This window comes from Calliphora vicina, chromosome 4 (genome assembly GCF_958450345.1).
Source record: "Calliphora vicina chromosome 4, idCalVici1.1, whole genome shotgun sequence".
NCBI classification, from domain to species: domain Eukaryota; kingdom Metazoa; phylum Arthropoda; class Insecta; order Diptera; family Calliphoridae; genus Calliphora; species Calliphora vicina.
In genome coordinates, this window is record NC_088783.1 from 15,615,986 (window position 1) to 15,870,745 (window position 254,760).

Genomic DNA, 254,760 nt, shown 5'->3' on the forward strand with positions numbered 1-254,760 from the left:
AATTAATTTGATAATAGAAAATTTATTGGAATTTTCTGAAATACAATTAGAAACGTTTAAAAATACATTGCATTTCACTAACACTCTAAAAAATTAGTTTTTTAACAAGTATATTGCAAACTAGATTTTTTTGTATGGAAAATCTTATTAAAATCTGTTAAAAATAACAATTTTATTTAAACAAGATTTAGTACAAATGAAATTTATATATAAAAGTTAGCTAGCGCAAAAGCGCTATTCCGCATTCAGCGAGTTTTTATAAAAAAAAGTTATCATCACTCCTGATTAACTAAACATCGTAGGGTTGTCGAAGCGAAAATAAAACAGGTAAAAATGACAGCAAGGCGAATTTATAAAAGGTTATGTCCAAAGTAAATTAATAAAGTAGACTCAGTAGAACAGCTGACTATTTTTTTTACTTTGGTCTGAACTGTCAATTCACTTGTGGTTGTTGTGGCGAAAAATACAACAAGCCCAAAAGCAAAAACAACAACAGGCAACTTTGACAGCTCAGACCTTAAACCAAAAACAAAATTGCTTGTGGTTTTTGTAAATGTTGTATTTGTTGTAGTACTGTCGCTACTTTATTAATTTACTTTGGTTATGTCAGTTCAAAAACAAATAAAATACTACAGGTAATTTCCAGTTAAGAAGTTTATTATGGCAAAAAACCCAAAAGTAATAAAATCAACAGGCAATTTGATTTTGTAAAATGGGTTGTTTTTATGTTGATTTGGGTTTATTAAATTTTTGGCCGCAACAAAAGCAACACGCAATTTTCATTTATAAAAACAAATTGACTGTTATTTTTGTTCATATGTAGTTGTTGTCGAACGCTAGTTACATTTCTAAGTAGATCCTGATTAATTACTAATTACATTTCAACTAAAAAGGTGCTAGCAGATGTAAAGGTAGTGTAATAGAGTAAGCAGGTATGATTCGTATTAAAATACATATACGTATTTAGAATGTTTAAATTATTCTGAAAATTTTTAATTGCATTATGCCTTTTATTTTGTTATTAATTTTTGGGTATTTTAAAGACTTGAAAGTGTATAGGGATTTAAAGTATATAGTACCATCTGGCATCATTTCACAATTAATTTTAGCTGGCAACATTTCTAATATTGCAATCAGGGATGGAAAATATAATGTTTCTTTATCAAAATAGTACTTTTTGAAATAGTAGGAAAACAAAAGAAACATCAGCTAAATAAATAGAATGTTATAAGTTTTTTTATTTCCACATAGAATATTCTAAAAGCGATAAGCAAGTGATTAAAAGGCAATAAGAATAACCAATAACATTTTGTGTGGGAGTAACTAACATGGCTCAGGACTCCTGAGTCAGGAGTACTACGGTACTTTTAGCACAAAAGTGTACCATTTTATAAACTTTTCCACTCCTGGTTGTCTCAGCACTTGAATTAGTTTGTTAGTTTGATGGTATTTTTTCCATTCTTTACATTCAGGTGGATTGACGAAATCTTTTAGAAAAGAGGACAATTAAAGTCATTAAACTTGTATACCCCATACAAAGGGCGTTGCTCATATTGTAAAAAAACATTAAATAATTCATATTTAATAAGCAAATTAGGGAAATTAATTCAATTGATAGACAAAAATATGGCTTTAAGACCACACACAACTAATGAGTCGGATTATGAGACATTAATGCAACGTTTGCATATAAGTGGCAATAGTAATGGCAATAATAGTGTGGCAACTAGCTCGGCATCACCAACAACACTGAATGATTCCCGACAAAGAATCCAACATAGGCAACATGCCCAACAGCAGCAGCTACAGCACCAGCAAATGGGTGAAGAATATCGGATGTATGAACGTCACAATATAATAGCGGCTTCGAAATATGCCACACCTAAGCAAATTGAACAATTGCATTTGCAACAACAGCAGCAGCAGCAACAACACTCATCCCGGTTAAATACGGAAATGGCATTGAATGGTATGAATAGTGGGGCTAATGATCATTATGAGGTCACTACAGCGAAACGTCATTCTCCGGTTTATGAAAATTTAGATTTCTATCAAAGTGCTTCTCCTGGGGCGGTGAGTGCCTCAGCAAAACATTTTGACTCAATAAATAGGCGAGCTCAACCCCAAAGTCCTGCTGCAATGGGCCAACCTACTCCCATACAACGGGGCCACTATATGGTGATGCAAACTCAACTTCCACCGCATGCTAATGTCCTGTCTGTTGGTGGTGGTGCTGGTGGACATGTCTTAAGATATGCCCATACACCAGTGCCCGATCCAGATTCGGCCCCCATATATGAAAATATGCGTATCATTCCAAATTCTGGTCAACGGGCCCAACCTCAGGCCTCACCAGCTACAGCCACCATTTATCAGCATCATAATATTGATGTTTTATCCTCGCCTCAACATCACAGTAGTCTGACACCACGTGCATTACAACAACAACAACAGCAGCAGCAATTGCTGCAACAGCATCCACAACAGCAGAAATCTCAAGTAATTACCGAACATTCCAGTGACTTGCACAATAATAGTCCCAATTTGGATCTATTAGCTTCTCCCATGCATCGTCGCAGCACTTCTAATTCATCTTTGAAGAGTTCTTCTGGCACGGGTATTGTTGTTAGTGGTTTAGCAGCAGTTGGTGAACCACATTCTCCCACCCAACGTTATCGTAATCTCTCATTACCCAGTCACATGAGTAATACACCAGTGTCGCCCTCAAAATCGTATGCTAGTTCGGTAGCCAGTGCTAATGACTACAAACTGCACCAGCATACGCCACTCAAAACAATGGTAGGTTTTTCATAATTTTTGTAAAATGTGAACGAAATTCTTTTAAAAGTTTATTTAATTTGTTTAGCACCATGCTGCCGGCATTAATGTTTCAGTCAATCCCAATTATATTGAAGAGATCAATAGTTCCGATTATGTATGCATGACAGCCAACTTAAACAATACGTCCATGATGAAACCACAAAAACCACTGCCCTCGTATTGTGCTGAAAATCCACAACAAAAATCCAGTCTAGCTGCCGCTATTGAAGCGCGTAGAATATCACCTACTGGTTCGGCAAATAATAGTAAATTATTTACACCCATACAACAAGCCAATAACAATAATAATGCCACAGAATATAACAATGCTATATCGCCAACACCCTCGCAAACCAGTAGTACGGGTGAGTTCTTTATTTGCTTTTTTATTTTACTACAAAACATTTAAATCATTTTCATGTCCTTTAGGCGGCTTGGCCAAAAATCTTTTGCCTTACAGTGTAACACCACCACGTCCGGCAGGTCCGTCTGAGGCTCAACGTAAAATTGAGGAATTAACACGACAACTTGAAGAGGAAATCGAACAAAGCGAAGAGCAGGGAGAATATTTTGGTGAGTATTTATTTGCGGTATATAACAGGATAGATATTTTAAAAATTGTTGTTGATTCTATGTAGGTATTTGTCATACTTGTGGAGAAAAAGTTAAAGGTGCCGGTCAAGCTTGCCAGGCCATGGGTAATTTATATCATACCAATTGTTTTATTTGCTGTTCCTGTGGTCGTGCTTTGCGTGGCAAGGCATTTTATAATGTTCATGGTCGGGTTTATTGCGAGGAGGATTATATGGTGGGTTTTTTTTAGTAGATGACTTAAATTACTTAGATATTGTGTATTATAATTTGTTATAATTTAAATCTTTTTGTTTTTTTAGTATTCGGGTTTCCAACAAACAGCCGAAAAGTGTGCCATTTGCGGTCATTTAATAATGGAAATGGTGAGAATAAAAAACTTTTTTGTGGTGATAAAAAAAATGTTTTTGATATTTTTTTTTTGGTGAAAAAATTTTTTTTTTGTAAAATATTTAATTTTTTTGAAAATATTGTTTTTGGTGAAAAAATTGTTTTTTTTTATGCAAAAAACTGAATTTGGTGAAAAAACACAATTTTTGATAAAAAAAGTGAAAATTGATTTTTTAGAGAAAAAACTTTTTGTTGGTTTTTGGTGATAAAAATTTAATGAAACCCCAAACATTCTAGTAATGTTGTAATTCCATTTTTCATTTGCGAAACCATTAAAAATTTTTTCACCAAAAATTATTTTTAATATTTATCCTAAAGAATTTACCTTTTTGTTTTAAATCTACTTTTTGATGATAACCTGGTTTTTTGTAAGACAACTTAATAATAAAAAACTTACCAAATATGTCTAAAAGTTGTATGTGTAACTATTTAATATATTTCTTCTTATAATCTTAGATTCTACAAGCCATGGGCAAATCATATCATCCTGGCTGTTTCCGTTGCTGCATATGCAATGAATGTTTGGATGGTGTCCCTTTCACCGTAGACGTTGATCATAAAATCTACTGTGTTAACGATTATCATCGTATGTTTGCACCAAAATGTGCCAGCTGTGGCAAGGGTAGGTCATTCATTAACCTTGTATATATACTATTGAAACTTTTAATTTTATTCTTACGAATGCCCGGCAGGTATAACACCCGTCGAAGGTACTGATGAAACGGTACGTGTTGTTTCCATGGACAAAGATTTTCATGTCGATTGTTATATATGTGAAGATTGTGGCATGCAATTAACCGATGAACCGGATAAACGTTGTTATCCGTTGGATGGTCGTCTTTTGTGTCGTTCCTGTCATTTACAATGTTTATCATTGCAAACATCACCACATGCTGGGCACCAGGAGCCCGTATGTGCTTCCTATCAATATATGGGCTAAAGTTTTAAAGTTTAATCTCAAACACACAAACAAAAAAAAACATTCGCAATACATGTCGTTTTTAGTTTAATAAAATTAATATTATGTACTACAATACTATACAATACATATGATATAATGGCTATTCATACTCAACGTACTATTATAAACCTTAAACGAGCAAAACTAAACTATACAGCAGCTTATATACATATAGAATATGGTGGTAAAACTCGTTAGAAATTTGAAAATATGTAATGAAATAAAATAATACAATTGCTATGTGCATAACTCTGTTGCAATAAGAAGAGTAAGGTTTAAATTTAGTTTTTGTGTTTTTATTAAGCTTTAAGTCTATTTGACGCTCACAACCATAGAGGAAGGAAAACTTTGCATTTATTTTAATGCATTTTTATTAAAAAATATACAACTAAAAGACATTTTGTTTGTAAGACCACTTTAGTATTAAAAATATGTTGTAATAATTTTGTAATATTTCTTTGTTTTGCTTTATTAGAGGGCAAATGATTATTAATATAATTATATGTATACATTTCTTTTGATATAAGTATGTGTCTATGTACTTTTAAAATAGCATTATGTGGCTATTTAAGGTAAACGTGTTGTTGCTTACAAATAAAATTCCATATTAAAAAATAATTAGAACAAGTGTTTTTCTAGCAGACATATTGACGGAAAACCGAATCCGAGTAACGTTTTCATTTTTAAAACGGAAAATATGTTTGTGTTCTCTAAATCAAATCAACATGATTTACCCGTTTTACCTTCCTGTAAACAAACATGCTTCAATATACAAAATTGTGCGATTTACAACATCAATTTGTCAACTATTTGTTTTTGAAATCTCTTGATTTACAGAACAGCGGCGATTATTGGTGAAATAAGAGATTGGGAGCGTTCGTAAATGCAGTAACAGTGTATCGCATCAGTGATGCACAAATTTACTGTATTTACGAACGCACCCATGTACTTTGAAATATTTAATTTTGTTTTAAATTCAATTATCTCCGCTAGAGTGTGGTCAATTACCAAGCTTCCGTTGAGCTCTTTCGTGATACTCAGTGGAGAACATTTTAAAGCTGTCAAAACGCAGCCTAATTATCTTCAAGAGGAGACAAAAGATCTGAAGGAGCTTTCGCAACAGCTTCTTCAAACTTCTAGGCCCCACTGACATGTCTGACAAGACCTACGTAGTTTGTACTTGACTGATCTAAATTAGTGGCCACAAGACTTGGAAATTTGGTCAACCCGAATTTTTTTTTTTCACCAAAAGTTTTTTTCGCTAAATATTAAAAAAAAATTTAAATTTAAAAAAAAAAATTAAATTTAAAAAATTTTAAAATAACAATTCGAACATTTTTTTTTTTTTCAAAAAATGAAAAAAATAACTTTGGAAAAAAAATTGAATTTAAAAAATTTAAAAAAAAACAATTCGAAAATTTTTTTTTCTAAAAAATGAAAAAAACTTTGGAAAAAAATAAATTTAAAAAAGTTTAAAAAAACAATTCGAATTTTTTTTCCAAAAAATGAAAAAAACAATTTTTAAAAAAATATAAATTTTGTTTACCTAAAAATATTTAAAATTTTTATTTTGAAGTATATTTTATTTTATTTATTTCATATTAATTACACAATTAAATTATTGTAACTAATCTAAGAGCCAGGAGTACTAGCTACGATGACTTTCGACTCCGATATGTTAAAATACTTAAATTTTATCATGAAAATTAATTTCAATTACGAATTTGTAAATTAAATTTATGTTAATATCACAAATATTTTTTAAGAGATCAGTTGGTAGTTGAGATCCAAAGATGGATATTCTGGTGGCGTTGTATGCTGGGCATTCATCTAAAATATGGATTCGGCACAGAATATAGCTCTCTTGTTTAACGTGGTTTTTGTATCAAGACTGTTAAGTGATTAACAAACAGTGCTATGTTGACTGTAACATGAACAATGTTAAAAAATGTGGTTTTTGTCTGTGCTAGTTAAATACGAATTTATCTTCACACCAGAGACCGAAAATAACGGGTTCACTTTCATTTCAATGGTAAATTCTCATGTGAATAATAATTTTTTTGTGATATATCACTTGAGAACATTTTAGGTTTGGGGTTGAGAGAAACAGAAAAGAAACAAACACAAATAATCTGGATGAGTGATTTATAATTTATTTTTTTTCGTAAATGTCAGCAAAAATCAGTAAATTATCACAAAAATATAAATCACAATTTGGTTTTTTTGGTATATGGACGAGTTATTTTCGATCTCTGCTTCACACACATCATTTTAGGACATGTAACTTTGTTTTGGAACTCATCCATAGTTCCATTATACTTAAAGACTTGACCAAAAAAAGTAAACAAAATTCGGCTTAATTATTTATGATACAAAAAAAAAACTTTTTGATTTTTATTATTTAAAATATGTCTTATTTTAACTGGAACTATAATAATTAATGCATTAAAATTTCGGTTTGTACCAGTCGTTTATTTGTATCGCCTGGCATACGATATGGTACAGTGGCGGCCATGTTTGTTAAGGCTTTTGCCTTTTGTCTCAAATGTTGTAGTTGCTGTAGAAAATGATGAATGAAAATGATTAATAAATGTTACTGATCGTTGAAAAAAAATTCTAACAACTTACACTATCTCGGCCAGTATCCAGCATGCCGGTATCTTTGCCCTTAAGGGTCTTATATTGTGAATACAAAATATCCATGGCAGCCAATAAAATATCGGGATAGACTTTACAGATTTCACCACCTAAACGTTTGAAGTTATTGATACATTCCTCCAAATCATTCATGGACATGGGCACTAGTTTGGTATTGGCCAACACTTCGAGAGCAATTTGGAATTTACGCTCATGATAGTAATCGAAAAAGGCTACCAATTCGGTTAAAAGATTAAAATTGTTTAGAACTTGAGGTTCACACTCAATGCGACTGCCTCTTAAGCGTTCCATAAAATCGGAGGCCATAACCGAGAGACGTTCACGCAACGAACCCTTTTTCGAACTTTGATGAACCACCTGAGAGAGCAATAGGGAGAGGTAACGCAAGGATTGACTTTGCATCTGAAAGAGTTACGGAAAAGGTTTTAAACGAAATATAATAATGAGAGTTTTAAGCTAAAACCTACATTGGCAATGTCAAACAATTTGATGGCATCTTCAAACATGCCCTTGCGCACTAATTCCTCAGCTACCATGCCAGCGGCAGTTCTAGTATCAAAGTCCACACAATCAAACTGTTGGAACAAACCGCTAAAATGGTAATTAAATTTTAAATAAACGTAAATTTTAACTATTTTAAATTATTAAACACTCACCCACAAGCCATGCCGGTTGGCATCATTTTACCAAATATTAAATCATAATCACGACACTCCACCGCCAAATCACTAACACACACCAAAAACAGATTACTACCCTCGGGATCTTTAAGATTGCGCAAAAAGAAGAAATACTGCAAAGCCTCGGCTGGGTCAGTGATTTCAAACTTCTTGACATATAACATAACCAAACGGGCAATATTTAAACGACGCATGGGCACAGGATCCTCTATATCTACCGATACTTTAGAGATAAAGGAAAATTTGCATTATTAGAAATATTAAGTTTTTGTTTTGCTTTATATAAGTTTAACATACTTAAAGGTTCTTGCACATTACGTGGACCTGCTATCAAAAACATTTCATTTAATGCCAAGGCTATATGGACAGCATGTACACGATATTTTTCAGTGCGTGATAGAAACTCTATGGCTGCCTCAAATTGTCCCGTTAAAGCCAAGACTTGGAAATATAAATGTTGCTGTTCACCAGCATTAAAATGTTTTTCACCATATTTCTCCAAAATCATTGTTTGTAGACCGGAATATGTTAACGCCTCCGAGCTTTCAGTGACATCAGTGCGTAAAATAGACAATTGGATCCACAAGAAGTCATCGGTAGTCTTGGCAACTTCTAAATGTTGTTCATTGGGATCACAACCAGCAATAATGCAATAAACCTATATAATAAAGACAAAACAAAAAATGATATATAGCTCTCTAACTTGTTATACTTAAAGCTCAAATAAAACTTACCGCCTTTTTATAAGGATCTGTAGAATTTTTAATCTTATTGCAATAATGTAATTTAAGTTGGCCCTCCAATTTAGAATTAATTTTCTGTTCTGGCTTGTTGACTTTATCCTCTAACACCTGCATGAAGTCCTCATGGCCGGCTCTACAATTTCATAAACAATTTTTTAATAATTTAATTCAATTTTTTTGCCAACTATACACTTACCCTCCCATTTGCATACACCTTAAAGCCGACTGTAAGTCACCACATCTTAGACAATAATATACCATGGGCCACAATGGCTTACCATCAATGGTAACATCTTGTAGACCAAAACAGTTGCCTTGATTAAAGGTTAAGCCAACGAATGATGACACTAAATTGAAAATACTTGGCACACCACCTCTTTGAGCCTCACGCAAATTACCACTGATAATAGTTGTCATATACACTTTGTAACGATTCTCTAAATATTTTTTAGCTTGCTCCACAAATTGTGTCACTTGTTGGCGGCTTTGCATGGGATCGCGATTTCGTGAAACGGGTGTAACATCCACCATATACTTCATGATTTCCCATATTTCATTAATTTTGGGATCATCAAATGTGTGCGCAACCTTGGCGAATTTTTGTACAAGATTCGGACGGAAAGCGCCCTTGATGACAATGGCATTGTAGTCATAAACTTCGCGGGCATAAGCCATTTCCTACAATGGATAATTTTTAGAAATTCGTTAGACAGTTCATGAGGAAACGGTTGTTAAACAATATGTTTAACTAGCTAATACAAGAATCACAATTTTTAACAGAACCCTGGCAATGTTAAATCTTTAACGGCTATGTTAAAGTTACGTTCTGTAAATCGAATGAATTCAAAAACGAATAGTTTACAAATTAAAAGTAAATAAATCATGTGGATTCGATTTACAGAACACCAAACTGTGTGAATTCGTTTTAAAAACAAAAACATACGGAATCCGTTTCCAAAACTGGGGGGATTGTAAAACATTCTATATAAATTCACATTTACGGCAAACAAAATAATAAATAAAATGTGTATTCAATTTATTTTGTATTAAAATAATACTTACAATACGATTCAGACATGAACGCGTTCCAAATGTTTCATTGATAACCGTTTGTTCCGGAATTTTTTGTATATCAATCCAATTCTGAGATGGACCCACCAGAGCATTCATCAATTTCATTTTTTCCTGGCGCCATTCTGATTTAATATGCTCCCATTTACGTTTTTGGGCATTCATAAACGACTGAAATTAAAGAAAAACATAAATAACATTCAAGCACACCACAATGCAGTAAACCACAACTGGCCAAAAACCTACATTTTTATGAACCTCTTCAATAACTGAGAGTATGGCATTTTCCTTTTCATTTTTCAAAAAACTTTGTATATCTGTGTCGGCTATAGGATCTAAAGGTTCAAAAGTCTTGCGGGCACTTAACGACTCAAGTTTTTGTGATATTTTGGGCAAATCAATGCCTTTGGAACCCAACAAAATGTGCCTAGAAATAATATATTTTTAAATAAATATTTTTGTTTTCCTAATTCATCTATTAAAACTCACGCTTGTATATCTTGAGCTCCCGTCTGTGTTACACGAGAATGCAACTCCTTGGTGGCCTCTAAAACTTGCGAAATTGTACGCTCCACACGAGGTAGTTCTTCGGAGGTTTGTGTTTCATTTGTTAAGCGTTGTGCCTGCTGTAGTAATGCATTGAAGTCCATTGTGTAAAGGCTATTAAATTTTTTTATTCAATAAATTAACATAAATTCTCTTAGAAATTAGTTTTATTTGATATAAAATACACAATTTATTTTGCAAACACCGCTTGTCAGTCTATTATATTGTGTTTTGGCGGCTCCCTGGTGCTGTCAATGAGCAGTGATGACAAGCTAGCTAGTTTTTGTCAAACATAGCGATTTTGAAATTTGTTTGGCGTGAAAAAAGAAATTCTAGCGAATCTTTTGCAATGTGATAAGAAAAAGAAGGCAATTTAAAAATTCACACTCATTTCGTATGAAAATTCAAATTTCATTGTATTCATTAATATGTTTCATCCAAAATAATTAGCTTTAAGGGCCTATATTCAATATACTCTATCTTAAATTTTCAAGAAAATGAGTTTTTGATGCCAAAATATTCAGCTAACAGGTCCACATCTGTGGTAGAATTTTTAGATAATACTACATCTATATTTTGTAATTTTATTGACATTTTTGTAATTTCTCTATCTTCAAATAATTATACATACTTACATTTTACTTAAAATATTTTGTATAATTTCCACCTGCAAAATATGATTTTGGACATGCCGATCACGAATTTTAAAATTACTAAATCATTTTTGAGATGGTTATATCTGGAATATAATAGTAGACAGGTATATAAATTTTCTATCGATTTTTATCACATACCGGAATGAATGTTTTCTAGCGATTTTTCACACACTCTAGCGGGTTGTTAAACATATAAATAATCGAAACATTAAAAGTTATCGAAAATTTCAGAGCAATGTAAAATCAAATAAAGTTGCCAGACCATTTACACATGAAGGAAATTAATGGGAATTAATCCTTGGAATATATTGAAAGGAAATGAAATAATTTTAAAACCATAAAAATATGTTCAGGTTCGGGAAATATTTTGGGGCTTGATTCAGAAACACAATTATAAAACAATTTGAAAATTTTAGAATTGTTATCCGGGAGTTTCCTTGAGCCTCTAATTTTATATACATACATATTTTAAATGAAATAAATTTGTGTAACTGTAAAAATTATAGATTTTATTTATGTTTTAAAATATATATAAAACTTAATTGTTTATTTGTATATGAGTATTTTCGATAAATTCATATATATTTTTTTTTTAATTTATAGAATAGGTATGTTAATTAAAAAACTACTAATAAATTAAGGAAAAACTAAGCAAATAATAAATTATAAACGTAATTTCAATTAATTCATATTTTTTATGCTCTGCATAAAGTGACTAAGAACTAATAATAAATTAGGAAATTATTTATTTTATATATTACTAATACTTAATAGTTTTTATATTCGATTTATATTTAGGATTTATGAAGATACTAAAAATCTAATTAAATAAATTTTAGTTTAAAACTAACTGCCGTTTTTTGGGGAAAATAGCTCAACTGAATATTTTTATAAAACATAATATGCCTGACAAAAATTCATTGGACTAGATTTAAAAATTAAAATTGATAGTTTAAAAACTTACAACTAAGCTATTTAAATGGAATAAAAATATCAATTAATTTATGATTTATAAGTCTCCTCCATAGCACTCACAAGATCATTTTGTTTTTGTTCACATTCTTGGGAGCAATAAAAATTCGTTCCCCCTGAACTAAGATAAGTAGCCTCTGACTCACAATAACGACACCAGCGTTTACGTTTAATGTCAGTTCTTTCCGCCTGCATATGATTGTATATTCTCTTTAACTGATCAATTTCTTCCACATTACGTCGTTCTCTTTCTTGTTCGGCCTTGATGCAGGCATTGTATATCAGGGTCAGACGTTTATAATCCCGTTTCAAAGTTTTCATAAAAATATGCGCTTGTTTATGATAATATTCTACATCTGGTTGCTGTTGTTGTAGTCCAGGACTATCGACAGTTCCAATTGCCTTAATATCTGAACTTTCGGAACTTTGCTTAACTTTAGGTTTTTCCTTTAAACATTTTTCTTCATCTGTTTGCTGTAGGTCTGGTTTTTGTAGTGCATGTCCGATGGCCGCTTCAGTTGTCTCAAACTCAAAATCAGCGCTATTGTTACATGTTTGTTTTACATTTTTTATAAATTTGTTATCATTTTGTGGTTGGCCTAGTGCCGCTCCAGATGTGTCAACAATATCGGAGATTTGTTTCTTTTTTAGCATTTTCTTTACAACTTTCACTTCATCTTGTGGGTTCTGCACTAAATTATTGTTGATCGCTACAGCTGTATCAATACTGCAAATTCGTTTTCTTTTAACAATTTTCTTTACAGCTTTTACATCATCTTGTAGGTTCTGCACTAAATTATTGTTGATCGCTACAGCTGTATCAATACTGCAAATTCGTTTTCTTTTAACAATTTTTTTTACAGCTTTTACTTCATCTTGTTTGGGTTTTTGCACTAAATGATTGTTGTCCGCTCCAGCTGCTTCTCTACCGCAAATTTGGTTATTTTTAACTTTTTTCTTTACAATTTTTACTTCATTTTGTTGGGATTTTTGCACTAAATGATCGACGACAAGTACTGCTGGATCATTATCACAGTCTATTTGCTTTTTAAGTTTTTTCTTTACGACTTTTTCCTCTTGTTGCAATTTTTGGAGTGAATGACCGACGGCCGATTCAGCTGTCTCATTATCGAAACTTTTAATTTTTTCTTTCATTTTAAGCTTTTTCTTTGTTACTTTGTTTGTGGATGTACTATTCATATTGATAATTATTCAATTATTTCTGTAAGCATTAAAGTTTTATAATTCTCTATTTTTTCTTTTAAATAATTGTAAAAATGTTAATTTTCTTCTAAATTTTGTTCTCCTTCACTTCAAATATGGCGCTGATATTTTTTTTTTTCTAAACAAAATGTTGCCGGATTGTGATTTTTGGTTGGCAAAAGAAATACTCAAGGCGAATGTACAATAAGGTGGTGATGACAGCTGATTGTTTTCTTCTGTTGTTTAGATGTCATACTAGTGTTTGTTGCTGCAAAAACTACAACAAACGTAAAAGCACCAAAACTACATACATACTTCGACAGCTCAATCAACAAAAACAAATTACAAATGGTTTTTTGTTAATGTTGTAGAATCGACACCACCTAATAATAAATTCGACATGGAAAATGTCAAGAATTAAGGGGAATTTATTAAATTATTCATTGGGGATATATTATTATACTATAGGAGCTAAACAAATTGTCTTTTAAAGGGTTAATATTATAGCTCATTTGAGACATAATTCAAAACACTTTCAAATAATATACATATACACATTTGAACTTCAAAGCTCTATAACTCCTAAAGCTAAAAGCTGTATAAATGGTGACAAAAATTTAAAGAGTAGTGAGATAAATCTAATCTATTTTTAAGTCAATTAACCAATGAAACATTTCACAAAAAGGAAAAAGTTATATGAGTTAAAGAAATATACCCAACTGCTATTTTCTCTCTCAGTTTCACTTTTAGCCAATATTCTACAATTTCAACCCTTCGAATGTATATAACCCCATATTTGTAATAAACACCCTGAAATTGGCAACTCTTATGAGAAAATCCTGTTTAAATATTCGGCAGGCCAGTTTGTTGTGGTTGCAATCTGCATTATTTCATTCATAAATTCATTTATCGATCCGGGGTTGTTGTATAAGTACACAAATGAAAATTTTCGTCGCATAAGTCCTGTGTGTGAAAAAATAAGTGCTTAAATAAAAGTCAAAAATATCATTATAAAATTACAAAAATTAAAAGAAAAAAAGAAAATAAATTTATTAAACAAGATAAAGAAAAAAGTGTAAAGCTTTGAAATAAATGAAGGATTATTTCCTGCAAATGAAAATTGTTGGGTGTTGACCAGACAGTGGCTATAAAAAAACCAAAGAAAAAATGGTTGGATTACTAAATCCTGTGAAATATGGTGGAAATTTTTATGATTTATATACACTTAATACTAGAAGGTAAATATTTTATAAGAAATTTATGAATTTTGTAAAGATTCATAACAAAAAAAATCCTTAAAAGTGAAAAAAGCTTGTAAGGGTGTAGAGAAGACTTAAAAATGTCTGACCGCAGACATTATTGATTTTTTCCAATAGAGATTTTCAAAGTGTTTTTAAAAGCATTTGGTGTTTAAAAATTTAGTGAAAAATGTTTTTAATTATCATTTTTAATTATTTAATTCATTATTTTTATTGAAATTCTCAAAAGTTTTAAGAATTTTTTTAAAAATATTTGTTTTTTAAAAGGATATTCTTTTGACACACACACAGAAATCTAACAGCTGTACTTTTACGAACACACACACGCACACACACTCAATTTCATTTGATTGTTGTCAAACTATTCGGCTGGTCGTTGTTTATTGTTTACGGTTTCGGCTATTTCCAGCTGATAAATTGCATGCATCTGTTCAATGTTTTTGTTTTTTTTTAAATTTTTTTTGGGTCAATGAACTTCATTGATTGATAAGATGCCGGTTTTGTGTACTTGCGTACACATTTGACTTGTTGTCTTAGGTCCTTGAAACTATGCCAAACACCTGTTGCTGTTTGTGTTTATATTTAAAGGGTTTCAGTTTGTACGAAAGATTAAAGATTTACAATTATTATTTTGAAAGTGAAATTAAAATAAAAATAACTTGACCACTTATTGAAATCACGCAAATTTCCACTTATTTTTAGTAATAAAAAAATCACTTAAAAGCAGAGAACGAAAATCAAAATATATATCCAAATTCACTGAAAATATAAAGAATTGATATTTTTATAAAAGGATTTTTATTAGTTTTTGTGGTTTTTGAATGCTTTGGTGAGAGACAAACAATTTCAGTAGTGGTTAATCTAAATTTTTTTTTTTAATTTTTAACAAATTATAAAAAGAATATCATGAATATGCAGTTCTGTGATGGGTCAAAAACAAAATCATAGGGTAACATAGAGACGAGACGTAATTGTCAAAAACCTAAGTCTGTTGTCAAAAACCTATCTCTTGCAACAACAAAATACATGCTAGTCAATGTATTTTGTTGTTGTATCAGAAATATTATTTGTTGTATTTTTGTTTGACAAATAGGAGTGTCTCGTCTCTATGTATAATTCTCTATGAACAAAATTTTAATTTTTTTGTCAATTTAAATTGTTAAAGATTCTTTATGTAAAATTGGTGCACTTATTTTTAAAAATATAATATTTTTAAAACTTTTGATAAAATTTATGATTTTGCTAAAATTAGTTTTTGTTTGAAAAATTTATTTTTTAAAAAAATTCCGTTTTTTATTTGTAAAATTGACAATTAAGACTTTTTTAAATAATCGATGATTTATAATTTTTTTTATAAATTTTTATAGATTTCTTTAGATTTAAAATGACTTTTAGTTTTTGTTTGAAAAAGTTATTTTTTAAGAAAATTCCTTTTTTTTGAATAATCGATGATTTAATGAAAAATTTTCAAATGTTTAAAGATTTTTATGCAAAATTGGTAATTTTTTTTTTTGAAAAATTTAAATTTTAAAAAATTATATTTTTTTTGAAAAATTCCGTTATTTTTGAAAAATTCCGTTTTTTTTGCGATTAAAACTTTTTTAAATAATTTATATTTTTTTTTATAAAATTGATTTGCAAAACTATTTTTTTTTAATAAAATACCGTTTTTTTAAATTGGCAATTAATGTGCTGTTTTCTATAGCGAACGAGTACTTTAAGTGGACGATTTATATGTATTTTGTTTTTGTTACAATAACAAAACACATGTTAAATTTCCACTCAAAGTCCTTGTTCGTTATAGAAAAACAGCACATTTTTAAATAATCGATGATTTAATAAAATAATTTCAAATGTTTTATGTAATTGGTGAATTGATTTTTTTTAAAAAATTATATTTTATTGAAAAATTCCGCTTTTTAAAAATAAACATATAAATGGCACATTTTACCAAAAGTTCTTTCTTATAAGAAAAATATTTATTCCAAAAAAAATAAAAAAATTACATTTTTAGAATAAGTGCTGGTTGACTCACATCAAGTATGCTTGAGCAAGTCTTCAGTTTATAGAAGAAAGAAGATGACAATCGTTCCAATCTCTCTGATTAACTATCTTAAGACTTACGCAAGTAAACTTGACGTGTGTCAAACACCACTTATTCTAAAAATTCAGTTTTCCACTAAAAAATCAATTAATAAATATTCTTATTTATCTTTCAGGAAAGTGCAAACAGATCGCAAAACAATCGGTAAACGTAAGAACAAGGATAAAAAGGCACCCATTGCCATTCTAGAGGGAAATCCAGATTTACGCATTGTTAATCCTCTGGATCCTCCCCTAATAAAAGAACAACTATTATTATGCCCAGCATTTCCGGTGGCACATATAGAACTACAATCGAATGCCTCACAATTTGCGGTATTTTCAGCCATACGTTCCACCGTGTTGGAAGCAGAGACCAGACGTTTGCTATTCTATGAGCTTAGTGGAAATGTAAGAAATTTACCCCACATCAATTCAACATGTTGTTTACTTTGTGTGGGCGCCTGTTTGACGGGCAATCAAATGGAATGCTCCTGTCACACACTCAATGCTTTGCAACAGGTCAATAATGCTGTGGCTGTTGGGGCACAACAGGGTGCGGCTGGCGAGAAAAGATCTAGACAAGATTCAGCCAATAGTGATGTAGAGTCTGAGTCGGAGGAATGCAGTGAAAAGGAGTGTAAGGTTATAACAGTGCCCCTAATTGTGGGAGCTGGCTTGCGTAGTTTGTTTGAGTTGATATCAGAAGCTAGACATATACAGCCCATGCTATGCTCGAAGGCCTTAAAGGCTTTACTGGATGTTATACAAGGACAACAGCCGGAATCGTTTAAGAATGAGCCAGACGAATTGATAAATCCTTTGTATGATTTGTTGTTGGATTTGGCCACAATGTCGGCGGCCGAAAATGTGGTAACGCCTGCTACACCAGAAGCAGATTGGTCTGCTGTGGCTTGTTCGGCTTTGGTGGGCCTCTGCATTGCCAGAGGAGATACTGGCAAAATGCTTAAGGCCATAGCGGCTTTAATAATGTCACCACGTCCGTTGTCCTTGCAACTCATACAAATGCCGGCGGTTTTGGGCATGCTGCAGCGTACGGTGATAAGCGCTGCCTTGGGTAAGCCCACATGTCCCGATTTCTATACCAAAGGAGTGCCGGTTAATTCATTAGTAGATGAGGTAATATCAATGTTAAAAATTTATGTTTTCATGGTAAATAAATCTGTTATTTGTTTTATTTGCATAGTTTGCTATTAAAGCTCCTATGGTTGGTTTTACCGAACCAGCTTTAGCCTCGGATGGTACTTATTTATATCTGTTATTAGGCGGTGCTTTATTGAAAATTGGCACTGGCTATAATGGCTCCTACAAGGGTCATATCTATATGCAAAATGATGAATTTACTAAAGAAAAAACCGGATGGCTGGGCTTTAGCAATGGCCAACTGTACTATAGACGTAATTCAAAACGCAATGCCGATCATTTGCATTTGGTAAATACCGAATCTTTGACTATAAAAAGCATGAATCCAGTCAATATGTTGCCCATAAGAGAGGGTTTCAATTACACTTTGTTTACGGATGAGGATTCTTTGAATGCAATTTGCACTAATCGAGATGTAAGTTGGCTTGTAATTTAAAGCTAATAAAATAATAATTTTTATTAAATAATTTTCCAGGATACGTTGGTGGTGCGCCGTTTAAATATATGCCACCAGAATAGATCTACTGAACGCGACAATTCCATACCCGTTGAGTTGCCCTTGCAATTGTCTCGCAAACGTTTTCGCACTTTAGGCTATGCCAACTTTGAGGAGGAAGTTTTAAATCAAAATCAAATATTGAAAATACAGGCGTCTTATAACATCTTTGAGCCCAAAATTCCCAATGATGTGGATTTACAAGAAATTGTTTGTGGCAAAGAGTTTGGTTTGGTCAGTGCCACCAATGGCAAAGTTTATTTTTATGGCAAATCTGTGGCTTTGGGTTTAAAATCTGTGGGTCGTACTCCCATTATGAAGCTAACCGAATTGATTATATCGAAAATATCACGTATTACTCATATTGCGGTGGGCCATGATGGCATACATGCTCTGTTGGTGAATGATGATGGCACGGTGTATTTTGCCGGCACTGCCAGAAGAGGTGAGGATGGTGATATTAGCAAGAATCGCCGACAACCTAAGGCGGTTAAACCTAAAAAGATGACAAAAATCGAGGGTCATTTTATTGTACAGGCTGCCTGTAATAACGGCACCTCCGCGTTTGTTACCAAAACGGGTAAATTGATAATGTTCGGCAAAGACACGGTGCACTGTGATGCCCAGGGTTTTGTCAGCGATTTCTCCGATCAGCATATACAAAAGGTGGCTTTGGGCAAAGCCCATTGTGTGGCCTTAAATGCCAAAGGTCAAGTGTTTACCTTTGGCCTCAACAACAAGGGACAATGTGGTCATGTTTATAATAAATCAAAAGATGCCAGTTTTTCCTACTCCTCAGCTGACAATGGCTCGGGAAAATCTTCTACTCCTTTAAAGAAATTGAAATTTGATTTTTCCAATCTGTGTGATTATGATGATCACAATGTTATACAGGGCCAGTGTCGTGTTTGTGCGGTGTGCCGTGAATGTACGGGCTATAATGTGTCGTGTGTGTCGGCTTTAAATGTGCCCCTGGAAGAAAGAGTAGCTGGAGCGTAAGTGTTTTTTTTTGTGAATTTTAAGAACTGAATTTTTAATTTTAATTGTTTTATCTTAAAGTCCCTGTGCTTGTGGTCATGGTGATGCTGGATGTTCGAAATGTGGTCTATGTACTTCATGCATTGGTGTACAGGAAGCTGAAAATGGTAAATATAATATTCTGTTTTAAATCTTCAAGAACTACCACTTATTTTTATTTATTTCCAGTTTCAGACACTAAAGATTCTAACAAACAACTAAATCGCCAACGTTCCAAAAGTCTTATAATGCGTCGCAAAGAAAAGAAAAGTGCTGATGAGGCTTCTAGTCACGCCGAAGATAATCCTCCTAGAGTGGCTCCCTTAGCACCACAACTGCTGAGTATGCCCTCAACATCGCCCGTGGTACAAGTATCATGTGGTTTACACCATACTGTTGTACTCACACTTTCCGGTGAGGTATATGCCTTCGGCAGCAATCAGTTTGGTCAATTGGGTACTGGGGATATGCAACCTGCCAGTGGACCTGTACGCATAAGCGTAGCTGGAAATGTATGTCAAGTGGCCGCTGGCAGTAATCATACCGTGTTGTTGACCTATAAAGGTTTGGTCTACACATTTGGTAACTTTCAAAAGGGTCAACTCGGTCGTTTGCCACATGATTTTCAACAAAAGGGTGCCAGTAATACAGACAGGGACAAAGCAAATAATCCGGTAGGCTTAAGAGAATCGTTGGGCAATAATGAGCCAGCTCCGGAGAAACCGACAGTGGCCCAATTAATAGCTCAGAGACAAAAGATATTGTGGCATTGTACCCCTGGAGTAGTATTGTAAGTTTGTTTTGCTAAAATTAAAATATGTCTTTACGTTTTGTTTTCTTTTTTAGTGGTATTGGTCCTAGTTTTGGCAAAAAAGCCACCTGGATAGGAGCCAGTGGTGATCAGACTTTTATAAAAGTCGATGAGTCGCTGATAACAACACAAATGTTGCCTAAAATGAATGTGGCCGCCAATAAGAAAACCATATGTAAGTTTTAATTTACACCTAAATAAGCCAATCTTTAACTTAATGACATAATTTCCAGTAATGATACCCACCATTCCCTTGACATTCCATGCCATTTCCATCAATCGTCGTGATGGCAATTGCACGGCTCACTACTTCAATCAAGTGGATTTCGTTAAAATGGAACATGCCAACAAACCCAAAGTTGTGCCCGAAGTCAATCAAAATGTTGATCAGAATATGGTACAAATGGGTCCTTCCTCCTCCTCAAATGCCATCAATGAGCAAATGTCACGCAGCATGCATGAGGCTAGAAATCAATTATTCGATTTACAAGATAATCACATGCATAATGCCTCCTCATCGCAACGTAAAGACAGACAGCGTGGCTCACTCAATACTGTATCGGCGGGTTCACTAAATACTGCCTTGCCTTCAGTGGTGTTAGGCGACAAAAGCTATTCCAAGCTGGCCTTTGCCATGGATCCCATGTACAATGTGTTGTGGGTTTATGATAGTAATCAGAAAAGAGTATTAAGCTACAATGTTTTGGCCAGCGATATAATATCAGCAGCAACAGTATGTTTTAAATTAATAAAGAAATTCTTTATAGATATTTTTATATTAATCTTTTTTTGTAGAATTGTTCCAATTATCATGCTTTGTTGACTCCCGAATTGTCTTTGCCCAATAAATTTGATTCGCACATCTCACGTTTACATGCTTCTCTAAATCTTTTGGCTTGTTTGGATGTTTTGACATCAGCCCAGGATGTGATGTAATTTGTTTTAGAATTTACTTAGTTTTAGAATTTATTAATTTTCTTTTATGGTTATGTTTAACAGCCCCGCTTGTTTTGAAGATGTTACACCCAAAGAGGACAACCAACACAAGGATACCAAAGATAATCAATATCAGGTGGTTAATCGTTTTGACAATTTCGGTGGTGGTTGGGGTTATTCTGGTCATAGTGTAGAGGCTATACGGTTTTCAGCTGATACAGATGTGGTCATATGTAAGTATACTGATGCCTGTTTAGCTCCTCCATTCAGTTATCGAATACAAATATCAGGAAATCTTTAAAAATTTATTAGTTTCGCTTTAGAATCCTTTAATGATGTATTTTCTTATTGTTTATTCCTCCTTTAGATGGCTTTGGCATGTTTGGTGGTCGAGGTGAATACTCCTGCAAACTAAAACTATACGATATGGGCTCCGATGGCGGTGGCTATGAAAAAGATGGCACCCTAATAAGTGAAACCAAAGAGGTGCCGTTTGAATGTCCAGCCCGTAGTAAATTTCATATTTTATTACCCAAGCCCATTAATACCATGGCCGGCAAATGGTATTTGGTGTGGGCACGTATTGCAGGACCCTCTTCAGATTGTGGTTCATGTGGCCAGGCCACGGTGACCACAGAAGATCAAGTTGTGTTCACCTTTAAATCATCTAAGAAAGCCAACAATGGCACCGATGTCAATTCAGGACAAATACCAGCCATACTCTATCGTTTGATAACACAAGAAACTAAACCTTCAACCGCTCCCGTCGACATTGATCCCGTGAAAATGGTAACCAAGGAGTTTGCCAATTCAGTGAACAAAGAATGCTTCGAGAGCTTGGTATTAATGTTAAATTGGTCGTGGGAGGCTTTTAAGGGTTATTTGCGCGAACAAAGGGACATGGCCCATCATCTGGAAGTTAAACAATCTTTGGAATATTTAATACATGTTAATAAGTCCTGCCTGAGATTGTTAAGGAAATATACCAATGAAATTTATCCACAATATGGACAAACTGATGAGATAGCTGATTATATTTCAACGGGTTCACAAAGGCCCTTAAGTAATCGTTTGGATAAGGACATGAGCAAATTTGCAAAGCCCTATAATTCGGTAATAACAAAATATTTCAACGATAACAATATTGGAGGCAGTCAAACAACCATGAGAAAATCCAACATGGAAAACATACAATTGGCTGAGTGTATTGGCAATGTAAGGGCCATGCTAATAGGCATCTTTTGTGATGATTTGTTCCAGGATATAACCAATGATGAAGCCTTGACCATGGCTTTGGAGATACTTGATGAATGTCACATTAGTTTTGTGGCCTGTTTTGGGGTATTTTATCCCACCTCAACCTTGAAATGGAATTGTTTGTGTGATTTGTTATCGGAAATGGACAAGGTGGGTTTAGATGTCACTAAAATAATACAAATATTTATGTTTCTTTAATTTTTAGCAAGGTACTTTACACTCACGTTTATTGAGTGCCATTTTGGCGGGCTTGTGCTCACCCACGGTAAAACTACGTTCAACATTTGCTTTGTTAAGCCAGAGTGGCGATCGCCAATCCATTATTAGTCCTAGTGATAATTCTGGTTTACCCATGCTGTCATCTACAGATTCTCATCAGTATCCCATATTGGTGGAACAAATGATTTATCGTACGCAACAGGAAAAACGTGACTTCCTCAGCAATTCCTGGACCTTTAAGGATGTCTTAATGCGTTTGTTAGATATTATAGCCAATCCTATAAGAGATCGTTTGGAAAATATCTACAATCGTAGTATCCACTACAATTATTCTAGCAGCAGTTTCTCCGCCAAAGATTTCAATCAGGGTCTTATAGATAATTGTTGTCATTTGTTGGCGCGTGTGTTGGCGGAAATTGTCTATCAAACCGCTATAGGAGATGTAAGTAGTTTTTAACTAGTTTTCGAAAGTTTGAACATTATTAAATCCCTATTTCTGTAGTACGACAAAATGTTTATACCACCACGAACCTTACATTCATCAGGATCTCGTTTTGGTCGCTGCGATCAAAATCGCACTTGGAATACGGGCAGTTTTGGCCCTGATGCTATAGCATTTTCCGTAGATCGTTCTGGTCTAGCAATTGCCGGCTGTATGGTTTACTCGGGTTCAGGCAGCTACGAATATCAACTAGAGCTTTTATATGATAATTCGGGCGATGTACAACAACCCCTGCAGCAGCAACAACATAAATGGGAAACATTGGAATCTGTATCGGGTACCTATGATCAAGCAGCGGTACAAAACGATATGGCTGAAATCAAATTTGAAAGATCTGTGTTGATAAAGGTAATTGAAAACGAAATTAATAAATACCCAGCAAAAAAAGTGAGGAAGAAGATGCAGAATTTTCACAACAAATAGCATGCTTGATGTACTTCCAATTTTGGTGAAAAAGCTATGAATTTTACATTAGCTTGTCATTGGAGGGATGTTGTTCATTTTTGACAACTTTTTACTTAATAAATTCGATGCTTTCGATGCGATTAAATTTCGATTTTAAGGTGTTATTTTAATGTAGGTAGTGGATACCTATATTTTTTGGCATCTTGGATGGAAATATAAATAATAGAAAAAAAGTGATGTAATTGAGCATTTATGAATTGATTTTAATGTAGTTATAAAATTTATGAAACAATGGTTGATTAATTTTAATGATTAAAAAATGTAAAAATTGTTTGTACACCAATTTTTACAGGTTTTAATAAATTTTATAAAATTCAAAAAATGTAGGAAACAATTACATCAACGAAATATTTATAATTCAGTGTCAAATACCCATATTTAAAATCACATCTTCAGAGGTAGAAAAGATTCATTTGCAACTTTAGATGTGATTAAAATGTCATATGTAAAGATGCACTTCCATTATTTTTTGCTGGGTATTGTTTAAACAAATTTAATTTTTTTTTAGGAAAATACCCGCTATGCCTTGAGATTTTGCTCTCAGGGTCATCGCACCTGTTCGGGAGATGGTGGCATGCCTTCGATACGAGGACCTTGTGGCTCTACCTTCCACTTCTATGCCTGTGATCTCAGTTTCAATGGTACTAATGCTCATCGTGGTCAAATACCCAGTATACTCTACTACAGTACACCCATCAAGCAGGACTCTAATGCTACAGCCAATGGTGCCGGCTCTGCATGTCCCATAAATGGTATCAACGACACCACTCTTTCCAATGAAATAACCATGCGTGATACAGCCTTACAAATTGCCACGGATATTACCAAAAAATGCACAGAACTACTGGTGTTGGCGCGCAATACTTTGGCCGCTTCATTGTCACCTTCCGACAACTCCTCGAATCATTCACAAACCATAGATTCGGAGCACAATATAACACCAATTGAAGAGCATATGGATATTAATTGGGCCAACAATTCGAGAACCTCTCATCTACCAGCCGAAGCTGGTGGCATATCGACAGCTAGAGATCTATCCAAACGTTTGGAATCATTTTCCAAGGGCATTATAGAAACTTTAAAGTTTGAGAAAAGATCCACCAATCCCTTTGAAATGGAAATTGAGATTGGCGCCACGGAGATCCATCCAAAAGATATAATGATTGAGGAGAGTTCATCAATTCATGATTTAAATTTCCGTAATGGACAGATCACTAAGTTTAATGGTAATGAGCGTGTTGGTGCTGAGGCGGTGGAAAGTTTAATGGGTGCTTCTCAGTATAATCCGGGACTTATAGGGCGTGCTGATTCGGAGGAAACGCCAGCTCAAATGGCAGCTATTCAAATATTGGATGTTTTCAATATTGGATCATCGAATTTGTTTCATACTCTATTGCCTCTGGTTTATGCTCATATTGCGAATTTGGCGTGTAATGATGCAAAGGTGAGTTTATACGTTTCTAGCTGATTTTAAATACTTCATTCGTCTTTTAAAACTTCAATCGTGGTTTTATAAATACTTCAATCGTGGTTTACTAAAACCTTTCAAAGCGTCATTCGTGGTTTACTAAAACCTTTCAAAGCGTCATTCGTGGTTTTATAAAAACTTCCATCGTGGTTTTATAAAACCTTTAAAAACTTCAATCATGGTTTCAGAAAACCTTTAAAAACTTCAATTGTGGTTTTATAAAACCTTTAAAAACTTCAATCGTGGTTTTTAAAACCTTTAAAAACTTCAATCTTGGTTTTATAAAACCTTTGAAAACTAAAACCTTTCAAAGGGTCATTCGTGGTTTTATAAAAACTTCAATCGTGGTTTTATAAAACCTTTAAAAGCGTCATTCGTGGTTTTATAAAACCTTTAAAAACTTCAAACGTGGTTTTGTAAAACCTTTGAAAACTTCAATCGTGGTTTTTAAAACCTTTAAAAACTTCAATCCTGGTTTTATAAAACCTTTAAAAACTTCAATCCTGGTTTGGTAAAACCATTAAAAACTCCAATCGTGGTTTTATAAAACCTTTAAAAACTTCAATCGTAGTTTCAAAAAACCTTTAAAATCTTCAATCCTGGTTCAATAAAACCTTTAAAAATTTCAATCGTAGTTTCAAAAAACCTTTAAAATCTTCAATTGTGGTTTACTAAAGCCTTTAAAATCTTCAATTGTGGTTTACAAAAACCTTTAAAAACTTTAATCGTGGTTTCATAAGAACTTTAAAAACTTCAATCGTAGTTTAATAAAGCATTTAACCATTTTGATTTCCTTGTCTCCCCCTGCAGAGCTCCGTTCAAATACTGGGTTTAATCAAGGACATTTTACCACACATTGCTGCTCTCAATCAATTGAGTTCCACCAAAGACGGCACAAATCAATCCAACATAACAGTGCCACGTTTACGACCCGTATTTGAATCACTCAATAAAAAACTCGAACTCATTAATAACGAAGAGTGCGGCAATGCTTTAGTTGGTGATGCCATCAACAACCAACAGCAACCACCAAACGATAATCCACCAAGTGAGGTGCCTACAACGAGCAATCATTATTGTGTAGTGGAAAGTGAACATCCCTATAGAAGTGCATCAATCAATTGTTATCGCGTTGAATTTCCAGCCTGTGTACAATGGTTGACTATTGAATTTGATGCCCAATGTGGTACTGCTCAATTGGAAGATTATTTATTGGTCTCACTGCCCGTTAGACCTATGACGAGTGCCGAAACAACGCCAGCCAATGAGGATTATTATGATATATTGGATAATAATGTCAAGACAAGTAGAGGGGTGCAAAGTAAAAGTGCCAATTTAATGAGTACTTGTTATAAGTTGTCGGCCCACAAGGAGGGACAGCAGAAAAATGAACCGGACTGGTTTGTGGTGAAAAAATTCAATACGTAAGTTTATTTTTAGATGGAAGCAGTAAAGCAATATTTATGTACGATTTTATATTATTTTAGACCCTCCAACTGGTTGCAAAATGTTATGATTTTACCTGGCAATTGTGTGGAGTTTTCTTTGGAAACCTCCTCATTGTATGCCCAAGATCCTCATGTTAATCGTTATGGTTTTAAATGTTTGGTAGTGGGCTATGATAATCCTGTATTGGTAAGAGTTATGAGTTGCTTTTGTTACAATTTTTTTGCAAATAATTCTTCCTTTTTTAGTTAAATGGCAATAATTCCTGTTTGGTACGCATAGAACAGGAGTTATCCTACTTGGGTGGCATGTGCAGTGCGAATTTAATGAAGAAAAATTTAAGTTTACCCGGTAATTTCCTTGATAAATGTTTTGAATTAATTAAATATTTATTTTCATTAAATTTCAATATTTTTATATTATTTCAGATGACAAAGATGTAGAAGATTTGTCTAGTATTAGCGAGACTATTAGCACACATTTTGCTTTGCTGTCTAAAGGTCTGGCTTTAGCAGAACCTGAGCTAAGCATACATCAAGCCTTAGAATCATATTTACCAATTGGGTAAGTCATTTATGATACTTTTTTAAAATTTATACCAATTTAGATATAAATACAAAATATATTCCTTCAGCTAATTTAAATTACTTATGAACAAATAATTTTTGTGCAAACAAAAACAATTTACTCTAAAACTAAATCATGCTGAACTGTTTTTTGTTTATGTACATTACCCAAATTTATTTTTATGGGGAATATTTAACAAAAATTCTTTAAATGTTATTAACTTCTTAACTAAATTGTTTGTTTTATTAAGGTTATTGTTTTTGTTGTATAAATATTTGTTTTTGCTCAGAATATTTTTGGAATGTTTCAGCAGGTGTCATTTCAAGTTTATTAATAACGAAGTATTTTTAAGCAAAACTCATTATATTTTCATATTTAACCTTTCCACTTTACTTTAATAAATTAAAGAGGGACCTATTTATAAAACGTCTAAAATTTAAATACAAGTAAGATAGCTATATTCGGATGTGCTAAGATTCGGCACATCCGAATATAGCTAAGATTCGGCACATCCGAATATACCAAATTATACATACAAATATTTTTTTAAATATTTTTATTTAAACAAAATTACTTTTTTTAATTGCTATAAAATTGTTTTTAATATTTTTTTCCAAATTGTTTTTATTTTTTTTAAAAAATTTTTTTTTTAATTTTAAAAAAAAAAATTTTGGAAAAATAATTTATGGCAAAAAAAAAATTTTGGTCAAAAAAAAATTCGGGTTAAAAAATATTTTTTTCGATTTTGACCCATTGTAGGTCCAACTTACTATGGTCTTATATACCTCGTTGCAAAGGTCTTTGAAATATCTATCATTAGATATCCATATTGTCTATATTAATGACTGAGAGCTAGTTTCTTACTTGTCAGTTAAACTCAGCTTAACACGCTGTTATATCAAACCTGAAACATATTTTGCCGGGATTTTTTAATTTCAGTTTAATTTAGGTTTGAACGAAGAATGTAGATTATCTTTATCCCAGAAACTAGCTCTTAGTAATCCAGATATAGATCAAAATTAAGGCAAAAATAGAGGTTGTCCCGGTTTTTTTCTTATATCTCAGCCATTTATGGGCTGATTTTAAATAGCTACCGAGCCGGAAGAATTCCCAACATATTCATGTATGAATCATATATTTAAGTTATTTGGGGGCTACGGAATGTTGATTTCAACGTACAGACGGACATGGCTATATCGACTTCGCTATCTATAACGATCCAGAATATATATACTTCGTGGGGTGGCAAATGAAAAATGTAGAAATTACCAACGGAATGACAAACTTATATATACCCTTGCCACTCATGGCGAAGGGTAAAAAAATTAATACTAAAACCTTTAAAAACGTCATTCGTGGCTTAATAAATGTTTTAAAAACTTTAATCGTGGTTTAATAAAACCTTTAAAAACGTTAATCGTGGTTTAATAAAACCTTTAACAACGTCAATCATAGTTTAATAAAACCTTTAACAACGTTAATCGTAGTTTAATAGAACATTTAAAAGCATCAAACGTGTTTTAATAAAACCTTTAAAAGCATCAATCGATGTTTAATAAAACCTTTAAAAGCATCAAACGTGTTTTAATAAAACCTTTAAAAGCTTCAATCGTGGTTTAATAAATCCTTTAAAAGCATCAATCGTGGTTTAATAAAACACTTAAAAGCATCAAACGTGTTTTAATAAAACCATTAAAAGCATCAATCGTGGTTTAATGAAACCTTTAAAAGCATCAATCGTGTTTTAATAAAACCTTTAAAAGCATCAATCGATGTTTAATAAAACCTTTAAAAGCATCAAACGTGTTTTAATAAAACCTTTAAAAGCTTCAATCGTGGTTTAATAAATCCATTAAAAGCATCAATCGTGGTTTAATAAAACCTTTAAAAGCATCAAACGTGTTATAATAAAACCTTTAAAAGCTTCAATCGTGGTTTAATAAATCCATTAAAAGCATCAATCGTGGTTTAATGAAACCTTTAAAAGTTTCAATTGTGGTTTAATAAAACCCCTAAAACCATCAATCGTGGTTTAATGAAACCTTTAAAAGTTTCAATCGTGGTTTAATAAAACCCCTAAAACCATCAATCGTGGTTTAATAAAACACTTAAAATCGTGGTTTAATAAAACCCCTAAAACCATTAATCGTGGTTTAATAAAACCTCTAAAACCATCAATAGTGGTTTAATAAAACCCCTAAAACCTTCAATCGTGGTTTAATAAAACCCCTAAAACCACCAATCGTGGTTTAATAAAACCCCTAAAACCTTCAATCGTGGTTTAATAAAACCCCTAAAACCTTCAATCGTGGTTTAATAAAACCTTTAAAACCATCAATCGTGGTTTAATAAAACCCCTAAAACCTTCAATCGTGGTTTAATAAAACCCCTAAAACCATCAATCGTGGTTTAATAAAACACTTAAAATCGTGGTTTAATAAAACCTTTAAAAACGTTAATCGCTGTTTAATAAAACCTTTAAAAGCTTCAACCGTGGTATAATAAAGCCTTTAAAAACTTCAATCGTGGTTTAATAAAACACTTAAAATCGTGGTTTAATAAAACACTTAAAATCGTGGTTTAATAAAACACTTAAAATCGTGGTTTAATAAAACCTTTAAAAACTTTAATCGCAATTTAATAAAGCCTTTAAAAACTTCAATCGTGGTTTAATAAAACCTTTATAAAAGTTAATCGTAATTTAATAAAACCTTTAAAAACATCAATCGTGGTTTAATAAAACCTTTAAAAACGTTAATCGCAATTAGACTTTATAATTAAAAAAATCTAGTATAGGTATTCAAAATATTTGAAGGACCCTATTGTACCTACCAACAAACAAAATCTGTCAGTTGGTCTCTACAGGTTTTATGTTTGTTATTGTCTTTAATTCTATTAGCCTTTATAATGCTAGTGCTTTAACAAATTGCGTATTAATAATTAACAGCCTGACCCACGATATCGAAAGAAAAAGGATTCGAAGAAATTTTTATGAAAACTATTCAAAAGAATTTTAAAACTGAGTGTTTTTCATACAAATTTTTTTGACTCATTTTTCTTTCGAAATCGAGGGCTGTAAATTTAGTTTAGATTTTGACATTTATTAAAACGAATACATTTTTAATATATTTAATATTTTATTAACAACTAATTCTATTTACAATATTATAAAATTATTGTACATTATTAAATATTTGTTTATAACATATTTATATACATAAATAAAAATAAAGGTAGGTATGTAGTTATACATTTACATTTACATAATTTATAATTTCTAATAATTAAAAACAAAATAATTTGGCTTAAAAGTTTTTAACATTTTTAAAAACTATTACAATACATTTATTTGTTGTTATTATTTGGTGGAATTTCGGTGTTCTCTAGCATCTTTATTGAGGAAAAAAGCAGGTGGTTCAATATTAGATATTTTTGTGTGTTCTTTATTTTTGTGCGATTTTGGAGTTAAAAGTCAGTCTTCAAAAGTCCAGCATTCTCTATTTGATAAACAATTTGAGTTTCCTTGTAGGTTCTTGACTCCGGTTGTATTATGTCCATTTTTCTTTTAGCCTTACGTTTTTTGGCCAAATGCAAGCATACAATTATGGCTATAATTGCTATTATAATTATAAGACTTACAACACCTATAACTATATACAGCCAATATGAATGTTGCTGACAATCGATTTCGATAATTTTACTTAAAACTCTATATTGATCGTGGGGATTTGTGGCAACGTTTTGTTGTTTGAAATATATGAAATCCTTGAAATTATTAAAGAATTCCTCTTTAGCCTTGGGTGGCTTTTGATTGTTATCGATTTCATGGCAGGAATAGGAATTATCATAGTTTAGTTGTTTGAGGTTGAGCGTAAATTTCTCATTGAAATCGAGTGGCTGTACCGTGTGTGGTGAGTGTATGGTGTTGTTGCTAAAACGCAACTCTAACTTTTCACTGCCAATATAATCGCGATGGAGCATAATGCCTACAGAGTTTTAGTTATTGTTAGTTGTTATTATGTTTAGAAAAAAAAAAAAAAAAAACTTACCCTTAAAAGCTATTTGACTGGTATTGCCAAAATAATTATCTCTGATAATTGGACTCTCTTTAACATAAACCTCCAGCCATTCGGCATCAACACTTTCGAAATAATTATTGGCTATAATTAATTTGGAGATCACTGGAATAAAAAAAATAAATAATTGTTTGATTAATTATAAATCTAAATCTTTGCATGATAGAAACTGGATTAAAAATTGTTGTACATTTCTTTAAATCTTTGCATGATAGAAACTGGATTAAAAATTGTTGTACATTTCTTTAGGCATTCTTAATGAGAATTTAAAAGTCTGCTTAAATCATGTATGTTTTACTTGAGCTCCCAAATAAATTTTATAATTAAACAGCTTATGTTTAATTATAACTTTGGAAAAACTAAAGGAAATTTTATGCTCTAATAGTTTGTAATATGAACTGTAGGACCCACAATAAGCGAGATATATGCAAACAAAAATGGATTATGTGACCTTTGATCTTTTATTAAAAATTTTAGACATTTTATGATCTACTATATATGATATAATTCATAGGCTACCTAATAATCGAGAGAATTAGATAGATAAATACCACAAATGATTTATGTGACCTTTGACCTTTTATCAAAAATGTATACAATTTAATGCTTTACAAAATTTTCTATAAGATCTAAATACGTAGGATTTAAAATAAATAAGATATAGGACCCCTTTCACAATATGCAATTTAGTTGCGCAAGTCTCTTGCCCAACAACAAAACAGCATGCAAAATTTTCTAGGCAAAAAAACATGGTTATGACCTTTGACCTGTTATCGAAAATGTATGCTTTAAAAATTTGTAGTAAGAACTAAACACATACGACTCTTAGCTAGCCAGATATAAACAAAAAATACTTTTTGGCATAATAATCCAAATATGAACTTTGACCTTTAATAAAAAAAATTATAAAAATTTATGCTGAACAAATTTGTAATAGGAATTGAAACCGTATCTTACTTATTTAGCGAGATATAGACTATAAATTATTTAAGTGACCTTTGACCTTTAATAAAAAATGTATTAAATTTTATGCTTCACAAATTTTAAAGCAGAACTAATCATGTAGGAGGCTTAGTAACCATGATATAGCAATGAAAAGTACATTGACTTTTAATACAAAATTGTATTGCCTAGAACTGAGAACCTAGGACCCATAATAAGTGAGGTATGAACTTTGACCTTTAATCAAAAATATAGAAAAGTTTATGATGAAAAAATTTTTAATACGAGAGATAAAGGTAAATCCCTAATTTGTAACCTTTGACCTTCAATTTCTTGATTGTAAGACAATCAATTTTAAGTGACTTTTATCTCTTTATTAAGCCAAGTTGATGTAATATACCAAATTCCAATTCATTTTAGTTTCTTCTTTCACAATTTCATTCTTATTTGAGAAGTTTTTATGTGAATAAATATTTTTTTATTGGATTTACTTACACTTAAATGAAAACGCCCGTGAGTGGACTTCTCTAAATCTAAGATTATTTAATAATAATGTATGTGAAACTTCCACATCATAGAAAGCTTTTGATGGCACATTTGATAAAAATACACAATTTTGTAAATCAATCTTTTCCACCACAAACTTTTTGAAAGCCTGAAATAAAGAAAATTAGGTAAACAACTAGTAGTAATAAATAAAACAACGTAGGAGTATGATACAGTTAGTGACATACATAAATATGAATTATTAAATATAAAGAAAATAAGATAAAATTAAAAAAAAACTGCTAAAATTACAACATTTTGTATAATTTATCGCAGGAGATTGCAAAACAGAAAGAATTGAGCAGGAATTGAACTCGCAACCTTAAATTAACACTTTAAAGCCTTAACAACCATCTCAAAAGGGCTGTAAATTTCATTTTAATTAAGTAAATTTTTTTAATTAAGAAAAATGCTGTAGAATTTAAATAATTAAATAAAACTTTTTAAGTTTTTAATTTGGCTTCTTACTACATCACCAACTGTATACTTACTATATGCATTGCATAATAATCGTTTTTTATTTTATTATTATATTATTAATAGGTAACAACTTTACCTGTGATTCAATTCTATTTATTTGCACATTTTCCATTTTAAGCAATAGAGCATTTGATTTCAATATGGTAAAACCGAATGGATTTATTGTCTCGATAGAACTGTCAACAAATGTGATTTCTTCAATCTGACCATTAATGGCATGTGAATCAATTAGTTTAACTTTAACCTGGAATGGAATAAGAATAAAGTAATAAATAAATAAAACAATATGACACAATATTCGTAGACATATCAAGTAAATTTTGCAATGTATGACTTGATATTACAAATAAGAAATAAAGAAAGAAATCAAGTAATTCAATTAAAATTCTGTCATAAATAAAAATTTAACCCACGCCCGTATATAAACTTTTTGCAATGAAAGAAAACATTTGTATGACGCTTTAATTGAGTCAATATTTTAATATTTTCATAATTTCTACTAAATAGTACAACTTGCACTTAATTAACACTTGTTGCATTCCTTCCGAGAGAGAGGTGATACAGGGAAGGTTATTAAAAACACAAATATTGCATCACTTCAGTTTTATGTTAAACTCAAGGTGGAAGCTGTAGCGAATTCAGGCAAATTCGCTTGGAAATTGAGTTTAACATTCTCAAATTCTTCATATTCCAAAATATTAATGAATTCGCTCGAATTTGCCACAGTATCACAGTGTCTATTAATTCGCCTTGTTCAAACATTTATTTAATGCAAAATAACCTCTTTCAACTTACCCTTTCAAATGATATTATCAATGGGGTACTGCTGCTATAAAGCGGAAACGATAAAGCGTATTTATTCAACACCAAATTCTCTACATTTTTAAATGTGATTTTACGCAAACCCTGAGTTTCTTCCAAAGCATTTGAATTAATGGTCAGTGATTTGCAATTGCGTATTTCCATTTGAAAAGCTGAACCAATTAGGTGGGGTAAAAACAAGTGCTAGAATAAAAGAGAAAAACAAATATTTAAAAATCATTTTAATTGCGTCTTAAAAAGAAGAACATATGAAAAAAATTAATCATAATGTGAAATTGAAACTGTCACAAAATAAAATAAGATATGAGAAGAAATACTCATTGATTTAGTTGTAGGAACTCTAAATATATTAATAGCCTGTTAAAACTTTAATTGTCGAGTACCGGGGGCTCCTGTATTGGGGTCAAGCTCAAGATATTGTGCTACTTCTACTGGGTTAGTACATTAATCTATTGAACTAAGTGAATGAAGTATCGTTAACTGGCCAAATGAATATCTGGGTGTATTATGAGGACTTTGACCACAAGGGGAACATAAATTGGTGACGGTACAGTTTATGTTGGAGCAGTAGACTCGATCCCGGTATTAATTGTACCAGAAATACTTTTGTTTTTCGGGGCAGATTCTTCTCTTTGTCTGTTATGGATCTAAGTATGTCATTCATGCGGTATCCTGTGAACGGGGAATTGATGGCGTCTCTGTCATTCATTCAAAGGCAATGTATACCTTTTGTGTGGTCTAGCATCGAAGTCAGGACCAAGGAACTGTGTTACTTCTACTGGGTTAAACGATGTGGAATAGTTTTTGCTAGAGAGTTTAATATGGTAGGTGTCATGAGGACCTTGACCACAATTGGGCATAAATTGGTCTACGTAGGATCCGTGGGCATTGGACCTGTTGATCTATCCTAGCATAAATTGTGTCAAAACTACTCTTATTCCAAGTACGAGATTCATGCGCTATACTGTGACCGTGGGATTAATGGCGTCTCTAGAAACAAAACTGTGGTATATGATATCATTTTCAATGGATCCTGTAAATTAACATGTATGTTCTCCTTGTGTATACAAAGGTCTTCCTTGACATGCCTTAGGGAAAACTATATGATGTCCTAATTAGGATAACGCAACAAGACTTTAAAACTGTAGAACCTTCGTTTCTTCGTGTAAATGATGTTCCGAGATAATTTACATGCCACTCCTTAAGACAGCATTGAATATTTCTCAACTGGGTATCACATAACGGAGGTGACCATACTGGAGCAGCCTAAATAAAAGTGACTGACTAATCGTCTTGTAGGTAGCCGACAAAGCTTCTTTATCCATTCTGCGTTGATATCCTCGTTTCCACCTCGCTAGTTAGTAGCCAACTAAATAGTCTGCAATTTGTGGGTGATTACAGTGGTATGAGCTGCAGTCAAAGGTGACCTCCAAAATTTTCAAGTGTTTCACAGTCGGAATTTGAAACCCCATCGTTCGATGTCGAAGAGTTGCAGTTTACTCGCAGCGAAAATATTTAAGAATGTTCGCTGATATTATCATTAGCTAGCAGCCTTTCGCAAATGATATCACTTCCTCTCCATGCGGAGATGCAAGCAGATAAGAGAGAAATTAGGTAAACAATTTTTGCGACACGACCCTGCCCTGAGGAATTCCTTTATTAACGTTTGTCTCAAAACTACACGAACGACTGTCGGAAACTGAAATTATTCACTATCAATCTCTTCATGTACGACATTGTGGACTGCAGGATATCCTGGAAGTGGGTGGTCGAGGTCTTTCGATAAGTCTAGCTTCAGGGCTGGTTTAATCCCTTTTGAGATCTAAGTGACAATGGTGGTGCTGTGCATTTTCCCAAGTTTGAGAATCGGGATGAATCTTCCCCTTTTTCAACTCGGTACTGAACATGCCAAGGTGTTTCAACATCAACATGGTTATAGCGTCTGGACCAATCCTATTGGACGGTTTGGCTGTATTGATAGACTCTCCAACTTCAAATAGTCCTGACTATGCAGCGGGTGAGGCAAAAATGCCCAACCACTTCATTAAAAATACTTTTTAACACGTATTGCAATATGTTGCCGAGCGTTGTCATAATGTAATATTACGGTTTCATGCCTGGCCGCATATTCTGGGTGTTTTTCGGCCAATGCTTGCTTCAAACGAATCAGATGCGTTCGGTCCAACATCCATGTGATGGTCTGGCCAAATTTCAGCAGCTTATAATAGACAGGACCCTTTTGCTCCCACCAAATACACAGCATTACCTTACCGCCATGGATATTTGGCTTTGGTGTCGATTCGGCTGGTTGACTGAGCTTTACATACGATCTCTTACGCTTCTATTTTTCATCGCAAGTAATGACTCGGTGCAAAAATGATTTTCTTTTATAGCGTTCAAGCAGCATTTAAGATATACAAAATCGGCTTTCAAGATCTCTCAGCTTCAATTCGTATGGTACTCATTTTCCAGCTTTTGGATGAATCCTGCTGCTCCCTATGATTTTCAAAGCTCTTGTTAACTTTTACAACAATCTTCATGGAGTAATGCCTCCAATTCCTGGTATTCAAACTATTTTGTCTGGCCTGGGCGATCTTTGTCTTTGAGAAACGTCTTCCGGCTTGTCCGCATCTTATTGGTCCGTGTCGGAATTATGATAAATCCCGAGCAAACTGTTTTCCACAATTCTCTGGTTTGGAAGTTTGATGTCAATTAAGGAACTGCGATATTGTAATTATCATTGGCCGGCAGGTTCGCATTCTACCGGCGTTTCATTGAGCACTCTCAGAGTACGAAATGTTGTTCGCAACCTTACACTTTGGGACACACCTCAAACTTACACGCCAACTGGATCGACGCTTCACTTTGGAACAGAGTATCCGATATTGGCTTGATGCGTTCTTGGCATCAAAAGTTGAGCAGTTATTTTGGAACATATATTGCCAGAAAGATTGGAAAAAGTCATAGCTAATAATGGCCAATACTATGAATAAATTTATATTGTACACCCAATAAATCATTATTTTAACAGGGGGATGTCATGGCAGGCAACGCTATCACTAAAATGACTAGTTTCTCGTAATGACTATAATAACTCAATAATCTCAAAGACATATAGAAGCCGTTGTCAGTAAAATTGGAATTTCGGGACAGGTTACGTAAAAACAGAACTATTTATGGGTAACTCATGCTTAACTAAATAATTAAGTACTTATGCATTAGATAATAATTAAATCATTACCAGACAACTTCTAATTAATGCAGACAGTATTTATTAAGAAGTTTTTCTTGACAGTAGTTTAGAAAATCTAAAATTATTATTTTTTTCTCACTTACCCGATTGACATTGTGACAATCACATGTAAATTGTGTATCAATTGGTATACACGTTACATTGACATCTTGTAGATCCTCTTGATTACCATAATAACCATGTCTGGCTGTAGCTGCTGCTGTTGCCTCTGCCAAATGATGGCATCCTTGCAATATTGCTAATAGAATCAACACTCCAAATATGGTTAATGTATTTGAATGCCAGGTCGTTGTAAACTTATCGTTTTTGTAGTTTCGTTTTATCGTTGGCATTTTGCATTATTTACACAATCCATGTGATATTTTTACATTTTCCAAACAAACATTAAATTTATACAACAATTATTTGCTGTCACTGTAAATGGCAAATGTAAAAAAAAAAATATGTAAAGTTGACAATATTTTAGTAATTTTTTTATAAAATATTTTAATTAAGTTAAAGCAAAACAATTGTTATTTTATTACAAGGTTTATTATTTTAGTAAAATGAATTTTCTTTTTATAAATAGTACAAGCTAGAGACAGTTACAGTTGACAGTTAAACTGACAAATGAATTAAACTAAACAAAACAAAAATAGCGAATGCGGATAATACGCGTGCTCTCGTTAAAAGTAGTAGGTTCGTTCATTCGCCTACATTTGGATGAACGATTACGTTTATAATTTCATATCTCAGAGTTTTGAAATTATGACTCTAGCAGTAGGTACATATTTGTGTATTATTTCGTTTTATTTCATTTGTCACAGAGCCATTCCCCTTTCCCATTGTTCTCGTATGTGCCTGAGAGTGTGTATAACAGATGTTTATTTATCTTATCAGCTAAGTTGGCTGTGGTGTAGAATTCTTTATCTAATTTGTAGATAAGAATGAACGTACATACATACATACATTTGTATTGTATGTGGTAAGAATCTTATTTTAATATTTTAACTATTGCTTATGAAAATTATGATTCATTTTCTTTGGTTTTTGTGACAAATAAAGAAAACATTTAATTTTTTTTTTGTTCAGAATATGTTTGATCAAATTACAATAATAAATTCCAGGAATGAAAAATTACCTCTTTAATAATTCGTAATAGTTTTTAGTTACAAAAGAAGTAGTAAGTCACTGAAAAATTAATATGTGAAATATTTAGATTTTAAAAATTTAGATCTATTCCGGCACAAATTTACCCCCTGAATTTAGATAAAATTTACCTCCTTGTCGCAGATTTTCATTTCAATAGAAAGTGGAGTTAGTTACGTTATTTTGTAAAGTAAAACTATATTTTTTTTTCGGAATAAAACTACTTTCAGTTTTCAATATAAAAGTATGTAATATTTGTTTGTAATTAATTGATTTTCTCAAATTTTGTCAATTGGAAAATCAGAAATTCGCTATTATTAACCCCCATATGCATAAACAATTTATAAATTTATCAAAGGTTTATCAAACAAAATTTCCATACAAAATTTGTTTTATAAACTGTTTATGCATATGGGGGTAAATCTTTTGGGAATTAACAAAATCCACTCAAACTGCTATTAACTTTACCGCTAAAATACCGTTACCGACATAATTGTAAATACCGTTACCGTTATAATTTAAATTATAGTTCAATGAATTTAACAACATTTTAAATGAGGCTATCAGTGCAAAAGTTGTGTAACCCTAAACTATTTATTTAGTGGTATATTCAACTTACAACACTTTTGCTGCATTACTTTGTTATATTATGCTCTGTCTGCTTTTGAATTCCAAAAGGTACAAAAGTGGGGTAAACTTTTGTATTGATATAGGTAATTGATATTGGTAATGTAAAAAAATTGTGGGTTACACCACTTTTGCACGATAGCCTCGAATATAGTAAAATTCCACTTTGTCATCTTATTATTAATTTTTACAAATTATTTAATTTTGCATGAAATTACCGTTATCATTAAACTACCGTTACCAAAATATGAGCAATACCGTTACCGAAATAACAGTAATTACCGTTACCTTTACCTTTTAACCGTTTTATATCGTTAGCCAATCTTGATTTTTACTATTTATTTCCTGTAAATCTGAGCAATTAAATACATTCTCAAAATTAAAGGAATGATAGTAGTATAAAACGTCTGAATTGCTGGCAGTCCAATTGGAATTAAAGGAGCAGTCCGTATACGGTTTGCAGATATGTCAAAAAGGGCCTAGATAATAGAGAGAAAAAATAAAACAAAAGCAAACGAACGATACAATTTAATGGCTCAAAAAATCGATCTCTAATGAATGAAATTTATCCCCTCGTGCTGTAAAAACCAGATCCATAGAATACAAAAAGGCTTTCATGCAAGTGATGGTTGGATATCTCTATTAAAAAAAAAATATGGTGAGAGACTTCTTAAATAATCAGGAGAGAAGTATCATGCCGAGCTGATTTAGTGTAGACCTTCAAAAAAATGCTAATGTTATTTTCAATGCTAATGAGACTCATCTATATTGCAAAATGCTGCAGGAAGTGCTCCAGGAAGAAAGTTATCAGATCTGCAACAAAGAAAATTAAATATTTTCTTCATTCAAATAATGGATATTCAAACAAACGAAGATATTTTTAATGGTAGAATTATTTTTAGAATCGAAAACCTGAATTCTTCCGGCTTGGTTGCTATTTAAAATCGAGAAAATCGGATCACAAATGGCTGAGATATAAGGAAAAAACCGGGACAACCTAAATTTTTGACCTATTTGTTATCTCTATCTGGATTACTAAGTCATAGACAATATGGATATCTAATGATAGATATTTTAACGTGCATTGCAACGATGTAATTTGGACCTACAATGGGTGAAAATCGGGAAAAAAAATTTTTAACCCGAATTTTTTTTTTCATCAAAAAAAGTTTTGTCATACATTTTTGTTCACTAATAAATTTAAAAAAGAAATTCGAAAAAAAAAAAAAATTTTCAAAAACAATTTTGAAAAAACAAAATTAAATTTAGTTTGGTCAAGGGTAGGGTTGCCAGCCTGGCTGGACTTGGCTGGATTGTCCAGCTTTTTTGATGCCTGTCCAGATTCAAGCTAAAATTTCATTTGTCCAGCTAAATAGAAATTTTCGACAATAATATCTATATTATTTATTACTTCAAATCAAATTTACTTACTTCTAATTAGTACACAGTAATAGCTTATGCAAAAAAGTTTATATATTTTTTGAAGAAAGGAAAAAATAAATGCCAAAAAGTTTTATGGGAATACGTGTCATATGTAAAGAATGTAAAAGTTAAGGGTTATCAGAAGCATTTTTATATTTTATGCAAAACATCATGCAGGAATTTCATACAACATACAAGAATGACTCTTGTACAGTTTTAAAGTTAGAATAAATGACAAATTTTTTGGCACCATTTTAAAAAAATTTCGCCTAATGAACAAACAACTTTTAAGACTGAAGTAGAAGACTTTTTAAAAACAGCGGTCAGCTATTTAGAAAATAATTTTTTTTAAAAATAGCATTTTTAAATTTAAAATAAAAACATTTTTTCATGGGTAGATTTACAAAAACTTCCGCAAAACCTTCAAATATCTGAAGAAATAGATAACGATAAACTTGACATATGTATATCGATTACTTCAGCCTTGGTGAAGTTTATAAACAAATACCAAGAGATTTGTCAAATGATATGGTGCTATTTTATTACCAAAGGTGAAAGGAATGAATTCGAGAATTTAAGAAAAGTTATATGTTTCGTATTTTCTGTACCAGTAAGTTAAGCTTTTTGTAAAAGAGTTTTTACTATTTTAAACAATCTTTATACTAAAGAAATAAACCGAATGTCATTCGACCTGATTAGAGCTGGAATATTAATACGAACAAATTTAGAGGAAGTTTGAAAAGATTTTCAAAATGGTTTACAAACCTCTAGGTTTGGAATTGGCTAACCCCTAGTAACACGAAGTCTAGTTATGCCTTAACTAATAGTTATACTGTCGGTTAAAATTATTTCTGTATGAAAACTGTCAGTATAACTATTAATTAAAACATAACCAGACTTCGTGTTTCTGGGGGTAAAATCCGTAAGCTCAAAAACGAAATAAAGTGGCAGTGGTTTTAGTATTTAATAATATGAATATATATATGACGGAATGAACCGAACAAATTTAAGTTTAGTTAAATAAATTTTAAGGAATAAAATGAAAATATTTAATTGTGATTCTAATTTTTTAAATAACTGCTAAAATATATGGATATTTTCTATGAAAATATATTTTTTTGTACAATGTACAACTTGTTAAAATCGGTTTAAATTTGCAAAAGTTTATAAATTTTTTCGAAAAAGTTTTTGACACAATTTGTAATGTACTCAACAAAACCTATAACCCACGCTTTGTAGTTTTCCATGTTTCCATGTACCGTGTAATACAAATATATGTTGATTACAATTAGTGTTTATAAAAAACCGACTTTCTAAAAAACCGGTTTGTCGGTTAACCGAAAAATGGCCTTTTTTAAAAAACCGGTTTTTCGGTTAACCGACATCGAAAAAACCGGTTAAACCGGTTAACCGTCATATATGTGTAGAAAACATAAAATGTACAAAAAAGTATATACAGCTTTAATTTTTTTAATTTTTAGTAGTCAGGAATGGTTAATATTAAATAACTATAAATATACAAAAGTGCTAAGTCCATTTATTTTGTAAAAATTTCAAAATTATTATCTCAGTCAAATGGAAATGAGTATAAATATGTTACTAAATATAAAATACTTGTTTTAATTATTGGTTTATTCATTAAATTTCAACCAAAAAATGTAAATCACTTTTTTAATTTAATATTTGAAAAATTTGAAATTTATTTTCACCTCTACTTTCTGATATGAAAGACAAAAAGTTCCAAGTACCAAAAAAGGACCTATAAGATGTAAACGCACTTCCACTTAGCTGTGATTATTTGTTATTATAAAAAACTCCATTATCAGATTTCATAAATATTTCAAATAATGAATTTTAGAACGTTTATTGTCTCTTCTGTAATATTTCTGAAAAGCTAACGAAATGATTAATAAATTAAAATTTTAAGAACAAAATACACTAATGAAGTCAAATTTATTGAAGTATCATTTATTGAAAGATCATCACTAAGTTTTTAATGAATCAGTAGTAAGATTTAGCCTCAACTTATAGAATTATGCGGAATTTAATTTTAATTTTTAATAGTTTCATTATGTGCAAAACAGTTTTTAAGTAAACTCATCGTCCTCTATTATTTAGAATCATTGTCATCCTTAACAATATTAATCTAAAGAGTTTTGTATTGTATTGTAAATCAGCAGTTTAGGTTTCAAATCAGACCAATAATATGTATACAATGAATATTAAAAATGCACAAAAACGTGAGATTTATCCATTTTAGTCCCAAATTTTAAAAACCGGTTAACCGAGTGATAAAAACCGGATAAACCGGTTAACCGAAAATCAACATTTTAAATTAACCGGTTCGCAAAAAACCGAGATTTTGAAGAAAAACCGGTTTTTCGGTTAACCGGTTAACCGGTTTATAAACACTAATTACAATGGATAAAAATATATTTTAATAAAAAGTATTTACGCAAAATCAAAATTAACATTTTCTCAGTAATTTTTTTAATGTCCAGTTTTTTTTTATTTGTCCAGCTTTTTAGACCCCAATGTCCAGCTTTTTGCAAATCTGAATCTGGCAACCCTAGTCAAGGGTATATAAGATTCGGCACAGCCGAATATAGTTCTCTTACTTACTTTTCTTTAGAAAGATTTGTATATAACAGTTTTTTCTATAGAGCAATTTTAGTATAACAGTGTTTTGTATAGAAAAATTTGAGTTTAAAGTGTTCTCTATAGAAAAATTTGGGTATAACAGTTTTTTTCTATAAGAAAATTTGGGTATAACATTTTTTTTCTATAGGAAAATTTGTTTATAACAGTGTTTTGTCTAAAAAATGTTGGCATAACAGTTTTTTCTATAGAAAAATTTCGGTATAACAGTTTTTTCAATAAAAAATTAGTTTTTATAGAAAAACTTGTGTAACTGTTATAACTGTTCTTATATTGACAAATTTGGGTATGTCAGTTTTTTTCTATAGGAACATTTGGGTATAAAAGTTTTTCTATAGGAACATTTGGGTATAAAAGTGTTGCTATACAAAATTTTGTGTATAACAGTTTTTTTTCTGTAGACAAATTTTTGTATAAAAGTTTTTTTCTATAGAAAAATTGTGTAAACATTATATAGAAAATCTTGAAGTTTTAATAGTTTTTTCTATAGAAAATTGTGTGTATAACAGTTTTTCCATAGAAAAATTTGTGTATTAAAACTTTTTGTAAAGAAAAGTTTGTGCACAACAGTTTTTCTATAGAAAAATTTTGTGTATAACTGTTTTTTTTCCTATAGAAACATTTTTGGTATATAATTATATCTAGAAAACCATGTGTATAACAGTTTTGTCTATTAAAAATTGTATGTATAACAGATAAATTTTAAACCCCGGAAAGAATTATTTCTAATAAATAAAATTATTTAACGTTTTAATTAGAAAAATAAACATTCTTAAAAATACAATTAACAAAATGGCAAAGTGTGAAAAAAATATATTCAAACGTTGATGCATTTTATTTTTATCCATTCATATGCAAAATAACTTAAAGCAAATTTGTAATAAATACTTTAAACGACAGACGACTAGTTATGAGTGGATATGTAGGCAAATGCTGAGTATCTGTATCTGAACGTCTAGCTGGTCGTCGTCCGTCCGTCATGTATGCATATAATCATGTACATATAAGAGTTTGCAATTGTTACTGCCATTTAAGGGGCGGAATTTACGGAGTAAAATTCTTAATACAATGTCGTTTTAATGCCCGTACAACTGGCACCAGAGTAACACCATCCCATCCCAGACTTTTATCCGTCAGTATGTTAAAAGTAAATAAATCTTTTTTTTCTCCATCCATTATATTTGTTTATTTATTTTGTATTTTTGTTATTATTCATACATACATATTTTCCATTTTTGTGTATTTGTTGTATTTAGTTTTATCTGCCGTTTAACTAACAAACTTGACCTTACTACCAGTTTAAAGTAGAGTTTACTTTTCATCGGTTTTTTTTTGATTCACTATAGTGTTTTTACAAACAAACATCCGAGTCTGTGGGACTGGTACATTAATTGATCAAATAAAAATGTCATTGAAGTCGATCATCATGATGGGTGTCTTTTGATATTTGTTATTGTTGTTGTTGTTGCTGCCCGGCAAAGGGACAAGTATAAATAAGAAATAATAAAAAAATACGAAACAAATAAGAATAAAAATCTGAATTGAAATCAAAACCAATTATTAGTTGTACTATGCGTTTAAGTATAATAAACCAAACCCCCCAACCAATAGCAATAAAAATGTTTATGCATAAAATTGTTTGATATAAATAAAATGAAGCAAATAAAATATTGAAAATCAGCAATTATTTATTTTGATTTTGTTAATATCAGCAGCTACAAAAAATACAGTACAGTTTTTTTCATATTATTTTTTCTACTATTTCTGCCATACAGAGAGAGAGATCAGAGTGCAAGATCAGTAATTAAATAAATATTTGAATAATGAAAAATATTGCTTTTTTTTTTTGCTGAATAGTTCAAAATGTACTATTTAATGTGTAATAGAAGCGTTTTTGTTTTCCGTTTTAGTTTGTTTATAGCTGACATATGCAAATTTTTATTTTAATTGTACGTACACTCAACAAAACAATTATGGCACTACACTTTAACAAACATTTAGTGTTATACAATTATTGCTATTTTTAAATATTCATATTGTGTTGAAGGTATAATAGCGTTCAAAAATAAAGTCAATTTACCCTGTAAAGATTACCAAGAGACGGTCTAGTAGCTAGCCCAAAGTAGTTAAAGTATTTTAATACACTTACTGGTTGCAATAATTCAGCTACTTAACTAGTTATTTTATTATTTAGCTATTCTAGAAGGAATCTAATTGATCCTTAATAATCAGATTAATAAAAAGTAATAATCAGTTTTATAAAAAGTAAATGAACCAGATCAATAGTCTATTCTTGTCCCTAAGACGAAATGTAGAATAAAAATTAAACTAAATGGCCCATAATCATAGTCAGAAATAAAGTATATTTTAAGAGAAATAAAGTCGTCTTTACTTAAGAGTGGACTTTAGGTCTACCATAGGCAAGATAAAATATACTTTTGACGTTAAAGTCGACTGTAAATATAAAACCAGATGAAGCTGTTTTAACTCATTTAACAACAGCATCAGCTGTTCTTCGCCAAGTAAAAATGTTCGATAAAAAGTGAAAAATGTTTAAGTTACAAGATATTGGTAGAGATTTTGCAATTATTGAACATTTATTAATTAAATTAGTACCAAAATATCCTAAATATGATATTAATCTTATCTTTTCCATTTTTCCACCACAAACAACTTTTTTTCTTTAGTTGTCCCGGTAATTTTTATTGCTTACCTTTTTTTTTTTAATTTTTCTATATCAGCTGTTCAGCGGTGCCACTTGTTAATATTATGTTGCATATTGTATGAAAACAATTTCTATATTTGAGGTGGTACCCAGTTAAAGTCGGTTCAATTTAAAACACACTTTAATTTTGACTATAGTTGCAAAATAATTAAAAGCTGGTTTTTATTTTAAAGTTGTTTCTAAAAAGAACCGACTTTATTGTTTGACTATGATTATGGGCCAATATGTTTTAAAACATTCTTGTTCCTTGCTCCAATAAGTGATAGTAAAATGACAATAGATCAAGCGTTAAAGTGATATGAATACAAACATTTAAAACATACTATATTACACTTCGGATTACAAAGGGACACTAAGTGACAATTGACTCTGCAATAGAATACTTCCGATGAGTAAAATAACTATACTATAAAGTGGCAAGTAGAAAAATATTGAAACGAAATAGACTCTAGATTACTTATGGACACTAAACTCACAAATATCTCTTTGCTAGACTATTTGGAATGTGTAAAGTAACTAATTGACTTATCTTCAAAGGCCACATAAGGTTTAAATTACCCCATAATACTGTCATATCTGACATTTATTCCCACTTAGTTATTGAACATTAGAGTGTAAACAACAACGTTTCTTTTGCTACGAAAATGTCGAATTTTGTGTCAACAAAGCGTCATATGCGTGATGTTTTAGCTTTACTTCTTTAATTTGTACACCGATTGCTAACCAAAGCTTATGGCGAATGTGTTCCATTGGTTTTAACGTGAGAGAGAAGTTTTTTTTTTTTTTTTTGGTTCAGAAGTGGTGATTTTGACAAGGAAGACGAAGATCAGCCAGCCCAGCCCAAAAATACCAAGAATTGTAGGCATTACTCCATGAAGATTGTTGTCAAACTCAAAAAGATCTTGCAAAATCATTAGTAACAATTTTACTTGCGATGAAAAATGGATCCATTACGACAACCCGAATCGTAAGATATGGTATGTAAAGCCCGGCAAATCAGCCGAATCGACACAAAAGCCAAATATCCATGGCGCTAAAGTAATTCTCTGTATTTGGTGGTAGGAAAAGGGTCCTATCTATTATGAGCTGCTGAACACAACTGATTCGTTTAAAGCGAGCGTTGGCCTAAAAATGCCAAAAAGAATAAGTTTTGCCTCACTCGTAGGGTTCCTAATTTCCCAGACTTTTTTCTTTCCCGGGAGGAAATTAAAAAATCGTTTCATTCCCGGGAATTTTTCGCGCGTAGGAACCCTACTCACTCGCCTTACAGTCCAGACCTTGCCCCGTCCGATTACTATTTGTTTCGATCGATGCAAAACGTTTTCTCTGGTATACTATTCACCTTAGAACGGAGAATCCGAAATTGCCTTGATTCGTTCCTGACATCAAAATATGACCAGTTCTTTAGGAAAGACGGGAAAAGGTCATAGCTAACAATGGTCAATACTTTGAATAAATTTATATTTTATATATTTAAGTCATACGCTCAATAATAAACAAAGTTGCAGCATATGGAATGAGACCAATCTAGAACAGACCCTACAGACTCCATTACATCTAGAAAATTGTACCGTTTGGTTTACACGCTGGTGGCATCATCGGACCTTATTGCTTCAAAAATAAAGCTTGAGCTCGCGTTACGGTCAATGGAGATCCTTTGTTTGAAAATAAGCATGACATTTATACGGGCGCGATGTGGTTTTAACAGGATGGCGCTAAAATCAAAAATTTCTCGATAATTTAATTTAAGGAAATGTATCTGTCAATTGGTCTCCAAGGTCGTGCCATTCGACACCTATCGATTATTTCCTATTGGGTCACGAGAAGTCACTGGTTTATGCTGATAAACCAGCAACAATTGACGCCTTGGAAGCCAACATTGTTAAGAACAACCTCTGTGGTCATAAGGCCCGAAATCCTTATGAAATGTTAATGACAGGTATTGATCATTCAAATAAAAACATTTGTTTGATTAAAATTAGCTTGTTTGTGTTAGTTTTTACAATTTTAAGTTCTGTCGGGCTTAAAAAACATCCTTTTTGAAATTAATTCAGACATGCACAATAATTTTTAACAGATCTAAATAAATCTGATAGTGAGTTGTGGCCTTTAGAATTTAGAATTTACATGAAATAATTTGTTTCTGTTTAATTGGATTATTCAGCTATTGCGACTTGATGTACTATAATTACATATCGTCACCTAAAATGCAAAATAACGTAACATCATTTCAGAAATGTTTAAAGTGATGGTCATAAATTCATTGACTTAATAAATTTAATTTATTTCATTTGATCATTAAACAGAATTATAAACACATTTTCAAATTAAAATTTAGCTTTTTTTATTATTCATCATTAATTAGATTTTGGTATTTTTATTGTTATATTATTTTGCATTTTAGGTGACGATAAATTTAATTTCTGAAAAGTTAAATCGTTTCAAGACATTTTGTCAAGTACTTGTTTATAATAAATATAAATGCAAAATTATCAAAAATTGTTAAGCAAATATTTATTAATGGAAAGTTTTGTCTGCATTTTGTCTGATTAATCTGAAATATCTCTTGCACAACAAAGTAAAATCCGCAAATACTTAAATATACATTTGCTTTAACTTAAAATATCTCTCTGCATAATCTTTAGAATATGAAATACAATTTATGCTATTTTAAACTTTTTTTTCCAAGATAATATTAAATTTTGTTATCATAATTAATAGAAATCTCTAAATGTTGGATTTTAGAAAGATTAATTTTTGATTTAAATTGTTTCGAAATTAAAAAAGTTTAAAAAATTGGCCACAAATAAAACTAAATCGTTTTTTAAAAATCCTCATGATATCGTAATTGTTTTAATAGCTTTCAAAAATGTTCGAACATAAGTTAACATTTTCGAATTTAATTACAAAATTTTCGAACATAATATTCCATTGTCATCAGGTTCATGGATAATCTATAGGTTATTTTAACTGCTTTTACAAATTTTAGAACAGAACTTCGAATTTGATTTCGAATTTTCGAACATAAGATTTAGCATGAGAACTGGTTACAAATTTTTACCTAAACAAATTAAAAAACAAACATTGCAAGTTGAAAACTAAAAAATTATGTCGAAAAATTTAAAATTTCTAAATAATTTTAATTTTTTATGACTTAAAAATGCAGGATTTATTCGAATTATTAGCTTTAATTTTGAAACATTTGTACAAAATAAATTTATTCAATATATTGGCCATTGTTAGCCATGACCTTTTCCCATCTGGGTTCGGAGCCAAAATATACGCTCATCTCTTGAGGCCAAGAACGAATCAAGTCAATATCGGATATTCTGTGAAGCGTATCCAAGACTATAAAGCAGTTAAGGCAAAACTTCCCAACCACTTCATTCTAAATAGTTTTTAACAGGTATTGCATAATGTGGTCGAGCATTGTCATGATGGAATATTACGGTTTCATGTCTGGCCGCATATTCTGGGCGTTTTTTTTGGCAAATACTCGCTACAATCGGTTGACTTCGATACAGGTTCCATGTGATGGTCTGTCACGTACGATATTAAATTTTAAAAACATCCAAAGATTGTTTTTATTTAAATATAACGGATTGTAAAGGAAAAATATTTCGTTTAGTGTAAGAAATTAAAAGAAAACATAACGCCTCTCACGATTCGAAAATTTTCGCATATTTCTACATGTCACGTACGATATACCTTTTTTTCGCTCGATATTTTGGACAACAATGTTTCGAAAGAACTTTTTATTATTTTCAAATAGAGTACCCTCTGAATGGAACATAAAGACCAAATTATTTTTCAGATACTCTTATTTTTGCAAAATCTATTCCACCCTATAGGCGTACATATGTCACGTACGATGATATGGTTAATAAGAATAAAAGTTAAACTACACCACTTCCAATTGTATTTCTGAAGTTTCCAAAATTCCATTATATTTCAGAATTTTCTAATTGAATTTTAAAAATTTGCAATTATATTTCAAAACTTCTGAAATGCAATTCGAAATTTCTGAAATACTCACTCACTCATTCACTGACTCATCAGTCATGAGTGAGTGAGTGTGTGAATGAATAAGTCAGGCCTTGTATTTTTATATATATAGATTTTTTAAAAAAGGCCCAAAAAGTAGATCGTACGTATACTTTAGTAACTGTGTGTATAAAAAAGTAACGTTACTGACTCACTGACTGACTGACAGATTCATCATCGTACAGCCCAAACGGCTGAAGCTAGAATCATGAAATTTTAACTGTGCATTCCTCTCTCCCCAAAACGATCCGATAAGAAGAGATTTTTGGAAATTCCAACGTTTAGGGGATATAAAAGGGTAAATTCGGTAACCATATATCTTCAAAACTAATAAAGATACTAAAAAACTTAAAATTACATGTTACTCCGTTTAAAAAATAAACTGACAGGTGTTTCGTACTTTTTCGAAATACGAACCATTTAGGGGAGAAAACGGATAAAAACTATTTTGGTACTTTTTTGGCACACTATGTATCTTTTAAACCAATATACATAGAAACAAATTTTAAATCGTATTCCTTACTTATCAACAAATAAAAAATAGAAATTTGGTACTTTTTGGAAATTCGAACTATTAAGGGATAAAAATTGTGTTTATTTTTGGCATAGACATATAATTTGACATAGACATACGAATATTTTATTATGAGCTCCCACCACGATACAGAAATTTATTTTAATAAAATTTTACCACCGCAATGGGGATAAAAAAAAGGTACCAAAAAAGGGATAAAATCAGGAAAATAAGTTTTATTTGAAATTATTAAGTCAATTTTGATAATTTTTTTACATTGCTTTCTGGATTCATACAGTAATTAACTAATGTTATTTCGAACTCGAGTGCAATGGTTTATATTGGGCCAAATCTGGGTAAACAGTTTGGTACTTTTTTTAAAACATATTTTTTCTTGGGCACATTTAACACAGATTTTAATCGTTTGAGACATGTCTGCAGCATTAACAATTTTGGCTAAATTTTATATTTTTAAATTTCAAACTTGAGGGGTGTTCTCCTAATGGTACTTTTTTAATATTTTAGATTCTTCCACTTATCGACATTAAAGTTAGCTGATGTGTATTTGAGTAAAGTTAGTGTTAGGAATAGGGGATAATATTTTGGTACCAAAATGTAAGAACTGAACTATAGGTACTTTTTTATTGTTCTAATGGTACTTTTTGAATTTTCTATAAGAATGGACTTAGAAACATGAAATTAATAATTAATTTCCCTAAGTGAGTGGGAATTCTAGGCGGACACTTTTTGGTACTTTTTCTTTATACAAATGGTACTTTCTCTTCACCAATGAACCTATAAGCATGAAATAAAGCTTACATGGGCCCAAGTGGTTGGGAATCCACAAGTGACTGCTTTTTGGTACTATTGCTATATTCTAATGGTACTTTTTGAATTTTCTATAATAATGGACCTAGAAATATGAAAGTATAGCGTATATGGTCCTAAGTGAGTGAGAATTCTAGGTGGAGACTTTTTGGTACTTTTTCTTTATTCTAATGGTACTTTTTTGTAATTTTCTATAACAATGGACTTAGATTAGATTAAATTAAGCATACATGGTCCTAAGTGAGTGAGAATTCTAGGTGGAGACTTTTTGGTACTTTTTCTTTATACGAATGGTACTTTTTGTAATTTATTTACCAATGAACCTAGAAACATAAAATAAAGGTTATATGGACCCGAGTGAGTGGGAATCCCCAAGTGGCTGCTTTTTGGTGCTTTTTCTATATTCTAATGGTACTTTTTGAATTTTCTATAATAATGGACCTAGAAATATGAAATTAAGCGTATATGGTCCTAAGTGAGTGAGAATTCTAGGTGGAGACTTTTTCTTTATACGAATGGCACTTTTTTTAATTTCTTTACCAATGAACCAGAAACATGAAATAAATCTTATATGGGCCTAAGAGAAATGAAATCTACAAGTGGGGACTTTATTGTAATTTTTTTTGTTCTTCTAATGGTACTTTTTGAATAATCTATAATAAAGGACCTACCAAAATTAGTTTAAATTGTAATTAGATGGAATAGGACGATTAAATATTTTGAAAATTATGTACAAACGTTGTTTGCTAATCAAATAATTTGATAAGTTAAGATGGTTCATGCTACATAAGTAACACATTTTTTAATTGTATCTACATTGATATACACACACAGATAGGCCTCCATTAACGCGGTTTGTTGGGCCCAAAAAAAATAGCGTGTAAATCAAATTCGCGTAAAACGAGGTTCTAATTTTGAACGAAATGCTTTAGTGGGTCCAATAATTTTTTATTTCGCGTAAAACAATACATCAGTCACATAACAAAAAAGAAATTGGGACCTAAAAATCACGTTAAATAGAAAACATACCCTAGTCACCTTAAATGAAAGCGGACGTAACTACACAAAAATTCAAAATCTAGTTTTTGATTGATTGAACAATTGCCAAGAATACTCTATTATTATTGATTTTATAACTTATCCTGTAAAAACAATAAATATGTAGTTACGTCCATTTGCATTTAAGGCGACGATATATACTTTAAGTAAACTTATTTTATTTGTACTCTTAAAAACTTACTTAAAACAAAAGTGAAGTAAAAAAAACTCAACTAAAAAAATTATTTCTTATCGAAAATTAAGGAAAAAATGTCAATTAAAAAAACAAAATATTCTAATACATAAAAGAGATCAAAACATAAAAAAAATCATAAAAATTAACGAAGTTTTCAAAAAGAAATCTGTTATTCGCTTGTTTTGTTTTTCGTTTCTTGTTGTTTGTTGCCGCGTTATATAAAAATCGTGTAAAAAAGTCGCGTATTTCAAAAAAGGGTTGCTAATTTGAATTCGCGTAAATAAAGTACAGCGTAAATGGAGGCTTACCTGTACTTTTATTTTAATATAATATATGCTAACGAAGTAGCTGGTAATATGCTAGTCTTTAATAAAACTATTTTTGAATTTCGAAAATACGAATGAGATAATGTTAAGATATCTAGTAAAAATAATTACGTATTAGCAATTACAGTAATTTGCAATTATTTTAAATAATACCTATATTAGGAACATTCCCGATTTTTATTTTCAACTAAAAATTTCCCATAGGGATTTACTTTTGCTATGGCTGCACTTGAAAGAAGAACGCATTAACAGATATTTTTATTTTTTTATTTTACAAATACTCAGACAACACACTCCAGATTATATTGAATGGAACAGAGCAAAAAAAACAACAATATTTAATTTGCAATTTATTTAAATGCAATAAAATCTCATCATACACACTCCGACACTTATAATTCATATGCATAATTTAAACCAATGACAAATTGTTGTAAACATTGCTGTTTATTTATATTTAGATTTTAATTAAAAGTTTTGTTAAATAAATTTACATACTCTCATTACGTAGTTAGCAAAATTTATAAACGAATTAAATGAAAATATTTATTAATTAAAGAGAGACATTTGACATTTAAATGCGATTATCGCGACAATAGTGCTGTGCTGGCTGCCATAAACACAATTAGGCGATTACGTATTCGCATTGGGGTCTCTTTTTTAATTTTTTTTAAATTGGGCATGCAAAATTTTATTTTAACACACAAACACTCTCAAACTTAGTTAATATTTGCGGAACCAGCAAAAAAAAAAGCAGAAAAGTCGTAAGATCTTTTTTTTGTTTGTGTTTATTATTTATTTTAATTAGAAAATGTTTTAACAAAAATGGCAAACAAACAAAATATAAATAAATAAATAACTAAATAATTCACACACCATTACACTCACATGCCAAAATTTGTAAAAAAGCGTGGAGGTTTGTTTCTTTTTTGTTGTTTTTGCTGGCATTCACATTCGCATTGATTTGTTGTTATTTAGACAGTTTGACTGCAAGTCAAACAAACCGACACAGTTAGAATCTTGATATGAAAACAAACACACACTTTGAATTTCTTTTATTTACTATCAAAACGCTGTATTTTTTTTTATCCGTTTTGTATTTGTTAGATCTTTTTATTAACCGCCGTTTTGTTTTTCCTTCTGACACTTGTCAAAACCGTTCGTTTAGGAAGGAGCCGATAGTAGTAGTTGACGATTTCTTTTTTGGTTTTCAGTTCTATGATCGCAAACGTCTAAATCTACACTGATCACTTGTTTAGAGGTTGTTGCTGGTTGTACTTGTTGTCGTCGTCGGCGTCGTCGCTGTTGGCGTGCTGATTGTATCTGTGTTTGTGTGTGTGTGAGAGTATCTGAAGTGGGGGGTTTTTTGGCTGCCCACTACATCTACATATTTAGATCTCCATAAAAGCTCTCTGTAGTTTAGTGTGGCTTATTTAGCGTTATGGAAAAACGTTAGTATTTAAATTAGGAAAAAAAGTTGAAATTTTAATTTTGGTTTGGATTAAAAATAATAAACAAATAGTTCTTTTTTTAACTTTTTAACCTTTTTTAACTTTAACCTCTTTTGAAATATTTTTTGATTTTCTCGAAAAATGGTCAGAGGTGATATAACCCTTCCACAAAAATGATCCCCATAAAATTCCACAATATAACTCTGAGAATAAGAATTATCTCAGTCATTAACTTCAACCTTTTTTTCATTTTGCATAATGCTCCCTTCTATGAAAAAATAAAAACTTCGACCAACTGTAAAAAAAAAAAATTCATACCAGCTTTACTATAAGTTTATTCTACAAATATGATCTACTCAACATGCCCTTTTAGAATTATAGGGTCGCTATTCTGTTGCAATCCGACATTGTCGATGACCAGTTTTACAGAAATTTTCAATTGTTCTGGGAAATTGTTCCAATAAGTTATGAAAATCCTGTCGAATATTATTATTGAGAGCTTTAAAATAACATTGACCCATGACTTCAACAAACCAGAAAGATAAGTATTGTTACGAAATTGTACTTGAATTCAAATATAACGATTTTAAGGGCTGATTTAAAAGTAGCATAATGCTTTCAAATAACGGTGCTGTAATGGCAGACTGTAACATATCTGTGGGCATTGTTAAATAAAAGATTTCAGTTGATTTGATCCTAATTTGGCAACGCTGTATTCGAATATTCAGTTAAAGAACATTGTAGAAAGTACACCACAGATGGCGTATGATCTAGAATATTCGAACTTTGACAGTTAAAGAGCTTTCTAGATGGTAATGCAGTGTTATAAATAGTGGCAGAAGTTGCAGTCGTGAGTGAGTTGATCAGAGACGCTTTTCGAAGAAACATCATCTAAGTGCTTTAAAGTGTGTTGTGTTTTTTCAAGTAAATTCGTGTACATTATAAATTGTGTCTGTAATTCTGAGAATTTATAAAGTTGAATAAAAAAACATTGAGTGGCTATTTAATTCTGTTGTTGTACTACATTTTAAAGAAATAAAGAGTTGTTACAATTTTCAAACTACTAAACGGCTTTTATTTGCAATCAAAAGTATCCGGTTTATTTAAAGGAAATAAACCAAACGTTTTGAAAAGGTTAAAACGTAACAGTATTAACCACATGTCCTCCAGACACAATTTATTAATTTTCGGCAATAAAAACTCGTTGTTCATGGCTCTATATCGTCTACCTGTCACAGTAACGTTATATCTACGAAGTCTTCGTATATGTCACCAGAGGTGTCGAGACTGGTGATGTGTAAATTCTCAGTGCCTTGCATTGCCTCTATTGGTAAATTCCGATCCGAACAGCTAAATAATAATTTTGTAAATTATTCCTCTTGGAAAGTTCAACAAGTCAAAGGTTCTTTTCAAAAGAAATTTTGTACGTAAAACGGTACCATAAAATTCTAGAGAAACTGATCTGTCAAATATAACTTTTTGAACAATTTTAATAAAAACAAGTAAGAGAGCTATATTCGGCTGTGCCGAATCTTATATACCCTTCACCAAATTATACTTTAAAATAAATTTGTTTAAATATTTTTAGGTAAACAAAATTACATTTTTTTTTAATTGTTTTTCAAAATTTTTTTTTAATTTTTTTTTTAAAAAAAGTTTTTTCCAAATTTAAAAAAAAAAGTTTTTTCCAAATTTTTAAAAAATTTTTTTTTTTTTTGAAAAAAAATTTATGACAAAAAAATTTTTTTCATGAAAAAAATTCGGGTTAAAATATATTTTTCCCATTTGTAGGTCCAACTTACTATAGCCTTATCTACATCGTTGCAATGGACTTTGAAATATCTATCATTATTATTATAGATATCCATATTGTCTATATTAATGACTAGTAATCCAGATATAGTTCAAAAATCGAAGTTGTCCCGGTTTTTTGCTCATATCTCCGTTATTTATGGACCGATTTTGCTGATAGCATACTTCTCGAAAGCATGTCTGACAGAACTATTGAAGATTTGGATCCCGAAGATATCTGGGGTCTTCAGAAAATTGATTTCAACAGACAGACAGACGGACATGGCTTAATCGACTCCGCTATCTATAAGGATCCAGAATATACATATATACTTTATAGGGTCGGAAATGAAAAATGTAGAAATTACAAACGGAATGACAAACTTATACCTATATAACCTTCTCACGAAGGTGAAGGGTTTAATCTACTCAGAAAGTGATCCTGAGTAGATTGGTATACTTTAAGGTGGGTGTTGGGCCAATATTTTTGCACGTTACAAACATCAGCACTAATCCAATATACCCTCCCCACTATGGTGGTGTAGGGTATAAAAATCTGCCAAAGCTGGCCATAAATAGGCAAGATATGCACAAATTTTATTTTATTTATATTTTCCATACAAAATCCGTTGATTATACTTTAGTAATTCCATAGTTGCTAACTCCAGATTTCAAAGATTCCTTGTCTGACTAGTAGCTTCCTATTATTACCCTTCAAAAATTGAGCTTTCCATGGTATTCTGCACGAAGAACACCCAAATCATTTGAAATTTAAATTTTTATTCATGAACTAAAATTACCTTATAAATTTCTTTTAGTATTGACATCACCTCACCTTTTTACTAAGGTAAAGCTCTTCTTGCTCTCTGCCTCTTTAATTGTATCTGTCGGATTTTACGAAAAGAATTTATTCAAAATACGATGAAAACCTTTTTGGCTTTTTGAGCTCTTATTATCAATGTATGTATTTGTTAATATATTCAGAGAGAACGGGTATTTATAAAGATTTGAATTTTTTTTGCTCTTTTCATTGTCATTTTCTTCTGTATTCTTTTATTATGTTGTTTTTTTTTGCAGTTTTTGTTGTGAGTGTTTTGTTTACATTTCGGTTTTTTGCTTTACGATTTCATTTGTTGTCATTGTTGTTGTGGAGACTTTTGTACTATATACTCGGTAATGTTGGGGTCTTTTAAAAATCATACTGCGTGAGAGTGCGAGAATTCGAAAGTATGTAACTATTATTATAATTATTGCGGTTTTATGTTTTTTTGTTGGGTGCTGTTGTTAAAAAGGGCTTGTGTGTATTTTTACATGTTTTTATTACAGTTCATTGTATCAAAGAAAGAAAGACTGAAAAAAACCATAAAAAAAAACTTGAATGAATGGGAATCGTATGAATGGGGAAATGTGAAAAATGTTTTGTTTTGTTTGTGTGAATGTGTAAATTGTTAATTAATGTTAATTTAATTATAATGCGATCCAAAATTGTATTAAACGAATGCGTATGTTTATGTTTGTGTTGTCTGCCAGTGAATTAGGGTCAATAGGTAATAGTTTTGGGTGTATTTAGTTTTTATTAATCTTTAACTCTGGATTAAGTTGAATGAGATAAAAATCATTTGAGTGAAGTTTGTGCAGTGTTTAATCAGAGATTATAGGTTATTTTCTCTATATTTTTAGCTATAAGCCGTTATTTAACTAGTTTTTAAAGATTTAAATAGATTTTATCAAAAAGTGATTTGAACATATTGGTAAAACTTACAAATTAAAACTTCCTGATAAAGTATTTTTTCGGCAATTAGTTCTAGAATTAATTATTATAACCAGAGGTACCGGTTATTATCCACAGAGAAAACAGATTCATTATTGCCGTCAAATTTGTCGCCCATCGAATTTTGTGGGTTGCACGTACTATCACAGAATTCTATTGAAACAATTGAATATATGGTACGAACACAAATCAATTGCTGAATAAATGGCATACGCAGCTATTCAAAATGAAATCATTCGGTGATAAAGAGTGAGCCAGAAAAAACTTATACCTACTTGTATTAAGTTAAATAAAACGTTAATAAATTCAAATATTGTACAAATTCATTAAACATTAAAATATTGGCAAATGTATCCACTTTTTCCTGAAATCATCCCATTAAAGATTTTATATTTGCTTCCGTTACCTTTTTGGACAAGGTGGTCGGACATGTCCTGGGATACCTTTCCGTGTTCTTTAATTCTTTCTTTACAATAGTCCAATACCTTTCCGCAGGCCAAAGTTCTGGAAAGTTGGATGGATTTGCCCTAAAAACCACTCAAGGGCCTTTTTTCCATGATGCCAAATCGGGCCAGAAATATAAAGGCACTCTGTGCTGTTTTAAGAAAGCTAAAAGCCGTTTTTGTAGACATTCCGCAATATATATTTCTGTGTTTATCGTGCCTGATGTCAAAAATAACTGGTTTCTTGCAACCGGCTCGGTTGCTATTTAAAATCGAAGAAATCGGCCCACAAATGGCTGAGATATAAGGAAAAAACCAGGGCAACCTCGATTTTTGGCCCATTTTTGATCTATATCTGGATTACTAGTCATTAATATAGACAATATGGATATCTAATGATAAATATTTCAAAGTCCTTGCAACGATGTATATAAGGCTATAGTAAGTTGGACCTACAATGGGTCAAAATCGGGAAAAATATTTTTTAACCGGAATTTTTTCCATCAAAAAAATTTTTTTGTAATAAATTCTTTTTTCAAAAAAAAATTTAAAAAACTAAAAAAAAAATTTGGAAAAAATTTAAAAAACTAAAAAAAAAATTTGGAAAAAATTTAAAAAAAAAAATTTTAAAACATAAAAGAAAAAATTTGGAAAAAACTTTTTTAAAAACAATTTGGAAAAAATTTAATGCAGCTTGCAAACTGATTTGAGTATCTCCCAATGATTTTGCAGGCTCATGTTGAGTTTGACAGCAATCTTCATGCATTAATGTGTCCAAATCTTGTGCTTCAAACTTTTTTGGCTGGCCGGATCGATATTTGTCTTCCTTGTCAAAATCACCACTTCTGAACCGCACAAACCATCTCTCGCAGGTTGGAACACATTCACCATAAGCTTTGGTGAGCTTTTGGTTTCAGCGTTATTTTTTTTCAAATTATAGATCAAATGCTTTGTGGTACAAAATTCTACATTTTTGAAGCAAAAAAAACTTTGTTGTTTACACTATAATATTCAATAATTAATTGAGAATAAATGACATATATGTACCCTAAAACGACATATAAGTTCAATAATTTAATTGCTAATATTCAAAGTCCTAAGAAAAACTTCAAAAGCTGACGTATGTAACGACTACTTGCAACATTCATCATGTTTATAAACTTGTCCATCATTAGAAGCTTCTACTTATCAACAATGTTGATAGCACGCAGTTATTAACATTGTTTGTAAGTATGGCAACACTAAATGTTTAAGCTGCTAACATTAAAGCTGCTAAAAGCTCTAGAATTTGTCTGTAAAGATCATTCATGGAGCTGCTGGAAGGAAGATGGCGGTGTGTATAAATAGTGACAGAGTGGCAGTCGTTAGTCAGTTCATCATAGGCGCATTTAGAATTAACATCAACTGCATTGCCAGTGTATTCTTGTACATTATAAACTGTGTAATATAAGTGTGTGTATTAAAACACAGAGTTTCTATTTAAACTGGTGTTGTATACATTTTAAACTACTTGCTACAATTTTAAACTATTAAAATGCTTTTATTTACAATCAAAAGTAACCGGAAAACCACCATTTTTTAAAGGTAAAAACGTAACAGTATGATCAGTACATTTCCTACAGTAGGAGCAATAATAACTGAACTAGAACTTATGATATGACTAGGTATTTACATCATACTCATTTTGCAAAGCAACTTAGAGTGCTGTGACTTAATTATATTAGCACAGCTGTATTTGTAGAAACAGTTGCTTTATAACCAAAGTAATTCTAGCCGTGTTACAAAAACCCACTGAACCAAAGACAAAATAAAACTTTCCAAACAAAAGCACTTTTTTTATAATTTCTTCGAGAATAATTTCGTTTTATTTAGGATTCTTTTTGTTTTATCTTAGTTTTTTGTTTTACTTTTTTTTTTTAATATTTTTTACAGTTTTCAACCACAAATCTCATATTACGCTGAGCTTAATATTAAAAGAAAATAATAATAATAAATGTATGACTATTTACGAGTTACATAAATAAAAAAAGAGTTATTTCTCTAACATTTCAAACTTAAACTCTTCTTTAAATCTAAAACCATAAATTAGAAAAATAGTTATGAATGAGAATGAAGTTGTGGATAAAAGTGTAACATTAAAAGTATCTTAGGAGTATAACTACTAAAGGCTAAAGTACATTTTGTATATATTGGTATAAAAAATGAAAAACAAAAACAATTAGATCACTTTATAATTTAGTTAAAATTTCTTTGTAATTTAATATCATATCAAAAGCTCTATTTACACTTAATACTATTAACGAAATATTTGTTAAATTCACAAATGGTATGGTAGCGTTGTAAGTTGTATGTCATATTTTTACAAACAAAATACAACGCTACGACAACGATTGTGAGTTGGACAATTTTATATAAAAAAATTTATTTAATTTAAATACACAGGTTAGAACCTAGAAATACATAGAGGCCCATTTTCATCTTGTCTGGTTATTTCTTTACTTATGACTAGACATTTGTGAAAATGGATAAATTTGATTTTTTCTTTTTTTTTTTCTTTTGTTAATAACAAATTTAGGAAGTTGGTTTAACATTTAACACTACAACATTTTCTTTTCTTTGTTTTTTTTTTGTTTTAATTATAAACTAAAATGACTAAATTTATAAAGACTATATAAATTTTAAAATACAAATAAACTTATTAAACCAATGACACAGAAATGGTATAATTTTCGTTTTATTATTTTTAATCACAAGCCTGTTTTCTTTTCTTTTTATATGTTTTCAAATATTTAAATTGAAAACCACAAAAAATTGACCCCTTATTCCAACGACTGACTGGCCAAAAAAAACATTGGAACTGTTTTGCTTATTGCTCATTTGATTCATAACTTAAGAATCGACATATTCTATGACATCTTCGATTTGCACAGTTTCGTTGCTGCCGCCCGAATGATTTGAACCCGAATCGTTTGCTGGTCTGGGCGGCAAGGCGGCGGCTCCTCTCATATCCATTTCAATGTTGTCCGTTGAGGCTGCTGATGGTGCTGCATTTAAATTGAGACCTTTATTCATTAACAGTTTGTGACGCTTGTCGGGAGCTGTGTAAGTGGGCGGTGTAACTAAATGCAGATTGCGTGGCTTCGCTATGGGATTGAAATTTGTTTTGCCCTGTAAATCTTGGGCCAATTTGCGTACATTTGAGAGTGTTGTGTCCGCTGATGAGGATGATGGTGTATTTGTGTTTGTTGGATTATTGTGATGTTGGGCTAAAACATCTGGCAGTTGGTGTCTTTGTTGATGGTTACGCATGGGTGTGGCATATTGTAGGGGCCGGTAGGGACTTTGGTAAGTTCGTGCTATAGAACCGGTTACGGCATAGGGTGTGGTGGTGGTTAGATTTGCTTCTGGAACAAGAGTTAGAAATGGGATTTAAATTAGGTTTTAATTATGAGCAAGTGTAAAAGGGTTATGATGGGTTTCTAAATTTATAAAACTAAAGCTTTGATTCTGAATCGTGTTAAACATTTTTGATGATTAATAATTTAATTTAAAGCCATTGAACTTCTACAAAGTCTTAGTGAAAGCTGTCTATTTTAGAAAGTATTAAAGAATGTTTAAAATTAAGCTTTTGTAGCAAAAATATTTGTTCACACAGTTGAGCTTTTTTAATTGTTATTTTTTTAAAATGCCCCATTTCTTTATAAAATATATTAAATTCATATTCACATACAAATTTCAATAAAAATACAAGTTAAAAAATTAAAAACTTGAAAGCTTTCCCTGAAAATTTTTATTTAGCTGCTGTAATAGTTTGAAACTAATAAAACATTAAAAAATCTTTAATAGTAACACACAAAGTTGGAAAATTCAATACTTATATGTCGTAACTGCTTTAAATCTATAAAAAGCTTTACAAAATACAAAAAGCTTTAATATTAACAAATAAAATAATTCAAAACATAAAAGCTTTTTTTTGTAAATATTAGAAACATTTAATTATTGTGTATTAAATGCTTTAATCCAATAAAATTTCGCTTAATTACAATGCAGCTTTTACAGTAACATGTTAAAATATTAAAAACTTGAAAGCTTTTTTTTAAATGTAAAAAAAATCCAAAAATGATATGTCGCAACTGCTTTAAATCTATTAAAAGCTTTAAAAATACTAAAAGCTTTCATGTTAACAAATAAAATAATTTAAAACTTAAAAGCTTTTTTTTAGAAATAGAAACATTTAAGTAATGTGTTAATCCAATAAAATTTCTCTAAATTGCAAAAAGAACAAACATGAAAACATTTTTGAAAATGTTAGAAAATTAAAAAATACTTTAAACCAATAACAGCTTTAATTGATACAAAAAAGCTTCTAATAATAACAGATAGAAACATTTTAAAATTAACAGCTTTTTCGATTTTAAACCAGTTACATCCAGCTCATATGCACAATGTGCGAGCTTTTACAAAAGAGCTTTTGAGTACAACCAGCAATCAGAAAACAATGCTTTCTGTTTATTTTGGAAAAAAACAACGATACGCTATGTACTTTGTAGTTTGAAAAAAAAAAGCTTTGAAAGCTGTTTAACACAAACTCAAATGTCGAAGTATGCATGCTTGAACATAACTTTTTTAAACCAATAAACTCTATGTAAAATGCGAAAAAGCTTTAACAGTAGAAGTTAAGAAATTAAAAACTTTAAAGCTTTCCTTAAAAATGTTTGAAAATTATATTTCTTAAAGCCACAAAACTGCATGAAATGCAAAAACAAGCTCTTATAGTAAGGAATTAAATTATTAAAAACTTGAAAGCTTTTTTTTAAAATGTTAGAATGTTAAACAATTATGTGCCTGCCCTAAATACTTTAAACCAATAAAAAGCTTTAAATTAAAATAATTTATTAAACAATTAATTATTAATAGACTGTAAAAAAGCTTACATCTTTAAAAATTGTTCCTATATTTCAATGAATTTTCACTAAAGGCTATTAAACTAACTTTGAAATGTTAAATAATTTAAAATTAGCTGTGACAAACCCAATAAAATTCATGAAATGCTTAAAGCTTTACTAGTAAAATTTCAAAAACTCCAAAAAATTAAAATTGCTGTATCTTAATTGATTTAAATCTTAACAAATTATATTAAAAAAAATGATTTTACTGAAAAGTTCTGGAAAACTTTTTTATATTTTTCAAAATATGTACATATTTTTTTTAATTCTGAATTTTTTTTGTATAAATTAATATTTTTAATATAAAAGCTTTTAAGTTTGACAAATTAAACTACGTTTTACTAATTCTTTTTTTAAAAATAAGCTTAAAGCTTTAAAAAAGAACTTTCACTAACAACTACTTAACTAATTTCTAATTACCAAAACTACATATTTAAGTCAAAAGCTTGACTACACTTACTTGTGCTTTAAGTTTTATTTCAAAGTGTGCTGTTGTGTTTTAGGAGTTATTGGACAGGAGTAGGGGAGTTGGGTTTGTAAACTTGTCGGATATTGTCCTCTTAAATTTACTAAAGAATTACCTCTTTCATTAATGGGTTCAGTGTAGAGATCCATCGACGTTAAATGGCCATCGGCCGGTGAAGCATATTCATTGGGTAGCAAAGGCTGTTGGGCACAGCTGGGTTCGGCATAAATATGCTCCGGACCCGAGCCAGCCGCGCCCGTTGAACCTTCCAAATGGGAAAATGTTGTTGATGTATAAAAACCCTCATCCATGCCAGTTGGTTCGGAATAAATGGGTGTTTGATCGGCTGGTGGAGCCGAAGGTAATGGTGATTGCAAATGTTCGGTGAGTACTCGATTAAAGGCCATAAAATCGGTACCAGGATTTTTTATTTTATTCAAAAGATTAACAATTTGACTGGTTGTCTTGACACATTTCTCTTCCGTAAGATCTTGTATGTAGAGGATTTGCACACGTTCATTAAATTTTTTATAGATCTCGGGATATTTCTTTTGGGTCAACTGCAAGGTCTGATCAATAACACAGCGTTCTTGGGGTAAAAACTCATGGACATGATTGCGTCCCCCTGACGTTTCAGCACGTTGCAGTTTGGAGCCCCTGCGACGGAAGTGGCAAATAACAAATATCACCACTGCTATGATGAGCATAAGCAAGAGTATGGTGCCTGCCAATATCATGATTAGCTGAGGCAAATGTTGATTTTTTCTTTCCAATTCCTCGGCCGTATAGAAACGTCCTTCGATCTTTTTCAAATTCTGATTAGCCACACAATCCAATACGGTCTTGGATTCATCACAAACCTCATTTAAATATTTCATGAAATTGAAAGTAGTGGCATTAAAACAATTGCCCAATTTATCATCTATAGTACAATAGATTTCGGTGCGTAAATCTTTATCGGTCAACTTCTCCACCCATTTGAGATCACAGCGACAGGGCAAATTCACAGATACTTCACGTATCTTGCAATAGGGTTTGGTAAAGTTTAACGAACCATCTTGTGGTTCGGTCAATGAGTTGCCCTCGAAACTACACGATGTTGAATTCTGTTCATTGTCCAACAACATGCGACCAAAAACACCAAACTGATTGCGTTCCACTACAAATTTCGACCATTTCTCCACATGTAACCAATTGTTGCCCAGGTGTTTGACTTTGTTGCCCGTTATGGTGACATAGGCGGATATCACGTGTATGGCATTGTCGTAAATGGTGTCGATTCTGAGAAGAAAGAAATGAAATTATTTTTAATGAATTGCTAAATGTTTAAATAAATTATTATGAATTTTTGGTGTGGTGTAAACAAAGTAACTTGGAGAGAGAGAGAGAGCAAGAGATAAATGTGTTGTATTATGAAGTCATTAACAAAAAATAAATAAATATTTTGGAATTTTGCAAAAGAAAAGAAAAATATAAACAAAAAATTTGTTTAAATAGTCAATAAATTTCAAGGAGACTATAAAACGTGCAATTTAATTGGTAATGTAGGCAGTTCATTGCCAGTGTGATAATTTACGCTGTGGTTTTTTAGAGAAATTTATGAGAAAAGATGAGGATTTTTGTATTTGATCAAAAACTTAAAGTTTCTTGACTAAGGGCCGTTTTCTCATTAGCTGATTATCTTTTTTCCCAACGAAAAATTGCAGATTAAAGAAATTTGGTTTTCTCAATGTCTCATTTGCTTCTATTCTGTCGCAAAGCTAACCCGATCTGCCAATTATTTATTTATTAGCATTAATTTGTTGCTGGATGAACTCGAAGAACATGAGTTCCAAGTGAATGCTGAAAGAGTTTATCATGCCAGGCCTATCTATCTGGCAGACATGCAGGATAATGAATTTTTCAAAAGATCCCGGCTGTCAATGGCCACATTAAACAGCTGTTCATGTTGTCACTTGAAGGCAGGGTTCCCCACTTTCACATCTATTTTGAGAGGTATTGCCATCTGAAAATAATGTTTTTTGTCGGTATATTGAGAAAACCAAATTCGACATTTAGTAACAGGCAGTTTGTCGATACATTGAGAAAACGGGCCTAAGAGTATTTTACAAATATGGGAGAAACCTTTTTTTAAAACAAAGTCTTAGGATAGAATTGTTTAGATTCAGCAAGTTTCAGTGGAGTGTTTAAAGAATGACTTTACTGGAAATGGGTTTCAATGGATTTCAAGGTACTAGTTGTGGCTAGTGGAAAGTGGACAAAGATTCCTCTTTACAGGTGTAAATTTATTCTAACATTCATAATTTATCAATGAATTACAAATAATTTTAGTAAAAATATCAAATTTTTATCTAATTTTGTGACCACTAAATAACCAAGTTTGCTTAGATTGGTTCAGTGACCTGTTGATTTCCAACTAAGACATATTAAGCAGGCATTTCCCTTTCATTTCAAATGTTAGAACTGTAATGTTTCCTATTCCTGAGTCTAGTTTAGTGTCACTATTATCAGATTTATTTTCTATAAATTCTTTATATGTAATGTAGTCTCTAATTTAATTTAAATATTGAAATTATTTATACATTATAGACAAGTAGCTATCATTTCCTTTCTAATGATATATTATATCATCCCTAATCTTTACACATGCTAAATTTATGGAGGCAAATCTAACGTCATGCTGTTTAATGGCTCTTCTTGATGTTCCATAAAATTCTTTTCAATTAATGCAACAGAATATCGATAATTGAATGATAAATAAATTATTTCAAACCCTAAACAAAATACTTTGTGAGTATGTTATTAATTAAACAATTTAAGAGAGCTTAACTTAATATAAGAGAAATCACTGAAGAGACGTAATTTAATAAAACTTGCCTCTTTTTTATTATCATTCTCATTAACAAATCAATAAAAAAGAGAATGAGAGAGGGATGGAGGATAAAGAGAGATACAGAGTTTCTAATTGGATTATTTATCATTGATTTTACATTCTATTAAGAAAGTGATAAAAAGAGTAATAGATTTTTTCAGAGAATTGCTGAACAGAAATTTAAATATACTGAAACTGCTGACTTGTCACACTACAGTGTTGCTAGAATTTCTTCAAAAAATATTCCAAAAAACTGCAAAATCATATCAAAATGCAAAAGCATGATTTTGTATAAAAATTCTAACGCAATTAAGGTATTCATAGACGGCAATACTGAGTATTAACACTCAAATTTAAAATATTATTGAAATCATTCGGTATTTCAAAATAGTATTACTAATATCTTATTTCTTTGTTGATTGATATTTTTCTGAAAATTTTATTTTTTATTTTATATTTTCTTGACATTTTTGTTTGCCTTATTTGGATTTAAAAATACATACCCGATACATATGAAAATAGAAAGTTTTTGAATTGTTTTAAACAAATTTTGAATACCGACCGTAAATCAAAAAAATCATTCGAATTTTTTGGAAAATCTAATACAAATTTTGTTTAGACGATGAAATTGTATTATGCTACTTGAATTTTTGACAAATATTAATACTCAGTATTCTGTTTGTGCCGACCACTGGCCCAGACTATTGGGAAAAGATACAAACTATGAATGAGATACGCTTAAATAGGATCGTGAGACAATCTCTAAATGAGATTTGTTGGAATACAGGATTTTTATGTTCGCGAGACTCAAAATGTCCGACCATTCCGGAACATTCAAAATATTGTCATTGTTAGCTATGACCATGATCCATGTTTCTGGCAACATATGGATTCTGAGCCAATGTGAGCTCATCTCTTCAGGCCAAGATCTAATCAAGCCAATTTCGGATACTCTGTTCTGAAGTGAAGCGTAGCCCAAAGAGAGCGTTCTGCATCGATCGAAACAAATAGTAATCGGAAAACTTCTCAACCAACATAGCGTTGTCATGATGGAATATTACGATTTCATGTCTGGGCGTTTTTCGGCCAATGTTCTCTTAAAAACTAATCAGTTGCATCCGGTACAGGTTCGCTGTGATGGTGTGGTCAGATTTCAGCAGCTCATAGTAGACAGGATCAAATACAGAGCATTACCTTAGCGCCATGGATATTTGGCTTTGGTGTCGATTCGGCTGGTTGGCCGGGCTTCACATACGATTTCTTACACTTCGGGTTATCGTAATGGCTCCATTTTTCATCGCAAGTAATGATTCGGTGCAAAAATTATTTTATTTTAAAAATCGTCTTTCAAGATCTCTCGGCTTCAATTCGTATAGTACCAAATTTCCCTGAATCCTGCTGCTCGCAAACATTTTGATTGCTGCGTGAATAGCTCCCATAATATTGCAAGCTCTGGTTGAGTTTTACAACAATATCTTCATGGAGTAATGTCTCCAATTCTTGGTCTTCAAACTTTTTTTGGCTGGCCTGTGCGATCTATGTCTACCGTGTCAAAATCACCACTTCTGAACCCACAAATCATCTTTCGCACATTGAAACCGTTGAAACACATTCATCATAAGCTTCGGTGAGCAATCGGTGTGCTTTAGCGGCAATTTTTTTCAAATTAAAGAAGTAAAGCAAAACTTCCCGCATATGACGCTTTGTTGGCACAAAATTCGACATTTTCGTAGCAAAAAAAAAACAAAGTGAGAATAAATGAAAAATATTTACCCTTCATAATGACATATAAGTTATTAAAAACAAAGACCGCGTTTAAAAGATTCGCCATCCTGCATTTTTAAATCATACACCCATTAACTTTCATGTTAAGACCGTAGCCTCATAGTATATTTCGCTGAAATTGTTCGGTACTTGTAAAATGTTTAAGTAATTTACATTTTGCAACAAGAACTCTCTCGTAATCGATTGTCCAATGGATAGCTTAACTCACTTCAGGATAATTTAGTTATTTAACCGCTTAACTGCTAACTTCTTTAAATATTTCAATATCTACCCCTTCTAATTTAGGGCTTTCGATGGTCCAAAACAAAAAAATTAAAACAGCATTGAAGAGTCATCAGGTTCCAGATTAAATTTTGAACTGATCCTCATTAAATTGGGTCATGTGATTTCTATTGATATGAAACTTATTTCACATCGAATGGGTTATCCTGGGATGTATGTAACTGTGTAACAAAGGGGATTTTTATATCCCTTGTTTGAGGTATCGAATTTGATAGACCAATGGAAGTTGGATTACAACTTGTTGAATATCCAAATTGATCTGTTGCAATAAAGACAATACTATCTTGGTAGGAACTAGATTGGACTATTTACAGGAATAATTATATGGTTTTCAGGGGACCAGATTAGAGATTTCGTATTTTAGTATTCATGAAAAATTAACATTATATTCGAGAATTCTAAAAAAGGTTGTCACACTGTCACCTTAAAGGCTTTGATTGTAGTCGCCAATTGCGAGCGTTCCTAGTAATCTATTTTGACATATCTGACATTTTTAAATTTTGAAGTACTATTCCGGCAGGACATTTATTAAGCCTGGGAGAACAATAGAACAATTACATTCAATTTCAGCAGCGTTTGTTCGTCTTTTTAATAATCTGTTGAATCTTTCTCATTTCTCAAATAAATTGAAGGGCAACAAATTTAAAATTGTTTGTCATATTTGAGTGATATTTTTATATAAAAACAAGTTGCCCTTGCACAAATTAGCTTTTTCTTCCAAAAAACCATATTAAAAAGCGCAAAGGACAGACAAAATGCAACATTTTCGCCTTTACACTGTAACAAGCGAACATTTTAATTTAAGTCTCCACGTAGCAATATTTATTACTGCAATTGTCAAATTTGATTGCGTCAATGAAATTTGCGAGTGTAGAAGGTAAATTGCCACATGTAGCAATCCATTCCTTTCTCTAGGTCTCCACGTAGCAATATTTATTGCTGCAATTGTCAAATTTGATTGCGTCAATGAAATTTGCAAGTGTAGACGGCAAATTGACATATGTAGCAATCCATTGCGAAATGATTGCTCTACTGATTGCCTGAGCAATTATTGCTAAGCAATAAGCTGTCAGTTCAGTTGTCATTAATGTAATGAAGAAATTTCTTTCTATGATTCGGTGCGATTAATTCATACATATTTAATTTATTTAAGTAACAAAAATAAAAAAAAAACAAAGAAATTAGTGAAAAAAAATCATTTAACACAAAATATAAGCAAAATACACCTCAGTTTTTCATAGAACTTCTCGTGTTGACAATTTTGTATTTGTGACGAACGTTTTCTTCACCTAAAGCAATCGCTCTGCTGTTGTTCAGCCGACGTTATTGCTTGTGCTTAGCAATAAAAATTGCTACGTGGAGACCTAGGGTTACTGAAACCAGCAATTATAAGGTATGATTCTAATTTGGTGAAAATGTTGCAGAAAAAATGCAACATTTTCATTACTACTCAGAAACGAGGCAACATTTTTATAAAATTCTAGTAGATTTATTACTGAAACGAGCAATTTTAGCATAAAAAATTAAATTATAAATTGTGGCTTTGAAATTGAAAAATTAAAAGAGATGCAAAAATACATAAAAGTGTAAAAAGTATTTGAAGTAAAATTTCCGTTTGACTTGTACTTAGGTCATTCTATTATCGTATGTAATTATACCATAAGCTCAGGAGTGGATCCTGATCAACCCCCCAAATGGTTGATCAGGTCGATCTCATAAATTAAAATTTATTTTACATTTTTCTTTTTACTTTTTAATGGAACCGCACCTGCATAAGCTTAATATTTTTAATTAAATATTTATAACACAAAATTTCCTCTTACATTAAATTATTATTTTGTTTAATTGTTTAATTTTTGTTTACTTTTTTGTAACCCACCTCAAGGTGAAAATAATTAAACAAAACATTTAATTTTTACAACACCCACTGCTCCACTAAATGCGGGTTTTTTTCACTCTCCCGTCTAACATAAACAATTATTTAATAATTAAATTTTTAATAAGAAAAAAATACTCACTTGTTATTTGCAATTTTAAGCTCATTTATGCCGCTACCAAAAATGGCATCACTTTCGATTAAACCAATGCTGGCGCCAGTTATGGATACTTGCTGGCTAAAGAACTGTAATAAAATTTATAAAGAAACATAAATAATTATTAAAATGTTATAAATAGTTTTCATTGTTTTATTTACTGACCTTCTCCGTAATGGCTCTAGATTTGATGGCATCAATGCGACATGATTCGAATGTCAATAATTTAATATCGTAAACATCAAATGCTCCGGGATTAATGGTGCCAATAGTGCAATTAATAAATTTTATTTCCTGCATTGAGGCCTCAAATCTAAAGATATTGTCTATGTTGGAAGACTCAATGTGTAGCTAGAAGTTAAAAGTTAAATAATTAATACAATAATGTAAAAATATAATTATAGCATGGTTATTACCCTGGCCTGAGCTGATTTAAAGGCTTTTTCATTGATTCTCAAATCCTTAATGCCTATAAATTGACCACGTATATTGGTTTTCTCAAAGGCATTCTCCAATAACAACACATCATTACTATTTGTTATAATAATTTTATAACTGGCTGCTAATTTTTTGTTAAAAAAGACAGTTTTATTAATTTTTTTGTGAATTTTAAATGTTATAATAATGTTTATTACCTGGTCCTTTCTGCTGGAATGCTTTATTCCTTATAATTATGGCAAAAACATTGTTGAAACCTATTTCCGGATAGGGTCCATTATTTTCACTAAATGCATTACTGTTAATTTCCACCTGTTCGCCCTCCTTCATATTACCCTCCACTATAAAACGATTGATGGTGTTGTTGTTGAGGAAACCATCGTTCAGTTGAAATTGGGTTCTGGCCGCCAGTTTTATGATAATGACTCGGGCATTTTGTGGCACTTTATAGGATTTATCAAAAATGGGACTTAACTGTAAAAGAAAAAAGGAAATAAAATTAGTTTTAATTATAATAGTAAAGAATACTTATGAAATTGTTATTGTATCTTAATATATTGTTACGTTTTAACCTTTTCAAAACGTTTGGTTTATTTCCTTTAAATAAACCGGATACTTTTGATTGCAAATAAAAGCCGTTTAGTAGTTTAAAAATTTGTAACAACTCTTTATTTATTTAAAATGTACAACAACAACAGAATTAAATAGCCACTCAATGTTTTATTTTATAAATGTTTATAAATTCTCAGAAATACAGACACACTTTATAATGTACACGAATTCACTTGAAAAACACAGCACTCTTTAAGGCACTCAGTTGATGTTTATTGGAAAAGCGTCTCTGATAAACTCACTCACGACTTCAACCTCTGCCACTATTTATAACACTGCCATCTGCACTCTAGATTTCTCTTTAACTGTCTAGAGCTTTCTAATACATACGCCATCTGTGGTGTACTTTCTACAATGTTCTTTAACTGAATATTCGAATTCGAATATACGGTCGCAGCAAACAGCGTTGCCATACTTACGATCAATGGTCAACTGAAAGCTTTTATTCAATGTTAATAATGCCCACAGATATGTTAAAGTTTAGGCACTGCTATTTGAAAGCATTATGCAACTTTAAATCAGCCGTTAAAATCGTTATATTTGAATTCAAGTACAATTTCGTAACAATATTTTGAAAGTTTATAGGTCCATTATGGATGGCAACCGAACTTCAGTTGCGTTGCCAGAGGGCAATCATAAATTTCTGGTTGGCAATTTGGCAACAGAAATGATAGCTGCCAGTTGTCATCTGTAATATGCATATATCATTTAGGCAACTGGAGTTCGGTTGCTATCCATAATCGATCCATTAGTGGTATGTATTTATTTGAGTTTTGAATTGAAAAAAGTACTTAGAAAGCCGCGGGTATGGTAAGGTATTTAATGGGGCTCAATTGATATTATTCTGAAAATCATTTATATAGGTTTCAAGTGAAGACAATAACAAGTAAGAGAGCTATATTCGACTGTGCCGAATCTTATATACCCTTCACCAAATTATACTTTAAAAAAATTTTAAATATTTTTAGGTAAACAAAATTTAAATTTTTTTTCTCAGTTGTTTTTTGAATTTTTTGGAAAATTTTTTAAAAATTTTTGTTTTTAGTTTTTTAAACATTTTTTTTATTATTTAGTGAAAAAAAAATTCTGGTTAAAAACTATTTTTCCCCGATTTTGATCCATTGTAGGTCCAAGGTCTTATATACGTCGTTGCAAAGTTCTTTGAAATATCTATCATTAGATATCCATATTGTCTATATTAATGACTTAGTAATCCAGATATAGATCAAATATAGGTCAAAAATCAAGATTGTCCTGGTTTTTTTCTTATATCTCAGCCATTTGTGGACCGATTTTCTCGATTTTAAATAACAACCGAGCCGGAAGAATTTCGGATATATTGATACATGAATCGTGTATGTAACTTATTTGGGGGATTCGGAAAGTTGATTTCAACAGACAGACATGGCTTAATCGACTCCGCTATCTATAACGCTCAAGAATGCAAAAAAAAAAAACAAGTAAGAGAGCTATATTCGGCTGTGCCGAATCTTATATACCCTTCACCAAATTATACTTTAAAATAAATTTTTAGATAAACAAAATTTAATTTTTTTGTTTTTCAAAATTTTTTTTTTTAAATTGTTTTTTAATTTTTTTTAAAAAAAGTTTTTTCCAAATTTTTTAAAATTTTTTTTTTAGTTTTTATTTTTTTTTTTTTTGGAAAAAAATGTATGATAAAAAAATTTGTTGATGAAAAAAAAATTCGGGTTAAAAAATATTTTCCCGATTTTGACCCATTGTGGTCCAACTTATCTACATCGTTGCAATGGACTTTGAAATATCTATCATTAGATATCCATATTGTCTATATTAATGACTTAGTAATCCAGATATAGATCAAAAATAGGTCAAAAATCGAGGTTGTCCCGGTTTTTTGCTCATATCTCCGTTATTTATGGACCGATTTTGCTGATTTTAAATAGGAAACTTCTCGAAAGCATGTCTGACAGAATTATTGAAGATTTGGATTCCGAAGATATCTGGGGTCTTCAGAAAATTGATTTTAACAGACAGACGGACATGGATCCGGAATATATATACTTTATAGGGTCGGAAATGAAAAATGTAGAAATTACAAACGGAATGACAAACTTAGGGTAAATATCCGTCATTTATTTTTACATACACAGAGAAAACAGATTCGTGATAGCAACCGAATTTGTTGCCAATCGAATGATTCGGTTGCACACATAGAATTTTTCAGTTCTAACAACAGAAAATCAGTTGATAAAGAAGAATTTCGGTTGAGGCAACCAAACTTTAGTTACCCCTCCCAAAATATTGTAGCCACAACTGTAAACTTCGGTCACTAAGACATAATCATTCGATTGACAACAAATTCGGTTGCTATAACGAATCGGTTTACTCTGTGTAGTTATTGGCATAATAGTGTAAACAGCAACGTTTTTTTTTTGCTTCTAAAATGTCGAATTTTGTGCCAACAAAGCCAAAGACAAAGATTGCCCAGGCCAGCCAAAAAAGTTTGAAGACCAAGAATTGGAGGCATTACATTACGAATATTGTTTTCAAACTCAAAAAGAGCTTACGAAATCATTGGCAGCTACTCAATCAGCAGCTACTCAAAAGAGCTTACGAAATCATTGTCAGCTACTCAATCAGCAGCTGAATTCATCCAAAAGCAGGAAAATTGGGTACCATACGAATTAAAGCTGAGACCTTGAATGACGATTTTATTATGATTATTAGCGAGGCTTAACGGACTGCGACCCATAGAATCTTTTGTGCAGCCTTAAAGATTCATAATTGGCTGCGTGTGAAGCCAATTATTCTATTTGATGAGAGATCAATTACATCCGCCGGTCATAAAGGCCCTTCTGAACCATTGTCTTCTGCGAGCTTTTCAAGCGATAGCAACAATTGCGAATTACGTTTGGACAGATTAATTATTTTGGACTATCTAAGTCCGGGTAAATTATCCCCTTTGAACTGTCTAGGTTCCGGTAAATTAACCCAAAATCGAAAAAATTTCGACACAACCCAAGAACGAATTCGTTCCATAGTGTATCCATGAAAGGTTCAGGGCCTATGAACGGGCATCGGGCACCTCTATTGACCAAAAAATCAGCATATTCATTACCAGCGTGGCGTGGCCTTCATGGCCAGGTACAAATATTTCAAAATGAAAGCTAAAAATTTGGAAAAATCCTGCATTTTTAAGTCATACACAGAGAAAATAGATTCGTAGTGGCAACCGAGTTTGTTGCCAATCGAATGATTCCAACTCAGTGACCGAATTTTAGAGTTGTGGCTACAGAATTTCAGAAGGGGTAACAAAAGTTTGGTTGCTTTAACTGAAATTCTTCTTTTTCAATTGACTTTCTTTTCGATTCATTCGATTAGCAGCAAATTCAGTTGCTACGAATATGTTTTCTCTGTGTATGAATGAATCTGGTTTGTAAAAATTTCAGATGCTGATTCTATAATACATATTAATTTCAATGATTTGCCAGTGTAAACGCCTTACATCGCCAGAACTACACCCAAAACTAAAACACTTTCGCACTAAAAAATTCAGAACCAGTCTTACGTTATTAAATTTTTTAGTCACGCAAATACAAAACAAAAATTATTAACACATTTTTTGTTTGCTTTTTTATATTTTACTAAAAAAAGTAAATTTTGTTGTCTTTCTTTTTTTGTTTTGGTTGGTAATTTGTTTCACAATAAATAGATTTTAGTCATACAACACCCCACCTACCAACTACTTACTATATTTGTACACGGGCGGGCACACATGTAGCCTGTATGGATGGATGTATGTATACCGCCGGCCACAACAAAATCAATAAGGTGTTTTTGTTAAATTATAAACAAATCAAATAGACAACAACAACAACAATCCACAGACAACCGACGACGACAGCTAAGAAACCAACCAAACAAAAAAAATTAACATACTTGAACGACTGGTTAATGAAATGGAACTATTTTTTTCCAAAAATATTTAGCAATTTCGTCAAGTTTATTCAAATAGAATATTTTATTTTAACTTAAAATCAAAGAATGTAAGGAACCCAACCAAGGGGTATTGGAATTGAGTACAGAACAAAAAGCCTTCATTCTATAAACAAATTCCCACAACAAATGCAAAAAAAAACTATAAAAAATGGCCCATAAATTATGTCTGAATATTTGTAAATAAATTAAGAGATTCCCCAAGAGGGAATCGTAAGAAGGACGTTGCTATATCAAGTCACGTATTCTTTACTCTTCTATCTCAATCTCTACCTCTCTCTTTCTCTTTATTATTTTGTTAAGTCTATTACATTTGGAATTTATGTTTTACATTTAAAATGTTTCAATATTTTTCCATTTTGCCTACATTTAGTTGTTAGTCTTTCTTTGCTTTTAGTAACTAAAAATAATCATCAATTTATTGGGTGTTTGTTTTTCTTTATTATTGTGTTTTCAATTTATTGTGCAAATTTTTCTTTAGCTCTTTCGAAAACTCGTCACTTTTTTCTCTTTTGTTTTCTTTTCTTGAATTTAAGATCTTTTTGTGGGGCGTCTTCCATTCGTTTTAAGTCATAGAAAGTGTCAAGAAGCGAAAGTGAGAGTAATTTTAAGATAATCCTATTTTAACATTAAAGGAATAATAAAACATGTTTCTCATATTCAATATTTCACAAAGGGTCTTGAGATTTTATTCATACTTGCTATATACACCAATACCCCGGTATGTGTCGCTTCGTTCTGCATCGTTACGAAGTTGCGTCTTTTTAAAATGTCTGTGATTACGAAGTTGCGTTGATTTTGTTTCAGTTTTCGTAGCATGGCTTCGAAGTTGTGTTGTTAGTCCTTCGATTTGCATCGTTTTGGTTTCAGTTTGCGCCGCATGTCTTATACTTCGTTTGTACTTCGGTTTGCGTCGTTAATATGTAAATGTTTGAATCGAAAAATTTATTTTTATACCATACCCTTCATTCCTTTTGTAATTTCCACAATATAATTTTCCGACCCTATAAAGTATATATATTCTGGATCCTTATAGATAGCGGAGTCGATCAAGTCATGTTGAAATCAGACGGATGCCATCCGTCTGTCTGTTGAAATCAATTTTCTGAAGACCCCAGATATCGTCGGGATCCAAATCTTCAATAATTCTGTCAGACATGCTTTCGAGAAGTTTCCTATTTCAAATCAGCAAAATCGGTCCATATGAGGAAAAAACCAGGACAACCTTGATTTTTGACCTATTTTTGACCTACATCTGGATTACTAAGTCATTAATATAGACTATCTAATGATAGATATTTCAAAGACCTTTGTAACGACGTATATGTAATCGGGAAAAATATTTTTTAACCCAAAAAAAAAAATTAAAAAACAAAAAAAAAATTTTGAAATTTAAAAAAAAATTTTAAATTTAAAAAAAAAAATTTAAATTTAAAAAAAAAAAATTAATTTAAAAAAAAAAAAAATTTTTAAATTTAAAAAAAATAAAATTTTTAAATTTAAAATAATTCCAAAAACAAATTTTTCCAACAAATTTAGAAAAAAAAAATTTTGTTTACCTAAAAATATTTAAAATTTGTATTTTGAAGTATAAGATTCGGCACAGCCGAATATAGCTCTCTTGTTTCAGCTAAAATTATGAATCTCGGAACCAATTAAATGAAAATCAATACAAATGTATGGGAAATCGTGCTTCGATCTGAGTCGTGTTTCTCTGCTCCCAATTAGCTACGAAAACCGGGGTATTTGTGTATAACCATTTTGCCATTTTCAATTGAAAAAGTCAAAAATTAATTCCGGATTTTATGTCTCAAATCTTGAGTAATTTTAACAGTTTTTAGAATATTTTTGTACTCAACTATAAGGGGTCTTCCAATAGGGATTTCCGAACATATTGTTGAAGCAACTTCTGTCGAATTGGCGGTCATTTATTCAGTTTGTTGGCCAAATCTCCATGTAGCGTTCAAAAATACGTGTAAATGATAAAATTGTTTTATCATACCGACTGTTCTGCTCGGGCAAAGATCCGCGCGATTCGCCCATTGTACGATGAGGCCCATTTCTGGATGAATCGGTACGTCCACAAACAAATTTGTTGAATTTGGTCTTGGTTATCCACATGATAACCAAGAGCGTCCAATGCATCCCAAAAATGTCACTGTTTGGTGTGGATTTTAGGCTGACGACATCATCGGCTCATATTTCTCCATCACCGTCAACGGCGAGCGCTATAAGTCGATGATTATCAACTTCTTTTGGTCTGAATTGAATGATATGGACACCAACGTCCAACGTGGTTTCAACAAGACCAAGCTCATGATACATTGGAAATTTTGCACGAGCGATTTGAGGGCATGGTCATCTCACGTGGAGGTGATGTCTATGCGAATAAGCCACAAACCAAAGCGCGGCCCTCAAAGCCGACATAACCCATGTCATCGGTCAAATTCAGCATGATCCACAGTTATGATGACATTAGCACGATCTGCTTTTCAAGACCTCTAATAGTTTCGCTTCTAGCTAATACTCTCTGCCACATCTAGTACATATTTCATTCATTGTCTTTTTTTTGTTTTGCGTAGCATAAAATCAAGTGTTTGCATTTGCATTTGTTTTTTTTTGTTTGAAATTTAAATGTGAGTACTAGGAATATTAAGTACGTGAGTACGTACGTACTTCTTACTTGTCTTAATCTTTTACCCCCAGAGAACAAAATGGCAACAAAAAAAAAAAAAAACCATCAAACAATCAGACAGACAGACATTCAGACAACAACAAACATTGTTGATGACAAACCCAAATGTATCGAAGAATACATACGATCAGTTTTACTATGTATGGCGACAAAATGAAGAATCGGGAGTGTAAGTATTTAAGACACAATCAATACGAGCGAACGAACGAACGAACGCAATATCAACAGAGAAGATAAGGTATCATTAGTTTGGGTTGTTCATTATGTATTTAATAAAAATCTATCGATACCGAAAGTTCTCATATAAATCTGTTTATACTCTAACCTAATTCAAAGAAAGAACTAACAAGTATTTGGTACTTTTTTGTTTTCTCCTATTATATATATTAACTTCTTTCTAAATACTTTTTAACAGGTATTGCAACGTGTGGACGTGCATTGTCATGATGGAATATTACGGTTTCATGACTGGTCGCCTATTCTGGGCGTTTTTCGGCAAATGCTCGCTTCAAACGAATCAGTTGCGTTCGGTACAGATTCCCTGTGGTGGTTTGGCCAAATTTCAAAGGCTCATGGCTTTGGTGTCGATTCGGCTGGTTGGCACGGCTTCACATACGATCTCTTACGCTTGGGGCTATCGTAATGATTCCATATTTCATCACAAGTAATGATTCGGCGCAAAAATGAGTTTCTTTTCAAGCGTTCAAGCATCATTACAGACATGCAAAATCGTCTTTCAAGGTCTCTCGGCTTGAATTCGTATGGTATCCAATTTCCCTGCTTTTGAATGAATCCCGGTACTTGCAAACGTTTTGAAATTGCTGCTTGTGTAGCTCTCAATGATTTTGCAAGCTCTTGTTGAGTTTGACAACAATTTTCATGGAGTAATGTCTGCCCCGATAGACCAGTGCCCCGATAGACCAGTCGATAGTGTGCTGAACTATTAATCTGAGGGTTGCCGGTTCGATTCCCACCAGAGACTCTGGGTGTAACTGCAGACAAGCTAAACGCTTCGCAGTTTGTGTTTGTTTTTAAAAAAAAAAAAAAATTCTTGGTCTTCAAACTTTTGGCCTGGGCGATTTTTGACTTCCGTGTCAAAATCAAAACTTCTGAACCGCAGAAACCATCTCTCTCACTTTGAAATGAAACACATTCACTTTAAGCTTTGGTGAGCAATCGGTGTGCTTCAATGGCAATTTTTTTTTTAATTAATGAAGTGAAGCAAAACTTCCCGCATGTAACGATTTTTTGGTACAAAATTGGACATTTTCGAAGCAAAAGAAAACTGAACTGACTGAGAATAAATGATAGATAAAAACCGCGACCAAAAGATAATGCCATCTATTGTAAATTCCGCATTCTTAAGTCATACACCCAATATTTTGTTGGTACTTTTTATACCCTTCACCTTTGTGAAGTTTGTTATTCCGGTTGTAATTTCCACAATATAATTTTCCGACCTTATAAAGTATATATATTCTGGATCCTTATAGATAGCTGAGTCGACTAAGCCATGTCCATCTGTCTGGCTGTCTGTTGAAATCAATTTTCTGAAGACCCCAGATATGTTCGGGATCCAAATCTTCAATAATTATGTCAAACATGCTTTCGATAAGTTTCCTATTTAAAATTAGCAAAATCGGTCCACAAATGGACCAGGACAACCTCGATTTTTGACCTATATCTGGATTATTAAGTCATTAATATAGATAATATGGATATCTAATGATAGATATTTCAAAGGTCTTTGCAAGTAAGTTGGACCTACAATGGGTCAAAAGCGGACAAATATTTTTTAAACCGAATAATTTTTTTCACAAAAAAAAAATAAATTGAGAAACAAAAAAAAAAATTTTTAAATTTTAAAATTAAAAAAGAAAAATTTTAAAATTTAAAAATTAAAAAAGAAAAATTTAAAAAAAAAATATTTAAATAACAATTCGAATACATTTTTTTTTAAAAAATTAAAAAACAATTTTTGAAAAAAAAAAATGTTGTTTTCCTAAAAATATTTAAAATTTTTTATTTTGAAGTATAATTTGGTGAAGGGTATATAAGATTCGCCACAGCCGAATATAGCACTCTTACTTGTTTTCTAGTGAATTTATTTTTCTTGGCTTCTACTAAAACATTCTGCAAACTAGTTCCTTTTACTTATTCTAACGCTTTGAGGAAAAGTGGACTTAGCTTGTTTGCATACTAGGCTAAGGGACTGTTTACAAACATTTAAATGCTTGGCAATAAGCATTTTTACTGGAATTCAAGTTGAAAGCAAGTGTAAGCCTTGAATTATAGTCAAGCAATTGAATTATAGTTGTATTACACTTTATATCAATAGCATTCTCCAGTAAAAAGAAAGCATAAATTCAAGCCATATGTTTTTTATTTGAAAAATATTTAATTTTTTCAAATATTTTTCAAGTTTAAAACATAATTATATTTATATTCAAGTCAAATTCCAACAAAATGTTCAAGTGCTTGAATTTTTGTGGCCTTGATGCTTATTGGGTTAGTTTTGAAAGCTTTAATAGAAAATTAAGCAAAAGTGGAGAAATTAATGCAATTAAACAAAATTCTTAAAAGAATTGATTACTTTAAATTACTTTTCTCCCCCATCCCCCGGAACACATAGATAAAATACAAAATATCTTTTTGTTTTATTGTTTTTTAGTAAATATAGATTTTTTATACTGAGAAATGATTATTGCTCTTTGTTTTTCAAATTAAAATTTTGAAATGAAATGAAATAAAATAAAAATAAAAGAAAACGAAACGAAATTTATTTGTCCATATTTGCGTGGAAATCAACTTGGCGCGTTTGTGCTCTTTTTGTCAAGATTTATGAGTAATAAGAGTAAGTTAGTGTAAGAGCGGGTAGGGCAGAGAAGGGAGGAGGTAGGGTGGCTAATGCTCTTTAAGATACTAAATTATTTTTATATAGAGAATGTATGCGTAAGTGGGAATAGCTGTGTGTGTAAATATAATTTGATTTTAGTTTTTTTTGTTTTTTTGATGTCAGCATCCGCTTTGTATGTTTTTATTTTTGAAGTACAAAAAATTTAAACCACAAAATTCAAACAAAAAATTAAAAAAAAGACATATAAATAAATAAATTTCTTCAATGAGGAGATTTCCTTATTGGAGTTAAGAAGACAAATTATACAATATTTTCATCGTATTACAACAAAGAGGAACCAAACAATTTATATTCATTATTATTATTATTATTGTTGTATTATTTTTACGTCGAGAAAACCAACTTAAATTTATTTAATTGAGCCCAAAAGAGGGGGGATCATGTTCATGATCAGATGTTGATTATGATCATGATGATGATGCATCAAACAAACAAAACATTAAAATCTCGGCGAAATTGTTTATCCCAGTTTTGTTTGAAGGAAATGAACAAAAAAATTAAACTGAAATATCTGTTACTTCAGATATGGGTTCATTTGTGGTGGTGGGTTTTTACTTTAACACTTCAATTCTATTGATTTTATCGATTAAATTAAATGCATTTTAAGATCCCTTAACTCTAATTAATTTAAGTAATTAAAATGTTATTTATCTACAACACCAGTTTAATTAAAACTGGTTACATTTATAAATTGCTTCTTATTTTTTTATGGAACAAATGTGGAATGACCTTAAATTTGTTAAAAGTGTGCTAAATTTTATTCGAATTATGAGGACTCTTTTGTTTTCTCTCTCTCTCTTTGATGTATGAATAAATAAATACTGTGTTTTAAGTGCAGTAATTAATTGCTTTAGCAAATAATGCCGAAAGAGTAAAGTAGTTTAGTAATTATGAGCAAAATAAACAAATTGAAGTAATAAATAACACTGATGACAGCTAATTAAATAATTGACATTTATTCAATGTCACGTGACCGGTTTTTAAATAGACCAGCAAAAATATAACATCTAAAGAAGCTGAAAAGAAGTAGTGGAAAATCATATCAACTTTAATATTCTTTTTCAAGTTTCAAGCAAATACTTTTAATTTATAGGCCATAATGTTTAAGTATTTGTTTTGAAAAAAAAAAAACATTTAAACATACATACATAACTAACAAATTGTTTAAATTCTCGTACTCGTTTATTTAAAAATAAATTAAGGAGTGAGATCGAAAAATTCTTAACACACGTTTTTCATTACATTTTTTAACCCAAGTATTATTTGAATTTTTTTTTGATCAAGTTACCTTTGAAAAACATGTCAGTTATTATGTGTAATGTCAATTATATTAATTTTTTTGTTAATCTGATTAAAATGAGTGACCAGAAAAAAGTGCGTACTGAAATTATTAAATATTTTCAACAAAACCCAACTTGGTCTTACAAAAAGTTGGCCAAGCATACAAAGGTCTGCCGTCAAACTGTTTCCAATGTTATTAAACAGTACCGGGAGAACTTGTCAGTTGATAGAAAACCTGGTTCAGGTAGAAGGAATGGTCCACATGATGTTTCTAAAGCCAAAAAAATAGAACGCATTTTCAAAAGAGCTCCCAACACATCCGGTAGGAAAGCAGCCCGGTTAGCTCAGTGCTCGGACTATTTGGTACGAAAAGTTAAAGCTAATGCAGGTTTAAAAACATACAAGGCTCAAAAAGTTCCTGACAGGAACGCTACTAAAAATTTAGAGGCCAAAAACAGAGCACGGAAATTGAAGTCAAGTTTTATAAAAAAATATTCTTGCTGCATAATGGATGACGAAACGTATGTTCTGGCAGATTTTTCGCAACTTCCAGGTCAAAAATTTTATGTTGCTGATGCTCGAGGGAATGTTGAAGAAAAGTTTAGGACCCAAAAGCAGACAAAATTTCCCAGAAAGTTCTTGGTATGGCAAGCAATATGCAGTTGCGGCAAAAGAAGCCACTCATTTGTTACAACGGGCTCTATAAATACCGAAATTTACATCAAGGAATGTTTACAAAAAAGGCTGCTTCCATTCATAAGACTTCATAATGTGTCCACTTATTTTTGGCCTGACTTGGCATCCTGTCACTATGGCAAACAAGCCCTTGAGTGGTACAAGAACAATAATGTGGTATTTGTACCAAGAGAGGCAAATCCTCCAAACTGCCCGGAGCTAAGGCCAGTGGAGAGATATTGGGCTCTTGTTAAAAGAGAATTGAAGAGTACAAAAAAGGTGTCCAAAAGTGTGGTAGATTTTAAACGGAGATGGACTACATGTTCGAGCAAAGTGACAGAAAGCACTATAAAAACGTTAATGGAAGGGTTTCCGAAAAAGGTTCAAAATTTCATCACTAGTGATTAAAACTATAAAAATAATTTTTTTTGTAAATTGTAATAATAATTTCAATCAAATAAAAAAAAAATTAAAGCTGTAAGTTTAGTGGTTTCTTTTTTATAAACATATATGTATGTTAAGAATTTTTCGATCTCACTCCTTATTACAAAATCCATTGAAATAGACAATTTACACATGGAAAAATTACACGTAATAAAATTTAATTTTTATTTTTCTCATACCGACAAATAACAACAGATCAATCTAATAAATAAATAAATGAACAAAATAAATATTCGTTCATTGGATCATTATCAAATACAGCAAACTGTTGAATGGTGTTGACTCGACGTGACTTTGGCAGAGTTTTGTTTTAAAAGGAAATCAAATTACTAATATTTATAATAAGATTAGTCATACATAAGAATTGCATATCAACTCAAAAGTTATCACATTCAAATGCAATTATTTAAACTGATAATTAAATAAATATGTATCAAATAAAACAATAAGAATAAATATCAAATGAATGACATCAAAAAAAACGTTTATAGTAAAATCCTTTTATTTGATATCTTACTGTTCTTGACAGAATTAAAACAAAAAAAAAAAAGAACAAGATTAGAAATTTCTTAGTTTATTACCCAGAGAAAACGTGATGTTTATTTAGGATTTTCAATAAAACACGCGTGACTTTTTAACAACCACTCTGCCACAATACGGTTTTGAATGTAAGTAATTACGTGTACAAGAGAATATCTATGGATCTATGAATTTCATAGATACAAACTAAAAATTAAACACATGTGTATGCATTTGTTTCTATGAAGAAAAAAACAACTAAAATGTTTAGAACCTAAGAACAAATGCAGCAACAAATAGGAAAACATAAAGTTTATTGTACTCTGGCTGCGATCAGTACTTATGTTGATCACGTGTTGATAAACTGTGGGAAAATGTATGGAAAATCATAAATGAAAAACACAAACTACAACACATTCCAATCAAGAAAAATCACACATTTGTTTTGTTGTAAGTTGTTCGACGTGCCACAAAAACAATACAAAATATATTAACAACAACCAATACGATCGAGAAAAAAGGTAGTAGTTTAAGGTTGTCTTAACAGGTAGTTTGTTTTTAAACTCATTTTTCAATAGACTCAAGGTAGTTTAAGTCAGCAAGTAGTAGGGGTCATAAAAAAAATTCTAGAACTTAAACATGTTCGTGGTATAGTAGTCATGATTTCATCAAATCAATCATGTATGTTGCATTTACACCATAAAAATTCTTATAAGTTTTTAATGTTAAACATAAAAAACCAATAGAATGCAAATTATTAAAAAAAAATCCTTAATACCAGAGCTTAAAATTAATTAATTAATTCAATTTGAGCTTATGCTCTGAAATCTTAATTCAGAATTTAAAAATTTCAGCAATTTATGCAATAAAACTATTCTAATTATTTAGCTTCATTCAAATGCTTTTATTCAAATTCAATTTATTCACAATAATATTCATTATCCCCTTGAATGATTCACAGCAGGTTTTTATAAAACTTACCCCCATTTTCTCAATATCTGTTTATCGTTTTTCGTAACGATAAACCTCCAATTAACATTTTTTTTGTATGAGAACTGTCAGTTTATCGTCACGATAAAAAATAACCAGAGATTAAGAAAATAGGGGTAATTAATTCAATTTGAGCTTAATTCAGAATTTAGAAATTTCAGCAATTCGTTCCATCCCAAAAATCATTTTTACTGGAATTCAAGTTGAAATCAAGTGTAATTCAAGCCTTGAATTATAGTCAAGCAATTGAATTACAGTTTTATTATTCTTTATTTCAATAGCATTCACCAGTAAAAAGGAAACATAAGCCATATGTTTCTTTTTTAAAAAATATTTAATTTTTTCAAATATTTTTCAAGTTTAAAGCCTAATTAAATTTTCATTCAAGTCAATTTCTAACAAAATGTTCAAGTGCTTGAATTTTTGGGGCTTTGGTGCTTATTGGGTGCAATTCCAAGAAAACTAATTTATTAGCTTCATTCGAAGGTTCTTCTTCGAATATTATTCACAATAATATTCATTCTATCTTTGAATGATTCACAGCAAGTTTTTATAAAATTTTTTTTATTAAACGAATTAAACAAAATTCTTTGGAAATTTTTGTGATTTATAAAAAACAAATTCATTTGTAGTCGAATCATTTGATTAGAATTTCATTAATTTTATAAAAACAGGCTGTTAAATTCTTAATTCAATTTTCAAAATTAAAAAAAAAATTTATTTTAATCAATCCATATAAAACTAAAGAATTCATTTTTTAATTCAGAATTAAGATTTTAAATTAATGAATTCATAGGCTTAAGTCCTTACTACTTCATATGTATTGAACTCATTCCTTTAATCTTTATTGGATCAATACCTTATTGAATCATTCAATTTGTTCATTTTATGCAATTAATTGCAATATAGATTATTAAAATGAAAACCTATTACAAATAAAAGTTCCAAAGAATTAATTCTTAATTCATAAAGTATTCTTCACGAATTAATTCGTTGTCTTAATTCTTTAGTACTGCAAGCGTATTGAATTCATTCCTTTTGAACAAAAACTAATAAATTGAATGAATGAATGGAAAAAAATACTTTATTTTAATTTAAATTAGATATGATTTAGCAAACATTTAATCATTCAAACGTTGAATGAATTTTATTACAAATTAATTCAACAATGAATGAATTTTATTTAATTAAAGCCATAAGTGAAGCTATCGAATTCTGTTACGCCCTGTCTATACTTGACAAATATTTATCATAACAATTAATGAAATTTGTTCTCAACACAAAGTTGTCTGAGCAAAAGCACTAACAATTTTATCATAACGAATCAATAATACATATAAATGGCGACTATCCCAGATCATTTTTTATCTTGATAACCATTTTGACATTTATCATGACAAAAATGTAACAGGTCTAGACATAGGGTTAGGAATGAATTGCTGACATTAATTTGTTTAGTAATTATGAGAAAAATAAATAAATTAACGTTATAAATGTTACAGTTAACAGACAATTAAATAAAAAACAAAAAGTCAGTGACAAATGTTAAAATACAACTTCTAAGGAAGCTAAAAAGAAGTGGTTATAAAATAACATTAAGTTAAAAATGCGGGATATACAATAAATGGCGTATCTGTTGATCGCGGTTTTTAATTTTAATAACTTTTATGTCATTTTTAAGGGTACATATCTGGCATTTGTTCTCAATTAGTTATTGAACATTATAGTGTAAAGAACGAAGTTGCTTTTGCTTCGAAAATATCGAATTTTGTGCCAACAAAGCGACATTTTGTTTTACTTCTTTAATTTGAAAAAAGTGCCGCTAAACCACACCTATTGCTCACCAAAGCTTAGGGTGAATGTTTCTGTTTCAACGTGCGAGAGATTCGATTGGTTCGTTTCTGAAGTAGTGATTTTGACACGGTATACCAAGATCGCCAAGTCCACGCAAACAAGTTTGAATAACACGAATTGCAGAGCTTGCTCAATCAGTAATTTTAAAAGCAGGAAAATTGGGTACCATACGAATTGAAACTGAGAGACCTTGAAAGACAATTTTGTATGTCTGAAAATTGTTAGACCGAATCATTACTTGCGATGAAAAATGGATTCATTACGAAAATCCGAAGCATAAGAGATCGTATGTGATGCCCGGCCAACCAGCCGAATCGATACCAAAGCCAAATATCCATGCCGCAAAGGTAATTATCTGTATTTGGTGAGAGCACAAGGCTCCTATCTATTATGAGCTGTTGAAATTTGGCCAGACCATCACAGGGTAACTGCACCGAACACAACTGTTTTGTTTGAAGCCAGCATTTGCCGTTAAAAATTATTTAGAAAGAAGTGGTTGGGACGATTTGCTTCACCCGCCTTATAGACCAGACCTTAACCCCGTCCGCCTACTATTTGTTTCGATCGATGCAGAAGACTGTCTTTGGGATACGTTTCACTCTGGAACTGAATATCTGAAATTGTCTTGATTCGATCTTGGCCTCAAAAGATGAGCAGTTTTTTTTTGGCTCGGAATCCATATTTTGGCAGAAAGATGGGAAGAGGCATTATAGACCAGACGTTGCCCTGTCCGACTACTATTTGTTTCGAACGATGGGATACTCTTTACTCTCTTTACTTTGGAACAGAGTATCCGATATTGGCTTAATTCGTTCTTGTCCTCAAAAGATGACCAGTTCATTTGGCTCGGAAACCATATGTTGCCAGAAAGATGGGAAAAGGTCATGGCTAACAATGACAAATATTTTGAATAAATTTATATTGTACAAATATTTCAAATTAAAAGCTAAACATTTGAAAAATTCTTGGATTTTTAAGTCATACACCCATATATATAAAATTACTAGTTGACCCGCCCGGCATCGCCCGGTAGCATTTACTAATGTTAGTTCTTTAAGTTTCTCCAACCCACATACACCTGCCTGTTCTTATTTATTTGCAAACAAAATATCTAAATTTGTACTGCATACTTTAGGGAGCTTTTTTATTACAGTTGAGTGGACTCAAAATAAAATTTCAAATCGAATAAAAAAAAATCAGCCAAATCGCTCCAGCCGTTCTCACTTGATGGCATTACATACATGGACCATTTCATTTTTATATAGATTAAGGCTAAATATGGTAATAAAGCAAAACTTCTTACGTTATTCGTATTTATCAACTGTTTGTAGTTAGAATCATTCAAATCTATTTCTACTGGTATTCGGTTGTTGTTACAGTTCCACTGCAGTCGGAAGTTATTCCCTGAAAGAAAAACCTTTCGTTTAATACAGCTGTCGTTGGATTAACAATATTTAGCCGAGTGAGACTTGGATCGTGCCGGATCGTTCATCCAATTGTCATTCGTTTCTCAACAACTTTGATTACTGCAATTAATCTAATTTCTCTGCTTACTAAAAAATTCTTACTTTCTCAATATTTCACAAACCATTCATTAAAAACTAAAAATAAAAGTTGTAAAAACCGAAACTAGGTTAAATCAAAAAGTTACGATCTTGCTAGGGAATCATAAATGAATGAATACATTATTTGAAAAACTGAATGAATAAGATTGGATTGAATGACCCGACAACCAAACGAACACACACATTTGCCCACTTAAGTTGAAAAAAAGGCAACAATTTACCAAAAAAAATGAATTTCAATTTAAAAGCTCATTTAATTTAAATTTTATGGAAATTAAAATTGTCTTTTTAAGGCGAACTAATAACAAAAGAACAAACATAATAATACTATAAAAAAATAACACAAAAATATTCTTTTAAATTAAATAAAAACTTTTTGAATAAACAAAATATTTGGAAATTTCTTTAAAATTTCTTATAATAAAAAATCAATAGCTTTACAAATTTCAAAATGAAATGAAAATCATCATCAAATTCAAATGGAGACAATAAATTTTTATAATCTTTTTCTTTTATTTTCTAACAAAAATCTCAAAAAGCAAAGATTTTATGTAGTTTTCTATACTAAATAACTAAAAACCAAATTGAAAACATACTAAAATAAAATGTACAATATTTTTGGTAGAAAATTTTAAAATTAGAAAACTTTTCCATAGATATGTATGTATGAGTTTAGAAAGCAAACGAGAGTCTAGAGAAAACATAAATGGCACGCGTTGCAAATGAAGCATCGGAGGAGAACAAAAAAAAATAGAAATAGAATTTATCGTCATTATGAGGCCTTATAGACAAACAGACTTGGAATCCACTCACTCAAATGCTGAAAGTGGAACTATAATTTATACTTAATTATCAATGTGTCTGATGCGTGGTACGTGCATTTTTAACCAAAAATAAAAAAAAATACAAAACTGCTCTAGATCATTTATTTACAACCAAGAAATCAAAAAGCAAAAACGAAAGAGAAAAAAGCAGACAAAAAAAAAACAAATCATACCAAAATAAAATTCTTCTAATTCTTATTAGATCCATTTCAATGAATAAATAAGTAAGTCTGTCCCTCCGTCTGTCTGCGTGTCTGTCAGTTTGTGTTTGAGAGTATTTCCGGTTCAAAAATCTAGTCTAAATTTAAAATTCTGTAATAAGAGTTTGTTTTTACGTTTTATACGTTTTTATCATTGGATTGTAAATATTTGAAGTGACTTCATACATCAAATTTGACAGTTTAAATGTTTCAATTCGATTTCAAAATGATGATTATATTTTGTTGATTTGAAAGTTTTTTTTTATTTACTTTATAGAGAGCTTTATAGAACTACTTTAGGAATTTAATTTTATTATTTTTAATTAAGTTTTTTCCTTACAAAAACCATGTGTTAGAGTTTTGTAAAATTCCTAGAAGAAAACATTTTATTTCAAATGTCATTGCAAGGGTCAGAGTCAAATGTTCAATAAGTTTTTGTTGTAAACATAGAAATAATATTTTTTTTCTTCTTTAATTGTTTTCTAAATTTTGTAACAGTTAATGATGTTTTAGAACAGCCAAAATGTTTGTTGTAGGTTTTGTAAAGAAATAATCATTTGCGCGCCAATATTATAAATAACATTTGGATTGACAGCTCAGTGATAAATTTTGATTTCTTTTAGAATTATTAAAATCTCATGGTTAAATTTTAAAAGCATTTTATTCCTATTTAATATTTCATATTTCATAAACATAAACTCAATTGAGAAGGAAATTTAAGTTTGAAAGTTGTTCGGTAACCAGCTTACATTACCCCCTGTCTATACTTGACAAATATTTATCATAACAATTGTCAGTTGTCAGAGCAGAATCACTAACAATTTTGTCATAACGATGCAATAATACTAATAAATGGAGACTATTCCTGATAATTCTTGACAACCATTTTGACGTTTATCATGATACAAATTTATCAGGTATAGACAGGGGGTTATGCCACCAATGATAGGTATAATCGCTAGTTCATCACACTTAACCAGAACTAATGAGTAGTTTGATGATTTTTATTTCTACTGTCTTTTTCTTATAATATTTCCACAGGTTATAGACATGGACAGACAACTAATGGGAGCACAAATAATTTGTGTGACACAGTCAATTTAATATGATAATTTGAAAAAGAACAACAAAAAAATCTTAAATTTTCTTTAGAACAATTTAAAAGCATAATTGAAACAAAAAGAAAATGTGTCAATTTGATAAAAACCTATAAAAATAGATTTAATAAAATGATTAGTCATAGTACAATATGTTTGTAATGAAAATATAGGTGGTAATGTTAATGAAAAAGGGCCTATTATAATTGGATTAGTCACATTAAGTTATTTTAGCTATAAATATGACACTAATATTATTTTTAATCAGCATTAAATTAGAATATGGTTGATTATTTTTTTTGAAATGTGTTAATGTGTTAATTTTTTATATTAATAAGTGATTCATTTATTCTTAGTTGAGTTTAATTACACTAGTTGCAGTTTTTATTAATTTTTATCAGTAATTTACAATTCAATAACAATATTTAATAAAATATCTATAAAATATTGCATTTGCAGTTCATTCACATTTAATACAGAACTCCGCTATAATATTTTATTAAATTTTTGTTTTATTTCACAATAAAAATTATAATTTAGCATAGCAGGGATGGATGAATTGTTATTGTGATTGAACATCATTGTGAATGAACACAAATATCAGAAACATGAAATTTAAATAAACAACAACAAAAGTTGCGGTCTTTATAAATTTATACTGCGGCAATTATCCTATGTCTATATTTGATAAATTTTTGTCATGATAAACGTCAAAATGATTGTCAAGATATAAAATTATCTTGTATAGTTTCCATTAACGCCTGATTACCTGGTTACCAAGTAATGCTATGTTCACATTTGCAGAGTTAATCATCTCAAACTTCAAAATCGAGATGATTATCCACACATTTAAATGATTTGTTAAGTGATTACACTTCAAATTGACATGATTAAATATTAATCACCTCAAACCGACTATGATGTAGCATCTGCCACCATTCAGTGTAGTACCGATAAATAAATTTTGACAGAAGTTTTGTTTTCCTTAAATAAATCCATCAATGTTCACAATTTTATCATTAATAAGTTTAAAATAATCTTTAATAAAGTATTTATTTCCATATTTAATGCCTTAAAGAAATATAAATTTGTTTGTTGTTTTTTATTTGTCAACTTAATAATTTTAGTGTCAACTTAATCATCTCAAATGTAATGTGAACGGCTTTGATTAACTTAATCAAAATTTTGTTTAAACGCGTTTAAAAGCCCAAGTTTGAACATAGCATAACCAACTTCTCTTTGCATTGCAAAGAGCAATAATAATACTAGAAATTTATCACAAATCAATATTTCGATTTCCATCTGTCAGTTGAAATCAATATCGGGTATGCTTCCGAATAGCTTATTGAAAATCGGTTCATTAATGACTGAGGTAGGATGAAAAAAGGTCCACTTAAACATTTTTTAATTCTCAGGCAATACATGCTATAGCGTATAAATTCAAGTCAACAAATCAAAAAATAGTTTAAAACTAAAACATCTCGAAAACTGTTTATATTTATTGCTGGTATTAGCAAAATCATGGCAAATAATATTTAACAACTAAAACATAACTATGAATATACAAAGACGGCTGTTGTTTATTGTTGTTATTTATTTACATTTCATTCTCTTGACATTTGTGTCAATTCACAGTTATGTTTATTCACAATAACTATACTAAAAATCATCTCTGATATCATCTGTTATGATTTTATTGTGATATAAATAATTTATCATGATTAATAAAACAAAATTAAGGCAAAATGTAAACAAAATACTAAAGCGGAATTCAGAATTAAATATAAATAAACTGTTATCCTTAAAAATGCAAAATTTCATTGCTTTTAGTTTGTATTTGAATTTATATCAATTTAATATTGAACTCCGCTTAGGTATTTCAAAAGAATCAGTATTAATTTCAACAAAAAATCTTTTATTATGTTCCATAATTAATTTTTCACATGCTTTAATTACACAGATTTTTATTTTTATTGCCTTCTATTCTAAGAATAAATTTAATTAATTAATTTAAATTAATTACAATAAAAAAAAAGAAACAGTTACGAGCTTTAAATTAAAATGCATCGTTTGCATGCAATCTACATATTTGTTTTTAATCTAAAACAAACAGGGAAAAATAAAATATATAACAGCAATAGCTAAATAACTGATAAATTAATTTATTATTTATTTTTAAATTTTTTAGATAAAAATTCATTTGAATTTCAAAGTAGAACATTCATTCATTTGGAATTCGATTTTTAAGATTTTTTAGAAAAATGTTTATATTAAGGCAATTCAGTATTTTCATTACTGTATGACTTACGAGGAAGTACTTGCTATCTATTTATGTGGTTAATATACATACATTTCAACAGTCTTGATTAGGATATACAAATATGTGTTTGTCATTCCATTTTTATACCCTTCACCTTCGTGAGAAGGGTATATATAAGTTTGTCATTCCGTTTGTAATTTCTACATTTTTCATTTCCGACCTTATTGTGGATCCTTATAGATAGCGGAGTCGATTAAGCCATATCCGTCTGTCTGTCTGTCTGTTGAAATCAATTTTCTGAAGACCCCAGATATCTTCGGGATCCAAATCTTCAATAATTCTGTCAGACATGCTTTTGAGAAGTTTGCTATTTAAAATCAGCAAAATCGATCCATAAATAACGGAGATATAAGCAAAAAACCGGGACAACCTCGATTTTTTACCTATTTTTGATCTATATCTGGATTACTAAGTCATTAATATAGACAATATGGATATCTAATGATAGATATTTCAAAGTCCATTGCAACGATGTATATAAGTCTATAGTAAGTTGGACCTACAATGGGTCAAAATCGGGAAAAATATTTTTTAACCCGATTTTTTTTTCCAAAAAAAAAAAAAAAATTTAAAAAAAAATTTGGAAAAAAACTTTTTTTAAAAAAAATTAAAAAAGAATTTAAAACAAAATTTTTTTTTGAAAAACAATTAAAAAAAAATTAAATTTTGTTCACCTAAAAATATTTAAAAAAATGTATTTTAAAGTATAATTTGGTGAAGGATATATAAGATTCGGCACAGCCGAATATAGCTCTCTTACTTGTTAATTTCTACAATATCCATTTGCGATCCTATAAATTCTATGTATTCTGGTTCCATATGCCTGAATATTGGTTGAAATCTGCTTTCTGAAGGATTCGAATCTTGTATCAATCTATCAGTTATAAGTTCGAGAATTTTGGTTTTGAAAATCAGCTGGGATATGATCAAAAATCCACGACTAACTTGATTTATGGATTTATTGTTTAATATATTATCTGATATTAAGCTTTTAGACAAGATTGTATATCAAATGAAACTTATTTCAAAAGTCTTTCCAAAACAATTAACTCTTTTTTCACCAAAAACAACAAAAACTTAAACTCATTACTGTATGCCTTACTAGGAAGCAGTTATAATCTCTTAATTTCGTTGTTTTTAATAATATTTACCAGTTATTTCTTATACATTAATCTAAGCTCCCTTCTTAAACTTTTTAAAGCAATTAGCCAATTGAAACTATATATTAACATGAGATATGATTAAATTTTAAATGTGTTCAAAACATGTGTAACCAAAATTGTTCCACGAATGGATGATTTAAAAAAAAAAAAAAAATCCCACTAAAAGACACTTTTATTAAACTGTTTTGAAGCAGAGCTTGTCTTTGGGAACTCTTATTAGAACAAGTATAATTTCTTGAAGTCAGATCTCTAGTTCCAATTAATATAATTTCTGTATGAGAACTGTCAGTCATATCGTCACGATAAATAATAACCAAAGATTGAGAAAATGGGTCTAAAACTATCTCCTACATATATAAAATAAATCAACTTCCATTTAAACATTTCATTAATAGATAAATTTTAAAGATCAATGGATTCCCCACTTGAAAGATCCCCAAAAAATTCCTTAAAATTATTAAAACTTTGTCAAAATCTATTGTATAATTTCTCTTTGGGTTCCGCTTACCTTTTGATTCTTTTGATAATCGCACGACACCGTTATAAAGGCATTTTTACGCTCACAACTGCATTCATTGCAAATATCTTTTGGTGGATCACTGACTAGATTCAAACTGACCAAATTGCTCTTTTGGTTATTTGCCGCTTCTTTGCGTTCTTTTTTCGAGTAGAATTTCTGGGGCTGGAAACGGGTTCGCAAGCCATAGGAGGCCATATAACTGGCTGGGTTTTGTAAACGATCTTTACTAGCGCTGGCACTGTTATTGTTGCTGTTGTGATCGAGCAAGGCAAATTGATCGAGTTTGGTTAGTCGGGCGACACGATGCAATAGTTTATCGCCATTAAGGGAACGAGTGTAATGAGTGTTGGCTGCTGGTGAAGGCGAAGGCGAAGACGTTGGCGATAATGTTGGTATTTGTTTATCACAGTTGGCGGGGGAAACTGAAGACGCCAAGATTTGTAGTACAACAACACAAAGCTGGACAATGACCCACATTGCAGTTGTTTTTGTTGTCATTGTAGTTGTAAAACTGGCTAAGGGTGTTGGTGCTGTTAATGTGTACTTAGGACGGATAATATTTTTATCAATAATTTTTGTATTTTTTTATATAAATTTCTTTATTTTATAAAATTTTTGTTATTGCAGTTGTTTTAATTTAATAATATTATGAAATTGTGATAAACTTTTAAAGTGATTTTTATTTCTTTGGTTTTAATTTGTTGTAAAAATAAGATTTTGAAATCATTATATTTTTGGGTTGTATGTATTTTTATTTAAGCAATTAGCGTTTTAGCCATTTAGCTTTAATTTGCGTTTGTAAACGTAAAATAACTTTTTTTTTTTTGTTTTCAAATTTAAGCTTTCTCCCATAACGTTAAAACCATATTTGTGTTGTATTGATAAATTTGTTTAAACATTTCAAAAGATTTTTTGCCTTTTGTTTTATTTCATTATTTTTTTTTTTCAAACAATTAATTGATTAATTCAATAATTTCTTATTTCAACTCACTTTTACAGTGAGTATTTTGTTGGCTGTTGTTTTGCTTTTACTATTTCATTTCAATTTTCTTTTTTTTTAAATTTTCAATACAACGTACTAAATTTATTTCTCATAATTCTTTTTTTTTTTTTTTCAATAATTCGTTTCTTTTTCTTCGTTTTTATTTTGTGTGTTATAACGATCACTTAGCCCGTTGCGATCACTACCGAATTGAATACAACACTAAATGATTTTTCATAAAATCTTTTTACATTAGCGGTTTTATCTTAGGCTAAAATAGTATCTCTAGTTTTTCTATAAAATATCACTCTCTTTATTTTATTCTATGGTGCTCTTAGTCATGCTCTTAGTTTCACTCATAAAATATAAATCCATACATATTTGTCACGTACGATCAGAATACTCACGTACACGCAGAGAAAAAATATAGTTGGCCATGGTTACTGTAACCATTTCAATATTGTTACAAGTTTTTTAACTATATTATAGTCACAGTAACCATTTACATGATTGTGGTAACCATAATATGGTTAACTTACGATTCACATGATTGTCTCAACCATATATATGGTTACAGTAAACATATATATGTTTGTGACAACCGTTTATATGATGAAGGACTATCATATTATGGTGCTCGCGGCTTAAGGCTTATCATAATCTGAGAACAACATATTATGATAAAATTATTCATCATAAATATGGTTGCCACAAACATATATATGTTTACTGTAACCATATATATGGTTGAGACAATCATGTGAATCGTAAGTTAACCATATTATGGTTACCACAATCATGTAAATGGTTACTGTGACTATAATATAGTTAAAAAAATTTTAACACTATATAAATGGTTACAGTAACCATGCCCAATTATATTTTTTCTCTGCGTGTACGTGTGTCAAAGAGAGAGTCATGTTTTGCAGGTTGTTTGCTTTGTTTATTTCGTTTGTTGGTGCTGCTGCTAGTAGTTAGTTTAAGCAACAGTTTGACTGTGTGACTTTTTGTTGCTTTTATTAATCATATTGTCGTTGTTGTTCTCCCTCTTGTTTTTTTTATTATTGTTGTTGCTATTGCTGTTTTTCTTATTGTTGTGGAAAAATTACAGAGTGTATCTTATCGCCTTAACCAACCATTACATGAATGCAGCAAGTTAAACTTATAGATAGATGGATGGATGGATGGATGGATACATAACAAAATAACAAAACTTGTATTGTAAATGAATAATTTCAAAAAATAAAAATATAACCCAGTTGGAAATGTTTGTATTTTAAATGTTTTATGATTATTCCAATATACAAATACATACTTACATACATGCACATTGTATTAGGTGGTTTTAAAAATTTGTGGACTTTAATATGTTTTGATAGAAATCTTTACTTTAAATATGAGATTAATAACGCGATTAAGTATATTATTTTGGCTCAAGTTCATTTTTATACCCACCATAAAAAATATTTATCGAAATATTTATCGCAGACTCACAAAAGTATATATATTCTGGGTCCTCATAAGATTCTAAGATGATCTAGCTATATTTTAACACAAATACTCTCTGCTGATAATGTTTTAACTCTTTGCGGTTTAGTGGTCACTTTAATAACCACATAGTCTATAGTCTTTAAAACATAGTTTATTGGCATCTATTGGCATCTATTGGCATTTTGCTAAACAATTTTTTTTTTGAAATCATTCAGGGTTATTCCTGTACTCACTTTCACCATTCACCTTAATTTTGAAAGCACAATTACAACAATAGTATCTAATTTTCTCAGAATTTCTTATTAAAATGTTTACACGTAATTTGTTTAACCTTAATTATATAATTTTCGAAATTTTATTTTATATTTGGTCAATTCACATAATGTCTTAATATATCTCGACTCGGCTGCTCGGCTTAACCGACACTTCGGCGAAGGTCTCTACTGGTTGGTTACGATAACACAATAAACATAGCATACAGAGTACTATTATTTTAGGACACTTTTTACTTGAAAAACAATAAAAACCATTGTGAAATATTAGGACATTATGACAATATGACATGATAAGAGACCTTGTGAATTTACCAATTATATTATTGTAATTATGTAGGAATAGCCATGATTGTTAATGTTTTTTTTGCTCTGATTAGATAAATTTGAGACCACTACGAGACCGAAAAGCTCTTAGAGTATTATACCGAAGCTTTCTTTTGGGCAAAACACAAATTTAAAAAAGGCCCATTTTGGAAAAAAGTTCGATTTTTCCAAAAAAAAATCTAAAATTGTATATCTTGATTTACAAAACATTTTTTTTTGCTATATATCCCACTCGCATCCCACTAAGCGACCAAATAAATATCAAGCTTTCTTTTGAGCAAAAAAAAAACAAAAATTTAAAAAAAGGGACTATTTTGGAAAAAAAAAATTGATAGATATCAAACTAGCATTCAACTAAGCGACCAAATAGGTATTCAAGGAAAATATCTAAGTTTTCTTTTGAGCAAAAAATTAAATTTAAAAATGGGTGCATTTTGGAAAAAAAAATCAACAAAGTTTTCGATTTTGCAAAAAAAAAGTCAAAAATTGCATGTTTTGAGTTACAAAACATTTATTTTGATAGATATCAAACTAGCATTCAACTAAGCGACCAAATAGGTCTTCATGGAAAATATCTGTTTTCTTTTGAGCAAAAAATAAAATTTAAAAATGGGTCCATTTTGAAAAAAAAGTCAACAAAGTTTTTGATTTTGAAAAAAAAAAAATTTTAAAAAATGGGATGTTTTGAATTACAAAACATTTATTTTGATAGATATCAAACTCGCATTCAACTAAGCGAGCAAATAGGTCTTCAAGGAAGATATCTAAGTTTTCTTTTGAGCAAAAAATAAAATTTAAAAATGGGTGCATTTTGAAAAAAAAGTCAACAAAGTTTTTAATTTTGCAAAAAAAAGTCAAAAATTGGATGTTTTGAGTTACAAAACATTTATTTTGATAGATATCGAACTCGCATTCAACTAAGCGACCAAATAGGTCTTCAAGGAAAATATCTAAGCTTTATTTTAAGAAAAAAATGGCCCATTTTGAAAAAAAGTCAAAAAAGGCTTTGATTTCGGATGAGAAAAATAACATGTTTGGCCAAAATGTCAAATGTTGACCCCCTCTAACTCAGAGAATTCTTGACCGATCTTATTGAAAAATTGTGTCTGAATTTCTATCCAATTAGTGTAAATTTCAAAATGTCGAATTTTGTACCAACAAAGCGTCATATGCGGAAAGTTTTGCTTTAATACTTTAATTTGAAAAAAATTGCATACCGATTGCTCACCAAAGCTTATCGTGAATGTGTTCCACCAGCTTGAACGTGCGAGAGATGGTTTGTTCGGTTCAGAAGTGGTGATTTTGACACAGAAGTTAAAGATCGCCCAGGACTGCCAAACAAGTTTGAAGACAAAAAAGAGCTTGCAAAATCATTGGTAGCTACTCAGGCAGCAATTTCAAAACGTTTGCGAACAGCAGGATTCTGCCAAATGCAGGGACATTTGGTATCATTCCAATTGAATACGAGAGACCTAGAAAGACTTTTTTGTATGTCCGAAATGATGCTTTAACGCTATAAAAGAAAATCTTTTTTGCACCGAATTATTACTTGCAATGAAAAATATATCCATTACGATAACCCGAAGCGTAAGAGATCGTACGTGAAACCCGGCCAACCAGCCTAATCGACACCAACGCCAAATATCCATGGTGCCAAGGTAATTCTTTGTATTTGGTGGGAGCAAAAGGGTCCTATCTATTATTAGCTCGGCCACATTGTTGAAATACCTGTTAAAAAGTATTTAGAAAGAATACTGTTTTGATCGAAGCAGAACGTTATATCTAAGATACGCTTCACTTAGGAACAGAGTATCCGAATTAAAGAAAAATTCAAAAATTACTCTTCGGGATGTTATCAATAATCTAAAATTGGAAAATAATTCACGAACTGTTAGCCTACATCATACGTTTGGTATTCAATTAACCAAAGAACATTTAAACTGGTCGAGTGAAAAATTAAATGTTCCCTTTTATGATTAATGAAATACAACATTTCCAAGACGGCCGAAGGGAAAGAGGCTGGAGTTCAAGCACCTAAATAAGACAGTTAAGTTTATGATGTGGGGCTGTTTTTCAAGGCAATGTGTGATCCCCATTCATATCGTAAAAGATACTATGACTGGAATCTGATACAGATCCATTTTAAGTGATGTTATGTAACTATACGCTGAGGAAAATATGCCCCTAGTTTGAAGCTTCCAGCTCGACAATGACCACAAATACATCTCTAGAGCAGTAACAGAGTGGTTACAATCCAATGAGATACGTGTTTTGAAGTGGCCTGCTCAATCTTCAGATCTCAATCTAATAGAAAACCTATGGGAAATTGTAGATCGCGAAAAACAAACTCCAAATTATACCTCGAAGAAGCTTTATCATCTTCGGTTATAGGGAATGGCAAAATATTTCAAAGGAGACGATTCAATCATTAATTATTTCAATACATCGTCGCAGTGAAGCTGTAAGAAAGTAGAGTCGGTCAAGCCCCAATAACAGTACAAAAATGGAAATTAACCCTTAATAGCACTTGGGGTCCAAATGACCCTGAACTTTTAAATTCAAGAAAAACACAGTCATTTTGACCCTAAGTGCTCTTAAGGGTTAATTTCCATTTTTGTGCTGTTATTGTAAATACTAGACTTCATGTTATATTTTTCTTAAGTTTCATCAAAATCGGCCCAAAAATATATAATATTTGGCTATCTTTCCATTAGAAATTCCAAATATTGAAAAATTTGACCTTTGACCTTCAAGATTTAAGGGTTAACGTATTCCGATTTTAGGAAAACTTTCAGACTATATTTAGAATTACCTGGACTATAATATTCAGAACAGATTTTACTTAAAATTAATAACAGTAAGGAAATTGGGCTCATTCGCCAAAATATGGCCAAAAAAATTAGTTTTTCTCGAAAATCGCAAAATGTATATCGCAGATACGGAAAAACTATAGGAGGTATTAACATATTTTTTTCACATTTTTATTCCCTATTATGTTGTAAATAAATTCCCATGTGATGATCAAAAAATTCTGAAATTTGTTTAACAGAATTTTTAAAAATTTGAAATTGGAGTTTTGAAACTGCCATAGGTTAACTGTATCCTATGAAGATAAAAACTCATATACAAGTAAATATGGATATATTTTAAGTAAGAATAAACTTTTGTTTATTCTTACTTTCTTCAAAAAGGGTGCCGCTGAAGCATACCGATTGCTCACCAAAGCTTATGGTGAAAGTGTTCCATCGGCTTCAACGTGCAAAATATGGTTTGTGCAGTTCAGATGTGGTGATTTTGACACGGAAGTTAAAGATCGCCCAGGACTGCCAAAACAGCTTGAAGACAAAAAATTCAACAAGAGCTTGCATAATCATTGGGAGCTACTCAGGCAGCAATTTCAAAACGTTTGCGAGCAGCAGGATTCTGCCAAAAGCAGTGGAATTGGGTACCTTTCAATGAAAAATAGATCCATTACGATAACCATGGCGCTAAGGTAATTCTATGTATTTGGTGGGAGCAAAAAGGTCCATAGGTTAACTGCGAATAGGTTAACTGTATCCTATGAAGATAAAAACTCATATAAAGTAAATATGGATATATTTTAAGTAAGAATAAACTTTAGTTTTAATATTTCTCAAACTATGTTAATTTTGTTCCTACATTTCTTGTTCTAGTGGCCTGACGATTTGTTAATAACTTTATAATTTTTTAATCAATTTCTGTCTTTTATATCTTATTAGAAAGACAATTACGTACACATTTCGATTCTTTTAATTTAAAGTAATTATTTAATGGCAAAAATTTAAAAAAATGAAAAAAATGCATTTTTCCCCCTTGTAAATGCACCTAAAAACCAAATCGAAATTTGTAGAGATTTCAACCAGTTTCAATAGGCTTCTTTCTGTCTTTGGGCCGAAAAAAATGGATACTTAATTTATGTTGGTTGAAATTAATTTATTTTCTGAATGCTCCAGATATCTATAGAATTTAAAAATATTTTGATAAAAACTAATTTTGAACTTAAAAAAATAAAATATTCAAATTTTATTCATTTAAATTTCTACTAAATACCAAATGTTTACAAGTTTTTGATAACAAAGACCAAAAATCCACACAACCACCTAATATCAATGTGGGGTACTACAACAATATTAATGCGATTATACGGGTTGGTTAGTAAAATAGATTTTTATACATATTTTCATGTTTTTTTTTTCATATTTATTATTAAGTATCTGTTGGCTACAATTTTCTCATTTCAGATTAAAAGTTGCATTCACACAAATACACCAAAGTGGTGTGAGTATCAGTGTGTATGTGTGAATTAATTGTGTATGTGTTGTAATAATTTCAAAACAAAACTCTTTGTTTATTTCATTCTACTCATTTTCATAACAAAAGTCAAATACTCGCTCCATTCATTCATTCATTCTCTTTTATTTACAAATTTTAATGCAACTCCCTTTCACGATTTGTATGATTGAGACTCCCCATTCGGGATTTAAGGTCTGCTTTTAGAATTAAACAAAACCACTATTGTTGTTGTTTTTGTTTCAATATTATTATTGTTATTATGGTTGTTGCTTTCATTCCAGCTGATCTTGTTTATTTTTATACTGTTTCTTCATGTTGTTGTAGTTGTTGCTGTTGCTGTATAGAATTGTCTGGTTCGGGAACAACGAATGTTTTTGTCGTTGCCAGTGGTTGGTTTTGAACTCCACACATCCATTTCGAAAGAAAAACCCCAGTTCGTTAACAACAATAACAACGGCATTAAGTATAAAAAGTATAAAAAAAAGAAACTTGTTTTTATTAAGATTTTTTAATAGTTCTTTTTTTGCTTCTCTTGCAGTTGTTGTTTTGTTGTGTTTAAGTATGAATTTATATTTTTAAAGTCATACAGTGCATGCATAAACATACTCCTCGTCCGCCATACGTGGATACAGTGCGAACAAAAATTGGTGAGGGTCTAAAGCTATTTCGTGTTATGAAATACATATAAATACAATGAAAATGTTTCGAAATATGACAAATCATACAATATGTGAGTGGAACTAAGGCTTGGTTTAGTTAGACTAAGACTTATGAAGACTGCATTTTAGTATAAGTCTTATACTAAGACTTATCAAGTCTTATACTAAGACTTATCAAGTCTTACACTAAGAGTCTTAGTATAAGTCTTATAAGTCTTAGTATAAGACTTGATAAGTCTTAGTCTTGATAAGTCTTAGTATAAGACTTGATAAGTCTTAGTCTTGATAAGTCTTAGTATAAGACTTGATTAGTCTTAGTATAAGACTTGATAAGTCTTAGTATAAGACTTGATAAGTCTTAGTATAAGACTTCATAAGTCTTAGTATAAGACTTGATAAGTCTTAGTATAAGACTTCATAAGTCTTAGTATAAGACTTGATAAGTCTTAGTATAAGACTTCATAAGTCTTAGTATAATACTTCATAAGTCTTAGTATAATACTTCATAAGTCTTAGTATAAGACTTGATAAGTCTTAATATAAGACTTTATAAGTCTTAGTATAAGACTTGATAAGTCTTAGTATAAGACTTGATAAGTCTTAGTATAAGACTTGATAAGTCTTAGTATAAGTCTTAGTATAAGACTTCATAAGTCTTAGTATAAGACTTCATAAGTCTTAGTATAAGACTTCATAAGTCTTAGTATAAGACTTCATAAGTCTTAGTATAAGACTTCATAAGTCTTAGTATAAGACTTCATAAGTCTTAGTATAAGACTTCATAAGTCTTAGTATAAGACTTCATAAGTCTTAGTATAAGACTTCATAAGTCTTAGTATAAGACTTGATAAGTCTTAGTATAAGACTTGATAAGTCTTAGTATAAGACTTGATAAGTCTTAGTATAAGACTTGATAAGTCTTAGTATAAGTCTTAGTATAAGACTTCATAAGTCTTAGTATAAGACTTGATAAGTCTTAGTATAAGACTTGATAAGTCTTAGTATAAGACTTGATAAGTCTTAGTATAAGTCTTAGTATAAGACTTCATAAGTCTTAGTATAAGACTTCATAAGTCTTAGTATAAGACTTCATAAGTCTTAGTATAAGACTTCATAAGTCTTAGTATAAGACTTCATAAGTCTTAGTATAAGACTTCATAAGTCTTAGTATAAGACTTCATAAGTCTTAGTATAAGACTTCATAAGTCTTAGTATAAGACTTCATAAGTCTTAGTATAAGACTTGATAAGTCTTAGTATAAGACTTGATAAGTCTTAGTATAAGACTTTATAAGTCTTAGTATAAGACTTGATAAGTCTTAGTATAAGACTTGATAAGTCTTAGTATAAGACTTGATAAGTCTTAGTATAAGTCTTAGTATAAGACTTCATAAGTCTTAGTATAAGACTTCATAAGTCTTAGTATAAGACTTCATAAGTCTTAGTATAAGACTTCATAAGTCTTAGTATAAGACTTCATAAGTCTTAGTATAAGACTTCATAAGTCTTAGTATAAGACTTCATAAGTCTTAGTATAAGACTTCATAAGTCTTAGTATAAGACTTGATAAGTCTTAGTATAAGACTTGATAAGTCTTAGTATAAGACTTGATAAGTCTTAGTATAAGACTTGATAAGTCTTAGTATAAGACTTCATAAGTCTTAGTATAAGACTTCATAAGTCTTAGTATAAGACTTCATAAGTCTTAGTATAAGACTTCATAAGTCTTAGTATAAGACTTCATAAGTCTTAGTATAAGACTTCATAAGTCTTAGTATACGACTTCATAAGTCTTAGTATAAGACTTCATAAGTCTTAGTATAAGACTTGATAAGTCTTAGTATAAGACTTGATAAGTCTTAGTATAAGACTTCATAAGTCTTAGTATAAGACTTCATAAGTCTTAGTATAAGACTTCATAAGTCTTAGTATAAGACTTCATAAGTCTTAGTATAAGACTTCATAAGTCTTAGTATAAGACTTCATAAGTCTTAGTATAAGACTTGATAAGTCTTAGTATAAGACTTGATAAGTCTTAGTATAAGACTTGATAAATCTTAGTATAAGACTTGATAAGTCTTAGTATAAGACTTGATAAGTCTTAGTATAAGACTTCATAAGTCTTAGTAAAAACTTGATAACTCCTATACTAAGACTTGATAACTTTTAGTATATAACTTCATAAGTATTAGTATTAGACTTGATAATTCTTAGTATAAAACTTGATAAGTCTTATTATAAAACTTGTTTTTCTTAGTATCAGACTAGTAAGTCTTAGTATAGAACTGTATTGTTTTAAACCATTTTCCAAACGAATTGACTTTTGCCCCTCTCTAATAATAATGTTGTAAAAACAGCACTTGTTTCCACTTGGAGTGATAATTTTTCACTTGCCCTTTTCTTCTGCTTATTCTTCTTCTAGTTTCCAGTTTCTTTTGTTATTCTTATTGTTGTTGTTTCATATAAATACGGGAATGTATGTATGTGTTGTTGTTGTCTTGTTATTTTTGCATTCGATTTAACCGATAATGGGGTGTTTACAAATTTACAAAAATATAAAATGAAATAAAATTGTCTATCAGTCAGTCTGACTGTCTGTCAGTTGGTATGTTTTTGTATATCTTATAGAGACCTAAGTCCGTCTGGGTCTGTCTGGTATTTTACACAGACATTTTATCTCATTTTAATGTTTTTATTACAACAATAGTTCCGCCATTGCTCTCCCTCTCTTACGATCTGATCACCGCGGTATGTGCGAGTTTAACAATAATTAAAGTTTTATTTCATAAACATTTTGTTTGATGATGAATATTTCTTTAGATTCATTCAATTCAAAAATATTCAGCACATTGTACTAAAGTACAACAAAAGTGTAACCAAAATGGGAGATAAATTATGTTATTGTTGTAATTGTAATTGCTGTTTGTCGCTATTGTCGTATGTAGTTGTTGTTAAGTACGTTCGTTACATTATGTTGAACATTTAATTTAATTGTATTTAAATACTGGCTGCTGGAGTCCCATTTGCTCTATTATTTCAGGCTGCAAGTAAAAAAAAATCACGTCTTTGGGATTTTAAATAACAACAATAAATGGTTTAATTGAATTGAAAGTTGCTAAAGTATCACTTCTCTTAAGTGCTTACATGAATTGTAATTTGTCTCTTAAATTGATCCTAATATATTTATCAAATATATCACAAAGTTTTCAAAATGAATTGAATAAAGAAAATGTGATGGTTCTATTATATGAAAACATTTTGATTTTTATTGAGAAGCTCTTGGAAAAAATGTTCTCTTTTGAAATCATTATTTACAGTAATAGTTTTCTCTTAAAAGAAAATTTGCTGGTATTATTTTTACAAAAGTCTTCACATGTTTAAAATGTTCAAAATTATAGGGGCCCTTAACTTTAGACCGGTAGTCATAAGAAACTTCTGAAATGTAAAATGTGTAGTACAAAGTAAACTTTGTTCAAGACTTCATAGTCGTAATATAAAACATGATATGCTTTTAAATCTTAGTATTAGACTTCATAGTCTTACTATAAAACTTATAAGTTTTATTATAAGACTTGTAAGTCTTAGTATAAGACTTCTATGACTTAGTATAAGACTTGAAAAGTCTTAGTGTAAGACTTGAAAAGTCCTAGTATAAGACTTGATAAGTCCTAGCATAAGACTTGATAAGTCCTAGTATAAGACTTCTATGTCTTAGTAGAAGACTTCTATGTCTTAGTAGAAGACTTCTATGTCTTAGTAGAAGACTTCTATGTCTTTGTAGAAGACTTCTATGTCTTAGTAGAAGACATCTATATCTTTGTATAAGACTTCATTGTTTCAGTATAAGACTTCTATGTCATAGTATAAGACTTCGTGTCTTAGTATAAGATATCTAGGTTTTAGTATAAGATATCTAGGTCTTAGTATAAGACTTCTAGGTCTTAGTGTAAGACTTCTATGGCTTAGTATAAGACTTCTATATCGTAGTATGTATGAGACTTCTATGTCTTAGTATACGACTTGATAGTCTTAGTATAAGACTTCAGATTCTTGTATTAGACTTTTTATTCTCAGTATAAAACTCTGAAGTCTTGTCCTGTTATATGATTATTTCATTTATTCAATTACGTATTATTCTATTCCAGTATAAGACACTTTCTGTTTTCCACATTTTTTCCCAATAATTACTTGTCATGTTTTTACATTATTTACCCCCCAAAAAAACTACATATCAAATTTTTGTCATCGTATTATTTGCTTAAAGCATTATAAAAATTCTCAATAATTCTATAATTATTTTCCCTTGTAAACTCGTATCAGTTAGAATTTCTTTCTGTCTTTATCTTCAAGATTTTGTTTGTTTTGTTTATTCATTGACGCGTCAATATGACTGACTATTGAATCCACCAATTCAAACATGTATGATGAATTGTATAGAAAAGTTAGAATTGATTGTAATTCAATTTTCTTTTGAATGAATCAAAGAAAAGAATTGTTTATTTTCCACAACTGGTTTTATTTATCTTACACTTATTCGTTGTTCTACAGCTCCATGCAGGCCGGCCTATACTTCAAAAAGCGAATACCGGTTATTATTATTAAATATTTAATTTTTCACTGTGCGTTTTCTCTACTACGCTTTAATGCTCGTAACGTAATTGATTGATTCTATTTGTCTTGGTTATTGAGATCAAATCGTGTGTAATTTCGATTGAAACATTTTATTAAGTGTATTTGTTCCGGATGTGAGATAGTTGTGATATTATGAACTTTGTTCATTAACCTTTTGAAAGGGAAGAGGAAAAAGAGTGTTAGAACGAGATATATACATAAGTATTCAAAGCAGTTGGTGAGCTAATGTGCCACCGTAGGAGTTGATCTAATTAATCGCTTGAATATGAAAATAATAGTTTTTGTAACAGGTTTATTTTATAAAATTGCTTTATTTTCATGCTGGATATTTTAAATAATTAAGCTGTTTTTTAACGGTATTTTTCAAAATAATAATAATTTACAGTTATAAATATAGGAATTTGTTTGAAAATATTTGAATTATGTAATTTAGTGACCTTCGGCAAACTTGAGTCTACTAATATTAAATACAATTTTAAGATAATAAACAAAAATGTATATTAATAAAAATAAAGAAAATATTTATTATTCATATAAATATGCGATTTAAAAATAATATTTGTTTATCTTCTCTGTAAATTCTTCTCACACAAATACAACTTAAACAGCTACTTATTTCTCTTATACTTTGAAATATAAATAATAAATCAATGCCTTTATATTTTTGAAATAAATTTTTTTTATACATATTCCGCTTATCTAAATATGTAAGTATAAGCAGTAGAAATAAATCCATATTATTATTTGTCTTTATAAAATTAACGATTTATTTACATATTTTATTTGCAGTTTTCAAAGTTAATGACTTATTATTATTATTATGGTCTATATGTGGCATTTGGTGCTGCGTTCAGAATTGACTCTATTCACAATCAGTGATTTTTTTTCATTGTATTTAAAAAAAAAAAATAAAATTTACATTTGATAATTATGTGTATGAATACATTGTTTACGTATTATTGGGTTTGTAAATATATTTAAGTATGTACTAGACACTAATAACTTTACAAAAGTATATAAATTTTAAACAAATTTAGCATGTTCAACTTTAGTCGTTGGCTTTGTTATGATGGACTGGCTGACTGACTGACCGACCGACCAACCGATCGCCCTCCGTTGTAACCATAACAACAACTACACAGCCACACTTTGCATTATAATACAATTTTATTTGAATGCGTCTATAATTGATGTGTTTGTATGAGTATTTTATAGACAGTTTTTAAACAAAAATATTTTGTGAAAACTTACACAATATTAATAGGGGTATTCAATGAGTTTAAAGCTTAAAAGTTTAGACTTTTTATAAAAGTTTTTTTTAAAAGATTTGACAGTTTTTTTTTTAAAAGACTTGCACGTTTTTATATGAGACATGAAAGTGTTAGTATAAGACATCTGACGCCTGGTATAAGACTTATAACATTAGTATTAGAATTCAGAGTCTTAGTATAAGACTTGACAGTCTTAGTATAAGACTTAACAGTCTTAGTATAAGACTTGACAGTCTTAGTATAAGACTTGACAGTCTTAGTATAAGACTTGACAGTCTTAGTATAAGACTTGACAGTCTTAGTATAAGACTTGACAGTCTTAGTATAAGACTTGACAGTCTTAGTATAAGACTTGACAGTCTTAGTATAAGACTTGACAGTCTTAGTATAAGACTTGACAGTCTTAGTATAAGACTTGACAGTCTTAGTATAAGACTTGACAGTCTTAGTATAAGACTTGACAGTCTTAGTATAAGACTTGACAGTCTTAGTATAAGACTTGACAATCTTAGTATAAGACTTGATTAGTATAAAAGTTCAGAGTCTTAGTATAAGAGTTCAGAGTCTTAGAGTAAAACTTAGAACCTTTGTCTTATACTAAGACTTCAAAGTCTTATATTTCAGGCTTCAAAGTCTTAGTATAAGACTTGATAATCTTAGTAGAAGACTTTATAGTCTTAGTATAAGACTTCAAAGTCTTAGTATAAGACTTCAATGGCTCAGTATAAGACTTCAAAGTCTTAGTAAAATACTTCAAATTCAGAGTATAAGAATTTAAAGTTTTTGTATAAAACTTCAAAGACTTGGTAGAAGACTTCAAAGTCTTATAAGACTTCAAAGTTTTAGTATAAGAATTCAAATTCTTGGTATAAGACTTCAAAGTCTTAGTATAATACTTCAAAGTCAGTATAAAACTTCAAAGTCTTAATATAAGACTTCAAAGTTTTAGTATAAGACTTCAAAGTTTTAGTATAAGACTTCAAAGTCTTAGTATAAGACTTCAAAGTCTTAGTATAAGACTTCAAAGTCTTAGTATAAGACTTCAAAGGCTTAGTATAAGACTTCAAAGTCTTAGTATAAGACTTCAAAGTCAGTATAAAACTTCAGTCTTAGTATAAGACTTCAAAGTTTTAGTATAAGACTTCAAAGTCTTGGTATAAGACTTTAAAGTTTTATACAAAAACTTTAAATTCTTATACTCTGAATTTGAAGACTTCAAAGTCTTAGTATAAGACTTCAAATTCAGAGTATAAGACTTTAAAATTGTTTTATAAGACTTTAAAATTGTTGTATAAGACTTCAATGTCTTAGTATAAGACTTCACAGTCTTAGTATAAGACTTCACAGTCTTAGTATAAGACTTCACAGTCTCAGTATAAGACTTTAATGTTTTGTATAAGACTTAAAAGTCTTAGTATGAGACTTCATATTCTTAGTATAAGACTTCACTTTGCATTATAATACAATTTTATTTGAATGCGTCTATAATTGATGTGTTTGTATGAGTATTTTATAGACAGTTTTTAAACAAAAATATTTTGTGAAAACTTACACAATATTAATAGGGGTATTCAATGAGTTTAAAGCTTAAAAGTTTAGACTTTTTATAAAAGTTTTTTTTAAAAGATTTGACAGTTTTTTTTTTTAAAAGACTTGCACGTTTTTATATGAGACATGAAAGTGTTAGTATAAGACATCTGACGCCTGGTATAAGACTTATAACATTAGTATTAGAATTCAGAGTCTTAGTATAAGACTTGACAGTCTTAGTATAAGACTTAACAGTCTTAGTATAAGACTTGACAGTCTTAGTATAAGACTTGACAGTCTTAGTATAAGACTTGACAGTCTTAGTATAAGACTTGACAGTCTTAGTATAAGACTTGACAGTCTTAGTATAAGACTTGACAGTCTTAGTATAAGACTTGACAGTCTTAGTATAAGACTTGACAGTCTTAGTATAAGACTTGACAGTCTTAGTATAAGACTTGACAGTCTTAGTATAAGACTTGACAGTCTTAGTATAAGACTTGACAGTCTTAGTATAAGACTTGACAGTCTTAGTATAAGACTTGACAGTCTTAGTATAAGACTTGACAGTCTTAGTATAAGACTTGACAATCTTAGTATAAGACTTGATTAGTATAAAAGTTCAGAGTCTTAGTATAAGAGTTCAGAGTCTTAGAGTAAAACTTAGAACCTTTGTCTTATACTAAGACTTCAAAGTCTTATATTTCAGGCTTCAAAGTCTTAGTATAAGACTTGATAATCTTAGTAGAAGACTTTATAGTCTTAGTATAAGACTTCAAAGTCTTAGTATAAGACTTCAATGGCTCAGTATAAGACTTCAAAGTCTTAGTAAAATACTTCAAATTCAGAGTATAAGAATTTAAAGTTTTTGTATAAAACTTCAAAGACTTGGTAGAAGACTTCAAAGTCTTATAAGACTTCAAAGTTTTAGTATAAGAATTCAAATTCTTGGTATAAGACTTCAAAGTCTTAGTATAATACTTCAAAGTCAGTATAAAACTTCAAAGTCTTAATATAAGACTTCAAAGTTTTAGTATAAGACTTCAAAGTTTTAGTATAAGACTTCAAAGTCTTAGTATAAGACTTCAAAGTCTTAGTATAAGACTTCAAAGTCTTAGTATAAGACTTCAAAGTCTTAGTATAAGACTTCAAAGTCTTAGTATAAGACTTCAAAGGCTTAGTATAAGACTTCAAAGTCTTAGTATAAGACTTCAAAGTCAGTATAAAACTTCAGTCTTAGTATAAGACTTCAAAGTTTTAGTATAAGACTTCAAAGTCTTGGTATAAGACTTTAAAGTTTTATACAAAAACTTTAAATTCTTATACTCTGAATTTGAAGACTTCAAAGTCTTAGTATAAGACTTCAAATTCAGAGTATAAGACTTTAAAATTGTTTTATAAGACTTTAAAATTGTTGTATAAGACTTCAATGTCTTAGTATAAGACTTCACAGTCTTAGTATAAGACTTCACAGTCTTAGTATAAGACTTCACAGTCTCAGTATAAGACTTTAATGTTTTGTATAAGACTTAAAAGTCTTAGTATGAGACTTCATATTCTTAGTATAAGACTTCAAAGACTTCGACTAAATTCATAGGCTTAATTCCTTAGTATTTCATACATTTTCAATTCATTCCTTTCAAAATTCTTGCTGGTATTTTTGAATTCTGAATTAGGATTTTAGTGAATTCAACATCAATTCAATTAATTTATTCGAAGTTCTGACATGAACGTATCTTATGATTTTGAAGTCTTTTAATAAGTGGAATAATATGATCTTAATAAATGATGTGATTGGCTTTGTACAATACCTGGAGTTATCTCTTCTACAATAAGAGTTATTCCAATATTTGTTGGACTTTGTGTTCGTTTACAAGTGTTTTGTACTAGAAACAGATAAAATAAAGCTTAATATTTACTGAGACTTGTTCTATAAATAATTGGGCGAACGTCTTGTATTTATTCTTATGTTCAGACTAATGTTTTTTGCAAAGTCTCATACTGAAGCTATCTATTTATATTTGGACTCATGTCATATGTTGACACTGATATTTGATATTCAGGTTGTTATCAAAACTTTCCATCTGTTTTATTATCTTTTAATTAGTTACATATTTTAAATCATATAATATCTACTTTTATTATACGATTTCAAATTAGTTAACTCCCACCATAATTGCCTTCACAAAGGGAATATCCCTATGTATTTCAAATAGACAAGAAAAAAGTGAATTTCAAATGTAAAAGAAATAAAAAATAAATAAATGCGGATGCATTATCATAAAGTCTGTCATAACAACTAATAATTTTTGTTATTGTTGTATATACGTATTTGTTTGTTGTAAAGTCTTTTAGTTTTTTTTTTTTTTTAAAAGAGTTAAATAATAATTGTTACTATTGTTTAGTGATTCAGCCAATCAATGATAATAAAAAAATTAAAATTATAATAAAGACAATAATTATGAGTTGCTACCGTCTGTAATTATCAATTGTTTTGTCGTTAAATTCATTTTAAAATCAAATTCATATTTATATTTTACAACATTTAGCTACTAAATATTTATTTGTATTGTATAAATGTATGTATTTTGTCAGGTGGTCATTTTGTATGCATTGTATTTAAATATTACAAATATTATTAAACAAATAACAGAAATTATAAACAGACGAGGTTATAAATTTAAGACATGACTAAACATGTCTTGGGTTTATTGTTTGCTGTAGCATTAACAGGTAGGCAGTGAATGAAATGAAAATAATATTGAAAATTAAAGTTCAATAACTGATAACAATGGTATTTACTCATAAGTAGAAGTACGTACGTATGTATTTATTGGGTTAGGTATGAATGTGACTTTGTTTGTATAAATATAACCTTAAATAATCTATTTGTTGTCGTTACAAAATTTCGTGGACAATATGTTTGGGTTTATAAAATTAAGGGTTTTTACCTAAAACTGATTGTTTTTCCTTTTATCAGCAGAAATATTATTTAGTGTTTGTTATCTATTAGTAAATACAGATGTGTTAATTGTTTTTATTATTTTTTGTATTTATAGTTCCCAATCGAATGAGCGTCAATTTTTAAAGGATTTCATAAGTGGTGCTCCTGGTTCATCTGGCGCCCGTTTAGCCGCCTGGCTGCAACCAGAACCTCGCTTGGATCCCAATAAGTAAGTTAATTATTTATTTTCTTATCATCTTATTAGAATTTTTATAAACCCCAATGTTTTTTTTCGATTTCCCCCCCAATTTTAGATGCGAATTGAATACAATTACTGAACCATTACGTTACGGTTGGCCAACTCAAATTACGGTCACTATACGAGATCAGTATGGGGATGCAATTGTTGTGCCCGAGTTAAAGGTAAGTGGAGTTTATATTCACCTCTGTATGTATGTAATTGCTTCAAGTGGGTCAACAATCAACCACCTGTTTACACTGTTGCTATGTGGTTGTTTTTATTGTTGTCATAATAAAAGCGAAATTAATAATGACAAATTTCTAAGCTTTTGTTAAAAGTTTTAACGCTGATTTTCATAACCCGGAAATGCATTTACAGAAATAGAAACAAACGTTAGTTAAATCTAATATGTTTCATATTTTAAAAATCGAAAAGAATTGAAACAAATATTGAAGGAACTATATTCAAAAACATACATACATATATTGGTGTATGACTTAAATATGCGTGATTTTTTTAAATTTGTAGCTTTTATTTTAAAACATTTGTACAATATAAATTTATTCAAAGTATTGGCCATGGTTAGCTATGACCTTTTCCCATCTTTCTGGCAACTTATGGATTACGAACCAAAAGATCTGCTTATCTTTTGAGGCCAAGAACGAATCAATCCAATATCGTATACTCTGTTCCAAAGTGAAGAGTATCCTAAAGAGAGCGTTCTGCATCGATCGAAACAATTATTAGTCTAACGGCTCACGTTCTGGACTGTAAAGCGCGTTAGACAAAACTTCCCCCCCAACCACTTCATTCTAAATACTTTTTAACAGGTATTGCAACATGTGGACGAGCGTTGTGGAATATTACGGTTTCATGTCTGGCCGCATATTTTCGCCCATCAGTTGCATTCGGTACATGTTCATGGTCATTGAGTAATGACAACTTGGCTAAACCTTTGTATCAGATTTGTGATGTCTTATAAATGACAGCAATCGCCTTTCCAAACTCTGTTTTTATATATAATTCTGAAACTTTTTTAAAAACATGTCTGAAAAGCTTGACTCTTCAAACCGCAGCTGCGGATTGCCTGCTAAATTAATATTTTTGTTCAATTTTACGTATTCATATTTAAAGGTCACACACCTCAAGTTGCCGAGATGTAAAATTTTTTATCTAATATCTGCCTAAAATCAGATTTTGGCTATCTTATAACCCGACAAAGTAATTGCGATATCGCTAGTTCCTAGTATCTTAAGTAGTTTTAATAACACTCATTCTAACAAGTTCTTAAAATTTTCCTGGGTGTATCTATTATTTCATTTGTGTAATTTATTTTGTAGAAAAACTTCGAACCTAAATTAACCCATAATTTCTAATCCACAGGTGGAAATCAAAGCCATACCTACCGGTTCCTCGGGCAATGGAAACATCAAAGTTCGACGGGCTTCTCAAACAGACACCTATTACGGTGGAATAGCACCACCACCTCGACAAAATTATGAGCCAACAATTAAAGAGAAAATGTGTTTCAAGGCCATAACATTTATGAAATCCTACAACAATTATTCATTCGAAGAATTACGCTACAGCAGTCCCATACAAACAAGAGTAACTGAGTCCCTATATGCTCAAGATATGGAAGATGGTACATTTAGTGTGCATTGGACACCAAATGCTGTGGGCAGCTATTGTCTAACCGTCACCATAGATGGTATTCTATTGGAGGAAGTGTATCGTGTAGAGGTGAAGGAAGGCAGCATACCACCACCGGCCCACAAAAGAGTAATGAAAAATCCTCATACACCCAATAAGCTAAGGAAATTTTATACCAAAAATACGGCGGGTTTGCGTATACGTTCCCATCCCACTTTACAGTCCGAACAAGTGGGAGTGGTCAAGTTAAATGGCGTTATCTCATTCATAGATGAAATTGAGAATGATGATGGTGTGTGGTTGAGATTATCAACAGAATCTATTAGGCAACATTGTACCATGGGCTGGTATCCCACGGAGGCCTGGTGTTTGCAATACAATCAACATTTGGCTAAAACTCTGTTACATCCAGTGGTTGAACCTACTACAACAAATGCTACTACGACAAGCAATGAAAATAATTTGGTTGATTCAAATGCAGAAGTACAGCCCATGTCTCCTTTACCCACGGGTGTTGGTGAAAATCGACCAAAAGCTCGTGACATTTTGGATAATCTAGAACCTATAACGGCTTCTTTGGAATCACCGCCACCTAGCAGTGATAAGCAGGAATCACCCACTAAAAATGTTTTCGATTTTGCCATATCTTCCACTTCATCATCCAAACCAGGTGATTTTCCTCATGTATCCACCAATCCATTTATATGTGCTGATAGCGATGCCAAACCAGAACATCCGTTTGGCAGTGTAGGCGATAACAAGTCAGAGGATTCTTTCAATTCCGGTAATTCGGCCGGTGTAAATCAAATAGGTTCTGCCATAGCTGGGGTAGTGGGTGGAGGAGCTATTAAATTGCAGGCTTTGCAAAAATGGTTTAAGGGAGACAATGAACCCAACTCACCCAGAGATTATTCTTTCAAACCTTCGGATATGAGTGAAATTGCTTCTGTTTCCGTAAGAGAATTGGTAAGGGTCATGGGTGGTCAGGATTCACGCACTAGTAATGGCAACAGTTCTCAACGTTCGGGTAGTCCCATTAAAATACCTTGCGAGGAGAAAGTGGTAGATACGCCAAACAATAGTGTACGTTCTATGGAAACTTCGGAGGTTTCGATGACTCAAGATTCCAGTAACTCGGGACGTAGTGTTAAAGATGATTCATCGCAGTCGGATGGGGGAAACTTTGATATCAGTAATTTAAGAAAAACTCATTTTACTGCTAGCCAAACTGCTGCCTTGTTATCAACACCTAAACATTCGGCACGCAAAGGAGGAGCCGCCCGTAAGGGTACTAGCGCTGGAGGAGTAGGTGCACTCTCTTCATCTTCTGATACGGCAGGTTTAAAGGAATCAGATATTTCGAATTTAGAGGAAGAAATGAATTTATTGCAAATCACCACCACTACACCGGGAGGAGGTAGCACTACACAAGATCAAATACTGTTTGGAGAGGTGAGAACTACTTGCTCGACTGCTAGCACTGACAATTCAAGTCCCCCCATATGGCCTGAACCTGTGGGATCGGCCGGGGTAAATGCACCTCAAAATGCTTTTTTTAAAACAACAACACCAGCTAAGAAACCTCCCATGGGTCCTATAAAAAGAGCAATGCCACCCTCATTTGCTGAAAGTATTAGAGCGGTATTTGCTGCTTTTCTATGGCATGAGGGTGTGGTGCATGATGCCATGGCATGTGCCAGTTTCCTAAAGTTTCATCCCAACTTACCGAAAGAGGGTACAACAGTGATCACAAGACGAGATCATGGCGATGGCAAACAACAGTTGTCCAAAGAACAAAAGGCTCAACAAAGACACTCGGTGGAAGTGGCTAATGCTGGAAATTATCTAAATATTAGACCCTCAACCTTGGAAACTCTGACCAAAAGTGGCAATTTCTCGGTAAATAATCGCAAATATCGCAAGGGTCAATCAAGTGATAATCCTGATGATTTGGGGGATAAACAAAAACTACATTCCCTACCCGAAGTGGTAACAGTTTTGCCACCAGCTCTACGCAGCTTGGTGTATCTGTGGGAACATATTTGCTCCAATTGTGTGCACATTGTGCAATCGAATTCTTTAAGTCAGGAAAGATTCCATTCACGGGAATCTACAGCGGACAGCAGCAAAGAGAAATCCACGACCAAAGACAAGGAAAACAAAAAGGGAAAGAAGAAAAAAGATGATGGTTCTTGGTGTGAAATTTGTCAAATATTTCTACCCATTCCAGTGACATATCACATGCGTATTGTTCACCCGGGCTGTGGTAAATCTGCCAAGGGCAAAGGCTACAATAGTGTGGGTATTTTCTGTGAGGGATGGGCCGGTAATTGCGGAGAGGGAGGTAAGGGAGCCTCTAGTTGGTTTTTAATGTGTGACGGTTGTCGAGATAAATACATATCGACAAATAAAAATACCAATAATCTGAACAATACAAATGCTGGTGGTCCAGGCACAGAGTTGAATTTGTTTGGCATTAAAACCACCACATTGATAGCCAATTCGGAAATCTATACCACCATGAGAGAGAATGCAACATTTCTGTTGGAATTATCTTCGAATATTTCGAATTTGCCTACAGATACAGGGCATACAGCAGGAGGTCATGCCACCACTAAACGTTCGCCCCAACAAATGCCTGTAGTAGTGGAACATCAGCACTTTAATATGAGTGAAATGAATAAACCCAGCACCAGCAGGGCGGATGCACAAAGACATAGTCGTGTGGGTTTAAGGATTACTAATAAATTTGGAGGTTAGTTAAGCGATTTTTGGCAGAAATATAAAAAGTTTGCTATAATTTTCCTTTCTTTTCTTTTTTCTTATAGGAAATGTTACATTCCGCAAAAGCTTTGGCGGTTCGGTTTCTCCAGAACAGCCTTGGCTGGCTCCAGAAACATTTGCCTGTTTGGAAACTTTTGGACCAGCCAATAAAGAAGATTTGCCATATGAAATTTTTGGCATGGGAGCAAATGAAAATGGTTTTGATAGGGTAAGTTATTGGATAGGTTTTTAATAGGAATTTTTTAATACAATTTTTATATTTACAGCCTTTATCGGAAATCTCTTATGAATCTTCTGAGCCCACTAACTATGACAATCCCAATCAGGCCAATTGTATGTCTACTAGCGGCACTCTGTCCCGATTTCATCGCAGCTACTCTATGGGTCAAGGTTGGGGTATAGCTCAGCAACAAAATGCTGGCAATCTACGCGAAGAATCCATCTATCCAAAGGTGGTATTTCGTAAACGCAACAATTCCACCTCTGAAAGTGATGGTTCACTATTGATCTGCTATCCTTCGGAGAATTTAAGACGTTTGGTGCCCGAAGATATGCTTATAGCTACATCCGTGGTGCAAAAACCTGCAAATGCAGAAGCTGATGGCAATGAAGCTTTGAATAAAGAACAAAAATTAGACTTCGAGGGAAGTAAGCAACAAAATCAAAGGAATAACTTGGATGCCGAGGCAGCCAATCAAATAAGTATATTGTTGCAAAGGCCAGCCATGGCTTTTATAACCCAGAAACATGATTTGAAAAAGTTACGCAGTGCCATGAAGAGAAGTCTACGTATAGCCACTTGCCGCAACTATTCATTGCAGGCCCTTAATTGGCTATTACGTTCGGTTACCCAAAGTGTTTGTCTGCACGATCTCATGTGGTGGTTTGTTTCATCACTAAGCATTACGCCCACCTCAACTTCGGATCATATTGATGGTAAATATGATGAACTGGAGCCAGCTTTAGAACATCCTGTCTCCTATACACAAATAAGTGGACGTTTGTCTTATATGATTACGGAAAGTTTGCATACATTTCTACAATCGGTGGCTGATTTGACTCTTTATTTGCCATTGGGCTCACCTTTACAACGCATTTCCATACAGTGTTTTGGCATTAGATTTAGACAAACAGATCATCAATTTCTGCACAGTTCCCATGTGTTTGGCAATATTTCAAAAATACTCTCCAAATCCGATGAACAAAATGAAAATCCTGGAGTATTTGGCTTAAACGAGGATCTGGATCCTAAAGATGGTAACGCTAGTAAAGATATATATGCTGTACCCGATGCCGGGGGCAAAATAATATATTACAGTGACCTTAATGGTCATTTCGAGGTTACCGTTTCTTCACGCCAAGCTATGGCGGAATCTTTAACCGATAATTCCACGGAAACTTTTTGGGAAAGTGATGAAGAGGATCGCAATAAAAGTAAAATCATTGAAATATCCATGAATAAATTAACCTATTGCTGTAAAATGCTGCTAATTCACATCGACAATAGTCGTGATATACAAAATAAAGTGTCATCGGTGGTGTTTTATGGTGGCCAGTCTTTGGGCGATACCAGTCTCATTAAATCCATTGAGGTGGATGCTAAAGCCTGTACTTGGATATCGGCCAAAATCAATGATGACAATTTCACACACTTTCGTTTGGAATTTACCGGACCGGAGAATACTTTGCGTGTGCGTCAGATAAAAATATTGGGTTTACCAGCTGCCATGTGTGGTTCGGGAGATCAGTTGGTTAATCCGTATGAGCTGGTGGCCAATAATTCGTCACAGGTGCAGGCTTTTAAGTATAATTTAAAGCTGACCAATGCTGTACGCATTCAGCAACAAATATGCGAAAGTGAAACTTTGCGCGTGTTTCGTTTGATAACAGGTGTGTAATTTATTTTCGAAATTATAGGGATGGATTTAAGCGATTAATAAAATATTGTGGTTTTTAATTTTCCTAAATTTTTAAAAATAGAACTGAAATTTAAAATTGATACAAAACTCTACATCAAAGGTTTCAGAATCAATCGCTAAAATGAATCCTTAAGTTCTAAATTATATTTATCCCTTAACTTTTATTAATTTATTTATCCTTTTTATCTTACAGGTCAAGTCTTCGGAAAACTCATCACTTTGGAATCCGTCAATGATGAAAATGCTGGCGGTTCTAGCGCGATTGGAAAAAGTGGTTCACAAAATGCTTTGGGCATGGACACAAGTGCCAATTCCATGTTGGCCGATTCCCTAGACTTAAGAGAGCACATGGTGGGCATACTCTTTTCACGCAGTAAATTGTCGCATCTCCAGAAACAAGTCATCGTGCACATTGTGCATGCCATTAAAAAAGAAGCTCGCAGAGCTAAAGAAGATTGGGATGCCGTCAATTTAACCAATACCCTAAGAGATCCTAATGGCACTGGGTCAAACAATGACAAGGAATCGAAAATAGATGTTACATCAGAACGTAGTCGTACCCCGGATACATATTGCTTTGAAATGTTAAGCATGGTATTGGCTTTGTCGGGCAGCGTGGTGGGCAGATCCTATCTGTCTCACCAACATGGTTTAATTAAAGATCTCTTGAGCCTTTTGCATACCGGCAGCGATAGGGTACAAAGACAGGTTACTGCTTTATTAAGACGTATTTTACCGGAGATTTCACCCGGTACCTTTGCCGATATTTTGGGTGTACAACGTTTGCCACCCTCGGATTATAATATAGCCCATCAAATAGCGGTGGACTTTGATATGGATAGTTTGGGTTTATTGGATATCTTCTTGGCTGTTATAGCCAAATCATTGCAATTGCAGGTGAAAGTTAAAAGTGCTGGAGGAAAATCGACCATGGAAAAAACTCCTTCATTTATTAGGCTATACAATGCTTTGGATTTGTCGGTGCATTTGTTAAAGCCTCCCAAATTAACCTTAAACGATGAACAAGATACAGTAGAGGGTGAAGATACATTTTCCCGTTCGGAATATGCTTTTGAATATGAGCGTATGGGTAACAAGCAGGCCAGAAGCCTTAACAAGGAAACAGCTAAAAAGGAGAATCCTAAAAATCTTAACCACAGATGGTTTTTAAATGGCATTATACCCACTAAACAGGCGGAAAGTATTATAGCATTAATAAGGGACTTGGCAACGGTAACAACAAATTAGAAAATTTTATTAGTTACATTTTATTTTAAACATAACAAATTTTATTACTTTCCAGGGTAAACTGGGTGATAAATGGTCTCAAATGACCAAGGCGGCTATAGCCGAGGCTGTTTTAAACTTAACACGTCTAGATGAAGTATTCCGTTCTCCGGAAAATTGTGTTAAAACTGCTACATTGTGGCTGGCTCTGGCCAGTTTATGTGTGTTGGATAATGATCATGTTGAGAAATTATCTTCGGGCCAATGGGCCATATCTGATACCAGACCTATGTGCAATAATCATGATGATGGTGAGACCTCAGCCATTATTCAGTGCGAAAGTTGTGGTTCGTTGTGTGGTGACTGTGATCGTTTTCTACATTTAAATCGCAAAACAAGGACTCACAAAAGAACGGTATGATTTTGCTCTTCTGAATTCGATAACACATAATTTTAAGTTCTCCAGAATTTCTAAATTCTCTTTAGTTTGGTTTTCATATTCTGCAAAATATCTAAAGTAAAACTGTTAACTTTGAAACTTTTAGTTAGATTTGATAATTTTTTATCTCTATTAAAGCTAATGAATTGACACTTTTAAAGTTTTGTTTCTAGAAACAAAACCTTAAACCTCGATAAAAGGCAAACCAAAGAGAATTTAAAATTTTCGAGCAACTGCAAATTTTGTATGACCCTAAAGAACGTTTGTACCAAGTTTAAACAAATTTGGAACTGACATTTTTGTTTTCTACCCATTAAGAGATTTGATTGTAATTTTTCTCTAGGTGTGCAAGGAAGAAGAGGAGGCCATACGCGTGGAACTACATGAATCTTGTGGACGCACTAAACTCTTTTGGCTGCTGGCCTTGGCTGACTCCAAGACCCTTAAGGCCATGGTAGAGTTTCGTGATGGTAGTCACACTATTATTTCGGGCTCTCAGGATTCTGTGGGTCGCTGTCGTTTCTGTGGCATCACCGGTAATTCGGGTCTCCTTGAAATCGGCAATGTTTGTGCAGATGCTCAGTGCCAGGAATATGCCGCCAATTCTTGCATGAAGACCAAACAATGTGGTCATGTTTGTGGTGGAGTGGTTAATGAAAAGAAATGTCTACCCTGTTTGCAGCATGTGTGTCATGCCCGTGAAAATAATGTGGTCGATGGCGTAAATGAACCAAAATTGACTCAAGATGCCGATGACATGTGCATGATATGTTTTGTGGAGGCTTTGGCCTGTGCTCCTTCCATACAAGTAAGTATTGTAAAGTTTTGCTTTAAATCTTACTGAAACTATAATTTATTTTAATTGGATTTTTTAGTTGGAATGTGGCCATGTCTTTCATTATCATTGCTGCAAGGCTGTTTTGGAGAAACGTTGGAGTGGCCCGCGCATAACATTTGGTTTCTCCTTGTGTCCCATTTGTAAGGCAGATATTAAACATCCCATGTTGGGAGATATTTTGGAACCCATTAATGGTTTGAAACAAGATGTTAAACGTAAAGCCTTAATACGGTAAGTTTTTAATAAAAGAGATCTATAAAAATGCAGGATTTTAAAACAAAATCTTTATTTTCAGCATTAAGTACGAGGGCTTGGTTAAAGATACCGAGGGTCGTGATTTAACCACTTTGGCCATGGACCGTTATGCCTACTATGTGTGCTTTAAGTGTCAAAAGGCCTACTATGGCGGAGAGGCTAGATGTGATGCTGAAATTGGTGAAAAATTCAATCCCGAGGAGCTAGTTTGTGGCGGCTGTTCAGATGTGGCCAGAGCCCAAATGTGCCCCAAACATGGCACTGACTTTTTAGAATACAAGTGCCGCTATTGCTGTTCGGTGGCGGTATTCTTTTGCTTCGGCACCACCCATTTCTGTGACACCTGTCACGATGATTTCCAACGTTTAACCAATATACCCAAAAATAAATTACCCCAATGTCCGGCTGGTCCAAAAGCTAAACAATTGATGGGCGAAGAGTGTCCTCTGCATGTCATACATCCTCCCACTGGCGAAGAGTTTGCTCTGGGGTGTGGTGTGTGTCGTAATGCCCAGACATTTTAGCATCACGTTGGCAGTGTGTTTGACATGGAGTTCGTGAGACGTTGTAGTGGTAGTGATTTTAATGAAGTGCAATTGGAAGAATTAGATAATCGTCATTGTCTGGATTTGGAGGCCGGCGAGGAAGAAGGCGAAGAGGAACAAGAGCCGGAAGAAGAGGAGGCCAGTGACGATGATTATGACTAGTCATTAATGATAATTATTTAAATTTATTTACATTTAGTTTAAGATTTAACATGATATTTAACTATATATCATAAGTATATACTAATATACTCACTTGCAAAGCCATAATATGGTGAATTTTTTTTAAAATCTCAATGTTTTAGCAATTATTTAAATAATCAAACTATATTCAACACAATAAATAAAGAAATATAAAGAAATGTAAGAATAATTATCTATGATTATGATAACAAATTGAGATTTGTATTTATTTAGTAAACAAAATTTACTTACCCTTACAAAAAGCAAGGATTTTTCAATATATTTTACTGGGAATATGACAACAAATTTTTTTAAAAAGCTACATTTACTTACCCAGGAAAGTCGTATAAAAAGCAAGAATTAATTAAAGGGCCTTAAATATATTTTATTTGGAACAAGGTAATTGAAAATTATATTCCATTTTGAAGCGAATTAATTGTGAACCTAACATATGAAATAGTTTCTTAACTTACACCTTCTGAAGTTTCGATTTTACCATATATTTAACATCAACTCCCTTTGTTCTCTTTGTATTTCTCAAAAATATTGATAAGTTCAATATTTTCTTACTTCATGGGTCTATCTAATTACAATTTGCCAAGATTATAGAGCAGAAATTAGAGAATTTCAAGGTTACGAACGTCTATTTATATGAAAATTGGCAACAATATAGAGAACGAAGACGATTTTATTATTATGCTAAATAGTTCTTAATTGTTTATTTATATAATACATTTAGTTGTGTTGTTCCTGCAATTAGGAATACGTTTTAATATTAAAGCTGAATACTTAATGTTTCTCAAGGTAAAAACCATTTTCAAATATCTTAAGTAATTTACGAGTTATACAGTTTTGAAGTTAATGGTTAATGAACCTACGCCCACTTTTTAATGATGCTCTCTTGCTAGTCTAAACTAGAATAACTCTATTGTTTGGAGAGCTAATTATTTGCAATTTGCAACGATTATTCAGAAGGAACTCAAAAATAATGTGATAATATTAAATATTAGCCACAGCCACTTTTGAGTATTTTATTTGCATTTCTACGATAAAGTTATGAAATTAATATAGTGGGCGTGGCTTTGTAATCAAAAATCTGTTTTTAGATAAAAGCTGAATTCCTAATCTATCCCTTTGTGAAAGTAGCTTCTCAATATATTCAATGGCTTTCAAGTAATAACCATTTCAAATAAATAATTATTTAACAATCCGCCTACTACAAAATTCTGTTCCCCTAGTATTTCTCAAAAAATGTTGTAATTTATTTTTCCTATTTTTTTTTGCCTTTTTCGGCTTTCTTTAAACTGGAATGTCTCTAGAATTTGTCTGTCTACATCTTTGAAATTTGAAAACAATATAGAGAATACATTAGAAAATTTTGTGGTGAAATTAATGTTTTGCCACGCCCACTACTTATTATGCTAAATAGTTTTTAATTGTTTATTTATATAATACATATAATTGTGTTGTTCCTGCAATTAGGAATACGATTTAATATAAAAGCTGAATTCTTAAAGTTTCTCATGGTGAAAACCATTTTCAAATATCTTGAATAATTTACGAGTTATATAGTTTTGAAGTTAATGGTTAATGAACCTACGCCCACTTCTTAATTCTGCTCTCTTGCTAATTTAAACTGGAATAACTCTGTTGTTTGGAGAGTTAATTATTTGAAATTTGGCTCGATTATTCAGAAGGAACTCCTAAATAATGTGATAATATTAAATATTAGCCACAACTACTTTTGAGTATGTTTTATCCATTTTTACTTTAAAGTTATGAAATTAATATAGTGGGCGTGGCTTTGTAATCAAAAATCAGTTTTTAAATAAAAGCTGAATTCCTAATCTATCATATTGTGAAAATAGCTTTTCAATATCTTCAATGGCTTTCAAGTTATAACCATTTTAAAGAAATAATTATTTAACAATTCGCCTACTACAAAGTCTGTTCTCCTAGTATTTCTCAAAAAATTTTGCAAATTACATTTTCCGATTTTTTGCCTATTTCGTTTTTTTCTTTAAATGTTAATATATCTGTTATTTGTTTGTCTACATCTATGGAATTTGGCAACAATATAGAGAATATATTAGACAATTTTCTGGTGAAATTAATGCATTGCCACGCAAAGTAATTATTATGCTAAATAGTTGTTAATTGTTTATTTATACAATATATTTAATTGTATTGTTGCAAGTAGGAATACGTTTTAGTATTAAAGCTGAAATCCGAAAGTTTCTCATGGTGAAAACCATTTTCAAATTTTTTGAAATAAATTGTTAGTGAACCTACGGCCCCTTTTTTCTTGCTAGTTTAAATGGAAATATCTCGGTAGTTTGCAAAACTGAATATTTTAAATTTACAACGATTATATTGTAAGAATTAAATAATTTTGTGGTAAAATAAATAATGGGTCACGCCCTCTTTTTCCTACATTATCAGCACTTTGATGCTAAAGTTACGGATGGTATAGCTTTGTAAAAGGAAATGAGCTTTTTGAAATATCTGAAATGGAAACTTCGGTTTATAAACCTTTTACAAAATTGTTTATGAATAAGGGGGTTAGTCTTTTATAAATTGTTCTCTATATTCTAGCCAAAATTCAAATCTGTTTACTTATTTTCCTCGAACTTTCTTAAGTTTTATACATATGTTAAATTTTTAGTAGTTAATAATTTTTTAATATCTTTTGTTTTCTTTATAACGTTTTATTTTAAAAATTTCTTTATTATAGTTACAACTTTAAATATTATAATTTAAAAAAAGAAAAGCATTAATGAACAGAGAAAAAAAAATTAAACTGTTTGTAAATTTACAGCTGAACCGACATCCGTTTTTATTTGAATTTGAAAACAAAATTGAAATAAAAAAAGCTGCAGTTTAAGCTGGTGTAGTAGGAGTTTCAGGAGCGTGTTCCTATAAAAAAGATATTACAACCAAAACAAAAAAAAAAAGAGAAAATAGTATTAACTACTGATACACAAATTTAAAGCTGGGTAAAATTTGGTAAGTTTTGGGGGAAACATTTGAATAAGGCCGGTAGTATATTTACAAGGAGCAGGATGTCCTTTGATGAAGCAAAGCAAATTGATCGCTTGAACTATCCTAATTTGTTTAAAAGCCAAACCAATGAAATAATAAGCTGGCATATAACCAATATTATTTTTGTTTTTTAAAAAATATACATAATTAATAATTCATATATTTTTTTTGTTCTATTGTGAGTTTGTTTCTTCTTAAATTGAGGAATTTTTGTCTACCAATTGAATATATAGAGTTTAAAAGATATTTTTAATTATTATTTTTTGTTGTTTTTTTTTTGGTTTCTTTTTCTCTCATATAATTTAGATGTACATATTTTCTTTTTTGTTGTTTGAAAACAATTAATAAATAATAAATGATTTATTTAAAAATAGGGCGGGATATGGTCATATATATAAATCGGAACACTTAGGCTTCAACTTCAGCTTCCTCCTTTACCTTATCGGCGGGTTTGCCCTTGGACCAGTCGGGTTTCTTCTGCAAATGGGGGGAGAAAATGGTAGAGAAAAACAAAATATTAGTAAAATGAATAAAATAAAAAAATTTTACAAAAAACTAAACATAGAAAATCAAATTGTTAAAATTTATACTAAAAAGGTGGGGGGAGGGATAAGTGGGGGAGTTTCAAAATTTTCTACAAATAATCAGAACTCTATAAAGAAAGTGAGGGTGGAGAGTTTTAAACATAGAAAATAAGACAGTGAAACCTTTCAAGTGCTTTGTACTACCAACTAAAGTGTTTTAAAATTGTGTGCAATTTTTTAAGGTTTTTTCTATTAATCTATTTAAAAAACATTTGAATTTTTTTTTGCTCAAGATTCACATAAATTAACAAATTTTGGTTCACACACATTTATACATTTATATTACACTTAGATATCTTACACTTTTTGGATTTTAGTATAGAATCTTTAATCTTTTTCTACAGTTTTAAGGAATAAGAAAAATAGCATTAGTTTTATTGAAAAGTATTTTTAAAATTTAATTTCTGTAAGTTTTTGGGCAGAAAGTTGTAAGTGTACTTTATTTGTGTAACAATGTAAAACTTGTAAACTGTGTTAGAAATTCCTTTCAGTGTATTCTTTCAAACAATCTTTGTGTATAGAATATTAAATCAAATTGTATTTAGAATAACATAATCTTAAGTCCTTAAACTTAAGAGTAGTATTTTATATTCCTTTTGATTATTTTTGTAGTTGTGACTTCAAATTCATTCTCAACTTACCTCCTTCTCTTCATCTTCCAATGTGAATTCCTTCTTCTTGACAACCTTAAGTTGGTTACGGAAGTTGAATTCAGCAGCCTTCTTTTGGAGCTTGGCGAATTTGTTTTCGTATTTGGAAACCTTCTTCAAAGCAGGCTTAACGCTATAAATTTGAAAATAAAATATAAAAATTTATTAATAAACTAAGCTTTTTTTTAATATTCAAAATTTATACTTACAACTTGCCACGAAGATCATTAACTTGGGCATTGAGATCGTTGATCTATTGGAAATTTAAGAAGTAGTAGGAAAAGGGAAAACAGTAATTGATTAATATCAAAGTTTATTTGGTAAAATCAATAATATATAATTTCAAAAATATTAAACTGTAAATTAAGCTCAAATGAATTTAAATTAAACATTAATTTTGAACAACACATATTTTATGTATTTAAAGTAATTAATTCTCTTACAAATTTTAAATATTATTAATTTGAAATAATTGTTTCTTGATCTTAATTTACAGTTTCTTGAAAAATAAAACAAAATTACTTTTTAAACAGAAAACAGTTAATCTCAAAAAGCTTAAGAAAATATTTAGCAAGCTTTTCTTTGAAGTAACTAATAAGCTTTTTGTTTTTCTTACAAATACAAACATGCTTTCATAAGCCACTTAAGAACACATAAATTAAAAGCATTATTTTTCTGTACAATATAACACAGATCTAAGGAAAGAAATTTATATATATTAACATAAATATAGATTAGTTTAGATAGAAGACATAAAGATAATACATAGATAGACATAGAAAGATAGAGAGAGAGAGAGATAGAAAGATAGTTATGAGCTGGACACAGTGCTAGAAACATTATATTGGTTGTTAATTTTAGTATTAAATGGAGTGTTTTTAGAGAGCTTTTAACAGAGATATAGATAGAAAGTCACAGAGTGGTATTTGGTAGTTAAATTTGGTTTGAAATAAAACTTTAATATAAAAATCTTTTCAATATTTACAATATTGAATGTAGTTTTTATGCTATAAATTAAAGAGTTTTGCAGTTTGAAAAAAGAGACAGTTTGAAAATAGTTTTATAGAAATCATGGAAATAGATAGAAGTAGCTAGAATCTTAGAACCGAAATACTCTAATTAAATTATTAAATAATTTAAACATTTTGTATATATTAGGGAATTATTTGATTAAATTGTAAAATTATTCGAATAACCGAACTAAATAAAAATAATCAATGTTTTTAATTTTCAACAAATTTTATTCGAATAATCGATAAAAACCTGAGAATTAATCGATTATATTTTAATTCGTGTCAAATTATTAAATAATTTAAATTTTTTTTATTATTACTGAATTATTCGAATAAACGATTACAATTTTAAGGTATTGTAATTAAATTTAAAAAAACTATTTTTAAATTGTGAAATTATTCGTTTATATAACCGATTTTTATTCGATTAAAACTTTAAATATTATTCGATTACCATGAAATTATTTTTATTTAACGGATTTAAGCAATTGAAATTAAAAATATATTTATGATATTATTCGATTGAATTACTGGTTTTTATCCGATTAAAAGTATGAACATTAATCGATTATGAAATAATTTTTGGACGATTAAAAAAAAATTAAAAACAATTTTGCCCTAAATTTAAAATTATTCGTTTAAATAACCGGTTTTTATTCGATTACAATATTTTACATATTTGGGGGATTCAAACGGTATCCTATTAGGTCGTATTGTCATAATGTCGTAAAATATTTTTTTAGTTTAAACAAATTTTTGTTGGGTTTCAAACAAAAGTTATAAACTAATAAAACTTTTTGAACTATGATTATTGGTTTGTCATAAAATAAAACTTTTTTTGTTTGCAGCACAACAAGAATTTGTTTAAACTAAAAAAATATTTTACGACATAATAGGAGACCGTTTGAATCCCACAATTATTTGATTACCATGAAATTGTTTTTGTTTAACAAATTTAGGCGATTGAAATTAAAGTAAGAATGTATTTGCAGTTATTTATGAAATTATTCGATTGAATAACTGGTTTTTATTCGATTAAAGTTTCAATATTAATCGATTGATTTTTTTTTGTACAATTTCAAGGTATTGAAATAAAATTACAAAAACTTTTTTTAAATTCTGAAGTTACTCGTTTAAGTAATCGATTTTTATTCGATTAAAATTTGATTTTTATTCGATTATCATGAAATTATTTTTGTTTAACAAATTTAAGCGTTTGAAATTAAATTAAGAATGTATTTGCAGATATTTATGAAATTATTCGATTGAAAAACTGGTTTTTATTCGATTAAAAAAAAAAATATTTTTCTTTTAACAATTTATAACGAATAAAAAAACTCAAAATACTTTTTCCTCAAATTGTGGAATTTTTTTTTAAATAACCGGTTTTTATTCGATTGAAAATTTGAAATATTATTCGATTATAATGAAATTATTTTTTTTTAGCAGATTTAGACGATTTAAATTAATAGTTATTTGCAGTTATTTATGAAATTAATAAATTAACCGATTAAAAATTTTATCATAAATTAAAAATACTTTTGCCTCAAATTGTAAAATTATTCGTTTAAGTGTTCAGGTTTTTATCCGATTCAAATTTGTGAAATATTTGATTATGAAAAATTATTTTTTTTTTTAAATAAATTGCGAAATTATTATTTTAAATAACAGGTTTTTATTCGATTTAAATCATTGGTTTAAATAACCGGTTTTTATTCGATTGAATTTTTGGAAATTATTCGATTAAAACATTTTTTTAGTTTTGAAAACATTTTTCAAAATTTTTCAAAAATGTTAATCGATTAATCGTAAAAAAGTGATTTACTCATTAAATTTTAAATGTATTTATTAGAATAAATTTCTTGGAGTATTTAAAGTAAACGAATTTTTCCATAATTTTTCGAATTAATTGATTAAATAACCGGGTTTTATTCGATTAATCGATAAAGATTTTCACAATTTGCCAAATTAACTGGTTTTAGAAAATCTTTCAATTGTTTTTCATTATTAAATAATGTTTCCAATGATTAGCCCATTAAAACCAGGGTTAAAAAAACGGATTATTTAAAAAAATCAATTTTTGGTTTAATCGATTTAAAATTGTAATTTTAATCGATTCAAATATGTAGATCATATTAAATCCTGAAATCATCGTAAGATTTGTATTAAGCCTTTTTTCAAACTTTACTCTTCGGTTTTTTTTTCAATTTTTATAAAATTGAATTTATAGTTTTTAATATTTATATTTAAGTTTTATTTTATATTTTTTTATTATTATTGTTGATTTTTTTTTAAACTTAGAACAGCATAACATTTTTTGTTTGTTTTATTTATTTGTGGTAAAACTACTTTGAAGTGTTTAAACAAATCGGTGAATTTTTGTATTCAAACTAAGTGAGAGAGAGACATGATCACTATCACAAGGTGAAAAACATTTAACAAAAGTTAAACAAAAAAAAAAAAGAAAAATACTAATTTAACTAAACGAGGTACTGCACACAGTATGGCACATACAAACAATAATATATGTATAATAAATAGTATAGAATTTTTGGTTTTTAATTCAAATATAAATAAACTCAATTCTTCCCAAATTCAATAGAATATTGCTAATGGTGGCTAAAATGATGATGTAAAACATTTTAATAATGATTTGTGTTTTTATTTGTTTGTGTTAGAATTAAAAGAATTTCAGTTTAAGACACAATTTTCCAAAAATATAAAATATATAAAAAAAGTTTAGAAAAGTGTTAAGGATTGATTGATTTACTTTTCAAGGAAGACAAAGGAACAACTTTTAAGTGTTGCTTAGGAGAGTATTTTTTTTTTTTGAGTTAAAGGATAAACGCACAAACAAAATACATTTTCTCACACATAGATTTCAAATTGAGTTTATTATTATTTATTATCTTTCAAAATTAAATTGTATGAAATTGTACTTTTTGTTTTAAAAAAGTGCCATACTGTTGCTGATTTGTTTAAACCTTTTAATGTTTTCGTTCTTTTTAAATATAAAGCATATAAAATTACACAAATTTAAAACTAAATGATTTTTGATTATTTTTTTTTTTGAAATTTTATTATAAAATGATATTTTTTTTTTATAAATTTTTTAATATTCTATGTATGCATGTTCTAAATGAAAAAGAAATTAGATATTTTTATTAAAAATTTATTTAATATTTTTATATTTCTGTTTGTGCAATAAAAAAAATGGTGGATAGTTTTTTTTTTAACAAAATGCCAAATTTTTTTTCTTGGTGGTTGGTGGTGGTGGGTTTAAGAAAATTTTGAAACTAATTTTAAAATAATAAGCTTTTTATTGTAAAAAAAATATTTAGTGTGCTTGGCGTTTTTCGGTGTTTAAATAATAATAAAAAAAATTTTAAATATTTTTTGGCATTATGAAAATGAATACTTTTTGTGGTTGGTAATAAAAAACTAATAATAATTTTTTATTTTTTTTAAAAAAAAATAACATTGTTAAGCCATAGTTTTAACAAATAAAAACACAAAACATTATTTTTATCATAAAATAATAAAAATGTCATCACATCATTACAAAGTCTAACTAAACAAATACTAAAAAATAATAAAAATTGCGCTTTGAACTTAAAATATTTATTGTGTAAAAAAAATCCATGTATTTTGTATAGTTTTGTATGGAAGTGTCAGTGTAGAGGAGCAGTGTAAAGTTCTAGGAGATGTTTAGGAAAGTGGATTACGAAAATTACACGTATAGAGAAGGTTTTGTTTTGAATTCCCAAACATGAATACTTTTTCCCTTAAAATGTTTTCCTTTCCCTAAATTTGCAATCGTAATTGAATTCCCGGTGAATAATTTGTAATTATTCGTTTAAGTAACCGGTTTTTATGCGATTCTAATTTGTGAAATATTCGATTAAATTTTTGTTTTTAAATAACTGCTTTTTATTCGATTAAAATATTATAAAATTTCTCGGCTGTGGATGGAAATCCTTTTTAACAATTATTAAAAATACTGTTAACCTAAACTGTTAAATAACGGATTTTTATCCGATTAAAAATTAATCGATTGTATAAAAAATAAAATTCTTCAACAATTTTAAGCGTTTGAAATTAAAAATACTTTTGCATAAATTGCGATTTTATTTGTTTAAGTAACCGGTTTTTATTCGATTAAAAGTAATAAAATTAATCGATTATGTAAAAAATAAAATTCTTTAACAATTTTAAACTTTTGAAATTAAATTAAAATTACTTTTGCCGTAAATTGTGATTTTATTCGATTAAGTAATCGGTTTTTATTCGATTGAAAATTGTAAAATTATATGATTATGGAAAAATTAAATTTTTAAGCAATTTAAATTGAAAATTTTTAATTATCGGTTTACAAAACCGGGTTTTATTCGATTAAATTTTGGAAAATTATTCGATTAAATCATTTATGATATATTAATTCAATAAACTAAATTTAAAAAATTTATAATTTTTAAAAAATGTTAATCGACTCGTTTACTCGTTTACTCGTTAAATTTTAAATGTATGTATTTAAATTTAAATTTTTATCCGATTAAAAGTTATAAAATTAATCGATTATTTAAAAAAAATAAAATTCTCGAATTCAATTAAAACATTTATGATATTTTAATTCAATATTTAAATATAATAAAAAATAAGTTTTAATTTTTTTTTTAAAAATGTTAATCGATTAATCGAATAAATTGATTTACTCGTTAAATTTTAAGTGTATTTTGGTATAAGAATTATTTTTTTTATTATATTTAAAGATTTAACGAAAATAAACATAAATTTTGTTATAATTTTTCAAATTAATCGATTAAATAACCGGTTTTTATTCGATTAATCGATTAAGATTTTCATAATTTCACAAAATAATAATATATTTAAAGATTTAACTAAAATAAACATAAATTTTTCCATAATTTTTCTAATTAATCGATTATATAACCGGTTTTTATTCGATTAATCGAATAATTTCATGCTAAAATTCAATTCGCCTCTTCGTGAATGATTTTTTTCCCTCGAGTTTTTTTCACTTTTTCGAATAATTTGAATATTAAAGTTTAAAATTTTTATTTTAAGAGCAAGATCCGTTAATAAGGCTCAATAATGCAATGTAAAGGATTCACGATAGCATTTTTCTCTTGGAGGGGAATACAAATTTCATGGGAACAAAAAAGCACTTGCTATTCTCGATTAGGAGATTTCTCAAAACGCCTTTTCTCTATCAATGTCTCCACATGTATGTATTCAATTTCAAAACTTGAATTCCATTATTTCAAACTTGGAAAAGTCTGAATTTTTTTGGACTTGTAGTTAAGGGAATGTGTATAAAGTATATTTATGTAGGAAAGTGTAAGTTTAGATGGTTGGATTTGTGTTTGCTTGAGGGGAAAGTGTAAATGGCAAAGCCTTTGCTTAGTGTTTGTGTGTTTTACAAAAATCAAAAAAACATTTTTACTTTTTTCCCATATTGAATATGGTTTGTTCTCTTTTTTTTCTAAAAAAAAAGAAGAAAATAAAATAAAAAAAAGCAATTCTATTTTTGTTTTAGCAATAAAATTTCCCAAAAAAAAAAAAATCACAAAAAAAAGAAACTAACAATTTTACAATAAAATTGAAAATTGTATACAATTTATATAATTTGTTTAGTTGCAAGAAGTAATTCAATACCTCCCAGTCTTTTTTCCTGACTTCATATTCAAGATCCCATTTCTGGCCCTCGCAGGTGTACATACGGTCGTAGTACTCTTGGCAAATCTTTTGTAATTGAGCTGAAACATTGGACACATACATAGTAGTAGGTGGGTACAGTGTAAAACAGTTTTAAAACAATCTAAATAAAAAAACATAAACGATTTTTTTGTATGTGTAAAATGTGTAACGAACAGTATGAGAGAAAACCTTTACAAATAAGACATAAAATCCCTAAACATTTAACACTTGTTAAATATACAATAATAATAATAAAGATTTGAATTTGTTTTGAATTTGTGGCAGTACCTCCCAATCTCTTTTTCTGACATCATATTCCAAATCGAATTTGGAGCTTTCACAATAATATATACGTTCATGGTATTCTTCACAGATTTCTTGTAATTCACCTGTAAATCGTTGTTGAATGAAATTAAAATTTTCTTTAAATAACACTGAGCAAAAAAATGTGTTAAATTAATCAGTTGCAGTGTTTTGTAATTCAATTGTAGATGTTATGTGTTCTAGTGTTTTATTTATTATAAATTATTTAACCACAGTTTTGTTATTAAATTCTTTATATATTTTTATTTTTTTTATACAAAAACCTTTTTCGTTTTCTAGGTTTAATTGTTGTCCTTTTTATCAAGCTGTTGGTTTTATTCTTTAGCAAAGTTTTTCAATTTTTTTTTTTGGTCTTTAAGAAGTATTTACGGGATTTGATTTTCAATACAGTTTGGTTTGGTTTGAGATTATTACAATATTAAAGTATTAAAAACAAAACGCAAGAAAACAATACCATAATAATATTCTTTCTTTTTGTTTATAGATAAGATATCATATGCGAAAAAAAAATATAATTAAAAACGTAAAATAATCATAATACTATATATATATAGATATAAAAAAAACATATTGGTTTTGTTTTAGGGATATTTGTTTAAAAGAAAATTTGTAGCCATTTACCTCACATTGTTTAATTTTTTCAATATGCTCTAAATCAAATTTATCACCCTCCAATCTGAACAGACGTTGCCAATATTCTTTGCATATAGTTTGTAGTTCGGCTGTATATTCAGTATATATATTTTTATTTATTTATTTTTTTGTTAGAAAATATGTATATTTTTAGAAAAAAAAAATGGAAAAAAAATATTGTATATTGTTTAAAAAAAATGTGATTTAATGTGTAGACTAAAAAGGGATTTAAACCACCATTTTGAAAATTTTTGCTATGCACTTGTCTTGGAATGTTTACATTCTCCTTAAATCACTTGACTTTTATAATGTATGTATGAATGTAGGTAGTTATTCTTGGGGTAACTATATTTTGTGGGTATAGTGTGGAATAATTTTTATAAATTTATGGACGTTCTGTGTATATTTTGATGTGCTGTGTGTATTGACATATTTTTATATTGAAATAAATCTTATTACTACTTGACTTGGATAATGTTGAGTGCTCGATTTTGTGGTGCAGTGTAAAATATTTTATGGAAATCTAATTTTGTTTCAAAAGAAAATACAGGATGATACCAATATAATGGAAAAAATAGTATTTTTGAAAAATACAAGTATTCTAGAAAAATATCAGTATTTCAATAACAATTAAGGAAGTATGCAAAAATGTATATAAAATATTTTTTTTAATTTCTTAATTTGCAATATCGTAAATATTTAAGCAAGTTCTTAAGTTCGTATTGAACTGAAATTTTGTTTATTGATTACAAATACTGTAAACAAATTTCGGTTTTTTGAAAATAATTGAAATATAGAAACTTACAGATTTTATGCAAATTCAAAATAAAAATTTTATAAAAAATTATTTATTTAGAATATCGTAAATATTTTAGCCTGTTCCATTGCAAGCATTGAATTGAAATTTTGAGCACTAATTAATAATGCCAAGGGCAAATTTCAATATTTGTGAAAATAATTAAATATGGAAAATTGCAGATTTTATGCAATTTCAAAGTAAAAATTTAATAACAAAACAAATAATTTAGACCATTAAGATTTTATGCAACTTCAAAGAAAAAATTTTAAAAATTCAGTCATAATTAGTATTAAATTGCAATTTTGAGCACTATTTTCTAATACTAAGGAAAAATTTAAATTTGTTGAATTAATTTTAAATATTGGAAATGCCATGAATGATTTTGTTTTTCATAAAATTAATTTTTCGGTTACATTATCGTAAATATTAAGGCATATTCCTTAGTTAGTATTGAACTGAAATTTTGAGCATTGAATGCTAATACCAAAGACATATTTCGGTTTTTTGAAAAATAGTAAAATATTAAAAAATATCTATTGTAAAGTGCTTCAAAGTAATTTTTTTTTTAATTTTAGACAATATTAAAATTTTCATAAAATATCACAACCATTTAGGACCACAATTTATTTAAATTTGAATAAAATTCTGGTTTTTTATAAATTTTTCCGAGAAAGTAACACCCTGTACTTTTTGTAACAACCTGTATTTCTATGACAAAATAAAAAAACAATTTATTCTAATAAAAATTCTTACACTAAATGCTACAAAAATCAAAAGCCATTTTAAGGAAGGTTTCTTAGAGAAAGAAAAATACTTTCCAAAAAAATATTTAAAAAAAAAATTCAATGAACCAACCATATCATAATGGCAGTAACATTGAAATCTGGAAATTTAAAAAAAAAATAAACAGAGATTTTAACTGTAATTTGTCAGGTTTTCGAAAAAAAAAATTAAAGCATACTTTTTCAAGCGTAAAAAAACTAAAGCATAATTTTGGGCGAACAAATTACAGTTTAAAATCTCAATGATTTTTCATAATTGTTTGCCAAAAAACAAAAGCGTTTTAGTAAAAGCTTGTCAAAAATTAATTTAAGCTTCTACTTAAAGCTAAACAAACTACAAAAAGCAAAAGTTAAGATAAAATTTTTCTTAAAGAAAAATCAAAAAGCCAAGAAGAAATGAAATACAAAGCTAAAGTTAAAGATATAATTGAAGGTAGAAAAAAAAACAAATTAAGTCCTTTTTTAAAGCTTTAAAACGAGAAACCCTCCTTTTTTTTAAAAAAAAATAGAAAATAAATTTGGAAAAAAGATAAAGTACAATAAAGTAAATCTACTAAAAAACAAAAAACTTAAAATAAAACAGGCTCTCTCCTTACAAGTCTTGTAGGAAAAATCGCTTTAGAATTCAGTGGTTTAGCGATTTTTAAGAGTCTGTTTACAAAAAAAATTAACTTAAATGGTTAAACTACTTTAAAAAAATATGTTAATTTCTACAATTGATTGATTGAATGATAAACTACACATAGATGAGAATATAAAAAAAGGCAATTGAAAACTGTTTTTTTTTTAACAAAACAGTTTTCCTAAAAAATCTACTTTAAAAAAAAACTTTTTTAAAACAAAAAACAAAGAGTTTCAAAAAAGTGCTTGCCTCCATATCCTTGCGGGCAACTTGATATTCAACATCATATTTTTGATCTTCCAATTGGAGTACTTTATCGTAATATTTTTTACAGATATCACGTAGGGAATCTAAATTTAATATAATACGGTGGTCAATAAGGCCAATTGTGTGTGATAGTGGTAATTGTGTGTTTTAAGTGAAACAATGAAGAGTAAATAAAAAAATATTTTTTTTAAGTAAAACAAAAATAAAAAATCTAAGAATTACTAAAATATGTGTGAATGTGGTGGGTGTATGTGGATATGTATGTTTTTGTGGTTGAAAATTTTGATAATTTAAAAGTGTGCTGGGGCTGGGGGGTTTATAAACCTACCTAATACATATTTGTTTAAGGACTTTTATTTCTTGTTTTATTTATTTCCTTCAACCTTTAGTTTAGTTTGATTAATTTTTGTGCATTAGACAAAAGAAAAATATACATATTTTTTTTGTTGTTGTTTAATTTCTTCTATACAAAGTGTCAGCTATTTTGTTTTGTAAGTTGTTGTAGTTGTTGGTAAGTGAATTAGCTTTTAGTTTTAGAATCATTTTAAAATAAAAACGTAGGTGCCCCATTATAAAGAAACAACATTATGGTCAAGCGTTAGAGTTTAAAAAAAGATTTAATAATTTTGTAGAGTAACGAAATTGTGGCGTTGAATATAAACAAAAGAGAGAGAAAATAAATAACATGAGGGTAATAGAAAACGATATTTTTTCTTGAAACATTAACAGTTTTAACAAAGTTTGCAAATATTTTCATATTTTTCTTAATTTCTTTATTTGCAATATCGTAAATATTTAAGCATGTAATTAAGTTAGAATTGAACTGAAATCTTGGCAATTGATCATAAATACTGTAATCAAATTTCGGTTTTTTTACCTAATTGAAATATGGAAATTTTTTGATTTTATTCAACTTCAAAGTAAAAATTTTATATAAAAATATTTATTTGCAATATCGTAAATATTTTAGCCTGTTTCTGTGTAAGCATTGAACTGAAATTTTGAACACTAATTAATAATACTAAGGTCAAATTTCAATATTTTTTAAAACAATTAAATATGGAAAATTACAAAATTTATGCAACTTCAAAGTAAAAATATCTTAAAAATTCAAATATTTATAATAATTTCTTTATCTGCAATATCGTAAATATTTAAGCATGTAATTAAGTTAGAATTGAACTGAAATCTTGGCTATTGATTAAAAAGTCAGTGAACAAATTTCGCTTTTTTTAATAATTGAAATACATACTGAAAATTACAGATTTTATGAAACTTCAAAATTAAAATTTCATTAAAGATTATGGAAAATTATTTGGTTGCAATATTGTTGCTTTTTAAGCATTGTATTGAAATTTCAATAATTACTAATAGTTAGCACAAATTTTGTTTTTTTTTCAAAGAAAATATGGAAAAATTACAGATTTAATGCAACTTCAAAGTAAGTATAATAAAAAATGATTTGTTAGCATTGAACTGAAAATTCTTCTTTACTAGGGATAAATTTCAGTTTGTTTTAAATAATTTAAATATTGAAAATTACAGATTTACAGATTCAAAGTAAAAGTTTCATAAAAATTTATTTTAATGATTTAATTTTTCTTTTCATTATCGTAAATATTTAAGCTAGTATTAAACTGAAATTTTGAGCATTAAGGACAAATTTCGATTTTTTGAAAAGTATAAAAATATTTAAAAATTAAGATTTTTTAGTACCTCAAACTAAAAAATTTATAAAATTTTAATAATTTTTTTTTTAAATCATTAAAAAATATTGCAAATTCTTGTCTTCAATTAAAATTTTTTTAAAAACAAGTCAAGAATCTTCCTAAAACATCTTTCCATTAACCCACATTTGTTAAACATTTTTTCTCTCTTCTTGCTATTTTCGTTTAACGCATACATATTTGTTTATGTTTAAAGTCGACGATTTTCATTTAAACCAAAATTAATTTTTATATTTTGTTTTGTAAGAAATTAAGTTTTTAGTGTAAAATTGTAAGTGTGCAAATTGTTGTAGAACAGAAGTTGTACAAAAAAAATAGACAGAAATAGTAGAGAGAAATATAAAAGAGCGAGTTTTTGTTTAAAGAGTGAGAGTAATTTTGTAATAAATAAATTAATAATGTTTTCATTTAAAGGCAATGATTGTATGTATGTGTGTACCTCAACATCCTTGCGCTTGACAACGTATTCGAGATCGTATTTTTGATCCTCCAATTTGCAAATTCTTTCATGGTGTTGCTTGATCAAATTTCTAAGAGTGTCTGTGGTTAGGGTTATCAAGACGAGAAAATTATGTTTAATACAAGTTTAACATTTGTTTTTTTTTGTAAAAAAATACACTAAAACCCAGTTGATTTAAAAAAAATATATTTTGTAAATAAATAAAACTGGTGCAATTGCAAAAAAAAAGGTGTGTGTGTGTGTGAGTGTAAAATGTGTAGGTGTGATGTTGAATATGAACTTTTTTTTTTCTTTCTTCAAAATGTGAGAGAGAGAGGTAGAAAGTAATGGATCTGATTGAACATACCTTCGCTGGCGTCACTGAGGTTTCTGGGACTACCGCAACGTTCTTCAATGATGCGTCTGCGTTCAGCGGCCTTGCGTTCTTGTTCTTTCTTCAACTCTTCAGCGGCTTTCTTGCGGAGCAACAACCTGAGTTTCTTCTTTCTTTCGGGAGTCATGAAACCCTTCTTGGCCTTCTTAGCCTTGGAAGCTTCCTCCATACGCTTGCGTACTTCAGCACGCTTGCGTTCAATTTCGGCTTGCTTAGCCTTCTTTGCCTTTATATCAAAAATAAAATTTTAAATATTAAATAGTTGGATGCTTGTGTGGCATTTAGAATCAAAACAGGTGTAGTGTAAACACAAGGAGACATTGTGACGAATAAAGGTGGAGATAGAGAGACACACACAGCTTTGTAGGACATCAAACGTAACATACATATGTTCATGGTTTAACATAGATTAACAGTTACAACTGCCGAGCTGTACCTCTTCAACTGGTGTTAAAGGTTTGGCAGCTTTACCATTCGCTGCAGGTGCTGCTGGAGCTTTACCATTGGCCGCTGGCGCTGCAGCTGGAGCTTTGCCATTGGCGGCTGGTGCAGCAGCCGGTGCTCCTGCAGCAGGAGCTGCTGCTGGGGCACCAGCTGCTGGTGCTGCCGCAGCTGGAGCTGCAGCAGGTGCCGGTGCTGCCGCAGCTGGGGCAGCAGCAGGTGCCGCTGCTGGAGCTGGGGCAGGAGCTGCTGCTGGTGCGGGTGCTGGAGCCTCTGCCTTTTTCTAAAACATCACAAGAAAATAAACTAATTAATAAATAGAAATGATATTTGTTTTTTGAGAGATATTTAAGCAAGCTTGATAGTTTAAAGAAACTTTTGAAATGTTTAAGCTTTAAAGCTCATGCATCATTTATAGTTTTTTTTTTATTGTAGCCAAAATATTTATTTATTTATTTATGTTTTTTTATAGCAGTCTAAGAAGAAAAAGGAGAGAAAGCTTTAGTAGTTTATTTGCTGGAAGCCTTAAGAGTAATTTGTATTAAAACTTTAATCGTGGAATAGATATTTACCTTCACAATGTTTCCTGGTGGAGTGGACAATACTCTAGACATAAACTGATGATTATTTTTTTACTGTAATGAGGAATAGAAAGAAAAATTGTGTTATTAAAACTTGTTGTATGGTGAAACAATAAGTTTCCTTTTGTTTTTTTATTTCACAAAGGAAATGATACTTACCTCACCTCCTCATCAGCCATGTTGATTTGTGGTTTTAAGGTTTAAGTCTCTGTAAGTAAAATAAGAAATAATATGGATTAAATTTTGTTTTTTTAACTTATATATGTTAATTTATAGAAATTGCAAAAAGATTTTCTAGTCTAGATATTATTAGATTTCAAATAAGAAAACTTTTTGAATTTAATACATAATTAAATAACAATTTGTTTTAGAAATAATAAAGTATAAAAAATATAGAAATAACAACTTGTTATAGATTCAAATTCAAATATTAATTATTTTTGACAAACTTTGATTTTTCATATTCTCAATATCGTAAATTTTTAAGTATGTTGCTTATAATCTATTTAACTGAAATTTTGCGTGCTCATTGCAAATAATGTGTTGAAATTTCGGATTTTTTAAAAAGTCTAATATATTGGCGCCCTTAAAATTAACGATTTCAATAAATGAATTTCTAGAAATGTTAATTAAACCTTTTAAAACCCATTAATATAACATAAATCGTAGAATGTAAATTTATTTTAAAGGTAGAACTTTCAATTAGCCAAGTTTTGAAACATATTAAGGGGGAGAATTTTTAATCGTTCCTGCCTTTTCAATATTAATAAATGCATATAACTCTGCGGGAAAGAGTTAAGTGATATAACTTGTTCAATAAAAACTAAAAGTCTACAATTTGATACAAAATATTATCCAATAATTTTAATCCAAAGTTGATAGTTCCGTGAACTATCACTCTCTCCTAGGACAACGACTTGTTAAAATGACAGGTCACTTTCATATAAAGTGTTAGAACTAGAATTGATCCCTACCAGTACCAGTTATTATTAATTATTTATATCACAAACTAGGACGTTTAAACATTAAACGTTATTAGTTTTAGGTCTTCTCTCTTGCCGTATTACAGAGTCAAAATCAAGTTTGTTCTTTTTTTGTTATTTAAAGAGAAGTAACACTCATTAATTATGTTACTCTCTTTGGAAAAGGAATAGATCAGGAAAGGTGGAGAAGGGAGGAGTAAAGCTTTTTATTTGAGAACTTTGTAATTGCATTGGTTATTAGTGCTTGAGAATAGAATCAAGGCCGCAAATACCAAATCATGCTTAATGATCAAACGTGGTTTAAATAAGGTTTAAAGTAGTATCTCCTTAATTAGCAGTAAACAATTAAACTATCTTTAACGTTTAAACTTCATTCGTAATGCAAAGATACAAAGTTTTGTAAGGCCTTGTAGAGCTGAAAAATGCATTGTAAAATAAGATAAGAATGTCTAATGGTTCTTTTAGATCCCATCAGACATCGGAATATAATATGTGCGATTATTCTATTAGTTAGTAAAGAGATAAACCATATTTAATCGTACAAAATTGTTCGTTTAAACAATAACAGTATTTCAGTATTTTTTTTTTTAATTTTTCTCTTCTCTGTCCTCTCTTTGCTCTTTAAGTTTTGCTGTTTGTTGATTGTAAATAAAGATGTCAATAGGATATTTTTGAATATAGATTTCTAATATGGCATATCACGAATCAATATGTTGTGAAATTTGTAGATGGAATTTTGTCAACAATAATCAGCTGTTACGAACAAAATTAACTATTATGAATTAAAAGTTCATGGGATTATCACAATAGCAATTTTCCCATCAAGTGCAATGGATATATAATGGAAATTACAGGCGTTTTGATTAAATTGCTTAAAAGAACATTGTTTATAAAACGATATATTTTGTTTTTTGATGAAAATTTATCGATTTGGAAAGGTGTGAGAAATTTCAATAGATTTCAAGAACAATTTTTGATGCTTGGCTAGCAATTCGTAACCGATTTCCAACTCTTAGCAGATTATGAAGCCTATATAAATCATAAAGAAGACAAATTTAAAGAATATATGAGGCTATCAGTGCAATAATGGTGTAAGCCCAAACTATATATTTAGTGGTATATTCAACCTACAGCACTTTTGCTACATTATTTTGTAATATTATGCTCTGTGCAGAAACCATATTTTCAGTACTTTTGTTTTGAAATTGGTAATGTAAGGTCTGTAACCAAACACAATTGTGGGTTACACTACTTTTGCGCTGATGGCTTCATATAATTTTTAATTCAATTAAATTAAAATATTAAGTTCAGTTTGAGCATAATCTTTGTTAATTCAGGGGAAAAGAAAAATCAAAAATATGGTAATATTTGGGTAACAAAGTCTTTGTTTGCTATCTTGATATGGAGTTGTAGTTGGATATGGATGGTAAAAATATTAAGTATCAAGTGAATACTTTGTATTATCCTTTAAAAGTATTAGGCATACTTTATTGTATACTTAAATGCATATTGATGATTTAATTGAGTATACATTTCTAATTCAAAATTTTTTGATTTTAATATACATAGATACATTACTATATTTTTGGCTAAAAGTAAGTGTAAACAATTTGAATTATATACATACATAGATATTTATATACACACACAAATGCATATATATATGTATGTATGTATGTGCCCAACACCAAGTAACAATATCTGTTTTGGAGATCATATCTCTGATCAACCTCCAACATTTTCCAAAAACAATATGAACTTTTTCATTAATATTTTCATAAATTCTCTCAACAAAATTTTTCCAAATTCAAACAAATAATTAACCGTATAAGGAGGAATAGAGAGAGAGAGAGAGAGGAAAAAGATAATGCGCATGCACCAAATATCGGGTGCGTACGATCAACACCTACATGCATAAACATATATATATGTAGATCTTCTATATATATGGCTATACATAAAGAGGGGCATTTTTATGCAGATGTGTGATAAATATATATTAAATGAAATCCTATTAAATGCGTGGGTATAAATGTCGTATCATAACGTAAAAATTCTATATAGAAATTTTATATATTTTGTGTAGGTGTTGGGTGAATTTAAGGAACTGGCTATATCAAAGAGAGTATTTAAAATTGTTGGATAGAGAGAGAGAGAGAGAAAAACAACTCCTACAAGTAGCTGGTAATAGTATATGTTTAGAGATTTAGCCTCCAACAGAGGAGCATTATTATTTCTTGTTTGTTTGTTTTATTTTGGAATAGCTGTAATTTAGGTCATTTTATTGAAAATAATATTTAAAATATTGCAGAGAATTTATGCTTTTTTCTCTATATTTTATGGCTTACGCCATATTATATACATACATATGTAGACACCTTTTAAAAAGGCTAAAAATAGTTTCAATTCAATTTGTTGAAAATTCTTTTGTTCGTTTAAAAGAAAAACAAACAAAAAAATTAAGAATGAGAATCTACGCCATTTGAAAAAGAAAATATGAAGAAACTACAATACCAAATTGTATTTTTAGTGTGTGTTTAACAAGTACATAGTTAAATAATTAAAAATATTGAAATAAGAGATTTTAGTTAAGACCTTGAAAAACTATTTTTGAAAGAAATATTTCAAAAAAATAAAATTTTTGTTAATAAAAATTTATTTTATTTATAGAAAGTAGTAAATTTTTTTTATAAACAATTTTACATTTAATGAAAATTATTAAAAATATTGTAAGAAAATTTCAATATTTTAAATTTTCAATTTTTTTTTACAAAAACAATTGTTTATTAAAAGTTTTTAAAAATTTAATTTAAATTTTGAATTTTTTTTCAAATATTTTCATTCATCTTTAGAATTTCTAATACAAATATCTTTTTGAATTCATTTCTAAGGTAGCGGTTGTTTAAATGTTGCATTTGCAAAGATTTCAATACGAAATCTCTGCTGATGGCACCCGATATTTGGTCGGTTTTTATTTTTAATTTATTTTGAATGCTCGTACTACACACACAGTATTTAAAGAAGAAAAAAAATCAATATTCAAGTGTGTATACTAAAATATAATTCGTATTTGAAAATATACACACTTAATATTATGCAATCACTTTTATCATATAAAAAAATTTAAAGAAAATGTTGAGTTTATCCATAAAACAGCTCCAGTCTTTAAAAAATTCCTTTAAAACTTTCAACACTTTTTTCATATCCAAAATTTTTACAACGAAAAATCCAAAAAATGTTGTAAAGACACGCCTTTTTTTTACTTGTAATATACAATAATCCCAGGTTTTATTACACTGATTTTTATTTTAATAAAATTTTTAATTTTTTAACACTTATTTGAAGTTTGATTTAATATTTATTTTTTTTATTTTTTAGGCTCCTTTATTTATAGTTTTATATTATTGGAGCAGTATTTTTCGACATCATCATCTTCATCATTTTCATTTTCACTCACTCACCTTTAAAGGAAATTTAAAAAAAGGTGTGCGATCTAACACACAACTCGTTAAGCACTGTTTCGAACGAATAGACTGAACGGTCCGACGACTAACGGCAGACTATATTTTTGTCAGAAACTCACTACAGATCAGTTTTCCCGATTATCATTATGCTACTCATCTGCTACCCTGCTGCCTCCCCACTTTCCGTTTTCCACATAAAACCAAAAAGAGAGCCCACTCACCGCTAACTGCGCCTGCTCTCCTTTAAACAAACAGGGTGGCCATCTTCATTAAAAATGCCCACAGTTACCCTTATTCTCTAAAACCCACTGTGCTTTTTACATGAAAATTCATTTTATTTCGCTTACCAAAATCTTGTTTTTTTTAGAAAATTTCAAATTTTATTTTTCACACTCTCGTTCTTAAACATTAAATAAAAAGTATTGAAAATAATGATGAAGAGTAACAAAAAAAACAACAGTTTATCGTATGTATCTGGGCACATTTTCTAAAAATAGTTTTTAATCAGAAATAGATACAAAAAAATTGTGTGTGTGGAAATTTTGTTTTTCTTCTCCGAGAGCTTATTTTTTAACGGATTTTTTTCTTTTTCCAAATATTTTTATAATTCAAATTCAGTAGGTAGTAGAATTTTAAACAAAAAAAAAAAACAAAAATGTTTAATGAAATACAAATGTTTGTATGTATATTATATATGTGGGTTGTTTTGTTTTGTATTGTAGATAGATTTGAATTGAATTGAACTGTGTGTTCTATATACAATAGATTTCTTTGGATACTCAATTTAGTTGTTGTGTCTTATAGAGTATATAAAATGCAATATGTTCTAAATAAAAGTTTTGTATTTGTTATTGTATTATTTTGTTTAAATTTGTATTGAATATCATAACATCAGCATATTAAAAGAACAAAAATACAAATTTGTCTACAAGATTTGAAAAGAATTTTATTCAATTCAAATTTTTATTACATATTGTTCATTTCAAATAACTTCAGTTATACAACTTTAAAACGGCAATAGAAAGTTTAAGAAATATTAAACTTTATAGGACTTATTTATAATAAAATGTTAAATATATCCAAGATTTATACAACAAATTTTTTATAGAAATTTTGTTTAATAAAACTTTAATAAATTTAATAAAGTCTGATTATGAATATGGGGGATGTGTTTAAACTAAAAATTTATGAAATATTTACTATTGCACTCGTTCAACAATACTGTATTAACTCAAAAATTTTCAAAATTCACTTTTTGCAAGAAATCAACTAACAACATCAATATCTATCTACTGTAAAAATTTCAACGTATTCCGATTACTCTTTCATCTCGATAACCACATTTGAGACCATTTTCGTGATAATTAGTAACTACCTTGTATCAACAAAAAGGTATTATTTTGAGTTAATACTAAAATTTAAATAGAAATAGATCGTATATTTTCATAAAAATATGTATTATTTTGAATTGAGCCTTAATTCAAGTTAAAAATAATCAAATTGTTTTATTTAAATTTGAATGTATTTTAAGTTGATACTGTTTTGTTGATAAAATAATACAAAAAAATATCGAGAAGTTTCAGAAAAATGGTATTAACTCGAAAAATAGATTTATTTTGCAATAATTGCAAACATTTTAAAGAAAAACAATGTAAATATATTTTCAAATGGAATTTGCTTAATATGATGTATTCGGATTTTCAAATTCTCTTAAAATGTAATCACAAACAGTTTTTGAACTCTACTGAACATTTTAAAATTTTGAGTTACTACAGTATTGTTGAAACAGTGCGAGATATATTCAGTAATTTTATATGAAAGTTTGTTAATAAAGTTACATATATATTTTTGAAATTTTCTGAAAGAATACATAAGAATACAATGTACAAGTTGCATTTTTGATACAATTTGGTCCATACAATTTTAATGATTTCAGTAATTTTATACAAAATTCTTAACAAAATTATATTGGATGTATGACTTAAAACTGAGGGATTTACAATTGATGGTGTATCTTTTGGACGCGGTTTTTATTTTTAATAAATTATATGTCATTTTGAAGGATACATACATATGTATCTGTCACTTATTCTACCTTAGTTATCTATCGAACATTATAGTGTAAGAAACAAAGTTTTTATTAGTTCGAAAATGTCGAATTTTGTGCCAACAAAGCGTCATATGTAGGAAGTTTTGCTTTACTTCTTTAATTTGAAAAAAAGTTCTGCACACCGATTGCTCGCCAAAGCTTATGGTGATGATGTTCCATCGGTTTCAGCTTGTGAGAGATGGGTTGTGCGGTTCAGAAGCCATGAAAATTGTTGTAAAACTCAACAAGAGCTTGCCAAATCATTGGGAGTTACTCAAGCAGCAAATGTTTGCCAGCAGCAGGATTCATTCAAAAGCAGGGAAATGCATAAAATAATCTATAATAATCTATTATGAGCTGCTGAAATCTGAAATCTAGGAACATGTACCGAACAAAATCGTCTTCGTTTGAAGCGTACATTGGCCGAAAAAGTCCAGTATATGAGGCAGACATGAAACCGTAATATTCCATTATGACAACGCTCGGTCACATATTGCAATACCTGTTAAAAGGTATTTAGAATGAAGTGGTTGGGAAGTTTTTCTTCATATTTAGACCTTGCCCCAGCCGACTACTATTTGTTTCGATCGATGCGGAACGTTCTCTCTGCTGGAATACACTTCACTTTGGAACACAGTGAACAATCGTGGATCTCCCTATACTGGAAAATATTCCTTAATTGAATTTATATTTATTGGGAAATATTCATTAATCGTGGATCTCCATATATTAGAAAATATTTTTTAATAGTGGAGATTTTTATTCATCAATCGTGGATCTTGTTGTAATGGAAAATATTCCTTAATCGTGAAGCTTTTCATACTGCAAAATATTCATCAATCGTGGATCTCTTTATACTAGAAAATATTCCTTAATCATGGAGCTATTCATAATGGAAAAAATTCGTCAAACATGGATTGAGAAACTACCTGTACTGGAAAATATTCCTAATCGTGAATAAGAAATATTTATATGTTTCATATTGGCTAGGAATTAGGGTTTTTAATTTCCCGACCTTTTCTGATTCCCGGGAATCGGGAAATTCCCGAAATATATAATGATACTGTAAATTAAGAATATTATAGCCAAATTTCATATAAAAACTTAGTGTTATAATTATTAAATATCAGAGCTTCGAATTAATTAATAAAATTTGAGCTTAATTCACTAAAATCTTAATCCGTAATTAAAAAATGTCAGCCTTTCATTCCATAAATTCATTCCTAATATTTCATTTTTTAGATTCATTACAAAGCCTTTGTTTAAACTGAATTAATTTTAAAGTAAATTAATAACAGAATTTATTCAAACTTTGAATGATTAAATTTTTGTTAAATCAAAAGATTTACAAAATTAATTGAAAAAATTGTCTTAAACCTTTTTGTATTAGATTTTAATTGAAGACAACTTTAATCATTTAATAAATTTTTGATGCTAATTTGTTATGGATTTGAAGAAGAAATTTAAAGAAATTAGAATGATTCAATAAGAAATAAATTCTATAAATAATAAATTCTCTTTTTAAATTTTCATACGAAAAACCCCAAATAAATAATTATAAAAAGCGGTTTATTATTGCCAAGATATAAGAAAAAAACTGTAAAAAACTTTTCATGTTTTTGGTGAAAAAATGACAGGTGGCGAACCACTAACCTCCCGTTTTCCAGTCAAACACACTACATAGCTGTGCTAAATGCAAAAGTTCATTACCAGCCTGTATAAAAATAAGTACTTATTCTAGTAAATAAAATAATGTGCTGAGTAACCACCACTCCTTACAAAAGAATGCATGAAATAACTAGTTGTCATTACAAAAATTCACAAAATTTTTGCTGGGAAAGTACTAATATTGACCACATCAAGATTAAAAGCAGATTCTAAATATTTGAACAAATTTTCAAAATGATCAAATAAATTAAACAATGCAATTTTAGCAGTTAATCCCACTTCAACTATAAGTGAATGTGTTTTTGCTGTTTCTTCTTTAATTATTATATTAAATTATGTGTTAATTTTATACTAGGATCGCCTGGTGGCCGAAATTCGACCACTTTAAAAACGCTTTTTATAACTTTTATGGAAAGAATTTTTAAATATTTTTTTTATATTGTGCACATCTAGAGAAAAAACCTTTTAAACCATATATGTTTCATCAATATTGGTGGACAATAACTACTTAAAAGTGTACCACAAAAAAACGTGTGGCCTATTTATATATATAAAGATTAATATATGTGTAATTTTTATGTAAACAATTTTTAAATTTATTTTTAAAAGATTGAATAAAAAACAATTAAAACATAGTTTACCTAAATATTTGATAAAAAGGCTGGTTAATTAAAACTGGTTATTCGAACCGGGTTTTGATAGAAAAGACCGGTTTTTAAAAATTAAGCGTTTTCGAATTTTTCGAAAATCAGTTTTTTGTAATGTCGAATATTTGATAACTATACATGTAATGGACAACTAATTTTTTATGTAAAATATGATGTATGTATGTCCATAACCGCAATGAGGGAAACATTTCGTCCTGTAACGGTAGGTATTTCCTTTGGATCTCGCCTTGGCACAAACAAACCAGTTCAACCTTCTACTACGTAATTCGTAATTTTCGCGATCAATACAGGAAATCGAAATCAATATTAAAACAAACTAAATAAAGCTAAATTGAATTCAAGAACAAACTAATTTGATGTGAAATAAATTGAATTTGAAAAGAAAAAATTTTTATTAAAAATTAAGAAAATTATTTGTTGAAATCTGTGATGATTTTCACAAAATATTTTCGGTCTAATTCATAATAACTTAAAACAGCTTTGTAAGTCGTTAATAAGAAAAAATTCAAAAAAAAAACAGTATTCATAAACGTTTAATAGTGTTATAAATCTGTTATAAACCATTGATAAATTTAAAATATTTATTGTAGCTTCGACACTACTTTAAACCTACTTTAAGGTATTATTTTTCCGTTTTATCTGAAAACAAGTAAGAGAGCTATATTCGGCTGTGCCGAATCTTATATACCCTTCACCAAATTATATTTCAAAATAAAAATTTGAAATATTTTTAGGTAAAAACAATTTATTTTATTTTTTGCAATTTTAAAATTTTTTGAAAAAAAAATTGTTCGAATTTTTTTAAGTTTTTTAAATTTTAAAATTTTTTTTTTGTTTTTTCAATTTTTTTTAATATTTAGCGAAAAAAAACTTTTGGTGAAAAAAAAAAATCGGGTTAAAATATATTTTTCCGATTTTGACCCATTGTAGGTCCAACTTACTATGGTTATATGTCATTGCAACGGTCTTTGAAATATCTATCTTTAGATATCCATATTGTCTATATTACTGACTTAGTAATCCAGATATAGGTCAAAAATAGGTCAAAAATCGAGGTTGTCCTGGTTTTTTCCTCATATCTCAGCCATTTGTGGACCGATTTTGCTGATTTTAAATAGCAAACTTCTCAAAGCGTGACTGACAGAATTATTGAAGATTTGGATCCCGAAGATATCTCTAAAAATTAGCTGTTATATTCAAAAATGTATTACATATTGATAAAAACAATCAATGAAAAAAAGAAAATTAACGAATATTTTATCCTAATTGAAAGCAACACTAACAACGAAAAAGGGTAAATAAATGAGAAGCATTGCCAGCTTAGACAAAAATCAGTACATTCGTTATTGTGCCTTTAACAAACGTTTATGAATAGAATACTTTTATTAAAGGTTTATAAAGCTAAAGTGTTTGTTAACAAATTTGTGCTTTAAATCTACAAAAAGTTTTTATTATGAATTAGACCGTTAAGGTTTAAGGCAGACAAAAATTTTTAATATATTTATGATATTGTTCAGTTATAAATTTAGTAAAACGCAGTTTTATAATAAAAATTTAATATATTTTAAATTAATTTAATTTTAAATTATGTGTATGTAGTATGTATGTATATGCTTTATATTTAAAACAAAATGTTCACTAAAAATTGTTTTATTAAATTTTGCCTATGAATAATGCAAAATAATATTAAAATTAAACAGCATAAATAAAAATTGTATGTATTTATAAAAGTTCAAGCAGCAGCAATCAAATGTCCCAAAGCAAAATAATTAAATGGTTCTATGCAAATTTTATTTCCTTATAACGTTTAGTTTTTTTTTTTTTTTGCAAAAAATAATTAAAATTTAAGGTGCTAAAAATTACCTCAACTAAATGAATATTTTTAAAAACTGTGATAATGAAATATCCGCCTTAAGGTCTAATACACATCTTTACAACTATTAATAATAAGAGAAAAAATCAAAATAAAATAAATTTGAAATAATAATATTGTTTGCCAAAATATGTATGTATAATAGGTTTTATTTGAGATTTCTTCTTGAATTTGAATTTGAATCATTACAGCGTTTTTTCTTTATTGTCTGTGCACAAACACGAGCATTAATTTTGAAATACACTTTTCTTCTTTTTTTTAAACTTTTGGGAACAACAAAATATTCGTACATTGAAACTTTATTGTTTTCGTATAATTTGTAAATGAACATGAGAAAAAAAATGAAATACATATTTAAAATAAAAATTATTAGGCAACAAAAAAATTAAACAAGAGGGTTGACCAGAAAGTTTAGAGACAAAAAAAAATAGAGAAGAAATATAATTTTTTGTGAACAAATTTCATTATACTTAGTATTGTATACTTTGATATCATATAGAGTTTGTATGGGGGCCGATATTGTTAATGTTCAGATTGCAAGCAAGCGTTATCTACGGAAAGTATTTGCGGAAAATTTCAGCCAGCTAGCTCCTTTCGTTTGAACCCTATTGTATTTTCAACAGACAGACGGACGGATGGACATAGCTAAATCGTCTTAGAATCTTATGAGGACCCAGGATATGTACATATATGGGGGATTTCATGTCAAGTTAACCAATTTTTAAAATCGATGTCATTTTGAAAAAAAGTCAAAAAAGTTTTTGATTTCGGAAAAAATATTAAAAATTTTTTTTCGAAAGATTGAATAAATAGCTATCTAAACTATTTGGGACACATTTTGCTAAGAACAATAGGTAATAAGTTACATGGATGAGAAAAATCACATGTTTGGCCAAAATGTCAAATTTTGACCCCCTCTAACTCCAAGACTTCTTGACCGATCTTGTTGAAAAATCTGAATTACTATCCAATATTTCTAACCTTAGTGCAAATTTCATCCCGGAAGACATTGATTTTAAAAGTTGGTTCACTTGACTTGAAATCCCCCTTTTTGGTTCTACGACCAATATTCAATATATTTAATGGTGGGTATAAAAACAACGTATGTAGTTTTCGGAATATGATTATCACATTTTTTTCTGAATTATTCAATACTAAATATAGTTCTGAAAAGTATTGTGTACCCAATAAAAGTGTTGAGTATAGTATTTAGTCAAAAGTAGGGTAGAAGGAGGATCAGTCGCCATAGGGGCACATCTGCCAATACCGAATAACTTAAAAACCGAGTAATCGATTTTGTTACATGATCAAGTTATGTATTCGTTTATCGATTATTTTTGAAAGTTTAATTTTACATATGATGTGGGCCAGACACGATTAATGATTTTTCAACAAGCTGTGAAAATATTTCAGCGTGCTTTTTGTGCTAACTTCTTTAGTTTTTGTGATACAAAAAATATATTGGTTGGTGATAGAATGTCAATAGTAGTGAACAATAAGTGATAATAGTTTTTTCGGTAATTTAATTTGAAAATTTTATATTGAACCTCATAACTCCCCCTGGGGTACATACGCCAGATACAAGGAATCCCTGTAATGTAGATCAAAATGTTGATAAAATATAGAACAAAATAGTCACAATTTGTTTAAATATTTTTGCTAAGTTATGTGAAATAAACAATACATATCTAGTTTATTATACTTTGTTTTGTGAATTAAGGTATAAAACAGTAAAATACGTTTATACCATGTTCACACGACGGCATTATTCGTCATTCAAGCTCTCATTCGTCATTCAACCCCCAATTACGAACTGAGTTATATGATTCGCCATACAAAATTTCAAGTGCGAATTACCTTGTTCGTAAGTAATTCAGTTTGAATTACCTTATGAATTACGAACGAATGACAGTCATCTCTAATTTTTATCGATTATTTATGTATCAAAATCAGCTGTCCAAACAAAAATGTCATAACAAAACAAAATAAAGAAACAGATTTTTGTATTAAATAAATAAATTAAAAGAAATAAAAAGTCTGATTAAAGTTAAATTCATTTGTAGAAGTAGCAGCTCTGCCATTCTTTCAGCCCACACCTCTAATAAAGCCCGCTCGATGCCCTGGTCCCACTTGCTTGCACTTTTTCTTTTTTCTAATAATGAAAATAATAATTAAATTATATTTGTTTAATTAATAATGCTACAATTTTATGTTTTTACTTATCTTTTTTATCCATTGCCAAATTACAAATTTAAAATTCGCACCAAACAAACAAAATAAAGAAAAAAAAAACATGTAAACAGAAGAAAAAAAAACAAGAAGAAGAAATAAATAAATGTCAAACTGAATTACGAATGTTGTCGTGTAAACAGGTTGATTCGCAATCGTAATTCAAAACCCGAATTAAGTAATTCAGACTGCCGTGGAAACATGGCATTATATTATTTGATTTTTTTGTCTTATTTTACAAATGACAAATCTGACCCATCCCTATGGCGTATTTACACCATGGGTGGGGTTTAGCCGTTTTTGGTCAGTCTGGAAATGTTAAAAAAATATGTATATTAAGGTGAGATAGGCAAGATTGAAATGATCAAAACTAAAGCCAACATATCTAAGTATCCGAAACAAGAAGAAAATGAAGAATATGTATTGTGTTTTTAATTTGAGAACGCATCAAAAAAAAAAAGTGCCGTATGGTCCCCCTTCTACCCTACATATATTTTGAAATTCTAATCTAATAAGATCAAAGTGTTTTTATTTATTAAATCGAAAAAAAAACATTGAAACATTGAAGAATTTGATAAAAAATAAAAAAATATTTTGTTTTACTTCTGAGTTTGCAAAGATTTTAGGGATAACCCTCGTAATATATTATGTATTCAGTCTGAAAATAAATGTCTATATGTATTTTGTTAAATTAATATTTTAAAGAATAATAATCATAAATAGGTATATGTATGTATATGTAAATACAATATATGTAGATCAGCATGCACTGAGAGAAAAATCTAAAAAAATTCAAGAAATGTATTTTTCAAAGTTGCGTGTATTAATTTAGTAGGTGTAATTGAAAAGTTAGTCTTTGCAATGGAAGTCTCTATTTCAAAAATTTATAAATAATATGAACTACACTACTATACTTACATACATAAACATTTGAAGTCTGCGTTTGCAGGAGAGTGAGAGAGGATGGGAACATTTGAACATTTATTAGGCCTGTCACAGAATTCCGTTTTTTGCTCCTTCAGAAAAAAGTAAAACGAAAATTTCTTTCGATATGAAACCACTTTTAATTTTCAAAGTGGAATTGATATTTCTTAGTAATTATTTGTTTTTCTAAAAATGTTAATCAGTTTCTGTAGCAAAACTTCAATATTGCTTTAATATAAAAAAACGCTGTTCAAATTAAAATCAGAAATACAGAATTATTAAATATTTTTTGGAAATAATAAATTAAACGGAATCTGCAGAGCATAAAACGAAATCGATGGGAATAAAAACTACTAAAATTGAAAGCATTCCGAACAGAAGGTGTGATAGGCCTGTATATTTCTGTGAAGTTTGGACAAAACATCTTAAGTCGAGATAAGAAAATATCTTAGTTTTTTTATAATAAAACTAACTTTTCAAAACACTAATCTGCTTAAACACTTAAGTTGTTTTGTCAAAAGTTCACAGATTTAGTTGATACATTTCTACACAAACATTTTTGATTCCAAATTGAATTACCAATACTTTATACTTTTTAACAAATTGTACAAAAAAAATTGTGTCAAAAAGGTATCCAAATTCTTTTCTTTTTTGAAAAGTAGTTTTGGCACTATTTAACCCATTTTGGCACAAATTCTACAACAATTTGGTGCCAAAACCACTTTTCACAAACTAAACAGAATTTGGATACATTTTTATTTTTTCAAATGAACAAAGTTTATGAACGAAAAATGGGAAAAGGGAACATATTTCATGTGAAATATTGATTCGCAATAAGGGTGATTATTCATAATTATTTTCAATTTTAAATGAATTTCACTTTAAATGAATTAGGAAATAACAGCATACTTCAAGAAAAAGTAAAAAGATTTTTACTGAAATTGGAACATGTCTAACTAAATCTGTTAATTTTTAAGCCAATTTTTAAACAATAATTGAACTTTAGTATGTTTAATTTAATGACTAAATTTGAAATTGTACTTAATCAATCATTTTAGTACCACAGTCTTTTTTTTAAATTCTATTTGTATTAGAAATAGTACTGTACTTTCCACGGTATCTGGCAAACCTTCGCTATTTTTAAAATATTGCTCAACAAAGAAAACTTGATAATTTTTAATATCCATTTCTTAATTTAATGCACAAAACAATTGGATGTATTTTTAGCATTTACTTTAAAAATTTTGTAAAATCTAAATTTATTCAAAGTCCCATCTTTCTGGCAATATATGGATTCCGCGCCAAAAGAACTGCTAAGAACGAATCAAGGATACTCTGTTCCAAACTGAAGTGTACACAGAGGAAACAGATTCGTAGTAGCAACCGAATTTGTTGTCAATTGAATGATTCAGCCTTGGTAACCGAATTTTACATTTGTGGCAACAAAATTATAGAAGGGACAACAAAAGTTTCTTTGCTTCAACCGAAATTCTTCCTTATTAATCGATTTTCTGTTCCTAGAACCGAAAAACTTCTATGTATGCAACCGCATCATTCGATTGGCAACAAATTCGGTTGCTACTACGAATCTGTTTTCTCTGTGTATCACAAAGAGAGCGTTCTGCATGGATCGAAACAGATATAAGTTGAACGAGGCACGGTCTGGACTATAAGGCGGGTGAGATAAAACTTCGCAACCACTTCATTCTAAATAGTTTTTAACTGGTATTACAACATGTGGCCGAGCGTTGTCATGATGGAATATTACGATTTAATGTCTAGCCGAATATTCGAATCAGTTGCTTTCGGTACGGGTTCCCTGTGATGGTCTGGCCATATATCAGCAGCCCTTTTGGTCCCACCAAATACATAGCATTACCTTAGTACCATGGATATTTGACTTTGATGTCGATTAGGCTGGTTGGCCGGGCTTCACCATCTCTTACGCTTCAGGTTATCCTAATGGATCCATTGAGCACATTCACCATAAGCATTGGTGAGCAATCGGTGTGCTTCAGCGGCACTTGTTTTTATACCCTTCACCATGAGTTGCAAGGATATATATAAGTTTGTCATTCCGTTTGTAATTTCTACAATTCCCACAAAGTTATATGTATATTCTGAATCGTTATAGATTGCGAAGTCGATATAGCCATGTCCGTCTGTATGTTGAAATCAACTTTACGTAGCCTCAAATATGATTGATACAGCAATATATCGAGAATTCTTCCGGTTCGGTCGCTATTAAAAATCAAGATAATCGGCAAACAAATGGTTGAGATATAAGGAAAAACCCGGGACAACCTCGATTTTTAGCCTATTTTTGATCTATATCTGGATTACTAAGTCATTAATATAGACGATCACCCCTATAGTGAAAAACATGTGAAATTTATGTTCCCATGAAATATCCATTTCCCTCGAAGGGAAAATTGCTATCGTGATATTTCCACAAACTTTTCATTCACAATAGTTGATTTTGTTTCGCAGCTGTTTATTGTTTACAAAATTTCATCTAAAAATTTCACAACATGGGAAATTTTTTCACATGAACAAAGTTTATGAAAGAAAAATAGGAAATGGGAACATATTTCATGTGAAATAATGATTCGCGATAGGGGTGAATATAGATATCTAATGATAGATATTTCAAAGTCCATTGAAACGATGTATATAAGGCTATAGTAATGTGGACCTACAATGGGTCAAAATCGGAAAAAATATTTTTTAACCCTAATTTTTTTTACCCAAAAAAAATACGAGAAAAAAATTTTAGAAAAAAAATATTATTTTTTTAAATTTTCAAAAACAATTTTGAAAAAACAAAATTAAATTTTGTTTACCTAAAAATAATTTGTATTTTAAAGTATAATTTGGTAAAGGTTATATAAGTTTCGGCATATTTCTCACACTTGTTTTTTATATAAAATCTCCGAAATATTTTAAAATATCACCGCTCCTTAAAAGCCATATAAATAAAATCCCTGACTTTGGGGACAAATCCTCAATTCTGGCAAGTTTGACTAGAAATTAGTTTTGTTGAAATTTATTTAGGAAAGAACTCCGTAATAATCACCATTGTGGAATTTCTAATTTTGATCTATAAAATTCCTTTGTTTTGCTGAAATTTTTCCAAAAATCCCCGAACATTTTACTCTCTCAGTGTAACCACCCAAACACAATGACGTACACACATATAAATTGGGTATTTAAGCATTTAACGAAAAAAAATAGATTTAGATTTGGTTAAAATACAAATTAAAACAAGATGAAAAAAAAAAACAAATATTTTGAAATAAAAACTACGGATACATAAAGTGAGAATGTGGAGGTGATAAAATGCACACAGAACAAAACTATGAGAAAAAAATAAATAAATTAAACAAAATACTATGTGTGGGAGATTATTTATTCTAATTTCAAATTTATGTATTTCTAAAGAAATTTTCAAAATAAAAATCCAAAAATTCTTTTAAGAATTTTGAACAAAAAAAATTAAATAAAATTTTTAAAAATAAATAGAAATAAACAGAGTAAATGCACTTTATTGGAAAGAAGAAAAAAATGTATGCAGTGTAAACGAAATTGTGCGTCATTTGACCCAATTTAAACGAAAAATTCAAAAAGAAAAAAAAAACTGAAAAACGAAAGAAATGAAATATAGAATCCTGAACGGTGTGCGAATTTTACCGATAATACTGAAATACATACATAACTCTACATACATATGTATGTATGTACATAGATGTTGTTCTATATACATATGTATGTATATATACTAGGTAAAACCTGCTGTTTATACATATATTTGTAGCCTAGTACGTCACAAATATAATGATGACGTCATTGACCATGTACCAAATTTCATTAAATTTCTCTTGTTTAATTCTTTGTTTTTTTTTTTTTTTTTTTAAATGTTCGTTGTTGAACTGAAAACATTTCATTCGCCTGTTTGTTTGTGCAATGTATCTTCTCGTAGTGTTTGTCTGTAAATTGATTTTGTTTCATAAACAAAATTTCAATTCAAATTACGAGAAAATAAAATCTTCAAATTATTTAGTTTAATGTGTTATTAGTTAAAGATTAATGTATTTTGGCAAGATTTGTTGCTGTTTTCGCACAAGTTTTATAACCTGATTAACATTTTGTTTAATTTATTAGTTTTACAATTTCAATTTGAAATATAATTAAATAGATTTTGACAAAAATTTCAAAAAAAAAAAAAAAACTCAACTGTTTCAACAGCATTGTAATAAATGATGACCGCCAACTGGCCTGGCAACTGGGCCAATTAAAATGAAATAAAAGAATTGAAATTTTATTCATGATTTTCCTTTTCATTTAGAAAGTGAACTTGAAAATTTAAATACGAAGGTTGCTATTAATATATTTATCCAGTTACAATAGTATTTAAAGAATCAAAGCAAAATAATGAATAATGAAAATAGTTCTAAAGATATTGTCTATATGGGGCATATTTCAAAATAAATGATAAGATTGAATGGGCTAATAAATTTATTCTCACTTACACAGAGAAAACAGATTCGTTGTAGCAACCGAATTTGTTGCCAATCGAATGAATCTGCCTTGATGACCGAATTTTTCAGTTGTGACTACAAAATTGTATAAGTGATAACCAAAGTTTGGTTGCTTCAATCGAAATTCTTCCATAACAACTGATTTTCTTTAGCCAGAACCGAAAAATTCTATGTTTGCAACCGAATCATTATATTGGCTATAAATTCGGTTGAAACTACGAATCTGTTTTCTCTGTGTATTTAATGAATATTATAGTGTAAACAACAAAGAATGTATTGTTTTACTTCGAAAATGTCAAATTTTATAGCAACATAAGCGGGAAGTTTTGCTTTACTTTTTTAATTTGAAAGTGTCCTGAAGCTCACTGATTGCTCAGCAAAGCTGATGGTGAATGTTTTCAATCGGTTTTAACGTGGTTTGTTCGATTCGGTAGTGGTGATTTTGACACGGCAGACAAAGATCGCCCTGGCCAGCCAAAAACGTTTGAAGACCAAAAATTTAAGGCATTACTCCATGAAGATTGTTTTCAAACTCAACAAGAGCTTGCAAAATCATTGGGAGCTACTCAATCAGCAATTTCAAAACGTTTGCAAGAAGCAGGACCATACAAATTGAAGCTGAGAGACAATTTTGCATGTCTGAAATGGTGCTTGAACGCTATAAAAGAAAATAATTTTTGCACCGAATCAATACTTAGGATGAAAAATGGATCCATTAAGGTAACCCGAAGCATAAGAGATCGTATGTGAAGCCCAACCAACCAGCCGAATCGATACCAAAGCCAAATATCCATGGCGCTACTGATTCGTTTGAAGGGTGCATTTGCCGAAAAATGTCCAGAATATGCGGCCAGACATGAAACCGTAATATTCCATTATGACAACGCTCGGTCACATGTTGCAATACTTGTTAAAAAGTATTTAGAATGAATGAAGCGGTTAGGAAATTTTACCTCACCCGCTTTATAGTTCAGACCATGCTCCGTCCGACTACTATTACTTTCGATCGAAGCAGAACCTTCTCTCTGGGATACGTTTCACTTTGTAATATAGTATCCGATATTCACCCCTAACGCGAATCAATATTTCATATGAAATATGTTCCCTTTTCCCATTTTTCGTTCATGAACTTTGTTCACGAGAAAAAATTCCCCATCTTTCTGGCAAAATATGGATTCCGATCCAAAATAACTGCTCATGTCTTGAGGCAAAAAATTAATCAAGCAATCACCCCTATCGGCATTAAATTAAATAACCATTTCCCTCGAAGGTCAAATTACTATCGTGATATTCCCATTAACTTTTCATTCACAATAGTTAATTTTGTTCGCAACAGCTGTTTACAAAATTCCATCTAAAAATTTCACAACAAGGGAAATTTTTTCACGTGAACAAAGTTGATGGACGAAAAAAGGAAATGGGAAAATATTTCAGGTGAAATATTGATTCGCGATAGGGGTGAATATATTTTGAAAAATTGAGCATTTAAGGTAACAACGGATATTGGTACCATTTTCTCCCAATAGTACTTTTTAACATACATATGGGCAATTACGATATTAAAATTTTATTTCTTATAAAATCATTCAAAGATTGTTTTAACTTCAATATGATGGATTGTAGAGGAAAAATATTTGGTTTAGTGTAAGAAATTAAAAGAAAAAATATCGCATCTTACGATTCGCATATTTTATCATAACTATTTTTACATGTACCTTAAAATTACTTCCGTTTTATGTCGATATTTTGGGCAACAATGTTTCGAAAGTACTTTTTTAAATATAGTACCCTCAGAATGGAACATAAATACCATATTAGTTTTCAGATACTCTTATTTTAGCAGAATCTATTCCACTCCAAAGGCATATAAATGTCACGTACGATGACATGGAATTGCCCATATGTTTTTGGATGCATGTAGGGCTAATTGCAACTGTAATATCCCAGAAATTTTTGGATATTTTGGAACAAATGAACCACTACTTATAAATATTAAATTAAGTACTATTCATGTACCTTAGTGAAATAAGAATCCAAAATCTATTACATTTTTTATTTCATCTGATGATACTACATTTTGATTAGGGTTTTTAATTTCTCGACCTTTTTTGATTCCCGGGAATCGGGAAATTTTTTTCTACATTCCCGTTTCATTATATATTTCGGCTATTCCCGAAATATATAATGATACTGTAAATTAGGAATATTATAGTCAAATTTCATATAAAAACTTAGTGTTATAATTATTAAATATCAGAGCTTCGAATTAATTAATAAAATTTGTGCTTAATTCACTAAAATCTTAATCCGTAATTAAAAAATGTCAGCCTTTCATTCCATAAATCCCTTCCTAATATTTAATTTTTTAGATTCATTACAAAGCCTTTGTTTAAACTGAATTAATTTTAAAGTTAATTAATAACAGAATTTATTCAAACTTTGAATGATTCAATTTTTGTTAAATCAAATCATTTACAAAATAATTTGAAAAAATTGTCTTAAACCTTTTTGTAATAGATTTTAGAATTTAAAGAAATTAGAATGATTCAATAAGAAATAAATTCTATAAATAATGAATTCTCTTTTTAAATTTTCATACGAAAAATAACAGATAAAATCTGTATGTCGTTGTCGACGTCGACATCACTTTGTAGTCGTTGTCACTTCGAGTCGACATCGACATCAACTCGACGCTAAATTTACTAACAATGTTGTGTTGATGTCGACTCGTTATCGATAATCTAAAAGAAATAAGTATCATCCCTATGCATTTCGTGACAGCTGTTGAATTTTATTTATTATTCGTATAAAAACAAATCCTTAAGCTTCAATGTAATGAAAAGAAGCTATGATTTGAATATTTCGAACATCGGCTTCGCTAGTAAATATTTCATATGCAGCCGGCACTCGGCCGGGCGAAATAATTTTTTACACTATGGTAGTACGTGGCCGGACAAACTTTTTTATTTTGTTTACAATAGATAACTCCGCTAATAGCAACATTTTTATGTGATTTGAAAAGTGTCAATAGAATTGACTTAAGCCGGAGTTCATCCCTACCATGTTTAAAATTAATTGAAATAAAAAAATAAATAAAAATAAATTGCAGCTCTAAGTTCTGCCATTATGGTTTCAAATTGCTTCCCATTGTTGATTTTACTTATTTTAATTTATCTAATCGCAACTATTTTCAATTTTTGTATCAGTCGTTGTCAGATATCGTGTCGACAGAAAATACTCGTTTTCAGTAAATGTCGACTTTAACGCGCCTTAGAAAATTGCAAATTGCTGTCAATAGTTAACAATTGTTATCCATATTGACTTCGCAAATACCATTTTAGTGCCGTCGACGTGACTTAATGTCGACAACGACATACATAATAGGGGTGAATAATAATAAGCGGTCTATTATTGCCAATATATAAGCAAAAAACTTTTCACTGTTTTTTGTTGAAAAAAACTGAGTTCTAATTTGTTTTCTATGTATTTTCGTCAAGTTTTAATTCCCGGGATTCCCGACTAAAAATCCCCGGAATCGGGTAGTGAAAAATTGGCAAAATTCCCGGGAAATTTGTATATTTGTACCGCTATTCCTCAGTGAATATCGGGATGTACTATATTAATGTATTAGAAACATTTCAATACTTATGTCCATTAATCCTGAACTTGTAATTAATTATAAAATGTCATTGGTAGCGCCCAAGTCGGATAATTTCCTATAACCCTGATTAAAATGTATTAAAGCACTCAAAAAAAAATTAACTTAAAAAGTAACTTTACGTATCTATTTTACATTACACCGAAAAAATTAAAAAAAAAAGAATGTAAATAAAAATAAACCCCCTTCCTATAAATCACAGCTAAAAATAGAAAATATTACTAAACCTTGTTCGAAAAATAGCAAAACAACAGCAAATTTACTTTATTTTACTTCAGCTCAATGAAAAGTGGAATGCAAAACAACAAAAAAAAAAACACTGGAGAAAAAAAATTATTATTTCCTTTGACCCTTGACTGTTGCTGACGTACTTATGCTGCAGACAACAAAAACAGCAATAAAATCAGCAACATTTATTTCCCTTTACGAGTAGAATGAATGTTGTTGTAGTTGCTTTATTGCAATTGTTGTTGTTGCTGTTGTTGTATGTATGTGTCGCTTATGGCGGTATTGCTGTTCTTCTTGTTGCTGGTATTTTTGACGTACTCTCAACGCGACGACGGTAAATTTTTTGACAAATATGTTCGTCTATTTAAAGTGGGAAAAAGCAAGCCAACAAATGATTTTGTGCTCCTAATAAAATGTTCAACATTCGTGTGCATACATACATACATACTGATGTACACAAATACATAACAACAACAACAGTGAATACATTATTTTTATGTACAAATGTACATTAGGGTGGCTCTATTATAAGAAAGTTTATTTCATTTCAAGACAAGTGATAATAAATCTAGATCTTCTAAACTACTGGTGCGATTGCAAAATCCTACAGGAAGACATAAGCTTTCAGAATATTAAAATGTGGCCACCCTGTTAGAATAAAAGGTACAGGATACAGGGTGTCAAAGTCGAGCAGCTCTGGTTAGAAAAACTTTGTAAAGTAAACAGATTCCAACAAGTTTACTTTGTTATAAAGCAAATAGGAAATATAGAAAATCTTGTTTATTTTTCTAAGTTATCTCTTACGCCCTGTCTATACTTGACAAATATTTATCATAACAATTAATAACGTTTGTTGTCAAGACAAACTTGTCTAAGCAAAAGCACTAACAATTTTGTCATAACGAAGCAATAATATGTACTAATAAATGGAGACTAGACCTGATAATTTCTTGTCTTGACAACCATCTTGACGTTTATCGTGATAAAAATTTATCAGGTATAGACAGGGTGTTATATTGGAAATGCGGGATTTTTTAAAAATTTTAGCTTTTAATTTGTATTAGCCATTGTTAGCTATGATCTTTTCCCATCTTTCTGGCAACATATGGATTCCGAGCCAAAAGAACTGCTCATCTTTAGAAATCAAGATCGAATCAAGCCAATTTCATATAATCTGTTCTATCCTAGATAGAGCGTTCTGCTTTGATCGAAACAACTAGTAGTCTGATGGGGAAAGGTCAGGCTATAAAGATTTCAGTAGCTCATAATAGATAGTACCCATTTGGTCCCACAAAATACAGACCATTGCCTTAGCGCCATGGATATTTGGCATTGGTGTCTATTCGGCAGGTTAGCCGGGCTTTACATGCGATATCTTACGCTTCGGGTTATCGTAATGGATTATTTTTCATCGCAAGTAGAGTTTTTAATTTCCCGACCTTTTTTGATTCCCGGGAATCGGGAAAATTTGTTTCTAAATTCCCGGGTACCCGGCTATTCCCGAAATATATAATAGTACTGAAAATTAGGAATATTATACAAAATTTCATATAAAAACTTAGTGTTATAATCATTATATAAAGAGCTTCGTATTAATTAATTAAATTTGAGTTAAATTCACTAAAATCTTAACGCGTAATTAAAAAATGTCAGCCTTTCATTCCATAAATCCATTCCCAGTATCTAATTCTTTAGCTTCATTTAAATTAAATTAATTTAATTTTGCAGTTAATTAATAACAGAATTTATTCAAACTTTGAATGATTAAATTTTTGTTGATTCAAATCTTCTACAAATTGAGTTAAAATGTTGTTTCTTCATTCAGTTTTATTCAGCTTTTAATAAAAAAAACAAGTACTGTTTCTGTGTTTCCTTTCAAGGTCAAAAGTAGGGGCCTTTGTTCTACTAGAAGTTTCTGGAATAATTCGCAACGGTACATCTTGGCATTGAAGATTTGTCACCTTTATTTCTAGATCGTGCAGTTTTCCATATGTTATTTTAAATGTTCATTGGAAAAAGCCCAAATAAATAATAGTAATAATCGGTCTATTATTGCCGAGATATAAATGAAAAACTGTAAAAAAACTTTTCACATTTTTTTGTGAGTTCTAAAATGTTTTCTTTGTAATTTTGTGAGTTTTTAGTTCCTGGGAATCCCGACTAAAAATCCCGGGAATCGGGTAGTGAAAAATTTGCAAAATTTCCGGGAAATTTGTCCCGGGAATTCCCGGGATAAAAACCCTAATCGCAAGTTACCCCCTGTCTATACTTGACAAATATTTATCATAACAATTAATGACGTTTGTTGTCAAGACAAAGTTGTCTAAGCAAAATCACTAACAATTTTGTCATAACGGAGCAATAATACTAATCAATGGAGACTATACCCGATACTTTTTTATTTTGACAACCATTTCGACGTTTATCATGATAAAAATTTATCATGTATAGACAGGGGGTTATGGTTCAGTGTAAAAATTATTTTCTTTTATTGCGTTCAAACATAATTTCAAGGTCTCTCGGCTTCAATTTTCCTGCTTTTGGGTGAAACCTTCTGCTTGGAAACGTTTTGAATTTGCTGATTTAGTAGCTCCGAATGATTTTGCAAAGTCTTGTTGAGTTTTACAACAATCTTCATGGAATAGTGCCAACAATTCTTGGTTTTCAAACTTTTTTTGGCTGGTCTGGGCGATCTTTGTTTTTCATGTCAAAATCACCACTTCTGAACTGAAAAAACCATATTTCGCATATTTACACGGATATAACACATTCAACATAAGCTTTAATAAGCTATCGGTGTGCTTCAGCGGCACTTTTTTTTGACAAAATATTTTCGAAGCAAAAAAAATTGTAGTTTACACTATAAGGTTCAATAAATAAGTGAAAATAAATGAGTAAAACCGCGTTCAATTGATATGCAATCTATTGTAAATATCTCATTTAAAAATAAATTAAAGTTTCTATTTTGAAATATTGTTTTATTTACCTTGAATTAATTTGGTTTTTCACAAATATCAACGACAATAACATGTTAAATTTTGTTCCCATGAAATATCAATTTCCCTCGAAGGGAAAATTGCTATCGTGATATTCCCCTGAACTTTTCATTCACAATAGTTGATTTTGTTCGTAACTGCTGCTTATTGTTTACAAAATTACATCTGAAAATTTCACAACATGGGGAATTTTTTCACGTGAACAATGCTGATGAACGAGAAATGGGAAAAGGTAACATATTTCAAATAAACTCCAAACTAACACTTATCTATATATATAAAAATGAAATGGTCCATGTATGTAATGGCATCACGTGAGAACGGCTGGAGCGATTTGGCTGATTTTTTTTTTATTCGATTCGAAATATTCAGGAGATGGTTTGTAAAGAAAAAAATAAAAAATTCCGGGTAAAACTCGGAAATTTTTTTTAATAAAAAAAATTTTATTTGCAAATAAATAGGAACAGGCAGGTTTCTGTGGGTTGGAGAAACTTGAAGAACTAACATTAGTAAATGCTACCGGGCGAAGCCGGGGCGGTCAACTAGTATTTGATAAGAACTAACTTCAGAAATTCCAATACTGGATAGCTAACAAGTAAGAACGTATGGTCGGTCAAGCCCGACCATATAATACCCTACACTAAGTAAATGAGCAAAAACATTTTTCTTTTAAAATTTCAATAATTTATATTTTTGAGTGATTTTCAGAAGTGGGCCTTTATGGGAGCTATGACCAATTATAGTCGTGTGATTTATATAAAAGTTATTTATGGTGAATTTTGTGTGGATACCAACATTTTTAAGAGATTTATGCACGTTAAAGTGATTTTTGGAAGCGGGTCTATATGGAAGCTACATATGTCTAATTATGGACCTATCGTAACAAAATTTGGTGACATGATTTTTGTATATATAAAACTTATTTGGAGCGCAATTTGTGGAGATACATTATAAATTAAACATTTATGACCGATAAAGTCCAATTTTGGGAGGACATTTGTATGGGGGCTAGGTGAAATAATGGACCGTTTGGTCCAACAAATTATATGTACCAAATTTGATCGAAATATCTTCAAAATTGCGAACTGTACTTTGCGTACAAGGTTTACATGGACAGACAACCCAGCCAGACGGACGGACGGACATCGTTTAATCGACTCAGAAAGTGATTCTAAATCGATCGGTATACTTTAAGGTGGGTGTTAGACCACTATTTTTGGGCGTTACAAACATCTGCACAAATACATTATACCCTCCTCACTATGGTGGTGTAGGGTATAAAAAGAAACTCCTCCTGCAAAACATGTTATTTATATAATTTTGGCGCGATGTACACAAATATGGCAAATATTTTACAATAATTTTTTAACATTTTATCTCAGGAATGTGGAATTTAATTGAAAATGTAAAAATTTGTTTATGGTTTTACAATCAACGAAATCAAGGAAGTCTAGGGAATCTTAAGATTATCTCGCTAATGTCTAAAGCAACTAACTATACAAAGTTCGAGATATATTTTCATAAAATTAAGTAATATTTTGGTTTGCATATTTTTTTGGAAGGGGCTAGGCTAATGTTTGTATATATATTTTATGTTAACGGTATAACTACACATATATACATATATTTATTTATTTGTATGCCTGTGTGTGGATTTATGCTTTTGAATGTATTTTGTCTTTATTTTTCCCAACATCCAACAGGTTTCCTTGAACTATTGCAGCAATGTATGTGTGAAAATTTAAATGTTTGGGTAAGTGTATCTGTATCTGTGTGTGGATATGTATGTATCTAAAGTTGCAGTATGCAGTATTGATATAGAGCTTTTTTTATTCAAGTTTATGTTGTTATGTCGTTGTCGCTGAAACTATAAAAAATTGTTGTGCTATAGGAGTATATGGTATATAGTATATGTATGTATGTTTGTTTGTATTTGTTATTTAAAAATAAATAGATTTCTATAAATAGATGACACTAATTTTTTTTATTTTTTTGCTATTTGGTTGAAAACTTTAAAGCTAATGTTTATTTGTATCACTATATTTTTTAGTTTTAGGTGGAAGGTAGAGATTTTTTTTAATTTTATCTGATTTCATTGAGAAATATTAGATTTGAAAAAAAAAACAAATAAAAATTTAATTTAGTAGCTATGTTATAGACTAAATTTAAGAAAAGATTCAAATTCGAATTCAAAATACAGTTTCGAATTAATAAAAAAAAAATAAATAAAATTTTAAATTAAAATTGAAAAGCAATTCATTCCATAAAACCATTCCCAACTAAATAAATTATATTTAGCTTCATTCATACTTTTACTTTTATTTTAATAGAATTTATTCAACCTTCGAATAGTTCAATTTTTATTATTGAGTGTATGACTGTAAAAGATTTTGTGCCAACAAAGCGTCATATGCGGGAAGTTTTGCTTTACGTCTTTAATTTGAAAAAAGATCCGTTCTCCGAAGCTTATGGTGAATGTGTTCCATAGGTTTCAACGTGAGAGTGCACAGTAGGGCAGAATCGAAATTTTTTGGAAATAAATCTGACATTTCTAAACAGCTGGTCCGGGATAAAATTTTACGTAGGCGTAGCCAAGGAGCATTCGAATTTAAGTTATTAAAATGGGCCATACAAATCCTCCAGGGGCGTCGATATGGGGGCTCAAAGTAGGGTACCTTCGACATGTAAAATTTTTAAACACGTGCCATTTTTTCCCCATCCGATTTCAAAAATTTTAATATTTTTAAAAAGCGCTCGACTAGGTATTGAAAAAACATGCTTGCGTGTGCTATTTATCTCTTATAATTTCCGAATTGAAATTTTAAAATTTGGCCATACCTTGGCCCGCTATTTTAAAAATATAGGGCGTAATTTTGGACCGAATGGACCGATTACCAATAATATACAAAAGATTTGAGGTCAATATCTATTATGGATCCAAAAATAAATAAAAATCAATTTAAATATTCAAAAAATAGTAGATTTTTTCTGATTTTTGGGCGAAAAGGTGACTTAACTTTTTAGGAATTGCGGGATTTGACTTATGGGTTAGCAAAGTTGAAATTTGTGGAAAAATCAATTTTGTGGGAAATAAAATTAAATATTTTTTTAAAATTTTTGTTTTTATGCTTCTTTTTAAAGGTTTTTATGATTTAAAATTATTCCAGAAAAATATTTAAAAAAATATTTTTTTTTTGTTTAAATTAATTTTTAAACATTTTGTAAAATATTCCAGAAAAGATTTCAAATTTTTTTTAATTTATTTAACAAGTTTTAGTAAAATATTGCTCACAAACCGTAAATGAAGGTATATGTAATGGGTTTTAACGGTTACGAAAAAATTTAACTGATAAAATGAGTAAAACTTACTTTCCTACCAAAAAAAAAAAAACGTGTCGTGATTATAATAATCTTTGATAGTATGTTGTCTCATGGCTAATATAAAACATTTTATTTGGTAGCACAGTGTAATTTTAATGAATTTTAAAAATTATTATTAAGCTGCTTACATTGTGTTTAATTTGTAAAGATAGTTTTTAAATAATTTTATACAAGGGTGACTTGTCTGCCAAGTATGTTCTCATACCTTTAATTCTAATCATATGTACGTATGAGTAATATTTTTCATTGATGCTAAAAATACACAAAATCATACGTACGGATGTCCGCAATATTAAAATCTATTAAAAATATAATAAAAGGAGTAGATACAAACAAATGTACATATTTATATACAATACATAGAGACGTCTATGTATGTATGTATGTGTTTCGCCTTTTAACGTTATAATCAATGAAAATATATTTTCTTTAAACAAAACTCGACAATGTCATGACGTCTATATAGACCTTACTCTTTAAAATATTGTTCGCAATGTTGTTTTCTCTATGAAATTCCATTGAAATGAAAGTTTTAAAAGAGAAACTAAATATCAAAGCAGAAACAAAAATATGTTTTAAAAAGAAACAAGTTTGTATGTATGTAGTTGGTTTTCAGTTGAATTTGAGTTTTTGTATGAAAGTTTTTGTTTTATATAGAAAATAAACATGTCATCATGTTAAGCCACTAACACAGCTAAACTAGTACACTGATACACACATACATAGGCACTTAAAAGGGATGTATAATGCAATTTTTAATTGTACTCTTTAATTTAAAAAAAAAATTTGTACCATTTTTGTTCTTAATGAACATACAAATATTAATTTAAAATTTAGTTTATTTCAAAAACACTTATTGTTTTATTTTTATTAATCCATTCTCAAAAAGAGATACAGTGCAAGCTAGGTATTCGCGACTACCCGACTATTCAATTAATCGGGTTTCTGGTTTAATCGGATAACCGAGCAAATAATTAATAGGGGTTTAGATTTATTCGGTTAATAATCGGTTAATTTAAAATTATTCGATTAACAGAATAATATCTATTTTAATTTTAAATTGAAAATACAACCACGAATTTAGTGTACAAAAACATAAAAATCAAAACATAACAATTCAACCAAAAAATAATAGCAAATATGGTATTTGAAATCCTTTTTGTATACACATTTGAGTTTTTTTTTCTGAATTAAGCTTTATAAAAAGAATATAATTTAATTTTTTTCCTTTTAAATGATAGTTTTTTCTAAGCATCTCATTGGTGTCCTTTTTGGATTGTTTTAGATATTGAATACTTTTGATTGTTTCGTTTAGTTTCGTTAAGTTCTGTAAATGTGTAAATGCAAACAAATTCTAAGTCGATCGGTATACTTTAAGGTGGATGTTAGACTAATATTTTTGGGCGTTACAAACATCTGCACAAACGCAATATACCTTCCCCACTATGGTGGTGTAGGGTAGGGCTGTCAGATGTGGCGATTTCTCGCCAAACGTGGCGATTTACAGATTAGCTGGCGATTTATTTGGCGATTTTTTTAACAAATTATTTGTTTTTCTTACAATAATTTGTTTGATATTTATTATCTGATCATTTGGAGGCAGGTAGCATACATGATCAAATTTTTTCAACAATATTAATTTTTTTCTAATATGTTTAATCCGTCATTTTTAAATAATAATGGAAATATTGATAACTTAATAGGCTAATTAAAATTGGCTATTGGCCCGATGGATTCTTATCGGAATTTATCGATTTTGGCACAGAATTTGAAATGAAATTACAAAATATACAAATGGAGGAATATGATGTAGACATTTTAAAATAAAATTGTTTTTTGTACTTAAAAAGCTTTTAAAAGAAATGCTTAAATGGTTACCAGAAAATATAACTCTTTTTAAAGTATACAATCACCCCTATCATGAAAAACATGTGAAATTTATGTTCCCATGAAATATCCATTTCCCTCGAAGGGAAAATTGCTATCGTGATATTCCCCTGAACTTTTCATTCACAATAGTTGATTTTGTTCGTAACAGATGTTTATTGTTTACAAAATTCCATCTAAAAATTTCCTCACATGGGGAATTTTTTCACATGAACAAAGTTTATGAACGAAAAATGGGAAAAGGGAACATATTTCATGTGAAATATTGATTCGCGATAATGAATTTTCAATATTGAAATGGAATGGAAATTTTCGGTAGTTCCAAATTCATTAACCTTATTTTTAAATTCAAAAGTATCTGCGGGGGAATATGAATAGCAATGGTCAAAATTAGCATATATCAATTGAAATCAGATCTTTAAAGGCAAAATTCCAAAAAAATTGTTAGATTTTAGATTTTTTTCTGTTATCGCGAAATTTTGTCGCGAATATCGAGCTTGTATTAATGTTCTATAAAGCTCGATTAAACGTTAAAATTGTACCAAAATTTTGAGTACAATATTGTACCTATTTAATCCCTGCTACATAAATACATACATACCTACATGCACGACATAACAGTAAAATAAATAAAGCTTTTATTTCAGGCAAAATAAAAAAAACGCACACAGAAACACTTAATGAAAGTGCATTGAACTTAAAGAGAACATGAAATGCAAGCAAAGGAAGAATTTTCCTATTAATTCTTATAAAGCTGTAATTGATGACGTACTTGCATACAAACACACGCACGCACACACGCTCGCACACACATAACAACTGAAAATTGAAGTAGAAACAATAAAACACAAAAACAAAAGCTCTATTTTTAGACTTGCTCTAAATAACAACAGTCGTCGTCGTCGTTGTAGTCGTCGTCGTTCTTACGAACTTCAACTATTTATTTATTTATTGCACGGCATAGTGTGTGTGTATGTTTAGTTCTTACTATTGTGTTGTTGTTGTTGCTGCTAGTACTTTTAAAATTTAAAAAGGATGCTGTTATTTGCAGGAAAAAGTAACGGAAACAGAAAGGCGACTCTTTAAGCTTTAAATTAAATGAATGAAGAAGACGTACATATGTATGAATCACCAGCAAAAATAAGAATGAATTCAACAAATATTATGTAAAAATACACAAATATACATTCACATACACATAGTCATGCATTCATACATATGTTTTGGTTGAAGGTTTGTGTGAGTGTTTTTTGTGTTTAAAGGAGCACAAGGTATCAACGTCTGAGTTTATTTGAAAGTATGTGCGTAGGATGAGAGTAAACTATTTAATTATAGTGATCAAGAAAAGTAAATTTTATTTAAAAAAAAAAAAAAATATAGGGAGGAATCAAACATTTTCAATAAGGCATTGGATCTTGTTTAAAACTTGGAATACACAATTTAAAGTTGCTCAAACATTTTAAATTCGTTTTTGTTTGACTTTTATCGAGGTTCAAAGTTAAAATTTTATAACACATCGAGATATTCTTCGAAGACTCACTCATAAGTATATGTAAGGCTATCAGCGCAAAAGTGGTGTAACTCCAAACTATTTACTTAGGAGAGAATGGGAATTTTAAATTTGGTAAATATTTGTTTGAATTTAAATTCTTTATTTTAAGAGCCAGTTTTTGACTGCGAAAATGAGTTTCTCAGTGCTTTTTTAAGTGATACTTAAATGGCCGACGTTGGTCATTTAAATTCTATTTAAGTTTCATAAACTACCATATGTTTTTGACAGCTGACTTTTGTTGTTTGGTTTTTTTTCACTCTATTGTAGAAAAAAAAAAACAAACAACAGCGTCTTGCAAAAACTACAATTCCGATGCGGGGCAATTGGAGCTTCTTTTGTGCATTTTCCTACCAATAATTTTATTGTTTAATAAACTTTTATTTCTTATTGGGCAAAATGTATCAATTTTTGTTTTGGTTGAACAGCTGTTTTAAGCTAAACTATCGATAAATTTTTGATATTTAGTAGTGCTACCATACTTTTATCTTATTTAAATAAGACAAATTATGTAGCACTGAAAAACTCAAACTGTATTTAAATACAACTTAATTTTAAGTTAAAATTAACTAAATACGTATTTAAATAACAAGTCAAAAACTGGGCATAAGTGTTTTATTTTAAATTTATATGAATAAAAAAATCCGCGGGAGTTTTTTCCCTTTTCCCATTTTTAACACTGAATTTAAATAGGAAAAATAGGAAAAGAGATGAAACTCCTGCGGATTTTTTATTTATGATTTTTTAAAAATAAAATACAATTTTTCTTAAAACTATAAATGCACATTTCATCTTTAAATATTTCTCTACAAAACTGCATCATTTGAAATTGAGTGTTTGAAAAATTGACTTTTTGACACCAAATTCCCTCTGTGCATCGGTAGGAAAATATAAAAATGTACAGAACTGTGGAACTGAGATACACAATATTCCCGGTAAGTTTTAATAACTTGAATATTCTTTAACCAACTTTTAAATTTATAAAATGTTGACCCATTTAAAGGTGTAAATAATTTTCTACAGCACTGTACACTTTAAAATAAACTATTGCTGCTCACTGTTGTAGTTGTAGTCGTCATTGATGTCATTGATATAGAAAGAAGCTTGTATTCGTACCAAAAAAAAAACAAAAAAACTTCGTAAAGTTCATGTTTATTTGCGACGTCGGTTATTGTTGCTGTAGATGTTGATACTTGTTGTAGTTGTTATGAAAGGGGCCACATTACTACTAACACACTGACCTACTGACGATGTTTAACGAAAATTTAATGAAACTAAACACGAAGCGAACGAACGAACGATGAATTGCGACAGCAGCATACAATTTAGTGACGTCATGGATGGCATTCATTCACAGTTTTGCAAAACAGCAACATATAACAAACGAACAACAATTGCCATGTGGCAAAAGCAACAACAACAACAACACCAGCAACAACAACAACTATAATAAATAATTGAAATGCATATAGAACATGAAAGAAAAAAACGTCCGTTTGGCGCAAAATGAAATGAAATTAAAACAAAACAAAACAACAAGAAAAAAACTAAAGACATGGAAATAAAAAGGATTTCGAGGACAAATGGATGGATGGATGGAACTTGTTCACAATATACATACATATGTATATATATATAGATGTATATGTTGTTTATGCAAAATGTTAATGTTGTTGTTGCTGTTGCATCAACGGCAATCAGGCAGCAGCATGATTTCATTGAGCAAAATTTTCTCTAACAGCAGCGGTAGCAAAAACTAATGACGACGACACAACATTCATGATAAAACGGGGAGTGGCGCTAATGTATCGGTACGACGATACGTAAACGACGCCAGGACGATATTGCAAAAGGTTTTCAAGACTGCATTCGTTTTATACTACATAGTATATGGCTGTATTTAGTATGTACATATATGTTTGAAAGTGTATGTATGCATGCATGTACTCTTTTAGTCTACGTGAACCTATTGTAATTGTCGGTTGAGGCAGAGGAGGACATTCCGTTCGCAAGCGGTAACCTTTACATGGTCGTTGTATTTGTGAATGATTTTGGTTTCGTTTCGTTTGGTTTAGTTTAGTTTGGGTTTTGGTTATTATTATCGTCAGTCACTCAGCCAATGTTGTTGGTCTTGCAGCTCTCCTGGTCCTCTGCTCCTCTACGTCGTCATCGTCATCATCATCATCATTCTCAAGTTCTTAGCTGCAACAGCAACAATAACAACATATTTAGTTCAATTTTTTAAGCTTACATATGAAGCATCCAACGTATCTGAAATTAGTTGAAATTCTTATTTCAAACTATCAAGTCGGTCGTGAAGTTCCTTTACAACACACACACACACACTTCTACTAATAAAGGAAAATATAGTGTTGAGAGTTTTATACAAAAATTTAAATAAAATAAAGAGAAATTTAACAAAAAATTAAATTTTATAAAAATTATTTTAAAATAAAGAGAAATTTCAAAAAAAATTTAACAAAAAATTAAATTTTATAAAAATTATTTTAAAAAAATGTAAATAATTGAAAACTTATTACTGTGATAAACAAAAGACATTGAAAATATTGTCTAAAACAGTCTAAAAATTTTAAAATATATAAATTTTGAAATCTTTAAATCAAATTTTAAAAATAACAACTTAATAACACCAACAATATATTTTTCATAATATATAGTTTAGTTTAAGTGAATGAAATAAATTACTTATCTCCAGAAAAACCTGAAACATAAAGAATCATTTAAAAATATACACTCAGCAACAAAATGTAACTCTTAACGTCATCAAAACTACTTCAAGGCAGCCTATTAAAATTAAAATATTTAAAATGAACTCTCAACGAAAAGAAAAATACTTAATAATATTTAAAAGTTTGTTTAACATTACTTAAAAATTTAATTGTAATTAGTTAATTACTAACAATTGAGTAAATCTAATACTATGTGACAAAAAAAAAGAACTGACAAAAAATAAGTAAATATTTAATTAAATAAAAGTGAGTGAACTTGAAAAGTGGCTGCAAAATTTATTCCAAATATAAACTTCTTAATTAGGACCTTAAAAGAAAGCAACATTTACTTAAAAAAAAAACACCTTGGGGGCTAAATCTCGCAATTACATACATATATATATTCTGGATCGTTATAGATAGCGGAGTCGCTATAGCCATCTGTATGTTGAAATCAACTTTCCGTAGCCCCCAAATAACTTACATACATGATTCATACATCAATATATACGCTATAGACCCGGCTCGGTTGCTATTTAAAATAGAGATAATCGGCCCACAAATATAAGGAAAAAACCAGGCCAACATTGACCAATTTTGTATCTATGTAAATCTGGATTACTAAGTCATTAATTAGACAATATGGATATCTAATGATAGATTTTTCAAAGACCTTAGTAACGACGTATGTAATGCTATAGTAAGTAGGACCTACAATGGGTCAAAATCTGGAAAAATATTTTTTAACCCGAGTTTTTTTTTACCAAACTATTTTTTTGCCATAGAATAATTTGTTCCATTTAAAAATTAAAAAAAAAATTTTAAAAATTTTAAAAAAATTAAAAAAGAAATATAAAAAATTTAAAATATAAGGAACAATTTGTTACGAATTCAGATAAGAATTTATATAGTGTGATAATAACTTAAGTAACTGCTCATGAACTATAATTTATGTTAAAAACAAGTAAGAAAGTATGGTCGGTCAAGCCCGACCATATAATATCCTACACTAAGTAAATAAGCAAAAACATTTTTCTTTTAAAATATCAATAATTTATATTCGTGAGTGATTTTCGGAAGTGGGGGTTATATGGGAGCTATGACCAATTATGGACCGATCACCATGAAATTAGGTCGTAAGATTTATGTCTATATGAAAGTTTACTATGTTGAATTTTGTGAGTATACCAACATTTTTAAACGATTTATGCACGTTATAGTGATTTTCGGAAGCGGGTCTATATGGGAGCTATGACTAATTATGGACCGATCGTAACAAAATTTGGTGACATGAATTTTGTATATATAAAACTTATTTGGAGCGAATTTTATGTAGATATATGTATAAATTAAACATTTATGACCGATAAAGTCCAATTTCGGGAGGACATTTGTATGGGGGCTAGGTGAAATAATGGACCTATTTTAGCCAGTTTCAATAGGCTTCGTCCTTGGGCCGAAAAAATTATATGTACCAAATTTTATAGAAATATCTTCAAAATTGCGACCTGTACCTAGCCAGCCAGACGGACGGACGGACATCGTTTAATCGACTCAGAAAGTGATTATAAGTCGATCGGTATACTTTAAGGTTACACACATCTGCACAAATGCATTATACCCTCCCCACTATGGTGGTGTAGGGTATAAATACGATTCTGAAAATAAATATGTTTCTAAAGTTTACTTTTGTAAAGAATGGAATTGAATGGAACACATTTTGCCATAAAAAATAACTATTTGTATGTTTTTGCTATAATGGTTATAAGCCAATTAACAAAACAAATCGAAACAACAACAACAAATGTTGAGAAAATTACAGTCGGTGTCAAAAAAATCGAAAAATATTTATCCACTCAGAATGTCCAACATAATTTTAGGAACAGAATAGCGACCCTATAATTCTAAAAGGGCATGTTAAGTAGATAATTTTTGTAAAATAAACTTATAGTCCAGCTGGTCTGAATTTTAGCTTAAATTTTTTTAAAAAAAAATTTTACCCTCCTAAATATCTAAATATCTCTTGAACTAAAAGAGATAACTTACATAAGTATGTATGTTTTTTGTAGATATCCTTAAGGACTATCTATATTTTAAATTTCAGCTCATTTAAATCATACTTGGATTTTTGTAGACTTTTTTAAAAAATGTGAGAACCGATATGGCGTGTAATTTTTATAATTAGGCGTAAAGAGCTTTATTTAAAACTTTTGTATATTTGGTGACCCCCATTGAAATTTTCCAGAAAAAAAATTTCGTAAAATATTTTAATCCTTAAATGTCCTTTTTGAAAGGATTTTTTTGATTTTCTCGAAAAAAGGGGTCAAATTGACCCCTAAAGGGAGGAGATAGAGGGTTAAAATCTTCCACGATAATGATCCCCATAAAATTCCACAATATAATTCTTACAATAAGAATTCCATCAGATATTAACTTACAACATTTTTTATCAGTTAGTTAAATGCTACCTTCGACCAAAAAATTAAAACTTTAACCCACTGTAAACAAAAATTCAGACCAGCTGAACTATAAGTTTTTTCTACAAAAATGATCTACTCAACATGAATTATAGGATCGCTATTATGTTCCAATCAAAAAGTCTCAATTTGTTGGACAGTGTTATTAATGAAAATCATAAAATATCCAATAATATAACATAATACTACAGTGACACAAAAAAGTGTAAACATATGACTCTCTTGAACTTGTGATTTTACTTATATTTAAGGTCACCACTGCTTAAGCTGGCCACACACGAAATGATTTGTGATGATTTTCAATTACTTGTGATTTTGTTCGTGCACAGCCCCATTAACTCACAAATCAACCGTGTGTGGCGAGCTTTAGCTATGTGTGTTGTTATTTTAACATGTTCGTGTCCTAGGCGGATGTCAAGATTACAAAAACTATACTTCGGAATACATAAAGGCTCTGAAACATGACCGGAAAACAAATTAAAATTTTTTTTTATGAAAAACACTCAAAAATTATTTGAAAACTGAGAGATTTTCATCTAAAAATCGTTTTTCGATAGTTTTTCTGAATCAGGCCCTTATTGACAGTAGATTCTTTAATATATTACTTTTGGTGTTGCGGGTCATGATGTATGATTTTAAACTTTTTTAATAAAAGTAACAAAACACAAAGTACCAGCAGATAAACAAAATGCTTCACATTTTGTATTTGTTTAAAAAAGTAAACAATTGACTTATCTTTACAGTAAAAAGAGAACAACGTGATAAATTATCCAAAAATATATAAGTGAAAATTACTTTCTTAAAGGGATACATTGTATAACTTGTAAAACTTAGGGATTTTACTAAAAAACTATAAACATTCTCCTGATTTTTTTTTCCAAACATTTTGTTATGAAGTACATAAGTATTTATTTATCACATAAAACTGAATCAGAATCCGTAAGGAATTTTATTTTTAACAAGATTAAAAGCAATTGGATAATCCATTACATTACAATTTTCATCGCCCATTATGTGCCTCAGATCCAGAGCTTCTAATTAATTAATATTAATTTAATATGAGCTTAATTCACTAAAATCTTAATTCAGAATTAAAAATGTCAACAATTCATTCAAATCAACCAGTCTCAATAAACAAATTCTTGAGCTTCATTTAAAAGGATTTTTTATTTGAATAGAACTTCTTCATTGTAGAATTAATTCATAACAAAATTCATTCATTCATTGAAATGATTAAATTTTTGTAAATTCAAATCTAAAACAAATGTAATGAAAATATTTTTTCTTCATTCAATTTATTTACCCCCTGTCTATACTTGACATATATTTATCGTAATAATTAATGACGTTTATTGTCAAGGCAAAGTTGTCTGAGCAAAAGCACTAACAATTTTGTCATAACGAAGCAATAATCATAGAGAAAACACATAGAGCGGAAACTCTCCTGTCAAAGACCTAACTCAGTTGTCAAAAACCTAAGTGGTGAGAATGTATTAGTAAAAAAAACTATGTGAAAACAAAAACAACACTCGTATGTGTGATTATTTTGAGTAATTTTTTTGTTTGAGTTGTTTTCGAGATTCCGCTCTATGTTCTCTATAGCAATAATTTTAATAAATGGAGAGTATACCTGATAATATTTTATCTTGATAACCATTTGGACGTTTATCATGTTAAAAATGTATCATGTATAGACAGGGTGTTAAGTTTAAATGGATTTGAATCCATAGATAAATACACATATGTAGATGGGAAACTCATCTGTTAAAGACCTAACTCAGTTATCAAAAATCTTTGTGGTGAGAATGTATTAGTAAAAAAATATATGTGAAAACAAAAACAACACTCGTATGTTGTTTTCTTTTTGAGTTATTTTTCTAGTTTCCGCTCTATGTGTATTTCTCTATGGTTGAATCATTAAATAAATTTAATTAATCAAGCTATTTTTTAATTGATTTCAATTCAAAGGTTCGAATGAATTAATTCTTAATTAAATTTCCAAAATTAAATTATTTTTGTTTATCTTAAACATACCATTAAATAATTCATTGCGAAATATTTCGTGGTCATTTCATTAGTACATCAAATTTATTGAATTCATTCTTTATAGAATTAATTTTTCATTGAATCATTAAAATTTCTTTAATTCAAATCCATTAAAAGTGATTAAATTTTTCTTCAATTCAAATCTATTACAAAATGGCTTAAGTCAATTATTTTCAATTCTTTTTTGTAAATCATTAAAAGCAAAGCAAAACAAAACCGATATGAAGAAAAAATTGTTTCGTATTGGAATCGGTGAATAACCGATTGTTGAATATTTGTCAAACCTTTGTTCGCAAATATTTCGCCTAGCTGAGAAATGATTTAATTTGTTCATCTAATTTGACTGGCATTTCGATTTGTTTATATTGATTTTGATGACGTTATGAGACAATTGACCAAATTTTTATTGTCTGTCAAACAATTCTATACCACACCCTTTAATTTTGAAAACGTCATAGTTATTTAACTGCAACATTAAATTACAAACAACCAAACATCCTAACATTCTATAGCAGTGAGATCTTTAAAAATCAAATAAAATTTTAAAACAATTGTATTTATGTTTAAAGAAAAAATGTTGAAATATTAATTATGTTTAATTATGTATTTTTTTTTGCTTATTTTCAAAGTCATGTGCAACAGGCAAATGACGAATGTAAAGTTACATTTATATATATTATAGATATATCCTTCCTATAGGTATGTGTGTATATACATACATACACAGATATAATGTAGGGAAATAAGAAGGTCAAAATAATCACGTACAGGCGACATACTTATGTATAGGTAAATATATTTCTATGTATGTGTTATTATATTGATATAGATGCAAACCATGACGCACTTGCATTTCATTCATTATAAATTGAACCTTTAAATCATATAATTTAAAAAAAAATAATCATATGATGCTTTAATAGAGAAAACTCTTTTATGATTTTAGCAATATATTTTTAAAATAATTTTGCTATTTTATTTTGAGTTTTTGGTAAAAAATTTTCAAAAATGCTTTAATATTATACCAGAAAAAACCTTCATTGACACTTCACAACTTCTACAATATCAGTTTAACTAATTATTTCAATACTGTGATGAAATTCGAAGCGAGTTCTTAACACAACCGCTTATAAATGTCGACTCCTTTCACTGTGGTTCCAAATCTAAATCTAGGTGGACAAAATTATAAAAATAGGTATTTTCAGAATTTGGAAAAACGAAGTTTTTTTGTAGCAGAAGCTGACAATCTGGGGATTTTTAATTGGACATTTCGTTTTCTCGACAGAAGCGCCAGAAGTTCAAACAATTTTGAATCATATTTTCGTTAATTTTGTTTAATATTTAACTGCTTTACTAAATTACATACATACAGTGACGGACATTACAATAGAATCACTACCAATATTTCATTTAAAACCAGGAGCAATCATAAGGATTGGTGTGGGCCAGAAAATATAAAAAAGTGGCGAAAATGTGTTGTGGGCGGACGAAACGACCATTAATTTAATTGGTAGTGATGATAAGACATGGGTTAGACGTCCAAAAAATGGCAAAAACCTAAAACGTTTAAACATGGTTGGGGAAATATTATTATATGGCGATGCTTTTCTTGGTATTACGTTGGTCCAATTTATTGGATTAAAGAAAATATGGATAAGCACTTGTATGTAAATATTTTGGAGAATGTTATAAAGCCACATGCAGAATGGAATATGCCCTTAAAATGGCTCTTCCAGCAAGATAATGACCCAAAGCACACATCAGGTCTTGCCTAAAAATGGTTTTTAAATAACAAAATTCATGTTATGGAATGGCCGTCTCAATAACCAGACTTAAATCCTATGGAAAATAGTAAAAGACAAACTCGGACCTGAAAAATTGAAAAACAAGGAAAAACTTTGACAGAAAATTCAGGAAATATGGTATGCAATTTCCCGATCTACATGCGAAAGTTTGTTAAATTCAATCCCCAAAAGATTTGATGCTGTTATTAGAAATAATTGATATGCAACAAAATATTAAGAAAACAACGAATTTTTATGATGAATTTTTATTTTTAATCATTTCAAGACTGATTTATTCTATTTGAATGTCGCATATTTTATTTAGTCTTTTAGATTTGACATCGTTTTTAACATAAGAATGTGTTATTTCTTTATTTTTTTTTCTATTTATTGTTTACGTTATGAGCATTAATATATAATGAACAAATTTTAAATTTTGAAATCAAATTTTGTAGTTTTACCGTAGTTTTACTTTGTATTGTCCGTCACTGTATATCTCAATTGTTTTACCATATAGAAATTCATAGTTCAAAGCATAGATAAACATTGATATAGGCTTTTAATAAGTGTATATCTTATATTTATGGGCAGGCATCGCCATTTTCTTCCCATCCAATGACTATATACATAATTTAAAAAAACTTCTGAGGAATGTCCCACCGAAATACTTTTTTTTAATTTTTAGGGAATGAAATTTTTAGAAATAGTTTTTTATTATTATTGATTTTTATATATCTAGACCCTACTGTAACTTGAAATATAGTAAATACAAATCTATTTAAACATTTAGTTTCAGAGACACATGAAAACGTATTTTTTTAATTTTTTTTTATTAATGATTTTTATATATCTTGACCCTACTGTAACTTGAAAAAAAGTTTATATTGATCTTTTAAACATTTTTTTTTTGGAATCGGAGACATCTATATAAAACGAGCGCCAAATAATTTTGTCCACCTAGATTTTGATTTGGAACCACAGTGCCTTTGCGCGAAATTATCGTATGTTACATTTTTACATAGTAAAAAAATAGCTATATTTATGGTAATATTACTACTTAAGTTAATTTTAACGTATGTGAAATTTAATTTACTAAATCGGTTATTTAAAATTTGGTATTGCTTAATAATAAAGCTCTCCTGTAAAAATTGTAACATACGATAATTTCGCAGTTCCAGCAGTTCATGGTGTCTGATTTAAACTATAACTTAGGGTGACAACTAGTTACATAAGTAGTTACTTGACTAGTTATTTACCCATTTTTGATTACAATTCGCTGGTCTAAAGTAGTCAACGCATTGCATTCACATACCGGTTACATAAAGTCAGTTACCGTACTAGCTACACAACTGGTTACTTGGTCAGTTACATAAATTGTTTTGTAATTAGTTAAATTTAATTGTAATTATGTAGTTAATTACTCAAAATTGAGTAAATCTAACACTCAGTGACAAAAAAGTACTGACAAAAAATAAGTAAATATTTAATTGAATAAAAGTGAGTGAACTGGAAAAGTGAAAATGTCTCTTTAAATATAAAAAAGTTCGATTAGTGAAAAGTCCTTAGAATAAAACAAATATTTTTTAAATAAAATCCAAAAACTCCTGAAGACTAATTCTCCCATTCGAGGGAAGTTGGAGTTTTATTTACATTTGGAATTCCTTATTTAAGTACTTAGAAGAAAGCAAAATTTTCTTAAAACAGAAAAACACCTGGGACCACCTCATTCGTGATTGAATGAACTATGGTATCGAAACATAATTTCGATATCGTAATTATAACAAAATGTACTAAATTTCATTTGATATTGAGAATGCCGTAATCTCAAATAAGAAAATTACGATCGAATTTACTCGATATCGAATCGGCCCCTGGGGTCTAATTCTTGCATTGGTATACTAAAATGTATAGAAATTTATAATGAAAGAATCATTCGAATTTTATTTTGATTACGAATGCGAAAAAATAGCCCCTATGGGTCTAATAAATATTGAATGTTTCTTAGCTTGTTAAAACTCGGTAGTTACCGAATGTCATCAATATAAATTTCTATACATTTTTGTCTCGAAATCGTATAAGGGAATCCCAGCATCAAAAAAAAACTATCACTTTCGAATAAGTATTCGCTCGTATACGAATACGAGAATTTGACCACTGACTTTAAAAATTTTAATTGAGATTTTTTACAAAAATTAAAGAAATATTTAAACACATTTTAAAACAAACAAGAGAGATCTTAGTACCCTTCACCAAATTATACTTAAAAATAAAAATTTTAAATATCACCGCAGTTAAATATAATTCAATTTAACTATCAAAAAAATCAAATTAAATTATATCTCTTAACCATTTCATTAAAGAATTCATTACGAATTAATTCATAAGCTTAGGGACTCATTTTATAAAACGAAGCGTTCAGAAAAGTAAGCAATTTGTATGAAAAATACTGGGAAAAAGGTTTTAAACTTGAATTTTTTTCATACAAAATTTGTTTAACGTTTGTCATTGCGTTTTATAAAATGAGGCCCTTTGCATTAGTACATCAAATTTATCGAATTCATTTTGTTCCTTATAGAATTAATTAAAACAAAATCAAATTTACAATGTGCTGACCAAAAGGTTGATAAAGTTATGAGCAACGTAAAAAAATATTAATCGAAAATAAAAGTTATGAACAACGAAAAAAAGTATTTATTATGAATAACTCTTATTTGAAAACGTAAAAATTATTCATTGATTTATGCCTAACTTTTTCAGCCTCAAAAAATTTAATAACAGTTATTTTTGGTCTCTGGTAAAAAAGTTTATCCAATCAAAGGTCAAATGTTAAATTTTATCAATAAATCCATTACTTTTTGAACTGAAAGGAGTCAACTGACAGATGCTCCTGTCAACAGGTATCTATCAGTTGACTCTTGACAAAATTTGGCAAACATTGATAGCAGACTACCGCGCAGAATTTTGTAAACAATAAACAAACTCAACTATTGTGAATGAAAAGTTTATGGGAATTTCACAATAGCAATTTTCACTTAGAGGAAAATGGATATTTCATGGGAACATAAATTTCAATTGTTATTGCCGATAGGGGTGATTCTGTTTTATTAAAACTCGTATTTATTAAAACTTCTCTAAAGATGAACACTTATTTTGAAATGTTTGATTTGAAAAATGGAAATTTTTATAATTAATTTTTGGTAAATTAGGAAATTAACTTAATCATAAAATTGTCGAAAATTTTATTTGGGATTATTTTGGTTTCAAAGGGGTAATTCTTCGATTTCACTTCAAATATCAATTTTAAACATTCTGGTCGAAGTATTCGAAAATTTTAATAATAATTTTAAATAAAGTGAAATAAAATCTTTCTAAGTTTTAACAAAATCAGCCAATAAATATATTTCGAAATTGACTTTTAACTTTTAGTGACAAAGTTGAAAGACATTACCAATTTTGTTCAAATATATAATACTTGTGTATATATTTCTTTTGTTCATATTAGTCTAATATTGTTCATAAATAATCAAATTATGATTCTATATTATGATTTCTATATTAATTTTTCGTTAGTTGGGAAATGTGTAAAGTGATTATGAGCCGATATAGATTCATCTATTGATCACAATACAAACAATGGATGAAAATGATGATCGGATTAAAATATTATTTAACTATAAATCTGTGATAGACTATTTCTTAGTGCAGTTTGAATAATTTGTTTACTATGGGATAGGTCAAGGTTATTAAACAGTGAAATAATTCCTCACTCATCACAAAAATTAAATATTTCTGTTATCTAATGCAATCAGTTTAATACAAAATTACCTAATTTCTGTTACAGAAAAAATATCTATATTTAAACATTTTAAATCAATTTAAATTTATAAACAATTTAAGAAAAAAAAACAAACAGACAGACAACAAAAATGCACCACTATATGCCATTACGTCCCTGTATGGACACGATTTTGATGCCATACAAGTGATTTTTTATTTTTTTATTGCTTCCATTGTCTTAAAGACTTCTGTTATTTAATTTAGATCCAACAACAACAATGACAACAAGAACGAACAAATAACGCCTTTAAATAGGCTTCACTAAAAACAATAAAAGTGCATTTCAATAGTTTTTGTTTTCTACTTCTGCTGTTGTATTTGTTTTTGTTGTTGCATTGGGGGTAGTTTAGTCTACAAACAATTTTGTTGTTTTTCCAAACTAACAAACATTTTCATGCATTCACTTACACGAAGACAAACGTTAATATAATAATTTAAAATGTTAAAAAAAGGGGGACAAAGAATGTTGACTGTTGTAATGAGTGATAAACCACTGTTCCGTCCACACTGTTATATACATATATACCCGGGTTGCATACAATAACGATTATATTACACATGAGACAGGAGGGGCGACTAACGAGATTCAAAAAAGGTAGTTTAAGACAGGGCCTCAACAAAAAGCATTATAAACTTTTGATGTCGATCACTTGATTTTCATATTTGTTTTGATAACAATGTTGTTAATTGCTAGAAAAAATCTTTGTAAATTTGAAATATTTTAGAAAGTCTTGTTATCAATAATTATATACATACATACATATACCCTACACCACAATAGTGGTAGCGTTTGTGCTGTTGTTTGTAACGCCGAAAATATTAGAATAAACAAACTTTCTGACACAGTTTCCTTTAGAAAATTGTGTTATCGATAACTGAACCTTTTTCTATAGAAAATTGTGTTATCGATAACTGAACCTTTTTCTATAGAAAATTGTGTTATCGATAACTGAACCTTTTTCTATAGAAAATTGTGTTATCGATAACTGAACCTTTTTCTATAGAAAATTGTGTTATCGATAACTGAACCTTTTTCTATAGAAAATTGTGTTATCGATAACTGAACCTTTTTCTATAGAAAATTGTGTTATCGATAACTGAACCTTTTTCTATAGAAAATTGTGTTATCGATAACTGAACCTTTTTCTATAGAAAATTGTGTTATCGATAACTGAACTTTTTTCTATAGAAAATTGTGTTATCGATAACTGAACTTTTTTCTATAGAAAATTGTGTTATCGATAACTGATCTTCTTTCTCTAGAAAAGTTTGTTATCGATAACTGAACTTTTTTCTCTAGAAAAGTTTGTTATCGATAACAGAAATTTTTTCTCTAGAAAATTTTATTATCGACAACTAAATTTTTTTCTAGAAAAATAAACTATTTTATCTAAATTATTTTCTTTAGAAAAGTTAGTTATCTATAATTAAACAGTTTTCTTTATAAATGTTTGTGAACTGCTATCTATAATTTAACTTCTCCAGAAAAGTTTGTTGTCTATAATTTTATTGGAAATTTTGTTACCGATAACTAAATTTTATTTTAGAAAAGTTTGTTATTCACAATAATTTTAAATTTTCTTCTAAAAAAGTTTGTTATCGATATCAACAACACAATTTTTTTCAAAATCTATACCAATAACTTAACATTTTTTATAGTTATCATTTATTTAAAGTATTTTAAACAAAATTTTAAAAAATCTTATTGATAAATTATTCTTTAAATCGATCAATTTTGTGTTAGCGCCTTGATAATTTTCCTTCAACAGTAGTAGGTACACCTGTACTTGCCACAGTTTGAAAACTAAGTTTGAAAACTAATACTAAACCAATTCTACTTCAATACCACTTATATTGTAGCATTTGTGATGCTATCAAACCCCCTACAAATAAACACCCACAAAAATACATACATACATGCATGAGGAATATCTATTATAGAACACACGAAGTGGACAAGCAAAATAAGTGCAATTTACATTTTGGGTCATATTTCAATTGACTGGCTTCATATTGTATGGGTTTTTCTCATAAAATTATACAACTTACAGTTGGAAATCGAGTCATAATACAATGACAAAATCAAACTATCACAACATTCAAATCCAGCAAATCAAACATATGTATGTATTTTGAAATTTGAAAATGTTCTGTTAGAGGTTAATGACATATCCTATAATTAATATTTTAAATATTTTTAGTTTTTATTGCCACTATATAAATAATTAAAAAATTTCTTAGGTTTCATGACCTTTGTTTAATGATTGTTGTTGGCATTATGTATTTCATAAATTTCATGTTTAACAATTTCGAAATAATTGAATAAAAGAATAAAAGAATACTTTTAAAATGTAAACTTAAAATCAAGCAAATCAGACAAATTTACAAAAACAAAACCGTTGTAGACTTATTTAATTTATAAACGAAGGAGGTAGGTGGCCGTCGCCTGTTTATATAAAAAAAAACAATACAACTACTTTGTAATAGTTGTTGTTTTAATATGGTTTTGGTTGTCAGTGTCGCCGTTATTGATACAAATACAAAATATTTAATACGAGTCGTATCCGCTTTTGTTTGTTTCCTTTCAAAACAAACGTAATCGTATGTATGTGTGAGTATTCACCATTTTAGAATAGCGGTATTATTGAGTATGTGTTGGTAACATTATCCGTTACCATCACTAATACTTCCACAGATTTACAAGAGTACAGGGGCGTGACATGATGTTCATGAGTACATTGTATAATAGGATTTTCTTGAGAAATTTTTTGTTATCGATAACTGAATTTTCTAAAGAAAATCTTATAATGAAAAATTTTTTTATCGATAACTGAATGTTCTAGGGAAAAGTTATTGTCGATAACTGGATTTTCTAAGAAAATATTATTTTCTGGATTTTCCATAAAAAGAATGTTGTTATCGATTTTCTAGATTTTCTTCAATACAACAAATGTTTTCTGAGATTTTCTGGATTTTCTGAGAAAATGTTGCCGATTTTTTGGATTTTCAAAAACTGTTATCGATTTCAGGAGAATCTATTATCGATAACTGAATTTTCAGCAGATTTTTGTTGCCGATAACTGTATTTTGTTATCTATTTTTTGGGATTTACTAGAAAAAATTTGTTATCGAGTTTTAGAAAAATGTTGTTATCGATTTTCTGGATTATCAACAGAAAATTTTTTTATCGAAAAATTTTTTCATTGATTTTAGAAAAATTTTATTGACTTGATCGATTTTTGTATTTTCTAGAGAAAATTTAGTTATCGACTTTCTGAATTTTCTAAAAAATTTCTTATTTTTTTCAGAAAATTTTTTTCTGGATTTTCTAGAGAAATATTTTTTTATCGATAACTGGATATTCAGAAGAAATTTTTCTTATCGATTTTCAGGATAAATTTTGTATCGAGTACTGAGTTTTCAGGAGATTTTTTTTATCGATAACTGTATTTTCAGGAGAAAATATATTTATCGATTTTTGTAGAAAATTTTCTTTTGATAATTAGGTTGTCTAGAGATTGTTTTGTTATCGATAACTAAATGGAATGGACCGATAATCAAACTAATATTGATCGATATCTTGACATTTCTGTGTCTGTTTGATTTCCCTGCAGGAAATTTGTGACAATTGTTTTAAGCGTGTGAAACGTGAAAAGAGGACATATCACTTCACTTGTCCAATTCTGTCAAAACTTGGAAAAGTTTAATTTTAAACGGATATTATGATCAGTGTTTTGCTATTTCTTGGTCTATTTTATTTTAATGAGGGAAATTTGTGTCAATTATATCCATTCGCTTTTCTAATTGTAGCAAAACGTTGAGAGTTTGTTAATGAATATTAACCAAATCTGTTTTTTTTAACAGATTTGTATATAATCAAATATTAATACCAGTGTTATAATATCCAGATGCTTGTGGATTAGTTCCGTGACCGCTCGCAGGTGCAAATTAACCTCTTCTTAGGACATCTCCATAAAGTGGCAGCACCTTTAATATAAAGTGTTAGTACTTTAACCAGCCCCTATCACTTTGGAACTAAGTAGTCATGTGACAGTTGCCTTGTGTTTATTCTCTTACTCCTAGGGTTGATAACGCCTCTGTGTGATACATTTTTTCACTAACAAAGCTTCTTAAAAATATAAAAAACGAAGACTACAAACAACAGTTTACATACAAATGTATCTATGCAATAGGGAGGCTCTAATTATTTGTTATTAAGTGTTAACACGTAGGGATTTAAATACCACCACCATGCCAGTGTTTAATACCCGTACTGTGGTTTGGAAACATTTCATTTTGGAAATGAAATGTTAAAAATTTCAAATGAAATATTCGGTTATGAATTGCACACTGATCTTCCTCGTACTTCCATACTTTTTCGGTTCTTCCAAATTTATTTTTTGTCATATAATTATTTTCTGTTCTATTACACATAACGATGAATACATGTTGATTTAAACTTAAGTCCCGGTCCACACTGTGAAACATTTGCTGCAAAACATTTTTATATTCTCTTTTGAAACTGCATTTGTGTCCACACAGTGAAGTTTTTGCTTTTCAGTTTTTGACATTTCTGTACAGAACGAATACGAACGAATAAATGTGAATGACATACTCAACAAAAACTTCATGTACATGAAACTTAGCACCCTTTTTCATTCGTCTTTCCCCTTTCGTCAACAAACTGAAATGTTTTGCAGCAAATGTTTCACAGTATGGACGGGGACTAAGCAAACATTTCAGATCAACAAAGAAAATTTGTACCAAATTTCATATTAAATCAACGAGTGTCAGATCACTGTACAGTGGGGCAGAATAATAAAAAAATAAATATTTTGATTAACATTTGAGTTTAGGTTTTGAAGACTGGTCTCACAATAGGGGCCATATTGTTGAAGCTACTTATGTCGACTTAGCTGGCATTTTTTCAGTTTGTTTTGCAAAATCATCATGAACGGTTGTAGCGTTCAACAACACGTTCAAATGATAAAATTGTTTTATCAAAATGGATGATGATCTCTTCGTTTTTCATAAACAAATCATATTTAGGAATGAGGACCATTTCTACATGAATGGGTACGTCAACAAACAAAAATGTCGAATTTGGGACGATACCAATCCACACGATCATCCAATGCAAGCATGTTTGGTGTGGATTTTGGGCTGGGACATCTCTGATATGGCGTATAATTTAGCTAATTAAGCGTAAAGGGCTCTATTTACAACTTTTGTGTCTTTGGTGACCCCCAATGAAATTTTACCGCAAAACATTTCGTAGAATATTTTAATCCTTAAATGTCCTTTTTGAAAGGACTTTTTTTCGATTTTCTCGAAAAAGGGGTCAATTTGGCCCCTAAAGATAGGAGATAGGGGATTAAGATCTTCAACAAAAATGATCCCCATAAAATTCCACAATATAACTCTGACAATAAGAATTCTCTCAGATATTAACTTACTACTTTTTTTCAGTTAGTATAATGCTACCTTCGATCAAAAAATTAAAACTTTGACCAACTGTAAAAAAAAATTCAGACCAGCTGCACTATAAGTTTATTCTACAACAATGATCTACTCAACATGCCCTTTCAGAATTATAGGGTCGCTGTTCTGTTCCAATCAAAAAGTCTCAATTTGTTGGACAGTGTTATCTTTGAAAATTTCTTTAATTTTTGTAATACAATCTAATTTAATTATTAAATATTTGTAATTACTTTTGAGTTTATTGAATTAATAAATAAATAAAGACAAATTAATTGCATATATTTCGATTTTTTTAACTTTCTTACATTTAATTTTAATACCGGTATAAATACCGATATATTAGTTTTATACCGATACCGACATATTTTAAATACCGTTACCGAAATAATATTGAAATTAATACCGATACCGTTATTAGTTTCGGTTGCCAACCTTGCACACTTAATAATGTACAAATATACACTGGTAATGCAGTTGATGTCTTTACTTAACGATGTTTCAAATTAAACTCACTCATTTAGTGTTCTCACGGCCAATTTATATGCGCTGCATTACCATCTAGAAAGCTTTATTTCCAAAGTTTGAGAGGCACTGCTGTTTGAGAACCATTTTAAACCAGCCGTTAAACAGTTATATTTAAATTAAAGTATAATATTTTAATTATGCCCTACTGTACACTGTTATTCATTTCGATCGCTATGATTTGAATTCATCGCTTATAATTTAAAACTGCTTAAATTTCTACAAAAGTAACCACCCTAATACTGAACGGTTTACAAAATTAAAACAAAAATTACAAATTACATGTGTTTGAATGTAAGTATGTAAATGCATGTGGTGTTTGGTTTGTATTCAATACTCAATTTGGAAGGGATGGATGGTTAAACTTGTCATACATTCTTCATTTCATTTTAAACCAATTCTTGAACAAAAAAAAAAACAAAAAATTAAAACCAAAAAGAAAAAAAAAAAAAACAACAACTAAAACCATCAACTAATAAGCTATATTAGTTGGCTATAAAAGTCAGGTAACTGGGTGGACAAAGCCTCAGTCAATTATCGTCAATACTGCGTGGTTATACGTGACCACCACTGGTCCGGTGAAAACGGTGTGTGTGGATAAAATTAAGGATAATACATCGTTTCTTAAAGAAATTTTTAACAAATAAATAAACGATTGTAACTCGTAAATATTAATTAAAACAAGGATAATTAAGTTTTTTGTTCCTCATGGAAACAAAATTATGATTGAGTATATGTACTGCCAACAAATAATAAACATTTTATTAAAAACTATTTTAAAATTCTTGTAAAAAAAAAACAGTAACACCAAGGACTTTGCTTTTTTGTAGTACAACAAAATGTGGTTTGTCATGAAATGAAAATGTGTCTTGTGAAACCATTACTCTCACACAAACAAACGTTCTCACAAACACACTTTAAAAGATTTATACTATAACGGTCATCAATAAGCGGTTTGGAATTTTTAACATGTGTTACCGTTATTTATTATTTATTCAAACATAAAACTTCTTCAGTTCACCACCATATACTTACTACATACAATAACAACAACTACAACTGTAATTTTCAATTGCACGACTACAACCCGCTCACCAAAATATTCATCAAAGCTGTTGGTCAATATAATTTTTTTTTTTCAAAATTTCCATTCTGATTCCATTTGTCAAATAAATTTTCAACATTCCGCCGCCAAAAATTGTTTAAGAATTAAGTGATTGATATGAGAATTTTGAAAAATTAACGAACTACTGGTTCTTATTGCAGCTGCTGGCCACTGCACAAGATTAGATTAGATGACTCTTGTGCGTGTGACAGCGGCTATTGTGAGATACTAAAATCAACAGGCTGTGAGGGCTTCTGGGACATTCTTCATTTAAATACCAAAAGATTCCTGGTGTTTTAAATAAATATAGTACATATTTCTTTATGGAATAGTGAGAAAATAAACATTGATCCATTCATGCATATATCTATCCATCCCTCCATTTGTTCTAAATTATAATTGTACATGTGTTCCTTTTTCGATACATACATATCTTTCGATATATACTATAAAATTATTTGAAAACTGAGTGATTTTCATAAACAAGTTTAAAATTGTGTTTCACCCAACCTCACCCAATATTTATATAAAACATCAAAATTGTACAAATCAAGGTTGGCTACCGTCACCTCTAAGCTTTCGTTACCAATAAAATATCGTTACCCATATTTTATAAGTAACTTAAATTATAAGATTCCAAATTCAAATAAAAGATACGGAATTGAAACTATTCCGAACGAAATGTGTAAATTTTTTAATAATTTAACTCAGGATGAAATTACCGTTACCGGCACAACAGCAAATACCATTACCGCTAAGCTAACGTTACCGACAATAACTGCTATTACCGTTACCGCTGCCGAAATAATCCAAATTGGCGTTACCTTTTAACTGTTTCGAATCGGTAGCCTAACTTGAATATTTTTAAAAGAATCGTTTCAAATCCTTAATTATTGTATCCATTAAACTAGAGTTTCCAAAACACCGAAGAACTTCAAAACAGCTGTTTCGGTTTTAAAAAATTGAAAACCGATCGGTTTCGGTCGGTTTTGTGATAATTTCTTAAATATCAAGTGTTATACAAACAAAATCAGTTGATAATATAGGAAAAGCTAACAAATTTCAAATTCAAACTTGACTGGTGTTCAAGAGGATAAAGGAAAATTGGCACATTTTCTTTTAATGGTACTTTTTTAATATATTAAATTAGTATTAAAGTCGGCTAATATGCTTCTCAGTAAAGAAATAATCAAGCATAGGGAGCTCAATGGTATTATGATACCAAAAAAATGAGAAATAAACCAAACTAAGGAGTCAAAATGATACTTTTTGAATTTTCTATAATATTGAACCTATAACCACGAAATTAGTTTGATTTCAAACTATTATTATATTAAACTATTTTACTTCTGTACATAATAGTTGGATATAGTATTATTTTTTTATTGTAATAGTACTTTTGGAATATTTTATAATAATAAACCTAAAAATTAAACACACATTATTCCGAATGAGTTAGAATTCGCAAAAGTTGACTTTAATGGTACATTTCTTTTGCATTTTCAATAATAATGGGACCAGAAATATGATATTAGGCATTCACGATGCTGAGTGGGAATATGGGAATTATGGTACTTATGGTACTTTTTTTGAAAAGGACAGATTTCATACATTTTCTTAAACTGTCACACATTTTCTTCGGAATGGTTTCAATTCCGTAGTTTTTATTCCGATCGCTTTAGTTTTTTAGGTTATTTAGATTCCGTGTAATTAATTCCAAAAATATTTAATAATTCTGTATTTCTGATTATAATTTGACAATGTTTAATACATATATTAAAACAAAAGTGAAGTTTCAAAACTGAAAGTGGTTTCATTCCGAAAGAAATTTTCGTTTTACTTTTTCTGAACAAGCGAAATACAGAATTAATTCCACTTTCGATCGGAATGGAATTCTGTGACAGACTTGATAGTCATCAAAATGAATTGTATTTAGTTTATAAAATCTGTTTTTCATGTTGAAATTTAAAAAAAAGTCGTGATTCATTTTCAAAAAACTACCAAGATCTTAATTGTGCAAAGTGTGGATGGATTTGCGACATATTAAGTATTAATATATTTAAAAATCATAAAACATCCCAATTTAACTTTGAAATCGTCTTGAAAATTTAAAAATTTTGTTGGTTTTAGTCAGGAAAAGCACAGGCAGGAAAAAGGACATAAATTGTTTGCTAAAACTTCACAACAACAGAGGACAATGTTCGTCTATTTTGATTATTTTAATTGCAATTTTTAAAAAAACGCCTTGAAATATGGTTTAGCTTCAAATGTTTTGTTTTTATGTGATGCCGGATGGTAAACTTTAATAATTTGGTAGTAATGTTTTTGAACAAAATATGATAAATTTTTTATTTTTTTAAATGCAAAAATTATAGAATCTAAAATTCATATTTGTTTTGCAATCCAATTAATGCAAAAACACAATGAAATATTTTAAAAACGTCATAATAAACTAAAAACGTTAAAACATATGGCAATGCTTAAAATCTTATTTGCAAATAGAGTCGTTAATCAGGAATGGTTTTCGTGAGTTACCCTAGGTTTCCACGTAGCAATAGCTAAACACAAGCAATAACGTCGGCAGAACAACAGCACAGTGATTGCTGATTGCTTTAGGTGGAGAAAACGTTCGTCACAAATACAAAATTTTCAACGCGAGAAGTTCTATGAAAAACTGATGTGTATTTTGCTTATATTTTGTGTTGAATGATTTTTTTTCACTAATTTCATTGTTTTTTTACTTTTGGTACTTAAATAAATTAAATATATATGAATTAATCGCACTAAATCATAGAAATAAGAAATTTTACATTAATGACAACTGAACTGACAGCTTATTGCTTAGTAATAATTGCTCAGGCAATCAGTAAAGCAATCATTGCGCAATTGATTGCTACATATTGCAATTTGTGGTCTACACTCGTAAATTTCAGTGACGCAATCAAATTTGACAATTGCAGCAATAAATATTGCTACGTGGAGACCTTTGCTATTCACAAATAAAAAATTAATTCACTGTTTAAGCGGCAAACTTTTCTAAATACAATATTTTTATTTGCGATTTTGGAACCAAAAACTTTTTTTCATTATTTGTTTGTTTTTACAACATATTTTAATCAGTGAGAGATTTCGATACAAAAATTTAAAAAAAATGTTTCTTTTTTACTCAAATATTATGACTGGAATAATTAATGCCATTAGCGACCAAATGTCCGGCAATGCTTTGCTGAAAGGCGTGCATTCGGAATGTAAAATTTTCCAAGACTCAGTTTACAGAATGTCTAATGTGGCATGAGCTGTGTGGTACGTAGCGTCGCACAGTGGTATTTTTTTTTGGGCAAAAAGTCTATTTTTTACAGTTATTTTTTAGAAATCTAATGATGCAATTCCGTAGAGAAAAAATTTTGCTTATGAAACTTAACGGATAGATTTGGGTTTATATAAAACTTGTTTAGGTCGAATTTCATCACGATACTATTATTTTTACGTGAGTTTTGAACGATAAAACTATTTTTAGAAAGGGACCTATATGTGGACTAGGTTCAAATATGGACCGATTTTCTTCAAACTTTGTAGTATAGTAGCACTCCTTCTACTTTTTGCAAATAAATGTATGAACCCATACCACTGTGCGCCGTCCTGTTGAAACTACATGTCGTTGATTTCCATCTCATCCAATTCAGGCCAAAATAATGCTGCTATTGTATTTCATGTGGATTCCCTGCAGGGAATGCCAATAGTGAATTTGTAGTGACATTGTCAGAAGCACTACTACCATACATATGTACCCCAGCCAATGTAATCTTCTATTGCCATTTAACATTAGCTTGTCATTGAAAATCCACCAGTAGATTGTATCACTACTGACTAGGTAGTAATTTTCTCGACCTATTGGCTATAATAAAAATAAAAAAACACCAAACTATTGACGCGTTCGTTGGAAAAGGAAAGTTGTCGGAATTTTAACTAGTGCAGTTGTCAATAGAGAAAGAGTAACATATGGCTCTGGGCTGGCTACAGGGTTGGATCGTCCCAAATTCGAAAATTTTGTTTGTTGACGTACCCATTCATCCAGAAATGGGCCTCACTACGCCGATTTTGCTACATCCGTCCAAGGTGATTTTACAAAACAAATTGAATAAATGACAGCTAATTCGACAGATGTAGCTTTAGCAATATGGCCGCTATCAACTGTCAAAGTTCGGATTTTCTGTTGAATCACTTTTTCATTACGAGATTCTTACCAAATTTTATTCCCTCGATCCGTACGTTTAGGTTGTATCGTGCCTTCAACTCACTGACAAAAGTTCTAATTTAAGATTAGTAAAATTAGGATCTCTTAACTTGTCTCCACTGACCTAGACCTCATTTTGGATGCATGTTGGAATTTTTACGAATTATTTAAAACAAAAAAAAAAACTGAAATTGCAACGACCTCTAACCTGTAAACCTAGATATATGAAACCACAACCGAAAAATTTAAAAACTACTGTATTAAACTTTTTTCCAATGTTATAACAATTTTTGTTCAAGTGTAAAAACCCGATTTCAGATATGAGTTTTACCTTTAAAACAGAAAAATATATATCTAATTAATCAAAATACTTTCTGAAAAATAATGTTTGAAAAATCTGAAAAAGTCTGAACGCAACTGTTTTCCAACCGATTTTTAAAAAGTCTCTTCTGTTTGAAAGGTAACTAATATCTTTTTAATCAAATAAATAAATTATTTGCTGTCGACGTGACTTTGTGCCGACAACGACTTACATAATACGACTTACATTATTTCACTACAGTACTAAACAAAGTGATCGAGAAAAACTATAAGTATTTCCGTTTCATTAAGACTGTATAGTAGGATGGGATTTTATTTGATGGGCCAACATATTTCGATAGTTTTTGGCAAGATGAAAAAAATTTATTTTTAAGGTTTTTTTAGTAGGTAATAAAAAAATGTATTTAAGGTAATATTTAATTTATTACCTACTAAAAAAAACCTTGAAAATAAAAGTAAATTTTTTTACTTTTTCTGAAATTTTCCCGCCTAGAAAATGATTTCTTTGAATGTCGTAGTGGAAATTTTATTTCCTCATGTCAAAAGCTATCGAAAAATCGATGGCACAATATCGATTGCTAAATCAACCCACCCTACTTAGGGTCTTAATGAAACAATAGAACAATTCAAATTCATTGCAAATGCCTGTAAATATCGTACCATCGAATTATCTACAAAGTATTTGCAACAAATCTGTGCCTCGATTTTTTTTAATTTGGATTTCCAATTGCAACCTTTTCGGGATCATACGCAATTTATAATAATATTGCGGTATTATCGATCTAAATTCATGGCTTCGGAAAGGTGATTTCATCGCTATATCGATTCAGATATCGTCATATGGGGATCCACATGATTATAAAATGATAACAATTCTGATTTTATCCATCATATCATATTATATGAAATTAAAAGAAAATCTGGTTTCTTATTCAGCGAGAATCAGAAAATTCGAAATTTAAATTAAAAATTTGGTTCGCCATATTTAATTTTTAAAAATTGTTTACTGATTAGACCTTTTTAAAACATCATGCCCAATCGACCATACATGATCCCCTAGTATTCACAACAAAAATTAAAAATATCGACTTGCTTTCTGTATCCAAAAATATTATTAAATTTAATTTTTAGATTTTTAATTAGTCTGCTGCAAAACGTCCTAGCATATACAATAACATTACATGTTTGCCCAGTAAATTATTATTTTATTAAATTTTAATAATCTGATCTCAACCACACATTTTAAATAACATCAAGTGATAAATAAGAAACAATTTCATATTGGATTTGATATGATATTGGTTCAGAAACACCAACAATTTTATAAATTTGTTTGTTCATTCTAAATGCCTTCCTAATTTGGAATAAAATTAGCAATAATGAAGTGCTTAAAAATATCATCAGATACTTTTTGATACTTCGATCTAAAATATTTGCTATTAATTACATTTCATATGATTTAAGGTAAGTTCAATTCGATATTTTTGTTTCCTTTGATAAAATATTCAGTTTAGAAAATATCACAATATAAGATCATCAGATTTAAAACAAGTTAGAACGGTATAAATCTTAAATACCCTCCACCTACATACATATTTTTTATGTTGATATATATACATTTTGGTTCATAGCTCTGGTTCTACTGAACCGATTTTGCTGATTTTCAATACCAAACTGCTTAGGACAACAATAAACATATTTTTTGCAAGTCTACCAATTTTGTTTACGTATTTTGGACGTGAGCGTGTTTTACACAGACGGACATGGCTCATTCGACTTAGCATTTCATAAGGATCAAGAAAATATATACTTTGTTGGGTCTCAGGTGAATATGTATCAATGTTACACACGGAATGACAAACTTATATATACCCTCATTCACCACATATGGTGATGGAGGGTATAAAAAAATTTATACTCGGCTTTATATACAGTGAATGTCACTTAAAATCGTACACAATCGTAGTCAAATTTTATTCGTTAGTTTTAGAAAGTTGATGTTTTGGAAATATTTTAAAATGCTATTTTGATATTGTGTGTGCTATTACCTATCAGAAAATTGGGTATAATTTTAATTGCCCTTATCCACAAATAAAAAAATTGGGTAAGACTGTCAGTGCCCAGAATATCAACGCTTCATTTAAAATCGTAAAGGCACTAAAAAATAGCAAATGATACCCTACAAAGTATTAGGATTATTTAATATTAACATTTTTTTAAATTTTTAAAGTATTAATTATAATTTAATATAATTGTACGAATTTAAGTGAAATATGAATTTTGTGACGTTCTTTAATTTTCATCAATATTTTTTTAACGAATTGAGGTTTTGTTAACTTTTTTGTTGAAATACATATTTTTTTCCAATTAATAAAATGACTTTTAATTTTTTATATAATCACCTATTAATGCCTGTATAATTTAATAATATTTACAAAAAAAAAAATATGTTGTACGATTTTGAGTGACACTCACTATACGTCGTTACAAAGGTCATTATATATCATTAGTAGGGGGCGGATTTATATGCAAATGCATGTTTTTTCTCGAACTTCCAAATACAATGTAGACTAATTATCTCTCCGAATCGCACATTTTGCTGCAAAATGGCATCGATTTGTTAGTGCATATTTTTGCATATTTTATTGATAATGCATATTTTGTTATATTTTACTTCAAAATGCATATTTATATGCATATTATGCCAATTTTTAATAAAAATATAATTTTTTGTCGTTAATGGGCAATACATTGTTTCGACAAACATTTTTTTGTCAAATTTGTTATCGACTAACTTCGTTCGACATCGAAAAACTAGCATTAAGTTCTTCATTTCTCTATCAGTAATTGAAAATTATCATTTCTAAAAATTTTTCTTCAAAAAAGTTTAGTTTAACCGCTCCTGAGATTCATTTCCAAGCCGTTCTACGAGACTTTCGTAAACTAGTGATTTTGGATAACTTAGAGACAAATGCACTACACAATTAACGTTTAAAGTCCCTACACTATAGATTACATAGACACTTAAGTGACAGTTATCTTTATGCTAGATTACATGCGATGTATAAAGTAACCAATTGACTTCTCTCTGCATTACAAATAGCTCGTCAAATGACCCAAAATATATAAATTGTAGTCAGCCAAGTGATCAGACATTATTAACAATTTCCGTCTATAAGGGATACATTTACTAATTGCTTAATTTCTGGGTTATTACGAGATAAAAATTAAGGTTGGATGCTACTTTACAGCACGATCAAAATATTGATGATTTTAAAAGGAAAGTCACAATATAGAACCTCTATGGCTTTAAACAAGTATTCATACCAAGACATTACATCGTTTTTTCAGAAGAAAACTTATGTTAAAAATAGTTTTAGAACTTTAATTGTTTAATTCCTGGTATAATTTAAAGAGTTCTAACTGCTGCCACAAAAATATAAGTGCATATTTTTTAAATTTTTAGGTCATATTTTGATTTTTTTGAAGCATATTTTAGGCGCATATTTTCCAATAATAAATGCATGAAAATCCGCCCCCTAATCATTAGATATCCATATTGACTTCATTATTAATGACTTAGTAATCCAGATATAGATCAAAAAAGATATGTATAGATCTATAGTGTTATATGTACTGATGTTTGAATCATGTAAGTTATTTGGGGCTACGGGAAAATGATTTCAACATAGAGACGGGCAGACGAACATGGCTTTATCGACTCTGCATCTAAAACGATCCAGAATATATAATATATACTTTGTGGGGTAGAAATTACAAACGGAATGACAAACTTATATACCCTGTTAACAGTAATAATGTTATATAACCAGTGTTATATGACAATTATGGACCGATCCTCACAAAAGTTGGTAGAAAGATTTAGGTTCATATATAACTTGTTCACGTCCAATTTCATTAAGATATTAATTATTATAACACAAATATGAATGTTCTAGTCATTTTCTGAGGGGGGGACCTTATATGGGAACTAGGGACAAATATTGCCCGATTTTCGCCATACTTTACAATATAATTTCAGAGTACTTAGAACTAAATTTAGTTTTAATTAATTTTGAAACATTTTATAAGGATTGCCGCATAATCAACATATTTACGACTGCTTAAACAGTATTCCGGGGGGAATATTTGTATGGCGGCTAGGTGAAATAATGGACCGATATTGCCCATTTTCAATACCAAACAAACCTTATCTACCGAGATTATTTATGGAGTTTTTATTTCAGCCAGCTAGCTCCTTTCGTTTGGACCCTATCGCGGTTTCAACTGACAGACAGGCGGACGGACATAGCTAGATCGTCTTAGAATCTTATGAGGACCCAGAATATATATACTTTTGTGGGTCCGCGACAAATATTTTGTTGTGTTACAAACGGAATGACAAAATCAATATACCCCACATATTTTTTGGAGTATAAAAAACCTATGATAGTATCAACAAATTTTTCAATCCTCGATGCATTCATACGACTAACGATTTTTACAACTATTGTAAAATCCGACGTCGTACAAATCATTCAATAGCTTGAGAATGAAACAATTGTGTATTTACTAAAATTTTATTATTACATTATTCTAATATTCATGTAATTAAAGACAAGGTGCGATTATAATTAAAAACAATATACAATACAATACAATGTATTTAAATACTATACAATTTTAGCACAACACTTTTTTTTAAAGAATTAATAATATGTATTTATGTAATACATAATTATAGTTTTGTTGTTGCATTTCTATTTTAAATAAATCAAAATCTCTAAGTGTTGGGCGTTTTGAAAAGAAAATACAAATAAAAATTGAAGACATACATATCACCTAATTACCCTGTTTATAAGCCGATTTCAAAGCACACAAAAAAAACAGAAACGAGAACTACAAATACTTAAAATTATGTTGTTTTAAATTACAATTTACACCCTCAACGAACGAAGACCACTTTAGGGGCTTCTAAAGCACAAGAACCAACAAAAACCGTAAGTTTGCTATGCCAGGAAATAATAGTGTAATACAGTTGTAAGGGTCGCTTCAATAAACAAATGATATACACGGGGACTCCCCCTACTTACAAAACAAACAAACAGACAAAATTAACGTTCAACATCAATTCAAATTGAAAATATTGTAGTCAGTATAAAGTTAGGAAATATTGAAAGGATATTTATTGAAATTTATATTTCCGGTTGTAGAGTGGAGGGTGTTTTGATAATTACAGTTTTTTGGGGTTTCTATTTATGTGCATTAATTGTTAAAAGGTGTGATATTGCAAAATTTTACATGCAAAATATTGCTTTCTTAACAATGCATCAACAAAATACACAGAATTGCAATTGTCTTACAGAGCTATTGCTTTTTTGTAATACCGGAGTTCAGTATTAAATTCGAATGTCCTGGCAATATGTATTGAAAATGCAAAATTTTATAGTTTTTTGTGTGTATTTTTTTCCTATCTTGCGATGAAATTTTGCATTGATGCAAGACTGTTTGTACTTAATACTGAACACCGCTAATGTCTATTGTGATTGCACAATGCACTCTTTTCCAATATGGCGAAATATACAAGAGAGATTAGAAGAAAATAAGCAGCAAAACGATTTAAAATAAACGTTGCCATATTTAATTTGTTTCTGGGCAAAGAAAAGTGCTACAAAAAGTTGCATTTGCAAAGATTTGCAATCTAAAACAAACGAAACATCACAATTATTAATTAAAATTATAAGGAATTGTTAATTATACTAGATTACATTTCTAGCAAATTATAAGAATTATTTATCAGGTATGTGATGAAAACGAATCGTTTTGAAACCGAAATAGGTTGTGATGTATTTAAATTCGAATTTTTCATACATTTTTATCACAATTGAACTAAATTATTTGAAATTACTTGATAATGCGTGTTTTCTTAAGCCCGATAGAACTTGAAATACATGACATTAACATTTGAAAATGATTTCGGGCAAAATGGATCACTTGTTCGTTTACCCATCATTTAGGGTGGGAGTTAGTTACTTCAATAGCCACGTGACTAGTCATTTTAACACGGGCATGTCCTAGGCAGGGGGTCAATTGTCCCTTTTTGATTACAATGGGACTGTCTAATAGCTGGTCCAAAGTAGGCAACGCATTGGCTTCACATACTGGTTACATAGCGTCAGTTGTCTTACTAGCTTTGTAACTGGTTACTTGATCAGCTACTTGAATAGTTATTTTAACACGTGCATGTCCTAAGCAGGGGGTCAATTGACCCTTTTAATTACAATGGGACTATCTGATAGCTGATCGAAAATAGTCAACGCTTATGGTGGGTAAAATAAAGTGCAGTACAAAAAAAAGTTTGAAGTGACTTCACCATAGGTTACTAAGAGACATTAAAGTGACTATTGACTTCATGATATGTTACATGTGATATCAGTATACTTAAGCAAAAATAAAAATAAACTGTATGAGAATTATATCAACACAATTTGTAAAAAACCAGTTTGTACGAATTACTCACAAAACATTTAATTACTTAGAGACACTTAAGTGTCAATTGTCTTCACGCTAGATTACTTGGGATGTATAAAGTAACCAATTGTCTTCTCTCTGCACTACAAAGTGTACACACGTGTCAAATGACCAAATATATAAAATGGTGTCAGCCAAGTGATAAGATATTTGTGACAATTACTGTCTTTAAGGGATACATTGACTACTTGCTGGGTTACTGGCCTTATTTCATGAATAACACGAACAATGTTGGCCTCCAAAAAGTGTTGGTTTATCAGCATAAACCAGTCACTTTGCGTGGGCCACAGGTGTCAAATCGCACGACCTTGGAAGCAAATTGGCAGACTCATTTCTTTCGATTCGATTTTCTATAAATCGATGTTTGCGGTCGCTGTATGACAAGTAGCGCCATCCTGTTGAAACCACATCTCGCCCGGATCAATCTCATCCATATTTTCAAAAAAAAAATCATTGATCATGGTGCTGTCACGATATCAATTGAACGTAACGCAAGCTCCCGCTTCATTTTTGACGAAATATGTTCCGTTGATGCCACGCACCGCACGTTGCATTTTTCTGGATGTAATGGAGTCTGTTGTGGATTGGTCTCAATCCATACGCGAAAATTATGTTTATTAACAAACCCGTTAATCCAAAAATTAGCCTCGTCGATAATACAATTTTGCGATAAAACAGTCGTCAAAAAAATGCGCGAATCATTGACTTATTTTCGAAGTAAATTTGTTTAATTTGGTAGCGTTGTTCAAGCGTCAATTTATTCATGATTTGCCAGATTATACTGATCATAAATATCACAAAGTGAGTGGTCGTTTGACAGCTAACCATTTCGTAAGTTCTATCAGGCTTAAAAAAACGACATTTGTCATCTGGGCTATATTTAGGAAGGAAATAATAACCCACTAGTTAAACAATCATACTTGAAATCGAACGAAATTCATCACACATCAAATCGATAGTTTTGAAACCGATTGACTTTCAGCACACACCAGTACACCAATACCTAGATTTACGTCGCTATTTGGACCCGGAGAAACACGACGCAAATTCCTATTCAATGTATTTTGTTGCTGTTTAAGACATATGATTTTTTGTATTTTTGTTTGACAAATCGAAGTGTCTCTTCTCTATGCATAGAGAATAATTCAAATATTTTACGAAACATGCGTGAAAACTATTTTCAGCAAATGTTAATTTGAACCAACATACTATATTTTGAAAATCAAAATTTGTTTAGAGGAAAAGTGGTCAATGTGTAAAAAAAATTTGTTCACAATTCTTAAAATATTTGAGCAATAGGTACGTACATTACGACTGTATTAAGTCTTATACACCCACTACAAAAACATTTGGGGTATTCGCACGGTCTACTATTTGGTCGTATTGTCATAATGTAATATATTATGATAGTTTAATCAAATTTTTGTTGTGTTTCAAACAAAAAAGTTCTAAACTAATAAGACTATTTGAACTATGTTTATTGTTTTGTCATAAAATAATATTTTTTTTGTTTAAAACACAACAACAACTATTATAATATATTAGGACATTATGACAATATGACTAATAGCAGACCGTGTGAATACCCCAATTGTATTAAAGCCATACTTTTTACTATTGTTTTTCTGTATTTTTTTTCTTTACTACATTTCTTTTATATTTTTTTTTGTTTAACATAAAACCCTAAAAGTGAGTTTAATTTTATAATTTTTAATACATACAATTCACCACAAAACTGAATAGAAATTTTATTTTAGTTTCAGCACTTACCTTTAACTATTATTTTGCAGCCACATCTTTACAAGGAACTTGCTTGCAGAATTTTTATTTGATAATTTTTAAGGAAGTGAATTAATTCTGGGTTTAGAGTTGAGTGAAAAAATGTTGTTAAAATAAAATGGTACTTATTGCAGCTGCTGACCACTGCACAAGATTAGAATTAATGACTCTTGTGCGTGTGACAATGGCTATTGTAAGTTGCTAAAGTCTCCAAAATGTAGAATAAATCTGTGCAATGAATTTCAATGAAGATTGAAAGAAGTGTGGTGTGTAATGAATAATGATCCGATATGATGAAAATGTTTTCTAAAATAGTGAAAAATAATAAGATTTAATAATGAAGTGGAATAAAATAGAACAAAAGTCTTTGATGAATTATCTCAGCAAGATTTTTTTAATACAATTTTTATAAATAAATGAATTTAAAATAAAATTCATAGAATAAATTTATAAAATTTGCATAACATTTATTTAAATTTTTGTAGTAAATTCCGTGATATTTAGATTTTGTTCAGAAGTAATCAAAACATAAAGACATTTTGAGCATACAGCCGCTTCCAACTGTATTCAGAATAAATCCTGCTAACGGAAACACTGAGATTGTTTTAAACTTTCATCTTAGAAAGTTGTTAATTTGACTAACAAAAATGTTGCTGGGATAACGAAAATATTGATAAATTTGTATCGGGATATACATATCGCTCATTTGCTGCAACATCATAACTCAAAATCCGTATGTTTTGAACTGAGTAATACAAAATATGCGCCGTTCTTTAGTCTTTCATATAGTTTTATCAGTTTTAAAAAAAGTCAATTATTTTTAGTATGAGAGTGTTGAATTTTAATTTTGACGTTTACAACGAAAACGTCAAAATTAAAATACATGTTTTCTCTTATATTTGACAATTAAAAATTTGTGTTAAATACAGATTAGAAAGATATTAATATGTTTAAATCAGGTTTTATTTCTGAAATCGCATAATTTGTTGAACATTTATATAAGAAATTTTTTGAATTATGACGTTGGTGCAGCAAATGAGCGATATGTATAAATAAAGTTTCATGAATAAAAAATTATTTAAAGCCCGAATACATACAGCCCAATTAAGAATAAAAAGTTCCGCAAGAGTTTGTTCCCCGGGAGTTTTTTCCCATTGAATTTGAATAGGAAAAATGAGAAAAGGGGAAAAACTCCCGGGGAATATTTATTCATAATTGGGCTGATAATGTAACATAGAGACGAGACGTAATTGTCAAAAACCTAACTCTTGCAACAACAAAATACATACTAGTCAATTTATTTTGCTGTTGTATAAGAACTATGATTTGTTGTAATTTTGTTTGACAAATTATAGTGTCTCCTCTCTATGTCCGAATCATAGAGAAAATATACATAGAGCGGAAACTCTCCTTTCAAAGACCTAACTCAGTTGTCAAAAAAATTAGTGGTGAATATGTATTAGTAAAAAAACTAGGTGAAAACAAAAACAATACTCGTATGTGGGTTTTTTCGGAAATGCATCACTGCGCTGCATTTGATGCACATCTGTGATTAGTTTGCGATGCTGTTGTGCAGACAATACATCAGCCATTTCTGTGATGCTTGTTTGATGGTTTTTTGGGCATCAAGTTTTTTTTGCTTCGAAAATGTCGAATTTTGTACCAACAAAGCGTGATATGCGGGAAGTTTAGCTTTACTTCATTAATTTTGAAAAAAGTGTCTCTGAAGCACACTGATTGCTTACCAAAGCTTATGGAGAATGTGTTTTATCGCTTTCAACGTTGTCAAACTCAAAAAGAGCTTGCAAAATCATTGGGAACTACTCGCAACTACGTTTGTGAGCAGCAGGATTCATCCAAAAACAGGGAAATTGGATATTATACAAATTGAAGCTGAGATAACTTGTAAGACGATTTTGCATGTCTGAAATGATGCTTGAAAGCGATGAAATATTTATCCATTACAATAACCCGAAGCGAAAGAGATCGTATGCGCAGACCTCTTAACTTAAGTTCGGTTGCCATCCATAATCGACCCACATACATAGCTAACAATTGCCAATACTTTAAATAAATTTATATTGTACAAATGCTTAAAAATAAAAGCTAAAAATTTAAAAAAATCACTAATTTTTTATGAATACACCCAATATAATTCTTTCTCTATGTTTAAAAAAATAAAATTGAAAATTTAAATAATAAAAAACATAAAAATTACACAATTTTAACGCAATTGTGATATGAGGGGACTAACAAAATTATAAATACTTTTGCTTTCTTAATTTTAGAATGGATCCAAAATAGAGGTGTTGAAAACTTCACTGTCAAAGCTACCAAAATGGAAACAACACAAGTGTAAAGAAATCTTAGCTACATGCAACTATGTATACAAAATCATCGATCGGCATTGCTTGAGTTATGAATGATTGTTTTGAAGTTGAAATAGTTAAGAATCATATAATGTTTATTGTATTTAACATTTTGTTAAGCCCCTCCTCCTCTTCACAAACAAACATTTTATAATTTAATTTTCTGTCTATATGAAATAAATATACATAACATTTTCAAATAATTCCCTACATTACATACATTTTTTTTTGCTTTAATCGTTTGTTGTAATATAATTACGTTTTGTATATATTGTTTTATTATAATTGTATTATACGTAGTATGTTTACATACATAATTGTTATAACATATAATTCTTGAAATAGTAAAAATACTTAAAATTAAGCGCACAGAATAAAGAAAAAAATGTTTATATTAATAATAATAAAAGAGAAAATAAACTCAGAGTAATTATTGAATCTGTTTGTTTTTTTTTTTTTTGGAAAATTTTGGAATGAAAACATTTTTACGAAGCTTGTACACAAAGTTTTTGAGATGAACTGATTTTGTCGCCCAAACTGAGAGCCATACCCTGGATGGAAAAAGAGAAAAAAAAAGAAAAGCATTTTTTTTAGTTTTAGTTAAAAATGAAATTTACAAAGTTATTAAGGATTTTAGATTTTTGTTTTTCAGAAACGCTTATTTACAAAGTTATTAAGGATTTTATGTGCTGTTTTTCTATAGCGAACGAGTACTTTGAGTGGAAATTTAACATGTGTTTTGTTATTGTAATAAAAACAAAATACATGTAAAACGTCCAATCAAGCACTCGTTCGCTATAGAAAAACAGCACATTCGATTTTTGAGTTTTTTTCATATAAAAAATGGATTTTAGCTTTCTGAGTTTTTCATATAAAAAATTGATTTTTGGTCAGAAATATGGGTGATCACAGATCAAGCTGCTTTTCTCGATTAAAAGCTTATTTACAAAGTTATTAAGGATTTTAGATTTCTAAGGTTTTCATATGAAAAATCATATGTTTAGAAATATGAGTGATCACAGATCGAGCTGCTTTTCTCGATTAAACGCTTATTTACAAAGTTATTAAGGATTTTAGATTTTTGAGTTTTTTTCATATAAAAAATCGACTTTTGGTTAGAAATATAAGTGATCACAGATCGAGCTGCTTTTCTCAATTAAACGCTTATTTACAAAGTTATTAAGGATTTTAGATTTTTGAGTTTTTTTCATATAAAAAATGGATTTTTGGTTAGAAATATGAGTGATCACAGATCAAGCTGCTTTTCTAGATTAAAGGCTTATTTACAAAGTTATTAAGGATTTTAGATTTTTGAGTTTTTTCATATGAAAAATCGATTTTTACAAAGTTATTAAGGATTTTAGATTTTTGACTTTTTTCATATGAAAAATCGATTTTTGGTCAGAAATATGAGTGATCACAGATCGAGCTGCTTTTCTCGATTAAACGCTTATTTACAAAGTTATTAAGGATTTTAGATTTTTGTGTTTTTCATACAAAAAATCGAATTTTGTTTAGAAATTGAGTGATCACAGATCGAGCTGCTTTTCTCGATTAAACGCTTATTTACAAATTTATTAAGGATTTTAGATTTTTGAGTTTTTTCATCCAAAAAATGGATTTTTGGTTAGAAATATGAGTGATCACAGATCGAGCTGCTTTTCTCGATTAAACGCTTATTTACAAAGTTATTAAGGATTTTAGCTTTTTGAGTTTTTCATATAAAAAATCGATTTTTGGTTAGAAATATGAGCGATCACAGATCAAGATGCTTGTCTCGATTAAACGCTTATTTACCAAATTATTACGGATTTTAGATTTTTTATTTTTTTTTTTCATATAAAAAATGGATTTTTGGTTAGAAATATGAGTGTCACAGATCAAGCTGCTTTTCTCGATTAAACGCTTATTTACAAAGTTATTAAGGATTTTAGATTATTGAGTTTTTCATATGAAAAATGGATTTTTGAAATGCTTATTTACAAATTTATTAAGGATTTTAGATTTTTGAGTTTTTCATATGAAAAATCGATTTTTTGTCAGAAATATGAGTGATCACAGATCGAGCTGCTTTTCTCGATTAAACGCTTATTTACAAAGTTATTAAGGATTTTAGATTTTTGACTTTTTTCATATGAAAAATCGATTTTTGGTCAGAAATATGAGTGATCACAGATCAAGCTGCTTTTCTCGATTAAACGCTTATTTATAAAGTTATTAAGGATTTTAGATTTTTGGTTTTCATACAAAAAATAGATTTTCGTTCAGAGATATGGGTGATCACAGATCAAACGCTTATTTACAAAGTTATTAAGGATTTTAGATTTTTGAGTTTTTCATATGAAAAATCGATTTTTGGTCAGAAATATGAGTGATCACAGATCAAGCTGCTTTTCTCGATTAAACGCTTATTTACAAAGTTATTAAGGATTTTAGATTTTTGAGTTTTTTTCATATAAAAAATGGATTTTTGGTTAGAAATATGAGTGATCACAGATCAAGCTGCTTTTCTCGATTAAACGCTTATTTACAAAGTTATTAAGGATTTTAGATTTCTAAGGTTTTCATATGAAAAATCGATTTTTGTTTAGAAATATGAGTGATCACAGATCGAGCTGCTTTTCTCGATTAAAGGCTTATTTACAAAGTTATTAAGGATTTTAGATTTTTGAGTTTTTTTCATATAAAAAAATGGATTTTTGGTTAGAAATATGAGTGATCACAGATCGAGCTGCTTTTCTCGATTAAACGCTTATTTACAAAGTTATTAAGGATTTTAGATTTTTGACTTTTTTCATATGAAAAATCGATTTTTGGTCAGAAATATGAGTGATCACAGATCAAGCTGCTTTTCTCGATTAAACGCTTATTTACAAAGTTATTAAGGATTTTAGATTTTTGAGTTTTTTTCATATAAAAAATGGATTTTTGGTTAGAAATATGAGTGATCACAGATCAAGCTGCTTTTCTCGATTAAACGCTTATTTACAAAGTTATTAAGGATTTTAGATTTCTAAGGTTTTCATATGAAAAATCGATTTTTGTTTAGAAATATGAGTGATCACAGATCGAGCTGCTTTTCTCGATTAAAGGCTTATTTACAAAGTTATTAAGGATTTTAGATTTTTGAGTTTTTTTCATATAAAAAAATGGATTTTTGGTTAGAAATATGAGTGATCACAGATCGAGCTGCTTTTCTCGATTAAACGCTTATTTACAAAGTTATTAAGGATTTTAGATTTTTGACTTTTTTCATATGAAAAATCGATTTTTGGTCAGAAATATGAGTGATCACAGATCAAGCTGCTTTTCTCGATTAAACGCTTATTTACAAAGTTATTAAGGATTTTAGATTTTTGAGTTTTTTTCATATAAAAAATTGATTTATGGTTAGAAATATGAGTGATCACAGATCAAGCTGCTTTTCTCGATTAAAGGCTTATTTACAAAGTTATTAAGGATTTTAGATTTTTGACTTTTTTCATATGAAAAATCGATTTTTGGTCAGAAATATGAGTGATCACAGATCGAGCTGCTTTTCTCGATTAAACGCTTATTTACAAAGTTATTAAGGATTTTAGATTATTGAGTTTTTCATATGAAAAATGGATTTTTGGTTAGAAATATGAGCGATCACAGATCAAGATGCTTTTCTCGATTAAACGCTTATTTACCAAATTATTACGGATTTTAGATTTTTTTTTTTTCATATAAAAAATGGATTTTTGTTTAGAAATATGAGTGATCACAGATCAAGCTGCTTTTCTCGATTAAACGCTTATTTACAAAGTTATTAAGGATTATAGATTTTTGAGTTTTTCATATGTGTTGAGCTGAGAAGCTGGGTGAAGGGGGAAAAGGCTGGATGAATTGGAAGTTGTTCAAACTCTCTGAGCCGAAACAAAATCGTTTAGATTTTGTACTCAGAATAATTGGACAAATAAATATGAAAAAAAGGAAAGAAAGAAATAAAACAAAATAATTAGGATTTTTCTAATTATTTATTCAATTATTTGAAATATGGATTCTTACCAATAAGGAACAATAGGATTAGCGAATAACGAAGTGCACAGTTCAGAGTTAGATTTGTATCTCTCTCCAAAAAGAAGTATTTATGACTATTGACGTTTAATTTAGAACTTATGACAATTGGAAGTATACTGCAACACATAGCATTCTGCATTTACATATATTGAGGAAAATAGGAATTGCAGGGAAATTAGGAAAATCGCTAAGTGTTGTTTTTGGCGTAAACAATATGAAAAATCGATTTTTAGTCAGAAATATGGGTGATCACAGATCGAGCTGCTTTTCTCGATTAAACGCTTATTTACAAAGTTATTAAGGATTTTAGATTTTTGACTTTTTTCATATGAAAAATCGATTTTTGTTTAGAAATATGAGTGATCACAGATCGAGTTGCTTTTCTCGATTAAACGCTTATTTACAGAGTTATTAAGGATTTTAGATTTTTGTGTTTTTCATACAAAAAATCGATTTTTGTTTAGAAACATGAGTGATCACAGATCGAGCTGCTTTTCTCGATTAAACGATTATGTATAAAGTTATTAAGGATTTTAGATTTTTAAGTTTTCTCATATGAAAAATCGATTTTTGCTTAGAAATATGAGTGATCACAGATCGAGCTGCTTTTCTCGATTAAACGATTATTTACAAAGTTATTAAGGATTTTAGATTTTTGTGTTTTTCATATGAAAAATAGAATTTTGTTTAGAAATATGAGTGATCACAGATCGAGCTGCTTTTCTCGATTAAACGCTTATTTACAAAGTTATTAAGGATTATAGATTTTTGAGTTTTTCATATGAAAAATCGATTTTTGGTCAGAAATATGAGTGATCACAGATCAAGCACTTTTCTCGATTAAACGCTTATTTACAAAGTTATTAATGATTTTAGATTTTTGAGTTTTTTTCATATAAAAAATGGATTTTTGGTTAGAAATATGAGTGATCACAGATCGAGCTGCTTTTCTCGATTAAACGCTTATTTACAAAGTTATTAAGGATTTTAGATTTTTGAGTTTTTTCATATGAAAAATCGATTTTTGGTCAGAAATATGGGTGATCACAGATCGAGCTGCTTTTCTCGATTAAACGCTTATTTACAAAGTTATTAAGGATTTTAGATTTTTGACTTTTTTCATATGAAAAATCGATTTTTGGTTAGAAATATGAGTGATCACAGATCGAGCTGCTTTTCTCGATTAAACGATTATTTACAAAGTTATTAAGGATTTTAGATTTTTGAGTTTTTTCATACAAAAAGTGGATTTTTGAAATATGAGAAATATGAGTGATAACAGATCAAGCTGCTTTTTTCGATAAACGCTTATTTACAAAATTATTACGGATTTTAGATTTTTGACTTTTTTATATGAAAAATCGATTTTTGGTCAGAAATATGAGTGATTAGATTTCAGAGTTTTTTTCATATGAAAAATCGATTTTTGGTTACAAATATGAGTGATCACAGATCGAGCTGCTTTTCTCGATTAAACGCTTATTTACAAAGTTATTAACGATTTTAGATTTTTGAGTTTTTCATATGAAAAATTGATTTTTGGTCAGAAATATGAGTGATCACAGATCAAGGTGCTTTTCTCGATTAAACGCTTATTTACAAAGTTATTAAGGATTTTAGACTTTTGACATTTTTCATATAAAAAATCGATTTTTGGTCAGAAATATGGCTGATCAGATTTTAAAGTTTTTTTCATATGAAAAATGGGTTTTTGGTCAGAAATATGTGTGATCACAGATCGAGCTGCTTTTCTTGGTTAAACGCTTATTTACAAAGTTATTAACGATTTTAGATTTTTGAGTTTTTCATATGAAAAATCGATTTTTGGTCAGAATATGGCTGATCAGATTTTAAAGATTTTTTCATATGAAAAATGGGTTTCTGGTCAGAAACATGAGTGATCACAGATCAAACTGCTTTTCTCGATTAAACGCTTATTTACAAAGTTATTAAGGATTTTAGATTTTTGACTTTTTTCATATGAAAAATCGATTTTTGGTCAGAAATATAAGTAATCACAGATCGAGTTTCTTTTCTCCATTAAACGCTTATTTACAAAGTTATTAAGGATTTTAGATTTTTGAGTTTTTTTCATATAAAAAATGGATTTTTGGTTAGAAATATGAGTGATCACAGATCAAGCTGCTTTTCTAGATTAAAGGCTTATTTACAAAGTTATTAAGGATTTTAGATTTTTGAGTTTTTTCATATGAAAAATCGATTTTTACAAAGTTATTAAGGATTTTAGATTTTTGACTTTTTTCATATGAAAAATCGATTTTTGGTCAGAAATATGAGTGATCACAGATCGAGCTGCTTTTCTCGATTAAACGCTTATTTACAAAGTTATTAAGGATTTTAGATTTTTGTGTTTTTCATACAAAAAATCGAATTTTGTTTAGAAATTGAGTGATCACAGATCGAGCTGCTTTTCTCGATTAAACGCTTATTTACAAATTTATTAAGGATTTTAGATTTTTGACTTTTTTCATATGAAAAATCGATTTTTGGTCAGAAATATGAGTGATCACAGATCGAGCTGCTTTTCTCGATTAAACGCTTATTTACAAAGTTATTAAGGATTTTAGATTTTTGACTTTTTTCATATGAAAAATCGATTTTTGGTCAGAAATATGAGTGATCATAGATCGAGCTGCTTTAATTGATTAAACGCTTATTTACAAAGTTATTAAGGATTTTAGATTTTTATGTTTTTCATATGAAAGATCGATTTTTGTTAGGAATATGAGTGATCGCAGATCGAGCTGCTTTTTTCGATTTAACGCTTATTTCCAAATGTACAAAGGACGATAATTTTTTCAGGAAAATATTAGCTTTTTGCAGAAAAAATTATAGAAATCTTACCTGACTCTTGGCACGTATTCTAATGTGACCGGTTACTTTAGAATCTGGATCATCAACAGGTTTTTCAATACTTAAATTGGCCAAAGCATTTTCACCGAAAATGGACCTGAAAAGTAATAAAAACACACATAATTAGTACATTGTTTAAATCATATAGTAAATGAGTAATTAACAAAATGTTCTCAATTAAAATGAATGAAAAATGTTGTGATAATTATTCAAAACTAATATCAACTTACTTTGCATACATATTGGCAGCCATAAAACCACATTGGCCCGACAAGGCTTTTTCGGGTGTTAAACACTTCATATTTGTGCTCTTGAGCAAATGTTTGAGATATTCATGCAAATCGGTGAAAGTTGTATTGACTGTGACCTAAAATAAAAGAAAATCCCATTAAAATTTGTTTTAAATACACAAAAAACTTAAACATACCTTATTTTCCCATTCGAAATCTTGCCACATTTGTCTGAATTCAGTATCAGTGCAACTGGCTGGTATAATATAGTCCATAATGTCAATGTGGATGGTATTTAATACCACAACATTGGTGTTAATCGAAGTGTCGTAAACTGTAAATCAATACATTCAAAATTAATAAAATTTAAAAACAAAATATAGAAGTTCTATATAAATATGATGAAAATATTTAATAATTTTTTATTTTACATACCAATATTTCCAAATATGATGCCATTTTCTGTGGAGGAAACCTTGACATTGGCTTTGATGTTGCAGAAATCATGGGGAGCCAAAACCACAGGATGAGGACGTTCTACCAATTTCAAATCACCCAATGTAGCCAACTCCAAAGTGCAATTTTGCAAAGTATCATCTTTAAAAATAAAATTTGTAATAATTATATTAAAATTATAAATAAAAGGAAATGACACACGTACTTGTTTGATTTACAATCAATACATCCAAGACAATATCATACTGATTAACATTGACATAAGCCTCAGCATAAACGGGATCGGAGAAACCAGTCAATTGTGTTACCTTATTCAACTTATTGTTGGGCGAGGTGATGTCACTCAAATTGGTTGACTTGGTGCCAGCCAAAGCTTGATTCAAACTAGATTCAAACACATTTTCACCCAATTGATTTTCACGTCCATTCGAGAGTTGTGAGAAGAGAACAGGATCATCGGGTTGTACTTTAGCAGCGGCTCTTTGTTTCTCTTTGAGCACACGTTGATCTTCTTCGTGTTGGGCATCCAACATTTTGCCCAAAGCTTCACGACAATAACGTTTGAAGACTTCAACGGCTTCTTCTGTGCGTTCGCTTAAAGTGCGCAAGCAAATGAAAATACGATCGGTATCGTCGTTGGTAATGGGTTTGGTGGGGAAACCAGATTTACCCAAATGTAGAATAGAGCTCATGATAAGCATAACACGAGTTGTCAAACGGTTTTGAGCTTGCTAAAAGTTACATAAAAGAAAAATTAAAATGTTAGTATAGAAGAGACCAATATATATATATATACATCATTATATATACATCATTACAGTCTATACATCATTACAATACACAGGAGCCGAATTACCGAAATATCAAGTAAAACTGATCTTAATTTTCTTGTTTGAGATTTTGGCAGATATTTTGAAAAAATTTTGAAACAAAAAAGGTTTCCTTACTATCTACTTTGAATTTCGAATATTAGGCCTCAACAAAAAATAAATATTGAGTCTGTCTTCATATAATAACAAACGTGTATTTTATCTGTTACTGTAGATATTTATCATAATTGATTTCAAGATAAGATATTTGTAATATTTAACAAACCTCAGAATTCCATGGCCATATCTAGCCCTTTGTATTGAGAACAAAAATGGATAGCTGATAAATTTCACATTCACAAACTAAATACTTACAACTTCTTGTTCCAAATCAGCATAACGCAAAACCAACTTGGTCAAAGTGGCCGATAAAGCGGCTCCAATAAAGAAATCACCATCCATAAGATATTGACGCAATGGTGGGCGTTTCTCCTTCTTAGCAACTCTGAAAATACAATATTCATAATAATAAAAGATACAAAAAATTTGCTAAATAAAACAACTTACGGTGCCAAACTGAAAGCACTCTGAGTGGCATAAGTACCATCTGAAGTAACTTTGTTATTGGAAATCTGAGCCACAGGTGGTGGATTATTTGCAGCATTTGCTTCTTCTTCGGTTTGATCTCCAGACAAACGTTTTTGTTCAGCCTCAACCATGGGTATTTCACCCAAAGTCTGACAGATAACATCAATAACTTCTAAAATTTGATTCTTGTCATCGACATATTCACCCAAAATCCAAACAGCAGCACGATGAATTTTGGAGGACTTGATTTGAGAGAAAGCCTCTATCAAATGGCCAATTATTAAACCTCTCAAAGAGGGGAATTTTTGTATAGCTTCTCTGATGAAAATCAAAACATCAGCAGCAGCCAATTCATTTGTATCCGAAAGGAACTCAACTAATACTGGTATAACACTAGCTGCCACATCGGGGAATTTAATAGAGCATGAATGTAATGTGCGCACTAAGAGTTGACGATATTTGCCAGTATCTTCATGTTCCACATTGTGGGTCTTCGACACCTCTTTCTTCAACACCAACACCATTTCGTTAATGTTTCTAGAGGACACCAAATCCATGGCCAAAGCCAATGTTTTGCGTCTCACCTCAATATCAGGGGCTGCCAAGACACGTAAAATATCCATTACTAAATCTTGCATAACTTTCTCCATATTCTCGTTCTCCTTCATGGCAATCAAACGATCCAAGACAATCAATTTAACATTGTTATCACTCTCCTTGACAATCAATTCAATATAACAACCAGCAGCTGCCTTAATAGCTGTGGGCGCCGATGATAGCGTAATCAAAGTACCAGCTGCCTCATAACGCACCGCATTCGAAGATGAATTCAACAGATTGTAAATGCAACGTATGAAGCGAGAACGTTCAGCGGGATTAGCATGACACACCTTATAGATCAACTCAACAATGACCAATTGTAGGATATCGCCAAAATTATTCACCTGATCAATGCAGGAAGCCAAATAATTAAGGGCTCTCTCTTGATCAGCATGCAATAACATAAGGAAAGCATTACGTTTACATGACATATCTTGTTGGGTATCCAAGAAATTGGCTATCAATTCAGGACCATCGGGTACCAGCCAGTCAAAGTTTTTGTAAATGGTAAATATGGCAAGGACGGCATTACGTCGCACATACGAGTGACGATGTTCCAAACAAGCACGTATGGAAGGCATTAAAGGTTCCAAAAGCTCGGGTTCTTTGAGTTTGCACAAGAAACGTAGGGTGGAGCCACGTAGAAATTCATTGGGATGTTGTAGATCCTGAAATAAATAAAATTTATATTTTTATTTTACAACATTAATTTGTTACCAGATAAACTAGATATACTCTGGTTGCTTAACTATAGTGGAGAAAATATTAGGATGTCTGTCTGTTAAAATTAACTTTCTGAAGTCCCCAAATAACGAACGAACAATGATACATTAGTAAATAGGTTGTTATTGGCCAAAAAAAATTCTGGAAGATCTAATAGACATTTCAACGACCTTTCCAATGACGTATATAACAGAAATGCGGACTGATAATTACTCAAATTTGGGAGAAACATTTTTTAAGCTGATTTTTTTTCACCAAACAATCTTTTTTCACCATAAACTTTTTGTTGATTCGAATTATTTTTTCAAAAATACTTTGGTGAAGGATATTTAAGATACAGCTATCTCACTTGTTTAAATACAAATATACAATTTTAAACATTTTGTACGATATGTAAAATATGCAGAATAACTGCAAGACAGATGAAACGTTGCTACGCGATAACTGGTTTATTCACGGAAAGTCATGCCCAAAAAACTATATTAACAGGAAGATGTTTTTCCATTAAAACCTTATTAGTTGATAGCGAAGTCTTTGCTCAATAATTTTTGAAACATAAGACATAATATGAATTATTACATGATACCTAGAAATTGCAAAAATTAAACTCATTCGAAAACCTTCCCCTCAAGTATTTCGCAATATACCATCAATGATGTTCATGTTTTCTACATTTATCTATAAAATTTAATCAGTATTCTTAAATTTATCTTACCTTTCTATAGGCATCACACACTAAAATCATTTCCTGCAACAATTTACCATCCGCCGAAGTCTTGGGTACAATTTCCCAAAAGATAAGCAGCAGCTTCTTAATGGTGTGATTTTGTACGGGCAACACAAAACGAATAATGGTCATTATTAAGCCCGACAAGCGTTCACCATTCAACAACAGCTGAATAACCTTTTTCAAAGTATCAATTTTAACATTGGTGTCGCCCTTTTCCAAATCTTGTTTCAATTGCATTTCATTGGGCACCTCCAAGTCCGGAGAATTGATAATGGTGTAACAGGGCACAGTGGTAGACAAAGCCATTTTTACTTTTTATTTATACACACACTCTTTAATTCACTTTATTAACAAACAACAATATTAAGGGGAGATTTCTAATGTGATTTTGCAATTAATTAAAATAAATTGAAATTAAATTTATTAAAAATATGTAGCGTTTGATATTTTTCACAAGATTTTTAGTTTAAAGAAAATTGACGTGTCAGATCTTTTTGGGCACACAGTTGTTAAAAAGAGTATTTTTGTTAGGTATGTAACAGTACTTAAACGATAAATCTGTGACATTTAACAAAGTTATCGTAATTAGTAGTATTAGTTATCGTTTAATTGTAAACTCTACAAAACAAATCAAAACAATGAAATACCTGCTCTAGAATTGAGTTGCAAATCGAATAGAGGAAAAAAATTTGCTATGTCGTCTGCAAATTGTTTACATTTAATCAAATTATTAAATTTACATGATAACGTTGTAATACCACAACAAATACTCTTAATTAAAGGTGTAGTGGAGCATAGCAAGTGTTTTAAACCACAAGATGTAGAATTGTCGATAGAAAATGCGAATATATTAACAACCGGCTTATCTAAGGATACGGGAAGATTTAAGTTTTTAATCGATTTGGGCCAAGAAAATAAAAATATTGAATTAAGTTTTTCCTATTGCAAAACCAATTTAAGAATAAATGTTTTGTATCAAAGAAAGCAATCGGCATACAAAATCCAACCTTTATTAATATTGGCCAAAGATGAACTGCATCAGTGTGAATCTGTTTTTATAAACCAGCAAATAATTGACTTGAATCTATTATTAATACAATCAGTGTATGCGGAAAAACTACAAGAAGCTGTTAAGCAAAGATTAACTTTTGTTTTTAATGATAATAGTAAAATATTTATTTCTAAACTGAAGCAACAAGAAATATGGCAACTAAATGAACAGGATTTGTGGCTGGAATTCGCCAAGGAACTTTTAGAATCAAAGTGGGGTAACCAAGACAATTTAAAGTTTATTGCCTTTATAAACTGCAGCAAATATTTGGGAGCTGAAGTGGCAAAATCTCAAGACTTTTCCTATCAAAACATAAGAAAACATATCAAAGGTCATGCTGCCTTGGGAGCAGGAGGTTTGGCCTTATTTAGTACCACTTACTTTTATAGTTGGCCTAGTGAATTTAAAAATATATTAAATTGCTTTGCAAATCAACAAAAACTGAACTTAAGCCTAGAGCCGGATGACAGTAACTATCGCAAGACAAGAGCCGGAGTGTATGCCTCAAGTTTGGGGGCAGTTTGCCATGAAATAGGTCATATCTTTGATTTGGGCCATGATTTACAAGGTGTTATGGGCTCTAATTTTGACTATATAAATAGAGTTTTTACGCTGCAAACTAAAACTGAACATTTGCCCGAGAGGATTGTAGAACAAAAGCAAGTCGCCCAAAGTAAACCCCGTTTTACTCGCCTCAAAGATCCAGCAAATGGTTTCCTACAACGTTATCGTGAGCAACAAGAAAATGATTCATTTTATTTTTCGGCTAATTCGGCGGTGATTTTATCTCAACATGCTTGGCTAAGAAATGATATTACGACATTTCATAACAATAATTTTAATGTTTTGCTAGATAAGTCCCAGGCTATTATCAAAAGTACGGAATTACCCCTAAGGATTATAGAATTACGTGACTGTGCTAATAGTTTGGTTAAGGAATGGTTTGATTTGCAAACATCGAGTGAAGAAAATCCAGTTTTTGAATTTGATTTAAAAGTACTGCTAAATAAGCTATCCCAAGATTATTATTTGTTTGTTATGAGCATATATGGTCATACAAAGAAATTGGTGATATAATTTTGAGCTTGATACTATAAAAAATCAAAGAATACTAGGTTTCTGTAAGTAAATGAAACATTTATAAATTTCTTCAATTTTAGCTTGCAGTTAAGAGTAAAGGACTTTAAAACTTGGAAAAATTAGATGAGACTTTCGGTAGATTTAATAAGTAGAAAAACTATACGATAAACAAGTATTTTATGCTAGACTACAAAAATATAACAAATAAAAGCCTGCAAATATGCAACACAAAAAATTGTGTACAATAACGAATAACAAAACAAAAATTTGAGGTTAAAAACGAACGGGAAAATAATAGAAGATGAAATACCTATCACTTTAAGTTAAATTCCTAAAGCAACAGATTACCAGAAATATAGGTAAAATGTAAACTAACAATTCATTTTAAATTTTAATTAAAATTTAAAAAAAATTATCGTCATCAATCAGTTCTAATTGTTCTTTAACCTACAACTACATACATACTTTTCCCTATTAGTCATAAATTTGTTAAAAATCAAAGTGTTGTTATTGTTGAATTAATCAAAACAACAACAAACTATTGTTTAACCACTCATACCAACAAACTAGCAAAAATTCCACTCATTCATTTGCCCCGAAGCCAAAGAAACGTCATTATCAGTTGTACATATGATTACTGGTTCATTATTAACACAAACATGCGTATGTTAACAAAACAACTGCTGCTCAACCCAACCAGCCACACAAATAATCCAAAAGATTCATCTAAAACAACAACAAATACATGTAGATAACATTGATCATTTTAATGTTGCTGCCGCCTGCCTGCCAGTCAGTGCTGCTCACGTCAACTCATCATTTTTTAAACTCTATAAGTAGTTTGTCTATTTTGTAAGTGCCAACAAAACAAATTATCGCTGCAACAATACATACGTATCAGTAATATTGCTTCCAAATACCCAAAAACAAAATACAAGAAATAAATACACAAAATATAGACTACCTACTGCAACAAAAAATAAAATGATAAGATAGCAAAATAAACCAACAACCAATCAACAATTCAAACTTTACTATTTACGATTGAACCAGTATTGATTTGGACTCTAAAGCACGTATATGCGAGTCAGTAGTAAAGTAATTTTCTAAACATACACACGTTTAAAAACTAAAGTGAAAGACGGCCAGTAAAACTCAGGAACAATGACGGAAGCTCGCATACAATTTGGCAATCTTAAAGGTTTTCCAGCTGATGATCATGATAAAATCGAAACGGAACTATTTTTAGCTGCCTCAAATGAAATTGTGGATGTTATACGTAAGTATTTATATGTCAGCAGATTATTTGTGTAAATGTGCATATTTATTATATTTTGTTATTGTTTTTTTTTAAGTAAATATAGAGAAATGATTATTTTAATAGTAAGTGCTAAATTAATTATACTACACCATTTCCAATTAGAAAACTGGAATCATTTAATTAATTTAATATAAATAAAGTAGTGTTCAGCTAACAAAACTATGGGAACATTTTTAATAATTTGTTTACTTTTTGTATTTTTGTATTTTTTAACTTTTTATTTATTTATTGAATCTGCCTATATCATTAGGCCTAACAATAATTGATTAAATCTTATAACTAAAATTAAAACTAATTGCTCTCTAAAGAGAGCATTGCTTGATGCATGGACCTCATCTTAGCGGGGTGGTAGATCTCCTCTACAAAGCCTTGATCTGGTTTGGCTCTGTGCGAGAAGCCGAGCTAGCGGATTTGGGTGGGATTGCAGTTTGAGTATATATTCTATGGAATGTTAAATTGATATGTTGTACATGGGAGGATGATTTCGTTTGGATAAAACAGTTCGAACTATATTCAAAGTAATATCTTTTAAGCTGAGGCAGGACCAATTTTCGAAGATCCTTGACCAGTATGGTTATCAGTCCAGCGATAAAATTAACATTTTGGCAAAAATTGAACTTTTTGCATATCAAAACCTAATGCCAGTGTGTTTTCAAGTCTTTCTTTTTTTATTTCGTAAAATGCATTAGCTCTCAGCTTAGGAATTCGTAAATCGTAAAACTTCTTCTGAGAATCACTAAAAAAAAATAATTCTTAATTTTTTTCCACATATGTATTTTATTAAAAAATTTAACAAATTTTTTTTTTATTAAATTTTAATTTTATCAGTGAAAACAATTTGTTGACAAAAAATTTTTTTTGGTGAAAAAAAAAATTGGGTTAAAAACTATTTTTCTCGATTTTGACCCATTGTAGGTCCGACTTACTATAGCGTTATATACGTCTTTCAAATATCTATCATTAGATATCCATATTGTCTATATTAATGACTTTGTAATCCAGATATAGATCAAAAATAATCCAAAAATCGAGGTTGTCCCAATGCTTTCCTTATATCTCAGCCATTTGTGGACCGATTTTAAATACCAACCGAGCCGGGAGAATTCCCGATATATTGATGTATCAATCAAGTTTGTAAGTTATTTGGGGGCTATGTAAAGTTGATTTCAACATAAAGACGGACAAACGGACAAGGCTTTATTGATTCCGCTATCTATCCAGAATATACTATACTTTATAGAGTCGCAAATGAAAAATTACAAACGGAATGCCAAATTTAAATATACTCTTACCACACATGGTTAATGAAGGGTATACGAATTTATGTTATAAAATGCTAAACATTTTAAATACACACTATTTTTTATAGATATTTTTATGGTTAATGTGTTAATTATTTAAATTGTTTACTTTAAATTTTTCTATTTTCATGCTTAATAAAACGTTTAAATAATTATACATATAAACAAAATGATTACTTCTTTAAATCAATGTTTTTAATGAAATTTGGCTATTAATTTGTTACTGAACTTTTTTTTTGAAAATGGTGTAGTTATTTATAAATTGCATTATAATATGACTCAATATAATTTATGTTGACAATAATATCACAAAAATTATGAATAAATTTTGTCATTATGCTAATAAATACATCTTTGTTTAGATAAGGGAAACAAGAAAATGAAATTAATTAGTTAAATTTCCATTAAAATAATTATTAGAAAAATAGTGTTAATTACACTTTAAAAATTGAATATTATTTTCAAGCAAACTATTTTTCTATAATACAAAGCTATTAATAAAATGATTCAATAATTCAAATTACTCATTTTTGATATAATTTCAATTTCTTTCTAATTGCAGGTTCTTTTGGTACTTTATTCACTCCCGTCATTAGTGATATGACTGGCAATGTAACCGTAAGTTTGTAGCCTGACATTGTTAATTAATAAAATAATGTATGTTTTGAATATTTCTTTCTGTTTTAGAAAATCCGCAAATCTTATGAAAAGGACCCTATTAAATATAAGTATTTAGAAGATTTAATTATACTCAATGTAAACGTAGATAATTTTGCTGCCAATGCTTTGTTGTGGCTGAAGCGAGGCCTGCAATTGATTTGCACATTCTTTGAAAATATTTTCAACGATCAAGAGAATACGGAAGTGGTGAAGAAGCACTTACAAGATGCTTATGAAAAGACACTGAAACCATATCATGGTTTTATTGTACAAAGTACAATAAAAGTGAGTACATATATGTAAATTTAACAGTTATCGAGTATAAGATTCTCTTTATGAAAATCCAGTTATCGATAGCATTATATGATTTATGATAATCCATTTTACGATAACAAAATTATGCAATTAAGAATAAAATTAATAAAAAAAATAAGTAAAATTTCCTATGAAAATCCAGTTATCGATAATAAGCTTGATTATAAGATTCGATAACAATATGTTCTATGATAAACCATTAATTGGAACCGATTATGTCCTATTGACTAGGATTCTGTAACTGAATGAATAAAAAATTAAATAAATAAATTTTTTTATAAAAATCCAGTTATCGATAACAATTTTTTCTAATAAAATCCAGTTATCGATAACAAAACTGTCTGATTTTCTGAATATAGTTTGTTATATTTTTTGTTATTTGAATTTAAATAAATTAAAATCAAAAATAACCTTGTAATCGATAACTTTTTTTCAAAAAAAAATCTTGCCGAAAATAAAAATTATGTATTTGAGATCTTTTTAACACTTTTATTTCTCTTATTTTGCCATTTAACAGATAATTTATAGCTGGGTACCCACTCGTTCTCAATTAATCGGCCATGGTCCCCAACACGATGAAAATATCAAAGTTCTTGAAACATTTCTGCCCGCTATGAGATGTCAGCTTGATCGCATTGATAATTTACTTAAAAAATACGATTTAGATGATAAAAGCAAAGTATAGTTGTTAATTAGTTTTTAAATTAGAATATTTTTGTGTTCTAAAGAAATTTAATGAGATTCAGCTTTAACTTAAACATTAGAATATAATTGTGTGTTTCTTTTTAATCTAGAGTAAGTCTATTATTTAATAAAATTTTAAAACAAATTTTAATTCAAACAATTATCTCCTATTTATTCACATTAATGGGCTTTTCCGATTTCGGCCATATAATAGCTAAGCCGAAAACAAATTCCAAAGCCATAATAACAAATGAACAAAAGGTTATAATAGTAATTAAATTGGAAAAATTTTGAGCCGATAATGACAAGAATACCAAAACGGGAATTTGCACAAAAGGCGACAATATTAAAAACGTACACAAATCACCAGGCTGCAAGTGAAAGATTTACAATTTAAATGATTTTATTTCTAGCAGAGAAATCTAAACTCACCCTAGAATGCAAATTGCCTTTATAGCCCATACGTAAACGATAGAATTCCACCATGGAACCCACTAAATACGCCACTATCACACAAATGCCATGCAAGTCGTATAAATTTGTAAGCTATTTTAAAATGAAATTATATTTAATAACACGTTCTTCATATTACATTAACTTACATTATACAGTATATAAAAACCATAGACCACATTCCAGGCTATCGATAAATAAACATTACAAAACATTAGTATTTGCAATACCAAACTGGGTTGATAGGGTAAATCTGTAAATAAATATTAATGGTTTATTGTTAATATATATTATTGTTTTATTATTAAACTTACCCCTGATGGCATTATTCATTGTCTTTATTTTAACACTAACTAGCCTTTGGCATTATTTTGGTAACATATGACTTTCTTAATTAATCAGTGGTTGCCTATAGCAACCCCAACCACAACAATACATATTTAAATAAAAGCAATGTATAAAAAAGGAACATTTTAAATTATGTAAATGTACAATTTTAAGAGTCAGTCGAAAATTGTTGGAATTAAAACATTGTTGAACCGATTTTCAAAGATATTTGTTAATAATAATTTCACAATTTAAAATCTACTTACTTTTTTGCATTTCAAATAGTTATTAGTTGCATTCTTATTTTAATATCAAATAATTAATGTATTCCTGTATTCAAATTTCTTAATACTTTTAATAATCAACACAACAACGGAAACTCTTTCAAACCAAAAGGAATTATTAGATAAGACACTAATGTGGCAAACTGGTATTAAAGGCCGCTCTTAAACCAGATACTGAAAATGAAATTGAAAAAAATATGATGAAAACTCATTATAAACTTAGCCCAAATATAAACTTACAAAATGTTCTCTTTTGCAAATAAACCTGATCATTCAATATATTGGCCAAATATTGATGGCAACAAATGTACGTAAATTCCATGGCATCTATTTGAGAATTGGTGACAAAATCTGTATCAGCATACTCATCAGAAGTGTCATCTAAATCAATGGCCAGAGGACTATTGCTTTCAATGTATTTAACACAACTCAACCATTCACCACGTAAAATCGAAACCAAACTTAATAGTTGTTCCACTCCCGTCTTAATTGTTAATACGCTATCGGTCAAAAAGCAATGTTCACACACCGTACTCAAATAAGATTTATGAACCATTTCCATTTCTTTGAGATTCACACAATTATCAATTTTAATATTCAGCTGTTCGCCCATTGATTGCAGCACATGTGTCATTAGATGAAAATGTATACTCTGTATGGCATACATCATCCAAAAACGTAACTGCTCCAAACGGCGCATTATCAAGTCAATCATTTCAAATTTGGCATACGGTATGCGCCGCTTGTGACTGCGAGCAAATTGCAGCTTTTCGAGAGTGGTAATGCCCCATTTGACCTTTAGCAGGAAACAAAAAACTTTATTGTACGATTGTATATCCTCAGCACTGATTATGTGGGCCAATTCTCGACTTAAGTTGTATGTTACAACAATTTCTTCAACAGCCTCGACAACTTTGGTGGTTTGACATCTAAATACTGAATTGATTTCCAAACGAAAAAGAGAAGACATTTCGGGATATTTGGCACAAATAATATCGTCAAGTTGCATGGTGAGGAGAGAAGGATTGGCCCAAGTTTCACCAGATTCAATCTAATTAAATACATACATCAATTTGCATAAATTTTTATTGATAAAAAAATGTTCATAGAAAATTTTGTCTGTAACAGGATTTTCATAGAACAGGATTCTTAATAGAAAATCCTGTTCATAGAAAATTTTTTTATCGATAACAGAATTTTGAATAGACAATTTTTTTATCGATAACAGGATTATGAATAGAAAATTTTGTTAGCGATAACTGAATTTTGAATAGAAAATGTTTTTATCGGTAATAGAATTTTGAATAGACAATTTTTTTATCGATAACAGGATTTTGAATAGAAAATTTTGTTATCGGTAACAGAATTTTGAATAGACAATTTTTTTTATCGATAACAGGATTTTGAATAGAAAATTTTGTTATCGATAACTTAATTTTTAATAGAACATTTTGTTATCGATAACTGAATTTTTAATAGAACATTTTGTTATCTATAACTGAATTTTTAGTAGAACATTTTGTTATCGACAACTGAATTTTTAATAGAAAATTTTGATATTGATAACTGGATTTTTAATAGAAAATCGATTACTGGATTTCCATAGAATATTTTGTTATCGATAACTCGATTTTCATAGAAATTTTTTTTATCGATAACTGGATTTTCATATAAAATTTTGTCATCGATAACAGGATTTTCATAGAAAATTTTGTTATCGACAACTTGATTTTCATAGAAATTTTTGTTATCGATAACTTGATTTTCATAAAAAATTTTGTTATCGATAACTTGATTTTCATAGAAATTTGTTATCGATTACAGGATTTTCATAGAATTTTTTTTATCGATTACAAGATTTTCATAGAAAAATTTTGTTATCGATTACAGGATTTTCATAGAAAATTTTGTTAAAATCTTACCTGTTGAAATAATTTACTATAAAATTGATGCATCAAATCACTGGCCTCCATTAGTAGAACTTTTCGTATATTTTGTAAATGCTTCAATATCATAAATTCATCACGATACAGACGCATAACAAAACAATTCGCAAAGGCAATGCGTATTTTCAATATTCTGTTTAAAGAATTTATAACAGCTTCCTCTAATGGCAAATAATTTTTAGATTTTTGCAATAAATCGAATATGGTACGAGCATTTAAAGTTTCACCAGCCATGGCCTCACAATGTTCCGGCTGGTCATTTTCTGTAAAACAACTGTTGGCGGTTAAATCTTCCTGACTGGTATTTAAGGCAAAGGCCATTAGTAGAAATTCATCTTGGGTGGTTAAATTATTCAGGATACTCTCCTCTTTGGGCTTAGGAGTATTTGTGGCAGCTTCATTGCAGTAACCACTATCTTCGGACACTTCATCGGTGGTTCCACTGGCTCCAGATTCTTTTTCTACTTCGATTTGTACAGTTTTGACCTGCTTGAGAAAATCGTCTATGAAAACGTTATACAATTTACCCTGCATAGCATCGCACTTGTAACGCAAGTCACCAATGCGATTAATTTCATAAAGCAGGTTAAGAGTACGACCAGCCTCTAGAGAATGTTCCTGCATTAGATGAAATAGACTATTTTCTTCGATCATTTTGCTAACATGGTTTGGTACAAAGAAGGCTTTACGTTTATTTTTGCAATATTCACGCATGCATACTGTGTGGTCGACATTGCTGACTCTGTAAAAATTATGTTTAAATTGTATGAAATAAATTGCTTACTTTTTTAATCTAACCTTTCGACTATATATTCTTGTTGCCAATCATCCAATCTTCCTTCTGTCCACCAGGTATCAATTATTTCACAAAATACTTTTATGGAAGCCAGCAGCAAGGATATAAATAAATTTGATTTTTCGACATTACATTCCACCTTATAACAATGCATTAAACTGGCCAAAAGAAATGCAGCTGATATGTGGGAGGGATATTGTCGCCAATTTAAGACGACCTGCTGATGACATTCAAACAATGATTCTAAATGTCGCAAAGCATCTTTTAGTGACAAGCGCATATTAATTAAAGTATTAATATGAAAGTCTTGTGGATTTAACAAACGCTTTTCATAAGCCAATAAATCTTGCCAAATTGGGGATAAATGTAAATTTAAATTGGCAGCATAACATTCCAAAGTACGAGGAGGCACACGATCTTCACAGCTGTATATTGATTTGTGAAAATTTCTCAAAATTTGCATCATATTTATGAAGGGTAGGAAATTTTCTTCTATATAAGACTCAAAAGAGCTCTAAAAAGGAGTTTTTGGTTTTTGTTTGTATATCAAAGTATTAAATTAATGTGATACTTACCACGCTACATGAAGGTATGGTTACATTATCTTTTAATTTCAATTGATTGTCTTCATTAATGGTGAACATACTACATTTCTGTGGCATATGAAACATCCACAGCAATTCACGCATTACATGCTGTTCGCTTATGGTGATAGGTACGCAAAAACGTATCAAATTATTGGAGGTTTCACTTAAGTATCTACTGTAGCTTTGGGCAAAATTAGCATCTTTGTGTTTGCTCTCTATGATGGCATTACGGTGCTCATAATTTTTTGTTTTCCACCAAGAATGCTGTATGAGGTCTTGTAGTTTTTCCTTGGCATTGGTGGCATCAAATTTTCGAAATGGTATAGATTTTTCGGGTGGTTTAAGTTCGCCTAACATTGATTGATTGAATGATGTTAAACTTTTCACATCTTCTAAGGTGAGATTTTCTGCCACGGTTGTTTCATTATTGGTGGGACTTGGACTTTCTTCGTGATCTGACCAATCCTGGTTATAAATGGTTTACAATAAAATTTTTAATAAAACTAAAATCACGGTTTTATTAACATTTTCAACAATTATTAATTTTTGTTAAAGTGGAATTGATTAAAAATTAAAAAAAAATTATTAAAAATTCCGTTACTTTTTAACCATAGCCCCATTTTTTCAATCCCTGGTTATAATTTTTCGATATACGATATACAAATCTCGAAAGCTAATAATTTTGTTGTGAAGAACAATCCAAAAATTGGAAATGGGATTCTAAGGATGTCAGAAGACAGATTTTACTTTTGCAAACCATATAGCAATAAGTATATTTAAAAACTTTTTTCTTATCTATTAAAATATTCTATGGTTTTTAAAAACCTTTCACTTACACTCAATTCTGAATCACTGCTAACACTTGCTGGCATCGGTATAAAATCTTCTTTAAGGACATTTTTCCAATATTCTTTTTCCTCGTCCTGATCATCAACTTCTTCACTTATGGCCGGTTGTATGACAATTTTATTTTTATTCTTTCTCAGTGCTCCCGTTGGATTATAGGCCAAAGTAAATAAAAAATCTAATAAAGACCAGTGAACATCAACCTCATAATGATCTACACACAAGGGATGCTTTACCACCTCATCACACAGTCTACCCAAGTAGTCGGCATATTCCGGACAGTTTTCGGCACGAAAACGTTCTTGTATACCCTCAATTTTGCGCCGTACATCATGACTATTGGTACTCAAATTACGATGATTGCGTATAATATTCCAGCCAAAGTGGACGCAATGTTCCATATTGATATCATCATCCTAGTGTTAAAAAACATAGGCGCTTAGTTTTTTTTTTCGAGTAATACAAAAATTCCGACCATCTGTTCAACTTACCGCAAAACCAGTCAATTGTCTCACCAATTCTGGTATGTATTCCTGTATAATATCTGTTCTTTGATCTTGGGCAGACATTTCTGGTATTTCTTTAATAATATAAACCCCAAAAATGAATAAATGTTTAAGAAAATTCAAAATAAATTGAATTTGTTTACATTTGTTTACAAGAATTTCATTGTTTATGTTTGTAATGACAGGATTAAGTGAGTAGTTGTAAAAAAATGGAGTAAAATTCAGCAGAGTTGATTTTTGGCAAGTGCAGCCAAGTTTGATATTCTATAAAAACCGTTATAATGAATATACGTCAAGTATTTTTAGAAATATTAAAAATTTATTATTATTATTCTTATATTTAGGTTATTAAAACTAAAATTAACAATTACATTTATCACATATATTAATTTTTTTATATACAAAATGAGTGAGTATTAATGATTAATTATTTAATCACTTAAATCCCATTATGGCTTCTATGGAAAAACTTAATTTCGGTTTTTTTGTAATTGGTGTGTGTGTTTCCTCTTTTGTTTTTGTTGCTGCTGCTAAAGCTGTTTGGCTTGCATTACTGGTGGAAATGGGCAATTCAAAATTGTAATTTGTTAACGAATTAGGGGCATAAGCATAAGCTGGGTAGGAATTTTGCAAGGCAGGTATAGTATCATATTCGTAAAATCCAGGTTGTGTCATGTGTCCCACGGCAGCTACATTTAGCAAAGTCACATCACTGACTTGATTAAGTTCGGGATCGGCAAAGGCTCTACGTTTACGTATACGTTCTACCAAAGGCGAATTCCAGCCCGAATAATGTTGATTATATTCTATAAAGAAAATTAAAAACAAAATCTAAAATTAGTATTTAGTTATAATTATTATATATTCCTTAAACATTTACTAATAACATTCATCCTGTGGTTTTATACCAAACATTTAGTTTAACTAGACAACAACACATGTGTTTACTTTACAGTCTGTAAAGTCCAGACAGTATGGCACCAAATTGTCTGGGCAGACAATAAGGATTTCTTTTTGAATATTGAAATGACACAGATCATTTTACACAAACAGATGTAATTGTAAGAGTTTGTGTGGAAGACAGACAGAAAGAAAGTCAGTGTGGGTATTTGACATTTTAAAGTAAAGCAACACATGCTGAGTTATTTTCTTTTTTAGTTGGATACTAAATCTAGCATTTAATCTCTGTGCTAGTTACTAACTATTTTGTTTGTTTTTGAGACCCTACTCCAATTACATTTTCATTTTTGATGGTTTTGGCTCAAATTAAAATAATAAGCTGGCATACACTGACATAAGTTATTAATATTTTCAAATTTGTTTCAAAATTTAAAGTGGAAGAAGCAGGCCCTTAACTCTTGAACAAATTTGTTCATCCAATTTTATGCATTTTAAAGATCATATTACACAAACAGCTTATAAAATAAAGTGAAAATGATACCATAGATCCTTTTGATTAAAATCTCTACTTGTAGACATCATGGCTACGTTTAGTCTTTAGAACCAGACAGTATGACCATACAGTGCCAGACTTTATGTCTTGGTTTTTTGCGTTTTCATGGAAATTTCTTAAAAATTCTTGGAAAACATTTGTTGTAGAATATTTTTTTTTAACATGACATGTGTTTTATTTAAACATCAAAATTTGTTTTTCTAAAGGTTTTTGTTTTAATTTTAATGGATTTGTATTTTCTTTTTTGGAGTCTGAAGAGAAGAAGTGTTGTTTACATTTCATAATTGAAGCTAATTAATTTTCTTAATTGATAAATATGGGGGGTTTCAAAAAGTTTAATCAAATATGTTTGAAATATTCGAAACTGATTGATTGAAAGGCAAAATATACAAATTTCAGTTGTTGTTAAAATGAGTGTTTTAGGTTTAAGCTATTTTTAAAGAAAAATATACATAAAATTATCCATCAAACTATTCTTTTAAGACTTGTGTTATGTCAGAGGAATGTCAATTATTTTAAACGCACTAGTCCAGTGACATGTGAAATAGCACGTATCACTTGTATTGTCCAATTGGGGCAAACAGTTTAGAATTTATCAATGAATATTAGTTCATTTAAACAAAGATTTAACATCACTAAATTAAACTGAAATTACAGAAAATATTTAATATACAAATTATTTGTGGGATTAGATTAGGGGAACTAATTTTCCGGACTTTTTTCGTTACGAATAAATTCATAGGCTTCATTATTTATGGTATTAATTCAACAATGAATGAATTCTATTCAAATAAAAGCTTTTAAATGAAGCTGAACACTTTGGAGTTTTGTTGGGAATGACTTAATGAAATGAATTGCTGATATGTATTTATATTTCGGAATTAAGATTTTGGTCAAGTATGCCTCCCATACTTTTTTTCAATCCCTAATATTAAACTAATTTCCATATAATCTTCCAAAATAAAAATTGTACTTACTTTCCATGGCTGCCGTGGCATACAAAGTCGATTGTTGCACATGCCTCAGACGCTGTTTATAGATCTTTTTCTGGGCTATTAAAACCTGCTGAGTGCGCTGCAATACCGCAGATGTTGGCGGAGATCCGCAATTTTGCACAGACGAAGAATCATCTGAATTTGTCTCATAGGGCTCCTCCATGGTCTGCTGACGTCTGAGAGCCACCTGGGCGGCCATAACACGTTGACGATCGACCACCAGTTGGCAATTGGGACAAGTACATTCGCGCCAACGGCAAAGCTTCTTGTGGCCCTTGACACAGGATATAACACCGTGATTGCGGCATCTGGCACATTTGGGGGTACGCAACATGCGACGTTCTTTTAAACTCATTGAAGATGTGGTAGAAGCTGAGGATGAAGAATTTGTGGTAGCCATTTCATCGGAAGAGTAAGAGGTATTTAAAGTAGTTGAATCCGTTTTATTATATAACATATTAGAGAATTTTTAATTTGTTTTAACACTTTTCTAATTCTTTATTAAATAAATATTTGAATTTTATTTAGTATTTTTTTGTTCAAATTTATGCTTGTGGTTTGTTGTGTTGTAGTTTTAAAACTGATCTTTTTACAGCCTTGGAATGTCCTCTTATACAAATTTTCTTAATTTCACAAGGATTCAAAAAAAAACTCCAAAAGAAAATATCACTTCATTTGGGAAAATTTCACACTTGACTTGAAATATATGTATGTACAATTACTCGTATTTACTAGCTGCTGCCTGCCGCCTGCTGTTTTCTTAAGTGGTCTCACCCGTCTGTCTTTTCACACCAGCCAAATTCAATTTTCAATATTCCCTCAATTCTACAGACTGTTTGTTGCCCTCTACAATTGTTGACGTCGTCATGATGTCTGGTTCTGTTGGGTGTTAGCCCTGTCTTCTTAATTCTGATTGGTTGTGTTTAAGATTTTGGGAAATTTTAAAAATAGTCCACCAATAATTTCAAGTGAAAAAGAAAATTCATATTTTACTGTCTCGCTCTGTCTTTTTTTTATTTTGAGATTAATTAGCATTTGTTTAGTTTTGAATATATGTAAATTATTGAAAAATAAAAACACTTTGTTGTGGTTTTGAACAGTTTTGTATTCTGTTTGGATTTTTATTAGTTAATTATTAAATTATAATAATAATAATAGATTAGGTATCAACAATAATATTTGTTTGGTTTTGTTTGTTTTAATGGGAATTAACAATATAATTTTTTTATAAGTTTAATTTTTTGTATAATTAAATAATTAATGTATGTATGTATATGTTTATTTGTAGATTGACAAACAAAATTTTAATATAATTTTTCATATTATTTTCCTTTTAATTCTTAATCTCATTTAAATACTTAATTAGTTGATTGGAGAATTAGGTGTTTAGCACAATAGGAAATTTAAACAAATTAAGAAAATTCTGTTAAATAGCTTTGACTCTTTTTAATTAGAAAAAAATGTAATTCGTCGATTTAAAACATCTTGTATTTTTTTATTAATATCACAAAACTTTAAATTTAGAAAATTAAACATGTATTTCTATTGTGCTAATCATATTTTTCTCCATCCCTAAATTATTAAGCGATTCCAGTATCAATTTCTTCAATTACATACATTTTGAACCTATTTATACAAGAATTTCGTCGCGGGTTTTCAAAACCGAAAACCGACAATTATCGGTTTTCGGAAATAGTTAATTTTTACGATTTTAGACTCGGAAATTTATTCACAATTATACTCTACCATTTAAATTTGAAAATGCAATTTTCTGAAGACATATTTTCATGTTTTAAAACAAGTAATAGTAACTGAGACACAGATCAGAGAATTAAAGGGGTACAACACAAAATATTCATAATTCAATCACGAAAGATTATTTCAAAAAATACTTCATATGACTGTTATTCCGTTTGTAATGTATACCTTTTTTTATTAAACACCCCACAAAATATATATATTCCAGATCGTTATAGATACCGCAGTCGATATAGCTATGTCCGTCTGTATGTTGAAATCAACTTTCCTTAGCCCCCTAATAACTTACATACACGATTCAAATATATCCCTTATAGAACCGGTTCGTTAGCTAATTAAAATCGAGAAAATCGGCCCACAAATGGCTGAGATATAAAGAAAAAACCAGGAGAACCTAGATTTTAGACCTATTTTTGTATCTGTGTCTGGATTACTAAGTCATTAATATAGACAATATGGATATCTACCTTTTAATCCAAATTTGGAAACCTTTCAATATCTCCCACAAAATGTCAAACTAATAACATTTGTCAAACAATTACCATTAATTACCATTAAATCAAAAATTTTTTAACATATGAGCAACGTATTTGGAAGGGTATAAATATTCAATTTCCACAATATAATTTTCCGACCCTATAAAGTATATATATTTTGGATCCTTATAGATAGCGGAGTCAATTAAGCCATGTCTGTCCGTCTGTTGAAATAAATTTTTTTAAGACCCCAGATATCTTCGGGATCCAAATCTTCAATAATTCTGTCAGACATGCTTTCGAGATCGGTCCACAAATGCAAAATCGGTCCACAAATGGCTGAGATAGGAGGAAAAAACCAGGACAACCTCGTTTTTTGACTATTTTTGACCTATAATGCAATAATAGGGTATCTCTAAGATACCCTATTTTTTACCTTTATTACTATTTGTCACCGAAGAAAAAATAAAGAGAGCCTTGGAAATTGGTAAATCTTCCGAAACCCCCAGATAACATACGGACCCACATTTTGTATTGATATATAAGACGTCGTGATTACTCACGATTACCTAGATTTTTTACCAAAAATTTATACACGAACATTAAAACCCAAACCTGTCAGAAATATTTTTGAAATATCAGTGATGTTGTTTAGTGCAAAATTCTTAATTCAATTTTCAACTCTGTAGGGAATATAAAATACTTATATACCCTTCACCAAATTATACTTCAAAATAAAAATTTTAAATATTTTTAGGTAAACAAAATTAATTTTTTTTCCAAAGTATTTTTTTTAATTTTTTGGAAAATAAAATTTTTAGAATTTTTTTTTAAATTTAAATTTTTTTTTGATTTTTCATTTTTTTTAAATTTAGCAAAAAAAAACTTTTGGTGGAAAAAAAATTTGTGTTAAAAAATATTTTTTCCGATTTTGTAGGTTCAACTTACGTCGTTACAAAGGTCTTTAAAATATCTATGATTAGATATCCATATTGTCTATATTAATCACTTAGTAATCCAGATATAGGTCAAAAATCGAGGTTATCCTGGTTTTTTCCTTATATCTCAGCCATTTGTGGACCGGTTTTCTCGATTTTAAATAGCAACCGAGCCGGAAGAATTTTGGAGATATTGCATCGTTATGTAAGTTATTTGGAGGCTTCGGAAAGTTGATTTCAACAGACAGACGGACATGGCTTAATCGACTCCGCTATCTATAAGGATATATTCTTTATTATATTGTGGAAATTACAAACGGAATGACTAACTTATATATACCCTTCTCAACATCAATTGAATCATTCAAGTTTTCTTAAATTCAAAACCATTACAATATAGTTTCATTCAATTCGAGCTGAAAATCTAGTTATTTTATAATAATTCTGCTATCGATCATGAAATTGTCTGAATTTTTAGAACTAAAGGCCGGGTAAATTGACACATAACACAACCGATTAACTACATATTCTGATGTGTTATGAAAAATGCATTATTTATAAACATTTATAAAAAATTAGTTGCGGTATAAAAAATTATTGGCAGTGTAAGGAAATAAATTATTAATTTTGCAATTAAGGCAGTATAGTTTTCAATTGGTATAGAGATAAAAGAGTCGTGTACAGATTAATAGGGATATGCAAGTAATGACAGGTGTCAAAAAGTAATATCGAATGGTACGGTTTAAATGTTTAAAATATGATTTTTCAAAATGGCATGTTTAACTTGTTTAATTTAATTCTATCATAAGCTATAAATATTAGAAAATATGTAGTATGTATGTAATGAAAATATCAACCACTGGAATCACATCATTCTCAACAAATTGTTTTTAAGTTTAACAAATTTTTTTTATAAAGATTTTAGATTGTAATTTTTCAATTAAATGTTTTTCTCACAGTTTGTAATTTTTTTTAGATTATATATAGATAGATTAATAATAATTTTTATGTATTTTGTATATCATTGGTTGGTTTGCAATTAAATTATGTTTAAATATCTATAAATATTTATTTATTACGGTTTTAGTTTTTGTTATTAATTTTATTTTATATATCAACATGTATTAAATACTCTTCAACAACATTTAGGTAAGTAGTTTAAATTTTTATACGATTAATTGTACAAAATTTTACTTTAGGTATTTCATTTATTACTCATTTTTCGGTTTTTGGTCAAAATTTTGCTACAAATTGTATATGAAAATTAATTTAATTTAATTATTTACTAATTTCTGTATTCATTTTACAAATATAAAAAGAAAACAAATATATACGGAATACATAGTTTAAAACTAAAGGGACGTTTAAGCTAAATACAAAGTTTGGTTTAACGTTTTTTTCTGTTTTTTTCTTTCTTTATTAAATTTTCATAATAAAAAGTATAAAATTTGTAAATATTATTATTGATTTGATCTTTAAATATGAAGGTGAATTTTTTTGGTTTTTGGGGGTGTATGTACAGAAAATTTGGTTTAAGGTGAAATCGTTTAAGGATTAAAAATTGTACTTGGATCATATATTTAGTGTAAATGAGAAAACTTACTTTGTATACTTATCAGTGGAATAGAGTATTTTATATTCTACTATATCTATTTAATACTGATTGTTTTATCTACAATGTTGATCATGTAATTAGCGCAGCATTCTATATACATTTTAATTTATTTATTTATTAAATTTCAAATATTATTTTGAAACAAACAAACAATTAACTAATTTAGCACTTTGTGAGAAATCTATAGTTTTATTTGTGTTGATTTTGGTTTAAAAAATAGTTTAAAAATCAGCGATAATTTCATTTCAACATATCTATGAATTGTTAAGAATTACTTGAATTAAATTAGAATTTAAAAAAACTGAACATCTAAAATGGAATCACAAAAACAGTTAAAGGAATAATGGATATTTGAAATTAATCACAATTCACTTATCGAGTTTAGTGAACGGAAATGTTTATCAGAAGAAAAGTTCAAACATCTTGTTTATTTAGATAGTTAAACCAGGTTTAACATTATATATACAGATATCTATATTAATTATAGATTATAAAGCAGATAGTATCTGAAGTTTATGCTGTGTCCAATTGGGTGTATGACTTGAAAATTTGGGATTTACACTAGATGGCGTATATTTTGAAACCGGTTTTTGATTTAATAACTTATATGGCATTTTGAAGGGTACATATCTGTCATTTATTCTCATTTAGTTATTGAACTATAGTGTAAACGACAGAGCTTTTTTGCTTCGAAAATGTTGAATTTCGTATCAACAAAGCGTCATATGCTTTACTTCTTTAATTTAAAAAAAAAAACGGCGCTGAAGCACACCGATTGATCACCGAAGCTTATGGTGAATGTTTTTCTTCGGTTTCAACGTGCGAGAGATTCTGACATGGAAGACAAAGATCGCTTAGGCTAGCCAAAAGAAATCGTATGTGGAGACCGGCCAACCAGCCGATTCGACACAAAATATCCACGGCGCTAAGGTAATACTCTGTATTTGGTGTAAGCAAATGGGTCATATCTATTATCAGCTGCTGAAATCTGGCCAGAAAATCATAGGGAACCTGCACCGAACGCAACTGATACATTTTAAGGGAGCATTGGCAGAAAAACGCCCAGAATATACGGCCTGACATGAAGCGTTGAAATATATACTTGTCAAAAACTATTTAGAATGAAGTGGTTGTGCAGTTTTGCCTCATCCGTTTTATAGTCCAGACTGTACCCTGTCCACCTGCTATTTGTTTCGATCGATGCAGAACGCTCTCTCTGGAATACGCTTCAGAACAGAGTATCCGGAATTGGATTGATTCTTTCTTGGTCTCAAAAGATGAGTAACTCTTTTGGCTCGAAATTCATATGTTGCCAGAAAGGTGTATATAAGAAAAGTAATAGATCAATCGAAATGAGAGAACCAGAAGATATACATAAGTCAAATATCAAAATGCAATCTCTCCATTTCCTAAAGTCCATGTTAATTAGCAACAGAAAATAGCATTAATTGCAATCCTTAAAGTTCCATGGAGATTTAAGAACTTCAAGGGCAGACAAATCCAAATATTTGGATTATTAGGAAGATGGTTTTTTGTTTATGCCAAATGTTCTGAAGAAAAATTTAATAAAACTCCAGGTTTGTAAATAATTGAGCTTGGATTTAAATTCTTCAAATATTTTTCTCATGAGAATATATACGTTGGAAGCATCACAGAAATATAACTCGGAAAATAAGTGACAAAATGTATCACTGATACATTTTAAAACAAAAGTTATTATAAGAGGAATTTGAACTGAAATCTAAACTTTACTCACACAGATTTTCCCTCTCATCTAATTAGGGAATAGTGGAATTTGAACATCACAGAAACGAAAAAAATCTCATGGAATAAGTGATGTTGAGTTGATCATTCTTTTGATTGATAGTGATCATTATTTAAACATATATCTAGATTCCTAATTAACAAAGCATCACCTTAAACGAGTATTTGAATTTCTTATTATATTTCAGAATCTCTCTCAGAACCAGCCCATGTTAAACATTAATTTGTTATAGAACGTGGATACGATTATTTAAAAAGAGTTCTGTAGTGATGGAATTCTATTGACAAATATTGCCTCTCATATAAATTAAAGCTCTTTCTATTAATCATAGATGTTCTGGAGAAATTTTAAATATATCTCGAGATTCCTAAATAACAGTACTTCGCCTTAAACAATCATTTTGATTTCATATTATATTTTAAAATCTCTCCCACTACAGAACCAGAACAGGTTAAAAATTAAGTTATTATAGAATCCTTAGTTAATCGATTATTCAGGTTAGTTTCAGTAGATGGACTGTTTTATAGCCCAAGAAATGTTCTTCCATGTTTTTCGGAAACCTATAAATGTAATTTCTTATTTCTTTACAATCAGAATTCCTAAGATGTTTCAGGTTTGGCATTCGACTAAAGGCTGGATAGTGGCATAGGTTATGTTTCAATGTTTCGTAAGGTCTGCAGATCATATTGTCGTATATACCGATACGAGCCAGTTGATCCGTAATTGTGTGTTCAGTTAACTCATTAACTAGTCTTCTAGTGTTGGCTTATTGTGGTTCAGAATCTCTTTTGTTCCCTTTAGGTTTGGGTTTCCTCAAAGAATATTAGTCGTCCTGTCGACTGCCAGTCTTTGATGTATTCGTTTAACGCTCACTCCTTTAGTTCATCTTTAAACCTTCTATAGGGTTCGGTATTTTCCAGATGGACGGTATCCTTCTCGTTTCCGATAATCTAACTATTTTCGCAATTAAATACAAATAATCAACATTTTCGTTTTTAATCTAGTTGTAAAAATACCTATTGGATTTTTGTTATAAATCCTCTTCATTTATTTAATACCCTGTGTAATCGTCATGATCTATTTACCTATATTTCGGCTGATTTCGTAGAAACCCATTTCATTTGATCATCTATTTCCGAACAATCTGAATATAGATCGGTTCCTTGGTTATTCCTATTTTGACATATTTTGTTCGAATTCTGTTATTTAAAAAGGATCTGTAGTGATTGAATTGTCTAGACAAAATTAATCCAAAGTTACTATACTTTGAGAATAAACATAGGAGAATGTTTTCATTTATCATAATCGGTTCCAATTATTAGCTTTTCTGAAAGCGAATTGATCATCATGAGATTCATGAATTAAAAAAGCGCCTTTAAATTTGAGAAAATTTCTAAACATTAATTATCACCTATTTTTTTTAAATATATGTAATTGATTTCTTAGATCTTTTGAGGGAAAAATTCGCTTGCCTTAAGCACAGCAAGTTCTAGTTCTATTCTGGACATAAACCTCTTCATAACGAAAGTTAAATTTTCATTAACAGACAAATATTTAACTATTAAATAATATACATACATATTTAACTATAATATCCTATAATTCAATTCAAAGAAAGCCTACTATATAAATAATGTTAACATCTATGATACTGTACATCTGTACTATACAACATGTTGTCAATTCCTTATTCCCCTCCCAAACAAAATCCACTGATAAGTACACAAAACGAATTCTCATGTTATTTCTTACTCAATTCAATTCATTTAAATTTCAACAAAGGATTGTTATGCAGGAATTACTAAATTCATTTAATGTATTCAAGAGTATGTTGCAATGTAGAAAATGTATCGATTTGGGTGTATTGTTTTCGGTGTGTCTTTCTTAGAATACACTATTCCGCTTGGCACGTTGAGCTGTAGTTTGCATAGCGGCGACCACTGCATCTGCACCGCCAGTAAATACCGGTTGATTTGTGACACGCCTCAAAACATGCCACATTGCAACCGGCTTGCGTAAAGATGAAAGCATTTGATGCCAATGACGTAAACCCTTGCCGGTAGCACAACTACCTGCTACAACATGACCAAGTGGCGTAACCGTAGTCTCATCAATTACACCAAATACCGTAAGGCGTAATTGTGTCGTTGTCAGACTTTGTGGCGGTAAACTAAATATCACGGATTCATTGAAGACCGGACAACGATCTTTGCGTTTCAACGAAGTACGTTTCTTGAGAACTTTCTTCTCATTGTTCATTAAATAGACCTAATAAAATAAAGAAAGAAAAAACAAATCGTTCACACAAATAATGGATGGATGTAGTTATGACAACTGTAAAAGATATGATGTGACTAATGCGTTTATTCTGGAGGACACTTACCTTAACAAATACATTTTGTACATCCTGTAATTTATTGGGATCTCCCTTACTTGGCACTTGTAGTTGTAGATTGCGGCCCTTAACCACAACAATCGTTAGACGTTCGGCCGTCGGCAAATAACTGAGAGAAAACATTAATTCACCCCATTTGGCATTGCATTTACGCGAATCGGTGAGGGGTATCCATGTGGTAATAGGTTTTGGCATTTCACCAATTTCCATTTCAGCTTCACCTATATATTTTTTGGGGAATTGGGAGAGGAAATAAGCATTAAATTGTTTTGGGACTATTTTGGGAATTCTTTGTTACGTTTACCGATTAGTGTATGAGCTGATCCATTGTGATACAAATGAAACCATAAGGAGTGGCGTGTTTGTTGTCGGGTCAACCAGAAATTAAGAGTTTCATTGAATGTTGGCGTGGGAGAATCTTTAACAACCTTTAGAAGGAAATAAATGGTTAATTAGATTTTAAATATTATTTACAATTTAATATCTTTAAAAAAATTGTAATTATAGTACAAATAATAGTTGTGTTCGCGTACTTGATAATTTGTACAAATTATCACTGGAAGTTACGGAATTCCGTTCGTTTACTTTTAAAAACTTGTAACGAGAGAGCAAGAGAGTGTTAAAACTGACAGTTCGTAGATAGAGAACATGATATTTTTTACTGGACATTTTTTGTCCAGTAAAAAATATCAACATAAAAACCGTTTAAAACATATGGTTGCAAATGCAAACAAAACTAAAAAGTTGAAAATTAATACAATTTACAAGTTTTGCAAAGAAAAGAAGTAAAATAGCTAATAACAAACGTTTTAAATTAATTTACAATAAAATACAACTTATTTTTACAAATTGTTGTTCGCGTACTTTATTTTTGTTACTTTTCAGATTGAGAGTAATTTATTTTTACTCTCTAAAATAAAGTTACTGGATATTTTTTACTGGAAAGTACGCGAACACACCTAATAACACTATAGAATGTTGCAATTTAACTAAACCCACTTAAACTTCTTTTCAAACTTGTAAATTTATTTAATTCATGCAGAGCTTCGAATTAATTAATTCAATCCGAGCTTAATTCACTAAAATCGTAATTCGGAATTAAAAAATGTCAGCCATTCATTCCGTAAGTCCATCACATCATCTAATTCTTTAGCTTCATTCAAAGACTTTTAAATATACATAATTCATTCATAAGTCTGCTTTTACACACGGCAAGTTTTCTTGCGCAAGTCTAGAGTTTATAGGAGAGAGAGGCAAGAAGAAAGAAGAGGGGTACACACCGGCTTGTACTGGCAAGTCTCTTCAATTATCATTTTCACTATGGCGTCTATTAGGTTTTGACCAAGGCGAATCTAATAGATTAATTAGATTCGCCTTGGTTTTGACATACAAAATTGAACACAGACTTGCTGTGTGTAAACAGTCGAGCAAGTTTAAAAGGGAATCGAAGAGACTTGCTTCAAGTAAACTTGCTTTGTGTAAAAGCAGACTAATGGAATTAATTCATAACAGAATTCATTCAACATTTGAATGATTAAATTTTTCTCAATTCAAATCTAATACAAATTGAATAAAATGTGTTTTCTTTATTCAGTTTTGTTTTTGTTTTGCTTTTAATGATGAAATAAATTCTAAGGGACTGTCTTGATTATCTCCTTACCACTCATACTAACCTTTGTTTGTAAGGCTCCAGCTTGATCTGGTACTAAATATATGCGCACAAACGTATCCACAGAGTCCACTTTGAATGGTAGAACCAAACCTTTGGCTTCCAAAACACTCACTTGCAAATCCATGCCCTCCTCCGTTAGTGAGTTCCTTAAAAAAAAACAATCCCACAATAAGCAAACCAAATTAAAAGTAATTTAATTCCAAAAAACACTCACTTGTCATAGTGCAAGCCTACACACAAATACCCCGTAATCTGTGTATAAGTCGCCTGATCGAAATCACTATTAAAACCGGTTGTCGATAAATCCGAATCGACTGAATCACAGGATATTGCACGTTCCAAATTAACCCCATCCAACGAAGCCATGCTGCCCGAATCCAAAGAGGTTTGTGAACTATTGCGACGCCACAAATTAAACGAAGCATCCTCTTGCATTAGCAGGCGACCAAAACTCCAGGTATTCGTGCCATTATTTCCATTAATAGCACCATTAGCTCCACTCTGTCCCATTGAACCAGTGCCAATTTTACGAAATAGAAAATCTTCGGATATAGTTTTCTGCAGCATATGGGGTCCTTTGATTTTACGGGCCACATGTGAAAAAGGATTACCCGGATTGGGTGTGGTATTCGCACTGGTGTGAAATGCATTGGTAAGATTACGCAAAGAAATTGTGGCCGATTCCTCTTTATCGGGCGCCTCGGTTTCAGAAAATGAACGATTCCTAAACGATCTAGGCAGACCTATGCCTTTTTCAGCAAAATGATCTTCTATATTCGAAGTGAGATCGTTTATGTTATTCGTTTCCACAAAAGGATTCGCAATGTTAATTGCAGGCTCATTGGTCGTTGTTTGGTTTGATTTTAAGGCAGTGTTATTTGGTTGTTGTTGTGTGGTTTTAGGTAAATTGTCTAGAAAAGGATTTGTATTGTTAGCTCGTTGTAACTGATCTGGATCACTGTCACTGGAACTCGATAAGATCTTGGGATTGTCTTCCATATAAAAGCCATTTTGTTGAGGTGATTTCTTAACCACTGGCCGTGGTATTGCTGTGCCCGTTACAGAGGCCACAACATTATTGGTTAATTTCGTGGGAGGCGGTGCCTCCAACACTGGTATATCAACCGGTCGTTTTAGATTTGATTGCAATATACTGGATCTAAACATATCGCCGTTTTCCCTAATGTGCTGGCTAATGAAAGGGCTCTCGTTTTCGAGATTCACCGAAAAGGTAACAATTTTTGTATGACTTGCACTGTTTGCTGTTTGGGATGTACCAGGAGCTGGTGCGGGTCTTAAGGGTTGCGGCGGTATTTCACTTTCGTTTTGTGATAAATTCCACAATGGCGTTGTTGCGTGTTTGGGAGAGTTTTGGGTGTTTTTACAACTTTCTTTGTCTACGGTATCGAAGCGTTTAAAGCTACCACTGGAACTAAGCAACAGTTCGGAACCGGAATGAATCTGAAAGTGGAGTGGAGGTATATTAAATACATGTTTATGGAAATTTCTATTTAGTTACTCACCATATATCCATTGGGCTTGAATAGTTTGTGAGCGGAGAGTCCAATTTTTTCCTCTTTATAAGAACGTGTCCAAAATGTTTCTCGATTTGTTAAATAACGATACAATATCATACCAAGTATTATAAGAAAAACTGCTATCAATATAATGCTTGTTAGTGTTATGGGTGATTCGTCCATTTTTAATGTACTTCCAGTGTAAGATCATGAGAATCATGTCTATCATGCTTTTCTAAATAAATGAAAACAAATTTTTACAGATTCGAAAATTTTAACAAAGATTTTATTATATTTTAAAATTTCGGTTTCTTAAGCTAAAGAAGAGATTCCTGAGTTTCCAAGATTCAATGGTATAAGTCAATTATGTAATTTTATAGAAAGAAGTAATTTTAAAAGCGTTTAAAAAGTTATAAAATAAAGCTACATCTGTCAAATTGGCTGTTCCATAACACATGCAAATAATAAAATTGTTTTATCAAAATGAGTGTTTAGATCGGGTAATGTTCGGCACACTACGGCCATTTTACGTTGATGCCCATTTTTTGATGAATGTGTACGTCAACAAACAAAATTGGAGAATTTGGGACGATACCAATCCCTATGAGATCCAGGAGCATCCAATGCACCCCGAAAAATGCACTGTTCTGTGTGTGGATTTTGGGCTGGCGGCATCATCGGTCCATAGTATTTGAGAATGTCGTTTACCAGGCCATCACCGTCAACGGCGAGTGCTATACCAAATTCTTTGTAGTTGTTGCTGGGTTGAAAATCCATGGCCGAAGATCTTTGGGTCATTCCGGTACGTAGAATCGGCTGTCGTTTGAATGAACATAGGAACAAGGTACTCAAGGCACTAGACGGCAGCACTTGTGGTATGGACAAAGAAATCTTGTTAGCAATCTACAAGACGATTGGCCGGACAGTAGTTAGCTATGCTGCTCCAGTGTTGTCGTCTTCGTTAAGTGATACTCAATGGAGAAATATTAAAAGCTGGCAAAATGCAGCCTTGAGGACCGTCACAAGCTGCATTAAAATTACCTCCGAACAAAACCTTCACTAGGAAACTAAGTTTCAACCGGTCAAGGGACACAACGTCATGCTGACGCAACTTCGACATCACAAAGTAGGAGTCTCCCACGATGCATGTCAGACAGGACCTATGCAATTACGATTAGAGCATACAGAGGTATGTGCAGCATCCAATTCATCGTCGCTAGTATAGGATAGTTTTGAACGTCATTCATAGAGACGCCATCAATTCCGCCGTAGCAGGATACCATATGAATGTCGTACTTGGAAATCGCCCCCCACCGATAGCAGACGCCGAAAAGATTCTGCCGTGTAAAACAAGAGACGTTCTGGCACAACTAAGATCAGGATGGAGCAACATGCTTAATGCCATCTGATCCCGCATTTACCATGCCGTCTTCAAATAATGTCCAGCATGTGGTCAGGCTCCTCATGACACCCTTCACATATTCAACGGTCCAGCTAACTCAACTTAACTGCGTCCAGTGGATTTATGGATCCACCCATTAGAAGTAGCACAATGTCTTGGACTTGATCTACAAGCAGAACCCCCTAATTAAATATTGTAAAATTGTTTACGCTGTTACAGCAACCAGCTTCTTTTGGCCTGAATTGGATGTTATTGACTCAAACGACATGTGGTTTCAGCAGGACAGCGCTACGTGCCACACAGTTCATGTCACATTGGACATTCTGCACGAGCGATTTATGGGCATGGTCATCTCACGTGGAGGTGATGTGACGCGAGATCGTACGATTTGACCCAGTTAGACATTTTCTTGTGGGGTTTTCTTAAGTCACAGGTCTATGCGAATAAGCCATTAACCACATCGGCCCTTGAAGCCAACATAACCCCTGCCATCGCTCATATTCAACCTGATTTATGCGCCAGATTCAACGAAGCCACGGCGGACATTTGCAAGATGTTATATTCCATACATAATGGCATCGATAGGCCTTTTCGAAGATATCTCACACACACTTTGTTTTATTTAAATTTAAAGATAGGAAGATCTAAATTAAAGGCACCTTTACAATTGAAATTGAGCGATTTTAACTTTGAGTCTCGATAAAAGACAAACAAACCAAAGCGAATTTAAAATGTATACTTTTAATTGACTTAATTAAATATTCTTAAACACAACTAAGAACATCGATTGCTGAAACTGAACTGCTAATAGTTTATGGCCTGTTGAAACATTCATGCTGCCATGAATTGTTTGCCAATGAAAGGATTAGTTTCTGCAAATAATATACATACATATTTTTATTAAAGACATAAAACATCTAAAGTTTTTCATTCTTGTTGAATAGCAGCATAATATTAAAAGTTGAAAGGCCATTTGACCCATAAAATCTTATAATAATCATTTTTTTTCTATTATTTTGTAAATTAAATTATCACACTTTCAGATACAAATGTATCTTTAGCTACAAAAACATTCCTTCTATTGTTATTATAGGTAAATTGTATCTATTTGTTCAGTTTATATTTTCCTCAACCAATGTTGCTTTTATGTCGTATCCAATTTCAAGTGGAAATGAAAATAAATATAAAAAAATTAAAAGAAACTTAAACATTTGTTTGGGCATATGGAAATGTTGAATAAGTATGTAGATGATGGTGTTGGTTGGATCAGTTTGAATGGCTGACAGATCCCAATTGAATTTGAAATGTGATCTCAACCATTTCCACACTTGAAACTTATGCTTTGTTGTTTTTGTTTTATAGGTTTTTATATTGGAAAAATGTATCTATAAGATTCAATTGAGTGTGTCTGGGCACACACTTTCATATTTATGTACTTTTGAGCACATCCATCCACATGGCTGATGTAAGTAATGTAAATTGTTTAGAAGTGTAATAAGTATTTGCTTTTGTACATTTGTTGATTGGGTCTTTAACAAATACAAAAATGTATTTTTGTTTCCAATTTATTATGGTTACAAAACAAATTATAATTACTAGTTGTATTATAAATATATGTAGTTGGAAAAAGGGCAGTACTTAGTCATTTGCAAAAAATGAGCCTACTTTACAATCACAGTCTGTTGAATAATGGTACACGGTTTCCCATATGAATAAAACGTTATAAAATATACAATTTTTTATGAGATTTCCTACCAGGAAGCTCTAAAATACACTTATTTTGAACCATGCCAAATACAGAAAATATGATTTGAAGGCTGTATAACCAATCCGGGATTCTATATCTCAACAATGATGAGTTAAATAGCTGATGTTTACAACAGACCTTGGACAACTGAATATCGCAAAGGTTGGTCTCGTGTTGGATTCCGAACAGTCTTTTCGATACCTACTTCCCGTGGCCCCAACATCAACCTGATAGGTGCAATTTATAGCGCAGGCATTATTGAAATGGATAGTCGCAGAGGTTCGTTTTCTGCCGATAGCGCAAACGAATGGGTCAAAAGAGTTCTTGATAGATTTCAATAGTTAGGCAATCAGTTATCTGAACTCGCTCTGGTATGTGACAATGCCCCTTGCCACAGTCGTCTACGTAAAATGTTCCACCACTCTCCAGCAACAATTTTACGATTGATCCCTATTTACCAATGCTTAACTCTATTGAAATAATTTGGCCCAAAATCCAAAAAGTATTGTGAAGGCAATCCTCCTAATGTAGAACAGCAGAGGATTTTATATCTTGATAAATTAATAAACGATTTTAATTCCTGTTTATCTACTGGAGATTGCAGTAGATAAACTGTTACATCAATACTGTTACGAAATTGCACTATCAATTTAACGATTTTAACACGGGTTTCCACATCCCACAGCTTGTGTATACAATGTCATAATTGAATACTTGGCAGCACAGTGCTGCCTTCTAGTTTTGTCCATTAGATAATTCATGTAGCTTCTAGATTATGGTACTGTATGTACAAATAGGTACAGCAAGTTGCAAAGAGATTTAGAAATCCCGATGTTTCATACTATCATTTTTAAAATCCCGCTTTTTCATAAAATTTAATTAGAAACCCCTTTTTTTCTTCCTTCAAATTCCGTTTTTTGGTAAAAAATCATCTGAGCGCGTTATAAAAACGTTGTAAATTTGTTGCAGTGTGCCTCCGCGTATTCTATAGGCGGCCAAGTCTTCTTGAGCCTTGAGGATTCCACTCTAGCTCCATCCTTTTTATACTGGCAGGATTCTTTCTGTTTCATTTGTTAGTATGGGTTCCTCGTTGGTAAATTTCCAGAGATCTGTGTTGTTGATGTTGTTAGGCCAGAATATTCTACATCTGATTCTTAGAAATTTTGATGTTGATGAATACCTGTAGCTTTTGCCGCTCTCGCTTTATTGAGCCTGTTATAACATCGTGCAAATGTCCGCCGCGGCTTCCCTGGGTAGCGCACATCCAAAAAGTTAAATTTTCCATCAATTTGGCTTATAAAGCAGGCTGAATTTGACCGATGTAATGGGTTAGTTGGCTTTGAGGTCCGCTGCGCTCGTGCTGAATGTCCAATGTATCAAGAGCTCTAGGTACATGAAGCCAATCTATTGAAACCACATATTGGTGTCCATACCATCCAACAGCGATGGCCTGGCCAACGTCATTTTCAAAGAATTATGGACCGATGTCACCACTGGATTGGTATCGTCCCAAATTGAACAATTTTGTTTGTTGAAGTACGCATTTATGCAGAAATGGGTCTCATCGCTTAAAATGGGCGAAGAGCGCGGATATTTGACCGAGTAGAACACCAATTTTTATAAAGCCATTTTATCATTTGTACTTGTTGCTGAACGCTATATCCGGCCATGGTGTTTTGCCAAAACAAACCGAATAAATAGACAAATACGTTCCCACGACAATTGGATCTACGCCAAAGATTGTCAACTCAACAGCTGTATCAACCGGAAGTTATTTCCCCATGAAAGAACTTCCAACAACAACGGAACTGTTACAACAACAGATGTTACTACAACAATATGGCCGCTATAAACTGTCAAAGTTCGGATGTACCTATTGGGAAAATCTTTGTATAAACCGATACTGAACAAATAAAAAATGTATACTGAAAATTAATACTGGTCTTTATATTGAAATCACAAAAATAGACAATAATAAGTTATAGAACATTAATGGGTAAAAATCAAGGTTGTACCGTTACCCATAAAATACCCTTTCATCTTAACCATCGTTACCGCTACAATACCGTTACCGATAGTCTATAGGTATAAATACAAATTTTTGATTGAATAAACTCAGTTATTGAAATCACAGAAATAACAGCAAAAAACGTTTACTCTAAGCTACCATTACCAAAATAAACCAAATTAGCGTTACCGCTACCTTATAACCGTTTCGAATCGGTGGGGGGATGAAATAAAGTAAAATTAATTTTACATTTTCCTTTTTTATATAAAAACTTTTCAGTTTTGTGGTAGGAAATTTCCCTTTTTCACCCTCCTGGATCCGCGTCTGATGTATTTATTTAGTAAAAGTTCTACTAAAACTCCCGGAAATTAACAATTGTTTATTATATCCATTTACATTACATAAATGACTACAAATTTACTAATTACAAAAGCAACGAGTTCGAAGGACCAAATTTTTAAAACCCACATAATGACGATTGTCAACAATAAATAAACAAGGAAGGAAATTTGCTCTGACAATAGACAAATTAGCCAAATTTATGGTAAAACTCCAACTGGGTCATACCAACATGGAGCCATTGTAAGCAATTCCACTTAAATTCATTTATCATTTTCTGTCTTCAAGGAAACAGTGTGCATTATTGTTAATTATGGGGACATGAACATCTCGAGTAGTTATGAACAATATACACTCACATACACTCCATATATTCACTATCCGTAGTACAATAGTGTGTCAGTGTCCTATGGAGTACATGTACTAGCATTTAAATAACTGTATGCTTGGTCGGACACTACACAGTCGCTTGTTCTATGTGAAAGTTTTTTTTTTAAAAAAATACATGAATATGGTGAAAAAAAACGAAAAATATTATTTTAGTTTTGCACACAAACACTAAGTAGAGCATTGACTGTTATTAGAACTTTGACACACTTTGGGGGGTTAAAACTCATACCCACTGCAATTTTTGCCACATAGTGCAAACAAACATTTATAAAAGCCCCCTCACTTTTTTTTTTGTTAAACTATTGAATATGCAGTTTTTTTATACTGCTTTTAATTCACATCATCATCAATTTTTTTTCTTTTTGGGTTGTTGTAAAAGAACATTATACAAGAAATCACTTGGGTTTCTTTTAAACATGACTTTTTTCTTTGAATCTTAATGAAAACTACAAAAAAGAAAAAAATCCAATAAAATACAATAGAAACATTATCCAGGTCACTTTGTCTTTAACACTTTAATAATCAAAATAAATATTTGAATAAAAATGTTTTTTTTTTATATTTTTAATATAGTAAATATTCAATTTTTTACACTTTTTAAAGTTTTTTATATAGGTATTTCACTTTCATTGGATTTTACTTTTCCCCAAAAAAAAAAAGAAATAACAATTATCATCTTTTTATTTTTTGGGTTTTTTTTTTCATTTTTTTGCTCCAAAACATAACCTACTTGGCCACATCCGTTAGCACTTTCTTGGTGTGCATTCCGTTGAAAATCCCGTTATATACTGTTTATTAGTATTGTAACCAAAACTAAATTAACATCTGCAAAAAAAAAGAACGAAATATAAGGAAGTTGATTATTTTGCCAAGAGAATTTCGAGTTGAAATAGTGGTTGATTGAAAGAAAGTGAGAGTTGGCTAAAAGTCACCCACCATATTGTTTATTATTCTTGGCTCATTATTGTTGCTATTACCGTTATTTTTGTTTTGTTTTCCTCTCTCACTCAACATATTGTAAACAAAACATAAATAGTGTGGGAGAGAGAGATAATTGCACATGTTTATATAAAAAGGATTTTGCAAATGGTAATGATATTTTCTCTCTGTTATGATTTCAGTTTTATTGTTATTGCTTTTGGGGAAATGAAACAAACAAAAAAAAAAAAGCATAAACCTGGTAACACTTTTTTTGTATTATAAATTGAAGGTTTTCTTTTGTCATTACCGTTATGATTGTGATTGAGATTCTAAGACAAGAGACAATCATGATAAAAAAAAAGATGACAAAGAGAGAAAAACTGAGGGTTAGCTATACCTTAGGGGAATGTAGCTTTGAATGTTATTATATAACGGAAACTTTAATTAAAATTATAATTTATAAATATGAATTTAATATGGATACATTGTATGTAAGTAAATATGTACATACATTTGTAAATAACGATTCAAATTAATTAACTTAATTCACTAAAATCTTAATGCGGAATTAAAAATCATCAGCCATTAAATTCATAAATCCTTTCACAACATCTAATTATTTGGCTTCATCCAATGGTTTTTATTTAAATAGATTTCATTCATTATTGAATTAATTCATATCTTTGAATGATTAAATTGTTGTTAATTCAAATATAATACACATTGAATAACGCCAATGGTGGCTACCTTTACCACTAAAATATTCATTCAGCTCAACTACCGTTTCCGCTAAGATACCGTTACCTAAATAACTGCAATTACAGTTACCGATATAATCGTAAATACCGTTACCTTCAAATATCGTATCTATAAGTAATTTAAAATAAAAAATTAAAAATGTTTAATTTTAAAAATTTAGTTTTTTAAATCTACAAAATTGTAAATAAAATAAAATACCACCTTTGTAAACTTATTTTAAATTTATGGACATTTTTTAGGATGAAATTACCGTTATTACTATAATAACGTTACCGAAATAAGCCAAAATATCGATACCACTAAATCACAATTATAAATTACTGGAGTCTTATCTATCAGATCGAATTTTCTGAGCTAAGTACAATGATTATGTATCGAGATAATACAAGATTAGAGCTGGCGTTCCACAGAGGAGTGTACTAGGACCACGTTATATTTGATTTACACCTCTGACTTGCCTACGTGCGATAAATTAACAATCTCACACGAAAACCCACTCATAGCAGCTAGTCAACTAGAAAATTACCTCATACGTCTGGAGATATAGTTAAAAAACTGGCGAATACGGGTGAATGAGTTGAAAAGTAAGCATGTTACGTTTGCTCTAAGGAGAGGTTAATCAGTGATCAATTAAAATTAAGCCTTGAACATAAAGTCTTCCTGTATAAAACCGTTTTAAAACCAATTTGGACGCATTGAGTTCAATTATGGGAAATGGCTAGCAACACCAGTATTGATCTTATACAGAGGGCCCAATCTAAAATTCTTAGGACCATGACGAAAACGCCATGGTAAATAAGAAATGAAAACATCCACAGAGACTTGGAAATGCCATTGGTAAAGGAAGAGTTCAAGAATGACTGTGAGAATTTTTTTGTAAAACTGCAAAACTATCAAACACGCTTGCAAGACAACTTGTGCAGAACCATACCAGATTAAGCCTCCGTAGAACAGATCTACCACCCTGCTAAGATGAGTGCCATTTATCCAT

The 254,760-nt window shown here is 30.1% G+C and overlaps 13 protein-coding genes across 19 annotated transcripts; 4 read left to right on the forward strand and 9 right to left on the reverse strand.

The window, feature by feature from the left end:
• The first annotated feature begins 1,356 nt into the window (after window positions 1-1,356).
• Window positions 1,357-5,389, forward strand: jub (LIM domain-containing protein jub). Its single transcript, XM_065507737.1, has 7 exons — window positions 1,357-2,799; window positions 2,867-3,185; window positions 3,250-3,393; window positions 3,459-3,628; window positions 3,714-3,776; window positions 4,258-4,423; window positions 4,494-5,389. The coding sequence occupies exons 1-7, from the start codon at window positions 1,627-1,629 to the stop codon at window positions 4,739-4,741; spliced, it is 2,283 nt and encodes a 760-aa protein (XP_065363809.1). The 5' UTR covers window positions 1,357-1,626; the 3' UTR covers window positions 4,742-5,389.
• Window positions 5,390-7,118: 1,729 nt separating this feature from the next.
• On the reverse strand, window positions 7,119-10,658 carry LOC135957653 (nuclear pore complex protein Nup93-1-like). Its single transcript, XM_065508436.1, has 10 exons — window positions 10,404-10,658; window positions 10,161-10,341; window positions 9,906-10,085; window positions 9,040-9,521; window positions 8,835-8,976; window positions 8,398-8,758; window positions 8,077-8,323; window positions 7,888-8,011; window positions 7,391-7,822; window positions 7,119-7,319 (listed from the first exon to the last, which is right to left on the reverse strand). Exons 1-10 carry the CDS (start codon window positions 10,562-10,564, stop codon window positions 7,200-7,202), a joined length of 2,430 nt encoding a protein of 809 aa, XP_065364508.1. The 5' UTR covers window positions 10,565-10,658; the 3' UTR covers window positions 7,119-7,199.
• A 3,800-nt stretch (window positions 10,659-14,458) lies between these two features.
• hiw (highwire) lies at window positions 14,459-123,255 on the forward strand. The gene is given in 28 exon segments (XM_065507449.1): window positions 14,459-14,529; window positions 16,770-17,772; window positions 17,840-18,211; window positions 18,272-19,287; window positions 19,352-19,445; window positions 19,447-20,099; window positions 20,156-20,295; window positions 20,354-20,853; window positions 20,916-21,052; window positions 21,120-21,289; window positions 21,424-22,463; window positions 22,519-22,974; window positions 23,035-23,382; window positions 24,008-24,943; window positions 25,778-26,391; window positions 26,455-26,602; window positions 26,662-26,764; window positions 26,842-26,977; window positions 113,074-113,187; window positions 113,273-113,381; window positions 114,583-117,607; window positions 117,681-117,844; window positions 117,903-119,526; window positions 119,749-120,788; window positions 120,859-121,197; window positions 121,565-122,029; window positions 122,097-122,290; window positions 122,355-123,255. Coding segments are annotated over 28 exon segments (15,495 nt in total). The 3' UTR covers window positions 122,839-123,255.
• On the reverse strand, window positions 30,098-53,821 carry LOC135956405 (uncharacterized). The gene is made up of 7 exons (XM_065506889.1): window positions 53,494-53,821; window positions 37,183-37,513; window positions 33,820-34,029; window positions 33,101-33,268; window positions 32,494-32,653; window positions 31,030-31,161; window positions 30,098-30,966 (listed from the first exon to the last, which is right to left on the reverse strand). Exons 2-7 carry the CDS (start codon window positions 37,429-37,431, stop codon window positions 30,446-30,448), a joined length of 1,440 nt encoding a protein of 479 aa, XP_065362961.1. The 5' UTR covers window positions 37,432-37,513; window positions 53,494-53,821; the 3' UTR covers window positions 30,098-30,445.
• On the reverse strand, window positions 59,893-95,808 carry be (ben). 4 transcript variants are annotated; one of them, XM_065506887.1, is made up of 7 exons: window positions 94,526-95,808; window positions 71,081-71,357; window positions 70,862-71,007; window positions 70,611-70,796; window positions 70,431-70,534; window positions 63,589-64,754; window positions 59,893-61,462 (listed from the first exon to the last, which is right to left on the reverse strand). In XM_065506887.1, the coding sequence occupies exons 1-7, from the start codon at window positions 95,033-95,035 to the stop codon at window positions 60,951-60,953; spliced, it is 2,901 nt and encodes a 966-aa protein (XP_065362959.1). In that variant the 5' UTR covers window positions 95,036-95,808; the 3' UTR covers window positions 59,893-60,950. The 4 variants fall into 4 exon arrangements, with proteins under 4 accessions (XP_065362959.1, XP_065362958.1, XP_065362957.1 ...); XM_065506886.1 differs by having other exon boundaries at window positions 59,893-61,465; window positions 70,862-71,004; window positions 94,526-95,807; XM_065506885.1 differs by having other exon boundaries at window positions 59,893-61,465; window positions 94,526-95,805.
• Window positions 123,256-126,314: 3,059 nt separating the features above from the next.
• wupA (wings up A) lies at window positions 126,315-145,648 on the reverse strand. Of its 4 annotated transcripts, none has more exons than XM_065507799.1 (7): window positions 145,503-145,648; window positions 141,223-141,266; window positions 140,010-140,262; window positions 134,008-134,108; window positions 127,528-127,571; window positions 127,310-127,451; window positions 126,315-126,561 (listed from the first exon to the last, which is right to left on the reverse strand). In XM_065507799.1, the coding sequence occupies exons 2-7, from the start codon at window positions 141,235-141,237 to the stop codon at window positions 126,493-126,495; spliced, it is 624 nt and encodes a 207-aa protein (XP_065363871.1). In that variant the 5' UTR covers window positions 141,238-141,266; window positions 145,503-145,648; the 3' UTR covers window positions 126,315-126,492. The 4 variants fall into 4 exon arrangements, with proteins under 4 accessions (XP_065363871.1, XP_065363870.1, XP_065363869.1 ...); XM_065507798.1 differs by lacking the exon at window positions 134,008-134,108 and adding an exon at window positions 134,995-135,095; XM_065507797.1 differs by lacking the exon at window positions 134,008-134,108 and adding an exon at window positions 137,459-137,559 and having other exon boundaries at window positions 145,503-145,647.
• Window positions 145,649-208,485: 62,837 nt separating this feature from the next.
• Window positions 208,486-219,932, reverse strand: betaCOP (coatomer subunit beta). Its single transcript, XM_065510255.1, has 9 exons — window positions 219,448-219,932; window positions 217,389-218,677; window positions 217,197-217,326; window positions 216,218-216,743; window positions 215,992-216,153; window positions 215,754-215,890; window positions 215,557-215,693; window positions 215,318-215,423; window positions 208,486-208,959 (listed from the first exon to the last, which is right to left on the reverse strand). Exons 1-9 carry the CDS (start codon window positions 219,766-219,768, stop codon window positions 208,894-208,896), a joined length of 2,874 nt encoding a protein of 957 aa, XP_065366327.1. The 5' UTR covers window positions 219,769-219,932; the 3' UTR covers window positions 208,486-208,893.
• Window positions 219,933-220,156: 224 nt separating this feature from the next.
• Window positions 220,157-222,058, forward strand: LOC135956861 (uncharacterized). Its single transcript, XM_065507456.1, has one exon. The coding sequence runs from the start codon at window positions 220,157-220,159 to the stop codon at window positions 221,588-221,590; it is 1,434 nt and encodes a 477-aa protein (XP_065363528.1). The 3' UTR covers window positions 221,591-222,058.
• A 405-nt stretch (window positions 222,059-222,463) lies between these two features.
• Window positions 222,464-226,025, forward strand: LOC135958869 (glycolipid transfer protein). Its single transcript, XM_065509804.1, has 4 exons — window positions 222,464-222,872; window positions 224,778-224,833; window positions 224,903-225,160; window positions 225,708-226,025. Exons 1-4 carry the CDS (start codon window positions 222,758-222,760, stop codon window positions 225,873-225,875), a joined length of 597 nt encoding a protein of 198 aa, XP_065365876.1. The 5' UTR covers window positions 222,464-222,757; the 3' UTR covers window positions 225,876-226,025.
• Window positions 226,026-226,031: 6 nt separating this feature from the next.
• LOC135958870 (transmembrane protein 17-like) lies at window positions 226,032-226,585 on the reverse strand. The gene is made up of 3 exons (XM_065509805.1): window positions 226,477-226,585; window positions 226,307-226,420; window positions 226,032-226,245 (listed from the first exon to the last, which is right to left on the reverse strand). The coding sequence occupies exons 1-3, from the start codon at window positions 226,540-226,542 to the stop codon at window positions 226,042-226,044; spliced, it is 384 nt and encodes a 127-aa protein (XP_065365877.1). The 5' UTR covers window positions 226,543-226,585; the 3' UTR covers window positions 226,032-226,041.
• Window positions 226,586-226,981: 396 nt separating this feature from the next.
• On the reverse strand, window positions 226,982-231,739 carry Grip128 (gamma-tubulin complex component 5). The gene is made up of 7 exons (XM_065508396.1): window positions 231,605-231,739; window positions 231,104-231,529; window positions 230,256-230,732; window positions 229,683-230,194; window positions 228,861-229,626; window positions 227,179-227,989; window positions 226,982-227,112 (listed from the first exon to the last, which is right to left on the reverse strand). Exons 1-7 carry the CDS (start codon window positions 231,680-231,682, stop codon window positions 227,069-227,071), a joined length of 3,114 nt encoding a protein of 1,037 aa, XP_065364468.1. The 5' UTR covers window positions 231,683-231,739; the 3' UTR covers window positions 226,982-227,068.
• Window positions 231,740-232,054: 315 nt separating this feature from the next.
• Window positions 232,055-234,536, reverse strand: dmrt11E (doublesex-Mab related 11E). Its single transcript, XM_065507457.1, has 2 exons — window positions 234,050-234,536; window positions 232,055-232,425 (listed from the first exon to the last, which is right to left on the reverse strand). Exons 1-2 carry the CDS (start codon window positions 234,522-234,524, stop codon window positions 232,055-232,057), a joined length of 846 nt encoding a protein of 281 aa, XP_065363529.1. The 5' UTR covers window positions 234,525-234,536.
• A 7,967-nt stretch (window positions 234,537-242,503) lies between these two features.
• Window positions 242,504-246,386, reverse strand: Syt12 (Synaptotagmin 12). Its single transcript, XM_065507459.1, has 6 exons — window positions 246,210-246,386; window positions 244,901-246,147; window positions 244,688-244,832; window positions 243,319-243,442; window positions 243,003-243,235; window positions 242,504-242,887 (listed from the first exon to the last, which is right to left on the reverse strand). Exons 1-6 carry the CDS (start codon window positions 246,384-246,386, stop codon window positions 242,504-242,506), a joined length of 2,310 nt encoding a protein of 769 aa, XP_065363531.1.
• Between the last annotated feature and the right edge of the window lie 8,374 nt (window positions 246,387-254,760).

Coding starts and splice junctions, on each gene's coding strand:
- jub (XM_065507737.1), top strand. CDS start 1,627: ATGGCTTTAAGACCACACACAACTAATGAGTCGGATTATGAGACATTA. Junction 2,800..2,866: donor ATACGCCACTCAAAACAATG/GTAGGTTTTTCA, acceptor TAATTTGTTTAG/CACCATGCTGCCGGCATTAA. Junction 4,424..4,493: donor ATGTGCCAGCTGTGGCAAGG/GTAGGTCATTCA, acceptor AATGCCCGGCAG/GTATAACACCCGTCGAAGGT.
- LOC135957653 (XM_065508436.1), bottom strand. CDS start 10,564: ATGGACTTCAATGCATTACTACAGCAGGCACAACGCTTAACAAATGAA. Junction 9,522..9,905: donor GTTCATGTCTGAATCGTATT/GTAAGTATTATT, acceptor TATCCATTGTAG/GAAATGGCTTATGCCCGCGA. Junction 8,759..8,834: donor CAGATCCTTATAAAAAGGCG/GTAAGTTTTATT, acceptor TTTATTATATAG/GTTTATTGCATTATTGCTGG.
- LOC135956405 (XM_065506889.1), bottom strand. CDS start 37,431: ATGCCAACGATAAAACGAAACTACAAAAACGATAAGTTTACAACGACC. Junction 34,030..37,182: donor ATTGTCACAATGTCAATCGG/GTAAGTGAGAAA, acceptor CTTTTATTCTAG/CACTTGTTTTTACCCCACCT. Junction 33,269..33,819: donor TGATAATATCATTTGAAAGG/GTAAGTTGAAAG, acceptor ATTCCATTCCAG/GTTAAAGTTAAACTAATTGA.
- be (XM_065506885.1), bottom strand. CDS start 95,035: ATGACAACAAAAACAACTGCAATGTGGGTCATTGTCCAGCTTTGTGTT. Junction 70,797..70,861: donor TTAAATCAGCTCAGGCCAGG/GTAATAACCATG, acceptor TTTAACTTCTAG/CTACACATTGAGTCTTCCAA. Junction 64,755..70,430: donor CTTAAAATTGCAAATAACAA/GTGAGTATTTTT, acceptor CTTTCTTCTCAG/AATCGACACCATTTACGACA.
- wupA (XM_065507799.1), bottom strand. Junction 134,109..140,009: donor CCTCAGTGACGCCAGCGAAG/GTATGTTCAATC, acceptor CCAATGTTTCAG/CTCAATTACAAAAGATTTGC. Junction 127,572..134,007: donor TCAGGAAAAAAGACTGGGAG/GTATTGAATTAC, acceptor AATTTCCAATAG/ATCAACGATCTCAATGCCCA.
- betaCOP (XM_065510255.1), bottom strand. CDS start 219,768: ATGGCTTTGTCTACCACTGTGCCCTGTTACACCATTATCAATTCTCCG. Junction 216,744..217,196: donor CTGATTTGGAACAAGAAGTT/GTAAGTATTTAG, acceptor TGTAACTTTTAG/CAAGCTCAAAACCGTTTGAC. Junction 208,960..215,317: donor GAATACGTGCCAAGAGTCAG/GTAAGATTTCTA, acceptor TTTTCCATCCAG/GGTATGGCTCTCAGTTTGGG.
- LOC135956861 (XM_065507456.1), top strand. CDS start 220,157: ATGTCGTCTGCAAATTGTTTACATTTAATCAAATTATTAAATTTACAT.
- LOC135958869 (XM_065509804.1), top strand. CDS start 222,758: ATGACGGAAGCTCGCATACAATTTGGCAATCTTAAAGGTTTTCCAGCT. Junction 222,873..224,777: donor TGAAATTGTGGATGTTATAC/GTAAGTATTTAT, acceptor TTCTAATTGCAG/GTTCTTTTGGTACTTTATTC. Junction 224,834..224,902: donor ATATGACTGGCAATGTAACC/GTAAGTTTGTAG, acceptor TTTCTGTTTTAG/AAAATCCGCAAATCTTATGA.
- LOC135958870 (XM_065509805.1), bottom strand. CDS start 226,542: ATGTTTTGTAATGTTTATTTATCGATAGCCTGGAATGTGGTCTATGGT. Junction 226,421..226,476: donor GTTTTTATATACTGTATAAT/GTAAGTTAATGT, acceptor ATTTTAAAATAG/CTTACAAATTTATACGACTT. Junction 226,246..226,306: donor AAGGCAATTTGCATTCTAGG/GTGAGTTTAGAT, acceptor TTTCACTTGCAG/CCTGGTGATTTGTGTACGTT.
- Grip128 (XM_065508396.1), bottom strand. CDS start 231,682: ATGTCTGCCCAAGATCAAAGAACAGATATTATACAGGAATACATACCA. Junction 230,733..231,103: donor GCAGTGATTCAGAATTGAGT/GTAAGTGAAAGG, acceptor ATTTATAACCAG/GATTGGTCAGATCACGAAGA. Junction 229,627..229,682: donor CAAGAATATATAGTCGAAAG/GTTAGATTAAAA, acceptor TAATTTTTACAG/AGTCAGCAATGTCGACCACA.
- dmrt11E (XM_065507457.1), bottom strand. CDS start 234,524: ATGTTATATAATAAAACGGATTCAACTACTTTAAATACCTCTTACTCT. Junction 232,426..234,049: donor TGCCACGGCAGCCATGGAAA/GTAAGTACAATT, acceptor TTTTCTTTATAG/AATATAATCAACATTATTCG.
- Syt12 (XM_065507459.1), bottom strand. CDS start 246,386: ATGGACGAATCACCCATAACACTAACAAGCATTATATTGATAGCAGTT. Junction 246,148..246,209: donor TCAAGCCCAATGGATATATG/GTGAGTAACTAA, acceptor CTCCACTTTCAG/ATTCATTCCGGTTCCGAACT. Junction 244,833..244,900: donor GTAGGCTTGCACTATGACAA/GTGAGTGTTTTT, acceptor TTTTTTTTTAAG/GAACTCACTAACGGAGGAGG.